Source organism: Peromyscus eremicus, chromosome 7 (assembly GCF_949786415.1).
Source record: "Peromyscus eremicus chromosome 7, PerEre_H2_v1, whole genome shotgun sequence".
Classification (NCBI taxonomy): Eukaryota; Metazoa; Chordata; class Mammalia; order Rodentia; family Cricetidae; genus Peromyscus; species Peromyscus eremicus.
Genome location: NC_081422.1, coordinates 90,348,900 through 90,637,257, shown reverse-complemented (window position 1 = coordinate 90,637,257; position 288,358 = coordinate 90,348,900). Strand labels below are relative to the sequence as shown.

The following is a 288,358-nucleotide window of genomic DNA, read 5'->3' as shown; positions in this document are numbered from 1 at the left end:
CTGTCTGCCTCCAACACATGGGAATTTCTGCTCAACAGAGTATCCTCTGCCCCTACCCATGACACACTTTTTTTTTTTTTTTTTTTTACAGTTCCTATTGGGCTTGAACTCTTGGCTTTCTGGGGTCAAATGATCATTCCATCTCAACCTCCCAAGCAGCTGAGCGCACAGGTTTGTGCCTCCAGAGCTGGGAGGAATCTCTGTGGGCTTTGCTACCCTGTGCTTATTTATTCTCTATTGTTTGCTTTACCTTTGTTAGAGGTTGAAATCCAATCCAGGACCTCACACATGCCGGGCAAGCAAGCACTCTACGGCTGACCCACACCCCTGGCTCTGGAAGTGCGGGCCGGGAGACGGCCGAGCACAAGAGCAGTGCTGTGCTGTAGTGGCCTCTTCTTTTTCTCTGACTTTCTTCTGGGACTCGGCACAGATTTACAGTCATCTGCCACAATGAACCAACAAGAGGAGATCCAGAAGGACCGATGATGAAGCCACAGTCCCAGAACATGTCAACGTGTGACTTGCCTGCCCCAGAAAACACTCACTGATTCTAGACACAGATGGACTCAAGAATGCAGAGTGCTAGGCACCATGAGACCCACCTGTAGTCCTAGCTTCTCTGGAGGCTGAGGCGGGAGGATCACTGAGAATCCTGAGACCTACCCAGAAGTTCAAGTTCAGCCTGGGCAGTGTGAAGAGACTGCTGTAAAAAAAAGGAAAGAAAAAAATTACACAGAGAGAGAGAGAGAGAGAGAGATCAGTATATATCATATATATTACTGTAAAAAACAGAAAGCAAAATTTTAAACTGTGATATATATATATATATATATATCACAACATCATATATATCACAACATGCACACACACACATATATGTATACATATTGCACAAAATGTGAGGGAAAAAAAGGACTATAGAAGTACTTTAATTAAAAATCCCCTGTGAGCTGGGCAGTGGTGGCACACGCCTTTAATCCCAGCACTAGGGAGGCAGAGGCAGGTGGATCTCTGAGTTCAAGGCCAGCCTGCTCTACGTAATGAGTTCCAGGAAACCCAGGGCTACACAGAGAAACCCTGTCTTAGAAAAAAAAAAAAAAAAAAAAAAAAAACCCATGTGATTTATCCCCACATCAAGAAATGGCTCATCGTGTTATCCAAACCAAATACTTTTCTGTATGAAAGAGAGAAGAGCTGTCTCAGAAAGAAGTGGGAAGGTGAGGAGTCCCCACTGTGCTCTCTTACCACCATGGAGCTGCCATGCCTTCCTCCCACAAGGGGCTGCGTTTCCTTAGAGAGTGAGCACAAGTCCTTTCTCTAAGTTCTGTTAGGTCGAGTATTTGGTCACAGAAACAAGGAAAGTAATTAACACAATACTCTTCCTATGAGGGAGAGGGATAGAGAGAGAGGAAGGTGGGGGAGAAGAGGAGGAAGGGAAGAAAGGGGGAAAGAGGGAAGGAAGAGAAAAAGAAAGCTAGTAAGCTGGTGTGGTGTCTGTCACATGGCTGCAACCCAACACTCTGGAAACTGAGGCAGGAAGATTGCTGCAAGTCTGAGGCTAGCCTGGGCTGCATAGACAGAGGAGGGAAGGCGGGAGAAAGGCTTGCCAACAGCACCCAGAAGCCCTCTCGTGACCCCTTCCACACCTGTATGGAATCCATTCCTTTTTTTAAAAAAATTATTTATTATGTATACAGTGTTCTGCCTGTATGTATGCTTGCATGCCAGAAAGAGGGCATCAGATCTCATCAGATGGTTGTGAGCCACCATGTGGTTGCTGGGTGGGAATTGAACTCAGGACCTCTAGGAGGTTAAGCCAGCACTCTTTTTTTTTTTTTTTAAACATTTATTTATTTATTATGTACACAGAAGAGGGCGCCAGATCTCATTACAGATGGTTGTGAGCCACCATGTGGGTGCTGGGAATTGAACTCAGGACCTCTTGAAGAACAGTCGGTGCTCTTAACCTCTGAGCCATCTCTCCAGCCCCAATCCACTCCCTTTTTATACTTTACAATCATGTCTACACACTGTAGTTGCTTCTTGCCCATCCCTGAATCTTGTATAAATGGTGTCATTTAAAAGGCCATCTTCTGAGATTCTTTCAGCTAATGATGCATTTGCAAACAACTTCCAAGTTTGGATCAAGGGTAGTTTGGTTTTTCATTGCTAGGGTAATCTATTGTACGAATGCACTGCAGCCGATTTCTCTGGTCTGGTGTCAGTGGACACACGGGTGCTTCCAGTTGGAGGCCGTGATGGGAAATGGTGTTTGGCAATCCCTCCCATACTGAATCAGAGGTCATTTTTACAAACCCACAGGTGTTTTCTATCTCTCTACTATCCAGAAACAATGTTTTCCCTACAAACACACCCTTCCCCACCCTTACCACCTTGTCCGCAGTTCCGTTGGAAATATTAAAACCCTGCCGCACAAGCTGGGGACCTCGACTTAGTAAAGACGTAAGAGGTCAAAGACTTCCCGGAGGCCTCCCTTCCTTTCTGCCTCAGATTTGACTTACGATAACAATAGCAACACACAAAAAATACTTAAAAGCATGTAAAGAATTCTTATTCACTTCCTTCAGATTTGGGAGAAATGGGGAGGGAGTGCCGAGTTTTGTGATATCAATGATAATTGGGCCTAGGCTTTTAAAAACCTCAAGCTGGTGGGGGGGGGGTATGTCCACCTCTGCACAGGGGAGGGACAACTCGGGGTGACAGGCACCAGCGCCTGCTGTCAGGGCTTCTACCCCTACCCAGGACCCGATCTTTAGACAATTTTGGAGGACACAGTGGAGCCAATAGCTGCAGGCCATGCAAGAAGGGCAGGGAGCTGGGTGGGACAGCAGTTTGCTGCACAGCCGGGCTCCTGGAAGGTGGTCCTGGAGGAGCGGCAGGCAGGGCGCCGATCAAACGGAGCCTCAGTGTGTGTGGCGGACTGTCTCTCTGACCTGCTGGCTGTTTGCAGGGGAGCTACCGATTAAGCCTGGGCAGAGCAAGACCTCCGTGCAAGGACTGAAGCAGCCCCTGAGGCTCCCTCCGTAGCACTAGGCTTCCGGAGGGTCACCCAAGAGAGGAACCACCCGACTTGCAGGGCTTGTTTTGTGTTTGCAGTGTTTCATGGTGCTCCAGTCCACCAGGGGCAGGACCGTGACGGGCGCCGTGTTTGGAGGGTTTGGTAATGAGAATCAGAAGCTGGGAAGCCGTTCATGCCCATGGCCCACTACCTCTGCTTCTCTGGAAGTCACCCTGAGGAAGCAGTGAGACAATACACAGCCAAGTTCTGTTTAGAAGATGGGAAACTGGAGACACCCCAGTCACCGCGAGGAACCAGTTAAGTAAATCCTTGCACATCCTTCTGGAAGTGCTGTCCAAGGACATGCAGTGGCATGGGACACCGTTTAACACAAGAGAGAGAAACATTGCAAAATTGTATTTAACAATCTATGATATTTGGTTTTGAGGAAGAGTCCCATGTAGCCCAGGCTGGCCTGGAACATCACTGTGTCGATGAGGATGGCCTTGCATGTCTGATCTTGCTTTCACCCTGATGGTTAGGATTACGGGTATGAGCCACCATGCCAGTACAGGTGGTGCTGGGGAGCGAACCAACGGCTTCTTGCATGCCAGGCAAGCCGCTGTCCTCTGAGCTACTTCCTCGTTCTAACAATACGATCCTAAGGGAGAAAGACTGAACAGACCTGCATCGCCATAGAAACACTCCATCTACGCATTATTAAAAGCCAGCATATGTTATGTGTGATTTTTTAATTTGTTTTGTTGTTATTGCTTGTTGCTGGGGTGAAACTAGGGCTTCCCACATACTAGGAAGTGCTCTACAGCCGAGCCACACACCAGCTCAGTCAGGGGTTCTTTTCTTCCTGTTTCTTTTCTTTCTGGACTGGGAGCTGGCCTCAGACTCAAAAACTATGTAGCACCGAGAATGTTAAGTCTCAAAGAAATCCAGGACAGGTGTCACGCAGTGCCTGTGGCTCCGCCCTGCGCTTCTCACCCCGCCCCCTGCCCTAAACCCCTCCCTCCCAGGGGCTGGCCTTCAGATTCCTGTCCCCGGCTTCTCTTTCCTGTATAAACTCAGCCTTTTCAACTACCCTCTCTTGGTTCTCTGGGCTCCTGGTCCCCTCTCTTCCTCTCTTGATCCTCCCCCCATCCCCACCTCATGGCCCAGTTAAGTTTGGACTCTTCTGGATGCCTCTGGCTATTTTCTCAAATATCTACAATAAAACCTTCTCCTCAGCCATACCTAGGAGTCCTGTCCTCTGTTCTCATTCACCAAATCTCCGGCTTCTGTCTCCCAACTGCTGGGGTTGGAGGCTTGTACCACTATACCCGGCTAATGTTTCTTGATATAAAATGTTCTGAAGCTGGGTGTGGTGGCCCAAGTTTGTAATCTCCACACTGAGGGAGGCAGAGGCAGGCACATAATGGGAAGTTTGAGGCCGGCCTAATCTACATAATGAGTTTCAGGCCGGGCAAGTCTACACAGTGAGACTGTGTCTCAAAAGCAAACAATTTTTAAAAAAATCAGCTTTCCTTACTAATTTGGTTTTAATTATCTTTGATCACTGATCACTAGAAAAAAAGTTGGGGGATGGTGGCATAGAAATGGCTCAGCGGTTAAGAGCACAAATTGCTCTTGCAGGGGACCCAAATTCAGTTCGCAGCACCCACATCCAATAGCTCACAACTGCCTATGACTCCAGCTTCAGGGGATTCCTGACTCTGCATGCACCTGCACTTACACACGTGCGTAGACACATCATTAAAAACGATTTTTCAAGTTCAGTGCTGAACTGTTCTTCGGGATGAGGCACAGGGATTGTGCTCCCATTAATGAGGAACAGCAGGCTCATGGCACTCATTATTCATTTCTTACAGGTTTGTATTGTGTTCAGAAAACAAAGCCTCGGGTCTCCCTCAGGGAGGGAAAAGCAATTGCTTCCCCTAAGCACAAACTGTCTAGGCAATGTCAGCCGGGAAGTCTCCATTTTCTCTGTGGCTGCACAGGAATCCAGTTCACACTAAAAGCTGGATGGCCTCAGTTTCTGGGGGAAACAAGCATTCTTTAATGAGACTCATTAAATTTAATGAAATTGCTTGAGCGGTCTCCTGGCTTAGTGAAATCAGGAGGGGGATAATGATGCTGAACTCCTTGCTGAACTCCATGAACACACACACATGCACACACATATGCACACAATAGGACCTCATCTATAACACACGTATACACATGCACACAACAGGACGTCATCTATACACACATGCACACACATATGCACACAACAGAACTTCATCTATACACACATGCACACAAGACCTCATCTATAACACACATGCATACACATGTGCACACAGAACGACCTCATCTATACACACATGCACACGAGACCTCATCTATAACACACATGCATACACATGTGCACACAGAAGGACCTCATTTATAATATCCAAATAAGATTTGATGCCTCATTTTGGTGATTTGGCTAAAACTTGCAGAAGATTCCAGCTTTCTTCCTCTTACAAATGTGACTTCCTTTTTTCCCTTTTTTCTTTTGAGACAGGGTCTCACTGTAGCTCTGGCTGTCCTGGAACTCACTAATGTAGACCAGGCTGGATTCGAACTCACAGAGGTCTGCCTGATTCTGCCTCCCAAGTGCTGGAATTAAAGGTGTACACCACCTCCACCATCACCCGGCTGAGATTGTGACTTTTTATGTCTAGTTTCTGATTTAAAGCAAAACACCCTGAAGATGAAAATTGGCCTTCAGTCTAGCTATTTGGTTTCTTGAAGATTAAAATTTCTCTAAAGTATTATGCAACCAAAGTTAAACTTTCCATTGTGATAGTCAAGGTTTTATAGCTATATATGTATATAGGTATAGGTAGATCAGATAGATAGTGATAGATACAATTGGTAATATACTACTATTAATGTAATAGAAGTATAAACTTAAAGTCATCCAGTCATCCACCTGCTGGTTCACTCAGTCCTGAAGGACGAGGACCCAGCCACGCACACATTTACATTTCGGAAGGAGTGCTCCAGAGAGAGGAGACAGCGAGAACAGACTCTAAGTGAGGTTGGCCTGGGCTGGGACTGTCTAAGAAAGAAGGGACCTGCAAAGCTGGAGCACGTATGTAGCAGGCTTTCTCTTAGGCCACCAGCCAGCTCCCAAATCGTGACATGGAAACTTTTATTAGTTATGAATGCTCTTATCTTAATTAAAAAATAATTAATTTATTTTAATCTCTATCTGTGTTTTGCCTCAGGGCTTTTTACCTTTCTCTCTCTCTTTCTTTCTTTCTTCCTTCCTTCCTTCCTTCCTTCCTTTTCCTTCTCTCTCTCTCTCTCTCTCTCTCTCTCTCTCTCTCTCACTCTTTCTGTATATCTTACTTTCTTGCTGTCTGTCTCCATGGCTGACTGGCTGCTGACTGGCTTCTGGCCCCTGGCCCAGGGTTCTCTTTTCTCTTCTCTCTCTGCCTGCCAGCCCCTCCTCTCCCTGTCCTGTCTAGCTATTGGCTATTCAATTTTTTATTAGATCAGTCAGGTGCCTTAGGCAGGCAAGGTGAAACAAATGCAATGCATTTTTCCATAATTAAACACACATCCTTACATCATTAAACAATTGTAGCATAAACAAATGTAACACACTTTACACGGTTAAAGTAGTATTCTGCAGCATAAACAAATGTAATACATCATTACACAGTTAAAGTAATTTCCACAACAGGAAGAGGTAGGGAATGAGGTCATACAAGCTGACCTCAGGGCAGAAGTGTAGAATGGAGATAAAAATCTGGAAGAAATCGGAGGATGGGTGGTTTTTCAAGCCTTGACGTTGGATTCAGAACTTCTATTGCTGTGATAAAACAGTATGGCCAAAAGCAACTTGTTGAGAAAAGGGTTTATTTAAGCTTACAATTCTCAGGTCACACTCTGCCACCGAGGAAAGTCAGGACAAGAACTCAAAGCAAAAAAACCGAGAGGCAGGAGCTGATGCAGAGACCATGGAGAAATGCACTTACTAACTTGCTCCTCATGGCTTGCTCAGCCTGCTTTCTTATAGAACCCAGGACCACCTGCCCAGGCACGAGTCCCAGTGAGCTGGGCTCTCCTATACCAATCACTGATCAAGAAATCCCCCACAGACTTACCTACAGACCAATCTTATGAAGACATTTTCTCAATTAAGATTTCCTCTTCCGAATATGTCTAGATTTGTGTTGCATAGACACCCGCAGTGATGGTGGATAAAGAGGAGGTTGTAATGAATCTTTCTCTGTCCCACCAGTCAGCTCCCAAATAACGACATGGAGACTTCTTACTAATTATGAAAGCTTGGTCTTAGCTTAGGCTTGTTTCTCATTAGCTCTTATAACTCAAATGAACCCATTTCTATTCATCTATGTGCTACCACATAGCTCATGGCTTTTACCTCTCCTCCTACATGTCCTGCTTCCTGTGTCTGAATGGCAACTCCTCCTTTCTTCTTCCCAGAGCTCTCTCTTTCCAGAAGTCCCAACTATACTCTTGCCTAGCTATTGGTCATTTAGATTCTTATTAAACCAATCACAGTGACACATCTTTACACAGTGTAATCAAGTATCTCACAACAGGAGGGAATATCAAGGAGATAAATTCCCAGAAGTCCAGTGAAGACATCACTGAATGAATGGAGACCCCCTCACCTTCCCCACCCACCCGACTTCACGTTCTTTCTATCTCTTAAAAACAAAACAAAACCAAATATTTCTTGGTCCCGTGTACAGCTCCATTCTTCTCTTCCCTTTACAGTAACACTTCTGGCGTTTTCTAGATGTTCTGTTTTTCACTTCCTTTCCTTCCCTTCTCCCTTGAGTCCACTCCAGCCATTTGCTCATCTCTTTCTCTCTACCTAAATGGCACTTGCAGATGTCAGCAAGGCCCTTATAGTACCAATTCACCGAGAGTTTCTTGTCTTCTCTGGTACTCTATTTCAGTTCCTGCTTCAAAGTTCCTGTCTTGAGTTCATTCCCTGACTCTCCTCAGTGATAGATTGTTATCTGAAAGTGTAAGAAGAAATACACCCTTTCCTCCCCGAGTTGCTTGTGGTCCGTGTTTTATCACAACAATAGAAAGCTAGTTAGGACATCTTTTGACCTCCGCACACCCATAGTGGCTCTTGTACATCCACATTCACACACCCACCCACACACAGGAAAGAAAGAGGGAGAGATTAGAAAAATTAAAGAAAACAAAATTACCCATCCTATTCTCTTGATCTGGTGCCAGTAACACAGGTGTATGAGTATACACACAAAAGTTCACCAGGGACACACTCCAGATTGCCATTCTTCAATATATCTAAAGTGTGCATACATTTTATTCTCTGTACTTGATTTTTTTTTTTTTTTTTTATTTAGACAGAGACTCGTTGTGTAACCCAGGCTGGCCTCAAACTTACAATCCTCCTATCTCAGTCTCATGAATACTAGAATTACAAGCATGCACCCACACACACACACACAATGAATATCTATACATTTTTAAAAGATCTAAAGCAAAATAATTACGCTGCAGAGAAGAGAGGAGACCATTGCTGGAGGGCATGCCAAAGAGGTGTAGGCTCCCCGGGGGAGGCTGCTGTGTGGCTGTGGGAAACAGGCAGCTGGGACAGAGCTAAGGGGGAGGGGGAGGAGAAGTGGGAGACTAGAGGGTGAGAAGTGGTTGGGGCGTCTAGAGGAGCCGCCTGGGAGACCCTTTGCCAGTGCTTAGCAAAGCCCGGCCTCAGGTGTTATTCGGTCATTCGTTTCCGAAGAAGCAGAGTCTCGATGCTTACCCTGTCCAAACTCAGCTGGGCACAGGCAGAAAGGCTTTGCCGGGTTTGGAAAGAGGCAGGGGCAAGGAGTTGGAGATATGGAAGGCAAAAACAGATAATAAAGGTCCGGGTCAAAGAAGGGAGTGTGGTCACACAGAGCTAAGGATGCTGTGTTAGGAAAAGAGTTGAAAATACATCGAGCGAGGCAAGGAGAGGTGAGGAAGGGCAAGGCAGGGGTGATGGAACAGGGGAGGTTTATTGGTAATCACAGTGTCTGACCCTGGGATGGACAACCAGGTGTGTATCCATAGAAGCTGACTGATAGACGAGAGCCACTCCAGTTTAGGCACCCAGGACACACAGGTTGATTTCTGGCTTTCTAATCACAGTGTGCTGTGAGTTTTCCGTTGGTGCTTGCTGCTCCAGGGCCTCAGCACCGACCTCTGACACTCTCCATCAGGCTCGGAGAAAATGAGTGTGCGGGCAGGGGACTATATATTCCTTTGTCCAGAACTTAGCCATGAAGCCACACCTAACCTCAAAGGAAGAAGAGAGGAACTATTAGATCTCGTGAGTAAAGAGCTGGCTTCTGGCACAGGTGGGAAGTCAAGGTCACTGGGGGAGAGGTAGTCACGGCCAAGTCTGTTCGTGTGGGCTGTGGAATTATCATGAACTTGCAAAAAGTGACAGAATGAAACTCTAAGAAATCGAGAGACATGACCTCAGAGTCAACAAAGAGAAGTATTTCATAGTCACAATTGAGTTTCTCTTCCTCCCTCCCTCCCTTCCTCCCCCCCGCCCCCCCCGTGTGTGTGTGTGTGTGTGTGTGTGTGTGTGTGTGTGTGTGTGTGTGTAGCACTGGGAATGGAACCTGTGGCCTTGTGAGTGCTGGGCATGCACTCTACCATAGAGCTACACCCCAAGCTCCAGATGAGATCTTTGGATCTTATAGTTTTGAATCAGGACATAGAGATGCATTTACCCCCTCCTCAAGTGAGGTAAATCCAAGCTGTGCAGGGTGAGAAAACAGTCTGCAGAAGCTTCTGGGGAGGTGTGTTCTCTCTAAAGGATGGAGGGCACTGGGCAACACCTTTCTATGTGAGGTTCACTGTCTTAAGACAGGGAGGGCAGTAATACTTTCCTCGGATGGTTACATGAAATACGGAAATACCTGAAAAGTATTTGGCCTGCATGACATAACTTCTTAGTGTTGTGCTAGAGCATGCTGGGGCAGGTGAGATGGCACAGTGGGAAAGGTGACTGCCGCCAAGCCCGACAAGTTGAGTTTGGTCTCTAGGACCCAATGGTAGAAGAAGAGACCAGATGTCACAATCATACTGTGGTACACACACACACACACACACACACACACAGAGACAGAGACACAGAGAGAGAATACACAGTTTCTCCTTTTTTGTTTTTGTATCTCATTGCTTATGGTTTTTGTTGTTGTTGAAACAGGGTCTTATGTAGCCCAGGCTGGCCTTAAACTTGCTAGTAGCCGAGGATGACCTTGAATTCCTGATCCTCTTGCCTCCCCTCTCAGGGCTGGGATTGCAGGTGTCATAACCATGACCAGCTCTCCTTCATCTTTTTCTTTCTCTACTTCCATACTTTCCTACATGTGAGCCTTCACTGGGCCTTTCTTTAGAAAAATGAAAGCTGGATTAGCTCTGCCCTTATTCTAGGACCTGATTCACAAGTGAACACATCACGTTCACATAAACTTAGGCTGCCACTCAGAGTAAAGGTTCGGCTTTGACACCATGCAGAAATTCATTGAATTTTAGGCTAGTTCGGGGGGGAAAGGACATGTATCGTCTATAAATAGAGTCAGAATCTCATTTCAAAAGGGTGGAGGGGAAAAAAAAGCTTTTTATTAGAACAGGGAAGTCCCCGGAGGGGTGTGGTTCCTTTCCAGATTACAGTCAAGGAAACTGTACCCTCCCCCCACTGTCTGACACAGACATGTGTGAATGACAGATGGGTAGGGAGGAAGAGTTTGGGCGTTTTCTCCAGTGCTTCGTAGTTTGACCACATCCCCTGTGCCATGCCCAGGGCAGCAAAGGCCTCCACGCACGTGGTCTGTGGAAAGAGCCTACACCCAAGTTCAATCGGTGCTCTGTAGACTGGTGATAGCCAGGGGGGACGGTCCACACACCGCTCTTCAGCTCTCCCTCCAGAGACCCAGGAGCTCATCCAATTCCCTCTGCCATGGGACTGTAGGCAGATAGCTACTTGTTCAAGTCCAGCCTGGGAGAGGAGAGAGATGATTCTTCTGCCCGAGACTAAGTAAAAACAAGGGGAAGGGATGTGGCATGAGGAAAAGCCATGCGTGGTAAGTATACAAAAGGTGCTGGATTTCACCCCCAGCACCACATTAGAAACGAACAACAGGACTGGGTGTGGTGGCCCGTGCCTGCAATTCCAGAACATGGGAGGTAGAAGCAGGAGGATCATACAAGTTCAAGGCCAGCCTGGGTGACATATTCAAACCCAAACAAAAAGAAACAAAACCCAACCAACAAAAAAATAGCCCATTGGTTGGAAACCTTTACATCATTAAAAACAAACAAACAAAAAACACCCAAAAACACTTGTGAGGGCCAGATGGCGCAGTGGATAACAATGCTTGCTACCAAACCTGGCAACCTGAGTCCCAGGACCCATGTGGTAGGAGGGAACTGACTCCTGCAAGTTGTCTTCTGACCTCCACACACTCACTGAGGCCCAAGAATGCCCCCCTCCATGTGTGAACACATAGAATAAATAAAAATGAAGGAATAAGAACAGGTAATATGAAGGGGAATGGGGGAGGGCGGTATCAGTGGGGAGAGGGATGGAAGAGTAGAGCAGAGAGGGGAGGGGAGGGATAACTCATACTAAGGATATTTGAAAAGCCCCTGTGGTAGCCTACCATTTTATAAGCTGTATAGTGTAGTCGTATAATAGAGTCTAATTGGAGTTAAACTGCACAAGGTGGGCTATTTTCCTCCCAGCAGCCATAAGTCAGTAATAAAAAGCCCAATACTAAGTTTGGGATATTTTTCCTTGAGTTGTTGGTCAGGGGCATCTTGTCGACTCCCATAATAATAAAGGCTCTGTCATTGTTCTTGGTTGCCCACAGAAACTCGATAGTAAGACCTTATTGCTGGAGACATAAGACATTGCTCACAGGAGAAATCAAGCTGGTATTGCCCAGGAAGCTCCCTCCCTGCTGGCTAGCTTCATCATGCTGGAAGCCGCTGTGTAGGCTATTATGAGGGAATGAAGTCACGGAGTCTTACCCAGCAGTGAACTCTATGGACTACAGTAATGACCTGTGCGGCAAGATACACCTGTAAGTACAATAGTGGCCAAATATTATGGGGTAACCAAGCACTTTTTGGTTGGATTTAAGGACTGACTGCAGGAGGGAACGCATGCTGCTTTCTACTCCTTGGACATAGTATCAAATTGCCCTCTAAATCTCTCTCTCTAGTCATTGATTGGTGCAGCGTTCAGATCTCACCAGAGAAGTTGCTTTGTACAGTACATGATGGTTAACACAGAGACTCACAACCGGTCAAAGTGCAAAGAGTAAAGGTCAATGGAGTGCTCAACCTGAAGTGGGACATCCACATCACACACACCCCACCAAGGCTCGAGGCCACGAAGAAGAAGAGGGAAAGGATAGGAAGAATTAGAGGTCACGGTGAAACAGTATCTTCTGAGGGGACCGCTGCACTAAAGAACTCAGGACAGCTGTGTCGCCTACTCTGGATCAAGCCAGTTGACGGTCTAGTATGGAAGGGAAATGGTTCACAAGCAGTACCACCCCAACTGAGGAGCTATGGCCAGTTGATGGCTTCAGGGAGAGTCTGTTCCTTTAAGAGTGTGACCCCTGGTGTGAGCACGCTCCAGCAAATGGCCACACCCCCAGGAGTGTATGAGCAACACAAACTGGGCTCCTTGGGTTATTTAGAAAAAGAAAAGAGGACACAAGGTTGGGGGTGGAGGTGAGGTGGATCTGGGAAGAGTTAGGGTGAGGAGTGGGGGAGGCTGGGGGGGTTGGGAAGGGGGGGTGAGTGAATATGATCAAAATACATTGCACGAGATTCTCAAAGAGTTAGTACACATATATTGAAAATTCAAAATCTCTTATACATGAGTTATGGGGTTGCCTATAGTGGGATTTGATGGTTTTCTGAGTTTCCATGGACTATCAAGTCTAACATGCCAGGAGACCTGACAAGCAGTGAGGCAAGGCAGGGGTGCTCAGCATGCCCCAGTAAAAAAAAAATGAGAACGGAGAGGAGAGAATTCAGGGCACCTTCTGAATCGGAAATGTTTTAACATTCTGCGGTACTTCATCGCACCTCCATGTAAATTCCCTTCAAACCCGTGTCAGAAAGGTGTTCTTATTTATAGATGAGGGAGGTTTTTTTTTGAGTGGGCTCGTCATCATCATCATCATCATCATCGTTCTCGGGTCACACAGTTATGAGAAGTTGGTAAAGGCTGGCTCATAGTGCTCCTCTGATGTCATTTCCTGTGCTCTTGCACAATGCCTACCCTGTCCTGTTCTTAAAAATTAAACCAAAATGACACTAAACACTGCTTCCTCTTCTATATCATCCTATCCTGGAACTTGTGTGACCAGTGACTTGTCCCAGCTGCCCAGCTAGTAGGCGGCCACAGCCTCCAGTGGCTCCCAGATTTTCCCCAGGAAAATCCTTGGGCTTGAGAGTCTACCACAGATGGAAACAAACTGCTTTTCTATGACTTTTATATCTTAATGTTTTTTCAGTAATCCTTGTGTATTAATCATCATTTACAAAGTAGGAAGACAGGTTTCGGAGCCTGAGCATTAATTTAGTTTGAACCTAAGTTTAAGAACTTGACAGAGCTGCGTGGTGGCGCACACCTTTAATGCCAGCACTCGGGAGGCAGAGGCAGACAGGTGGGGAGCTCTGAGTTCAAGGCCAGTCTGGTCTACAGAGTGAGTTCCAGGACAGCCAGAGCTGCACAGGGAAACCCTGTCTCAAAAAAAAAGGGGGGGGGGGGGGCGGGATTCAAATCCAAAAGAAAAACAAACCAGAGCAAACAGAACCTAGCATGATTTGCCTCCTCCTCCACCTCTTGCTGAGAAACGAGCAGTAGTTTCAGTTTACGAAGTCCCATTTTACTGTTTAGCCTGGAGTTGAAGAATCCACTCATCTAGCCTTGCACCACCATTCAAAGTCCTTATTTCTACGTGAGTCTCTGCCTCTCCTGCAGGTGCATCCCAGTGGGTACTATTCTTTCAACCTCACCTTCAAACAATAAACTTCAGCTGGGTGTGGTGGCACACCTCTGCGATCCCATTCATCACTTAGGAGATTGGGGAGAAGAATTGCAAGACCACGCCCACCTGATTATCTTAGTTCCTTTTCTCTTGGTGGCTGTGATAAAATGCCATGACCTGGGCAGCTTATAAAAGAAAGACTGTATTTGGGCTATGGACACCATGACCTGGGCAACTTATAAAAGAAAGACTGTATTTGGGCTATGGTTCCATAATGTTGGGATCCATAATGGCAGGGACATCACAGCAGTAGGCAGAAGATATGGTGGATGGAACTGGAAGCTGAGCCCTCACATCTTGAACCACAAGCGTAAAACCGAGAGTGAGCCGGGCGGTGGTGGCGCACGCCTTTAATCCCAGCACTCGGGAGGCAGAGCCAGGCGGATCTCTGTGAGTTCGAGGCCAGCCTGGGCTACCAAGTGAGTTCCAGGAGAGGTGCAAAGCTACACAGAGAAACCCTGTCTCGAAAAACCAAAAAAAAAAAAAAAAAAAAAACAACCGAGAGTGAGTCAGGAATAATATGTGACAGACAGGTCTTCCAACAAGGCCACACTCCCTAAGCCTACCCGAATAGCACCACCAACTAGAGAGCAAGCATCCAAACATCTGAACCCACGGAGTCCTTCTCACATAAACCACTGATCTACAGAGTGAAACTGTCTCCAAATACCAGAAACTTCCTCCTAGCCTAGACGGCTTTATTCCAGCCACGGCTTTTGTGCTCAAGACCTCTACAGAAAGAAGGGATTCTTCCTTCTTGACCTCAGTGGTACTGATGGTTTCATGTATTGTGTTATCTTCATTGACATTGACATTGTTCATTAACTAAATGACTATAAAGGACTGTAAACCACTGTAGCTACTTTTTGTTTGTTTTGAAATGCTGGGGATTGAACCCAGGGCACATGCTAGGCAAGCACACTAACACCAGGATACAACCTCAATCCTTGATTTTTTTTTTTTTTTTTTTTTTTTTGAGACAGTCTCATTGTGTAGGCCAGGCTGGCCTTGAACTCATGATCGGCCTGTCTCTGCCTCCTAAGTGCTGGGATCACAGGTGCGAGCCATGACCCCCCACTTGTGAGTAACTAGCTCTGTATGTCACCCAAGAAGCTTGTCTGCTGGAAGGGGATATTATCTATGATTGCTTGCCTGATTTTCCCCTGTGGTATGATGTTTATATTTCAGAGACCAGCTCAGCATCCCTGACTCAGGGACTACTCCCTATGAAAACAGTTTGGCCATTTGGGAAGAGTGATAAACAATGGTGACTCTTTTTGAGAGCTGAGGTGGCCTGTGGCTCTCCATTCTTTGGTTCATTGGACAAAGGAACAAATCCAGGCATCAACCCTCTTAGAGCTGGGGCTGGAGGCGGTCGTCAACCGCCCGGTGAGAGTGTTAGGAACTGAATCCTGGTCCTCTGGAAGAGCAGCAAATGCTCTTACTTCGCAACCATCTTTTCAGTCCCAGTTATTTCATTTTTTGAGATACTCTCATGAAACCCAGGCTGCCTGCAAACTGACCTTGAACTCTCAATACTCCTGCACACCACCCAAGGGCAATTATAGATATGTATTATTATAGATGGGTATTGCCAAGCCTGGTTTATGAGATGCTGAGAATTAAACCTCAGGCTGTGTGAATGCTGGGCAAGTACTCTGCCAACTGAGCGACATTCCCGGCTGTTTTTTGTTTGTTTGTTCTTGGTTTTGGTTTTCGGTTTTTGAGATAGAGTCTCATGTAACCAAGGTCAGCTTTGAATTTGCTGTGTTGTGGCCTGCCAGGTGCATGAGTGGCCAGGACCTGAGGACCTCCAACTGCCAGACTCTCCCCACAGAATACTCTAATAGCCATAACGCTGGACCCAGGCCCTCCAGACACCTCCGGATCCCTCCAGAGTGAAAAACCCAAGCTCAGGACTTGAAAACTCATCAATCCTCACCCTGGAAAGCTCCATCCTCCAAGAAACCCTATATAAACCCTGTCTCCTGCTCAGTTCTCTGCAGCTTCTCCCCTGAGCAGAGGCAGTCACCCTCCTGGGTTTTCCCCTCCCAATAAATCTCTTGTGTGAGGTTCATTGTGCAGTGTGACTTTGTGGTATTCCTTCATTCCCGACTGCTTTCCCTTCAGAGCTGTAACACTCCCACTGGGGAAGGCTACCCCTCAGAGTGTAACACTGACAGGCTGGGGAAGGCTACCCCTCAGAGTGAAACACTTCCACTGGGAAGGCTACCCCTCAGAGTATGACACTGACAGGCTGGCCTCAGACTCACAGAGGTCAGCCTGTCTCCGCCTTGAGTGCTGGTCTACACACCTCCAGGCCAGTCAGGGCTGTGTAGTAAGACCCTGTCAAACAGGAGAGGCACTAGTATAGGTAAAATGGTGCTTGAAAGCCATAATTAAGAGGAATGTTTGGTGGCCTTGTGCATAGTCTGCAGAAAGCAGTTATAAAAGACATTTGAGGGCAGGAGTGGTGGCACACACCCTTAATCCCAGCACTTGGGAGGTAGAGGCCCGTAGATTTCTGGGAGTTTGAGTCCAGCCTAGTCTACCTATCAAGTTACAAGCCAGCTATGATACACAGTGAGATCCTGTCAAAACAACAACAACAATAACAACAACAACAACAAAGGCATTTATGAACAAAATTAAGGCATTAAATATGTATTAAGTATTAGATAATTTTTGAAGACAATATTAATAGATGAGAAAATGGCACAACAAAATCTATTACTTTGTATGCTAACCAAAAAAATTAATAAAGGAAAAAGAAAATGTTATTTGGACTGCATAGGAAAATATTCCTTTTATTTGTTTTTAATTTTTTATTATTTTCATTTTTTTACATGAATTGGTGTTTTGCATGCTTGTATATCTATATGCCAAGACAGGGTTTCTCTGTTCAGCCCAGGTTGTCTTGGAACTTGCTCTGTAGACCAGGCTGGCCTTGAACTCACCTGCCTCTGCCTCCGGAGTGCTGGGATTAAAGGCATGTGACACTACTGCCCAGCTATGCTTGCTTTTTTTATTTTTTTAAGGTGGAGCCCTGCCAAGGAAGACACCTAACATCAACTTCTGGCATCTACATGTGTGTGGGCAAGCTCCCCTCCCCCACGTCCCCCCACTTCCCAAATGAAGATAAAAGATAATGGGGCTCCACTGTGGACTTTATTTCTTTCATGTTTTATTGGCCAAAGCAAGTCACATGTTCAAGTCTAGCATCAGTGAAGTAAGGACGTCTAATTCTCCCACAGGGAAAGGCAGTAGAATTATCTAGAAATCAATGACAAGCAGAACAAAGCACACCAAACTTAGACATAACAAATTGTTTATTAGGGAGAAAATTGCAACCTTAAATCCAGATGTTGGAAAGCAAAGAAGAAGAAAAAGTAAATGAACTTGGCTTTTTCTCCAGAAACTAGAAAAGGGATAACAAATAAGAGAAGAGAGGGAAGGGATTAATAAAGTGAAATAGATAATATCAAATAGAAAACCAAAAACAGTAGACCTAAGTTCTACGTTTTGATACGATCAGAACATAGAAAGCCTTTGGCAAATGTAAGGCAGAAAGAAAAAAAAGCACACTAGCATGCCAAATAAAAACAGGATGTGAAGATGTCAAATTCCTTTAGAGGCTGCATCCCCATTTATTCCAATGAATTTAAAGATTCAGATCACCAGGAAAAAAATAAATTACCAAAAAGGATTCAGGAAGCAGAAAGGCTGAATTCACCAACAAGAAACAAATAATCCAAGATTTACGTTCAAAAAAAAGAAAAGCCCACGTGGCTGGGGGAGGTGGCACATGCCTGTAATCCAAGCGAATGGAGGAAAGAGGGTCAGAAGTTCAAGCTCATCTTTGTTTACAAAGTGAGTTCAAGACCAGCCTGGGCTTCAAGATACTCTCTCACCTCTCCACCCCAAATAAAGAATAGAAGAGAAAAAAACATCCACGTGAACTATAGGTAAGGGTCCCAGGGATATTTAAGGAGGGCATGGACCCCGTCTGTTGGGAAATGTCTCCTGGTGAGAGACTGTCTCATTATCTAATGTCTCATTAGTGAGGGATGGAGAGCTTCCTAAAGGTGGAGGAAGTTGCCATAGGACCAGGAGCTGGTCAGTGAGCTAAAGAATGATCGATAAAACACCCTCTAGACAGCTGTTTTTGAGAGGGCTCTCCGTGGCGTTCTCAGTGAGTTCCCTCTCTGTCCTGTCCTCTCACATAAACTTGCGTTTTCACAAGTTGGTGCCTTTCATAGTTGGCGGCTTACCCTCAGGTACCTTTTGTCCCAACGAAGGGAACAAGATTTCTCCATAGCCGCTTTCTCTCCCCATAGATCTGAAGAAGGGCTCTGAGAAGTAGCTGTGCCACAGACTGAATGGAATGCTATCAGACAATTTTCTCCACTAAAGAAAATAAACTGCTTTTTTGGAGCAGGAGATTTCAAGACAGGGTTTCTCTGTGCAGCCTGGGGTTGTCTTGGAACTCACTCTGTAGACCAGGCTGGCCTCGAACTCACAGAGATCCACCTGCCTCTGCCTCCCGAGTGCTGGGATTAAAGGCGTGCACCACCACCGCCTGGCTTTCTTTTCTTTTTTTAAAACCAGAATACAACATGAATGCCCAGTTTCCAACAGTCATGTTTCCCCTATGAAGCTCTGTGAGCCCAACCTTGACGGTTATGATTTCTCTGAGCATTCTAGTCTTCCAAGTTCCTATCAGAATGTCCCACTAAGCTCTGCTTTTAGCACTTTGGGGCTTTTGTTACCCACGGCTGCAAACTGTTCTACCTCTACCCCCTACACACCCCAAAACCCAGCTCTGAAGACCTAAGAACCATGTGATCAGGTCCATTAAGGCAACAGGCCAACTTCTCAGTAACAATAATCTGTATTAGTTATTTGTCATGTTGCCGGGACAAAATTCCTGATAAGCACAGCCTGAGGGAGGAAGGGCTTAACTTGGCTCACAGTTTGAGGGTACAGTCCACGGAGGGAAGTCACGGCATCAGGAGTTTGAGGCAGCTGGTCACGCTGTATCCACATGCAGGGAGTAGCCAGCTGTGAATGCTAGTGGCTAGCTCACTTTCTCCTTTTTAGTCTGAACAGGTCCCCGGCCCATGCAATGGTGCTTCCCACAGTTAAAGTGGGACTTACCACTTCAGTCCGCTTCATCTAGGTAGTCTCTCACAGGCATGCCCAGAGTCGTATCTCTTAGGTGGGCTCTTATCAAGTTGGCAATCGATATTAAATATTACATGATATTAAACATCACAAGGACAGGCAACAAATGAATAACACGGATGTGATGCTTTCTGCTTACTAAATATTTCAAAATCAAGGGTAAGTGAATACATGCTCCATGCCCCAAGTGAAAAGTTCACATTGGAATGCCTTTGCTGGGGGAGCTGCCAAGTGACTCCAGGCCCAGGAAGTATGGCATGTGAGGTGGTGAATCAGGCAGGGGGTTAGGACAAATCTAGTTAATAAAGCAGAAAAGGCAGCCACCTCTCTGAGGACCTGGGAGCGCAATGTAATTGCTAGGGACTTAGAAACAAACCCAGGCTGAGTCAGAGATGGGGAAATGAGGTAGGCGCTTGCTTGCTAGGAGTCTGGAAGCCAAGGCGAAGACAGAAAAGGATAAAGCAAAATGGGCCATTCTCAGAGTTTTCTGGAGTTAGAGGCCGAAGGAATGAGCCTGGAGGTAGGCAATAAGCCTAGGGAAGAGCCAGGCAAGGTCCCAAGAGAAGCTCATTACCCTAGACACACCAACTGTCTCGTTAGTATTTGAATTGTTGTCAGAAAAGGCCCACGAGATATTGCTATGAAAAGAAGCCAGCTGTGATGTGCACACTGTAATCTCAGCATTGACATGTGGAAGCAAAAAGATCTGGAGTTCAGGGTCATCCTTGGCTACATAGTGAGTTTGAGGCCAACCTGGGTTCCATGAGATATGGAGAGAGAAGCAGGGAGAGGATAGGAGAGAGAGAGAGAGAGAGAGAGAGAGAGAGAGAGAGAGAGAGAGAGAGAGAGAGAGAGAGAGAGGGAGAGCTGCAGGGAAGGGACTGACAAGAGATGGATGAGCTGCTGTGAGCCCCAAAGGCAAGGGCTGCTGAGTACGGGAGGGTGCAGGAACATCAGATGCAGAAAGACCTTCCAAAGCCAGACTAAGAGCCTCTCATTGGAGATCAGCCCTGTTTGGAACCCAAGGAACACAGAAGAAAGTTAATGTTAGCTGGCACTCCGTTCTCAACAGAGTTCATCCCTGCCAGGCAGCAGTGGTGCACGCCTTTAATCCCAGCACTCGGGAGGCAGAGCCAGGCAGATCTCTGTGAGTTTGAGGCCAGCCTGGTCTACAGAGCAAGATCCAGGACAGCCACCAAAACTACACTGTCTTGGAAAAAGAGAGAGAGAGAGAGAGAGAGAGAGAGAGAGAGAGAGAGAGAGAGAGAGAGAGAGAGATCATCCCTAAAGGCCAGAAGTATCAGAAGTGCTCAGCTCCTGGGAAAGGCCCTGCATACAGCCCAAGGCCAAGCTTGGATCTGGGTTCCCTCCAGGCAGACTTACATTTGTCTTAGAAATAGGCCAGGGGACTAGAGAGAAGGTTCAGAGGTTACGAGCACTAGCAGTTCTTCCGGAGGACACAGGTTCAATTCCCAGCACTCACATGGCAGTTCCCAACCAGCCCAACTCCAGTTCTATGGGATCTACACTCTCTCCTGACATTGTGGACACTGGACACACATGGTCCACAGATACACAAGCAGGGAAAACGCTCAGACACATAAAACAGTAAAAACGGTTCAGGCCTGGGCCTGGGGGTTGGTTCAGGCCACAGAGTGCTTGTTTTTCAAGCATGAGGACCTGAGTTTGATTCCCTAAAGCACACATTAAACAGCTAGGTTGGTGTGTCAGGCGCTTGCCATCCCAGTGCTGGGTCGGTGGAGACAGGCAGATAGATCCCTGGCGCTCATGGCCCCCAGCCTAGCCCACTCGGCAAGTACCAGGCCAATGAGAGGCTCTGTCTTACAAACAAGATAGACAACTCATGAGCAATGACACCTTAGATTGACTTCTGGCCTTCAAACACAGTGGACACTATGTATGTATGTGTGCACGTGTGCAAGCAGGTACACACGAACATACACACACAAGCAGGTACACGCAAACACAAGCACGCACACTTGTATGTGACGAAATAAATTAGATCTTTCTACTAGGTGGCCCTTTTCTCCCTCACCATCACCTAAAGAACATCGGCACAACATCTGCCGTAGAGCAGGTAGTCCAACCCTGTAGGAATCACGAGGGAGTTTATTCCGCAGCATTTCGCCAGCCTTCTGTGGTTTTCCTCTCTTTTCTGCTTCTCTTCTGTTCTTCACTCCCTCTTATTCCTCCCAGCTTCCCTGTAGGTGGGCATTCCCTGAGACCGTGACGTTAGAGCAAGTACTAAAGCCCAATAAGGAGGCCAAGAGCATCCCACTGGACACCAAGGAAAGGAAATATAAATGGATCCCCTCGGTCCACAGAAATAGCCAGCTCAGACAGACAGACAGACAGACACCGGGAATGGCACAGTCACAGGACCTCCCTCTCTTCATGGATGCGACTTCTTTTTTTTTTTTTTTTTTTTTTTTGGTTTTTTGAGACAGGGTTTCTCTGTGTAGCTTTGCTCCTTTCCTAGATCTCGCTCTGTAGACCAGGCTGGCCTTGAACTCACAGAGATCCGCCTGCCTCTGCCTCCTGAGTGCTGGGATTAAAGGCATGTGCCACCACTGCCCGGCGGATGCGACTTCTTGGGTCTTTCAAAACACTGTGTCTAGCGGGCAGGCCCAGTGAGGCGTGGTTCCCTTGTGCTTCCCAGGCCTTGGCGTGTTTTCCCAAAGGGGGCCTGAGGAAAGGCCTTAGTCATCCCTTATCGCCTTGCAACTTCCTGCTCTGGCAGCGGCAATGTCCAAAACGTATGAGTAAGTCTCAGGTCTTATTTTATGTAATGCACACAGGAGAGAGATTTAGTTTTCTTTTTTCGAGACAGGGTCGGTCTCACTAATATAGCTCTGGCTGTCCTGGAACTCAGGATTTGTACTGGATTTGTAGACCAGCTGGCCTCAAATCCAGAGTTCCTCCTGGCTCTGCCTCCCAAGTGCAGGGATTAAAGATATGTGCACCACTATGCTTGGCTGAGGGTTAGTTTTCCGAGCTAATTCCAAGCAGGGTTCAGTGGATTGTGGGGGCAGGGAGATGGAGACCCCCTAGGTTCAGCTGCTAAATACTGTAACTACTTCATCACTCAATGCAAAGGTGATTTTTTTTCTCTAGAGAAGTAGAATGTGCCAGCTCTCCTTGGTGGTTTAAAATATAGCACTATTTCAACTATCAACGTCAAATTACAATATCATTATTACCTTGCACCTTCATTTCAAGTGCTAGGGACTGAACCCTAGCCTTGCCTAGACTAGATAGGCACTCTACCCTCAAATTACATTTCCAGTCTTAGGGAGAATCTAAGAGGTCTTAAGTTGTAGGGGTAGACTCACAGTGGTTATCAACCTGTGGGTTGAGATCCCCTTGGAGATCAAACAACCCTTTCATAGAGGTCACCTAAGACCACTGGAAAATACATTATGGAAATTAATACAATTTCTAACAATAGCAAAATTACAGTTATGAAGTAGCAACAAAAATAATTTTATGGTTTGGGATCACCACAATATCAGGAACTGCATTAAAAGGTCGCAGCATTAGGAAGGTTGAGAACCACTGGTTTAGAGGAATCTCTTCAGCCTCCAACTCTAATAGTGAATGATACAGTAGGAAGATGTGTGTGCCTGGTATGGTGTATGGGTGGCTGATTGGTTGTTTATTTTCTTTTCCTAGAAAGCTGAAGATGTGAGGAACCAGTCTAGAAATAAGGCCATTCTTGGGAACTGATCTCCCTAATGCCTTTCACAATGCTGCCCATATTGTAAAGTCCAGTTCTCGCTGCTTACTCTTGCATGGAAATGAGTGATCTCAAGGCAGAGGCAGGATTGATTACATGTCTCAAGTCAGTGAGTTAAAAGTCAGTGTGAGGTACACAGTGAGAGCCTGTCTCCAAACCCCAAGAGAGGGGATACGGATTCAGCAGTTCAGTGCTTGCCCAACATGTTTGAGACCCTGGGTTTTAGCCTTAGCAAGGGGAGAGGGGATAATTTCAAGGCCTTGTATATTGTGAGAAAAAGAAAAGTTTGCTTAATGAATCAGTAAATACATGAGTGACTGTAAATTCAAATGCCAGTGTGTGTGTGTGTGTGTGTGTGTGTGTGTGTGTGTGTGTGTGTGTGCTGGGGATCAAGCTAAGATCTTGTGTATGTTATAGGTAAGTGTTCTACTATTGAGCAACATCTCTAGTCCCTGAAGGCATTTAAATAGATTATAGAATTTCTCTCTCTTTTCTTCTTAACACTACTTCAAATTTCTGACCCATTACACACAAGTCAGAGTGGTGTCTTAGGCTTTACCCAATCAGCACACCCCTTTTCTCTGGTCTCCACGAATGCTTTAAATGAACACAGGACCTCAGGGCCACCAAGGTCAATGACATGACATGTGGGAGTTTGGAGAGTTTGTCTTTTCTGTGTGAAATCCTGCAGGCCTATATGCTTCTGAAAATAAACCATGAGGTAATGGAACAATCGATGGAAAGCAGGATTCCAGGATGTGTTTAGATCACTTGGGCCCCCGAACCAAACCTTTCTTGATGCCAGTAACCTCTGGACTTTCCGGCAGTGCTCACCTGTAAGTTCCTCTTATTGTTCAAGTCAATTTTATTTTCCTTCTTGCTTACTTATGTATGTATGTATGTATGTATGTATGTATTTCCTTTTTATTATTTCATACCTGTTTATCATGTAGTAATGTATTTTGATTATATTCACCCCAAATTATCCCTTCTTGTCCCAACACACTTCGTGTGTGTGTGTGTGTGTGTGTGTGTGTGTGTGTGTGTGTTTTCTTAACCTCTGAGCCATTTCTCCAGCCTCTAGGGTTGTTTATATAAGCACAGGTGAGGTGTCATTTCCCTTTGCCAGTCTAGGGGAAAATCTCCCATGCCCCAGCAACCATTAACTGTCAATCAGGCAGGGATGGAGCCTCAGGAGTCTCCTCCCCTGTCCATCAAAGAGTATTGAAGAGTCCAACTTGTGCAGCTTCTGGGAGTTAGGAATGTAAGCAGCGTTCCACAGCACTCCTCTCCTCCCTCTCTTCTGACCTCTCTGCCCCCCCCTTCGATGTTCTCTGAATCCCGGAGGAGGTGATGTAGATTTCCCATTTATGGCTAAGCCCTCAGCAGTCCCTGATTCTCGGCACTTTGACTGGTCCTGAGTCTCTGCAGTAGCTGTTGTCTACTACAAAAGAAGCTTCTGTGACCAAAACTGAGGGCAGCACTAACCTATGCGTATAGACATTGTGGTGGTTTGAATAAGACATCCCCCTCATCTTGGACATTTGAATACTTGGTCCCCAGTTAGTGGTGCTGTTTGGGGACACTTAGGAAGTGTGGTCTTATTGGAGGAAGTATGTCATTGGGGATGGGCTCTGAGAATTCAAAGATTCACACCATTCCCAGAGTTTGCTCTCTGTTTCATGTGTGTGGTTCAAGGTGTGAACTCTCAGATCTCAGTTCCAGCTCCAGCCTCCATGTCTGCTGCCTGATGTCAGGCTGTCCCCACCTTTAGGGACTACAACTCTTATGGACCATAAGCCCAAATAAATCTTTCTTCTGGAAGTTGTCTTGGTTATGGTGTTTTATCAAAGCAATAGAAAATTAATTAATACAAATAGGAATATTTAGAAAGCAGTGTGACAGGCACAGTATGTCCAGTTATCTAACCAACATTATAATCTCGCAAGCCACACGCAACTTAAATTGACTTAATCAGCCGGGCGGTGGTGGCGCACACCTTTAATCCCAGCACTCGGAGGCAGAGCCAGGCGGATCTCTGTGAGTTCAAGGCCAGCCTGGACTACTAAGTGAGTCCCAGGAAAGGCGCAAAGCTACACAGAGAAACCCTGTCTCGGAAAAAAAAAAAAAAAATTGACTTAATCAGTGAGGGGAATTTCTACCTTGCTTGCATCATCAGGCTCGAATTCCTCCCTGTGAAGCGAGTCACAAGCCCAATCAGAAAGCAGTTATTTACCCCATAACAGTGATGCCCCAATTGTACCAGTGTGTGCACCGTGCCTGGAAGGTCAGTAGTGGAGTGTGAGGGTCCACAGTTGGATAAGACTATTGATAACCCCCCCCCCCCACTCCTCTGGCAGCCTGAGTCGTACCTACCAGGACTATGAAAGCCAGACAGCAAGGAGGAAACCTCCAACTTGATTCTCTATGTTCTGCAACAAACATGTGTGTTGTCTTCAGCAATAGGTTTTTTTTTTTTTTTTTTTTTTAGACAGGGTTTCTCTGTGTAGTTTTGGTGCCTGTCCTGGATCTCGCTCTGTAGCCCAGGCTGGCCTCGAACTCATAGAGATCCGCCTGGCTCTGCCTCCCAAGTGCTGGGATTAAAGACGTGCACCACCACCACCCAGCTCAGCAATAGGTTTTTCACCTAATTCTGGTTGGCAATCAAGATCAATGCTGTCCTGGTCACTGTTCTATTGCTATGAAGGGACACAATGACAATGGCAACTCTTTGTTGTTGTTGTTGGTTTTTCAAGACAGGATTTCTCTGTGTAACAGAGCCTTGGTTGTCCTAGAACTCACTCCATAGACCAGGCTGGCCTTGAACTCACAGAGATCTGCCTGCCTCTGCCTCCCAGGTGCTAGGATTAAAGACATGAGGACCATGGCAACTCTTATAAAAGAAAGCATTTAATTGGGGCTTGCTTACATTTTCAGAGGTTTAGTTCATTATCACTATAGCAGGAAGCATGGCCAGCACACAGGCAGATATGGTGCTGGAGAAGTGGCTGAGAGTTTTACATCTGGATTTGCGGGCAGCAGGAAGAGAGAGCCACTGGGCCTGGCTTGGGCTTTTGAAACCTCAAGTCATCCCAGTAATACACTTTCTCCAACAAGGCTACACCCACTCCAACAAGGCCACACCTAACAAGGCCACATCTCCTAATCCTTCTCAAGTAGTGCCACTTCCTGATGAGAAGCCTAAGCATTCAAATCTATGAGCCTATTGGAGCCTTTCTTACCCAAACCACCACAAGTGCCAATAGCCTTGGATAGGGGTAGAGGATCACAGGGAACTCCCTTACAAACAACTATGGGTAGGTATCCAAAACGGAACTGGAATGTTTAAGAATCTGTGGTTTATGTACTCTATTTCTTGGGAAAGATAAATAACGAACACAACTTTATATGATTTTTAAGAATGTGAAACACAATATGAATTTATGGAGGTTTCCTGGTTTCCAAATCAACATTTAACCCAAAGACAATTTTTCCCCTTAATATTCTTTGTAAGGTAAAGTTACATATTTACATGCAGGGCATTGGAACACAGTGGATATATATAAAAGTAATCAAGCTATGGTCTTCAGCATGTGATGGCAAAATAATTAGAATAAAGGAACTGGAATCCCCACCCATCCACCTCAACACATTATCAAGTCTCTCAGAAAATAATGAGCTGATATTGCCAATGGTGCCGTTTAAAATTTCCCTCATGTTCCCCTTAGCCAGATTGTGACAGACTTTATGTGTTTAAAAGGACACAGTCACTTCCATGACACAATTATTTTTCACTAAAGACAAAACATCAAACTGATAGGGAGAGATAGCACTTATACAACAGCATGTCAGCCATTTACTAACAAAATCCAGTGATACCATCTTGGTAACTAGAAAATTAGATTCCAATTTTGACTTGCTCCAGCTTTGTTCTAGTCTAGCAAGCCAAAAGCCGGTGGCTTCTTCGAATAAGAGGGAAAGAGTCCTGACCACCTGGAGGCTTCGTTTCTACTGGCTAGCTTCCATAGTGCTGGAAGGTTCTATGTACACTACCAGGGGAGAAAAGCCATCAGCAGTCTTACCCAGTGTAAACCCTGCAAGGTACAAAATGACTGGCCTGGCAAGATATACCCACTGTTGCCATAGTGGCATAAATGTTATTGGAGTAAGCAACCACTTCCTGAATGTATTTAAAGCCTGACCCACAAGATGGAACTCATGCTTGGTACCATTAACTGGGCCAAAAGTCTGTGGCTGACTAGGTCATAGATCCTAGGGAAGAATCTGGTACTATTACTCTGCTAAACAATAGTAATAAAATGCCCTATAAGTTCTTATCTTTTTTTTTTAACTTTATTTTTATGCATAAGCGTGCTTTGCCCACATCTGTCAATGCACCACATGTGTGCAGTGCCCAAAGAGGCCAGAAGGTATCAGATCCCCTGTTACTGGAGTTACAGATTGTTGTGAGCTGCCATGTGGGTGCCAGGTATTGAACCAGTGTCCTCTAGAAGAGCAGTAAATGCTTTTAACTGCTGAGCCAGCTCTCTTTGTAGGCCCTTATTTTCATTTTTTATGACTGATTTTATTATTTGTGTGTGTGTGTGTGTGTGTGTGTATGTGTGCCTGCATGAGTTTATGTGCACTGTGTGCATGCAGAGGCCAGAGGGTATTGGATCCTGTGGATCTGGAGTGATAGGCAGTTGTAATCTATCTAATGTGGGCACTGGGAACTAAACTCAGGCCTCTGGAAGAGCAGCCAGCACTTTAAATCACTGAGCCATGAGTCCAAGCCCTGGTTTTTTTTTTGTTTGTTTGTTTTGTTTTGTTTTGGCTTTGATTTTTTGAGACAGGGTTTCTCTGTGTAGCTCTGGCTGTCCTGGAACTTGCTCTGTAGACCAGGCTGGCGTTGAACTCAAAGATCTGCCTGGCTCTGCCTCCCGAGTGCTGGAATCAAAGGTGTGTGTCACCACGCCCGGCTCATTCTCTGTATTTTATGTACTATAAAATTTCAAAATCGAGCCAGTGAGTAGCTCAGCAGGCAAAGGCATTACAACCAAACCTGATCATCTGAGTTCAGTCCCTGAGACCCACGAGGTGGAAGGAGAGAACCGACTCCTGAAAGTTGTCTTCTGACCTCCACGTGTGTGCCACGGTATACATGGCCCCCCATACATGCAAGCACATAAATAAACAAAAATGTAATTTTTAGAAGTTACAAGGTAAAGTTACGTATCAGTGCATTTTCATTTCTTTTGCTGAGCACTTTCAGTCTGAGAACTCCTGCCTGTTCCTTCGCCTCAGGAAGTTTTCTTGTTATTTGTGTCTTGCATTTTCTTTTCTTTCCCATTATAATAGCCATCGTTCTTGTAAAAAAATCAAATTATTAAATGTACATTTTCTGCCGTTTTAGATTTGTTTTTTCTTTTAATAAGAACCTCCCCTGCAGCTACTCCCTTGGGTGGATACCCTTCAGGCAGCCCCCTCTGGCCCACCCTACTTCAATAGCATCCTCTCGACTTCTTAGTTACCAGTGTGTTGCTACGTTAACCTTGTCTCTGGACTTCGGACAAAATTTCCTTTCCTCTGTCTTTTCCCTTTTCCTCTGGGAGTCCACTGAGCTTTCCTTTCAGCCCTTAAGTTTGTTTTTCTTTCTCCCGTTTTTGAGATAAGCCCTACAGAGCTCTAGCTGGCCTTGAATTTGTGGCTGTCCTTTTTCCTCTGTCTCCTGAGTACCGGGATGGCAGATGTGCACCACTGTGCCTGAACTGATGTTTTTGTTTTTGGAACTAGTCTCCTGACAATGTTGGCCTCAAAAACAATATGTAGTTGAGGAAAGCCCTGAATGCTTGATCCTCCAGTTAGGGTTAGGGCTCATCTGCCTCCCAAGTGTTGAAGCTACTAGGACTCAAACCAGTGACCTCACGCATGCTAGGGTAGCACGCTGTAAACTAAACTTTATCCCCAGCCCTGATTTTCTTTTCTTTTTTTTTTCTTCTGATTTTCTTTTTTAATTTTAGAAAATTTTAACTTCTTGTAATACAGGCCTGCCATCCCATCCATCTACTTAGGAGGTCGAGGCAGGGGGATTTCAAGTTTAAAGCTAGCTTGAATAAGTGTGTGAGAGTCTGTCTCAGAATAAAAAGAGGACTAGGCTTAGCTCGATGCTTGCCCAGCAGTTGCTGAGGTCCCAGCTTCCTTGTTGGGTTTGTTTGTTTTTTGAAGACAGGGTTTCTCTGTGTAGTCTGGCTGATCTAGAACTCATTCTGTAGACCAGGCTGCCCTCGAACTCAGGTCTGCTTGCCTCTGTCTCCCCAGAACTGGGATTAAAGGCGTGTGCCATTACCGCCGGCAATCCAGCTTCTATTTTCAGTACTATACACACATACACACACTTTTGGTAGCTGTTAACTACCAATAGCTTTGACTAGTGGTGAGACCTCATGTGCTCCCTTTAAACCAACCAGAAAAACAACAACATTGGATTTATAGCTCCTTCTGGCTGTTTTTCAGCTAAGTGAATCAGAAAAATACGTATCAGGGAGGTTGCCTATCCCCTGCCCATATTTGGTCCTAGGATTAAATCCAAGACATCATGCATGCTACTGAAGCACTGGTCGTTCTCCGATTACTGCCAATACTTTTAAAAGGGCCTACTATGGGAAACTTCAAAATTACACAAAGCAGACCAAGTTTAGTGGACCCCTTTAATTCATCTACCAGCTTCAGTAAATCAACACCTGCGATTTACCTCCATTCAGTGCTGCAGAATTTCATAGCTGAATTAAGTAAATAACCTCTCACAGTGAGTCGGTCATTTGGATTTATTATGTTATATCTGGTTTGTTCAGTTTTTTTGAGACAGGGTTTCTCTGTGTAGCCCTGGCTATCCTGGAACTTGCTCTGTAGACCAGGCTGGCCTCAAACTCAGAGATCTGCCTGCCTCCGCCCTCCCGAGTGATGGGATCACCACCCAGGTTGTTTTTGTTTTTTAATTATTTATTTTATGTGCATTGGTGTTTTGTCTATATGTATGTCTGTGTGAGGGTGTCTGATCCTTTGGAACTGGAGTTAAAGACAGTTGTGAGCTGCCATGTGGGTGCTGGGAATTGAACCCAGGTCCTCTGGAAGAGCAGCCAGCGTGCTCTTTACCCCGAGTCGTCTCTCCAGCCCGTCTGTTTGTTTGTTTGTTGAGGCAGGGTTTCATTCTATATCCCTGACTGACCTGGACCTTGCTGTGTCAATCAGGCCAGCTTCAAGCCCACAGAGATTCTTCTGCTTTTGCTTCTCAACTGCTGGGAATTCCAGTGTGTGCCACCATACGTGGCCTGTATCATGATCTTTTTCTTTTGAAACACCAAACACAATTGTTATATAATCTGTTTTATGTTGCCATAGGCAAAGCCTTGAAGCTGGTGTGGTCCCCATGGACTTGGGTGTTTGAATGGTTGGTCCATAGGGAGTGGTACTATTAGGAGGTGTGGCCTTGTTGGAGGAAGTGTGTCACTGTGGAGGAGGGCTTTGAGGTCTCATATATGCTCATGCTCTGCCCAGTGTGCCTCACAGTTGCTTCAGCTGCCTGTGGATCAAGATGTAGAACTCTCAGCTCCTTCTCCAGCACCATGTCTGTCTGCATGCCACCATGACAATGATGGACTAAGTCCCTGAAGCTGCAAGCCAGCCCCAATTAAATGTTTTCCTTTATAAGAGTTGCTGTCGCTTGGCGGTGGTGGTGCATGCCTTTAATCTTAGCACTCAGGAGGCGGAGGCAGACAGATCTTTGTGAGTTCAGGGCCAGCCTGGTCTACAGGGTGAGTTCCAGGAAAGCTAGGGCTATTACACAGAGAAACCCTGTCTCAAAAAACGAAAAAAGAAAGGAAGAAAAGAAAAAGAAAAGAGTTGCTGTGGTCATGGTGTCTCTTCACAGCAACAGAAACCCTAAGATAGCTGGTTACTTTATAAAGAAATTAAGTTTATTTAACTCACAGTTCTGGTGCTCAAGAGCCCAGCACTGGCATTTTCTTGGTTCAGGCGATGTATTCTGGCTGCACTACATGACAAAGGAAAGAACTGGCTCACTTGCCAAGGGGCTCAGTGAGTGGGGCAGCCTCGCCTTCAAGCAAGCTGCTCCTGGAAGACGTAACTTGGTCGTGTGAAAACTGGGTCAATCCCATAGATAAGCCATATGATTAATTACTTCCTCTGTGCCCCAGGCCTTCTCTTCTTCCCTCCTCCTCTTTTGACTTTTGTCAGTGTTGGAGTTTGAACCCAGGGCATCTGTATGTTAAACGCTCTCCCATTGAGCTACATCTCCAGATCTGGGCTCTGATTCTTCCTTTTTAAAAATTTTTTTTTATTCCTTGAAAATTTCATACATGCATACCATAATAATCATGCTCACTGCCCCCCTCCTTCTTTCCCCTAACTCCTCCCAGATCTACCTCAACCCCCTCACAGCTTCGGATTTTCTTGCTTCTTGTTTTCTGATATTTAACTAACCTCCCAAGTCCAATTTGTGCTGACCATAAACTCCACTCCTGTGTGGGACCATTCACTGGAGTGTGCTCGACCTGCCGGGGGTCACACCCTTTAAAGGAAACTGACTCTCCCTCCCTGAGAAGCCACCAACTGTCCACAGTCCCTCATCCTCAGCTAGGGGTGGGGTCTTGTGAGACCCTCTATGTTGTAATGTTGACTGGATTCCACCATGGCTCCTGTGAGTTTCCAAGTGCAGTGGTTCTGTTAAGTCCAGAAGACACTTTCACTATGGCCCTCCCTGACCTCTGGGCTCAGCCCCCAGAGCTAGGCCCCATTTCTTTAATGTTCTACTACCTCAACACCACTATACTAGGAACAGGGTTCTTTAAGAGACACACTCAGATCACATCCACACCATGGCAGCAGCTGACAGTATTTACAATCATAACAACAGAGGCTGGGGATGTGGCTCAGAGCCTATGATGTGTGAGGCCCTGGGTTCCATTCTCCACAATATGGTGCAGTGAGTAAAGGTATCACGGCATGTGTACTTGCATACACACACATAATTGAGTGGCTGGGGGGATTTGTGCCATCATGCACATGCAGAGGTCAGAAGAAAACTTTATGGAGTTAATTATCTCCTTCTGTTTTTAAGAGGTCTCACCAGGATTGAACTTAGGTTGGTAGGTTTGTGTAGCAAGGCCTTTATCTGCTGAGCCATTTAGCTGACCCTTTAAAATTTTTTAGTTTTTGTTTTTTGAGAGAGGGTCTACTATGTATCCCTGGCTGTCTTGGAACTCACTATATAACGCAGACTGTCCTGGAACTCAGTATGTATCCCATGTTGCCCTCAAATTTGCAGCAATCCTCCTGTGTGGTAGTCTGAATGATAATGGCCCCATGTGTTTAAATATTAGGTCTCCAGTTGGTGGAACTGTTTGGGAAGGATGAGGAGGTGTGGTCTTATTGAGGAGGTGTGTCACTGTTAGCTCTCTTTCCGCCTTGTGTTTGCAGGTCAGATGTAAGCTCTCAGTTACTGCTCCAGCATCATGCCTGCCTGCCTGCTGCCTTGCTCCCTTCCATGATAGTTACAGACTCATTCTCTGAAACTGTAAGCCCTAATAAATTCTTTCTTCTATAAATCGTGTTGGTCTTGGTGTTTTGTCACCATAGTAGAAAAGTAACTAAGATACTTCCAAACTGTTGGGATTAAGGGTGCAAGCAACCATTCCCTGCTGCTCATGCCATTTTGTTTTTTTGAGTTTTTGAAACAGGGTCTTACATAGCTAGGGCTGGCTTTGAACTCACTGTGGAGCCCAGGCTGGTCTTGAACTGACCATCTTTTTACCTTCACCTCCCAAGTGCTGGGACTACACACTGTGCTTAAGATAACCAACGAATGTGTCTGTTCTGCAATCTGCAAGAGTGTAGAGATGTCATTTGCAAAAGGATTTATTTAAAAGCACCCAGGAATAAAATCAGTCACTCTGCAGAAAGGAATGTGTGAACACGACTCTCAAAAACAAGGTGAGGCCAGCACAGTATTGGTAAGGAAACCTTGTCCTTTTTGAGGAAGGGTCTCATGTAGCTTAGGCTGACCTCAAACTTGCTTTGTAGCCAAGGCTGACCTCAAACTCCTCCTGATCCTCCTGCCTCCCTTGTGATGAGACTAGAGGCAGATGCCACCAGCCTTGGCTCAGGAAATTTAATCTCCATTCTCTCAGGGACAAAGCTTCCAGCAACTCAGTGCCAACATCATATCCGTTATAGACCCACTTACAAAAGACAAAGTCGTTAGAAGAACCCAAACTCTTTTTTCTATACGTGCTTCTAAAATTCAGGAACGAACCTAAGATTTTCAGTAAATTAAGGGCCGGACGATTCTATCTGCATTCACAGAAAGTAGGAAATAGATTTTGCCACCCACTAAGTGGCCTACAACTGGGTCTTCCTTTTTATTCCCTCAGCTTGATGACTTTTTGCCAGATTTCTACCTTGGGCAGCAGAAGAGAGATACTCACTTAAATCTAACTGTTGTTATTCGTTAGCATTGTGACCACAGTGAGTTAGTTTCACTACACATTGGTTTACTCATTTATAAAATTAGGCAAATACTTTCAGATTTGGGTTTTTGTGAAGATTATGTACTAACCACTCAGTCCAGGGCAAGGATGTTAGTTATCTACGCATGGTCATTATTACCGTGGGTTTCTAAGTTTGTCTTCTATGGTAGGTAGGGCTGTCAGATTCAGCAAATACAAATATAAGATACTCAAAGTTGAATGCACCTATATTTAATTTCAGATAGGTAAAACCCAGTGTTTTTCAGGGCAACTATCCCAAGTTATTATTATTTTAAATTTATTTCAATTATTTATTTATTGTGAGTGTGCTTGAACATCCCACAGCACATGCGCGGTGGTCAGAGGACAACTTGCAGGAGTCAGTTCTCGCCCTCCACCACGTGGGTCCCGGGGATCAAACTCAGGCCCTCAGAATTAACAGCAAGTCCCTTACCCTGCCAAGCCATCTTACCAGCCCTGTGCCAAATATCCTACTAAAAATACTTATTCTAGCGCTGGAGAGATGGCTCAGAAGTTCAAAGCACTGGCTGTTCTTCCAGAGAACCTAGGTTTAATTCTCAGCACTTACAGGGCAGCTCACGATGGTCTGTGACATCCAGGGACATGCCCTCTTCTGACCCCCTTGGGCACTGCACACATGTGTTACACAGACATAGTGCAAGCAAAACACCCACACATATAAAAAAAGAGGGGAAAAATTAAAAATACTTATAATAAGAAAGTTATGCATCATTTCTGAAATTCAAATTTAATTTGGCATCCTGCATTTTACCTTGGCAAAGCAACTTCTCTTGTAAAATAGAAGGTTACCTACAAGGAATATAACTGACTGAATTTGATATTTCATCTGCTCATATTTGGCAGGCTAATATCCCAAGACAATCAGTGTTTTCTCTTCCAGGTCATGCTCGATTATTACACAGCAGAGAAACAAAGAGTCCCCATATTGCTGGAGTAGAGTATAATATTTTTGCCAAATTGAAATCTGTTGGAACTAGCTGCTGTACTGACTAGACTAGGCATGGGTTTTGAAAGTGTTTACTGAATTATATTTGTATTTAAACCCTTATTTAGAAAAACCACAAAGCATTAAGTATAAAAGCCATATTATGGCTACTAAAAACACAGAAACTGAAACTCTCAGACAGACACTAACATCTTTGAAACACAGTTTCAAAATGTTCTTATTTTCCATTTTCTTTGTGTGCACCAGGTAATTATTTAAGTATGCTTGTTATTAGCATATACACACACAAAAATAAGCAGACAGGTTTTATATTTGATTCCAGATAGACTATGTATCTTTCTTCTTACCTAAACTAAAAAGCTTGTAGTTAATTCTATCAGCACTCTAGCTGTACCCTCGTGTACAGTTCAGTTTTTGAGGTAAAATTATTTCCAATCCTTAGTCTTTAACCTTGCCTATAATCTAAAGAAATGTACTCTAGGCTCCTTGCATGATATTTTGGTATTTCTAGTATCAGCTCCATGCCAAACTCTACAAAATGCTTCTGCAAACCTTCTGATGTTATTAGCTTAAAAAAATAACTGGAGGGCTGAGGATACAGCTCAGTTAGTAATGTGCTTGTGGTGTATGTATGAGGTCATGGGTTCCATTCTCGCCTCCAAACCCCAATACCCCAAAACAAAACAGTTAAAAACTGGAAATCAGGATGGCAGCACATGCTTGTAAACTCAAGAAGCTGAGGCAGGAGGACTGGAGCTTGGGATACATAGTGTCAAGTCACCTGAAGCTACATAGGAAGGCCCTGTCACAAGCCAAACCAAACTTGATTTTGGATAGTCATGATAAATTGGGGGGGGGGTGTTAATGAAGAAAATTATTGCAAACAAAGTGTGTTGCGTTTATTCATTCATTATTGTTATTTAACAGAGGCAATGCTCCATTTCTTTTCCGGAAAAAAAAAATCTCACCTTCTTCTCCAACTCCCATCTTGAGTCTTTTAAAAACCCATCTATGGTGTGAGAGCACTTTGCTCTTCAGCTCCCTCTCCTGTAGAATGCCGCTTGCATCCTCCGCTCCTCCCCGGCGCAGCGGCCACCAGTGGCAAAGAAAACACTAGCAAAGTGGTTCAAGCATCCACACTCCATCAAGTATTGTAGTTAACAATTGGAGTGGCCGGGCAAAAAGATCAGGGCATCTTTCAGTGGACAGGAATCTCGGGAAAACATTTATATTGACTTCATTGATAGGCTTAATTGAATCTGGAGAAAACGTATGCGGTACTGCATTTCGTTAACAAGAGCATATTTAGAACAAAACTGCCATGCCCGAGGCCCTGGGTCAGGTGGCCCACAGCAGCCAGTCCACACTGAACGCCACAAATGCTGCCGAGGCCCCGCCGCAGGTGTCTTTTAGCGACGTCACAGAGACCCCGAGGAGAACGCACAGCGACGGTTTGCAGGAGGCTCCCGAGCCGAGGACACCCTCCAGGCTTTGACGGCTACACCTCAGGCTGATGGCCCGAGGCCTGGGCTTCCAGTGGAGAGCGCTGCAGACTCGGGTGCCCACCGTCCTCAGGCCACCACCCAGCCGGTCCCTGTGCCCTCCAGACTTCCGCCCGCAGCCCCGCGGTGCTAGCTTCCTCGCACCTGGGCGGGGGCCACAGGCACAGGGAGCCGGGGCGGGGCCTGCTCGGGGGCGGGGCGCTGGCGTCATGGGCGTGGCTGCCGGGGGCGGGGCCACCCGGGCGGCCCCGGGCCTTCGGGCCGCGCCCAGCCGGGCGGGAGGCAGCGGCCGCGGTGCGCGCCAGCGGCGCGGGGATTGGCTGCGGAGGGCGGAGACGTCAGGCTCCCGCGGCCCCAGCGGCCGCCCGGCCCGGCGCGGCGCAGTCGGCTCGAGTGGTCTAGTAACGGAGAGTTGTCCGCGGCCCTGCCGTCCTCTGCCGCAGTCGCTGGGCTGCGCCGCCGTCGCCAGGACGCGCCGCCGAGCCCCTCGTTGCCGCCTCCAGCCCCGCGGCCTGCGTTCGCCTCGCCTTCCGCACGCCCACCATGACGAAGACTGAGAAGAAGTCCTTCCATCAGAGCCTGGCCGAGTGGAAGCTGTTCATCTACAACCCGACCAGCGGAGAGTGCCTGGGGCGCACCGCCAAGAGCTGGGGTGAGCGCGCGGCGGGGCGGGCGGCGCCGCGGACGGCCTCCATTCATTGCCCGCGGCCTGGTGGCCCCGCTCCGAGGCTAAGGCGGCCGCTGCCCCGGCCCGAGCGGGGCGCACGTGCTGCCGGTTCCCGCCGCGAGCGGCGCCGGAAGCGGGACCCGCCGGCCCGGCCAGGCCTCCTTTGTGGGGAGCGCGCCCTGGAGGCCCGGGCCGCGCCGACTGGGGAAGCCGGACCTGCCCCTCGCCTGCCTGGGGAGAGGAAATTTCCACTGTCCGCTATCTTGTGACTCGGCGACGCTGCCACCCGGACGCCCGGGAGAGTGCGGGCGAGCGCCGGGTGTGTGTGTGTGTGTGTGTGTGTGGTGTGTTGCAGGGACGTGTGACGGGGGAGTTAATCACTGGGGCACATTGTCCGCGAAAATGCACTTGAATTCCGACCGAGAAAGGCCGGCTCGGGGAGGGCTTCCTCGTGCTCGGAGGTCACAGCGCTCTTCTGCCTTGCGGATTTTGTTTTGGGGAAAGACAGTCCTATCTAAACACCCCTTCCCCGCGCGCCCGCCCCGAGCCTTCAAAACATTGGAGTGATGGTTGAATGTTAGCAGCTTTTCCCTGCGCGAACTCATTGTTTTAAAAAGGGATAGTGAATCCATCTTCTGGGTGTCGTACTGTTGCTTTAAGGTGCTCTTTTTGTTCAAAAAAAAAAATGTTAGGGAAGAAGGTGGCCAAGCGAGTTCCCATTATTACCTTTATGCTTCAACAATTTTATCTTTTTGAAATCCTTTTAAAGAGTATTTTGTTAGGGGATCTTGACAGATTTTTTTTCTTTCATTCCGAGCAAGACTAGATTTCTAGAGCTGAGAACCGTTGGGGCAGTGGCATTTTTAAGAGAAGCATAAGGACCTTAAATGAGCTGTGTGGCTCAGAAAACAACTTGAAGTGAGCTCCTCCAGGGTGGAAGGCGACTTGACGTCCTGTCACCAGCTGAAAGGGGCCCTGGAAGGGTGTTTTTTTTTGTTTTTTGTTTTTCTTTAAATTCCCAACCTCCACTTCAGAAATGAGGAAAATGAGACCCAGAGGTTGTGATTTTGCTTATGTAAAATTACATATTCCACGGGGCCAAGAAAAGAGCCCAGTCTCCTTTAATCCCAGTCCAGTGGTTGTATTATCTTACAGATGCCTTGCCTAACTGCCCAGTAATCATGTACAATTTTTATTTAAATTGCTGTCTTTTCTTGGGAGCTCACTATGCGATGAAGAAATAAATCTTCCACTCAGAGTTAAAGAGAGAATGATGAAAATTGCTTGTTTCTGAAGTATACTTTCAACCGAAGCGACTTGGGGGTGCGGGGGGGGGGGAATGGGATTTATTTTTGTAGATTACCTTTTGCCTTCCTGTCTGCCTTTCTCGCTTCTAGCACTGAGTGTCTTCACTTCGCTAGTGCTTCTGCAGGTCCTCGCCGAAGCCAGGACTGGCCTCTAACTTCTGGGTAGTCCTCTTGTCTCAGCCACTTACTTACATGAGTGGACCATCATGGCAGTTCAGACAGTGCTGTTGTAGGATAGAGATTTCCTTGGTAATAGGCATTTAAGTAGATAAGTTAGTTGTACAAAGTATCTCAGAATTGGCCAGAGTATAAGGGGTTGTAGCAGAACAGAAAATAAAGCTGGGCTTAGCAGCTTTGAAAGAATTAGGCAAAACTTCTTTTTACAGAATCAGTATTTATTAGCCTTATGCTCAAATAGTAAATTTCGAGTTTATTGTAATTGTAAGCCTGTGCAGATTGCATGGCTAGTTGAAGATTCCAGCACAAGGACATTCTTTTAAGAAAATGTGGGTGAGAGGAGGCTGGAGTCCATTCTCAGCCTTCAAGGCCAAGGACCTAGTACTCAATGGTGGGTCTGCTTTGGAGAAGGGCTCCTACACTCAGACTCTGCCGAGGTTTGGACAGCTATGAGCCTATGGGGCTGTCTGCCAAGAGAGGTGCTTTTTACTTAAAATCATCAAAGCCCTGTATGAGCCAGCTGCCTGATCCACCATTAACATTCTGGTATGTCTTTTTGCAATTCGTATGATTTTTTATGTTTGTTTTAAGCCAAAAGAGATCATAACCATATAATCTAAGTATTTGTAAACACCTTCCTATGTTAAAATGATCTACACCACCATTTTTATTAATTTATTTACTTGACTGGTGTCCCACTGTATAAATATCCTTTTTTTCCCCACTATATGTACTGGTCCTTCCTTCATCCTCTGCCCCCCTCCTTGGGATCTGTTCAAACTGGTAGGATTTCTAGGCTCCTCATACAGACCTTGTAGAGTTTGAAAGCATGTTGTCATTGGTGCCTTCCTGGAAATGTGTCAGAGTATATTCCCACCAGTGAGGGTGTAATGGTGTTTTATCTTCCACACTGAAGCTATTCTTAACTTTGTGATTGCTTTTACATTTTCTGGTAATCGCTTTTTTATTCTTGAAAAAAAAAAAAACCTCTTTATGTGGGCAAATATTTATCATAAATTTAATGTGTGTAGGTGGTTGTAAAGAAAAATGACACTTTTTTTTTTTCACTTTGTAAAGTTGCTCAGTCTGTTTTGTATAAAGATCTCCCTTCCAAGATTTTATAAAGATGTCCATAGTTTTCTGGTTTTATTATACTTAGGTCTGCAGCATGTTCCATCTTGGTCTGAGGTGTTTCCCTTTACGTGTATTAGATATTTTAAAAATCTTATATTTAAAATAATTTTATGCCAGTCGTGGTGGCTCACGCCTTTAATCCTGGCAGTCTGGGAGGCAGAGGCAGGAGGATTTCTGTGAGTTCCAGGACAACCAGAGTTGTTACACAGAGGAACCCTATCTGTACTTTTGCTGTAAATATTTTAGAAGATGAAAATGTTTTTGCTTGTTGCATCACATTACCATATTGAAAACAGCTGTCTGAAGTTTTTGAGTAGCTGCTGCCCTGTGTATTTACTTGATAGTCTCGCATGCTGGGTTACAGCAGTCTCAGAGTGCCTACATACACCTCATTTAGTTTCCCTAACAGCCCTGTAAAGCAGAGGCAGTGTGGGGATTGAGGTATACCTAGTGTTAGTTTCTCAAACTGAACAGTAAGCACACAGCAGGAATAAGTATTGCCATTTCTGACAAAACAGAACAGAAAATGTTGGCGCCTGGTGGCTGGTTCTGCAGACATTAAATAAGCTTGTGGATTAAACACAATGAGAGCTAATGTAGTGTTAAGGTAGGCAGTGTACCATGTGTTGCAGATAAATCTGGTTGGTTGTTTTGAGTCCTGCTGGCTTCACACTGGAGCTCTCCCACCTCCACTTCCTGAGTGCTGGGATTATAGGCATTTGTTACCACATCTGGTTTACAAGTAACATGTAATTACGGCATATAGTAGCAAACAATGTATCTAAGGAAGAGTTGTTTCTTATTGTTTCTGTATATTGTGTGTGTAGATACACTGTAAAAAATAAATTTACATCAGGTACCAAATACTGTGATATGTTTCCAGCAGGAATTGTACACAAGACATAGGTGAGGAAAGTCACTCGGTGAGAGGACAGAATCCTAGATCAGAGGTTTTGTTTTGTAAATTATGCCCGGCATGGTATCATTAAAGATAAACTTGGGGCATTCTTTGGAGTCCATTATCGTATTTGGTTTGTCTATTGATCAGCGTTGTAAATTAATATTGACTTAGAACTCAAGATTCCGATTACTAAGCGTAGTCACATAAGTTCTGGTTCATAACTAGCCGACTGCGTGTGTTCATGTGCCTGCTCTTCACTGTAGATCCGTGGAATGCCATTTTGGCAACTGCTTGCTTCCATTCTGGGTCAGACCTTAGCAAATGTTCTGCACAGGAGAATAGATTCCATCTAATGTTAGTGTCTAGCTGTAGGAGAAGGCAAGTGTGTTTATCATTCCAGTATTCTGTAGCTTTATAAGGTGGTTGTCTTTGTCTAGTGAGTTAGCCATTTGTGAAATTTTACAGATATGGGCACTTTTGAAAAATTACAAGCCTTACCTTACCTTGTGTTCAGGTTATAAATGCAGGACAGTGGGGGAGGGGCAGCCCCAGATCAGGGCATGTACTGAACTGTCACCAGCAGGACCAAGACATCACTCCTGAACTGTGCAGGAAGTAGACCTGTAGTGGATGGGAGGGAAGGAAGGACGTCACAGGACCATTGTGATGCACGTGTTTTAATGTTATTAAAGAACCTCACTCCCAAATGGTTTGTTTGCTTTTTCCTCTCCCTTAGTGTAGATGTCTGAAATTTTATCAGAATTAAACTTGTACTAATAGGTAGCTTTTATTTTATTTTTTAAACTAGTTAATAGGCCAACATGACAGCCCACATCTGTAATTTCATCATTTGGAGATTGAAGATGGAGGCAGGAGAATTGCTGTAAGTTCCAGGCCATCCTAGTTTATGTATTGAGTTCAAGGACAGCCAGGACACCATAGTGAGACTCTGCCTTAGAAAAACAAAACAAAGACCTACCTACAGTAACAATTTTGCAATGGTTTATTATTACATTTGATTAAGGACTAGTTATATAAGCACTGATTGTGTAAAAGAAAAAACAGTTACTTTTTTAAGGTTTACTGTTTTTACTTTTTTTAAGATTTTATTTGTGTGTGTGTGTGTGTGTGTGTGTGTGTGTGTGTGTGTGTGTGTGTTTTGCCTGCATGCCTATCTCTGCACCCTGTGTGTGCTTGGTACCCTCAGAGGTCAGAGGAGGCTGTCCAATCCCTTGGGACTGGAGTTATGTATAGATGGTTATGAGCTACCATGAGACTGCTGGGATTCAAACCCAGGACTTCTGGAAGAGCAGCCAGTGCTCTTAATTGCTGAGCCATCTCTCCAGCCCCCAAAACATTTACTTTTGAAAGATAAATTTATTGTTTTCTGATACTTGTATTGTATTGATTTTAAGTAGACATACTGCTGTTCTCTGACCGTTTCATGTAATTGCTGTTAACATTCTAATAGTCTCTTTTCCTATATGTAAATAAAAGTTTAAAGCCTATAATACTTAAAATATAGATAGCTGGTTTTTGTCATTCTATGTTTAAGGAGAATGACTTTATCTTTTTAAAGTTTAGTTAATATATTAAGTATCCGCGTTTCATTTTTTCTATTTGTTAATTATATATTTGTGTGTGTGTGTGTGTATATACACACACGCACATGTAAATGTTTCAACAGTGCATGTGTAGAGGTCTCAAGACAACTTGTTAGAGTTGATTCTCTCCTATCGTTGTGGGTCCCAGGGTCATGAAGCTTGGTAGCAGATGCTTTTACTCACTAAGCTATCTCGTTTTAAAGACAGTTTTACTATGAAGACTTGAACTTGAGGCAGTCCTGCTGCCTTAGCTTCCAAAGTGCTAGTGCTACATGACAGGCACAAACGACTTTGTGTGCTTGCTTGTGAGGTGTATCCTAACAGCCTCAGTGTCTTTGTATCAGGATCCGAGGACTACATGTCTGTCTAGTCATAGGATTTTTATATTATCATAAGCCTGCTGCCTAGCAGAGATCTTCATGTGGTCTCACACTTAACCTCTTTGTGATAATCTGCACTGCTCTCGAGGCCTCCTTGGTCTGGAATGACCAGCTTGTTCCTTTCTCCATGCTGTTCATTCTCTGCATATTAATTCTCCCTATTGGACTTCTTTTGCATGTCAGATCTGCCACAAGCCTTCTGATGTACTCTAAGTGAAAACAATACCACTTATTTCTCATACTATCTGAACCTGGTGTGTGTATTCCATAATGCAGGATTTTCACTTGCAATTATATCCCTGTAGCATCTAGTAGTGTGTGTTTTGGGACGAGCAACGTTTTAGCTGTGATTCATTTAGTCCTTGAAGTAAAATTGAGGGTTTTGAGTTAGTTGCTTTAGCTGTATACTGAAAGTTTGGCATTTGTTGTACAAAAAGTCGTAATTCAGTCAGCCAGATTACTGTGTGTTCCACTAAGTTTTGCACTGATTTTGAAGTTTCTAGCGTCATAATAAGGGTGAACCTATGCACATGTATATTACTTGATGTCTTTCAGAAGTCCACTGAGAAGATGATCAGACTGGGACAGAATACAGACCTAAATTCCAGTTCCACATCTTTATCTAAGCTTAGATTTCTCTTTGAAAAGCCTCTGGGCCTCTGTAAAGGGAGAGAGTGCGTAATTACAAATGTCACTGTATGAAGCCTGTCCGAATGTAGCAAACATTGAAAGACCAGATAGTATTGTAGGCATTGCTGACTGTACAGTGCCTGTTGGAGCTTTACTGGCACTCCAAGTGGATGACAGTTGTGCGAGTCTGTATTGATTACAAAAACGAGTTGCAACTGTTGACTCTAGACTTAAAAGTAGTCGTTGTGGGGGGCTGGAGAGAGGGATCAGAGGTTAGGAGCACTGGCTGTTCTTCCAAAGGTCCTGAGTTCAAGTCCCAGCAACCACATGGTGGCTCATTGCCATCTGTAATGAGATCTGGTGCCCTCTTCTGGCCTGCAGGCATACATGCAGGCAGAACACTGTATACATAGTAAATAAATTAAAAAAAAAAAAAAGTAGTCCTGTTGACTGACTCAAGACATAGTGAAGTGGGCCAGGCTCAGTAGTGCACACTTGTAATCAATCCTAGCAACTGGGACGTGGAGCAAGAGAACCAGAAGTTCAAGGCCAGTCTTTGCTACACAGCATAGTTTGAGGCCAGCTCGAGCTGTATGAGGCTGTCTCAACCCCTTCTATTCTCAAAAGAAGACAAGGAAGGAAAAAACAATCGTGAACTGGTCTGAATGGCATATAGATTCTTGGGTTTCCTATTCTCATGTAACAGAGATAACACACTTGTTTGCAATTTTACAAGTAGATATCAGTAGCTCCATTGCTTCTTTGGGCAATCACTATTTATTATCTGTGTTGGTGCTTTTAAACATGTGATGCTTGATGTATCTATTTTGGGTAGAAGTCTGTCAGCTTCTTATAAAAGCAAATACACACTTACATCCCAACCCAGCAGTTCTCCTATGTGTTTACCCAAGAGAAATGAAAACATGTCCACAAAAACACTTGTACAAGAATGTGCATAGTAGTTCTATTCATAATAGCTCTAAACTGGAAAAAGCCCAGGTGTCCATCAGTAGGAGAATAGACAAACAAACTGGTATGTCTACACAGTGGAATACGACTCAACTGTAAGAAATGTATTAAGGGGCATACGTGGATGATGGATAACGCTGAGTGTAGTGGCACATGCCTCTGATTCCAGGAGTTGGCAGTTTGAGGCTAGCCTGGTATACATAGGGATTTCTAGACCAGCCAGAGCTACATCATAAGACCGTGTATTTTAAAAAAACAAGCAAACAAACAAACAAATACCCTCATAATTTGATTAGGAATGCTACATGATTTCATTTGCGTGGGGTGGAAATGTCCAGAATGGTGGCCGCATTTAGAGCAGTGGAAATAGAGATCTACTGTGATGGTATGAGGTTATATCTTCGGTAGGAGTTGGGATTACAGAGATGAATGGATTTTGTCAAATGATCTGTTGGAGATTTGTCTGGTTTCTTGAGTGTAAACTTGCCCCTCAACTTTAGCTCATAGGATGCTGTATTGTTTAGGCGTGAAGGACATTGACACCTGCTGTTTGAACTGCATTCAGAAACCAGACACAGGAAGGTAAAATGGTAACTAGACTCTGAGTGGGCTTCTGGATGATCACTGTTAAATTTCATTCAACTTGCCTGTGCGTTTATTTGTAAGTAATACTGATTGAAATGGCATCACCAGTCTGTTTCCTACAGAAATTTCAGTTTTCAGGACTGGAGAGATGGCTCAGTGGTTAATTCCCAGCACCACATGGCAGCTCACAACTCTGCAACTCCCAAGATATGACACCCTCACCCAGACATGCAGGCAAACACCAATATGCATAAGAAATAAAAACAGTTTTTTTAAAGATTTATTTATTTATTATGTTTACAGTGTTCTGCCTACATATATCCCTGCAGGCCATGTATACTAGAGATTTGAACACTTACTGATTGAGCTACCTTCCCAGACCTGTGCTGTTGTTACTGCCTTTGTATATTTTTGTAGCAGTTTGTGCTTTTCTTTATTTTTAAATATTTTAAGTCTATATTTTAGTCTACATTTAGTGTGCGTGTTCATTATTGGAAAGTAAACTTAGTTTTGTGCATGCTAGGTAAGTGCTGTACTACTGAACTATATCCCCACTGTTGTTTTGAGACAAGGTCTCACTATGTAGCCCTGGCTGATCTGGAACTGGCTATGCAGACCAGGCTGACCCAAAACTCAGTTTGTCTGTCTCATTCTACCAAGTGATGGCATGGGGCAGCTACAGCCACCGTGCCCAGCTTACCCCGCCGTCTTGTTTATTATTTTAGATGTATGTGTTTTGCCTGCATGCATTTGTGTGCATGTGTGTGTGCCTAAAGAGGCCAGCAGAGGGCATTGGAGCTGCCATGTGGGGGCTGGTGCCCTTAACTGCTGTGCTTTCTCACCAGTTTCTCTTTTGGGTGTTTTTGAGACAGGGGTTCATGTGTAGCCCAGGCTTTACTCCGGTGTTTCTACCTTAAGTCGTAAGAGACGATTTTGTTTGTTTTTCTCTAACCTAAGCAAGGTCTTATAGCCCAGGTTGTCTGGAACTAAAAATAGCCTAGATAGCACCAAACCCACAGAGTTGCAACAAATTTACCTGCAGTAACTTTGAACTTCTCATCCTCCTTCCTTCAGAGTGCTGGATTACAGGCCTCTGCCATCACACCTAGTTTCATGCTGTGCTAGGAATTGAACCCTGGACTTCATGTGTGCTAGGCAAGTACTCTAAAATCTAAGCTATGACCCCAGCCCGGTTTACTCTTCAACTAACTGAAAGCCTGACATTTGTTCATCTCTTTTGAAAAGTCAATCTATCTTTAAATGTGTTTTAATCATTTTTAATATGTGTGTGTGTATGGAGGGGGAGTATGCAAGTGAGTGCAGGTGCCAGCACAAATCAGACATCAGACACTCCGGAGTTGGAGTTGGAAGAGGTTGTGACTACCTGCCGTGGGTGCTGGGAATTGAACTTGAGTCATCTGGAAGAGTGAGTAGTTCATGCTGAACTGTCTCCAGCTCTAGTGAATACACTTAGAGTATAGGTTTTACTTTGGTTTCTGATTTGACTACATCGTTTTGCTATTCTATTTCAGTATTTTACAGTGTTTTATTTTTTATTACACTTATTTACTTTGCACATGTAAATAAAATGTTGCACATCATAATGTGGGTGTGAAGGTGAGAGCTGTCAATTTCTTCTTCCACTGTACAGGTTCTGGGGATGAATTGAGGTAGTCAGGTGTGATGCTAGGTGTCTTTACCTGCTGGCCTACCCTACCAGCCCTTCCTGTGTTTTGTTTAATGGTATTAATCTCGGGCACAAAAAGCAAATGTTTTGCCATTGAGCTGTATCCACAGCCCAGTTTTTCTTTAAAAATAAAATAAAATAAAATAAATATTTTAGCTCAATGGTTATTTCAGAGACTATTTTCTAAACTTTCGGTTTTTTGAGACAGGGTTTCTCTGTGTAACAGTCCTGGCTGTCCTGGAACTCACTCTGTAGACCAGGCTGCCCTGAACTCACAGAGATTCCGCCTGCCTCTGCCTCCTAAGTGCTGGGAACTATGTAGCCAAGAATGGCCTTGAACTCCTGATCCTGCTGCCTCAGCTCCTTAAGTGCTGGGATTACAGACATGTGCTACTGTACCTGCTTTGTTTTTTAATTAAAAATTTAAAAAATAGTTTTCTGAGGGTACAAGAGATACCAGGGATTGAGTGCCAGGACCTCAAACCTGCTGAGCAGGAGTTTATCACTGAGCTATACCTCTAGCCCACTTTTTTGTTCATTTAGTTCATGGCTAATTTGTGGGCAAATGCCCTTAGATTTGAAGAGTGTGGTTTTTGACTACAAAGTTCTGTGTATCTTAGGCAACTTGGTTGTGTTTGAAAAATACTTGCTGTCCTTGTTATCACTCAATTTCTGGACATCTGGCAAAGGTACATTGAGTCTTTATTCATGATGGTGGGGCTATCTACATTACATATTCATATATATACATAAAGCGAGAACAGGACTGCAGAATTTGAACCCACACAAAGTCGTGGAGGTTCCTAGCTCTAACACTGTCTTTTTTAACTTGAGTCGGGGTGTCATGTAACCAAGCATGCACAAGGCCCTGACATCAGTCCCTAGCGCTGCAAATCAGTAAATCAAAATGCTAAACAGGACTGAAGGTATAGCTCAACTACAGAGTGCTTACCAGCGCCACAGGGTCCTTGGTCTGATCCACAACAGCGGGATGGGGACCTCACTAAGCTCAGAAGTACATGAGACCTAGCAGTTCAACATAGAGATAAATACCTAAGAGTATTTCGGGAATATTCTAGCCTAGTTTGTAATGGTAGCTCAAAGGTCAGTGAAATGTATATCAATACAATTTCAGCCACAGAAAGGGCTGAAATGCCCATACATGTTTAGATATAAAAGAAGTCGTTTCTGTTTATGTAACATATTTAGAAAATAGGTTAAAAAAATTTGTGATTGCAGGAACCTGGTGAGGTAGAGGACAAAGAATGAAGATAAGTATGGAGTGGGTAGGTGACAGATCTTGTTTAAAATATTCTGAAGTGTTTTGTGGTAGACTTGCATAAATCTGGACATAACTAGAAACAGTTAAACTATATAGTACATTTGAATGTCGTGCAAACCATATACTAGTAACATTCTAGCTTTATGTTTATGTTGTTTTCTTTTTTCCTAATTTGTTGTTTGAATTCTAATAACTCGCACAAAGCCTCACAAGATCGTCAGTATTGCAGCAGGCTGCACTACAGTAAAATAAGTGAAAGAGAAGACATGGGGAGGGGAGGGGGAAACAAAGTGTACATGGATGAAACTGTCATAATAAAAGATTCAAAATTCAGATACACTAAGTTTTTTAAAATTAGTGTGAGGCATAGAATTACTTTTTTTTTTAAAGAATACTTGCCACTGCTTTAAAACAATCAAAACTATAAACAGAGTGGTTATTTATCAGGTGAAAGTTTCAGGCCACAGAATCCTCTGAGCTGTCCTTCATGTCAGGTGCCTGTGGGTAACTAGAGGGTGTGTACTCAGGGCTGCTTCTGTTCGGTTCTGTCTTTCTGAGCCAGGGCCTCACACTGTAGCCCAGGCCGACCTCCACTTCACTGCTCTACTTTTGCCCAGGCCTCTGACACAAGCTGGTGGTGTATGTTGAAGAACTTGGTCTTTATCCTTGGTTTCTGGCATGATCTTTAAAACCCTGGGATTTTCTAGGTGATAGTCTTTGTTAGGCTGATGAAGAAATTAAGTTAGATCCCTGGCTGCAGGATGAGGGCTGTTTACCTGAAAGGCCACCCCAGGACCCAATGGTTTAGGGATGTTGAACTCTGTTGACTTCCAGAAAAGGAAGAAGGCGTTGTAAATTGAGTCCCTTGAGCAGCCTAGGATTCAGTCAGGTCTCACTAAAACATGAGACCCCAGTACACACTAAGCTGTATCTCGGTGGGCCCCCAGGGTATGGAACAGATGTGCTGGAGGCTTGCCCTGACCCTAGGACCTGATAGAAACTCTGCATCCCTCCTGGACCTCTGTGCTTGCTTTACGACTCAAAATCCCGAATATAGCTCTCCTGAGTTCTGTTGGGATTTTCTAGTGAGGAATGGAAGCTGAGGGCTGAGGAGCAAAGTATTTCCAAGATATTGCTGGGCCCCAGCCAGCCTCCTGCTGTGGACGCATTCCAGTGGAGCATTTGAGGCCTGTATTCACCTGGTGGCAGGACTACATTTTACAATTAGAGCTGAACCAGAGTAGTAGGGCGGGATGGGACTGGTTTGTTTGTTTGTTTGTTTTCTTTCTTTCTTTCAAGATTTTATTATTTATGTATATGAGTGTTTTATCTGCATGTATAACTGTATGCCAGAAGATGGCATCAGATCCCACTAGAGATGGTTGTGAGCCACCATGTGGTTGCTGGGAATTGAACTCAGGGCCTCTGGAAGAGCGGGCAGTACTCTTAACCACTGAGCCATCTCTCCAGCCCCTGGGACTGATTTCTTTAGTGAGACAGGGTAAACCTTGGCCAGATTTCTTGCTTCTCAGTTGTGTAGATAACACATGAACCAGACCTCAAATAAGCTTTTTTTTTCTTTTTTGAGTAGATGCAGTTGATTAGGTTAAACATGAAACCTTGAGTTTGCTGTGAAACCTCATTGCAGTTCCATTCCAAACATGTTTCTTTTATCTTATCAACTCTCCTGAGTTGGAACCTGAGACCCACATGCTGGAGAAGAGGACCTGAGAGTTGTCCTGCCTGCCACAGCTGTCCCACATGCACACAGTAGTGGATGGGAAAGCAAAAATGCCTGGACTTTGGGAGCTTTCCTGTCTGTGAACTGAATACTTAGCTAGGTACCACTGTTCACTCCTTTTGGGAGGTAGGTGGGGGAGTAGAAGTCGAGAACCAGATTAGAGCGGGGCAAGACCCATGGTAACCGTGGCTCACTGGCTCCAGCTGGAGCTCTGTCCTAGCGCTGCCTCTTCATCAGAAACCAGGGAGGTGCAGTTTGAAAGTTGGGCTTCTCAAGAACAAAAATAAAAGTCTAGGCTGGTGGTGAAGTACTGGCCAAGGATCTTCGAGGCCCTGGGCTCCATCCCCAGTATGATGGGAGAAAAGAAAAGAAAAAGCAGGAGGAGGTCAGCCACGCCCCCTGAAGAGGAAAGGCTTTCTAGTTGGCAGTCAGTCCATGCTGACAGGTCCTGGAGCAGAAGGTCCTGTTGGTGGGAATGCTGTACAGCAAGAGTGGCTTTTGCGGAGAATGCTGTTCAGTAATAGACTGGACCCCTTCCCTTCTCTTTCTTTCTGGCAGGGTTCTGCTATGTAACCTTGGTTGTCCTAAAACTCACTTTGTAGTCCAGGCTGGCCTCCATTCTGTGACTAGCCTCCCGCTGCATCCTCCCTTGTGCTGAGATCACAGCTGTGACTTACCATGCCTGGCTGGCTGTGATATTTCTTCAGGGTTCTTTTGTTTTTTCGTTTTTTCTTTTTCTTTCTTTCTTTCTTTCTTTCTTTCTTTCTTTCTTTCTTTCTTTCTTTCTTTCTTTCTTTCTTTCTTTCTTTCTTTCTCCTCCTCCTCCTCCTCCTCCTCCTCCTCCTCCTCCTCCTCCTCTCTTCTTCTTCTTCTTCTTCTTCTTCTTCTTCTTCTTCTTCTTCTTCTTCTTTTTCTCTCTCTTGTATGTGTGTTTTGCCTGCATAATGCAAGCGCTTCACAAGCTTGCCTGATGCCCTTCAAGGACAGAAGAGGGCATTGTACTTTCTGGAACTGGAGTTAAGGATGGATGTGAACTACCATTGTAGGTGTTGTGATTTGAACCTGGATCATTTACAAGATCAACAAGTGCTCTTAACTGCTGAACTGTCTCTCCAGCCCCATTTCTTCAGAATCTTTAAGTTCGTGTTAGTGTCTTTTGGTTATTTTGTTTGTTTTGTTTTGTTGTTGTTGTTTTGGGTTTTTTGTTTTTTGGGGTTTTTTTGTTTTTGTTTTTTTGTTGTTTTTTTTTTTGGTTTTGTTTTGTTTTTTTTGTAGATAGGGTTACTCTGTGTAGCCCTGGCTGTCCTGGAACTCGATTTGTAGATCAGGCTGGCCTTGAACTCACAGATCCTCCTGCCTCTGCCTCTCAAGTGCTAGGATTAAAGGCGCATGCCACCACCGCCTAGCCCTTATGTGAAGTTTTAACACTTTTTATTGTGTAATGATTCTTTGGATAGTTGTTCATATTCATAAGTTTCATTTATACTGGTTTTCCTGGAAATTTCAGGTTGGAAAATGTGAGAACATTTTGAGGTGATTCTTAAGCACTTTTCTTCCATATTGACCAACGAGCTTTCCTGGCCGCCTCTTTCTGTGTTCTGTCAGTGTGCGTACTCCTTAGGTTGTGTGCTGGGTGACTCTGGTTTTATCATTTCCCGTGCACCTGGAGCTGAATGCCTCACTCTGCTACCTCTTCTGGTGGCAGGGGCTGTTTCTTTTCTCACTGTAGCATGTGACTCACCCCATGAGGTTTTTGTTTGTTTTGTTTGTTTTTTCTTTTTCTTTTTTCTTTTTCTGCAGCAGGACCGAAGTGGGTGGTGGGAAGCGATGCTGCCGGAAGGTGATATCTGTCTTCCTTCTGTCTTCTCAACTTCTATCCTGGTAACTGGGAGGAAGGGTAGGATGCTAGTCTAAAGTAACATGGAATTGACTACACTGTCTCCCTTTGAAGTGGATTCTTAGCCTGCAATTGAAAAAGTTTATCTAGCTTTGGGTGTAATCTGTTTTGGGATCTTGTTCTTTGAGAATCGAAGAAAGTTGTGTATCAACTTGTGGGGTGTGGATGGATAAGTATGTTCAAATTTTCATTATTACGGAAATTTATAAGCCCTTTGAATTTGTTCCTGTGGGAGTCCTCTTAGGATTCCCTGCCATGTCGCTACTCGGAAGGGACTTTGGCAAATCTTAAGATGGGAGTAAAGTAAACTGGTAAGATGTCAACTCGGTGGAGTTGAATGTTGTTTAGTTTTCCCCCATCATTTTTAAAAACATTGAAATAGAAATAAGACTTCTGATATATAATTTTGAGGATGGTTATTTCTAATGTTAGAACTTGAAATGTAAGTGAGGCGGGGAGAATACTGGTTATTTTTGGTGTTCCCAAAACAAATCATTGGCTTGAGATAGACTAAGTGTTTCCCAGTTAGAGGGCGGGATTAAGTTTGGGTGTTGAAGTGTGTCTGTCACAGGGCCTTCAGCGCAGCTGAAGAGCTGTGCTCCTGGAGCCCAGGGCTTGCTTCTGCTCTTGCCTCTTCTCTCTGCATGTCTGCCTGAGCCCGTCCTCCTGCTTAACCAGTGTTTTCCAGACTTCAGTGAATTTCATCTTTGTGATTTTTTTTCCTTCTCTGCACATTTCTTGGTTATGTCAACTTACCCTTTAAAACATAAACGCAAAGCCAGGTGTGGTAGCATATGCCTTTAATCCCAGCACTCAACAGGTATGTCTTTGAGTTCACACCAAGCTGGTCTTCATAGCAAGTTCCAAGCTAGTCAAGGCTGCATATCAAGACCTTGTCTCAAAAAAGCTTTTTTTTTTTTTTTGTAAAAAAGAGGCCAAAAAAAACCACCACCAACAAAACCCTAACAACTTTAATGTATATAAAGTGTCTGAAATACAGGTATAGAAGAGGATTTTTTTTTTTAACTTGCCACTTAAAAAAACATCTAAGTATGTTGGGGGAGGCTATCCCACCTAAAATCATCTTAGTTTTGAGGGCATGAAATTCTTCTTGGGAAACACTCTCCCGTGTGTTGGACTTTTAAAGCTCTTTTTTTTTTTTTTTTTTTTTTTTTTTTTTTTTTTTTTTTTTTTTTGCTTGCTTATTTGGTTTTTCTGTGTAGCTGTGGCTGTCCTAGAGCTCGCTTTGTTGATCAGGCTGGCCTTGAACTCACAAAGATCTGCTGCCTTTGTTTCCCCAGTGCTGGAATTAAAAGCTGTGTGCTGCCACCACCCGGCTAAAGTTCTAACTTGAACCAGCGTATGAGTAGTGGGAACTGCAGGAAGGACAAGATGAGAGGAGGGCTCACGGGGTCCGGGACAGCTGCTTGCCAGAACTCCTCTTGCTTATGCAACTTCCGTACCCTCAATATGAGGGTACTTGGCTGTATGCATGGCAAAGCATGGGTTCACAGCCTTGCAATGAACAGTTGGTTTGCCCCTTATAGCCCAGTGTGAGTCCCTGTGTATCTCTCTACATCTCACTTGTGTTCATCTCTTCTGCAGGTCTGATCTTGCTCTTCTACCTAGTTTTTTATGGGTTCTTGGCTGCACTCTTCACATTCACAATGTGGGCCATGCTCCAGACTCTGAATGATGAGGTTCCGAAATACCGAGACCAGATTCCTAGTCCAGGTAACGGTGTTGACATTATCATAGCTTTTAAAAATCACAGCATCTAGAAGTTAAACCTTAGAGTTCGGGAATGTGAACGATTTCTTTCCTACTTACCTGTTGGTTTCACTTACTGGTAAGTTTTGAATCCTTTGACAAGAATAAGCAGAAATGAATGTTGGAATCGTTATGAAGAGTTGGTATGGTTTCATGAATACTGTATAGCACTTTCATACTGCCTTCAGTAAGTTACATATGAAGCACATATTTTGGCTCTGGCTTGAGTTATACTATTAGTCTTATAAAATAGATGCTTTGTGGTTTTAATTGCTTGTATGGAAGTGGTAAAAAGGTTACATCATTAGAGAATAAAATCAGTGTGTTCTTTATATACCTAATTCTCTGTTGTCATTTAAAAATCTGTTACACTAAAAAATAGACTTACCTGAAGTGTTGGTTATATAAACTACATTTTCTTTTTCCTTTTCCTTTTTCTTTTTCTTTTTTTTTTTCTTTCAGTATTTCGAGACAGGGTTTCTCTGGGTAGTTTTGGTGCCTGTCTTGGATCTCTCTGTGTAGATCAGGCTGTCCTCAAACTCACAGAGATCCGCCTGGCTCTGCTTCCCAAGTGCTGGGATTAAACGTATGTCCCACCACCACCAACCGGCTCTAAACTACATTTTCTTCGCCTGATTTTCTTCTTTTGAAACAGTTTTTGAATGTTAGTTCTGCCACGGGAGTAGGACAGGGCCCCTGGCCTCGGAACTGACAGTGTTTGTTTGGCAATACTGGAAACTGAACTGTTGTTCTAGTTTCTTTATCCATTACCACTCCCCACTCCACCCCACCCCCGCAAAGGCTAAGTAAGTGCTCTAGCACCAAGTTACATCCCTAGCCTGGTCCTGGCCTTTCCAGCAGAGTAAATAATGACTTGTTAGGAAAAGTGAAAAAGAACTCCATAAATTAAGAGAGGCTAGTGAGGACCTGGTCTTGATGACATTTCCAGAGGAAAAGCATTGCATGAGATTCCCCAGATAAACACATTTTTAGAACGTGCCTGTCCAGAGGAGTAGAATTTGGTTAGCAAAGAGAGTGGGCAAAGTGGGAAGCTGCTCTCTAGAACTTGGTCAGTAACTTGGATGTGTCTTCCAGGGACCACTTGGCAATGTCCAGAGTCACTGTTAGTTATTGGAACTGGAGTGGTAGTTGCTAGTAAAAGCCAAGGATGCTGCGGAGCAGGACAGCCTTCCTTCCCAGCAAAGCTGCCGCTCAATATCATGCTGAGGCCAAGGAACCCCGTCTATATATAGTCTTTCTCCTGTGTGAACTTCGGAGCCATCTTCTCAGCCACTTTTTGTGGTTGTTCTAGTTTCTTTTGTTTACACCTAATATACTTTTTTGCCCTCTGCCTAAACTAATTTAAATTTCCTTTTCTTGCCATGTAAGTTATATGATTTTGTTATTATCAACCATAGTCTGATCTACTTCAGAAAATGCTAAGCTGTTTGTAATTGTATAAACCATCTAAACAGTAAAGTGTGTTCAAAACTGAGTTCTATAATATTATCAGTTGTATTGTAGTTTTGCAGTATAAATAAGTAAATATATAAACACATATGTGTACTTAGTACAAATTAGGTATGAGAAATGTTTACATTAAAGTTGGAAGCCATATTATTCTTTAGAGACAAGTATGTTTGCCTTTTGTTTGCTCTATAATGCATGGGTATCAACTTCTGATGTGAAATTGTTACTGGTTGTGATCCAGATTTGATATATAACGGACATACTTGAGTGCTGGAGCAACGCTTATTGAAGGAAGAACATTTACTACAGGGTTCTATGTGGAAACTCTTTAACTAAACGAGTAGGCTGTCTTTGATGTGTCTTCAGAATTGTGTTTTGAGTGATAAAGTGCTGAGACAGAGCAGAGGTGCACCTGCTGGTGGCTGGTACTTACACTTTTAGTATTCTGGTATGCTAAGATGCTTGTTGTTTATCTGTAGCAGCAACCATACAGAAAAACCTAAAATAGCATTTGATAGAAACCTGAGTTTAGAAAGTTCCAAGTCAGAGCCAGGAACATAGCTCAGTGGTAGAGCGCCTGCCTAGAAAGCGTAAGGCCCTGGGTTCGGTCCTCGGCTTGGGGGGGGGGGGGAGAAAAGGAAAAGAAAGTTCCAAGTCAGAGCCAGGGACATAGCTCAGTGGTAAGAGAACTTGCTGTGTAATCGTGAGGACCTGAGTTCAGATTCCTAACAGTCAGTAAAAGCCAGGCATTGCCACTTGTACCAATAACTCCAGTGAGGAGGGTAAAGGCGGGAAGGCCACGGGCTTGCTGACCAGCCAGCTGAGCAGAAAAACTGTCAGCTCCAGGTTCACCCAGAGACCCTGGGTCAAGGATAGAGTAGGAACACTTGAAGTTGTCCTCTGGTATGCATGTGTGCGTATCTCACCCACTCCTACCCGCCCACGCACGAACACATGCATTTGTGGGTTTTGTTTGTTTGTTTGTGGTGTTTGGTTTGTTTTTTTTTCATGAAACTAGCTCTGTAGACCAAGCCAGCCTTGAAGTAACAGAGATCCACCTGCCTCTGCCTCCCAAGTGCTGGGATTAAAGGCACACAGACCTGGCAAAACATCATGTTTTAAAGTAAGGAGTGATAGTTATAATTAACTGAAAATAATAAAAATTTAGGGACTGTTTCTAATTAATTTGTCTAACTAGTTGTAAAGATTTGAGCTCTTTTAGATGTCTTTCATAATTGGATCCAAATAGAGAGTTGTTGATAATTGTAATGTTTGTTATGTATCTGTGGACACATGGCCCTAAGGAAAGAGGAACATTTCTTACTGTTAATCCTCCCTGTCTCTTTTTAGGACTTATGGTTTTTCCAAAACCACTGACTGCCTTGGAATATACATACAGCATGTCTGAGCAGCCTACTTTTGAAAAGTTCACCAAAGACCTGAAGAGGTTCCTAAAGCGTAAGTGTGTTGTCCTAGAAGATGGAAAGCTTAGAGTTCCTGCCGAGCCCAGAGCCACACACAACTGCCTTTAGAAGCAGCATCTTTAGTCTGTTTTCTGATCTTATTCTCCCCCTTTCAAACACAGACAGCTGGGAAGATCTGCAAGTAAACTCACTGTTGTAGCATGAATCTTAAAAGTTCTTATTAATAAAATCAAACCCGGGGCCAGTTATTGGGGTGAAATGCTGGATGGTCAGAGATGCAGAACAAGCCACAGCTAACCTCACCTGGCCAACTTCTCAGCTGATCTTGTTTCCTCAGACTGGAAGCCTCTGTGTCCTCATATCCGAATGGCTCTCAGCTGAACTGTGCTGCTCAAAACCTAAAAGCTTAACCAGCCAAATGCTTCTAGTTTCTGGTCCACACGCCTTATATACCTTTCTGCTTCCTACCACCACTCCCTGGGATTAAAGGCTCACTTTCTGGGATTAAAGGCGTGATGAGTCACCATGTTTGGCTGTGTCCTTGAACACATGGATTTCTGCCTCTGGAATGCTAGGATTAAAGGCGTGTGCTACCACTGCCTAACTTCTATGTTTAATAAAGTGGCTGTTCTGTCTCTGACCCCAGATAAGTTTATTAGGGTACACAATATTTTGGGGAACACAAAATACCACCACAACTGTTAGTTGTAAGATTAAAGCCAAATCTGTGTCCTGTACAGCAGTGCCTCTGTGGTGCTGGAAATGGAGCATGGTGCCTCCCACTGCCTGTACCATGGCCCATTATGGGACTCTTTTGTATCTGGGATAGTACCCATGTCAGATTTTTAATGTATTCGTTTGTTACATTACGTTTGTTAAAGAGTCACCAGTATGTGATGCTCTTTAGCAAGTATTATAGCCCACATCTTCCTTGTTCTGGCTGGCTTAACCAAATTCATGGGAATATAACAAGAATCAAATGAATAAGTAGTTGAAGCTTGGATTCACGTGATCCCCTTGTCCCCTTCTCAGCTGTGATTCAGCACGGTTGTTCCCCGGTTGCCAGTCCCTGAGCAACTCTCCCAGCACCACTGTGTCTTTCCAGCATGTTGGCTTTCTTCCGGTACCTTGTGCTAGTGGCTCTTACTGATGGCTTTACTAATCTCAGCCTCTTTCCTCTAGCATTCTTCCTCATCTAGCGTTTGTTTGTTTGAGACAGGGTTTCTTTGTGTAGCTCTGGCTGTCCTGGATCTCGCTCTGTAGACCAGGCTGGCCTCGAACTCACAGAGATCTGCCTGCCTCTGCCTCCTGAGTGCTGGGATTAAAGGTGAGCACCAACACCCAGCTGGGCTGTGAGGTTTTGAAGGCTGATCTGAGATGCCTAGGTGACACTAACCCCTTAAAGATGAGGGAGGTGGGGAGGGAGCCAGAGAAGTGTCCAAAGTTAGTGTGTTCAGGGTTCATCGGAGAGGGAGAAGGGCTGGATACAGCAAGCCAGGAAGTAGTTGGAGATGGACATTGGGGCTTAAAGGAGGACCAGGGTTTGAAGGTCCTTAGAGACCAGTTACAGTCCTTGGCTCCTATAACTGACCAAGATGGGAGATTTAAGAAGAGAACATACATGGATTGAACTCATGTTTGAAGAGTTGCTAGGATGGCTTTTGAAACCAGAGTTGCAGAATGGAAGCTGTTTTGTTTTTTGTTTTTGTTTTTGTTTTTTTTTTTTTGGTTTTTCGAGACAGGGTTTCTCTGTGTAGCTTTGCGCCTTTCCTGGAACTCGCTTTGGAGACCAGGCTGGCCTCGAACTCACAGAGATCCGCCTGGCTCTGCCTCCCGAGTGCTGGGATTAAAGGTGTGCGCCACCACCGCCCGGTGGAAGCTGTTTTAAGATTGATTGATTGAGCCGGGCGGTGGTGGCGCACGCCTTTAATCCCAGCACTCGGGAGGCAGAGCCAGGCGGATCTCTGTGAGTTCGAGGCCAGCCTGGGCTACCAAGTGAGTTCCAGGAGAGGCGCAAAGCTACACAGAGAAACCCTGTCTCGAAAAACCAAAAAAAAAAAAAAAGATTGATTGATTGATTATTTATGCAAAGTTGTGCCTGCAGACCAGAAGAGGGTCCAGATCTCATCATTATAGATGGTTGTGAGCCACCATGCGGTTGCTGGGAATTGAACTAAGGACCTCTGGAATGGAAGAGCAGCCAATGAGTGCTCTTAACCTCTGAGCCATCTCTCTAGCCCTGTTTTCTGTTTCCTTATTAGTACAATTTTTCTTTCCTAAGGTAGAGTCTAGCCCAAACTGGCCTTGAACTTAGGTCCTCTTGCCTGAGCTTACAGGCCTGAGTCATCCCCAGCTTGCGTTTAAGTTTATCTCAGGGCTGGAGAGATGGCTATGAGGTTAAGAGCATTGACTGCTCTTCCCAGGGTCCTGAATTCAATTCCCAGCACCCACATGGTGGCTCACAGCCATCTATAATGAGATCTGGTGCCCTCTTTTGGCATGCAAGGATACATGGAGGTAGAATGTTGTAAACATAATAAATCTTTAAAAAAAAAATTTTTTTTTATCTCAGTAAGGCTCTAAAATTAAAATGCTTTTTTGGATTTCATCCTCCAAACCATTTTGCTGGGAAGTGATGAGGCTTTTCAGTTCATCCTTCAGTTACTTGAAGAATTTCATACTCAGCTGTTTGCAGGTTCTCCAGTATTGCTCTGTGTTGGGTTTTATGTTTCTCTCATTTTTGTTTATATTTTAAAAACTCGCCAGAGCTGATTTTACCATTTAATCCTCTTGGAGTTTTGTTTTTGTTTTGGAGTTTTATTACTTTTTTTTAAAAAATGGGAGTATAGTGCATGTGTTTGTCGACCAAAGGACATCTTGTAGGAGCAGCGTTTTCCTCACATAGATTCTGGGGTTGGACTCAGGGCATCAGGCTGGCAGTGGCTGCTTTATCTGCTGAGCCATCTCACCAACACTGGTTTTGTTTTTAAAGATTCACCTGTCATTGTTGATTCTTAGGAATTTCCTTTTCATGTCTAAAAGACAAATATCTGTTTTAAAAATAAAGGTTTTTTTTCCCCCATCCTGATAGATTCTAAATTGAAAGTTTTATTTTGTTAAAATTAACTTTTTCTTTAGTACCTTTTGGGGGGGGGGGGTTGGTTTCGAGACAGGGTTTCTCTGTGTAGCTTAGGAGCCTGCCCTGGAACTCACTCTGTAGCCCAGGCTGGCCTTGAATTCACAGAGATCCGCCTGCCTCTGCCTCCCAAGTGCTGGGATTAAAGGCGTGTGCCACCACCACTTGGCTTTAGTATCGTTCTTATTCCAAGCTTTCCTCAGGTGTTGGGACTCTGGCTTAAAATAGAAAAAGGGAAATGTGGTGGTATTTTACTTGTACTGAAATGTGATTTTAATTGTATGTTAATAAAGTTGCCTGGGGGTCAGAGCTATTAGAGCCATAGCAAGAGCGTGGCGGCGGTGGCGCACGCCTTTAATCTCAATACCATAGAGGACCTGGAGGGCTGTACATACAGGCAGTGACGAGGCAGTCACGTGTTTGGGTTTACAACCAATGAGAAGGCAGAACAGCTAGGCTATATAAAGATATACACACAGGAAGGAAGTAGGTCCCTTTTGGAGAGCTCTCTTGACTGAAGAGGATCGCTGAAGCAGGAAGGGTGAGGCTCTAAGCTCTGACCTCTTGGCTTTCTTCTCTGAATCGGCTCTGTGTTTCTTATTTAGTAAGACGGTTGGTTACATCTACACTGGCTCCTCTGAAACTGGTAACTGTCCGTGTTCCTGTGATGCGCTCATACCTCCCAGCTCCTCTCATTTAATTTTGTATAGAAGTGAAAGTCTGCTTGACAAACAGTCTAAAAGCACCCTTTGCTACAAACGACGCCCTGGAGAAATGGGCGAAGAGAGTCAGAGTTGCCTCCAATAATCCCACTCATTCTTTGCTTTTAACCAAATAGATGTAAGGAGTGTAGCTCAGAGGTAGATGTCATGTTTACCATGTGTGAAGCCAGGAGTTCAGACTCTACCATCCCTCTCAAAGACAAATTCTCTTGTGTTACAGTTTGCTTGCTGTTGCTGCGATAAACACCACCACCAAAACCAAGTCAGGGAGAACAGCTTAGAGTTCATCATTGAGGGAAGCTGGTCAGGACAGGAGCTGGCTGAAGGAGAGACCGTGGAGAGCAGCCCACTGGCTTGCTCAGATACCTTTTTTATACAGCCCTGGTCCACCTGCTCAGGGGTGGCACTGCCCACAGTGGACTGGGCCCCTCTACATCAGTTAGCAGTTAAGAAAATTCCTCAGTCGGGGCTGGAGAGATAGTTCAGTGGTTAAGAGCACTGGCTACTCTTCCACAGGTCCTGAGTCCAATTCCCAGCAACTGCATGGTGACTCACAACCATCTGTAATCAGATCTGGTGCCCTCTTCTGGCATTCGGGCATACATGCAGGCAGGATACAATATACGAAAGAAAAAAAAAAAGGAAGGAAAGAAAGTTCCTTAGACAAACTCTCCTAAGCTAGTTTGATGGAGGTGTAGCACAAATCTTAAAAGGTCTGATAAATAAAATCAAACCCAGAGTCAGGATTTGGGTTAAAGCTGAAAGGTCAGAGAAGCAGAACAAGCCACAGCCACCTCACCTCACCAGTTCCTCAGCTGACCCTGTTTCCTCAGACTGGAAGTCTCTGTGTCCTCCTCCAGAATGGATCTCATCTGAACTGCTCCTAAAAGCCTAAAAGCTTAACCAGCTCTAGTTCCTGGTTTTCACGCCTTATATTCCTTTCTTCTTTCTGCCATCACTTCCTGGGATTAAAGGTGTGAGTCACCATGCCTGGCCGTTTCCAGTGTGGCCCTGGACTCAGTGATCCAGATGGATCTCTGCCTCTGGAATACTAGGATTAAAGGCGTGTGCTACCACTGCCTAACTTCTATGTTTAATATTATGGCTGGTCTGTTCTCTGACCCCAGATAAGTTTATTAGTGTGCACAATATTTTTGGGAACACAATATCACTACATCATGGAGGCTGTTCTTCAATTGAGTCTCCTTCTTCCTTAGTGTGTGGAGATAGCAGCCTAGATTAGCCATCACTATTGATAACCTTTTTATCCACAAAGTATCAAAAACAAAACAAAATCCCCACTACATTTCCTTCTGAAAGCATTCCCTTTGAAATGTTCCTGTTTGTATTGAATTAGATGGCTTTTTGTGGTCCCACTTGTATCCACATGCCAATAGCTGTCACTAGGGTACTTTCACATGTATGTTAATTCTGAGTGCCTTTCACACTAGACCAGGCTCACTGAGCAAGGGGTCCTTCAGACCTCTTCTCCTTGATGCCGCTGAATGCCAGTCAAGCAGCTGGCCCAGAGTGAGGTTGTACTCTGTACATGTATGTTGCTGGGGGGTTTTCCTTTTTTTGGGGGGGGCAACACCCAGCTCCCAAATAAATACACACGGAGGCTTATTATTTCTTATGAATGCCCAGCCTTAGCTTGGCTTATTTCTAGCCGGCTTTACTTAAATTATCCTGTCTATCTTTTGCCTCTGGGCTTTGCTCGTTCTCTCTCTCTCTCTCTCTCTCTTTTTTTTAAGATATTTATTTATTATGTATACAATGTTCTGTCTCCTTGTTTGCCTGCAGGCCAGAAGAGGGCACCAGATCTCATTACGAGATGGTTGAGAGCCACCATGTGGTTGCTGGGAATTGAACTCAGGATCTCTGGAAGAGCAGCTAGTGCCCTTAGCCGCTGAGCCATCTCTCCAGCGCCCCCCCCCCCCCCTTATTTTTGTAAATCTTCGTATTACTCTGTGGCTGCTGTGTAGCTGGGTGGCTGGCCCTTGGGGTCCTCCTCTTCTGGCTGCTGCTGTTTTTTTCCTCCCAGATTTCCCTTCTCTGTAGTCTGTCTGCCTGCCAGCCTCACCTATACTTTCTCCTGCCTTGCTATTGGCCGTTCAGTTCTTTATTAGACCATCAGGTGTTTTAGACAGGCACAGTAACACAGCTTCACAGAGTTAAACAAATGCAACATAAACAAAAGTAACACACCTTAAAATGATATTCTACAACGCATATATTTCTCCCGTTTCCTCCTTTCTGGTTCCTAAACATGTTACTTCTTTGGTTTACTAGTTACCTCTTGTCATCACCATGCTCAGCACACCTTTCTCAGCTGGCGTCTTACCTGTGCTACATCAGGAGTCTGTTTCACATTCTAGGTCATTATTCTTTTCTGCATGGTTCTGTCTGCATAGCATAAATACTAACAGATGTCGCCATCCCTTTGTGACCATGGCCTGGTATAAAATCTTTTAATGGGGCATCATGCTGTTTTGTTGTTTTTATTTTGAGATAGGGTTTCTCTGTGTAGCTTTGGAGCCTGTCCTGGAACTCACAGAGATCCGCTTGTCTTTGCCTCCCAAGTGCTGGGATTAAAGGTGTGCGCCATTGCTGCTGGCACATCGTGGTTCTTTTGGCAACCCTTCTGCCTCAGTTATTCACAGCTTTTACAAAATTTACATGGTCCAGCTTCTGCCTTTCTGTATCCTGCCTGCCACCTTACCTCACACATCCCCTGTGCTTTTCAGGTCAGTGGGGTCCCCTTGCCATAAACGGTTAGAGTGCTGTTTCTTTCCATAGCCCTGCAGTGTTGCAATGATAGTTTCCCCACTAGACGTGAAGCCCCAGGGGGCAGCAGCCACACCTTTGCACATCCTTGCCTTTGTTGCTGAGGTCGGGCACGTACAGCATTTTCTGATGGTTCTGTGGTGCCAGCCACAGTAGGGAAACAGCTCTCTGTAATCCAGCCTGGGCACTCTGGGAAGCAGGAAGCTTTAGGGCACTGGCTGCTGTTACCAGGCAAAAGAACTAACATACCCTTTACTGAGCACTCGCTGTTGTTACCTGGTAATTCACATTGCTGTTGTTGTCTTTGAAAAACATTCATTTGGGGAATGGTTTGACTTGTTTCTGATTGTGTTTGGTATCTTTTCTTGGCTAACCTGGCACACACATTTCCTTTCTAGCATACTCTGTAGAAGAACAGAAGAATCTCACAAATTGTCCTGATGGAATACTTTTTAAACAGACTGGTCCAGATTATCAAGCATGTCAGTTTCCAGTTTCCTTGCTTCAAGATTGTAGTGGTGTGAATGATGCTGATTTTGGCTATTCCAAAGGACAACCTTGTATTCTTGTGAAAATGAACAGAGTACGTACGTACTTTACCTCTGTTGTTCCTCATTTCTAACAGTCATGTACATGTGATATAGCTGCTAAGCTGATAGCTGCTTTTCAGACTGCTTTGCTTGAGTTAATGCCTTATTGAGCGTCATCTCATTGAGATAACTAACTTAAAATGCCAGCAGTGCTAGTTAATGCTTGGGGGAAAATGAATATGGCAAAAGGTTCATATAGTTTAATTGTGGATTTTATGCAGTTTCCTAAATAGTACTAAAGCATATAGCGGTGCATATAATTAAATAGTGGGGTATATATAAACCCACATACTAATGAGCACAGTACAATGTTGTAGTTATAGCCAATATAGCTAGTGGGATGTTTAAAAGACATAACTAAGAAGTAAGGCCAAAATAGTAAGCCAGAAGGAATGTGGAACTTGATCTGTGCTGTAAGGTGAGTTAATACGTTCATGTTAGTGAGGATGTCTTCAGTAACACTGGCCTGCTACACTGTTCCCACTGTGTCTGCTGTATGGCTGGAAAGCTACTTCCTGTTCAGAGGACCACCCTCTGAGTTTCTTAGAAATGGCCTTTGCATGATGGGAATCAGAGGCCATGCTTGCTTTATAGACTGGCTTTGCAGGCTCACAGGGTGGCATCAGATCCAGCTGGCACGGTTTTTCTCATCAGTTGCTTCCAGAGCTCTTAGGAGTGGAGACTAGCTGCTGCTCTCCATGTCGTTCTGTAGCTTCAACAGCCTGACTTTTGGATGCCTCTTTGTAGCTTGCAAACCTTTGCACAGAACTGCACTTGAATTCAGAGTGCAGAACAACAACAGTAACCCTTAGAAGATGGGGCTGGTGATGAAGGCCTTGCCACCAGCCTGACCTGAGTTTGACTCCGTTACCCATGTGGTGGAGGAAGAAACCCAAATCCTGCAGTTTGTCCTCGGTCTTCCACATCTATCCCCTTCGACACACACACCAAGAAATGAAGAAAGCTAATTTCTAAGTAGATGGGTGGCTGCAAATCTAAAAGTAGATCCAAAAGCTGGGGTTACAGCTCAGCTTTAGTGTTTACCTTGTATGGTCAAGGCCCTGGCTTTCATCCTAGCACCACAAAAACCTACACTGTGGGGGAGACATAAGTTGGGATTCTTCTCAATATGTGCCTTTAGGGGGACAGGATAGCTGCGAACATATTTCTTATCCTCTCCCCCCCCACCCCCCCAAGCTGAGGACCGAACCCAGGGCCTTGCACTTGCTAGGCAAGCGCTCTACCACTGAGCTAAATCCCCAACCCCATGTGAACATATTTCATAATGAATATTTTATTGTATGTGATTGTAGTGGTGCGTACCTGTCATCCCAGCATTTGGGAGGTGGAGACAGAGTATGCTCAAGGCTAGCCTAGGCTATGAGCAAGCTCTTTTTTCAAAGCAAGTGAGCGGAATAGTTTGTTATACTCTGCCCCTGTAACTTAAGGGTTTGTTGTTTTAAATGTGGCAAAGTTCATGACTGAATCGCTTCAGTACAGTCCTTCACTTTATGGGAACTTTATGGGAAGGTGTGTTTTATGTTGTAAAACCCAGGTTAGTACGACGGAGGTGAATCTGCAGAGTAATGTTGATCTGAGCTGCTATTCCCCGATCCCCAGCAACAGAGCGGAGGTTCCATTTCATTTATATGCACTGACTGACTCCTCCATGTTTCTTAACCTTAGATAATCGAATTGATGCCAGAGGGACCACCACGGATAGCATGTGAGACAAAGGTTAGTATTTAAATCACTAAAGCTTTCATGGTGGTTCTTTTTTTTTTTTTTTTTTTTTTCCTTCAAGACGGGGTTTCTCTGTGTAGTCCTGGCCGACCTGGAACTCACTCTGTAGACCAGACTGACCTCAAACTCAGATCTGCCTGCCTCTGCCCCCTGAGTGCTTAAAGGTGTGTGCCACTGCCACGCCAGCACTTTGACCTTTTTTAAATACTTAAAATAGGTATCAGCAGGCTTTTTAGGGTGATCCCCTGTTAGCTAATACACCATTAAAAAGGGCAGTTTCTATTTGTTTGCATACACTGCATCTCATCAATCCCAGGGTGTATGTTTTTCTAGTTTGGTAATGAAGTTGGCATTACAACACCAGCGGTCCCGTCCTGTATCAGGATTTTTTCTTTCAAGTCTTGAAATTGGTGTGCTTATTTATTATCAGTGTCACCCGGGAATTAATGCAATCTGCTCCTTTGCCTTAAGGTGGAGGAGACATTCTTTTTCTTCTCTGTCCCTTTTTCCTCCTATCCTATAACTTGTTTTCTTTCCGTGCTGCAAATACAACTAAGACACGTGTGTAGACAATGGGTAAAAAAGGTCTAAAGAAGCACAATTGAGCTCTAAATTTGTCAGTGTGCCAGGCACTGGCATTCATCCCTGGTTTATGGAGAACTAGCTACCTGAGATGTTGCATTTAAAGTTGAGGAGGAAACAGCATTTCTTAAGTCAGAGATGAATTTCTTACTTGGGCAGAGACTTTGCTCTGCAAATGTCATCATGCCACAGAATCTCTTGGGCTTGTTGGTTCCCCATTCCTATAGTTCTGACTCAGTAGTTCTTGGGGAGAGTCCAGGACTTGTGCTCCTGGGTCCAGGTGCTGCTACTGTCCAGGCCTCACTGAGCTGTCGCCTTGGAGCTGCCTTTTGGTAGTTGAGAGTGTCAGCCAGTTCGGAGTGAGTGAACAAAGTCTATAGCTCCTCTTCTGGTGGGTGTGCAGGTCACATGGTACACTCAGTTCTCCAAGAAACTGAAAACTAGAAGTTTACCTGGGCCTACTGTCACGTGCCTGTAATGTCTGCACTCAGGACGGTGAGACAGGAGAATTAAGAGTTTGAAGCTAGCCTGAGATACACAGGAAGATCCTCCCTTAAGCAGGGCATGGTGATGCACACCTTTAATACCAAGCACTTGGGAGACCAAGGCAGGCAAATCTCTGAGTCTGAGGCCAACCTGGTCTACATAGTGAGTTCTAGGCCTGCTAAGGCTACCTAGTAAAACCCTGTGCCCCTAAATTAAATGAAACAAGACAAAAAACCTAACTCGGGGGTGAAGGTAAGCCTGGTGTGGTGGTGCACCCCTTTAATCCTAGCACTTGGGAAGTTGAGGAAGGTGGATCTCTGTGAGTTTGAGGCTGCATAGTGAGTTCCAGGACATTCAGACCCTGTCTCAAAAAGGGGGTTGATTTAAAATAAAACTACATGCATGTCACATGTTAGCTGAAGAGTTTGTTGTTATTTGATGTTTATGTATATATGCATGTGTGCGTGCACTTGTACAAGCACATGTGTGAGATTGGAGGAGTTCATTTTCTTTACTGTGTGAGTCCTGGAGATCAAACTCAGGTTGACCGCTATGGCAGTAAGCAGCTTTATCCTCTGAGCATCTCATCTGCCCAGTAGCTGAACTCTTCCTGATAAATTCTTCTAAAAATCTAGTTACCATATACTTCTGAGCTCTTAACATGAACATACGATTGCTTGTAAGTCACATTAGTGTCATGTTTAAAGTCAAATAGGTTCAATGAAAACTACTAATGTTAACACGGAAGCACACCCATCAGTGTGTGACTTTTTCTTCATGTAAAATGTAATTCTTGGTTTTTTGAGATAGGGTCTCTGTGTAACAGCCCTGGCTGTCCTGGAACTCTGTAGAACAGGCCAGCCTCGAACTCACAGAGATCCACCTGCCCCTGCCTCCCAAGTGTTGGGATTAAAGGCGTGCGCCACCACCGCCCGCCCTAAAATACAAGATTGTAAGTTTCTTTTTCAGCGCTAGGGATTGACCCACTTACACCTATGGTGCTGAGCACACAGTGTAGTGAGCGGCACTTGCCTTGAACACCCCTGATTAGGAACACACCTTTTGGAGTGGTGGTCATTCTTAGATGTGGCCATTGTTTCTTAGTCATTATCTACTGGTTTTCATATCGTTTTATCTAGATCATTAGAACTTGGGTTTTCTTGTCCCTTTTTGCCGTTTGTTTTGCTATATGACGATAAATGCTATAATCCAACCTGGGCTACATAGCCAGAATCTGTCTCGGAAAACAGCAGAAGCCTACAGTACGCCAGCGGAAGGGAGGGTGTCACCAGCGTACACAGTGCCTTCACATGTGCGTGCGTGCGTGCGTGCGTGCGTGCGTGCGTGCGTGCGTGCGTCCGTCTGGTCACGAAATCAAGAAGCAGAGACAAGGGCTGCTGTCTGTGCAGTCACACGGCTTCTGTGTGTGTTCTCAGAGGTAGACACCACACACAGACTGGCCTGCAGATGGGCGGCGGGAGCAAGTGTGCTCAGCACGCATGAACTTCAGCATGACACACAAGTCTAAGTTCATCCAGATCAAAAGCCCGGGTGTTGAGTGATGCTTGTCAGCTTGGGGCTGGTTTGTGGAGTTCATGTTTGTCTCTGCTAGGGATCCACTTGGGCGCCCGTGATTGGGATGTGTATGCACAGACACTTAGTGATTGACTTATGTAGAACTTGGTGCTTTTCTCTCTTTATTCATGGACACTGACTGCTTTTTCTGTTGGTTGCGTCGTGCTTTATCCTTATTGCAGTTGGTAATGGTTCTGAACTGTAGCCTCCACTTGTAGGTCTGAGTGCTGCTCTCCTGGTTGTTAGCTTGTGGGTGCTATTCCGTTCTGTCTGGAAGCACAGTACTTCACTCATTAGGAAAACCTCACCCCACCGTACTGGAGCGCTTCTGCTGTCTGTGGCCAAGGAGCTGGCTTTGCCCACATAGAGGGCGAATAGGAGTTCATGGGCAGCAGAGCTCACTATCACTGAGGAGAGACTCTAGGGTGGATCGGGAAGTGTAAGGAGGACCCGGATAGTTTATGTTGAAGCGTTTCGTTATGTAATATTTATAATCAAGAGGAGCAGCCACGTGTGCTAGTGCATGCCTGAAATCTTAGCACTTGGGAGGCTGATGTGGGCAGATTGCCACGGCTTTAAGACAGAGCTGGGCTACAAAGTGAGACCTGTCTCAACAGCAGAGACAAGCATTTGTCTCTTGTAATTAATGTGGCTGAAGCATCGTATTTTCTTTAATTTTGTCATAACTGCTGTCAGTAATTTTTAAAACCTTTACTGTGAGCTGAAAAGGATTTCTTTTGTTTTCAACTCTAGGATGAAACCATAGCAAATATATCAACTTATCCTGACTTTGGAGTTATGGACTTAAAATATTTTCCATACTATGGGAAAAAACGGCACGTAAGTATTTAGAGTCATCCCTTAGGAAACTGCATATACTGAGGTAGCCCGTCGGTGGTAGGTGCACATGCATGTTGTCGTTCATCATCCACACTGTCTGTTGGGTTTAACAATGGCTGAGGGCTAGTGGAGATGCCCCACTGATGGACGGACGGCACAGCAGAGCGTGTATCCAGATAAAAGGATGGCTGTTTTCAGAGTGGTACTGATGCTTTTGTTTGGGAAGTGGTAGGTCTTCTTCACAGGTCAGGTGTAAAAATAAAAACTCATTATCTAAACACAATAGGACTTGGATTTTAAGATTTTGAAATATATGTATACAAAAAACATACAAAGTTTTGTCATATTTTTAAACTTACTTCGAAATTATTCCCAACTCAAAATGGCTAGAATAGTATGTTTTCTGAAAGCATGTTACCAGATTTTAGTATGTATCTTAACCCATCCATGCATTTTTCACTTGGGCATTATGGGGCTAAAGTACAAGCATGCGCCTTTATAGGCGTCTTCCTTGTGAGAGGCCATGCTGTGGCATCTTGGCAGCCTGGGATCTGGAACAACTTCTCAGCTCCTCCGGTTCATGCTTCTGTACCCTTCAGAATGAGTCTGAGATTGGGGGGGGGAGGGGGGCTTGATTGGAGTTTGTATGTATGGTGCAGTTTTTTGTTTTTGGAATTTGAATTTTTTGTTTTTGGAATCAGTTTTTCTCATTGATTAAATTTATTTGTGTATTTTTGGGGAGAGAGTGAATGTATTCTTCTCGAGGTCATATAGGAAGGGTCATTATTGACTGACTGAGTCCATTATTGTGTGTTGACCACAACCTCTTAAGGTGGTCAGCTAGGCTTCCACATTGTAAAGTCACACTTCTTTTTGTTCATCAGTAAGAATGTGGGGAGAATATAAACTTTGAGTTTGTGTGCCAGCTTTTCTGGAAAACTCTAGCATTTGTTGTTCTTGTTGAATCAGCCGTCAGTAGGCTTGTTCCTACGTACTAGCCAGAGCGATCACAAGGAGTGTTGCACGTATCCCAGTTATGCCATAGAAAGGGTGTGCGTAAGTGAAATTATCAGAATGGTTGAGCTTACAAATATTTGTCAAATGTGGTAATGTATAATTGAGCCCATAGCAAATATACATCATCTTTTAGCATATATGGAACAGTTAGAATCTCGTAAAAGTAAGTATATTTGTAAGTGGAATGTATTAATCAATATGTTGGGATCAGAATACAATAATGCTGTAACTTTAAAATATGCCTACACTGCAGGGGGGTGGAAACATTGAACTCCTGGGAAGGAAATGGGTAATTGCCAGGGATCAGGGCATCAGGATAAGTCAACTGGCGTATCACCCACAGGATGCTCTCAGAGCTTGCTGAGAGAAGAGCCCTAGTGAGAAGGAAGGTGAAGAAGATAAAGTCATCGGCTAAGTCCATAGACTTAATTTTACAAAGTAAGTAAGATAGGGTAGGGACATGTCTAATCCTGAGGCCGGAGCCTAGAAAATGAAAAACCAGCCTGGACTACAAATCGAGACCTTGTTTCAGAAAAAAAGGGTTGCAGCTGGGCTCCTCAGTGTAGGTGAGTTAACCAAAGAGTGGGAACTAATGTCTGCTCCTCCACTTGCCAGGTCGGGTACCGACAGCCCCTGGTCGCCGTCCAGGTCCTCTTTGATTCCAGTGCCACCAAGAAAGAGGCAACCGTTGAGTGCAAAATTGATGGATCACAAAACCTAAAAAACAAGGATGAACGTGACAAGTTTTTGGGACGAGTTGTGTTCAAAGTCACAGTGCGCCCGTAGGAGTAGGCCTCTCCACGAATAAATGTTGTGCTGTCTCCATTTTGTATCAGCTGGACCTGCCATTCTAGGAATATGAGGCCACCTTGGAGGAGGTGGTGTGGTACACACACTGGGATGACATCATAACGTGCTTCCAGATCATAGTGTTCAGTGTCCTCTGAAGTAACTGCCTGCTGCCTCTGCTGCCCTTTGAACCAGTGTACGGTCGCCAGATAGGGACCAGTGAGCTCCCAATTCCAAACATGCAGAGTGGGGGTCTCGTCTTCTGTGTGTAATTGCCAAACGTCTAAAGCTTAATGTGCTATGCTCTGTAAATATTTTATGGATTTAACACTGGTAACTGTCATATTTTGATGCCAACCAAGTTTTAGGGATAAAATGGTACCTTGCCAACATCAAGTGACTTTAGCTGCAAGAAATGTGTGAGAAGTTCTGTATGTGAGGAGGAAAAAAATAAAAGTGGATCTGAAAGTATTAGCTTTGATTCTGTGTATGTGTGAGTGTGCATGCGTGTGTGCATGCTTTAAATTATTTTTTACATGCTGAATGAGACTGGATCTTTTTTTATTGGGAAGACAAGCTTTCTGTTGTAAAACATTTTAAAATACTAACAGGGTGATTTTGAGTAATGGAAATCAAGTCTTCCACATTCATGTATCTTAGACCATGGATGAAACAACATTTTTAAGTTAGGTAAATGTACACCAAGTTTTTTTGTTTTGTTTTGTTTTTTGAATGAAATTAAATTCTCAAGACATAAATTGTATAGTTTTTTTTAATGTCTTGTTACTGCTTTTATTTAGCAGAATATGGACGCTAATAAAAATATAAATTGTGAAATACAAAAACTTGAAACTGTTGAAAGCTCAGAAGACATGATGGATTCTTATTTCATATCTTGGCTGGTGCCCTGGACTGTCCTGTACTCTTGGGTGACTCTTGCTAGGACTACAACTGGAGCTCCCTTCTCTCTGTCCCCAGAAAAATGTCTCCAATGTGTATGTCTGAAAGCATGCATGTATGGATACCACCTCAGTGCCTGGTGAATGTGGAGGCCAGAAGAGGGCATTGGATCCCCTGGAACTGGAGTTACCATGTGGTTGTGAGCAGCCATGTGGGTACTTGAAATGAACCCAGGTCCTCTGGAAGATCAGCCGGTGCTCTTAACCACTGAGCCATCTCTCCAGCCCCTTGTTTATTTTATTTTTATTTTATGTGCACTGGTTTGTTTTGCCATGGGTGTCAGATCCCCTGGAACTGGAGTTATAGACAGTTATAAGCTGCCATGTGGGTGCTGGGAATTGAACCTGGGTCCTCTGAAAGAACAGTCAGTGCTTCCAACCACTGAGCCATCTTCTCCAACCCTACCCCCTCCCCATTAATGAGGGACAATGGGGGTCCAGGAAGAATCTACAACCAGCTTATAATTTAATCCTTGATGAAAGGAAATGAATCTATGTACACGAAACTCCTTAGTTCATACACTTCATTATTCTGTGTCAGTTCTCTCTCTACACAGCTACTGTTCTGCTCTCGTGCCTAGCTTCTTTCTTGCCTGATTTCTCTCTACATTTATCTGCTGTCCCCCTTGAGGTTCTGTCTTAATTCCTTCATCTTAGTTCTGCCCCATCTAGCTTCTCATCCATCTAGTTCTTTCCCATCTCATCTCAGTCTCTCTCATCTTGTTCTTCCTCATCTTGCTCTTCCCCATCTGAATCTTCCTCATCTTCCATCTTGTTCCTCTGGTCCTCTGTTTTTACCCTTCAATCTAGTTCTTCCATCTAGTTCATTCCTCTCCAGTTCTTACCCGTCTAGTTCTTCCGTTCTCGTTTCTTCTCTGTCTTGTCTTCAAGTTCTCTCTTCAAAAATCCTTTTCTCTCTCCTTCTACCTCTCAGTTCTCCATATTCTCTCAGTTCCCCCCAAGTCTCAAAGGAATCCGGTTATAAACCCAAGCAACAGCAGTCCTCTGGCAGAGCAGTCACCAGGCAGTGTCCGGCAGGCTTTCTTTTACAACCCAAAATGGGAGTGGTAAAAGAGGAGGTCAACTGAGTGCTAGCGACCAGTTAGTATATGAAAAAGGGGGTGTATGTGCTCAGTCTACATTCCTAGAAGTGGTTAGGTGAGAAGTTAGGGGTCTATTAGGTTATATAAGAAAGGAGAGTCTCACCCTAAATTGCACAAGAAATAATGCTATCAGCCTGACCTAGGAGACAGATGTGGTTTCGTATGGCCTTGGATGCTTGATAGGCATTTTAGATAATTACATTGTTAGGAGTTCTTGGAAGCACACAAGAAAATCACTTTAGGAACTAGCTAATTAACACACAAAAGCTAAAATATCACCAAGACTTCTTAAGCCATGGCTTGACCTTCGGAAAAGTCCTTGACTTTTCCAAGTGTAGCTTTTGTGATAGTAGCTGAATTCCATTACATTTTCCTGCGGCTTGAAGCACCCATTTATTTTTGTTTTAAGAGCGGTTTTAGCGTGGTTGGTGCAGAGCCACATTTGGAGGTTTTCTACGGTCTGCAAGCCAGGCCTGGTAGGACAGAAGCCAGCTGGCTCGGGTTGGCTGTTTGGAAAAGCTGAAGGAATTGGGTGGTCTTGCAAGCTAGCTGGGGCTGCTGTGCTTTGGGAAGGAGCTCTTTCCCAATTCCTATTATGAGTGAATGTAAAGCCAAGCCTTTGGTGGTGTACACCTTTAATCCCAGCATTCAGAGGGTAGCATCACATCATCTCTGTGAGTTCGAGGCCAGTCTGGTCTACAGAGTGAATTCCAGGACAGTCAGGGCTGTTATACAGAGAAAACCTGTCTTGAAAAACAAACAACAAAAATGTTTAAGGCAGAATAGATTTGTAACCCAGAGCAAGAAAGATGTCATCCCAAGTGAGGTGGATTTTTAAGGGACAGAGAGATCTAAGTCCCTAAAGCCTACTGGGGTTCCTTTCCTGGTTCAGTTTTGGACTCGGCCCCCGCCCTGACGTGACTTCAGCTGACCTCTACTCTTTTGGTGGTTTTTTCTTCATCTGCTGAAGTTAGGAGCGCCTGCTTAATCTGAAGCATCCTGACTGGAAGGACAGCCTAGTGGAGTCTTTAAACTAGAAGGGAACGTGACAGAGCCTAAGAGTGTGTGTGGTTACACAGAGGGCAGTGCTGTGCTAGGGGATAGAGGTGATGCTCAGGACCAGACCATTCAGCCGGTCCTTGAGCTTTGTGGAAGTGGTGTTTGGTTGAGAGGTAAAGTGAGTAGGAGCTGGGTCTCTGTCCGGGGGTGAGGAGTTGGATTTAGGAATGGTCTGTGTCCTGGGGGTGAGGAGTTGGATTTAGGAATGGAGGGAGTCAAGAATCAATTGGCATCTGCCCTAGGTTTTCCTCAGAACTTCGGATATGCAGCAGTTGCCTGTGATTTCACTACCTTGCCTACTGTGTTTCTGTATGTCCCAGCAGCCTCCTCCGCCCACACTCTGTTCACTCCGACCATTTGAGTCCTGGACCAGAGGGACGAAGCATCAGCTTTTCACATTTGTGACTGAGTTAAACACTTAACCTGACTATATACTAGATGGAGTTTTGACGGTCAGTTATTCGGCCCAATCATATTTTGAACTAGTGTGCAGTATTCCTAACTAAAGGAACATTTGGGGATACTTTTTTAAAAAAGCGTTCCAGACTGTTTCTATTTGGGACTGAGAGTTGACCGTTTTATTTTGGTTACAAATGAACCTTCTGTCCCCTTTGAACACAGGGGCTTTTAGGCTTGTCCTGTGTCTTGGAGCAGTCAGTTTTCTGCAAACCGGCATGTGTGTGCAGAATTCAAACGGCATTTGTCACCTTCCATTCCGAACAAGAATAAGAGAATTGCCTTGAATTCTATTTACATTAGTTTGCTTAGAAATCCTGGGTAAACTGCTTAATGGAGAGCTACAGTTATCTGTAAAGTGAAAGTAATGCCGCCCTTGAGTGTTCAGAGCACACCGTGAGGACACACTTAACAAATGTGTTCTTGAGTGTTCAGAGCACACCGTGAGGACACATTTAACAAATGTGTTCTTGAGTGCTGCGCCTGCTTCTGAGGCTGCAGGCTCGTCCAGAGCATTGGTGCAAACGGAAGACTACCCAGTGGGCTTACTGCTGCCCAGAGAGAGGGGTGGGGGCAAAGGCAGAGGCTAGAAGTTTTTTTTCCTGCCTAGAAGCTCACAGAAAGAAATGTTTGGATACCAGGAGGAGCTCTACCTAGTGCCTGGAGCAACAGTCCATGCATGGTCTAGATTTTGCCTGTTAGAAGTGACAAGATGGACTTACATTTTAGAAACAGTTTCCAGGCCTTGAAGGCAGAGGGTCCTGACCCTGAGAATTGGAGCTGGAATACTCGAGTGTTCTTCTGCTGTTCCCAGTGGCTGGGCTGCTGAGGGCCAGGCCACCAGCCTCAGCTCTGACTTGGGCACCTGGAGCCATAAATCTGTCATCTAAGACCACACAGAGATCTGCCTGCCTCCCGAGTGCTGGGATTAAAGGCGTGCGCCACCACCGCCCGGCAGAACTTTTAAGTCTTTAGTTCTCAGACTTGGAGATAAAGAGTTCTGAGACGTTAGCACTGAAGTACTGAACACAGGAACTGCTCACATAGGTTCTCTAATCGGTTAGAGAGAAGGCACCAGCCAGCTCACAGGTCACATCTAGAACCTGAGTAAAGCCTCTCCTTGCAAGAGACTTGGAGCTCTGTCCCTTTCCACCCAAGGCTTCTGGGCTTGTCTTTATCTGTTTAGGGCAGAATCATCTAGAGTTCTGTAAGCTCTATGAAAGGATGTTTCTTACCAAACCCATTGGCAAATATTGCTGACAGCTGCCCCCACTCAGGTACTCGGGCATGGAAGATGACAGTGACTTCTGGTTGGAACTGGCTGGCACTGGAGTAGATGTGGGGTAGATGAAGTACTTGGTTGGTATTTGAGACACCTGGGCAGGTGCTCTTGTTTCATGGGGTCTTTATGGCTACAGATGTAACCAACCATTCTAGTGGGAGAGAAGGGTGCAGTGAGCGAAAGACCCCGGAAGCTAGAAAAGCACCGAGTGCTGGACCCGCACTCAGACAGGAGACTGCCCCTCTCCTGCCCAAGACCTCACTTCCTCTCCTCGGATCAGCTCATTTTATTGCTACTCTAAGCTATTCATTTCCTGAGCCAGGCAAATGCCACACTCGGACAACTTTATATTCCTTTCTCCATCTTGGACATTTAATGCCCAAGAAATGAGATTCTCACCTGCTTCCCTCACCCCAGGTGAGCTAGAAAAGACCGAGTCCTGGCTTGAGTGCAGGGTGAGTCTGTGCTTGGCCAGCAGCCACGATCTTTCCTTCTTCTTCAGGCTCTAGCCACAGAGAGCCAATCTCTTCAGAACCCCCCAACCACCACAAGGTAACTGAGACACAGGACAGGACCCAGGCAAGGCTGTGCAATCCCCACATCCTCTTTGCCTCTACTAGGAGTTACTTCTTCTTAACAGTTTGGGCTGGGGAGATTGCTCCTTGGGTACAAACTGAGGGCCCTAGTTAGGATTCCAGCATCATCCACAGAAATGCTCGATGCGGGGCTGGAGAGGTAGTTCAGCAGTTAAGACACTTGTTGCTCTTGCAGAGGGCCCAAATTTAATCCCCAACACCTGCGAGGTGGCTCACAACCGTAACTACAGTTCCAGGGGATCCCACACCCTCTTTCTGACTTCCATGCATGCCAGGCAGTACACATACAAGTAAGCAAAACACACATTTAAAATATATATTACACACACACACACACACACACACACACACACACACACATAAAAGGAAAAAAACAGGCCAGCCTGGTGTGGCCTGTGTCTGTTACCCCAGTGGTGGGGCAAAAGGTGATGGAGGGAGACAGGGATCCCAGGTGCTTGCTAACCACCCCGTCTCAAAAACGAAGAAGGCTGAGAGCTGGTGAGCAGGCTCCACTGGTCAAGGCACCTACCACTCAAGCTCAGAGACCTGAGTTCAACCCCAGCTCCATGTGAAGACAGAAAGAGAAAACTGACTCCACGAAATTGCCCTCTGGTGTCCACACATATACTGGTGCTCAAGTACACATATATATCACACACACACACACACACACACACACACACACACACACACACACACACACACGAGGGCTAGAGGAAAAGCTCAGCTGGTAAAAGCATTCGCTGCTCTTGGAGAGGACCAGAGTTAGGCACAGCACATCAGGAGCACCACTCACAACCACCTGCTAACATGCCCTCTGCTGGTCTCCATCGGCAACTACACATACATGCACATACACACATACCCACATGCGGACACACAGATTGCCAAGAAAGTTAAACATCTTATACTGTCATAGAAGGTGACAAACTAGAAAAAAATAAAATAAACCGGGCAGGCCCAGCATGGTCTGGAACTGCTCTGACGGTGGTCTTAAACTTGAAATCCTCTTGTGCAGTTTGCCACTGCTAGAACTGCAGGTGTGCGGCCCCACCATGTCTAGTTGGAAAATAGGGTTATGGATTGGGATCGGAACAACGTAAACAGCAGATTTAAAGAGACGTCACATGGTAGCTAACCTCAGGTCTTCTACTAGATTAATGAGCTGTTTTGCTAATCCACAGGCTTAGGCAACAGTGCTTCAACACCCGGCCACTCACAGCACCAGGAGGTATTTGCTGAGTCTTGTGACTGAGACACACAGGCTGCCCCCACTCAGGGCTGCCGACGCTGGCGTCTTCATCTTGGCCGAAGCCCCAGCCTCCCCTCAGGACCTGAAGCACAGCAGAGCTGGCCCTTCCAGCTGGCGAGCCGCTGCGCCCGAAGCCGCCGTGGCCAGTAGTCCGCCACCTCACCGCGGCTTTTCCTGCATTCACTCTGCCCACAGCACTTACCCCTGAGGTTTCCCCCATCTGTTCCTTGTCTCTTTTGCCTCAATGATGAGGAGTGGCCACAGCCCGTCCCAGCAGCCACCTGCCTCCTTGGCCAAAGCCCAGGCCCTGATTTCTTTATGCTTTTATCCTCCAGCCTCTGAGAACTCTTTCAGGAAGGAATCGGGGTGAGAAGGAAATAGGGGAACCCTCTGTCTAGGCAAGCTTATTTTTCCCGGCCAGGCTTGTCTGCTGCCTGCACAATCAATGCATAGACGACAAGTTCCTTGTCACCCGCCCGGCAGGGAGGTGACAGCTGCTCTTATGCAAGCGACCCTCGAGGGAGGATGTATAGAAATGCCTCCGGAGAAACTGCTCAGAAGCCCTGGAGCTTGTGCCCTCCCCTGGCATACTCTCTGAAGACAGACTCCCCTCTCTAGGTCTCTTCATTTGGAACTCAGGTAGGATGGCACCAGAGCCCTCAACTTTCCGGCTGCTCGCCTTGTCTGCTCTGCTGCCAAAGTCCAAGTGAGCAGCCATAATGAAAGCTGCCGGGGGGCACGCTGCTTGCCCGCCTATTGGGCCGGGAAGGAGGGTGGGTAGATCCTGACCACCTTCTGGGCAATATGATCTCATGATGTGCATCTTTCCATATGCCTTCACTCTTTCTGTCAGCAAGGGGTTGGCTCATCCTCCCTCCCTCCCTCCCTCCCTCCCTCCCTCCCTCCCTCCCTCCCTCCCTCCTTCCCTCCCTCCCTCCCTCCCTCTCCCCTTTCCTTTTTGGGAGGCCTCTTCTGTAGCCCAGGCTGGTCTTGAACTCAGGATTTTCCTACCTTAGCTTTGAGTCCCAGGATTAAAGGAATGAATCACAATGCCCAGCTTTGTTGTTTTGTTTTCTTTTATTTTTTTGTTTTTCTTTGAGACAGGGTTTTTCTGTGTAACCTTGGCTGTCCTAGAACTCGCTCTGTAGGCCATGCTGGTCTCGAACTGAGATCAGCCTTCCTCTGCCTCCTGAGTGCTGGGATTAAAGGCATGTGCCACACCCAACTGCATTTTCCTGATTAATGACTGATGTAAGAGGGCCCAGGCCACTGTGGACAGTACTACCCATGGGCAACTGAGTGGGCCTGGATTGTATTAAAAAAAAAAAAAATCAAGCTGAGCAAGCCACTAGGAGTTTTATGTCCTAGTGGCAAACATTTCCAAATCTGGCTGAGGATGTAGTTGAGGTAAAATGTTTGTCCAGCAGATGCAAAGCCCTGGGTTTGATTCCCAGCACTGCATACAACCAGGCATGGTGACACAGCCTTCATTCCAGCACTTGAGAGGTGGGGCAGGGGATTCACAACTCAAGGTCCTCCTCCACTGCAGTGAGTTTAAAGCCAGCTTTATTGGTTGTTGTATTAAGGCCACTCCACATAGTTAAAATGGAGGTTTATTTTGTGGGGTAACTCACAAGTGAAGGGATAGGTTACAGGGTCTGGGAAAGATGTAGCACAGTCCGGTGGTGTTCTCTGGAGAACTCTGCTCAGTCTACCTCCAGTGTCCAGGGTCCAGGAACTAAGAGAGGGCAGCGCATCCGGATCTTGGGTCTTCAGGGCTCCTGTTTTGGCCCCGCCTTTTAGGCGTGACAGTTACCGAAGCCTCAATGGGGGTAGTACTTCCAGGTCAAAGCTGGAATGACTACCCACTGCACAGCTGGGCTATATGACACCCTACCTTAAAACAAAACACAAAACCAAACAAGCAAGCGAAAAACCAACCAAACAAAAACAAAAAACAAACAGTCCAAGACCAAAAGACAGTAACTGGTTATGACTGATTGAATGGGCATGGTTCCCCCACCCTAACTACAGGGCTTCCTTCACAGTGCATTTTATAGTCCAACGCAGTGGTTTTCAACCCATGGGTCTCGACCCTTTACAGGGGTCACCTAAGACCATCTGCATACCAAATATTTACACTGGAATTCATAACAGTAGCAAAATTAGTTATGAAGTAGCAATGAAAATAATTTTATGGTTGGGGATCCTCACTTGAGGAACTGACTGCATTAAGGGGTCGAAGCATTAGGAAGGCTGAAGTCTCCTAGAAGCAGACTTAAGCAGGAAGCTGGAAAGGACCCTCAGAACAGTGGCTAAGCTAGTGACTGTATTTGGATGCTGCCAAGCATTAGGCAATTTTCTGTAGCTGGGTGAGGGCCGGGTGAGTTCCTGCGGGCTTGGGGAGAGGCACCTGAATGGAAGGAGGCAGGAGATGGCGGCTACTGCCTTTCTAGCAGGCACAGAGACAAAACGGCCCTGGGAGCGGCAGAAAAAACTGAGCTCCGGCAGCTGGGCTTGATCAAAAGCTGGGCACCGCAGTCAGCTCCTTGGGTTCTGCAGACAGACATCTTGCCTGTCAGCATCATGTCCAGTGACTATTGATGGCCACCAGTTACCCTGCTGGTGACATCCAGTGTTCATGGCTACAAGCCCTTGGATACATTAACCAAATGGTACTAAGTGCCTGCTAGCAGATGGAGCAGACATCCATCCCAGCTTGGGCTCGCCCTGCAGGGAGTCCATGGGAAGAGGATGGGGATGGGTGTCCCTCTCCCCCACTCAGTCTAATCAACATATAAGAGCTGGGCACAAATTAGCCTCCACTCCTGGGATTATGTGACCATACTTTCTGTCCTTCTCAAATTTTTATTTTTAAATGTGTATGAGTGTTTTGCCTGTATGTATGTCTGTACCACATGAATGCCTTCTACTCCCAGAGGCTGGAAGAATGTCAGATCCCCTGGGATCTGGAGAACTGTAGTTAGACAGTGAGTGCCATGTGGGTGCTGGGAATCTGACCTGGGTCCTCTGGAAGAGCAGCCAGTGCTCTTCTTTGTTGTTTTTCAAGACAGGGTTTCTCTGTGTAGCCCTGACTGTCCTGGAACTCGCTCTGCAGACCAGGCTGGCCTCAAACTCAGAGATCTGCCTGCCTCTGCCTCCCACGTGCTGGGATTAAAGGCATGCATGTGCCACCACCACTCGGCCCAGCCTGTGTCTCCAGCTCCACTTAAAAGACTTGCTGGAGCCGGGCGGTGGTGGCGCACGCCTTTAAAAGTCCCAGCACTTGGGAGGCAGAGCCAGGCGGATCTCTGTGAGTTCGAGGCCAGCCTGGGCTACCAAGTGAGTTCCAGGAGAGGCACAAAGCTACACAGAGAAACCCTGTCTCGAAAAACCAAAAAAAAAAAAAAAAAAAAAAAAAAAAAGACTTGCTGGCATGCTATAATCCTTTCATTAACCCACCTCCTGTCCCAGTGTGCAACGAGTTGGGACAAAAGTCACCTGGTCATCACCTGCCCTGAAAGATCGGTACTTAGAAGAGATGCTGAGGTGAACCCTGAGGCCAAATGATAGTGTACTTGGAGACACCACAATTGGCTGCTGTTTTTCTAATGCCGACAGAATGCTTCCCAGGCAGTATAGGCACAATGCATTGTGGGGTACCCTGGGGAGCCCTAGGAGCTTCTTTGAAGCTGGAGAGTGGAAGCCGAGGGGCCCGCTGATGCTGTTGCCAGAGGCCTCAGCCAGTCCCATGGCAAGCTTTGATGTTGGGGGAGCCCTTCAGAGACCCAGAACCAGGGCAAAGGAGAATGAGCCTTGCATCTCCTCATTGGCTGAATGAAGGTTTCAGTCCTAGAACAGTGTGAGGCTGGCATATTCACCCCCTAGGAGCCATTAACAAGGACACCAATATCATTTTAAATTATTTATTTTTCTGTATCTCAAATCACAGAATAGTATGATACAATTTTTCTCAAGCTCAACATACTCATTTCAGATGTTTCTTCTTTTACATTATGGACAAAGATGTGTGAATTGATGAAAAAAAAAACCACTCAGAGCTTATTAAAACTAATGCTTCCTAGGCACACCCTGAGCTTCTGTCTGGAGTGGGTGCAGGGAGTGATCTAAATTTTAAATTGAAATTCCCTGTCTCTTCTGGGTAGGCGGTCCCTGAGCCACCCGTGGAGGACACTGCTTAAGACTTGTTGGTTACCTACTGGAAGGCATTTCAAAAAACACAGAAATAAGTATACAGAAATAGCTCTTCTATAAAAAATTCCATACAAAAATAATAATATTTATGCAAAGTTTGAGATACTACAAAATAATATATTAGCCTGTGTACTCAATCTAAGAAAGAAAGTCTCTAATAGGCAGGCGAGATGTGGTTTGCATTTTCCTCTTAACTACTTAGGGCATGACACCAGCGTCTGCTTCATGCAGAAAAAGAGCAAAGTCACACTTTTCTGGAGACAGTGACGAGCAGCACATGAGCAGAGCGAAGCGTCTCCAAATGAAAGTGAGCCACTGGGTGATGTAGGCCATCTCCTCCCTTCTGTCCAGGTAAAGTGTGGCAGGGTAAACAGGGCATCCAGCTGCTTTACAGCACTGATTGGGGGGGGGTCCCCAGAACTCAGGCTAACCACCAGAGCAGGTGGAAGACTGGTCCCATTTCTCAGAATGTTGTCCTAGTACTAGTGGGACACAGAACAGCACACTGCGGAGAAGCCACTTTCCTAGAGAAGTAGTGGATCACTGGAGATATGTAAGTACGACAAACCAAAACTGACCTGAGGAGTGTGGACATGCAAAACTAGCACACTTTTTATAATCAGACGATGTCTGAGGAGGAGCAGCTGAGTTTGAAGTCAAGCATGGCAAAGTGACGGCTTCTGAAAAGTCCAAATAATTTGGTTGGAAACAAGCCACTATGGCCCAGATGGCAACTCCACCTCTCAAGCCCCTACCAATGTCCAGAAGAAATGGCCCTGGCCTGGGGAGGGTCTCTTGTGACTGTGACCATCTGCACCTAGAGTCCTGAGAGGCCCCAAGCTGACAGTGCATGATAGCGCTTGGGAGAAGAGATCCCTCAGGTTCCTCAGATTCTTTTGGCATTTGGCAAGACTGGAGTTGTCTGCATGGCCCCTGGTGAAGGTGTGCTTTACAGTATAGGTGATGATACCCTGAGGGAAGTGACCGACTGGACCAGACTGCTACAGAAGCTAAGGGACGCTGGGCCATGAAGCTCTGCATACTTACATCTCTGAGTGAGTGGGTCCCAAGAGATGCTGTCTCCCTTTCTGAGACCCTAGTAGAGAAGACACAAACCCGGACTCTCCACTGTGGCTGCAATGGCTTCTAAGTAGCTTTCTAAGCAGGGAGGACCAAGATCCACTCTGCTAGGATGATAAGAGACCAAGGCACTGGTTCTATAGGGTTGTATGTGTGTGTGTGTTTTAATATAAAAACCGGAAGCTTTCCTCCTGACTCAACACCACAAGAAGTGGCCACCTACCAGGTCAGTGCTGGCACCTGTCATGAACTCCTAGGAAACATGACATGCCAAAGTTTTCTGTCCTTATTTCCCCCACTTAGTACATTGTGAACATAGATGAATGCGGGGGAAGACTGGATCCTACAAACTAACTGTAACTTCAGGTATTTTGCTAATATGTAAGAGGCTACTTCCTGAGGCTTATTATAATTAATAAAGGCTTTTTAGCAATAAAAAGATTACAGGAAGAATTGTCATGTTAGGCTCCCCCTTTAGTGTTTGGCTCAATTATAGGTTAACAAGACATAGGTGAACCGAATTAGTGAGCTGGAAGGCACATTCTGAGGATCACTTAGGTGACATGCTGTAGGCTCCTGGCATGCATGTTAGTCTTCAAAAACTATGTATTAATGAGCATTAGTGCTTGGAGGCAATTGTCCAAGGAGCAGAGAAACAGGACGCCCCATTGGGAAGCTGGTTCTTAGGTATCTAGTCTGTATTTCACCAAAGCCAGTCCATACGCATCATGAGGATCATTTTCCATGTGTTCAGTTCACGATCCACATCTTTATGTATGTGTAACTTAATACATGTAAATTCTCTATCTCAGATCACTGGCCTGCAGTGTAGGTTCAAGGTCATGAGGCTGACTGAGAACTTTGTGGCTTTGCTACAGTCCTCACTTGGCCTGTCCATACTAAAGCCAGCTAAGTTTGATATTTTAACACCCTCCCCACAAAACAAACCCTGCCCAATGCTTACCACTAAGGAGGAAAATTTCAAAGCCTTCTGCAGCAGATTTAGTGAATAAGGAAGTCCATTTTGTTGGGAAGTGAGCTTATAAAACTGACCAGGCTTCCTGCTCTGGTGTGGTTACAGCACAAGCAGCTGAGGCCATTCCTGTCATCTGCTTATTCTGTCTGTCTGTCTGTCTGACACACACACACCCCTCTGTTTAGGCTGTCTCAGGGCATAAATCACACTGTACTTTTAACAGCTCCGCTGTTTCTGACAAGAAGTTGGTTTAGATTTAGAAAGCAGAATTAGGAAGCTATGCAGGGATACAGTGGGCCATTTCTTCATCGGGATTATCTGATAGGGGTATTCTGAGGACAGTTGGGGATTATCTTCCAAAAATGATACAGTACTGCTACTGCCTTAATTATAAATTTTGCTAGGAGTTATCCTCATGCATTCTGGCAAAATAGCAGATTTTTCTCCCTACCACTTCTTCAAAAGAATGAAATAAGAAAGATGCAGAACACGTTGGGCATGAGCCCATTTTCTGGGTGACTGTTTAGAGGGAGTAGGATTCTGTTAAGTCCCTTTCTTCCTATGTAAGGCACAATGCAAACACTGAACAGACTTCCGCGGGGGATAGGTGAAGGGGAGCCTGCTAAGCACTGAGGGCCTGAGCAGCTGTGTAGCCTGGTGGAACTGTTCTTCTGGGAGTGTGCAGGCCCAGAACCAGCTGCCCATGTGATCAGGAGAGTGAGAACTGACTGACCACAGTGCTGCTATACACTTGAGAAATGGGACCTCCAGAGGGAAAGTCTCTTGAACACATAAGCAGTGTGCCCAGCACCTTTAGGTGCAAGGAACCTGTGTACCTCTCCCACAAAGAAGCCAGATGCTGTGACCACAATTTAACTTCCCTTCCATTTTGATTCCGGCATTATGATTTGGTGTTATTGGACCCAGAGGGATATGTTTAGGGGAGATAATGAAGACCAGAGTTCATCCTTTTCAACATCTCAATTTATAGGCTCTTCCCTTTTTGCTTCCCCCCAGCATGACCTCATTTTTGTAGCCCTAGCTGGCTTCAAACCTCTGGGGACCCTTTTGCCTATTAGGATTACAAGTAAGTGTTACCACTCTCGGTTCAGTCTAGTTTTTCCCCAGGTAAAGTGTCACACCAGCAGCAACTGATGACCACAGCGGTACGATCTCAGATGTCCTCAGCAGTACATAACAGAGGTACAGGACCACTCTTGACAACACAGTGGTAGCTGGGATGGCCAGAGGTGGGGCACACAAAGACTGAGAAGACTGAGTCTTTGGTTGTCCCACTCCAGACAAGGATCTCTTGTAGCCCAGACTGGCCTTGAACTCAGTATGTAGCCAAGGTTGACTTTTAAGTCCTAACCTTTCTGCCTCCACTTCCCAAATGCTGGCGTTAGAGGCATACAACATGCCCAGCAGGATTGCCCTTTTAAAGCCCGTGTTCTGTCAATGTAAAGCATACAGCAGCAGGGATGAGATAAACTGGAAAGTTCCTTGAGAACTCTTGCAAGGATTTTGCTGCCCGGTAAAGGGTGTAATGCATGCATTTGCTTTAAGTTCTGAAACATCTTAGGACCCCTGTAGCTCAATATTTTGAAGACTAAAAAAGCAGCTGTTACCTTTGATCTCTCCAGGTCTCTGCTAGGCTCTCTTAAGTATAGACAGACATGGTAGTGATAAAAGGAGGTAGCCCCTGTTGCATTCTGGATCACTTTGTTCTGACAGCCTAAGACGTGTGTTCTAGAACTCAAGCCAACACAAAACTCTGAAACAGGACAGGACCTTTGTGCCCCTTGAACCTCGGGCTTGTACTACAGCTTCCTTCTGACACAGAGTTTCCTCTCAAAGGCATCTGAGCTGGACCTGTGCACTCCTATCAGTGTTAATGACCTCAGAACATGTAAGGCAACCAAAGCTTTTCCTTCTCGCTCAAGCTTCCTGCACAGGACTGAAAAGAGCAGCATTTGGATTGCGCCTGGTGCGGGACCCACAGAAGCCAGAGACACAGGATCAGACAAACCCATGTTACTAGAGCTGGTTTCAGATGGATTCTCCTACCATTCCGTCCCCTCCCCGCTTCAAGGCCGTATGTGTTGGTAAGTTGGGTTTGGCTTGGCAGTGGATACCCCATGCTCCCCTACTGAGAGGAGCAGAAATCACAGACATACTGTACTAGTCTCACGGCATCTTTGGCTTTGAAACCACATATGACACATCACGCTAGCATGAATGCAGTCAACTGGAGTGTTCAAGGTTTTAACAAAAACACTGAATATTGAGTTAGTTTGAAATGCAATTTACCCAGGAATAAATCTGATAAGGTCATTTTGATAATTAAAATATGAAAAAGATAACATGTATAAGAGAACAATGATGTTCATATTCTTGAAATAAAGACAAAAGTAATGACATTTGGTTCATTTTCACAAATTGCACATGGGTAAAATCATACAGTACTGCAGACAGCTACAGACAAGCAATTTGGTCAAAGAATTTGCTTCTTTGTTTCACTGTGAATTAAAAAGCTGTATGAAATGCATAGCTTTGATTAAAACTATAAATACAGTTTCCCTCTCAGTAAAACTCCAAATTTAGAATGCTGGCAAAAGGCAGTGCTGTCGAGGTTTGTAATGCACATGGAAATGCTATTCTATTTTGGCTTCCAGAAGGAGCCCTAGAAACTCCTATGCACCAATGCATTGACAAACGGTCACTTCAGTTTACCGTAAATGATTCTAAACGTCACCTAGGTACTTCAAAATTAGTTAGCGCTCTCTCCCTTCTAGAAGCTAAGGCAGCAGATGCATGAAACACCTCAGCTAGACTTCCGACTAGCTTAGCAGTTCATCTGCGCTCCCCAGGCCACAAGGACTGCAATCTACATCCCTCACCTTACACCCACTGGGACGTTCAGGATCACTCCTGCCTATGTAAGACAGCCCAACAAGGGAGAGGACATCATCACTGCGTACTGTTCCCGGCAGCAATCTCAAGTCTAAATGCTCCCACACTGTGGGGTCTTCAAACCCACCTTCCTGAAAACAAACTTCATTCACTGCCGTTCCGTTCTCTCTGCAGAAAGCATGCTTTGTTGGCGATGAAGCCACTGCTGTGCTGCTCAGTTTTCATCCCCGCTAGGTTAACTTTCATTTCAATCATCTCGGCCTTCATGGACTTTGCTTATTGTGTTTCTCTAGTTCTCACTAAACACAAGTGCAAACAAAGGCAAAGACGGAAGCAATCATTTCAAAACACAAGAGCTCACACTAAAGACACACAGGAGCATCAATACTAAAACATGAGTTTTCTCCTGTCTTTATTCTGGGGAGGAGGAGTCTTCCTCCTCATCTTCCTCATCTTCCTCGTTGAATGAACAGGGGGTCTCGCCACGGGACTCGGAGCAGTGAGAGGCCGCACTGCTGGACTGGTGACTGTCTGGGGCGGGGAACTGCCCGGTTGCTAAGGCCACTTCAGCATCCAAGCACAAGCCTTGGCTTACACTAGTAAGTTGAAACACACAGGTTCATTAATGCAGGGCGGACATGTCTTTTCTTTTTTCACAGACAGGAATAGAAACAGGAAGGAGGTGCCAGTGGGGGGATCTACAAACCTAACCCACGTGCTGCAGCAGCACCTCCCTAGCTCGCCACAGCAGAGGCAGCTCTCTGTGGCTTGCTTTTCTCACCTTGAAAACAATACATACCTTGACTGGGGCATGGTGGCATTAGTGGTCAGGTCTAGATTTGAAACTGATTGAGTAGAGTTCAAAAGGAGTCCCTGATTTAACCAAGAAGGTCCTGTAGAGATATCTGTAAGATAAAACAAACACCAAAAAAAAAAAAAAAAAAAAAAAAAAGAAAATGTGGGTTCTGAACTCTGTGGCTGCTCTGCTGTGGTCTGAAGTAAGCATGGGTTATGTCTTGGTATAGCTGGACAGTTCTCTTGCCCTGTGAAGAACCTGGTGTTCTTCATCATTTTGGGGGGTGGGGTGGGGGCACAAATAAATTCTTGAACAAGAATGGAAAGAATACAGGAAGGCAGACTTCAGGGAGAAAGAATTCCAAGTCAAACTATCACTGACTCCTTTTAGTTGAAGGGTTTTTTTCTCAAGACTTAGCTTATTATTTTTAAATCACGTATATGTGTGTTTGTGAAAGCCTAAGTGGGAGTACATGTACACGAGGTGCCCACGGAGGAAAGAAATGCTGGGCTGCCCTGCCGCAGAGCTGTGAGCTGCCCAACAGGAACTGAACTCATGTCTTCCGCAAGGGCAGTGTGCACTCTTAACTACTGGGCCGTCCTTTAGCCTTTGTTTTTCTTTATGGAAGACCTGACAAGGTAGCCTACTGGGTATAGTAAGCATGTGGTCAGAATGTGGACTATCTTGCACATCTGGTGTCCTTACCATGAAAGACTATGACTGTGATATTAACAGCCAAAGCCAGGATTGGACAGACACAATAATCAGGAATGCCTTAGAACACACAGCTTATGATCAGGCCCCCACTCTTGTCACCCTTCCCCCAACCTCACATTGTGTGCATGGATGGTGTGTGCATACATGTGTGCAGATGCGTTGCAGAGATAGGGTCTCTCGATAAGACTCAGGGCTTGCTGGTCAGGGTAGGCCAGTAGGCCAGCAAGTCCCAGGGATCCTCCCAGCTGTGTCCCTTGGATTGGGTATACTCCTAGCAGCATGCCTGGCTTTTCCCACAGGGGCTGGAGACTGACTACAGTTGGTCTCGTGCTTACACAGCAAGCACGCCACCAGCTGCACCAGCTCCCCAGCCCATGGCACTGCCTTTTTAGGTCTACTCGGGTGAACTCACTACAGTTGCTCATCAGTGATCTATGGTTTGTCCTGACTAGGTTCGCCTCCACCCCCACCTCGGGTGTCATTTGCTTTACAATTCAAAATAGTCTGATTTTAAAAGGTGTGCTTTGAGCCGGGTGGTGGTGGCGCACGCCTTTAGTCCCAGCACTCGGGAGGCAGAGCCAGGCGGATCTCTGTGAGTTCGAGGCCAGCCTGGGCTACCAAGTGAGTCCCAGGAAAGGCGCAAAGCTACACAGAGAAACCCTGTCTCGAAAAAAACCAAAAAAAAAAAAAAAAAAAAAAAAAAAAAAGGTGTGCTTTGAATGTGGTAATTTTTATAATGCAGTAATTTTTTAAAGTTTATTTTATGTGTATGGGTATTTTGCCTGCATGCATATCTGTGTACCAGTTTCATGCCTAGTTCCCACAGAGGCCAAAAGAAGGCATTAGATTTGTTGGAACTCAAGTTACAGATGGTTGTAAGGTACCATGTGGGTGCTGGGAACTGAACCTGGGTCCTCTGGAAGAGCGGCCCATGCTCTTAACTGCTGAGCCATCTCTCCAGGTCTGCAATCATGGTTTGAGTAAAGGTGAGACAGACATGAGGCGTTTCAGCTCGCAGGAGACCACAAGGGCATGTCCTGGCATCTCCTTTTCCCTGCATATGCCATGCTTCTCCCCTCACAGCAGACCCGTTCCTACTGCACTGGTCCTTGCAGGATGCCCCTGTCTAGAATGTTAGCTCAGAGAAAACTGTAACCTGAATGTCTAGGGACCTCAGAATTAATGAATGAACCTATATAGCTTCTTTCAACACTGACTTTTCTTTTTCAGTTTTTCGAGACAGGGTTTTCCCATTAACAGCCCCACTTGTCCTAGAACTCATTCTGTAGACCAGGCTGGTCTTGAACTCACAGAGATCCACCTGCCTCTGCCTCCCAAGGGCTGGGATTAAAGGTGTGTGTGTCACCACGTCCGGCCAACAGTGACTTTAATAGGCAGTAAAAGCTTTAGAAACAGTATTAAAAAAGATCTCACATCACTGGGTGCTGTGGGATGTCTTTCTGTATACTGTGAATATGTGTGGCTCCCATGGGATAATATATAAAGCTGCTTTGGCCTATGGCAAGAAAGCTTACAGCCAGGCAGGAAATCCAAGAAGATATACAGAGGGAAGGAGGGTAGAGTTGGGAGAGATGGGAACCAGCCACGCCCAAGGAGCAACAAATGAACGCAGACCGGTAATGCCACGGCCATATGGCAACATATAGATTAATAGAAATGGGTTGAGTTGTAAGAGCTAGCTAGCAAGAACCTTGAGCAATACAGTTTGTAATTGATATAAGCCTCTGAGCAATTATTTTATAAGCAGCTGCAGGACCACAGGTAAGAGAGATTTGTCTGGACCTTGGGGCCGGGCAGGACTGGAGAAACTTCCATCTACAACTGGGCGTGGTGGTACCCACCTTTAATCCCAGCACTTGGGAGGTATAGGAGGCAGATCTCTTAGTTTGAGGGTACCCTGGTCTACAAAGCCAGGGTTACAAAGAGAAAACCTATCTTGGGGTGGGAGTGGGGCCTCACATTATAAGGTAAACCCCAATGCATACTCAGAAAATAGAGTTTGTTTAAATAAGCTTTTATTGTACTTTTTTTTTTTTTTTTTGGTTTTTCGAGACAGGGTTTCTCTGTGTAGCTTTGCGCCTTTCCTGGGACTCACTTGGTAGCCCAGGCTGGCCTCGAACTCACAGAGATCCGCCTGGCTCTGCCTCCTGAGTGCTGGGATTAAAGGCGTGCGCCACCACCGCCCAGCTTATTGTACTTTTAAATGTACACTCCCTTTCACTATTTTTATTTCTGTTGACCTGTGTGTGGCTGTCCATGCAGGAGTGAGGTCAGAGGACAACTTCAGCAGTTGGCTCTCTCCTTCCAACATGTAGGTCCTGGAGAACAAACTCGGGTCTCCAGGCTTGGCAGCAGACATTGCCACCAAACCATCCTGGCAGCCCTTGAGCTTTTGTGTGTGCGTGTGTCTGTGTGAGTGTGGGTATGTGCGTGCCATGGCATGCTTGTGGAAGTCAGTGGACTCTGGGAGTTGGTGCTGCCTTCCAGCTGGCTGAGGCAGGGTCTTTGGTTTCTGTTGCTGCACGGCATGCTCGCAGCTGCTCTGTGAACCTCTGGCCAATCTGTCTCTACTTCCTCATCCCCCTGCGGGAATCCCGAGATAAAGATGCACACTATCACATTCGGCTTTTTGCGTGTGTTTCGAGGGTGACCCTCAGGTCCAGCAGTGCTCCTGCCCCCTCAGACATCTCCCCACCCCCTTTACTGTATTATTTTTGTAATTATTGTGCAAAAACCATGGACCTGTATGTACTAAGAATTCTGTGTAGCCACCGAGAGACTGTTCCCGTATACTAAATGACTACATTAACTTTAGATTGGCCTCCTGAGCCTTTTTCTTCACAAGCTAAGGCAGCTGTGAGGAAAAAAAAAAAGACTTCAATTCTAAGAAGAATAGCAGATTGTGAATACATTTAATAAGAACAAGTCTGAACAAGATGAAATTCAGAGCTGGAATCCTGTGCTGAATATGAATTGGTATACAGAACTGTGGAAACTCTCTGCTGGGTCACAGCTATTCAGTTGTGAGCATTACAGACTGTATCTCTTCTCTACAATGGGTCTGAAAAGGCCACATTTCTTTCACATTATTACAGGCTCTGCACAGTGGTTCTCACACTCTTGTCCAAAGGCCATTCCCTCCCTTTCACACTAAAGGCACATGTCCCTTTGAACTGACAGGAAAATCTGTAGCCCAGTCTGCAAACGAGGTCATGAAGAGATCAAACCAGAGCCTGCTAATCGCCCTGAACCTTTCTATTGGGAATAAGTGAAAAAAACTTCTGGTGATTTATTGAGTAAGCCCTTTATCCAGACACTGCTGGACTTCCAGTCCAATGAGGCTAATGAAACAGCAAGATGCGTGCCAGAGACCATGGAGCAAAGGGAGCAGGAGCAGTGCATGGGGGAGGGGGGGAGTCAGTGAGGAGGAGCAAAGGGAGCAGGAGCAGTGCATGGGGGGATCAGTGAGGAGGAGCAAAGGGAGCAGGAGCAGTGCATGGGGGGGTCAGTGAGGAGGAGCAAAGGGAGCAGGAGCAGTGCATGGGGGGGGGAGTCAGTGAGGAGGAGCAAAGGGAGCAGGAGCAGTGCATGGGGGGATCAGTGAGGAGGAGCAAAGGGAGCAGGAGCAGTGCATGGGGGGGATCAGTGAGGAGGAGCAAAGGGAGCAGGAGCAGTGCATGGGGGGGGAGTCAGTGAGGAGGAGCAAAGGGAGCAGGAGCAGTGCATGGGGGGATCAGTGAGGAGGAGCAAAGGGAGCAGGAGCAGTGCATGGGGGGGGATCAGTGAGGAGGAGCAAAGGGAGCAGGGGCAGTGCATGGGGGGGATCAGTGAGGAGGAGCAAAGGGAGCAGGAGCAGTGCATGGGGGGGATCAGTGAGGAGGAGCAAAGGGAGCAGGGGCAGTGCATGGGGGGGGATCAGTGAGGAGGAGCAAAGGGAGCAGGAGCAGTGCATGGGGGGATCAGTGAGGAGGAGCAAAGGGAGCAGGAGCAGTGCATGGGGGGATCAGTGAGGAGGAGCAAAGGGAGCAGGGGCAGTGCATGGGGGGGATCAGTGAGGAGGAGCAAAGGGAGCAGGAGCAGTGCATGGGGGGGATCAGTGAGGAGGAGCAAAGGGAGCAGGGGCAGTGCATGGGGGGGGATCAGTGAGGAGGAGCAAAGGGAGCAGGAGCAGTGCATGGGGGGATCAGTGAGGAGGAGCAAAGGGAGCAGGAGCAGTGCATGGGGGGGGGATCAGTGAGGTGTAAACTGCCTTGGTCACGGTGTTTTATCACAGCAACAGAAAATTAAGACGTTTCTGCTCCGTGAATTCCCATCTACTGAATAGATAAACACAGCATTCTATTAAAGTGAGGTGTGGTATGTGTTTTATGATATTTTGTTTGTGTTCTGACAAATAAAGCTTGTTTGGAGATCAGAGAAGCAGAGCAGCCAGCCACCAGACCGAATGGGGAGATCCTGTCTCCACCTCCTGAGTGCTGGGATTAAAGGTGTGAGCACCACTAACTGGCTGTTTCTCTTTAGGTTGATTCAATCTCCTATAGCCCAGGGTGGCCTTAACTCCTGATCTTCCTGCTTCCTTCCAAGTGCTGGGATTAAAGGTGTGTGCCACCACTGCCTGGCCTCAATGCTTAACTAGTGGCTAGCTTTGCCCTCTGATCTCCAGGTGAGCTTTATTTATCAGAGCACAAACAAAAATCATAAAACAGGTACATCTATTTTTTTTTTTAACTACTCTAAGGTCTCCTAAGAGAATTACAAACAAAACCCAAAACCAAACTTCTATCAACCTTTCATTTAAAAGCTTTATAAGACTCTACTTAAACACTCAGAATTACAGAGAAAATACATCATTGTAGATGAGTCAGCCATGTTTTTGTATAATATATATTGTACAGATGTTAAGTTTGTAATCCTCTAAAAATCACCGATTTCTGAAAAAACAAAAGTCACAAGTTTATTATATAAAGTATCAGAGAACTCCCCCCAGTGAAGCTAGGACCGATTCTGGGAGAATGTTTACCAAGCGAGTCTGACACGCCATCAGGAGTGTGTCCGCATCTCCAGCATACCTGTGATATAGCCTTCCAAAGCTTTCGGAACCAGTGACTTGGCAATTTTCAGGTTTTCCAGAGAGCATCTGCCTAACTCCAGACCAAAGGACATTCCCATCCGCTTCAGTACTTCTATGTCATCATGGATCTCAAAGGTGTTATCAAAATTAAAAAGGTATTCAAATCTGCAAAATAAGGCAAGGACGGGGAGGGCAAGTGAGCCAGCTCCGCAGGTGAGTGCCCGAGGCCAACCCTGACGACTTGAGTTTAGTTCCCCAGATCTCAATCTCAATCTCTCTCTCTCTCTCTCTCTCTCTCTCTCTCTCTCTCTCTCTCTCTCTCTCTCTCTCTCTCTCTCTCATACACACACACACACACCCCTAAATACATAAATTTAATAATTATTTTTAAAAAAGAAATAAAGGAGGCCAGGTGGTGGTAGTGCATGCTTTTAATCCCAGCATCCAGGAGACAGAGGCAGGCAGATCTCTGTGTTCAAGTCCAGCCTTGTCTACAAGAGCAAGTTCCAGGACAAGTCAGGGCTACATAGAGAAACCCTGTCTCAACAAAACAAAACAACCCAAAAAGCAAACAAAAATGAAGGAAAAGAAAGGAAGTATGGGGTTTGGTGCCACAGAGGAGCTATGAAAGACCTTACAACCTGTGCTTCGCTTCTTTAATTTACTTATTGTGGTCTTCAGTAGATTGGCTTGTTAGCCTTAAGGAAATAGAGTGAATGCTCAATTAGTTTCCCTGAGTCAACAGCTAGCCACACATACTCAAGTCAATCCTAAAAGCTTTCTCTTTTGTTTGGAGATGAGGTTGTGCCACACTGCACAGTTTGGTCTGAACTCTTGGACTCAGGAATCCTTTTAGATAGTTGGGACTTCAGGCACTTGAACTGAGCATACTTGAATTAAATGGAAGACAATTTTAACAAGGTGAACCCAGCCAAACTCCTGTCTTGTGGAGCTAAGAATAATATCTTAAGCAAATGTCACAGAGCTCAGTATGGTGGTTCATGCCTGTAATGCCATTACTTGGAAGGTTACAGCAGGATGATTCCTATGAGTTTAAAGCCATCTTTAAGGTTACACAAGTTTTAGTCCAGCCTAGTCTATGGAGTGAGAATCTATCACAAATAAAAGAACCACATATAAAGTACATAGCACCTATCACAATGTTCTTGAAAAGTAGTCAGTTTAGATGTCTAGCTACACAGCACACCCAGAAGCAAAGAAAGGGCCAGCAAGAAGCAACCTAAGCTTGACCCCAGCAAATACTCTGTGGAAGGGCAGAACTTAGTCCTTCTAGCCAGGCTTGAGGCCTCCATGCACAGTTCTGGACTGTTTGTTCTAGTGCAGGTTCTGAATAATAGTGGGTTTTAACTTGTAGAAATGTGTAATGTTGAGACTTACAGTACATCTTAAACCAAGGCAAAACTTATACTTACAGCAAGAAGCTGAAGTCTGAGTCTGAATAAAGTATATTAACAAGCTTACAATTAACTGGAAGTGGGTACTTGCCAGAGGGATGATTCCAGGCATTTTTACATGCAGATGGCTTTATAAAGTTAATTTCATTGTGGGAAAGCCTCCTGGCTAATTAAGGGTAAGATTGCTTCACCAAAGTAACTGACAGACAAGATTACGGACCTACCTCAAATAACAAGTGTGTACAAGCTGCTCCATGAAGGGATGCCAGGCAAGGCATGAGTCAGTGACCACCCAAGGCACAGAACCAAAACAGATCAGCCTGGGTGAACAGTGTCCATAAACTGCTAAGGTCAATGGTTCCAAATTTTCCTGACATTTTTTAATTCCTCAAATTTTATTTATTTAGGCAGGTCTCTCTTATGCAGTTCTCCTAGCTGGCCAATGCTGGCCAACTCATAGCAACCCTTCTGCTCAACTTCCAAGTACTGGGTTTACAGGTTAGGTACTACATGTTCAGTTGTGGAAGCCCTTTAACCTAAGAAGAGAATGTTACAGTCCCTCATAAAAAGAAGAGACTAAATGTAAGAGTAATTACAGTATGACATTTACAGGTCACTTCCGAAGATGTTAATCACTTTGAAGACGTCTTATGGTATGTTGATAGTCCTCTTAGACACAAGTTTCTATGTTATGATAATTGATAGTCCTCTTAGACATAGGTTTCTGTAGAGTCTATGGATGTGAATAACTCTGTCATGTAACATTTTATTGGACTAGATATTGTGTAAATGTATCCATAGTTTTTATAAATTGGCAAAATAAATAACTAATCTTAGTTTTTTAGTTCTTGAATTCTTACACATTATTTTAGTGAGTGTGTACTATGGAACATGTGTGGAGGCCAGTGAAGTTTTTAGAGTTGGTTGTCTCCTTCTACCGGTGTGGGTTTGAGGATCAGAATCAGGTCATCAGGTTTGGCAGCAGGTACTTTTATCACTGAGCCATTTTGCAGGCCCTAACTTTTATTTCTGTGGAGGAAGGAATGAGATCTCAGAGAGGCTAAGAAATGTAAAGAGTGAAAACTGCCTGTGCCTAAGAACAGCAACTAGCACTTATAAAATGCTGTAACAAAGGAGATCTTTAAAAAGCATTATCTCATTCATCCTGGCAAGGCTGTAAACAGAGCTCCATGGAGCAGGCAGGTAAAGGAGCTCGAATCCGAATCCACAGCTGGAAGCCTTGTTCTCTATGCACCTCTAACTTCCTCATGAAAGGAGCTTAAGCTACAACGAATGCCCTACTTTGAAAAGTGCCACTTCTTATTTGCTAAAGTGAATTGTGTCACTTTTCTTTAAACTGTTTAAAAGATTTACGTGTCACATGTGTGGTGGCCAGATGAGGACATTTGGTGTCCTCCTCTATCACTCTCCAATTTTTTTGAGACAGGTTCTCTCACTGAACCTGACGCTCACTGTTGGAGCTAGGCTGGCTGAGCACGCCCTAGTGAACTCCCCGCACTGTTATCATTACCCTGTGTCCCCCCCTCCCCCCCACCCAGCTAGGGTTACAGGGAAGCATGGCCCACCCAGGGTGACGTGGGCGGGGGATCCAAACTCAGGACTCTGCTTTTACAGCAAGCACCTTCCTCACTGCCATCTCCCCAGTCTTCTCCCCAGGATTTTAGGGTTCATTTGTTCATTAATTCACTTATTCATTCAAAGCAGCGGGTGTTATAGCAGACACCCTTTGACCTCAGCATGTGGGAGGTGCTGGAGGAAGATGAAATCAATGCCATCTTTGGCTACATGGCAAGTTAGAGGACAGCCTGGACCAAGAGACCCCTTCTCAAACAAAAACCCAAATAAATAACAAACAGAAGCATACTTAAGTGCGATATAAGAAATGAGACACTGCTTTCATGTCACATACTGGTCTGACATATTTTCATAATAAACTGAAACAGTGACTCACCAATGAACCAACTTCTTCCTGGGCCCTCAGTGATGGTCTCACTTACTGCAGTTCCTCGCTCAGTGACTACACAGTGTCACACACGACAGCTTGGGCCCAGGTACCACCACACACATCACAGGCAAGCTTGACGTGGGGTAAGGGACTGTGAATGGTACATGATGGCGCTCATTCTTGCTGAAAACAGCACCCATGTCTGAGGACACACACCCCATGGACGCCAGTCTTACAGGGCTGTGGACAGTGGAAGAGTGTTGAGGGAAGGCAGCCCTGTCCCCTCCCCTAGTTCCCTACTCACTTGTCACTGGAGATGCTGCAGTCTATGACTGTTTTCCTGCTTGTATTAATGATTATAAATGGCAGCTGAATGGTGGAGTTCAGAGCTGGAGGGCCCTGGTTTTGTTGTTCGTTTTGTCGATTTCTCTGTACCAGGTTTTTAAAAGCAATTTGCTGTAATGTTCAATAAACAAAAGGTGGTCGTTTAATATAAAAAAAGTGACTTGGAATGTAAATGAATTACCCTAACACATTTTAAATATCTATTTCAAAATTAGAGTATTTAAACAGGCAGCCCATCTATACTAGCAAATAAAAATGTTAAACATGATAAAAAATTACAGTGATTAAGGTCAATAAACACATTTCAAGAGTAAAACACATATTTTTTTTCCAAGACACGGTTTCTCTGTGTAGACCAGGCTGGCCTCGAACTCAGAGATCCACCTGCCTCTGCCTCCCAAGTGCTGGGACTAAAGGCGTGCGCTACCACATCTGGCAAAACACATCTATTTTGATGATGTCTAACTAAGGTAAATATTGGGGCCTCTGGTTTCCATTTCAAAGAGAAACAGGCTCTCAGAGATACAGGAGAGGCCAGCAGCACAGGCAACAGCTCTCTTTAGAGTGACCCCAAGTAAGTTTAGGCTCAACTCACCTCACACAACATCCTCAGAGGTCAGGGGAAATACACCTCACTTTTTCTATCTAGTCCAGAGATACACAGTTCCTTGAAATTACAGACCTATTCTCATGATGACATCTGGGACACACAACAGGAAACAGACAGAAGTAGCACTGCCCTGCTGTTTGCAGAAAGGTGGGTTCCCAGCCCTTGCAGACGTTCTGAATCCCTGCCACAGTGCTTTCTAAGGTTTGCATTGCTCAGAACCTTCCCTCAGAGTACCTCTGGAATCCCCAACTTGACACTTCCTGAGAGGAAACTGAGGCTCAGTACAAAGAATAAAATATATTAAGATCTGAACTTTATCACTGCTCATTATAATTACTACTCAAAAGAAAAAGAAAGTGACCTTAATATTAATCAGGCAGGACGGCTAGTTTAAAAAAAAATTAGGCTGCCTCTCTTTTATCTGCTCATGAAACAATGGTTTTCAAAACTCCCAAATTCACCTTACTTAAAAAATAAATCTTAGTAACCTATGTTCAGAATTGTTTCACTTCAGGTTTGGGACCTTACTAAAATCTGATTTACAAAATTATCTTAAAATGGCTGGTTTCTGTCTCCTTAGAAAATAAACATTGTCTCATAAAATTAATTATTCAGAAGGAACACCAATTTACTCTAGTATTAACTGTCCAATATCCAATGTCAACTACTATCAAAACTACTACTATCACTACGATTATTAAACTTAAGTTTTATTTCTTTGTTATTTTCTGTTCCCCAAAAACCAAAGTAGGGGGCTGGAAAAATGGCTCAATGGTTAAGAGCATTGGTTGCTTTTCCAGAGGACCAGGGTTCAGTTCCCAGCACCAACATGGCAGCTCACAACGGTCTGTAACTCCAGTCCCAGAGGATTAAGCGCCCTCACACAGATGTACACGCAGGCAAAACACCAATGCACATGAAATAAATAAATACAAAAACAAAAACAAAAACAAAACAAAAGTAGTTTACATGCATTCCTCAACTGGATGTAAACATCCAGAGAAAATGTGCTGAAATTGGAAGTGAGAAAAAGCATGAAGTGGTCAAATATATCTACATAACTTCTCTTCCCTTCTAGAACACAGCTTAGATTGATTGTCATAAGTGACTGACTGACAGATCGACTTATAGGTAAGTGTCCAGGCTGATCTCTAACTTGCTGTGTAGCTAAGGATCATCTTCAATTCCTGATCCTTCTGCCTCTACCTCCCAAGTGCTGGGAGTATAGACCTGCCATCATGTCCTGTGAGAACACAGCTTTTTAGACTGTGGGTTGAGATCCCATATGAAATTATGTAAATAAATGTATGAGTTACAAAAAAAGTTGGCAACAGTAAAAGGTTTCTGTATTATAATGACAAAAAGTTAATTCAAAGTCTACCGCCCCATCAACCTATGGCGTTTCAGTGCTCACTTGTGTTGTAGTGCGTAATATAACTGAAGCTTGGATTCACAAAACACAACCTGGCCACTCTGCACTGTTTATGTGCTCACACCATGTAACAGTGAACAATCACTGCCTGGAACAGTTAAGACTACTGTATAACATGAATTGCAGGGTTTTTACTCTACAAAGATTCCTGCTCTTGTAGAAAGTGTAATCAATTATGGAAAACAAAGACTTGTAATATTTTTCTACCATCATTCCTTAGCATATAGATATAAAATTAGTTTATCTTTGGATTAAATTGTGTTAGACTGCTTGATTTTAAAAATGGTTGCTTGAGCTGCACATGATGGTACACATCTTAAATTCCAGCACTTGGGAGGCAGAGGCAGACAGATCTCTGTGAGTTTAAGGCCAGACTTGTCTACACAAGTGAGTTCTAGGACAGGCAGAGGCTGTGTAGAGACCCTGTCTCAAAACAACAACAATAACAAAGTTTTTTGAGATTAATAATCATTAAATTAATTCTGTCTTGAGATTAGGACAGAATTTTAATAATTTTTGTTATGTCCTAAACATACTTCTACTGTGTATGATGTAATTATACCAAGTGACATTCTCAACACTGACAATTATAAAATCAAAATAACAACTCTGGAAGATGTCGAAAATACTTTCTGACCTACAGTATCAAATATTTGGCCAAACTTTAACTCCTTAAAAACTTTTAAATTTATTACTCTTATTGTATGTGTGTGAAGATCCTAGGGCAACTTCGGGGAGTTGGTTCTCTCCTTCCACCTACTGTGGTATTCTAGGGACAGACCTTAGTCCAGCAGATTTACATTCACAGAGTCCCTACCTACTAACTATCGTGCTAGCCTCAACTGTTATGTAAAAATAAAAGAGCCACATTCATCATGAGATTGTAAATCTACTTCTGTCTTTAATAAATGGTAAAATTATTTTCTAACACAGAATTATCTTGAAATAAATTTATTTATGGTTGATTTGTATACCTATATACTCATGTCATATCAGATTCCTAAGACTAAAAGGAGTCATTCAGTGGAAAGAACTGAACTAGACCACATTATCTTGGGAGATGTTCTGACACTGTACTGATCTTTGTGGCCCTCATGCTGTGGGAAAGTGTAATATATGGAGGAGTATAAACAGTGATAAGTTAGAGTCCCTATATACTTACAACTCACATTTTTTTTTTTGGGGGGGGGGTTTTCGAGACAGGGTTTCTCTGTGTAGCTTTGTGCCTTTCCTGGGACTCACTTGGTAGCCCAGGCTGGCCTCGAACTCACAGAAATCCACCTGCCTCTGCCTCCCGAGTGCTGGGATTAAAGGTGTGCGCCACCACCGCCCGGCTACAACTCACTTTTTAACAGCATTAAAATTGTCCTAGACGATGAAAGCAGTTACAACATACTGTTATTGTAGTCTTGTTTGTTTTTACAGTGCTGGAGATTGAACCAAAGGCCTTGTTCTCACCAGACAAGCACTTTGCCACTGAGTTACATTCCTAACCAATACTGTTATTTTAATAGTAAAAATAAGTCACCTCCTATGTACTGGGGACTGATTTCCTTATTTGTTGCCCTTTTATTGATTCCCTTTGGCTTTTTGTTCTTTTCAGACTCAGTATCATCGGTTCCAGAGGCTGAACAGCTTTATTAAGTGTGTTCCTTATGGAAAAGGCTTAAAGGCAGGAAAGGACAAGTATATACATAAAAGTAAGGCACGAGTTATCTATAGGTATAATGTAGTCAAACTACTTATCTCAATTGTCAGCTTGATGGGAATCACCTGAGAGATGGACTTCTGGGCATGCCTGTGTGGGACTGTCTCGATAATATTAAGTGAGATGGTGCTCTAGCTACTTTCTGTTGCTGTGAGAAAAGACTCTGACCAAAAGCAGCTCAGGGAAGGAAAGGGTTTATTTCAAGTTACAGTCTCTCACTCTGTGAGCTTAACAGAAACTTGAAGCAGAAACCATGGAGGGACACTTGCTGGCTCGCTTGCAGATCCACACTTAGTTTTCTTATACAGTCCCAGACCACCTGTCCAAGGAATGGTGCCATCCACAGTGGGCTGGACTCTCCTACATCAATTCACAATCATGAGAATCCCTAACAGACATGCCCAGATGCCATCTGATCTGGGAAATCCTTTGAGATTCCTTTCGTAGAAGACTGTAGGCTGTGTCAGGTTGATAGTTAAATCTAACTAGGGCATGTGAGAAAAGTAACTAGCATACAACGATAAAAGGGAGGTGGTGGCACGTAGGTAATAGTCAACCTGTGTCATATGAACAGTGAGTTGTGACATCCTAGGAAAAGTCAAACCAGCTTAGCCACACAAACAAAATCAATGTACAGGGACATCTTCTATAATTTATTTTCTATGACTATTTTGTAAATCTCATTTGATAAAAGGAATAAAAATGAACCATTAAGAGGAACTAAGTTGTATGACTACAGAAAATCTGCAGTTCCTGTTTTCAGTAATAACTTGAGTTTCATTTACAGTTTGGAGTCACCTGGTTCTAGAAACGCTACCAGGCTGCCCTCTTCTATAAATGTTTGGCCTGAGAGAAAGAAGATGAAGAAAAAAATTAGGACTTACAAATTATAGCCATGTTTATGGTATAAAGATAAGCAAAGGAGCCGGGCAGTGGTGGCGCATGCCTTTAATCCCAGCACTTGGAGGCAGAGGCAGGTGGATCTCTGAGTTTGAGGCTAGTCTGGGCTACATAGTGAGTTCCAGGACAATTCTTTAAGAGAGGGAAAATGAGCTAATGTTCCCTCCTATGGTCAACTTTCTTTCATCTTCAAGGCTACCTGAATTGTCATCTAGGTCCTGCTCCTTAGACAGCCTCTGTGGTTGGTTCCGCACCTCTGCAATCAGGAGACCCCCTACCTAGCCCTATAACCCCATCACTTGAGTCCTCACTCCTTCAAAACCCATATATCCCTGGCTGAGCATGGAGGCACGCACCTTTAATCCTAGCATTCAGGAGGCGGATCTCTGTGAGTTCAAGGCTAGACTGGTCTACAAAGCGAGTTCCAGGACAGCCAGGGCTATTACACAGAGAAACTGTCTCAAAAAACCAGCCCAAAACAAAACTCCATATATCCCAACTTGGCTGCCCTGATTCCCCCCAAACCCTGTCCTTCATATCCTAGAGGAACTCAAGAAGTTCACCTCGAGACTCTGGCATGGTTCTCTTGGAAGAGATGAAGGGAGAATTCAGACCCACCTATGTTTAGAGTCTTTTTGTGTTAGCTGAGCTTAAAGAAATTAAAAAGGGAATTAGATAGTTCCATGGAGAGTCTTGATCAGTACATACAGACCTTCCAGCATCGAAACAGCCTTTACAGCATGGCCTGGAGAGATTTCATGCTCACTTGAGATCAGCCCTTGACCTTAGATGAAGAAAGGTAAAGGAACGGGCACTAGCGACTGGTGCTGACGAACATGGCCCAGAGTCAAGACTCACAGGCCCAGGTTCCCAGAGGAGTCCAGGAGCTCCCTCTCAGTGATCCATCTAGACACCCCCATGGTCATTGGAAGAGAAAGCACTCTATCATATTTCTGAGGATTTAAGGAAAGTGGAGATCAAATCTCTCGATTACTATTAGCTGAAGGTCATTCCCAGAGAGAAAGTAAATCTCCTAGTATTTGTCTCCCAAGACTGTTAGAAAACACACTAATGTAACACCAGAGTCCTTGGAGGATGTCCTCCTGAAAGACACAGTCTTCAGCCAATCAGTTCCAAACATCCAGAGAAAATTGCAAAAACTGGTGGCTAAGCCAAATGCGAGCCTGGACCCACCTGTCTAGACCACTACCTGTATTTCAAACAGAACCTGGAAAGGGAGAGGTAAAAGAAAAAAATGACATAATAACCTGCTGGCTGTTAAGAGAGCTACCCAAGGAAGAGCCATCCTGAAGTAGGACATGCTTCCTCTGTGGCCAGCCAGTGTACTTCTGGAGGGAACGTCCCAAGAACAGAACTATAAGAATTATGTCTCACTCTTACCTGAACCCTTTCCCAACTGCCAAGGCAATAACTGGAGAGCAAGACAATAGCTTGAAACCAGCTCCCCACCGAAACATTGACAGGTCCTGGGACTTCCCTCTCCTGGGTCCCTAATACCAGTCCAACTTGAGGAGCCCAGGTAACATTATAAGATGGTGCTCCCTGAACTTCCTAGTGGATACAGAAACCTGACATTTCATGTAACCCTTTTCTCCAGGTCCCTAGTTTCACAAAACAGCCATTTTTTTTCCAGGACAAACTGGGCTAGCTCCCGAGATGTATTCCATAGCCTACTGCCTGTCAATGGGGAGATATTCTTTTCCAACACTCATTCCTCATTTTGCCTTCCCTTTGGGGCAGAAGTATTCTTCCTCAGTATAAGTGGGACTTGTCCTGCTTCTCACAGGGACTCTACGTCTGCCTCTGGTGGAGGACAATGTAGACCTTTTAGTACAGACTAGACGGGAGACTACAGGTCAGGCCATAACTGCTTCACCACCTCCGATACTTCTAAAAGATTCCCCTTAGTGACAAAACAACACGCAGCAAAACTCCTTGACAGTCCAATGTCTAGGTAAGGATGAGCACCCAAAGGGAGCGCTGCACTCCAGGTGGGAACCTGGGAGTTAGGGATGGGGTAAATGTGACAGCTGGACTATCCAAAAGGCTATGCATTCAAGATCCATGAGCGATGGGCGGGGCTGTATTTGTATTCTTCTAGATAGTACCTGATGGTACTACAACCACAAAACACATTGGCTTTAGAAGTAAATAAGCAGAGAAACACCATATGGGCAAGGAAGGTAGTGAAAAAATATGCCAGTTCATTACCTGAAGGAGAAGTTCTTGTAGCTGGGCCCGCTTCTGTTTTATCCGTTCTATCCGCCTCTGCTTCTCTATCTTTAAAACATGTTATAAAAAACAAACAAATCCTTAAATCATTTTTTAAGATTTAATTTTATGAGTGTTTTACCTCCACGTCATGTGTATCTGATGTCTGGTGTCCTTGGAGGCCAGAAGAAGGCACTGGATCCCCTGGAGTTATAGATGGTTCTGAGCTACTATGTGGGTGTCAGGAACCGAAACCTGGTCCCCTGCACGAGCAGCAGCTGCTCTTAGCCACCGAGCCATCTCTCTGGCCCCCAAACAAATCTTTAAAATGAAGGTAGACTTTCATCCATTGTTGTTGTATTCTGAGATAGGGTTTCCCTATGTAGCCCATGCTAGGCTCAGACCCAAGATGCTCTTGCCTCTACCTCTTAAGTGCTGGGTATACTGGCCTATGCCATCACATCCAGCATGCCTTCTTCTTTGACACATCAAGTAAAACACCTTTCTTGTCTGTCCCAACAAATTATTTCCCGTTTGCTCCTTATCTACTCTGGTCTACACTAGGAGCTCCTTTTCATAGTTCTACTAACCATCACACCCTTTGTATTACTTAAGAGTCACATGAACATCTGTGTGACACTGGTGTAAGAATAAAGGCTAAGCCCCTACCCGCCAGTTATGCCCACATCCAAATGGGCTAAGCCACACCCGACTCTTTCGCTAACATGCCTCTCTGATCTCACTGTCACTACTTAACTCAGATCATACCCAATACCTCCTTCTCTGTACCATGTCCCTCCCCTCCTACCAGGTGTTTTTCATTAAAAAAATTTTTTTTTGGAGACATAGTGTATATAACCCAGACATGACAAAATCTTGTGATCCTCTTGCTTCTACCTTCCAAGTGCTGGGATTACAGGTGCACACTGTTGGACCAGGCATTTTAAAAATAGCTTCCCATTGTTTCCATAAGGGTCTACACTGCCTAGCATTCATAAATTTACTGTATCACTTCTCTACAGCCATATATAATGACCACACTCAGCTATAAGCATAATTTCATGTGCTGTCTTGGTCTATGTAATCCCCTGCTCACCCTTAAACATTTGGCAAACTTTTGTTCCTCTGTCCAAACTGAATTCCATGATCATTTCCTTGGTAAAAATCGACTCTATCCCTCCTCCCGAGAGAATCTTTTTGTCATGGGTGCTCCTTCTCTCTCCCTTCTCCTATCTCATTCCTAGATAGAACCTAGGGCTTCATTCATACTTGGCAAGAGCTCTACGTCTGAATTCTATCTTGAGCTCAGATTAAATCCTATTTTTGACAACTCTTCCATTTTTCATCTCCTATATCAGAGCAACAGTTTAGTTTCTTGGGGTCTTTATTTTAGTGTTAAACTTTGTCTTGTTCTGTGGTTAAGGACATGGTAATGTCAGTAGATTTTAGCTTATAAGTTAATGTAATTATAATGATGTTCAAATTCTCCTCAGGAAGAAGAAAAAGAGAAAGGGAGACATTTCTAGTGTAGCACATAAAAGCACTATTCTGTAGCCTTTGATGAATGTGGTTTGTTTTTTTTTCTGTCATTCACAAGAACAATAATTGTAATTTAAAAAAAAAATTTCTAGGTGGGGGTGGAGTGCAAAAGTACGGAGTAAAATCTGAAACCAACTGTAAGTATCTCCAAGAGCAACTGTTAACCTTAGGCCATATTCATGGTCTTAAGAGTAAAATTACAACAAACCAATTCATTTCTGAATTGTGTCAGAAACAACACTTGTTTAGAGTAATTTTTCTATGGTGCTTTAAGTTAACCAAGCTAAAAATACTTTTTAACATTGTTCCAAAATCAGTGAAGGCCACACACAAAATGTCACCCTGTCACTTACTGACGGCAGAGTCAAGGTAAGTTTAACTTCCATAGTTATAGTTAGGATATTGGATAAGCACCCCAGGAAAACAAACCACCAGCTTGAGCTATTGTTTGGAAGCATACAGATTTACTTCGCATCAAAATTAATCAGGTAAACTTAATCTATTAGATGACCTGCCCAAAATTTCTTGGCGGGTACTTAGAAGTAAATTAGAATGAAATAAAGATCTTTTCTAAGAAACAAAAATGAAATCCATTCATTTAACTTTGCAGCTGCTGTTGTTGTTGTTTGTGTTCGGCTATTTGTTGTTGGCCTGTGTTGAGACAGGGTATAGACTCAGGCTAACCCTCAACAACTATGTAGTGGAGATGACCCTGACCCTTGATCCTTCTCCTACTTCCAAGTGCTGGGATTACAGGTGTGCACCATCATCACCTTCACGCCCAGACCATTCACTGACATTCTGTTACTCAGTTTCATGATTTATAAAACAAATTGCAAATTGTATCTCCAAAACTCTTCCAATTCAAAATTCTCCACAGAATCTTAAAATAATGATAGCAAACATGAATAACCAGGAATAGTTTAGTATTACATGATTATATTTCCAAATGAAAGTCCTGCATGTCAAAAAACAGACAAAAACCTACTGTCCAACAGTGCTCCCTACTTACCTCCAGGTTTTGACATTCCTGAGCAGAATTGGTAGGCAAGCCAATCCACTTGATTTCTTTTTTTTCCTTTGAAATTATGTTCATTGCCATTAGCACATTTAAAGCATCATAAACTCTTCGTCTAATGTTCTTCTGATCATAAGCCTGCTAAAAATATTTTTATTAAGTGATAAAATTTTTTTTTTTTTTTGAGACAGGGTTTCTCTGTGTAGTTTTGGTGCCTGTCCTGGATCTCACTCCGTAGACCAGGCTGGCCTTGAACTCACGGAGATTTTAAGGGTTATTTATCTTTCACATGCTGTTGGTGTCGATAACAATATCTCCCAACTGCTGAAAAAATTCTATGTCCAGTGAAAACATCTTTAAAATTCAATTAAACATTTTTATTTATTTATGTTTACATTTTTACTTGTATGTGTGTTGGAAGGCACAAATTCTTGCCATAGTGTCTGTCCATGTGAAGTTCAGAGAGTCAAACGAATCCTGTGACTGACTCAGGTCATCAGGCTTGGTGGCACAGTGCCTCTGATGGCTGAGCTATCTTACCAGCTCGAGGACACTATTATTTATCTGTTTGTTTATTTCCTAGGTGGTTCTGAGGACTGAACACCAGGCCTCGTGTGCTGAGCAAGTGCTCTCCCTGGGTTTCCCTATTTCCACCTCTGAAGACACTTTAATACAAAGTAACCCCAGAAAAAAATATACTACCACCAAATTGACACAGAAAAATACTAAGGGACTTCAGGTGGGAGAAAGATTAGTAAAATTAGTAAAATGGAAACCGGGGAGATGTAGAAAATAAAAACATATGGGTAAATCTCAGCTATATAAAAACAGTTATCTTATAGAACCCAGAATATGTAAAAATTAATATCCATGACAAATGTATATAGAGAGGTAAGTAAGTTCGAGGCCAGCCTAGGCTACCAAGTGAGTTCCAGGAAAAGGCGCAAAGCTACACAGAGAAACCCTGTCTCGAAAAACCAAGAGTAAAAGTGCCTGCATTATTAGGAAGAATTTTATACTTTAAAACAATCAAGGGCTAGGGAGACAGCAGTGTGGGCCAAGTGTTTGCTGTGAAAGCATGAAAACCTAAGTCTGGATGATCCCCATCACCCATGTGCAGCAGGCATACATCTGTACCCCGAGTACAAGGGCAGCGAAGACACGTGGATCCTGGGTGCTTACTGGCCTCCCAGCTAGCCAATCGCTAAGCTTCAGGTTCAGTGAGAAACCCAGGCTCCAGGTGAGTATGCTAGGAATGGTACCATACATCTTTAATCCCAGCACTTGGGAGGCAAGTGGTTCTCTGTGAGTTCCAGGCCAGCCAGAGATATAAACTAAGACCCTGTCTATAAATAAATACATAAACAAAAAAATAAATGAAAATAAGGTGATACATAACAGATACTCAATATTAACCTCTGGCATCTGCACACCCATGCATTAGCCTCCAGACACACATATACAACACAGACAGCATATACATATGCACATACATATCAAAGATGGATGTTTTAAGGTCTATGGAAAACTGTGCTTCTTACAATGTGGTTCGTGGAAAAGTGCTGACCAGCTGTTTTCAGTCTATAATGAGAACAGGACCTTATCCAAAAACATTTCTGTACTCTCAACACACTGATTGGTTCTGCTAACCCTTTCTTTTCTTTTGGTAATAAAACTTTTACTGAATGAATATATTTATATTGATTTGTATCATGAGGTTCTTATCGTATTGTAGATAGGACGTTCTGGTTTTCTTTTTTTTGGTGGGAGAGCTTTTTTGAGACAAGATTTCTCTGTGTCCTGAACTTATTCTGTAGACCAGGCTGACCTCTACTCAGAGATCCACCTGCCTCTGCTTGGTGATAGGAAGTTCTTAAAACAAAATTGAATCAATTAAATGTCATGATAATAAAGGATAGTGGGGAACACTGAATCCATCCAAATATAAAATGTAATTAAATCAACAGAAAATTTAAATTATGGAACTGAATGTAAATATTGTATTCTTGACGATGTAGACTAAATCTAACATCAATTTCTGGGTGAAATCCTAGTATTCTGAACTTTTCTATTCCGTTTTTTTGACATGAGGGTCTCACTTTGTAGGGCAGGTTAGCCTTGTATTCACTATATACTGCAAGCTGGCTTTGAAATTGTGGATTTTCTCCTGCTTCAATTTGCCTCAAAATTTGCAAGGCTCCAAAACTATTGGGGGGCTAGCAACATGGAGCAGCTGGGTAAAGCATTTCCCAGATGAGCCTGAAGTCCTGAGTTCAATCTCCAGAACCCAGGTGAAGGCGGAAGGGAGAACTGACTCCACAACATTGTCCTTTGACTTCTGCATATAGGTCATGGCATGCATATGGCCACACACATCATACATACAAACATAAATAATAAAAATTTCAAAATATGTATCTGTTCAAATAAAAAAGAAGAGACTATTTCCAAAAACAAACCAAAAATTTACAATAGAAATGTCCTCAACATGAAATAGAAACTCTCAGTTCAAGGATTCCCTACTTCGTCCATTCCTCAGATCTATCAGACAGACTCCCAGGTAAACGGAATCATCATGTATCATAGTCCCTATGAAAGTCATGATCCACTTACCGAATCAGCGGCCAGATGGTTACTTGAATTGGTAAACTCAGATACCAGCTCATCGGCTACTTCATTGTATGATGTTGTGCCTTTTCGCTGAACTTTCTCACACACTTTCATTGAAAAATGCCTCAAGCCTTTCCCATTTTTATCACCTTTTTTGCTTCGTTTACTAGAAAAGAAAAAATAATTTATAAAAAAATTCATATGCCATTATCTTAAAAAGACTTCCTCTATAAAACTATGCAAAAAATAAAACCAGAAGACAATCATTTAGCTTCTACGTTTTAGTTAGTTTCAATGACTAAATGAAAAAAATTTAATGAAAAATTAAATGAAAAAAATTTAAATAGAATAGAGGAAATGTTTTCAAATTTAATTTTTATCTTAAGAGCTTAACAATATACAGAGTGTTTTTCTATGATGTCATTCACTTAGTAAGCATGAATTGACAAATTACTGTCATATGCTAGTCAATATTAGACACTGGAAATAAATTTGTGAAAAGTTACAGTAATTCTACCTTCTAGAGATTATTTCTTAGTTAATATTTATTTTTCTTTCACATTAAAACTATCACTGTCCCGGTTCTTAGCCATTAAGACTTGAGGGGTTAGTTTAGCTCTAATAATATGTGAGCATCAAATATATGTAAGAACTGTTTTAGGGACCAGAAATATAAAAATTCAGGTGCAATTCCTTCCTTCAGTGAATCTTTTTTTGTTTGTTTGTTTGCTTTGTTTTTTTGAGACAGGGTTTCTCTGTGTAGCTTTGTGCCTTTCCTGGAACTCGCTCTGTAGACCAGGTTGGCCTCGAACTCACAGAGAACCGCCTGGCTCTGTCTCCCGAGTGCTGGGATTAAAGGCGTGCACCACTACCGCCCGGCTCCTTCAATGAATCTTAGAGCATGATGATGAAACATATTCATAATGGTGGGCAATTCCAAAGGTAAAAGTGCCAGGCCATAGTGACTCAACACTGTTCTGTGGGAAGAGACAGGAAGATGACTTGTGGGGAGAGTCAAGGTCAAAGGAAGGAAGTGAGGAGAGCTTGAGTCAGGAGAAGCAGCAGCAAGCAGAGGATGGAGAAAAGAGGCAGTATACATGAAGAGTAAGAACAAGGAGGGTGGGCTCACCCGGTTAGACTGCAGGGTGAGCAGTGATAAACATGGGAGGCCAGGCTGGGACTCAAACACAAGGCAAGCAAATGTCCACTTCATCTCATCATGTTTATTGGCATATCCGTCTTCTTGATAAATTATTGACATGTCCTATGAGCTAAGAAGAGGATATCCACTTTCTGTTCCCTACATTCTTGTGATGGTTGTCAACTTGACTACACCTAGAGTCAACTAATACCGAAGCTGCCAGGTTTCTTTAATTTTTATTTCTCGAGACAGGGTCTCACTATGTACTCTAGCTAGCCTGGAACTCACTACAGAGACCAGGCTGGCCTCAAACTCATGCAGATGCAGATGCAGATGCAGCTACATCAGCCTTCAGATCTTCTTTCCTGTTTTTTTTTTTTTTTTTTTTTTGACTTTTTGAGACAGGATTTCTCTGTGTAGCCTTGGCTGTCCTAGAGCTCACTCTGCCTTCAGATTTTCTTAATCAGATATCTGATGCAAGAAGATCCACCTTAAATCTTGGCTACACCTTCTGGTGGCAGCCCAGATAAAAAAGGACATGGAAGAAGGAAACTTTGCTTTTTGCCTGCTTGCCCTTGTTCTCACTGGCAAGCTCATTTATCCAATTGCTGAGGTATCCCTTCAATAGTATTAGAATCCAACTCCTTCAGGATTTCAACATACGCCAAAGACCAATAGCTCTCGAGGAACCCTCCAGGACTCCAGTACCAGATTGCAAATGCTGAGCCATCCACTATCACGGACTGAATAACTATCGGCTTCTTGGCTTTTCCACTGTGAAACAGCCATTGCTGTTATTCAGACCTCACCCTGTAAACCAGTCTAAATTGTCTTTTAGTGTGTGTGTGTGTGTGTGTGTGTGTGTGTGTGTGTGTGTGTGCTTCATTCAGTCTATTAGTTCTGTTCCTTTAGAGAACCCTGACTAATACAATTAGGAAAGAATCATTAATGTATCCCTAGAGTATAGGCACTGTAGTACTGAAATGCAGTGAAACTACTAAGTGACTGATTGCACAGTGAGATACTAATGCAGGCAGAAATTACTGTGTTAAAGTTGAAGGTGAATTTTATGGGGAAAAGGAGGTGAAAGAAAAAACCAGCTAAGAAGCTATTGCAACAGCTGAGGTGATGACCTGAAATTAGGTCAATGGCAGAGAAGAGGAACAGACAGGACCGCAAACATTGAAAGGCAAGAAGAAGTAGAACTGAGCATCTGATTGACATGGAAAGGAAGGAACAGAGAAACAGCAAAATCCGAAGTGAGTGTTTAAATAGCAGGAGTACACTCTGAGGGGCTGGTGAGATGGTTGAACTGACAAAGGTGCTTGCCTCCAAGTCCACTGACGGAAGGTGGACCTGGAACTCACCCAGAGGAAGGAAAGAACTGAGTCCCTAAACTGTCCTCTGACCTCCATATGTGTTCAGTGGCACATGGGCACAAACACTCACAAATGCACAGTAAGTACGTGTAATTTTAAATGTTAGAGGCTAGAGATGCCCCAGCAGTTCAAAACACATGCTGCTCTCACAGAGGACCAGAGTTTGGTTTCCAGCCCACACCAGGCAGCTCACAACCACCTGTAACCCCAGCTCCAGGAGATCCCATGCTATCTCTGACCGCCAAGGGTACCTGAATGTCTGTCTGTCTGTCTGTCTGTCTGTCTCTCTCTCTCTCTCTCTCTGTCTCTCTCTCTCTCTCTCACACACACACACACACACACCAACAACCAACCAACCAACCAAAACCAACAGCAAAACATAACTCATAACTCCCCCCCCCAAATTAATTTCATTAAGTAGAAATTGTGTGTGTGTGTGTGTGGCTAGAGAGTTGGCTCAGTAGTTAAGAGCCCTTGTTGCTCTTGCAGAGGACCTGGTTTGGTTTCCAGCATCTACATGGTGGCTCACAATCATCTGTAACTCCAGTATTAGGAGATCTGATGTCTTCTCACCTCCTTGGGCACTGAATGCATGTGGTACATACACATATATGCAGGCAAAATACTCATATGTACAAAAACAAATAAATCTAAGAAGAGTTTTTAAGAAGTTTTTTGTGAGTATATATATGAATTCCTGTTCAGCACATACTTAGGACACTGGTAAGTCAGGGTTTATCTATGTTCAGTTTTACAGATAATGCCAACTTCCATAAATTATTGTGCTAATTTACACTGCCATTATGCACAAGAGCATTCTAGGTACTTTATACACCTGTAGAAGTCAATGGTGTCTTTTTTCCCGGTGGTTATTTAGTAGATATAGAACAGTTAAGTACTGTGTCGGGTAGTGGTGGCGCACGCCTTTAATCCCGGCACTTGGGAGGCAGAGGCAGGCGGATCTCTGTAAGTTGGATGCCAGCCTGGTCTACAGAGTGAGTTCCAGGAAAGGCGCAAAGCTACACAGAGAGACCCTGTCTCGGAAAAAAAAAAATTTAAGGGGCTGGGAATTTGGCCTAGTGGTAGAGCACTTGCCTAGTAAGCTCAAGGCCCTGGGTTCGATCCTCAGCTCCAGAAAAACAAAACAAAAAAACTACACAAGTTTTTTAATTTTTTTTTTTAATGACTAATGCTGATTAGTATTTTTAAGTAAGTTTATTAACTATTTGTATTTGTTGCTGGAATAAGAGATTCTATTATTTTGTTTTTTCAGTTGAGAACAAGGCCTCACATTAGCCCATGCTGGCTTATAATTTCCTATGTAGCTGAGGATGTTGTAAAAACATTGGCAAGGCTTTATTAACAGAACAATTATCATCTTATAGAGGTCAACGGACTCTGAAATGACAACGCTCATTTCAATATAGTGTTTTACTGATATGGCACCTATTACGGTGGCATGCATGACACTGTGAACTTAGGCTCATATAACAGCTCTAACCCAATAGATCCTTTCTTTTCTCCCCTAGTGCTCGGAACGGAACTTAGGACTAATGAATGTTATACAAATGCTCTACCACTGAGCTGTATTCCTAGCTTACAAACTGACAGTCTTTAATGCCAGAGCTAACTGACTGGAGAGATATTTATACTTGTGTAAGAGAGACCACAGTAATTCTGATATACAAAAGTAGAACCACTATACTAATATCCTAAGAAAAGATAACCTTATACCCCAAAAAGTGTCTAAAGAAACAAGCACTTACTATGATCTAAAACTATTTAAGAAAAAAAACACAACTTGTTTAAAAGTTTGGGCATGTTAGGATACTATGAAATATTTACTTTGGAAGAACATTTTCTTTCCTAAAAGAAAGGAGGGGGCAAAATGACTAATGCCAGAGGATATCTATTGAAACTTTACAAACAAGTGAATTAAAAACCTCAGTGCAGAATGAAATAATGGTAGCAACTGAATAAAGTTATGCAAAGGATCCCCCTCCTTTTCATAGTGGAACATGAAACAAAATATACTTATACTCACCTTTCTGAAAAATCTGAGTCTATAAATTCTCTAGCTCGTTTTCTATCACTAAAAAGACAAAAAGACAGCTTAAACATAACACATAACAAAACTCTGTTTCTTAAATAATTCATTATAATTTGTCTCATTCTACACTGAATGTACACATAAGAAAACTTTTTTACTATGGGATAAAGACATGATAATATAAAAATCCTTAAACTGGAATAAGCTCCATGAATGCTTGGGTAGGAGAACAGTACAGATTTGCAAATAAATTTTTACAAAACTTTTTGTCTATGTGGATATGTCTGTCAATCTGTATAAGGCATAAATAAAGCACTTGACAGAGTTGTTACTTCATTAACTTACTTATCCTTGAAACAAGGTTATTCTTAATAAAGAGTTACTGTTTGCTCAAACTCACATACGGTAGAACCCAAGTAGTATGCTACTAGATATATAACTCCTCAAGTAATAAAACTTCAAAAGTGATAAAATAAGGTATTTTTCCTTCTTCCTTTTAATTTTTATTTATGTGTACATGCCACATGTATGCGGGTGCCCACAGAGGCCAAAAGGTATCAGATGCCTTGGAGCTGGAGTTAACAGTTGGTTCTGAGCCACCTGATATGGGTGCTGGAACCAAGGTGTACCTTTGTAAGAACAAGTGTTCTTTACCCACTGAGCCTTGTCTCCAGCTCCCCCCCCCCAGACAAGATTTTACTGTTGCCAGGCTGTCCTTGAACTCTCTCAGTGGCCTGAGATTACAGTAATGCACCACCACTCCTGGCTTCATTACTTTCTCCAGAAGATGGGCTGCTGAAGTAACAGAGGAAAAGCACTTTAGAGACAGAGGTGAAACATAAAGGGTTTGACAGAAATGGAGGCCAATAGTAACAGAGAAGGGAATCTACTTCATTGCCTAGTATTTATTTTAAAAAATCAGGGGGAGTTTTAATGAAAATATTAATATATTTGTCCTCTCTTCCTAGTTTCTTGTCTGATTTTTAAAAAACTCAAAGGGAAAATCATTCCTTTCTTATGTGTTAAAACAATATAGAATCCATTTTTATATCCCCAAAGTAGCTAACTATTACAATCATAAAAATAGTCCTATTTCAGAGTTTTAAAAACTCAGAAGGTCTGGTTATAACTTGTTAAATTGTTTTTCTCAGCTTAAATATGGTTGTACTCAGGGGTGGAGAGATGGCTCAGCAGTTAAGAGCATTGGCTGCTCTTCCAAAGGACCTAGGTTCAATTCCCAGCACCCACATAGCAGCTCACAACTGCCTGTAACTCCAGTTTCAGTGGGTCCAACACTTTCACACAGACATACACACAGGCAAAACATGAATGCAAATGAAATAAAAATGAAAAAAAGTATAAAAATATGATTGTACTCACTGACATGGTGGCACTGCCTATGGGCAGCTACAAGTTGGAGGAAGCCTAGGCTACAGACAAAGCCCAACCACAGCTGGTGATTTTAAAACAATACGTTAGTTTTTAAAGATCTAAACTAGCTGGGATAGGGGCAAATCACTGTAACCTCAGTACTCAAGAGGCCGAGGCAGAAGGATGACTGAGAGTTCAAGGCCAGGCAGGGTTATACGTCAAGTATTAGGTGAGCCAGGGTTCGATCCTAAGACTGTCTCAGACAACAGTAAAACCTGTCAAGCTCACAGCAGCCTGTGACCAGTACTCAAAGGTGGACACAGTCGGATCAGGAGTCAGGATGATCACTTAGCTGACTTAGTGAGCTGGAAGCCATCCTAAACTACAAGAGATCCCATCTCAAAACCCCCCAAAACAAAATAAATAAGGCCCCCCCCAAAAAACCCCAAATAACTAGACTAACAAAAGCAGAAGAGAATTCAAGGCCTGGAGAAATGGCTCAGAGTATTAAACGCTTGCCATAGAAGCCCAAGGCCCAGACCCCAGCACCCACAGAAAAGCAGGGACTGTGGGGCAACCTGCCTGTTTAACAGTATCCACTCAGGGGGCCAAGTGAGGAGATTATTGGGGTAAGCTGGCTAGATAGACTAGTCAAATCAGCAAGATCTGGCTTCAACCAGAGACCTCCCTCAGTAAATAAAATGTAGAGTGATCAAGGTAAACACCTGTTGTTAACCTCTTGCCTCCATATATATACATGCATACACATGTATGCTCACAAATACATATGCCCACAAATATGTGAACATTTACATCATACACACAGACACACACAAAAAATTTTTTGAAAAAAGGAAATTCTGGAGAGACAGCGCTGTGGTTCAGAGCATATACTGTTCTTTCAAAGGACCAGGGTTCCTTGGTTTACTGCATCTACCTTGGGTGGATCACAACAACCGCCTGTAACTCCAGCTCCAGGAAGCCAATGCTCTTTTCTGTATTCAGCAGGCACCTGCACTAATGGTCATATACCCCACCCCCTTACAAACACACATACACATAATTAAAATAAACTCTTTGGGCTGGCGAGATGACTTGTGGGCTAGAGGCCCCTGCTGGCAAGCCTGACAAACTGAGTCTGATCTCTAGGACTCACACAGTGGAAAGAGAACTAACTTCCAACGCTCTCCTTTAACTTCTACACATGCTACACAGCATGTATGTGTGTGCACATTTGCCAAATAAATAAATAAACAAACAAACGTGAAACGTAAAAGTGGGGAGGTAGGCCAGGCGGTGGTGGCGCATGCCTTTAATCCCAGCACTCGGGAGGCAGAGCCAGGCGGATCTCTGAGTTCGAGGCCAGCCTGGGCTACTAAGTGAGTTCCAGGAAAAGACGCAAAGCTACACAGAGAAACCCTGTCTCGAAAAACCAAAAAAAAAAAAAAAAAAAAAAAAGTGGGGAGGTAGGAAGACAAGGACAAGACAGCAGGACAGTAAGGGATGGGAGGCTTAGAAACAGTCACTTCGGACCCTCTTACCTGGGAACCCAGCCGGCAGCCTCAGCTATGTGTGTCTGAGTGACCATTGCTGGTGCAGAGGGATATGGACTTCCAATCAGAACACTTCCTGAATTGGTAATTCTCTGTGGTGTGCTTATAATCTGTAGAGTTGGTAACAAGAAAACAAAATTAAGTATTCATGCCTTTAATCCCAGCACTAGGGAGGCAGAGGCAAGTGGACCTCTGTGGGCTTGAGGCTAGCCTGGTCTACATAGTGAGTTCCAGAACAGCCAAGGCTACATAGTAAGAACTTGTCTCAAACAAATGAGTAATTTTAAAAGGAAATATTTAAATTATTACTTTAAAAAATGTAAATGGGAGCTGGAGATGGATCATGCAGTTAAGAGCACTGGCTGTTCTTCCAGGGGACCTGGATTTGATTCCCAGCACCCATATGGCATCTCATAATTGTTTGTTATTCCAGTTCCAGAGGACCCAATGCCCTCTTCTGGCCTCTGCAGGCATCAGGTGCACACACGCAGGCAAAATAAATGAATGAATGAATAAATAAATGAAATTGAAAAAATAAATAAATAGAGAAGATGTTGCAGTGCTAACACAGGAGAAGGAAGTGCTGTCTGAACAGCTCTTAATACCAATCACCTAAACTATCAGTAGTACCTTTGATTTATTCATATCCTAGCATCTTAAAACACCAGTATCCTGATTCCTGGCATGCTATCACAATGTAGATTCAAGTAAGTAAACAGCAATTTGGAAGGATTAAACAGGTAACTAACAACGTCTTACCATCAGAAAAATGCTAAGCCTATAATCCCAGTACTGTGGGAGCTGGAGGGATGGACCCTCAGTTCAGAGTGCTTGCTGTACAACTATAAGGACTGGAGTTTGAATCCCACAAAAAAACAAGCTGGGGAAACCACACACACCTGTAACCTAACCCCAGCCCTGAGGGAAATAGGGAATGGAAAGATTGTTAGGGCTTACCAGCTTCCAGTCTATCCAAAAATATGCAAACCCTAAATTCAGGGAGAGACCCCGCCTCCTATGAATACGCAGAGAGAATATAGGAAGATAACTAATGCATGTTTCTGGCCTTCAAGCACACATGTGTAACACACTCATACACAAACAAATCTTTAGTCCTAGTACTTGGGAGGCACAGGTAGGAGGGTCTTAGAAAGTCTGAGGCCAACAAGGGCTTCCAAAAGAGACACTGTGTTAAAAGCAAACAAACAAAATCCCCAACCACTACCCCTGAGAAGAGGGAAGCAAAAGCTTTATTTGAAATTAAGTACAGAAACTGTAGTAGAACCTGATTTATGTGACCCAGGACAGGAGTGAGTTTGATCTTCAGAACCCAATATACACACACCCAAAGCCACTATACAACCTGATTGTTACAGGATGCATGAACTAAGTTCCCTGAAATAGCACGCCTACATTCTGTAGACTGATTTGAACTTCAGAAACTCACGACAGTGGAGAGTTAGAATGTTCCAGATAGAGTCAATACCACTAGCTTTCACTAAGCCAAAAGCTAAGAATATCATCAGACAGCATCTGAGACCTTCAGAGTTTTTCTTGTTTTGTTGTAACCTGTGTACCTGATGGCCCCAGGAATGAATGCACTGACTGGTTCTTTGTTCTATGACTACAAAAACCCATGCAACCACTTCACGGTGACATGTCATTTGGAACAAGTTGAATTTGTGTTCCCATGCCATGGGCCACTCTTACTTGTCTCAAAATAAACTCTCTCATTTCCTTTGGGGTGAAAATTGTGTTTTGCATGGACAAATGTAATTCTATCTTCATTTTTCCCTCTTCCAACTTTACCCCATATTATTAAATAAAGTATTCTTGTCAAGCATGGTGGCATATGCCTATCACTTGAGAGGTAGATACAAGAGGACTACCACAAGCTCAAGGTTAGCCAGGTCTATCTATATAGCAAGTCAAATCTATTCTAGGTTGCACAGTGAGACCCAGTATCAAAAAACTAGCTACATACATATATACATACATACATGTATAAAATGGAGCTGGGATGTAGCTCAATTTAGGTAGAGTGCTTGCCTAGCATGCATGAAGTTCTGGGTTTGATTCCTACTGATCCCCAGGACCACATAAGCTGGATGTGATGGCCCATGCCTGTAATCACATTTGGAAGGGGGCAGCTGGAGGATCAAAAATTCAAGGTCATTCTTGGCTAAAAAGTAAGCTTGAAGACAGCCTAGGGCACATGAGACCATCTTAAAATACATAAAACTTGTACCATGTGGATTTAATATCCTTAATTAGTAGATATACATGGATTTTCAATTATTCAGTTATAAATAATTAGTCAATTACAAATAATGTTAGCCATTTCTTGGCCTTAATTTCTTTTCCCTTTTGTCTTTTTGTTTGTTTGTTTTCTGAGACAGGTTTTCTCTGTGTAGCTTTGGAGCCTGTCCTGGAACTCACTCTTGTAAACCAGGCTGGCCTTGAACTCACAGTGATCCGCCTGCCTCTGCCTCCTGAGTGAGGGGATTAAAGGCACGCGGCACCACAGCACATCTCCACTTTTGTCTTTTTAATGTCTGTTTTCTCATGCAGCACCAGATGGCCTGGCACTCTCCATGTAGGTGGGGATAACCTTCACCTCCTGATCTCCCTGCTTCTACCTACCAAATGCTGGTGAGCTACTACTGCTCACCTCTGTCTGACCTAAAGTCCTTCAACTATTAAATTAAAACCTTGGGAGAGATGGCTCAGTGGTTAAGGGCACTGGCTGCTCTTCCAAAGGTCCTTAGTTCAATTCCCAGCAACCACATGGTGGCTCACGGCCATCTGTAATGAGATCTGGTGCCCTCTTCTGGCGTGCAGACATACATGCAGACAGAACACTGTATACATAATAAATAAATAAATCTTTTTAAAAAAAAATTAAAATCTTGGAATGTACTACTTTAGTGTCTCACCAGCATCCACCAACCACAAAACTAAAGAGTGTCAGCAGGTAGTATCTGAAACCTATAGTAGAATTCTCCCTGCTAGCTGATATTCCCATCAATGCATCTGGTGACTATAAAAGTTTATGAAACTTCTTCACGGTGAAACATGTTATTCAGGAGGTAATACAAATCATGTTCCTACACCATGGCCACTCATATTATCCTCAAAATAAACTTTTATTTCCTTTGAAGTGACAGCTGTGTTTTGTTTCAGAATGTGTAACCAAAACTGCTTTTTAGGGCTTATCATTTTCACTGGTAAAAGAACATGCTTTTAGCAAAAGATGAAATAATGCAAAATATTTGTTACTAGGTAATAAAAAGTTTTTCTTGTCTTTGCATAGTTTTTGTTTTATTTATTTATTGGTTTTTGTTTTTGTTTTTGCGACAGGGTGTCTCTATGTAGTCCTGGCTGTCCTGAAACTCACTCTGTAATCAGGCTGGCCTCAAACTCAGAGATCCACCTGCCTCTGCCTTCCAAGTGCTGGTATTAGAGGTGTGCACCACCACTACCTGCCCCCCACCCCTTTTTAACTTATGTGGTTTTAATGAGCTGTCTGCCATAACCTTGGGAATTTGAATACTTGGTGCTTTCTGGGAGGGAGGTTCAGGAGATGTGGCCTTCCTGGAAGAAGTATGTTAGTTGGAGTAGGTTTTGAGAGTTTAAAGATTCCAACCACCTCAGTTCATTTTTTGCTTCATACTTGTGGTTCAAGATGTGAGCTCTCCACTTGTGTGGCCTGGGCAGGCGTTTCCATGATGTATAAGGTGACTTGCTGACATCCCACACAACCTAAGTCAGAAGCTCATTTTTTAGTAAAAGGGGGACCTGTAGGGCCCTGGCCCCCGTTTTGGGTAACTGTTGTCTTGCTTGCTGACCTTGACCTTGATATCCTCCCTATGCTAATTCCCTGCTGGGTTCTACCCTCTTGAATGCTTAAGGGAAGTTCCTTGTCTGTGTATCCTGCATAATGGGCGTTAACAGCTTAGATGCAAGATCGTAAAACGAACTTCTGCCCTCAGGGGTTCTCCCATTGTGCTGTAAGCCTGCGTTTAAGACCTCCTCCTTCCTTCAATAAACGGCATTCGACATTAAAAAAATTAATTAAAAAAAAAAGATGTGAGTTCTCAGCTTGCTACTCCACCTGCTAGCTTCTCTACCATGAAGGACTCTTACCCTCTCGAACCATAATTCCAAGTACAATCTTGCTGTATAAACCGCCTCGCTCTGGGTTTTTTTAAAATCACAATAGAAGTGTAACTAATACAACTTAAATTAGTGTGTGGTGCATACATATATGATGGTCAGACAACTTGTGGAAATCACTTCTTTCCTTCTACCGAGTGGGTCCCAGGCACTGAATTCAGGCCGTCAGGTTTGGTGACAGATGCTAAGCCATTTCATGAGATCTTGAAAGAATTGTTACAAAAAATAATTTTTAAGGAAGAAAAAGTTTGGAAGCCAGGTGTGGTGGTGTACACCTATGATCTCAGCACGAAGAAGGCAGTCAGAAGAATCCTCCACATGTTCAAGGCCAACAATTGTGTATGTAGCAATTTTCTAACCAGCCAGCTACAGTGAGACCCTGTCTCAAAAAAGCAAGCTCCAGTGAGTGGGAGTTAATGGAAGAAGACTGGCCCCTCTTTAGATAATGGATGCAGCAGCAAGAATTCTGCTTTCAAACAACTTGAAAACTTCCATACTAGTAAGGTTTTGGTGAAGTCTCAAGAGAAAAAACATCTGTATAGACTGTAAAAGAGACAACTCTATGTGTACTGTCTTCTGAAAGTTGAAATGCTAATCTGCATTTCTCTCCATACTCAAACTTTGGCCCCTCATTTACTAAATATTTAACAATCTTGGTTATCATTTGTTTGGTTTTGGTTTTTCAAGACAGGATTTCTCTGGGTAGCTTTAGTGCCTGTCCTGGATCTCGCTCTGTAGACCAGGCTGGCCTCGAACTCACAGAGATCTGCCTGGCTCTACCTCCCGAGTGCTAGGATTAAACTGGTCATCATTTGTACTTGCATCTAGCATCACACTAATTTGAGTTTAGGGAAATGTTAGTACATATAGAAGCTTGGCAAGTAATTTTATCAAGTTGATTCTATAAATAAAAAACAAAAGACCGTAATCTGACAGATGTCTGAAAAATTTCACCTGCAAAATAAAAAACAAAACAAAACAAAACAAAAAACCAGTATTAAGAAGGTATTAAGAGCTGTGAGGTGGAGGCAGGAGGATCAGAATTCCAGGTTAGCCTGGACTATAGAATACTTTGTCTTAAAAGAAACAATAGGGCAGTGAGACGGCTCAGCATCAACCCTAAAGACCAAAGTAAGTTAAAGCCTAAAGACCCACATGGTGGAAGAAAAGAACTGACGCATGACCTCTATACTACCTCTATGGCACTGGTGTGCTTATACACATACACACACACACACACACACACACACACACACACATACACACACACCATACACAGTCTCTAAATTAAAAACAACAACAACAACAACAATAAAAATAATACTAAGGTATTCAGAGGTCTGCTTCATGAGAAAACATGAAATTGATCATGTGTGTTCCTTTTATAAATTTCTGCCTTGCATTCAAACATGTTCATACCCACCAGTCCACACAACTCACCTTCCTACTTCCATTTACCTCAGTGTAATACCTCTAAGGGCAGAGAATTACCACACCACTTCTTTACCCATCTTTCTGTAGGGTCTAGACAATGCCAAGAGACACTCACAGAAAAGCTGGAGTGGTTGTTCAAGTTTGAAATCCCAGCTCTTGAAAGACGGACACAGATGTCTGTGACTTTGAGGCCAGTCTGATCTAAAGACCGAGTTCCAGGCAGTCAGGACAACACAATGAGACCCTATCTCACAAAACAAAAACACTAACATGAAGCACATAGTTCTCACTAATTTTATCATGCATCAAAATGTTCTCTATTAAGCAGAATTTGGATATGGACAGCTTAGAAGACAAATGTGAGGTTCAGCATGAAGCTCACTTTCAGAGCATTCGCCTAACAAGCATAAAACCCTAGATTTAATCCCAGTACTGGTGGGGGTGGGGTGGGGGGAATCAAATACTAACAGAAGGAAGTATTTTATCAGTTTATCTAATCTACTTTGTTCCTACAACAGGAGTCTCTACAAAACTATTCTAAGCACTCTAATTCAATGTCTCACTTATATAGTATTGTTACTAAAGAATTCTTCTCTGTTATTGGCAGCCTAGAGCTTAGTGTTACTGATTTAAGGACTCTGGAGGATGAGAAAGAAGACAGAGAAAATCAGTTTTCTTTATTGAGAATAACTCTGGAAAGGAATTACTAAGTTTTAGTTTATTTTTTCTTTTGTTTCTCAATGTGAAACTGTCACATTTTACACAGCAGTTTCTTAACATTTTCTTTTCTTTTTTTGAGACAAGGTCTCTCTCTGCAGCCCTGACTGGCCTGGAATTTGCTATGCAGACTAGGCTAGTCTCAAACTCACAGAGACCTGTCTGCCTCTGGGATCTTAATACTTTCTGAGTGGACAAACTGGAGAGATGACAGAGTAGAATTTATAATGCAAATTCAAAACGTACATTCTTTTAAACCAGGATAATAGCAATGATCATTAAGAAACAAAACAAATGCTGGGTATGGTGGCACACACATTCAATCCCAACACTACAGGCAGAGGCAGGCAGATCTCTGTGAGTTCAAGGCTAGCCTGGTCTACATAGTGAGAGCCCCATCTCAAAACCAAACCAAACCAAAACATAGACAGACATGGATGTGCAACACCTGCAGTACCTGTTGCACAAGAGGCTGAGGCAGAATTGTTCAGGAGTTCCAAGCAACCTGGGAAACCGAGTAATACTCCATCTCAAAGCAAGCAAAAACAAAATAAACAACAACAAAACTAAAAACAAAGGAAAATTCAATCTACTTCCGAATGCAGAATAACCAAAACAAAGTAAAATTCAATCTACTTCCAAATGTAGAAAAATAAGTTACATGGACAATGAGTCAAAACATGCATATATATATATATATATATCCCCCGCCCCAAGACAGGATTTCTCTGTGTAACAATTCTGGCTATCCTGGAACTCAGTTCGTAGACCAGGATGGCCTTGAACTCAGAGATCCACTTGACTCTGCCTCCCAAGTACTGGGATTAAAGGTGTGTGCCACCAGCCGGGCGGTGGTGGGGCACGCCTTTAATCCCAGCACTCGGGAGGCAGAGCCAGGCGGATCTCTGTGAGTTCAAGGCCAGCCTGGTCTCCAAAGCGAGTTCCAGGAAAGGCGCAAAGCTACACAGAGAAACCCTGTCTCGAAAAACCAAAAAAAAAAAAAAAAAAAAAAAAAAAAAAAAAAAAAAAAAAAGGTGTGTGCCACCACTGCCCAGGTGACTCAAAGCACATTTTATATCCTTGAACCTTAATTTTAAAATTCCAAATTCAAATAAGAGTTAAAAACCTACCTCCAGGCTGACAAGAGGGCCATGTTAGGTAAAGGTTGCTTGCCCCCAAGTGTAATGACCTGAGTGAGTTTAATCCCTGGAACCCACATGGTAGGTAAATAACTCCTGGAGTTCTCTGACCTCCACATGTACACGCTGTGACACATGTGGACAGACATACATACATATGAAAATAAATGTAAACATACCTCTAACATTCAGCTAAGAGAGGGAAAAGGCATTTTAAATCTTAGAATCAACTGTTCCTCAAACCCAAACCTCAAATATCTTTAATTTAATCTTGTCTGTCATTATTTCTAGGACAACTGATTAGTTAGGCTAGGAAAATCAATAGTAACTAAATACCCTTACAAAGAAGACTGGTTGTCTTCAAAACATCTCTGAAGCACTACTGCCATCTACAGTTAGATAGCGCTGAGAGCATATTTATTCTGCAAAGGAATTTTCATAATTATAAGGCATTATATTCAATTAATATGACATTTTTGTTTTCACTAAGTGTGGTTTCTATTCTTCTGAAGATAGCCATGAGATCACTGTAATATACACATGAATATTCATAAGATACATATCCTTTACATGATAAGCTGTGAGAAAAGGCAAGTCTCCTAACTGAAGTAAGTACTGCTAAGCTAGCTTCGCAGGTCTGAGGGATGGCTCAGCAGTTACTTGCTGCTCTTTCAGAGGACCCGAGGTGGGTTCTCAGCACACATGCCAGCATCTTTAACTCCAACTCCAGGGGCCAATGCCCTCCTCTAGCCTCTATCAGTACCCCAGTTCTGGGGACTAAACCCAAGACTAGCACAAGTGAAGTAAGTGTTCTACCAATGCTCTACCCGCCCCCCACTAGACAATGATTAAAAGTGACAAGAAGAGCTGACAAATAGTTATTTAGCAGGCAATGGTGCTTGCTGCCAAGCCTGACCACCAGAATTCATTCCCTGGAACCCAACATGGTAGGAGGAGAGAACTTACTCCCGAACAGTATTCTCACCTCTACACATGCACTTGAGTGTACACACACAAAAAAGGCCGTATAAAACCAATTTTCAGGCTGGAGAGATGGTTAAGAGCACTGACTTTTCTTCCAGAGGTCCTGAGTTCAGTTCCCAGCACCCACATGGTGGCTCACAACCATCTGTAATGAGATCTGGCACCCTCTTCTGTGTACATGATAAATAAATAAACCTTAAAAATTTTTTTTCATTGGTTGTGAAACACACAAGCAAATAAATGCAAAAAAAAAAAAAAAAAAAAGGTGGCAGTAACCAGCCAGGTATGTGGAACACGTCTTTAATCCCAGGTGAATCTCTCAAAGTTTGAGGGAAGCCTGGTCTAAAGATCCAGACCAGCCAGGACTACATAATGAGAACCTGTCTCAAAAAATAAAATTTAGCCAGGCAGTGGTGGCGCACACCTTTAATCCCAGCACTCAGGAGGCAGAGCCAGGTGGATCTCTGTGAGTTCGAGGCCAGCCTGGTCTATAGTCCAAGATCCAGGACAGGCACAGAGAAACCCTGTCTCGAAAAACCAAACCAAACAAAACTTACGTATTTATTAATTCATGTGTTTATTTAATGTACATGGGTGTTTTGTTTGTATATATGGATGTATATCACTTATATTCCTGGTGCCCTTGGAAGCCAGAAGACTTCAGATCCCCTGCAACTAGGGTTACAGAGATGGTTGAGCACTGCCATGCAGATGCTAGGAATTGAACTCCGTTCCTCTGGAAGAGCAGCCAGTGCTCTAAACCACTAACCTCCAGCTCCCCAATTTAAATAAATTAATCAATTAAAATAAAAAAATAAAGCGACAAAGGCATCAAAGAAAACAGAAGAAGCCTCTAACTCCAGCACTTGGCTAAAGCAAGAGGACTCCAAGTTCAAGGTCAGATTTGGCTAAGGAAGGAAAAAGAGTAATGAAGAAAGGGAGAAATAAAACAGAGAGTTCTGGCTATAAGAGCAGGTTGGCTATAGGAATCAACAAACCGGCAGACTACTGGACACCTTATAGTAACAGGAAGTTAGTGACACTTCTTACGATAAGTGAGCACAAAAACAGGTAGCCACAAGCAACTGTTAAGACCAATGACCATCAAGGTGACCATCCACGAACCTCTAGAATAGCTTATTGTAATGTTAGCACACATAATAAGATCTCTGCTCAGGAAAGAAGCTGTAACAAACACATTTTGAGCAATATGCAAAACAGTACACATTCATTAAATTTTTACAGCTCCTCAAAAGCCACACGAATTCAAAACCTTTCCTGGAAAAAGTATGACTATTTCAATCCTTTCCCATAAAATTAAACATCCATCTCTGTGCCTGCCTACTCTGCTCTCAAGAAGGCCAACTCTGTGTCTTTTCTTTCCACGGCTACTCTACTTGTGGGGCAGTTCTACTGTATTGCTTTTCCACAATAAACTTTCACTCTTCCTTCAGAACGAATCCGTGCCCTATTTCTAACCAGTGAGAAGCCACATAGCCAAAGACAGTTCCAGAAAAGGAGAAGTCTTGCATCATAGCAGCAGCATATTCAGAGTCTGGTAAAGCTGGATCTCTACTTCTTGATGCACCCTTTTGGACAGAAGGGCCTGGGGCCTAGTTCCTGAGCGGCAACTAGACATGCCCTGCCAGGTTTGGAGGCCACTGAAGACAGACCTTGCTCTCAACATCAACTTTGAATCCCACCTACTGTTTCCCTGGGAACACTACCAAGGAAATCTCTCAAGATTTAAAGTGCCATACACAAAAGCAGAGCTGTCAGGTTAGGCCCACTATAGGAAAACTATGACTTTTTGGTCAAAACAAAACAAAACAAGCTAGAATCTGACTTCTAATTCACCCTAGATTGAAAAAAAAAAATGCTGTCTAAATCATTACATACTATCGTCCCTAATTTTAAGAGTTAACCCAACTGGGGGTAGAGAGACGGACCAGCAGTTAATAGCACTGGCTGCTCTGTCAGAAGACACAGGGTTCTATTCCCAGCACCGGCATGGCCGCTTACAACTGTCTGTAATTCTAGTTCCAGGGGATATGACTACTTTTTCTTGCCTCGATGTACTGTACACAGGACATATATGTAGGCAAAACACCTATGCATATAAAAAAAGATAACATAGTTTTTAAAACAGCATTAATCCAGCTGGACCTGCTAGTCATCTGGCTAGGAGATCATTCCTTAGAAAAGCTGATTAACTTGAAGATAAACTAAGCCTATAAAAGAATAATTATTTTCTCTTTTTCTTTCTTTCTTTTTTTTTCATTCAAGACAGGGTTTCTCTGTAACAGTCCTGGCTGTCCTGGAACTCACTTTGTAGACCAGGCTAGCCTCAAACCCACAAAGAATCATCTGCCTCTGCCTCCCGAGTGCTGGGACTAAAGGCGTGCACCACCACTGTCCAGCAATAATTACATTCTCAATGAGATAACGCACCTACACCTCTCTAGAGCCTCTCCTCCGATGCAGCTACTTGTGTATCTGCACTGTTACACCCCCACCCCCGCGCATCTCTAGCCAGTGGCCATGTGGAGGACATAAACTGCCAAACTTGACTTCTGGGCACCAGGACTCACAATTTCCCTTAACACTACCATCGCCTTCGAGCCAGAGACCTTGACTTAACTGTAAGGAAGGAAAGAAGGAAAACTAAGCGGCACGGCAGAACTGGACACACAGATTTCTGACCGGGTGTGCTGCTGCACGGCCAGGTGTATCATCCCCGGGCCTCTAGGCAGCTGCTTCTGTAATAGGGCGGAGGCAGTACACACATACTGTAGTCAGGGTTAACTGTTTTTAGCAGTTTGTTCCCGAGGGACTTGGATGCCCCTCAGAAACACAGAAGGTTACAGATCTGTCAGATCTCAGACCACACCATCTTCACAGGGGGCTGCAGGGTCGAAACTGTGGAATGCTTTTCCCATACACACCTCATACAAGAGAGAAGGATGGGGAAATCTGGGGGACAGGAAGCAGCTCATACCCAGGAGCTCTCGTTAAAGTCTCTTGCCAAATGAAAAGTAAGAACACCAGCACAATCAACATTTGCTATGAAGGTTGCTAACACAGAAATAATATTTCCATCATATGTAGACATTTTATCTTAAGGTAACAAATAAATTAGGCCTAAAACCTGAACATATATGATCTTGGGTAGGCCCCCATTCCATTCCTCAGACATTGCCTGAGAACCTCAAATGAAACTGTTTCCTGCATTTCTGTGGGCTAGGATTTTATCTCATCCACTATCAGGTGCTGCTGCCGCCCCCCACCCCCTCAGGAAACACCCAGTAATAATATACTAACTTCAAATGCCACAAAAATGCTGTATCTAACTACTGTACAAACCAGAAGCTGCTATTCTCTCTTAGAGAATCCTATAACCATACTCTCCAGTATGCCTTACTTTATTCTGAGCATCTCTTTCCTAACCCTGATGCTTACACCTATCTTAAAATATCTTTAATAATGGGGCTGGAGAGAAGACTGTGGTTAAGAGCACTCACTGCTCTTCCAGGACTCAGGTCTGATTCCCAGCACCCACATGGTCACTCACAACAGCCTGTTAAAGTAGCTTCTGGAGATCTCACATCCTCTTCTGATCTCTATGGGCATTGCTCAAACATAGTGCACAGACAGACACATAGGGAAAACACCCGTTCACATAAAATTAAATACGAATTCTTTAATAAAAATCCCCAATTTTGCTTCATAAAGTGGTTAGTCCTGAAATTCTTTTCAGTGTGGAAGCCACGAGTTCAGGTTTTGGCCAAGTTAAATCCTTAAAGTTCCAGGGAAAGTAATCAGGTTGCTGAGGATGGGGGCACCATCCCATAGCTCCCCTTAAGCATTCTAGTGAGGCCTCTCCAGAGTGGCCATAACCCTGTACTAGTTATCTACCTGGTCCCTGAGGCTCCCCGAGGGGTTCTTTGAAATCTGGGTGGAATCAGCATTCTGTAGCCTAGTGGAGAAGGACACATGGACACATGGACAGTGCTGCACCCTCTGAAGGCCTGACTACCATGCCTGCACTGTACGGAGGGACCTTAGAGCCACACATGCAATGATTAAGGATACTCTCCCAGAATTGAAGGTAGCAGTGCTGGGCATGGATTAACATGCCCCTGCCCCTCCTCTTCTTCTTTCCCTACAGCTCTGGGACACTGGATGGAGAGGCAGCACATATAATCACTGGAATGCCCTCAGGTTCATTATCTTCTTGTCACAGGTTCTCACACCTCTGTATTTTATGTCCAGTAACCAAAGGTCATTTGGCCATCTCCTTACTGCTCTGCTCAGAAGAGCTTTTTAGCTCTTCCGATTTCCAGTCTGACCAGCAGGCTGGTGCTGCATACCTACACTCACAGCACTCGGAAGGCTCAGGCAGTTGGCTGGCCAGGGCTACACTTTAGAAACTACCTCTAACCCCAACTCCTCCACCAACAAACACAGCACAAACGTCTACAAGAAAATAATCCAAACAAAGTGAGGCTGAGAATTTTCCAAATCCTTAAAATTTTGTTTCCCTCTGATTATAAAGTCATTAACTCCTTCTCAAATATTCCTATCATCAGTAAAGAGAAGTAATAAATACATCACCCTCAGTATGCTATACTTTATTTCACTACTCATCAATTCTTCCTTCTACCAAACACCAGGACTACATACACACTTCAGTCGGGTTCTTTGCCATCTTGTCACAGGACGGCTTTTCTTTCACTTTCCACCAGGAACCGATCCAAATGTTTTCCCTAAGCACCCAGGAGGCTGAAGCAGGATAACCAGGAACTCAAAGTCATCCTATCTAAGGAAGGAAAGAGTTCTCCAAATATAGGCATATTCTAAGTGTACCATACGCATAAAAATCTGTTTCATTTTAGTACTTACATGATTACATTTCAAAGTACAGACTTAAGTGTCTCATCTCATTTGTACCTACTTTAGTGGCTGAGAGGGGGGCAAATGCTTATTATTCACTGTTTGACAATTTTCCCTGAGCTACTTTCAAATTCGGACAATTTATTGAGTCTCAGTCCCTATGGAGTTTGGAAATAGATTACATTTTTCACATACTTTTACAGTAAATTGTTTTATCTTTAACTTGAATTTTATAGATGATTAACTGTCTTCACCTGACCAAAATAAAAGTCATTCTTATAACACCTTATAAAGACTTCCAGTAAGTAAAGAAACCAGTAAGAATGTAAAAAGATACTTCTACCTAAACTTTGAATTCAATATAATCCACAGAATGCTCTGTTACCGACAAAATTTATTGGTACTATTCTATAATAAAAAGATATAAACACTGTCAATGAAGAATTTTTCTTTACTATTTAAATATAGTCCCTTTGAAATGATTCAGTGGGTAAAGGTATTTGTCACCAAGCCTGACAACCCGAGTTTTGATCCCAGGAAAGAGTAATTTAATGCAGCTGTGATTATAAACAAGGTTTTCTGAGAGTGCTCCATATTTCAAGGTCTAGCAGAGTTAATGAATACTCTAGAGAAACACACATTTATTTTTCATTCACTATTTCTGGGTTAAGAATGAGAATGGCATACTGTTGTCCCCCACCTTTCCTCTTCCCTCTTCTTTCCCGCTCTGTGCCGGGTCCCTCTCTCCCTCCAGACAGGGTTACACTATGCACTCGGAACTCACTAGGTGGACAGGTTATCCTGAAACTTGTGGTAATCCTCCTGCCTCTGCCTCCCAATGCAAGTTCAAGTATGAGCTGGCCTACAATAATCTTTTAATGGAAAAAATTGAAATCTATAGCTCCAGCTATAAATTCAACTTAATTATAGTGGCACACACCTATAAATTCAGTTACACAACCAATTTATATGAGAATTCATGGTTTCTACAAAGGTTATTTTATAAGAAAAAGAAAAAGAAAACAGAAGGCAGGTGGAATATATTAATTTCAAGTTAATTAAACAACAAAGGAGAGGCTGCATAAAGGGAGCAAAAACCTTAATAGTACACATTCAGAACCCACAGATTAAAACATGTTAAAACTAAACATTAAGAGCATAAAAACTTTTATTAATATTTAATCAATTACAAGCACATAAAAGTAAAACTTTTATTTAGAGTAAATGAGATAACTAAAATTAAAGGGAGTATTTTGCCAAACTTCTTCAGTGTAATTATTCTATAAATTAGTCTTGCCTAAGCACAGTGTCAATAATAAGACTTGATAGTTTTCTTACCATTTGGGGTCCAACATTCACATTTATTGGCCCTAAGGTTTTCGGTAAAATCTTTGTTGGTGAGTTGGTGCCAGGAACTGGAAATGCAACAAGTGAAATGTTACCTGAAAGGACAGCAAACAGGAAGTCAAAGCTCTGCAGCATCAAGTTGACACCAATGGTCCGATCCCACTCTGCTAGTTTACATTTCTACACATACTACGCCTGAGGCAGCGGTGCACACTTTCATCCCAGCACCCGAGGGGGAGTCAAGTGCATCTGAGCTCCAGGACAGCCAGGGATACCCAGAGAAACCCTGTCTCAAAAACCCAAAACAAACAAAGAAACAAACAACAACAAAACCAAGAAGTCTTAACTGAAAATACATACAAACCTCTTTGTTGGAGTGAATATACTCAGTTCTGTTAAATAATATTATTTGTATTTTACAGGAAATTTATAAAATAGTTTGTCTACTTAACAACAACAGCAAAAAAGCTGCAGCATCATAAAACAGGTGTTTTATGCAGGTTCTTCACAATATTTTTTGTGATGTTGCTATCGTACCAGAAACATTTTCTTTTGTTACTTGATTTTTAAACTTAGCCACTTAAGAAAAAAAATCTGACTGCGCAGTAGTGGTGCATATCTTTAATCCCAGCACTTGGGAGGCAGAGGTAGGCAGACCTCCAGGTTTAAGGCCAGCCTGGTCTACATAGTGAGTTCCAGGACAGCCAGGGCTACATAGAGAAACTTAAAAAAAAAAAAACAAAAAACCTGTTTATGGCCAATTTGCCTCAAACCCATTCCAAGTTGTGTATTTGTTTTCCAATGAAATATTACAATATACAAAACCAGATGATCTTTATTACATATATAGAATAATGTATGAAGTATAATGTGAACAAAGTATCCAAATTTATAGTATATTCAGAGTAAAACTTACGGTTTTATTAGCATATATTAATTATACTTAATGATTTCCAGTATGACATTTTCTTATATGCATATAATATATTTGAGCATATTCACCTGGTCTTCATACCCTCTCCTGTCTTTCTCCAACTCCTACTTATCTATTTCATTTCATGTCTTTTTTTTCTTTTTTCTTTTTCTTTTTTGTGATCCAATGAGTTTCATTATAGGTGGCAGGTTATTTGTAGGAGCATGGGTACCTTTCCAGAGTTATGCCACTGAAGAAAACATCTCTCCCTCCTCCAATAATCACTCATGACTTATAGCCCCTTGGGTGGGGAGCTCATGAGTCCCTCGCCCCACTCCATGATGAAATGCTGATGGGCCCAATAATGTGTAGGTCTTATATAGGTCATCACAGCCATGTCACATCCAGAAGACATTGCCTAACACTCTGCCCCAACCTCTGGCTCTTCTACTCTTTCAATCCCTCCTTCTACAATGTTCCTGAGTCTTGAGGGAGTGAGACAGATGCTCCACTTATACATGAACATTAAACAGTTACTTGTCCTCAGCATTGGGAGAAACTGTGAGTGTTGCAGTTCCTGCCACCTGCTTCAAAAAGCAGCTTCTGTGACCAAAGCTGAAGCAGCTGAGGTTCGGGTTTTCAGAATGCCAAGTGGATAGATTTGGGGCCGTTGTTGTTGTGAGCTTAGCCTTTAATGGCTGAGCCATCTCTGCAACCCTATTTGGGGCCTTTTTAATATTTAGAAAAAATATCTAATTAGTTTTGTTATTTGTTGTTGTTTTGAGATGTTTCAAACAAAACAAAAGTATCAATATTCTAAGCCAGCCTTTACTGCTGAACTCCATCCCCACCCAGCTCCCTAGTGATAGACAGCAGAAGCAGGGAGACTGATGCAGTGATTTCAAGCGGCTTTAACACTTTACAATTACAAGCTAATTTAGCAAAGTAGTTCCAAAACACAAACAAAACCAAACACACTTTCCTCAAACAAAAACAGTCCATTATGCTTTAAATTACAACAATTACTAAACTTTCATGGACTAACAGCTTCTCATGTTTCACTTAGAAGCTAACAATATAATCAAAAAGGACATCACCCAGGAAGGATGTGAAAAGGCAGCCAGTACTAAAATGATACCTGGGGAAAACCAGAAACTAACATTTAAGAACTGACTAGAAAGACACCTCCCTTAGTTTCCTTCTTTAGATGATCTATGTCCTCAAACTTCCAAAGCCTGATCATATGCAGGCATGGTGGCACACACCTTTCATCCCAGAACTTGGGCGGCAGAGGCAGGTGGAGCTCTGTGAGTTCAAGGCCATCCTGGTCTACACAGTGAGTTTGAGGACAGCCAAGGCTATACTGTGAGACTTTATCATAAAAAACTAGAACCAACAAAAAGCCTGATCACACTCCTTAACTTCTTTCTTTCACTTCTCAGTCCTCAGCAGACACCCATCACCCAGTTCAGTAGGGAAATCAGAGTGTCCACACAAAATTACATCACATCCTCTTGTCTGTAAACCTATTTGTGCTTTCCTTCATTCCTAGTTACTTCTCTTTCAATTGTAATATTCCCCATTTCTTTTTATAAATTTAATATTTATATATATGAGTGTTCTGCCAGCCTGTGTCTGTACACCATGTACGTTTAGGGCCTACAGAAGCCAGCAGAGGGTGCCAGATCCCCTGGAATTGAAGTTATAGACAGTTGTGAACCACCACGTGGGTGCTGGGAATCAAATCTGGGTGCTGAACTAGCTCTTAACCACCCAGCCACCTCTTCATCCCCCAAGTCTTAAATCAACGACTTCCTTCCTCTCTGCTGCTTGCATTTTCCCTCGGGGGATCTCAGAATGCTTAAGGAATAGCTGTTTTGTTTGTTTGTTTGTTTTTCGAGACAGGGTTTCTCTGTGTAGTTTTGCGCCTTTCCTGGAACTGACTTTGTAGACCAGGCTGGCCTTGAACTCACAGAGATCCACCTGCCTCTGCCTCCCGAGTGCTGGGATTAAAGGCGTGCGCCACCACCGACGGCAGGAATAGCTTTTATACACAAAGAAACTCAAGTTCAATGAAGTCAGGAATAGCTTTTATACACAAAGAAACTCAAGTTCAATGAAGTTGTTGAATCCAAGGTCAAGTCTCAACTTTGAGCCCCAGTTAACCTCGCAGCAGTATTTTACAGGCTTTGACTATACTCCGGGAAACTATCTGTTGTTCGGCCCCTGAGCCGCTGCTCTCCTAGTTTTTTCCTGGCCAACTGGCAGTTCCAGTTCTGGATGGCCGGCTCTCCTCTCTGAACTGGTCTGGAGCCCCCAGCTTCAGTCTTCCCACCTCATTTGTCTACCTTTCCTAACTGGATAAACAGACCTCAGCCTCATGCCTTTAACTATACCGAAGAGTCTGGTGTTTCTCTGGATTACACTCAGATTCATGTCCTTCTTAGTTTGTCAACATGACACAATTGAGTCATCTGAGAAGGGGAAACTCAGTTGAGAAAATGCCTCCATAGGACTGGCCTGTAAGCAAGCCTCTAGAGCACTTTCTTGATTAATTACAAATGTTGAAAGATCCAGGCCTCTAGGGGCGGGGTTGTATAAGAAAGCTAAGAACAAGCCAATAAACAGTATTCCTCCATGGTCTCCGCTTCAGTTCTTGTCTCCATGGCTCCTGCCTTCAGCTCCTGTACTGACTTCCCTTCATGATGGACTGTGACTGGACATGTAAGCTGAAATAATCCCTTTCTTCCCAGGTTGATCTAAGCCATGATTTTTATCACAGCAATTAGAAAACAAACTAAGATAATTCACATAGCCAGCTGTCTCCTTATAGCTCCATTTTCATGCTGACAAGTATCCAAACTTAACCTATTTAAAAAGCTAACTCCTGAATATTCCCACCCTGCCCAAAAAAATGTCATTTTCCATCTCAATAAATGTCTATTCTTCAACTGTCCAGATAAAAAAAGATCACTGCTGATTCTTCCCTCATAGCCCATACTTAATCAATTTATAAATCCTGTTGATTAGATATTTAAACTGTATCTTGAATACAACTACTTCTCATACCCTCTACTATAGTGATATTTTATTTGTATTAAAATGTTATTTGTATGTTAATAAATAAAGTTGCCCGGGGGTCAGAGCTATTAGCAAGCCATAGGAAAGCAGGGCAGTGGTGGTGTATACTTGTAATTCCAGCACTTGGTATGCAGAGCTGGGTAAGTCTCTGTGTGTTCAGGGATACAGCCATTATTGGACACACATGCCTTTAATCTCAATACCAAGCAAGGAAAACCTGGAGGCCTATACAGACAGGCCGTGACGAGGCGGTCATGTGGTTGGGTTTACAACCAATGAGAAGGCAGAACAGGAACACTATATAAAGACATTAACACAGGGGTAGTGAGTTCGGAGAGGTAGGACCACTGCAGGAGGAAGGGTAAGGTTTTAGCTCTTAGCTCTGACCTCTTGGCTTTCTTCTTTGCATTGGTTCTGTGTTTCTTATTTAATAAGAAGGTTGGTTGCATCTACACTCTACTATTACCACTCTGGTCCAATTCATCACCTCTTGTTGGATTACTGTAATAACTTCTAATTCATCTGAATTAAATTTAATTCAAATTTAAAAACTAAACCAAGCCAGGCATGATGGTATACACCTGTAAGTTCAGCACTCAAGGACTACAGGTAGAAGGATCAGGAGTTCAAGGTCATCCTCAACTTCCAGGCCAGCTTGGGCTACAGGAAACCCTGTCTTGAAACACAAAGACACCCTAGCATGTGGGAGGCAGAGACAGAAGGACCTCTGTGGATTTAAGGCCAGCTTGGTCTAAATAGCAAGTTGCAGGCCAGTCAAAGCTACATAGTAAGATCTGTCTAAAATACAAAACAAAATGTACAAACAAAAAACCAAAAAACCAGAAAGAGAAAAACTAAAGCAAAACAAAGCCTTTTCTCATTAAGCACAAGCTTACTGTTGTGTAGAATTATGTTTCATTTCACTTTAAATATTCAGCCATCTAAATTCAGATGTGCTGTTAGCGTAAAATAAACCTAAAATTTTGAAGACAGTACAAAAACATTACAGCTATATAAAACTATAATATTAATATATTAACATATTAATAACAAATAACTATAGCATTAACTATAATACATGAGAAGAACATTTATGTCAATTTCATGTTTCAATGATGCTTTAGAGAAATGTATTGGCAATATGTTGGCTAAATGTTTGGGTTAAAAGAATCTATCCTGGTCATCGAGATGGCCTAGTGGGTAAAGGCACTTGCCCCAAATCTGTAACCTGAGTTTAATGTGTGGGCCCCATATGGTGGAATGAGAAAACCAACTCAAGTAAGTTGTCCTGACTTCCACATGCAGTGGCATCACACACAATAAATAAACAAACAAACAAACAAATAAATAACTGTAAATTTTTAAAAGAATCTATCCTTAGCCAGGTGTGCTGGCATATACCTTTATCCCAGCACTTGTGAGGCAGAGGCAGTCAGATCTCTGGAGTTGGAGGCCAGCCTAATCAACATAATAAGTTCCAGGACAGCCGGGGCTATTATAGGTAGACCCTGTCTCAAAAAATAGAAAGGAAAAAAGGGAGAGAGAGGGAGAGGGGGGGGAAGGAGGGAGGGAGGGAGGGAGAGAGACAGAGAAGAAAGAAAGGATCTATCCTTAAAATTCACATGACAACTCAAGGCTGAAGCTATAGACTTCAGGTAGGGTCTGGAGCTGACCCAGGGTAAGGCTCACAGGCACAGGAAGCTGAAGGTCCATGATGGAACCGAGAACCAATTCAAGGACAGGTCCACAGGTACAGGAAGCTCCCCAGCTTTCAGAGGAAGCTGAGGACTCAGGCAGGAGGCTGGAGCTAACACCAGAAAGTAGCTAAGCCCCAGAGGACCAAGGTTGGAGCCTTCAGCCCTGAATACCAGTCCCACAGGGCAAAACTCTCCCTCAACCTGACATGACTTAGTCCTCTCCTGAACACTATAATCTCCTCCTGTGATTTGAATTTTTACCAAGAAAGAAAAACTAACAAATTTCAAATGCACAAGTGCACAAACAAAAACAACACCCCAAACCAAAATAGCATGTCTTCTCCAAAAATTACTGCTCCCATAGTAATGGTTCCCAGTGAGAACTATCTGGAAAACCTTCCAAAGAATTCAAGAGTATAACCATATGCAAACAACTCAAAGAAGACATGAATTCACTTCAAAAGAAAAGAAATAAAAGAATTGAATGAAATAAAGAAGTAAACTCGATGTGAAAATAGAATTTGATAAAGAGAATTTCTGAAAGACCAAACTGAATGATGCTAGAAATAAAAATGTAAAAAAAAAAAAGGGCTGGGCGGTGGTGGTGCACACCTTTAATCCCAGCAATTGTGAGGCAGAGGCAGGCGGATCTCTGAGTTGGAGGCCTGCCTGGTCTGTGTACAAAGAGAGTTCCAGGACAGCCAGAACTGTTATACAGAGAAACCTTGTCTGGAGAAACCAAAAAGAGAAAAGTAAAAAAAGTAAGCCAAAGGGCTCCGAGGAAGAAGTATGTTCCTTCCCAGTGCCGTGATGGACTGAGCGGGGTCAAGAAACCCACACAGGCCCACCACGGGCTTCAAGGAGAAAACATAGGCCTACCTGCCGGGCAGATGGGGTACTGTTATAGTGAGCAAATGTACAGTGTGTTGTGGGAGACAGAGAATGTGGACAGAGGCATATTCGAAGAAGTGAAAGTAGTGAGGAGCGGGCTGGGGTGGGTGACTTGATCGCCACTCAGTTACATGGTGATGTCTTGGTCTGGGCTGCTTCGAGGCCCATGCCTAGTCATGGCTCTGATGCAGCCACAGTCTGTGTTGATGTCCGATGTCCTTGATACCACCAAAGGCAGAGACATAGGGCTGTACAGAGCTGGTCCTGCTCCTCACTGGCTGCAACACTAGGGAGAACTGGTTCTGCACCTCATGGGCTGCAGCGCTCAGGAGAGAGGGAACACCTCACCTGGGCAGCACAGTAGAGCTGAATCTGTTCATAGACTCATAGGAGAGCTGGCCCTGAGGGCATAAGGATGGGAGAACAGGTCACGCCCCTCTTGTCTGCCATGTGGTAGCATGGGTGAGGGAAAGATGCCTTCCTCACGCAGCAGGTAGGAGACCTGACCCAACTTCTCACCAGCTGCAGTACTCAGGAGAACAGGCCCTGCACCTCACCTGGGCAGCACAGTAGAGTAGACCCTGTTGACAGGAGCAAAGGTGAGCCAGCCCTGAGGACATGAGAGTGGGATAGCTGGTACTGCCTCCCTCATCTGCAATGTGCTGGTAGGAGCAAGGGAAAGATGCCCTCTCCCCTTGCCCCTACGGTTTCCAGCTGGCAAGGAAGCTGACCCCTTACTAGCTCAACACTTGGGAAAGCAGGCCCTGCACCTTGTCTGGGCAGCACAGCAGAGCTGACCCAATTGACCAGGGCACAGGTGAGCTGGCCCAAGAACATGAAAACGGAAGACCTGTCCCCATCCCTCATTTGCCATATGACAGCAAGGATGAGGTAGAGATGCTCCTCCCATCAATATCTAAGACAAGTAGGAGTGCTGCCCCTGCTCAACACCAGCTACAACACAAGCCCTGCACCTCACCTGGGCAGCACAACAGAGCCACCCTGTCGGCCGAGCTGTGGGTGAGCCAGCCCCAAAGCTGTGAGCAAGGGAGAGCTGTCCCTGTCCCTTATCAGCTTCAGCACTCAGGAGAGTAGCCCCTACTACACCTTGACTGGGCAACACACTAGAGCTGGCCCTGAAAGTGTAGGTGTGGGAGAACTGACTCTGAGGATGTGAAGGAGGCAGAACTGATTCCACCCCTTGCTCACTGCTCTAAGGGGTGAACTGGCCAGGGCAATGATGGAGAGCTCACCCATGGCTTTGGATGTAGTCAATTTTGTAAATATTTTCTCTTAAAAATTTTAACATGGCCAGGCGGTGGTGGCGCACGGCTTTAATCCCAGCACTCGGGAGGTAGAGCCAGGCGGATCTCTGTGAGTTCGAGGCCAGCCTGGTCTCCAAAGCAAGTTCCAGGAAAGGCAAAGGTGCAAAGCTACACAGAGAAACCCTGTCTTGAAAAACCAAAAAAAAAAAAAAAAAAAAAAAAAAAAAGAAAAAGAAAAAAAAAAGAAAAGAAAATGAAGGAGGTCAAAGTAATGTTGATTTACTTTTGTTCTCCAATTTGAAAATACACAGCACATGTGGGTAAACAGATGGACGGACAGACAGATCGACAAGACAGACACATGGTCACAGTTTACTTATTTTAACAAGTCTTTTTTTTTTTTAAAGATTTATTTATTTATTATGTATACAGCGTGTATCCCTGTAGGCCAGAAGAGGGCACCAAATCTCATTACAGATGGTTGTGAGCCACCATGTGGTTGCTGGGAATTGAACTCAGGACCTCTGGAAGAGCAGTCAGTGCTCTTAACCTCTGAGCCATCTCTCCAGCCCTTTAACAAGTCTTATTTCCAGTTGTAGACTATTATAAATTATCACTAGTATAGGCAGTAAGGTTTATTAAGAACTTCAAGGTATACCCCCAGCCTTCTCTTTTAATATTTTAAAGACATTCACCCTCAGAACACTTGTCTCACCTATCATTCTGCTCTAGCTATTTTGGTTAAAACATGAATTTGTTCTTTTTCTATTATCTTAGTCTTGGAAACATTCAATTCTTAATTTTCTCATGTCTCTTCCACTCAACCTAATTAATACTTATTTTTGGTATAACATAATCTCTGACAAATAATTTACTAAGTTTATTATAAATCCTCCAGTAACCTGGTTCATCCAGTTCTTCAGAGTGGTCCCTGCCAACTGTGTCTGATTACACTACGCACCAGAAGAAGAGGTAGAGTAAAGCTCTCATTTAAAATGAATTTCAGAACATCAAAACCCCAAACAAACAGCCAGGCAGTGGTGGCACACACCTTTAATCCCAGCACTCAGGAGGCAGAGGCAGGCGGATCTCTGTGAGTTCGAGGCCAGCCTGGTCTACAGAGTGAGTTCCAGGGCAGCCAGGGCTGTTACATAGAGACACCCTGTCTTGAAAAACCAAACCAAACCAAACAACAACAGCAAAACATATTTCAGGGATCCACTGGACATCTAACGAATCAAAAACTAAGTAGAAATTCATGTTTTTAAAATCACTTCAACTGATTCTTGTAATCGGGCAAGATTGGGAAGAACTCCTTTATGCCTGTATCCCCTTCTCTGTTCCATCTCAAATTAAGAAAATAATAGCTATTTTTTTAAAAGTGAAGTACTTCTACCACACTGAATTTACCTTTATAAAAGGTAACTCATTTCTATCATCTCTGTACGTGTAGTTCTGTCACTGTCAACAACATACTCATCAGACAGCAAGTGAGCTTTGGACATAAGAGAATGAGCAAAGGAAGCATATTTTATCTCAGACGTGCAGCCACTGAGTGGCTGTAGTAGATGGAGGTGGCTGGGTGTGACCACAAAGATCAGAACTTATGACTGTAAAAATATTAAATAGTACTTAATTGGAAATAATTCTCATGACGTTTATGAATTCCTCTCAGAAGGCATTCACACTGCAGTAACAAATCATTTTTAATTTACACTCAAGTAAGATATTTTTCTATTTATAAAAATTAACAATGATTACAAATAGATCTTCAATTAAAAAGTCGGGCTCTGAAGATATTACAACTTTAGGACATAAGCTCAAACAGAACACAAGGCAGTTCTTTTCCTTAGAAAATAAAAAAGGGGATCATTATATTCCATAACATCACACTAAGCAGATCACTCAAACTGCTGTAAGTTATTAATGTTCTCATTGGACAAGAAGATCCACTCCAGGAACATCACTGAAGCTTCCTACATTAACACTTTTTTTTTGTTTTGTTTTGGGGGGTGGGGGGAAGGGGTTCCAGATAGGGTTTTTTCTGTGTAGCCCTGGCTATCCTGGAACTCACTCTGTAGACCAGGCTGGCCTTGAACTCACAGAGATCTGCCTGCCTCTGCCTCCTAAGTGCTGGGATTAAAGGCGTGCACCACCACCACAGCTCGGCACCACTTTCCACACATTTATTTCTGTGTTTACAGCTGTGGCACAAGCATGGAGGGCAGGACCACTTTCCACACATTTATTTCTGTATTTATAGCTGTGGCACAAGCATGGAGGGCAGGACCACTGTCTACACATTTATTTCTGTGTTTACAGCTGTGGCACAAGCATGGGGAGCAGGACCACTGTCTACACATTTATTTCTGTGTTTACAGCTGTGGCACGAGCATGGGGGGCAGGACCACTGTCTACATTACTTATTTCTGTGTTTACAGCTGTGGCACAAGCATGGGGGGAAGGACCACTGTCTACACATTTATTTCTGTGTTTACAGCTGTGGCACAAGCATGGAGGGCAGGACCACTGTCTACACATTTATTTCTGTGTTTACAGCTGTGGCACAAGCATGGAGGGCAGGACCACTGTCTACACATTTATTTCTGTGTTTACAGCTGTGGCACGAGCATGGGGGGCAGGACCACTGTCTACACATTTATTTCTGTGTTTACACCTGTGGCACAAGCATGGAGGGCAGGACCACTTGCAGTTTTCCTTCTACCAACCACATGGGTTCTGGAGAGCAAGTTTTAGGTTATCAGACTTGGAGGCAAATATCTTTACACTCTGAGCCTTTCTGTCAATCCTGTATATTTAGAAGACTACAAAAAGCAAGAAATCTTATGGTTATATATCAACATCAACAAAAACTTACTGTACACTAAAAACTTATTCACACCTAGGCCTGAAACCCTAGCTACTAGAGAAGGTGAGTCTAGAGGACTGAAAATTCCAGGCCTGCCTGAGCACTCAATGAGACCCTTCCTCAAAGAGTAAGAGAGGCCGGCAAGATAGTTCTGAGAAGTGAAGTGCTGCTGCCAAGCCCACCAACCTGCTTTTGATCCCTGGCAATCATATTTGTCTCTAACTTCCACACATGTGCAATAATGTGCTTATGTAGATACAGAAACATACAAGACAAATAAATGCTTAAAAAATACTTTTATTTTTTTTTTGTCTGAGACACGGTTTTTCTATTATGTAGTCCTGGAACCAGGCTAGCCTTGAACTCAGAAGAGATTCACATGCTTCTGCCTACCAAGTGCTGAGATTAAAGGTGTATACCACCACATCTAGCTCAAAAAATATCTTTACTTTTCCTTTAAGTGAAAAAGAAGGCTAGAGATGCATCTCAGTGTTTGGAGTGCTTGACTAGATACACAAGGCCCTAGATTCAATTTAAAATACTAAGGGTCAGGGGAAGAACCCACCATATCTATTAAAAGACATTCTGGGGTATCACATTCCCATAATCCAACTGTAACTCTACCATGTAGAAGGCCGAGGAAGAAACTTGAGTTTCAGAGCAGCCCTGAGGACATAGCAAGTTCCAGGTCAAATTGAGTTGCATACTTTCATTAAAAGTTCTATCTCTGGGGGCAGAGAGATGGCTCAGCAGTTAAGAGCACTGGCTGCTCTTCCAAAGGCTCTGAGTTCAATTCCCTGCACTCAGAGGGAGGCTCACGTCTATAAGGGATCCAATGCCTTCTTCTGGTGTACAAAGCACCCATATACATAAAATCTTTTAGATAGTTCTAACTCCTTCATCCTTTCCTGAGGATTTATACACAATTAACGGTTGGTAACAGAAGAAGAAATATTTTTTTTTCAGTGATAACAGCCACTTTGTAGGGTGCACATGTACATGTAAACAAACTCTCACATGTGCTTCTATGGACAATCCTAATGAAACTCATTGGGTCACACACACAAAATACAGAGGGGAAGGAGTAGAAGGAGGACTAGTTGGGAAGAGGAAGGGGATTAGAAGCAGCAGTAGGGAAACAAAGGCAAGTAAGGGGAGAGTGACTATGATCACGATATATTATATGTGCATGTATAAAAATGTTACACTGAAACCTGTCATGTATAATTAGTATATACTAATAAAACTCTACCAAAAAAGTCCTTGTTTTCCTGGCATACAAAAAGTATTTCAAGTCAGTGGGTTTTGTAGCACCATAAATCTGCCAGATTTTTACCACAAATGAGTAGTTTACCAAAACCAAAGTTCTGTGCTGTTGGTTTCCATGCTTAGAGTTGTCACCTAAAAATTTACTTGAAAATCTGTTGCCTGAAACATGGTAGAAAACACTGTTACTACACAATAAAGTCCTAGATCCTCACCAGCATGGCAGCACATACCTGTAATCCTAGCACTTGTGAAGCTGAGGTAGGATTATAGGGAGTTTAAGGCCAGCATATTTAACAGGACTGTACACACACACACACACACACACACACACACACACACACACACACACACACAGTTCCATAGATACATTAAAAAAAAGTTACTCAAAGTATAGTATTCAAGTGTTCCTAAACAATGTAAAAGGTTTCTTTCCATTAAAAAAAATACAAGCAGTAAGCAAATTTTCCCTCTTACAAATAAGGCAGTGGGAATAACTACATCAATTACTCTCTGGATATACTGACTCAAGGAAAAATACTAGGTAAGACTGACTTCCCTAGGACCTTAGTTTTAAGCTGAAGAGTTCACAATGAAGACAAATCCACAAGCACACCTCGTTCCTAAAGCCTTCTCTCATTCCATGCTTTGAATGATAAACTAATTGTGGTAGAGTTTATTGGAAATTAAGGTATGATGGCATATGTCTATAATCCCAGTACTATGGTGGCCAACATAGGAGGACTTTTACAAGTCAGAAGCCAGCCTGGACTACATATATATTAGGCCAGACAAGGCTATTGAGACCTTGCCTCAAAAAAGGAAAACCTCCTATTCATAAACTGAATGTGGCAACTTCAATTGTAACCCCAGCACCTAGAAGGTGGAGACATGAGAATTAGGAGTTCAAGGCCATCTTCAATTATATAGTAAGTCTAAGGCCAATCTAGGCTACTAGATATAGAAATAGAGAGAGAATATGAATTAAGGAATACACGTGCATGTGTGCATATAAAGAAATTATCTCTGGGCTATATACTGAGTTCAAAGTTGCCTAGGCTACAGAGGAAGACCGTGTCTCAATAAACAAACTGCTGTACAGTGCTTGTTAGTATGCATGAAGTCCAGGGTTCCATATCCAGAACCACATAAAACAGAGTGGTGGCCCATGCTTGTAATCCCAACACAAAGGAGGAAGCAGTAGTATTAGATGTTTAAGGTTATTCTTAGCCATATAGTTTGAAGGCAGCCTCAATTACAAAAGAGCCTGTCTTACAAGTAAATAAGAAAGTATAATAAAAATTGGTTTTTATACAGGGTATATATATATATATAGATATACCCCTGTATATATAGACATAGGATATATATATTTAGATGTAGAGATATATAGGACACATTAGATAGGTAGAAGGAAACAAATGACTCCACAAGGTTCTCTGAACACCATATATATGGTGGCATGTATATAGACATCCATGTATCACATGCATACACATTATATGTTGAACATATGATTGCCTAATTTATTTCTATGGCAACACCAGGTGTTCCCCTTAAGAAAATTCAGCTGATGTGCTTTCTATTTCTTAGTTTAGAAGTCTTAATTGGAAGGGTCACAATGGTAATGGCACTGTACTGCCAATGCTGCTTTCCTCTTTATGTAATATGGTGTCCTGTCTACATTGGCAACAGTGAATGACACTGACGTCTGACACCTGCAATCTACAATGCTGTTACACTTATACATTCTGCACAGGCCCAACTACATTTTTGGGTTTTTGGTTTTTGGTTTTTTTTTGGTGTTTTTTTTTTTTTTGGTTTTTCGAGACAGGGTTTCTCTGTGTAGCTTTGCGCCTTTCCTGGAACTCACTTGGTAGCCCAGGCTGGCCTCAAACTCACAGAGATCCGCCTGGCTCTGCCTCCCGAGTGCTCTGGGACTAAAGGCGTGCGCCACCACCGTGCGGCCCAACTACGTTTTTAAAGGTTCTCTATTCCATTGAAATTTACATTCCTTGGTCAATATTGTTGTTGTTATTCCTTTGAAGTGTATGTAGATCAACTTTAGAATCTTAATTTTAATTAAATCAATGAGCTGATAAACTTCAAAACTCTCTAAACTCTGTCATTCACATTTGAAGAAAACCTTCAAGGAAGCCTACAGATACTAGCCAAAAAGAAGAACATTTTAATATTTTCCTTTAATGTTTAAATCATTTCCAGTCTTCTTTTTCTTAATATTTTTATTTTATAATTAACTTGATTTCACATATCAGCCACGGATTCCCCCGTCCTCCCCCCTCCTCCAAGGCATAGTCTCCCCAGCTAAATGGTAGCATGCTTGTCTAGGTTCAATCACCCATACTATCAAAACCAAAAGACCCCCATAAAGATAAATGGGAGTGGTGGCCTATTTCTATCGTCTTAGTGCTCTGGGGACAGAAGAAGAACCAAAAGTCTTAGGTCAGGCCCAGCATGGTGGCTTACAATTTAAAACCAGCACATGGTGAGCAGAGAGAGGGAGGTGAATCTCTCTGAGTTTCAAGCCAGTCAGAGCTACATAGTGAGACCCTGTGTCCTGCCCGCCCCAAAAAAGTCCTAACAGTCTGAACTATATATAAGACCCTCTAGTTTCTTCTCCCACCTGACAAAGAATAGCTGTAACATGTGTAAGTACAAATTACACAAGAGCACAGGACTCCCTTTGTGTGGCTGATAAAAGGAAAGGAAAGGTTTTTACTTTACTCATAATGAATTTGATGAATACAAAACTTCTAAAAAATACATGACTGCTTTCATTATGTGCATATTATCTCCCTTCCTGCTCTTTCCAGCAAATAAACATCACCCTTTTTCCATGAGCAACCAACCTAAGCTTATGATTTTTCTTTTCATACACAAACCACAATATATCACTTCAATTACACTCAAAACATTTCTCCCACATTTTTCACTCAGAAAGTCTTTGGAATAAGTCTCACGCTTCTTACAGAAATGACCTACTACATGGACAACTGACGTTTCCTATTTCATTTTATGCCTTTGTACCAATTGGGCAATGACAAACTTTTGCAACTAAGCATTTCCTATACATATTATTTGACTTTGGTTTTAAGTGTTATATCTAATATAACGACAAATTTCTTGTAACTTAAATGCACTAAATTAATTTTCTCTATTTTCATTATACAACTTTTGAGGTTTCTTTAAAACAGCCTAACAAAAACTTATACTCATTTTTGTTAGGCTGATTCTCAAATCCTGAATATAAAGGATGAATTTTAAATAAATTATAAATGATAAACAGTTGTTTTATTTATTCACCATTTAGGTAGGATTTATGACTCCCTCTCTCCTCATTCCAGCTACTGTTGAATTTTGAATGAAACAACTTCAATTGTAACAGAAGAAACATCTGTTGCTTTTTTCCCCTTTCATCAGGGCTTTCCTAACTGAAAGAAAGGCTCTCTGCCCCTCTCCAGCTCCCCCTCCCTAACCATACTAAGTTCCTTAAACTTTTTCCTTAAACTTGTTTGAAGTATATTACTTAAAACATTGCCATATCCATTAAAATATTATAGCTTACAAAAACTTTATTTTCTTATTAAAGTAAAAAGAATATTAAAAAACAACAGCAAGATTGTGCTTCACTGACTATATAATTGTAGCCACAATGCAGACTTCAAGAGTCTACTTGAAATGATCAACTCAATCAAGCTGTTACACATTCCTGACTCACTAAGAATTGTTTAGGGATAAGATTTTCTTCACAGTGTCCAGATTCTGTATAGCATCTTGCATGGTATATTTTCTTTGCCAATCCAAAGCTAACATAATGGCAGTCACTACCCCAAGAGGCAGACACCAAATGGTGCCACCCACTCTCACACTGTGCCTCATAATAAACCATCAAGCAGTGGAATGCACCGGCTCCTTTATGAGCAAACAATGCTGGAGCTTCATTAGAATACAGCTGACATTTTCAAAGCACAAATACTTTTAAGAAAATTGTACTGGGGTAAAAAGGGAACAAAATAACTACAAAGGCTGATTTTTCTTTCCTCTGCAGGCTGATTTCTAGAGATTCTGAGGAAGCATACTTTGTTGCTGACAATTTAAAAGTTTTTATAAACAGAAAACATATTTAATAAGGACAAATCTTATCTTATTTACTGGAAAAAAATGAAAATAAAACTACTACTAGAATTGCTTCCATGAGGAATAACCATGAAATATCTTTTAAATGACTGCTCTCTTCAACTGCTTCTTTAACTTTTAAATGGAACAAAATGAATTCCAGAATTATTTCTGCATTTGAATTAATTTATATAAATAGCTGAGGATAAACTAGGCTAACTCTACCCCTCCCCCATCCCCTACCCTCATGCTCTGTAGTTTTTCTAGCTGTAACCAGCAAGGACGTCTTGAAATCAGCGTGCTCCTGGCTACTTTCCTATTTAGCATGGCAGCTGCCTAGCAAATACAAACACGGTAAAAACTCACCAGGCTGTGAGAAAACAAACTGGTCTCTCTTACCTGGTCTAAGGAAGCATGCCTCTCACTGCAGTACCAACAACACTCTACAGTCTTTGTTACCATTCAGTGGAAACTTGAGACTGTGTCAGACGTAAGCAATCGAGCTCAGACAAGCTCAATTTAAAATACTTCTCAATAAAACTAAAAAGATGCTCAAGAAAACCGGTCAAGTGGCTTGAACAGACGTGTGCTACTGACCAAGTAACAAAGACACATCCGAAGAAACTCAAAACACAGGTGCTGAGAAAGGGGCTTTTCTGCATGGAGCTTGGCTTTCTTGCTAAATTATAAAGGCTTTTTAACATTTTAAAAAAATGCTTAAAGGTAGAAGGTGATAAAATGCCTAAGCCCAAGCTATCGTTTCTCTAAATATCATTTGAATTTTAAGTAGTTTAAAAAATAAAATTAACTTACTCACAAGACCTGCATAATTCGAATTATACATGTCCGACTATCTGCCGGCTCCGGGCAATCAGTCACAAAGCAGAAGACCTTAACGCATTTTGAAAGCAGAGCAAATGCACCATGAATTTCTGAGAGAAAAAGGAGGAGAAACTTGAAAAACTGCTCGGAGCTTTCTGAGCCTGTAGAAACTGTCCAGCCCTTGTGGGAGGGAAAAAAAGTCCTCGTCCTGCCCCCTGAGATAGGCCATGCTTCAACGCCAAAGTGAATGACAGGCTCGTTTCTGATATCAACAAAGAGCAGCTTAGTTGTGCTCTATTTTCCTCCCACTTTCCCACACAGCTAGAAGTCTTAAACTTTTTGGGTTAGTCCTTTTGTATCTAGGGTTAAGTACCTTTCTCCATTTTCTCAAGAGAGCACCCAATTATGTTGTCCTAGATTTTAAATGATTAATTAAAATTACATACCTAATCATCTTACTCCATTTTCCTACACAGGAAATTTAACAAAGATGACCTTTCAAGTTCATGTCCAAGCCTACTCTTCACAATATTTGATAACTATAAGATCAACTGTCAATATTGATATGCTTTTTGCTGCAATAACATTACAAATAAGGCAATGGAAATGAAATTTCCAACTGGCTACATGTAAAAAAAACTTCCTAAAACATATATAAGTCAGTTTCAAACAACAAGCACTTCTACCAACATGTATTTACTCAATATTGATCACAAGCCAAGAACTACTTTGGAGCTGGGGATACAGTAGCACTGAAAACAGGCAAAAGCCAAACAAATAAGTATCCCTGTCTGGGGGCCTTAGTTCTCAGCTCTCAGCCTCTGAGTACCATTATCCACAATGGCTGAGATGCCTTTCCTTCTCTATCACTCACCACCTACACGGGGAAAACTCCCCTTTGAAACAAGGGTTCTTGTTTGTTTGCTTGCTACAAACTTTGTGATAGTGATTACAGTTCACATATAATTTCCCTGGTATATTTTGTTTGGGACAGGCTCCTACTTTGTAGCCCAGGCTGGCCTAGAACATGTGGAAATTCTGTCATAGTCTCATAAGTGTTGGGATGACAGGAATGAGCCACCACAGATATTTTTTAATGTATTTCCTGACAATAGCTCCAGGAATGCAAGAATTTTGTGCTTTGCTTTTAGTATTGTATTAGCATCTTAAACAGTACCTGTCTGATATTCCAATCAATGTTGACTGAAAGAAACCAGACGATTTTTCTTATTCAAACTTTTCTTTTGCTAACACATATCAACACTAACATGCACCAACAATGATATAATATGGGGTATGAATAAGTTGGTTTGTAAACATGTTAAAATTGAAAATACAACTTACAGGACCCCAAATCTTTTCATATTCTAATGCCTTAAAGTATCAATGGTGAGTCTATTGTATTTGAGCAACCTATTAAAATTCAATGAGAAACCCTGTCTTGAAAAAACCAAAATAAATAAATAAATAAAAATAAAATAAAATTCAATGAACTGGGATTGGAAGGATGGCTCAGTGATAGTAACACTTGCTGCACTTCCAAAAGGATCCAAGTTTGGTTCCCAAGTTTAGTTTCCAACATCTATGCTGGGCTGTTCACAACTGCATTAACTCCAGAGGACCTGACACTTTCCTTCTGATCTCTAAGGTAACACACACACACAATTTAAAAATTCAATTAACTAAGTTTATATGGCAAGACAGATTTCAAAAGAAATTCTGAATAAAAGAAGAAAGTTGAAAATTACACAGAATCTAGTCAATTTTGTATATTAAAATCTTTGGGCTGGAGAGACATCAGCAGTTAAGAACTGGCTGTCAGATCAGCTAGAGGGTTTACCTGTGTCACTAGAGACTGGGATATTTGGGAAGTAGATGAGGTCCTATCTATTTTACAGTTTCAAAGCAAAAGAAAATTAGATCAATCTACTCACCATACCTCTCAACTTCAAATCATTCCTCTCATTACTCAAAGCTGGACATTGTTTACAAGTTCAAATATAATTTACCTTGTATATATTTTAACAATAACCCCAATAGCAGCCCAAAGACAGGTCAAGCAAAATACCAAAGATCCCACTGTTCTTGCAGGAGTGTATTTCCTTCCTAATCAGCATTCATTCTTTGGTCAAACTGAGCACCTGTTACCTATCAGTCACTGAACTAGGCAGCAAATTGGCCTGTCATCTCTCTGCTCCACATACAGCACCTTTAACCCACCCACCCATTCCCTGATGTTTCCATTTTGCTGCTTATTTTACTTCCCTGTTGGCATTCTTCAATCTACTGCATTCCCGTGTATCTCTTAGCAGGCAGAATAACCATTACCTTCTATGCTCCTGTACAGGAGGATGACACAGTGTGGGAAAGCACATAGGATTGTCCACTGTCACAATAAAAAGCATTTTTGGAAGGCCAGCAAGATGGCTCAGTAGGTAAAGGCACCTGCCGTCAAGCCTAATGACCTGTGCTGAATCCCAGGATCCAAATGACAGAAGGAGAAAACTGACTCCCACAAGTTGTCCTCCAACCTCCATACACACACACACACACACACACACACACACACACACTCAATTTATTTTTAATAATTTTAAAGCATCCTCTTGAACAATTTCTTCTTAATCTATATATATAAACTCTATTCAGGAGTTACAGAGATGGTTAGGCAGTTAAGATCACTGACTGCTCTTCCAGAGGACCCAGGTTTGATTTCCAGCATCCACATGGCAGCTCACAACCATTTCTAACTTTAGTTCCATGGAATCTGATGTCCTCTTCTGGACTCTGTGGGTACTGCACACATGTGTTACACAGACATATGCAGTCAATATCCACATACATAACAAATTTAAAAAATCTATTTATGCATTTTTTATTTTATTTTATTTTATTTTATTTTTTTGGTTTTTCGAGACAGGGTTTCTCTGTGTAGCTTTGCACCTTTTCCTGGAACTCACTTGGTAGCCCAGGCTGGCCTCGAACTCACAGAGATCCGCCTGGCTCTGCCTCCCGAGTGCTGGGATTAAAGGCGTGCGCCACCATCGCCCGGCTATTTATGCATTATTAATTACAACTATTGGTTAGAAAATACCAGATGGGGCTAAGCATCTCTCTTCCAGGTTTGTATATTGATTTCTTTAAATTTGAATTTGCTATGTTTACTAGCAACTCGACCAAATACTTTTGACAGACATGAATACACAGATAGAAATGATACTGACAGTACAATGACAGCTAGTTGGCCACATAAACAAGTGGCAATTAGTAAGTTTGAACTTGTGCTTTCTTACATATTAAATACAATTTCTAATCTTAACCAGTATTAGACCTAAGCAAAGGATCCCTGAAACCACTTGAATAAATAAATACTGATTTCTTAAAATGTCACATAGTAAACAAGTTTACCTTTGTCGCTCCATGTCCTATTTTTAGCATAGACATTCTCCAAGGTTCTACCCTTGATGTTTGCTGAAGTCTAGATCTACCCTATCCCTCAAAGAACTTAAAAGATATTAAAAGCTTTGGTCCTAGCTGGGCATTAGTGGCACATGCCTTTAATCCCCACACTTGGAAGGCAGAGGTAGGTGATCTCTGTTGAGGCCAACCTGATTTACATAGTGAGTTCTAAGTCATCCAAGGCTACATGATTAGACCCTGCATCATGATGATGATGATGATGATGATGATGATGATGATGATGTTCCCACCAATAATCCTGTTGGGAGGTAGCAGAAACTTTTAAATATAGTGTCTACCAAGACCTGCCTTTAAAATGGGTTTTGGAAATGCCAAACCATGAAGGCTGGGTTCCCAACCATGAGGTAAATGGGCTTTCTCTGCTACATGCTTCCTCCAAGATGTACTGCGCCACTACAGATCCAGAGTAATAGGACCTATCAATTATAAACTAAAACTTCCAAAACGATGAGCCAAAACAAACGTTTCTTCTTCTCTTTAAGTTGATTTGCCTCAGATGTTTGTTAGAGTAACAAAGTGCTAACACAATGCTGTTTTCTAAAGAATGTATACTCCCCTTCTGTAGGGCATTTACCACCTCTGTGTCGATGATGACTACTAACATTCTTAGTGGTTGTCCTGGGCTTTTCCATTCCTCTCTAAACTCTGGTTTAGAACTGCTTGTTGGTCAGCACTACATATCTCAAACTCTCCCCTCAGTTTCCTCAGCATTTCACTTCTCACTGTCCATCTCAAATCAGCACATCCTTTCATGTTTCCCAACCTTGCTAAAAGCATCAATATTCATCAAAGAAAGTGATTCTCTAAACCAGACATGGTAGTATACACTTGTAATCCCAGCACTGCAGAGATGAAGCAAGACAACTTGGAGTTCAAGATCATCCTGGGCTACATCATGTGTTCAAGGCCAGGCTAGGCAACAAAAGGTCCTGTCTCAAAACAAAAGGACAAAAAAGAAGTGATTCTTTCCTTCTAGATGAACATGGGCACTCACAGCTATGATCCTAGCACTCAGGAGGCTAAGGCAGGTAGACTACCAGGAGTCCAAGGCCAGCTCTGGCTATATAGTGAGTTTCAAATCAATCCAGTCTTAAAAAAAATTAAGAACAAAGAAGCAGTTCTCTTCTTATTTCAACTTCATCTCTAAATGTTCATATTGTTTTTGTTTTTCCCCAACACATATCATTCATTCTTCCTAATGTTCAGAGCTATGGTAACAAAAACGGTAACCTCAGTCATATGTGGCTACCTACATGGATTAAAACTTAAATTTAAAATTCATTTTCTCAGAGGCTGATGAGATGGCTCAGTGGTTAGATGGGTGATTTCTCTTACAGAGGACTTGGGTTTGTTTCCCAGCACCCACCTGGCAACACAAAAGTATCTGCAACTTCAGCTCCACAGGATCTAATACCTCTTCTGACTCTGTGGGCCCTTGCACTCACATAGTATACATACATGCCCTTAGGCATACACACATACATATAATTATCAATAATTTTTTTAAACTTCCCTTTCTTGAGTCAGGTGTTTGAAATGTGACTAACAAACAGTACAGTAATGGAGAGTACAGATATATAGAACATTTCCCTCACTGCAGAAAATTCTATTAAACACTTCTGGTATAAACAGTAACAGTAAACTATTTAAAGTTAGTTGTCCAAATTTTCCTTAATCTGATCCCAATCTACCCTTTTATTCTACTAACCTGTATGTACATCTGTGTGTCATGTGCATTCCTGATTCCTGCAGAAGCTAAGAGAGGACATCAGATCCTCTGGAGCAGCTGGTTATAAGCTGCCATGTGGGTGCTGGGAACTGAACTTAGGTCTTCTGGAAGAGCAGCCAGTACTTTTAATCATTGAGTCATTTCTCCAACAAAATATAATCCTATTCTCCATCAAAATCCCTATGCATGCTTTAGTCACCTCTGACTTGGTGGGGTCCAAGAAATTAAACTAAACACTTCATAGGATGAAGGTCTGTGCAGGGAACAGGAGAGAATGGTCCATGGAAAGGAAGCAGCCAAAGATACTATAAATACAGAAAAAATTCACTAAAGCGCCCACAAGTTAGGAAAGGTAAATCTGTGAAAATAAGGTTTACAGCCCTAGAAAAAGAATGCAGTTAATGGAGAAAGGAAAAATACTAGAGTCAGAACACTACAAAAAAATTCAAGTTTACTTACAGAAACTAAACTCAAGCTAGTCTGACTTGAGAGGGATTATTTAGCTTAACTGGATCACATAATCCAAAGAAAGGTTAGAAAATGGACTATCAGGTTCAGGGATACAGTTGTCTCAGAAACTCTAAGGTTGCTATGACTCCATCAGCCTTTTTCCTGATTTTCTCTCACTTCAGCCTCGTTCTCTCTTACTACAAAGACCAGCATTCTCCACATGGAAACGTGGCTAATGATTTTATAGCTGACAGGTCCTACTACTTACTTCCTCATCCTAGGCCACTAAATATCAGGAAGATATTCAAGGGCTGTACTTGGGTCAGATGTTCATCCCTAATCAAGGAAATGTTGTCAGAGGGACTAGGTACTGGGCCAGTCTACTGTGAGCAGAAGAACAGAACCAGGTGACATGCAACAGCTAGGCAGATGAGGAAGATTAATGGAGAATCTTCTACGCATTCTGTAACTGGACACTAAAATCTATAGCTGAGCTATGTGGAACAAGCCATTGAAATATAGAAGACAAGTAATTCGTCACCAGTCTACTCTGAGATAGAGCAAAGATCTGGCTGTTTCTGACCCCAACTATTCTTTTTCTTTAGAATATGAATACCTAGCCTAGGGTGGCCTTGAACCTACCTAGGCCAAACTGACTGGCCTTGAATGCACAATCCTTCCTCGGCCTTCCACAAGAATACACACAGGCACAAATATGGATGCATAAACACACAACAAGGTGGGATATAAGAGAACATTACTGTATGTCCATTTGGTTACAGGCTTTTCAATGTAAATCTAGTCTAGAACATATAATTTTGCTCTCCAATTCAGTTTATAAAACCTTGAAGTCAATTTCTTTCTTTCTTTCTTTCTTTTTTTTTTGTTTGTTTGTTTTTTGTTTTTGTTTTTTGTTTTTTCGAGACAGGGTTTCTCTGTGTAGCTTTGCGCTTTTCCTGGAACTCACTTGGTAGCCCAGGCTGGCCTCGAACTCACAGAGATCCGCCTGGCTCTGCCTCCCGAGTGCTGGGATTAAAGGCGTGTGCCACCACCGCCCGGCTTGAAGTCAATTTCTGCAATTAAGGTTTTAAAATCTTGGTCTGTTACAGCTCTGCTAAACTAAGAAAAGACCTACCAATATTGCTGTCTTATTATATGGATATGTAACTGGCAACCTTGGGCACTTTGGAACTGAATATAATCTATCCCTGAATGAAACAAGAGCCTAACCAGTATTGTTCAAGCTAGTAATTAGTGCAAGGTTTATTAAACTGTTCTCTTAGGAAGGCACAGTAGCATGAACCTGTAGTTCCAGTGATTCAGGATGTCCAGGCAGGAAAACCACAAGAGGCTGGGAGTCAGGGGGCCAGCCTGGGCAACATATTAAATGTTATTTATTTAAAAAATAAAATGGGCTGGGAAGATGCCTCAGTGGGTAAAGGTACGTACTTGCCATCAACCATGATGACCTGGAACACACATGGTAGAAGAAGAGAACTGACAGTTGTCTTTTGACCTCAACATACATACCATGGCATGAGAACATACATGTTCTCTCTCTGTCTCTGTCTCTCTCTCACACACACACACTAAATAAATAAATACATACATACATAAATACATATATAAAAATATGTATTTTTAAAAATTACAGAAACAATAACAAAAAATTATTGACCCCAGCTGGGCGGTGGTGGCGCATGCCTTTAATCCCAGCACTCAGGAGGCAGAGCCAGGCAGATCTCTTGTGAGTTCAAAGCCAGCCTGGTCTATAGAGCGAGTTCTAGGACAGGCTCCAAAGCTACACAGAGAAACCCTGTCTCGGGGGGGGGGGGGGGGGGGGGGGGATTATTGACCCCAGCATTTGGGAGGCAGAGGCAGGCAAATCTCTTTAAGTTCAGGGCTAGACTGGTTTACATAATGCATTCCAGGACAGCCAGAGCTACACAGAGAAATTCTGTCTCAAAAGCCAACAATCTGTATGTTGAAAAAACTTCTTAAATTTCCCTAGGTTTTAGTCCATTTTCATTACTATAATTAAATACATGAAGCAAACTAATTTTATAAAGGGTTTAAAGAGGTTCAAGAACTTGGCATACCATCAGGCCTTGGTGGGGACTTTCACAGAGCTTCATGGTGAGGCAGGAATGTGGAAAGGATGTAAGACAGTCGAGGAAGGAGCTCTGCAGTCCAGAGTCCAGTTAGAAACCTCTCACGAGCTGACAGGAAAGAACATGGGGGCTGGGAAGACAGCTGGGAACAAAGGCTTGCTGCACAGGCATGAGGACTTGAGGTTGGACCCCAGCACTCACAGCGGAGCCAGCCATGGCAGCATACCTCTGCATCCTCAGCGCTGGGGGTGGGAGTGGTGGGATCCCAGGAGTTTTTGGGCCAGTCAGTTAGCCAAAATAGCAAGCTCTAGGTTCAGTGAGAAAGTGTCTAAAAAGTAAACTGGGAAGCAATAGAGAAAGACATCTGATGTGACACTTTGGACTCCACACGTACACCTATAGGTAAGGATACCCACACACACACACGCACACACTCAGTTGAAATAATTAAAAAGAAAGAACTCCAGCACAATTAACATTTGCTATGAAGATGGCCTACATAAAGACAATATTCCCTTTTTTTTTTTTTTTTGTGTTTTTGAGACAGGGTTTCTCTATGTAGCTTTAGAGACTGTCCTGGATCTCACTCTACAGACCAGGCTGACCTCAAACTCACAGAGATCCTCCTGGCTCTGCCTCTCGAGTGCTGGGATTAAAGGCGTGCGCCACCACCGCCTGGCGACAATATTCCTTTTATATATGAATATTTTCAAATAAGAGTATTAAAATAATCATGAACCATATTTAAGGCCTAAGCATATAATATGACCATACCCTTTTCTTAATCGAAAACCATACATTTCTGGTAAACGCACAAACAAAATTATAAACTTCCATTTACAAGCATGTCAAACCATTTAACAATGCAATCTTCAAAGTTCATGTTCAAGAAACACATGGATTACAAAAGACAACAATAAACCCCTCATGTTAAACATAGTATGGTGGTGCATGCATGTAATCCTAGTACAAGGGGTAGAAGCAGAAGAATCAGAAGGTCAATGTCATCTTCAACTACTCAATGAGTTCCAGGCCAGCCTGGCATACACTTGAAATCAAAAACAAAATAAGGGGCTGGAGAGATGGCTCAGTGGTTAAGAGCACTGGCTGTTCTTCTAGAGGACTGGGGTTCAGTTCCCAACACCTACATGGCAGCTTACAACTGCCTGTAACTCTACCTCCAAGGGATCCAACACCCTCACACAGACACGCATGCAGGCAAAATACCAATGCACATAAAATATAAACAAAATAAATAAACAAAACAAATGAAAATCCCATCATCTTTTAAGTAAGTTCACCATTTGTACTGAGCCAGATTCACAGCCATCCTTAGCTGTATACAGGACACACCAGCTCATTTCCTGCACAATACTCTGACCTGAGGTTTTACTTTATCAGCTGGAACCCTATCCAATGCACCCCAGGAACCACCCTACTGACTCATCTAGGTTCTTCAGCAACACTTCCAAACTTTAGACGCCACCAAAACGGTATATATGGCTACTGTAAAGACATTTAGAGAAAATTCTCCCTTGAGAAGCCCACACCCACAACTGCATGTCTTTTTTTTTTCCCCTTCGAGACAGGGTTTCTCTGTGTAGTTTTTTTGGTGACTGTTGGATCTCGCTCTGTAGACCAGGCTGACCTCGAACTCACAGATATCCACTTGCCTCTGCCTCCGAGTGCTGGAATTAAAGGTGTGCACCACCACCGCCCCACCCATGCTATTTCTTAATGAACTCATGCCAAAAACTTTTGTTTTAAAATAATATGTTGTGTGTGTGTGTTGTGTGTGTGTGTGTGTGTGTGTGTGTGTGTGTTACACGTGTGCCATGGCATGTATTTGGAGATCCAGAGGACAACCTTCAGAACTCAATTCTCTCCTTCTACTATGGATTTCAGGGACTAAACTCTGTTATCAGGTCCCTGCAGTAAGTGATTTTACTCACTGAGACATCTCACAGGCCTCTAAAAGATGAACCTTTGAAGAACAAGCAAAATCCATTTGTTGTAACACTACAGCAAAAAGCTTTTGGAGATTTTATTATATAAGACTTTACTATAGTTTAGATATGACTGTGTTCCCAAAACACTCAGGTGTTCCTAGTACAGCATTGTGAAGAAGTAGCATAATATTTAAGGGATAGAAACTTTCAGAGATGATTTACAGGCTCGAATCTCATGAATACATCAATGCTGGTCTCAAAGAATAGTTAGGTCCTAATTTCTGTGTGCGTGAACTGTTATAAAAAGATGACCCTTGACCCTCCTCAACTCCCTTTCTTCCTATCTTGCTGTGTTCATATTTTCACTCTCTCCCTCTTTCTTCTTCGGTCATGATGTTACCATTCTATTATACAAATGATTACAGATGGAAGGCCCTCACCAAAAGGTCAACTTGATTTTGTACTTGTAGCTCCAAAACTGTGACCTAAATACATCTCTTAAACTTTTGTTTTGTTTTTCTGAGACAAGTTTTCTCTGTGTAGCCCTGGCTGTCCTGGAACTTGCTCTGTAGACCAGGCTGGCCTCAAACTTATAGATCTGCCTACTTCCCAAGTGCTGGAGATTAAAGATGTGTGCCACCACCACTTAGCATACATCTCTTAATTTTATTAAGTATTTAGCTATCTTGTTATATCAACATGAAATGAACTAAAACAGACCTGAAAAAATGCATACTATTCCAACTGATTTTTCTTTTCTTTCTTTCGGCTTTTCAAGTCCCTTTATTGGACCGCTCCCAGTCTCCCATTCACCAGGCATCATCAATTCAGGCTCCCGAGAGGCTAGGAGCTCAAAGCCTGCCATGGCAGGAACCTGGCTCCCCCCTTCGTCCAGAACTCCCTTGTACACACTCACCCAGACCTCAAGATTATAAGGGAATCCCAGAGTCTCCCCTTCAGGTCCTATACCAGAGACAAAAGCAAAGCCCTACTGATTTTTCTTTCCTGCTCCTTCCTACTAGTAGTCTTTTTACACTATAGCCCATAGAGAACTGTGTCACCAAAGAGGAAGTACAGGTGATTAGAGAGACAGAAGAAAAGGAGTTCCGGATGCCATAGAGAAGACTTTGCAACATGGGGAGCAGCTGCAAGTAGCTGAACAGGAAGAGCCCCACTTCCTTAAATGTGCAAGTATGTCCCCGATATTCTGTCTCCAGGTCTTCAGTGTGATGAAATGAAAATTTCTCCTAGGGCCTGACCTTTTTGTTTTGTTAGAGACATAGTCTTTGTAAACCAAGCTTGCCTTAAAGTCACAGAGATCCACATAAGTACTAGGGTTGAAGGTGTGAGCCACCACTGCCCCGCCCTGATGTCTGTTTTTTAAGACAGGGTCTCACTGTATAGCCAGTCAAGCCTTAAAGTGATCCTCTTGCCTTATCCTCCCAAGCTCTAGAATTTCAGGCAGGAATCACTATACTGTGTTGGCTTGTTCGTTCTTCCTTTTTCCTCTCCACCCTTCCCTGACCCCCGCCAGTGTCACACATAGTGCAGGGTAGCCTTACACTCATATAGCCAAGGATGACCTCAAACCCCAGATCTTCCTGAATCCACTACTCAAGTACCAGGATTATAGGTATGCCACACCACACCTGCTTCTAAAGGGTGCTTCAAAAGTCTTTCTAAAATCCCCAGGACAGACTGGGGATGTGGCTCACTTGATACATGGAGCTGTGGGTTCAGTTCCCAACACCACATAGATCAGGTGCGATGGAGTACAGTACAACATTCCAATTGGGAAGAGGAGGCAGGAGGAGGAGGAGTCAAGGCCATTCTCCGCTACACAATGAATTGAAGACAAGCCTTGGCTATATGAGACCCTGTTAGCATTCAGACCCGCCCCTTGGGGACCTGACCAATACACAGGCAATACTTTGGTATATTCAGGGTCTTGACAACAAACATCATGTGCTCATTGCTCCATAGTCCCCTCATAAAAGGGCGGGGTCCTTCCTTCTCTCTAGTCCCACAAGGTCGAGTCTGCACCTCCTGTCTTCTCCCTTTCCAGCCTCCCCCTCCTCCCCCTCCTCCCCCTCCTCCTCCTCCTCCTCCTCTTCTTCTTCCTCTTCTCTCCTCAGTTCCCTTCTCTCCCTTCCCCCCAATAAAACTCGAGGCAAGAGCTGTGTGCATGGCGTGTCTCTCTCTCATCCGCCATGGGGCCCCTCAGCTCCAACCCACCAAAGTCTCTGGCCTGACGTTTTAAAAATACAGCAGATCCTATCTCAAAAACTAAAATAAAATTAAAAACTCAAAAGAGCAGCAAGGTGGTGGTGGTACACGCCTTTAATCCCAGCTCTTGGAAGGCAGAGGCAGAAGGATCTCTGTGGGCTCGAGGCCAGCCTAATTTACAGAAAGAGTTCCGGGACAGCCAAGGCTAAACAAAAAAAAAAAAAAACAAAAAACAAAACAACAACAACAACAACAAAAACCCTGTCTGAGGAAACACACAAACTCAAAAGAGCTAGAATAACTAAGACAATTAATTTTGAAAAAGACTAAAATTGAAGGACTTACAACTTCTTGATTTTAAGGCTTAATTAAAAGCAGAGCAGTTTTTCAAGCTTGGCACTATGAACATTTTAGACTGTTAATTCTTGGAGGGGACTCTCTTGTGCATTAGAGATGTTTAGTAGCATCCCTAGCCTCTCTCTCCAACTACCAGGCAACTTTTCTACCTCCAGAGTGAAAATAAAAATGTCTCTAGACATTGCCAAGTATCCCCAAGGGATGAAGTTGCTCTTAACTGAGAACCACTGAGCTACACTGGGTGCAGCACTGGGGGAAGGCAGACAGATCACTAGAGCAGTCTGAATTCAATCCTCAATTATAACCACCTGACAGGACAAAAGTACAAAATAATTCTATGAGAAAGTGTAGTATTCTCAATAAATGATGTTGAAATCATTAGATATTCACATGCAAAAGCAGCAATTTTACCCCTTATCTCATTCCATATACAAAACTAGGTAAAAATTTACCAGACTTAAATTTAAGAGCTATAATTATGCACTCAGAAGGCAGAGGAAGGCAGATCTCTGAGTTCGAGGCCAGCCTGTCTACCGAGCCAGTTCCAGGACAGCCAGGCCTGTTGATACAAAGAGAAACCCTGTTTTGAAACAAAAAAATGAACACACAAAAAAGCTATAATTATAAAACTTCTAAATAAATATTTAGGGAAATTTTTTAGTAAGATAAACCCATTTTTTTTTTTTTTTATGTTTTAAAACTATGTATCCCAGAATGGCCCAGAATTCACTATGGAGCACAGATTGGTCTTAAACTCTAGGTCTTCCTGCTTCTGCCTTAATTACAGGCATGTGATACATGTCTAACTCCAAACTGTATTTTTAGTCGGGAAATTTCACATTAAGATGTAAAAATAACTGCTCTTCAAAACTTCTGTTAAAAATAAAACTTATAAGGTAGGAGAAAATGTTTGCTATACACATATGATAAAGGACTCATCATCCAGGATTAAACAATAAGGCAAAGAATCCAATAAAAAACTCACAAAAGAGGGTTGAGGATATAGCTCAGTGCTTTCCTAGCATGCACAAAGCTCTGCTTTTGATCCCTATAAACTGTTCATGGAGTTACCCATCTGAAACCACATCACTCTAAAAGTGGAAGCCGAAGAATTCAAAATTTAATGGGATAGGGAGAGACTTAAAAATGATTTAAATAACTATCTTATGAAAAAAGATACACTGATGGCAAAAAGAAAAAAAGCACACAAAAACATTCAGTAACATCATTAGTCATTGAGATCCTGACACAGGGCCAGCGAGATGGCTTAGCAAGTAAAGATACTTGTTGCCAAGCCTGAGGACCTGAGTTCAAATTCCTGGAACCCACATGGTAGTACGGGAAAACTCACCCCTGAAAGTTGTCCTGTTTTCTACATACCTGTGGTGTATATACTCTGTATGCAGACCTTCTTAAATAGCTTGGAAATGTGTTTCTGTGTAGTATTTTACCTGTACATGTGTCTGTGCAGCATGTGTGTGCCTAGTGCCTGCAGAGAAGAAGGTATCAGATTCCCTGGAACTAGTTACAGAAGGTCGTGAGCTGCCATGTAGGTGCTGGAATTCAACCCATGTCCTCTGCAAGACTAGCCTGTGCCCTGAACTGCTAAGCCATCTCTCTAGCACTGCTCCCAAAACAAACAAAACCAAACCAAAACAAAAAGTGAATAGCTAAATAATCCTGAAACAGCATACAAACTCACCTTAACAGAATGAAGAAAGCAAACAAAATCAAGCCCTGACCATTCAAAGTACTGGAAAGGAACTAAAAAGCATTGCTAGTTGGGATACCAACTTATGTGATACTTTGGGAAACATGTTTTTAAAACACATACTTACCATATGACCCAGCAATTCCACTTCTAGGTATTTACCTTAGGAAAATGAAAATGTGTGTCAACACATAAACTTTTATTTGAATGCTCACAGCAGTTTTCTTCATAATAACCTACAACTGTTGGAAACAGGACCAATGTTCAACAACTCCTGAGCAGATAAACAGATTGGGCACACAGTCAAATTGCTACTAGCACAAAAAATTCTGGAGCCCAGCATGGCAGCACCTGCCTGTAATGCCAGGCCCGGAAAATTTCTTTTATAACTGATTGGGTATTCAAGGCCATCTTTATCTACAAAGTGAGTTTGAGTCCAGACTAGGCGATAGGAGGCCCTGTCTTGAAAGAAAAGAAAAAGGTAAAGTCAATAGACAGGGAGAAGCTTATAATTCCAGTACTCAGGAGGCAGAGGCAGGCTTATCTCCGTAAATACAAGGGGAGTGGTTAGCAAAATTATTTAAAGGGCTGTAGAAAAGGCTCTGCAGTTAAGAGCACTTATCGCTCTTGCAGAGAAGCAGGTTCAATTCCCACACCCACATAGTGGCTCATAGCCATCTGTAATTCCAGTTTCAGGAGATCAGACACTTTCGGACCTCTGTAGGCACCAGGCAAACACATGGTGCACATATGTACATGCAGGCAAAATACCCACACATAGAGTAAATAAATCTAAAAACAAACAATCAAACAAAAAGACTCCACTATGTATGTCTCTAGAATATGCAGATGAAAACTAGAACAAAGTTATATAATTCTACCCGCCCACAACATATGCTGTGAAGGCAGTTAACACTGAAGAGAAAAATGTGATGACCAGTCTCTTTTCACTTTGGTCTTTTTCTTTATCTTTTGTTTTAAACTGGAAACTACTTGGATCTTCTTTTCTTCTACTTTTTGCTACACGTGTTTGTTTTGTCTTTTGAGATGGAGGTCTAACTCTGAGCCCAGGTTGCTCTTGGACACCTGATCCTTCTGCCTCAGACTCTCAAGTGCAGAAATCATTAGCACCTCCTACTACATCTGGCTTAGATTTTCATTTTTAAAAGTTAATTCTCATTTATTCTATTATCTAGTCATTTAACACGACAAATCTATCACTGTTATTTCAATATACTTTATATTGAAGATAAATAGAAAACACAAACGAGGAAATTATTTGGTATTGTACATCCTTCAGGGAAGACTAGAGTGAATAGGTTACTAAAGAAAACTACTTGCAGAATAGTTTGCAAGCGTCTATGTTCAGATCATTAAGATATTTTAAAATATCCTGAAACCGAATACAGACTCAAGGATTAAGCCAGACCCATTGACTATGTTCACTAAAATACAACATCCATCAAGCCTAGCCCAGTAAGAAAGGCCAAACTCACCCTAACATGACCTTATCTTCAGAAGTCTGCCAAGGAACTTTTATAGAAACAGTAACCATATGCCATTTTCCTATTCCTCAAAGTAGTTCAAAATAAAACAGAAACTTTAGTACAAATATTGCAGGACTTAGGTTGTCAAGTAAATGGAAGAAAATATGGTGCTGGGTATAGTACATGCCTGTAATCTCAGAATTTGGGAAGTGGAGGCAGGAGGGTCAGAGATTCAAGGACAGTGTTGGCTATACAGAAAATTCAAGTTCAGTCTAGGCTACAGGAGACCTTTCTCAGAAACAAACAAATGAAACATGGGGCATAAATCAGCAATCTGTTGAACTGACCATGGAACTCTATATTTGTCAAGACTCTGAACTCTGCTGGGCATAGGAGTGCAAACCTATGATACCAGAGTCCTTGGGAGGCTGAGGCAGTCCAAATTCTGAGAGTTTGAAGACAGCCTGGTCTACATAATAAGTCTCAGGATAGCCAGGGCTATGTAAAGAGACCATGTCTCACAAAAGCAAACAACAGAAGATTTTGAACAAAGAAAAAAATCTTTGTTTTATGATGACTTCCTGCTTAAACTTTTCAAATTCCTCTAATCTTTATCTCATTCTCAACAAGTAGTCACATTTTTACCTGGAGAGAAATTCATTATTATGGTCCCGCTAGAGAACTACCAAGCAACATTTTTTGTGTTGTTGTGTTTTTTGTCTTTGTTTTGTTTTGTTTTTCGAGACAGGGTTTCTCTGTGTAGCTTTAGTGCCTGTCCCGGATCTCGCTCTGTAGCCCAGGCTGGCCTCGAACTCACAGAGATCCGCCTGCCTCTGCCTCCCGAGTGCTGGGATTAAAGGCATTAAAGGCGTGCGCCACCACCGCCCAGCCCCAGCAACATTTTAAACAGCATTTAGTCGTTTCCCCACAGTCATCTTTTGAGATTATAAAGGATTTAAAACGACAGTAATAAAGTTGGGACAGTATCCCAAATACTGAGTTACACATTTCTTTTATAACTGACTGGGTATTGTTTGGTTGTGTTGAGATAATATCAGTGTGCACCCCAGACTGACACTGAATTTATGGCAGTATCTTGCCTCAGCTTCACAAGCCCTAGGATCACAGGCCTGAGCTACCGCCCAGATAACTAAATGGGTTTATCTAAGAAATTAAAATTTGGTTTGAAAAATAAAAATCAACCAAATTAATTTAGCATATTAATGAGCTAAAAATGTCCTATCACATAGGCATTGCCAACCTAGCCAAAACAATGAGCATCAGATTCAATAAGATCCTATCTCAAAACCTAAGGAGAGGAATTGAGAAAGATACCTAACACTGAACTCTGGCTTCCACATGTACACACGTCACACACACACAAGCATGTGTACGTATACACACACACACACACACACACACACACACACACACACACACACACAGGAAACTTCCTTGATTATGGGGCAACTGTGGAAAAAAATCTAAGACTAACATCCTATTTAAATAACAAAGCAGAAAGTTTCCTCCTGATACAGGGAAGGGAAGGATTTGTTATTCAGCCTTTTCTCACAGACCTAGTTAGTGAAATAAGAAAAGAAATGGAAACAAAGAAGTAAAACTGTCTTTAGTCACAAAAAGCATTGCAATATAGGTTTAAAAACATGCTAAAGAATCTACAAAAGAACTTCTAGAATAAATGGTGGCTTCACAAAGTGGCAGGCTGTAAGATCACTTTCCACACTTTGCATTATCTGCAATCAAGAAGTCAACTTCAGTGTAAAAGTATTCCAGAATTAAGTAGTCTGTCAAGATTTAAACAGTTACACTGAGACATATGAGGAAATCTCATACTATCTTGTTCCATCTCACCAAAGACGGTGAATTCTCCCCCAGGGTATCTATGCTGTACATGATATCCACTCACCACGGGTAGCATACAACTAGCTTCAGGCTTGCCTTTGTTTTAGCTAACTATACAACTCTTAAGCTTCCAACTCTTAAAATGCTTGTCTTAAAACAAAGAGCTTAAAGCCAGGTGGTGGTGGTGCATGTCTTTAATCCCAGCACTCCAGAGGCTGAGCCAGGCGGATCTCTGTGAGTTCGAGGCCAGCCTGGTCTACAGAGCAAGATCCAACAGGCACCAAAAAAACTACACAGAGGAATCCTGTCTCGAAAAACAAAAACAAAAACAAAGAGCTATGTTCCTCACTAAGTACAGTAACATTCTGTTTCAAAAGAAAGACACTCACTTCTCCAAAGTTAAATAATTTGATAAAAACTCTAAGTATGCTATAGCAAATAAGCTTTTACAGCTCAAGATTTACTAACTGTAGACAATGAGACTCTGAAAGTACAACTATGAGAAGGACTTTGCCCTCCAAGAGCTCTCAGCCTAGGAAAAGAGAATCGTATTGAGAATGTCCTGTGACAAGGCAGGAACAAAGTGTGCACAGGGTTCAAAGGTAGCATAGGCACTGAAACAAGGAGGGACTGAGAAATTCCTGTCGGCTAAATGTTCAAAGGAAATAGGAATCTGATTAGCAGGCAAAGCATCTACAGGTAGATGACATACACTCTTTCAATGTTCCTACTTTGAGAAAGACTCTGTAAGACAGACTAATGAAATATGTGTCCTCTAAGTATTTAGAGGCACACGCCCAGCACTTGGGAGGCAGAGCCAGGTGGATCTCTGTGAGTTCGAGGCCAGCCTGGTCTACAGAGCAAGTTCCAGGACAGGCACCAAAACTACACAGAGAAACCCTATCTTGAGATTAAAAAAAAAAAAAGTCATCTTGAGATACATAGTAAGACCTAACATCAAATTATGTATGAAGGCAGGGGTGCACACATGGGTGCTCACACTTACACACCCTTACCATACACACACACACATACACACACAGGCATGCATGCACACACACACACAGACTTGCACAGACATGCATATGCATTAAGATAGGGAGAAGTGTGTAGTATTAGATGCGGTGATATAGTGTGTACCCCAATAAACTTGCCTGAGTATCAGAGGATAGAGCCAGCCACTAGATTAGACATAGAGGCCAGACAGTGGTGGCACACACCTTTAATCCCAGTACTCGGAAGCACACACACACCTTTAATCCCAGAAGTGATGTCTGGGCAGAGAAAAGTATGTAAGGAGTGAGAAAACAGGAACTCACTCTCTTTAGGCTGAGGATTTCCTAGAGGTAAGAACTAGTGGCTGGCTGTTCTGTTTCTCTGATCTTTCAGCTTTCACCCTTATATCTGGCTCTGGATTTTTTTGGTTTTTCGAGACAGGGTTTCTCTGGTGTTTTGGTGCCTGTCCTGGATCTCGCTTTGTAGACCAGGCTGGCCTTGAACTCACAGAGATCCACCTGGCTCTGCCTCCCAAGTGCCTGGCTCTGGATTTTTTATTAAAAGACTATCTAAGATTCAAACAACAATTAGAAGCAGTCTTAGGGTTTCTATTTGCAGTGAAAAAACATCTAACCAAAAGCAACTCAGGAGAAAGGTTTATTTTAGTTTACAGTTCCACATAACAATACATCATCAAAGGAGGTCAGGGCAGGAACTCAAAGCAGGAACCTAGGGGCAGGAGCTGATACAGAGACCATGGAGAAGTGATGCTTACTGGCTTGCTCAGGCTGCTTTCTTATATACTCCAGGACCACCTGCCCAGGGGTGGGCAGCATCCACTATGGGCTGGGCTCTTCCATATCAATCACCAATTAAGAAAATGACCCTACAGGTCAATCTTATGGAGGTGCTTCTTTCAAATAAGGTTATCTCTTCTCAGGTATGTCTCTAACCTGAGTCAAGACACAAAACTAGCCAGCACAGTACAAAAGCTCTGACAAGATCAAAGTTTAGATGTGAAAGATAACAGGAACTAAACAGGTAGAGAGAGAGAGAGAGAGAGAGTGTGTGTGTGTGTGTGAGAGAGAGAGAGAGGGGGGGGGGGGAGGGAGGGAGGGAGGGAGGGAGGGAGGGAGAGAAGAGAGGGGAGGGGAGGGGAGGGGAGGGGAGGGGAGGGGAGGGGAGGGAAGGGAAGAGAAGGGAAGGGAAGAGAAGGGAAGGGAAGAGAAGAGAAGAGAAGAGAACAGGAGAGAAGAGCACGGCACAAAAACAGTGAGACGGATGAGCTGGTAAAGTGCTTGCTTCACAAGCATAAGGACCTGAATTCAATCTTCGGAACCCAAGCTAAAAAACACAAACAAAAACAAAGGATGGTGGCATGTGTTTACAATCCCTGAAGTTCAATGGCCTACCATCCTAGCCTAGACCAGTAAGTATGAGAGTCTCTTGCTTTCTTCTTTGTTTCTTTCTTTTTGTTTTTAGACAGAGTTTCTCTGTGTAGCCCTGGTTGTCCTGAAACTCACTTTATAGACTAAGCTGGCCTTGAACTCAAAGATCTGCCTGCCTCTGCCTCCTGAGTGCTGGGCCATATGCCTGTGCCATAACCACCAGAGAGACTCTATCTTAAAAATAAACAAAATTAAAAAGCCATGTATAGTGGCTCAGACCCATAATGCCAGCAAAGAGTAGGCAAACGCAGGAGAATCACTGCAAACCTACGGCCACTCTGGTCTACATGGCAAAGGCCAGGACAGTCAGGACTTCAAAGCAAGACCACTTCAAAAACTGAAACAGAAAAAGGAAAGAAAAGAAACAAGGGATGGGCTCCTAGAAGAAAGCAGAAAGTGTGGAGTCCATGAGGAGATGCACCACACTACTAAAAAGCTTACTGAGTTTGCTAAGCCATTCAAGCAGAAGTCTGGAGAACATATGGGAATGGCATTTAAGGCTGTGGGATAATGGGAGAAGGAACATAAGGCTGGATCAGGCTGAGTTTATTGACACTGGTCCTGATGGAGAGTCTAGGTTTAATCTGGAAGCCTGAACAGTTAAAAAAGGGTGTCAAAAGTTTATGTAAGGAGAAATTACAATGCTAGAGTGGGTATGCTGTTAAAAGCCAATCCTCTACAATGGGAAAGCCCAGAAGACATGCCTTTCACTAATCCTGTAAGATGCAAAATGGTCTGGGGGTACCAGCGCACTGCAAGAGCCTTGCTGTCACTCACCCCTTTCTTGTACTGTATCTTAGGGTTGGAGACTCTTCTGCTAGGTTTGATTGCTGTGGATGTTGTTCTGTATAAATAAAACACTGATTGGCCAGTGGCCAGGCAGGAAGTATAGCTGGGACAAGGAGAGAGGAGAATGCTGGGAAGTGGAAAGCTGAGTGGGAGAGAGACACTGCCAGCCGCCTCCATGACAAGCAGCATGTGAAGATGCCAGTAAGCCACGAGCCACGTGGCAAGGTATCCATTTATTGAAATGGATTAATTTAAGAGATAAGAACGTTAGCAAGAAGCCTGCCACGGCCATACAGTTTGTAAGCAATATAAGTCTCTGTGTTTACTTGGTTGGGTCTGAGCGGCTGTGGGACTGGCGGGTGAGAGAGATTTGTCTTGACTGTGGGCCAGGCAGGAAAATTCTAGCTACATTCGATGAATTAAATGCAACGGGTTTAACTGGGCCTGAGAGAGCAGGGGCCGGGTGGCAGCACTGAATCACCAAAGACAAGATGATCTTAGTGATCCTAAGAGGCAGGATAGAAAAAGCAATGAACAGAACAGCCTAACCTATAAGGGTCAGCCCAGGTAAAGTGAATTTTATGGTGACATGACTCATATGGACCTTCAGTATTGGTTAATCAGTCATGGTGTTTCCAGGCATGAAATAGGTAAGAAGCCTACTGAATTTTTGTTTGATCTGTATAAGTAGAAAAATTCTCAAACAAATGAAAGAAAAGCTACACTGGATCACGACAAAAGGGAATCTCAGCCTGTGAACCAATTTCCAGACTTGAGCCAGCTTGCAGACCCAGAACCCATTGAATGAAGGGACAGCCAGGTTCCCCTGCGGAAGGACTTGATAAAATACCTGAAAGTCCTACTGTCAGCCTTTCTCTGGTCCTTCTCCAAAGGGACCTATGGTCCTTTCAAGGATAACTGTACTACTGGGTGAAAAGAAACAAGACTTTCAGGGGTCTATTAGATCCTAGGTCTGAACTGATGCCAAGAAACTTGTGGCCCTCCAATTACAATAGGGGCTTATGGCGGTCAAGTGAATAATGGAATGTTGGCTGAAGTCCAACTCACAACAAGTCCAGGGGGTCTCCCAACTCATCCTGGTTATTTCCCCAGACCCAGAATGTGTAATTGGAATAGACACACTTAGAAATTAAGAGAATCCTGACTAATACAGTGATGTAGCAAATCTCAGGCTAGATTGGACTATCTAACAAGATCCTACCTCAAAAAAACAAAACAAATCAAAACAACAAAACAAAAACAACAAAGAGCCCCAAAATAACCACAAAAAAAAAAAAATGGAATGAAGACTTGAGTTGCTGGTGGCTGGCCAAATGGCTAAGCAGGTAAAGTGCTTGTCCTCAAGCCTGACCACTACCCGGGGCTAAGGAGATCATGGAACTACAACCACCACTTTTCTAAGCCAGCATAACTCCTAACTGCATTCTACTTATCCTTATACCCACAAATAAGAGTAGCTCTCACCGCTCATCAAAAAAACTTCCCTTTGCAAGGCGGGTGGCAGTGGCACACGCCTTTAATCCCAGCACTCGGGAGGCAGAGCCAGGCAGATCTCTGTGAGTTCGAGGCCAGCCTGGTCTACAGAGTGAGATCCAGGATAGACACCAAAACTACACATAGAAACCCTGTCTCAAAAAACTGAAAAACAGGGCTGGAGAGATGGCTCAGAGGTTAAGAGCACTGCTTGCTCTTCCGAAGGTCCTGAGTTCAATTCCCAGCAACCACATGGTGGCTCACAACCATCTGTAATGAGATCTGGCGCCCTCTTCTTGCCTTATTTTCCAAATGTCTACATCACTCATCATCCCCACCCCACTACTATGGTTTCCCCATTCATCCAGGCCGTGGCTCCTGGGTTTTCCTGACCCGCACATTGTATGTTACTAAAGGAGAGAATCCCAAATCACATATTGAAAGTTTTAAGTGTACTAAGATACTGATTTCCTTCTGCCCCATGGCTTGGAGTGGCTACAGCTCTTAGGTTATCACACCTATGACCTTTAACAATCCTTTTTTAGCCCTAGTGCATTTTATAAATGTTACATTACCATTTTCTATGTATGACATCATGTGGGGGGAAAGTGAAAAACATCAAGACAAAATATTTCTCAAATACTTTTATAACACTCTCAGAGTAATTCCTATAGACTATTAATATTATTTATTAAGCTAGATATTTTTATACCAAGTACAGACTTCCGCAGTCTCCATGGCACATCTCATACAGTAGACAAAAATCTTTTAAGGAAGCTGGTGTTTTCTCAAAACTGTAATACAATGGCAACTATGTTGTCCCTACCCTGTACAGTGGGAAATGTCAAGTATTTACAAAGCAGGAAAAAAAAATGATACCCCACATAGCCATCACTCAGCTTAAATACTCAATCACCTTATAAAGAATACTGCTCTATCTGTAATGCCCACATAGTCTACCCTCCTCACATTAGATTATTCTGAATCCAGCTGCAGACATCCTATCATTTCATCTCTAACTATTTCATGTAGGCCTACATGCTAAAGGATAGCATAGAGAGATGGATATAAAGATGCTGCCAGTTTTCACGGAAGTCCTTATGTTGGTGAATCAGATTTCTGATATTAAGTATGCCCCAGTAAGTCATGGATTAGAGAAATTTATCTATTCGAAAACACGTATTTATAACATTTTCTCTACTGTATTTTCTTACAAGTTAAAACAACTTGAAAGCAGAAAATTGGGGAACAGTTTTTAATTTTTAAATGTTTTATTAGCATATATTAATTATACATAACAGATTTCATTGTGACAGTCTGTACATTTATACAATATGTCCCAATTATACCTGCCTTCCTGTGACCCTCATCGGTTTCCCTCCAACCTCCATTATCCTCTTCCCTTCCCAACTAGCCCTCTTCGTACTTCATGGTTTTGTTTTATTCTGTTTCGGGTTTGGGGTGATCCAATAGTTTCCATTAGGGGTGTTTCAGGAGCATGGGCACCTTACCAGTAGCTACATCACTGAAGAAGAAGTCTTTCCTTCCTCTATCAGCCAATGACTACATATAATGAGAAGAGAGGAGTCCCTTGAGCCCCCCAACTCCTACCCTGTTTCGTTTTTTTTTTTTTTTTTTTGGAGACAAAGACTCACTCTATAGTCCAGTAGAGCCTGGAACTGAATATAAAGCTCACACTGGTCTCAAACTCATAGCAATCCTCCTGGCTCAGCCCTCAAAACATTAGAACTACAGCATATGCTACCATACACAGAAAAAATAGATTTAATAGTGTCAATTGGAGTAAGATCACTGGTTAAGGAGCTTTGAGACCTCTAAAGAAAGAGAGAAAAATTGTAGAAAAAAAGACCTTCCACTTCCTAGAGACAATTGACATTCATATGACTCATTTGGTATGTGATGACATCCTAACACTATGTAACTATTGTACACAAAGGAATTCTTATAATTGTATATTTTATAGGAAAACTGCAACAAAATTAAATCCAGAAATTTTTTATCCAATAATCCTTACCTTTTGTTGGACTGAAATTCTGATCTATAAAGCCCCTCAGTTCTGCACTTGTGGATGTCAAACCAACCTAGATTAAAAAAAATTAATACTCGGATCTGAAGTATTATATCATTATTTAATAGACTTTTTTATCTTCCATCAGAGGTCTGTATCAAGTATTATATAAAGTCTTATGAAATAAATCAATTATATCATCAGGAATATATATCAGGAATATATTACTAAAAAGAAAATGTTACCATATTGCTTAAAATGGGAAAACTAAGAATTTTAGATTAAAAATTAATGGAATGTTACTTATGAGTTAAACCAAAATCCACAAATTTTCTGAATATTTTGAAGGCAAGTAATATGGCAGCTGCCAACAGATAAATCACATTTCCATCCTGAGGGCTGGAGGCTTGGCTCAGCCGCAGAACACTTGCCTAGCATGTATAAAGCCCTGGTTTGAACTCTAGCACTATAAAAATAAGAGTAATTATATCCTCATTGCTGCCCTTAATTTTTAATGTTCTTAATCACTTCTACAATGTTTTGAAAAACTACCACAGAAATACCATGACTAACTCAAGTCCATTTATTTATCTGGGTCCACACTGGCTCACAAAGCCCACTGTTATGAGCCCTAGTGAAGCCGTTCAAATTACAAATTTGCAAATGAGAATGTGCTGCCAGTACTTACCAATTCTGGTTGCTGTAAAGCCCCAAGGAGATAAGTAATGCAAAGGATGGAGCACACAACATGGCACACACTCTTCAATCTATGTCAACATTCATGATTAGTTAGTACTATGCATCAGCAGCTCTCGGTGGCAATGGCCTTCGGAGCGTTTGTTTCACTTAATGTAATATCTACAGGGCTATTTGGGATCACAGATGAAAATGCAGTACCATAAGAAATAGTCATTTTCTGTTGTGGATATAAGGCCTCATATATCCCAGGCTGGCCTCAAACTGTACAGCTGAGGATTAATCTTCTGATCCTCCAATCTCTATCTCAAGAGTGCTGAAATTACAGGAATGCATGACCACACCTGATTTTCATAAAAATTCTAAAAATCTGTTTCAGAGCCTAGAGGAATCTCGATTTTGAAAACTTGACACAGGGGCCATCAAGACAGCTCAGTACATAAAGTGCTTGCTGAGTAAGCCTGAATATCTGAGTTCAAACTCCAACTCACATAAAGATAAAAGGGAGACTCAATTCCACAAAGCTGTCCTCAAGAGCACAGTGGCATCAGGTAGCTCCCCCCATCCCCCCTACCCCTGCATCATATACATACATAAGATTTTTATTTAAGATTAAAAAAAACTTAGCTCAATCTCTAAATTCAAGGCCAGCCTGCTCTACAGAGTGAGTTCCAGGACAGTTCAAGGCTACATAAAGAAACACTGTCTCAAGGAAGAAGACAAACAAACAGCTTAGCTCAAAGCAAGTTATAGTAAATGGATCCATTATTACTATATATTATAGTTTTGTACATTGAAGAGTTGCAATCTTGTAACATTACAAACTTGCAATATTCTGCAAACCTTGAACGTTACAAATTTGTAGTTTGATACCTCAAACCCTCTTTTCAAATATATCTTTAAAACAGTTTTTATTGGACTAGAACTCATTATATGGCCTCAAATTATTGATCCTTATCTTGGTGTTTTGATACATGTCTAAATTATTAAATGATCGTTACAATCAAGCTAATTACAAATCCTTACTTTTATGGTAGGTTGTATGCATGCCTGAGTATGTATACTGAATAGATTTAATTTAATATTGATCTGTGCTGGTATAGCTCAGCAAGCTTTGCCTTGCATGCCCAAGTCTCTGGGTTCAATTCCCAGTACTGCCCCTACCTCCCAATAAAACTATCCTCATAACAAATTACAAGTATATAATACGATACTTCAATGAGCAGCACCATGCTGCAAATCAGATCTTCAGTAACTTAAAAGAATTTTAAAGAACATGAGGCACTGAAACTTTGTACACTTGACTTTGAATTTTTTTTTTTTTAATAATTTTGTGTATAGGTGGTTTGTCTGCATGCACATCTGTGCACCCTGTGTCCCTGGTATCCACAGAGGCCAGAAGAGGGCATCAGATGCTTTGGAACTATTGTTACAAACAGTTGTAAGCTGCCATATGGGTGCTAGAAATCAAACCCAAGACTTCTAGAAGAGCAGCCAGTTCTTTTAACTGCTGAGCCATCTTTCCAGTCCAGCACTGGACTGTTTTTTTTTAATTATTGAATATTTAACATTATATATCCTCCATAAGCACTCACTTGGTCCTTATCAATTTAATAATTTAAGAGCCGATGATTTCATTATTCAGTGGTTAAAATCCTTCACCAAGTGCTGTTTCCTTTTATCAAAATATTTCTATATATCGTTCAACACAGCCAAGTAATTCTGATATAACAGACAAATGGCACCTAAAATCAAATTTTTACGGCAGAAATTGACACTGAGATGTGTAGAAACAAGCTTCTCAATTCTATGTGATGGTGTAGCTGCTTTGCATGAAGATTTAAGTTCAGCTAGCCTTAAAAAAATGCAGCAAACATGGCCGGGCGGTGGTGGCGCACGCCTTTAATCCCAGCACTCGGGAGGCAGAGGCAGGCGGATCTTTGTGAGTTCGAGGCCAGCCTGGTCTCCAAAGCGAGTTCCAGGAAAGGCACAAAGCTACACAGAGAAACCCTGTCTTGAAAAGAAAAAGAAAAAGAAAAAAAAAAAAAAAAAAAAACCACAAAAAAAAAAATGCAGCAAACAGCCACATCATGGCTCTCCTGGATTGCTCACAAATACAATGTTCCACATTCAAGCAACTGAGCATCTGCTGAGCTGTGTGCTGTCATTACTAAGGAGCCCGCTCACACTAAGCAATTCTGCTACCAAGAGAACACAAAACTTGAGTCTGTCCTACTTTGAAAAGAAAGCAAAAATGGCGAGGACAACTTTTAAATATATTTATCCCATGTCTAATACAGGACCATTTAATACACATACAGTAACTTCAGGAGAGTTGTTTTACATTTTTCTTATTTTATAAAAATAACAGTTAAAAAAAAAAAAACCTCAACAAAAACCACATATTCACAGTACAGACTTCAGTTACTGGGTTCCTGTTAGGCTTAAACACCTGCTCCTCATGCCAGTCTCTGCATGCAGAGTAAAGCAGCAGCAACCAAACCTACAAACTTCCAAAGCAGCTGCACACCCATGCCTTAACTGTACAGTTAAAAATTAGACAAAGGTCAACTAAGTCTCAATATTACAGCCTAATTTTAATCTTGGAAGACAGTTTAATCTAACGTTCATAAAAATATTACCAAAACCAATTTATTAAATCAAACTATCTGTTTTTTATACTTTATAGTTTGAAGATTCAAAGTATATTACTTAAAAGTAAAGAAGTTGGCTAGGAAAGACATTAAAATATTCTTTCTAACCAGTTAGTGGTGGCTCATGCCTTTAGTCCCAGCACTCAGGAGGGAGAGACAGGAAGCTAGCCTGGTCTACAAAGTGAGTTTCAGGACAGCTAGACCTGTTACACAGAGAAACCTTGTCTAGGGAAAAAACAAACAACAACAACAAAATAATAATTCTTTCCTTGGCTGGAAAGATGGTTCAATGGTTAAGGGTGTATACGATGTCACACTCATGTCAGGGAGCTCACAACCATCTGTAACTCAAGCTCCAAGAAATCCAATGCTTCCGAAGGTCTCCACAGGCATGTACAGTTTGCAGGCCTGGTTGTTCATGGCTTTAATTCCAGCACTCGGGAGGCAGAGGCAGGTGGATCTCTGTGAGTTTGAGGTCAGTCTGGTATCATAATAAGTTCTGCACAGCCAGAACTATGTAGACCCTATCTCAAAAAACAAAATGTCTTCTCTCTAGGTATTTCACTATACATTTTCTTAATTAATTTAAACAAATTTAATGGATTTAAGGTACAAATATGATATAGATAAATAAATATGGAATAATATCTGGATATTCTAATGCTGTACTATAAACTGTGAGCAATCAATAAAGGTATACTAAATAAAAATACCTAAGCCTATTTTTGTTTTGTTTTTTTGTAAAATGTTTAGCCCAGGCTGGCCTTGAACTTGTGATCGTTCTGCCTCCTTCAGAAAATCCTACAGACGTAAGCCACCACAACCAGCTTGTTTTTGGTTTTTTGAGACAAGGTTTCTCTACGTAGCCCTGGCTGTCCTGGAACTCACTCTGTAGACCAGGCTGGCCTCAAACTCACATGGGATTAAAGGCATGTGCCACCATCACCTGGCCCTAAGCCTATTTTTAACAATCAATTGTATTCCTCATTAAGAATATTATAAACTGCACTGATATTTAGTATTTCTGACATAGAAAACAATTCAATGAGATGATCTGTACTTAGTGGTAAGCTCTACCTTTCACAGGCAAGATAATTTTGGAATCATCATTATACAATGTACATATGTAAACAACAGACTTGAATACCTTACATCAAATAATTGTGCGTATTTGTTTATAGTGAAGTAATACTTAACTTTTAGTTATTATTTAGATGCCAATAGCTTTCACAACATCAACATGTACAATTTCCAAACAGAAATGTAGATAACCAATAAACACATTGAATATTAGTTTAGCCTTACTAGTAATCAGAAATCACATACAACTTTTTGCTGGTTAGAGTGGCTAAGAATAAAAAATAAAAGTCGGGCGGTGGTTGTGCACGCCTTTAATCCCAGCACTTGGGAGGCAGAGCCAGGTGGATCTCTTTGAGTTTGAGGCCAGCCTGGTCTACAGAGCGAGATCCAGGACAGGCAAAATAAATAAATGAATGAATGAATGAATGAATGAATGAATGAATAAAGAGAGAAAGAAAGAAAACCTGTAGACAGAAAGAAAGAAAGAAAGGAAAGAAAACCTGTAGAAAGAAAAGAAAGAAAACTCGTAGAAAGAAAAACAAAGAAAGAAAGAGAGAAAAGAAAAGAAAAGAAAAGAAAAGAAAAGAAAAGAAAAGAAAAGAAAAGAAAAGAAAGCCTGTAGACAGTACTCTTGCTACTGTGGGGTTCATTGCCCCTTGCAAATGTGTGTGTAAGCATACACGTAAGAGAAATGCCACTCTCATACATTACTGGTAAGTAAATAAATAAGCAGCCTTTAGAAAACACCATGTAGCAGTATGATTCTAGAGCTCTTAGAGCGGAAGCTATAACTCAGTAGTAAAGTACTTGCCTCACATGCATGAGGTCCAACGTTCAATATCTACTACTACTACAAAAGGGGGGAAAGATAATCTCTGGGAAAAAAATCATATACACTCAATAATATGACTCAGAAATTTTCTAAGCCTTTTGTCTGATGGAAATAATCTAACAAACGAGCAAAAAGAGTACAAAAATGTTCAAAGTCAAGTATTCCTAAGAAGTAAGAAGCAGAAAAATGAGTTCTAAGACAGGCTAGATAGATCAAGACCGAGGACACAGCAATATCCTGTCTTAAAAAACAAAGGCTAAGGAAGGTGGCTCACACCTGTAGTCCCATTAGTTGGAAGAGTGAAGCTGGATGACCGCCATGAGTGGGAGGCTTGGATTACATTGTGAATTCAAAGCCAGTCTAAGCTACATAGTGAGATCCTATCTCAAAACAAAACTCTTGAAAATGCTCTAGTGGTGCCTGAAAGTAATCTTAGCATTTGAGGGGCAGGAGAAGCATTCAATGCAAACCTGGGCTACATAAGACTTTGTTTCAAATTACAAATATGGCCAGAGAGATCGTTTGATCAGTAAATATGCTTCACACAAGCCTGGTGACCTGAGTTCAATTCTGGCATCCACTGTGGAAGGAGACTCAATTCCTGAAAGTTGTCTTCTGACTTGCACAAGCACCCTGTGGCTATGTGCACACCTACACACAATACAGATACACCTATACACAAATAAATAAAAGTTTAAAAAACTGTAAAGGGAAAAATAGAAACATTTAAAAATGGGGGGAAAATGACTACTATCAGAAAACTAGCATATTGTCCATACCTGAGTAACATAAAATAGCCTCTTAAAATGCTGTAGAAGTATCAAGGTTAAAAAAAAAAAAAGTATTCACTATTTTCTGTTAAAAAAAAAACCAGCATTATGTAAAAAAGTTTCGTTGAGAAGGCAAAATATAGTACACCTTGGCTTATTTGTCAAATCTTCTTTTGTAAGACAGGCACGGAGGTGGGTGTTGCATGTCTGCAATTCAAGAACTTAGGACACTGTTGCAGAAAGACTGTGAGTTTGAGAGGCTGGCCTGGCTAGAGCAAGACACTGTCTCAAAAAGAAAAAAAAAAAAAAACAAATCTATGCTGTATACTAGATGAACTTAAAATATACCTGAATTTTTGGTCTAGAAGACTCATTGGATAGTAAGTACTATTAGATGAGATGCAGAGAATATATGTCAGTACCTCATCTCATCCTCTTTGCAAAAGGATCCATGCCATATCCTGTGTTATTCAGACAACAGACATTAATGACAGGCTCCTGGCCCAGGCCTCACACCTTCAGCATCCTATTTAGTTCCACACAGATGGAAAGATCTAGATCTGTGAACCAAGCAAGGTAATCATTCTGTGGATTTATTTATTTGTTTGTTTGTTTGTTTGTTTATTTATTTATTTATTTATTTTGGTTTTTCGAGACAGGGTTTCTCTGTGTAGCTTTGCACCTTTCCTGGATCTCGCTCTGTAGACCAGGCTGGCCTCAAACTCACAAAATTCCTCCTGCCTCTGCCTCCTGAGTGCTGGGATTAAAGGCGTGCGCCACCACCACCTGACCCTTATATCTTCTTATAAACTGAAATACTACAGGACCCAAGTAAGCTATTATGCTACCACCTATACAGCCAAAAGGTGGGGTCAGGGGACACAGTACATGATGCCACCCTTCAAACCTCTAAACTAGAGGTAGTGAAAGCCTGAGAACTCTAAACTTTTCAGTTAAATGAAGCAATATATTTACTCTTTGGCTTAAATTGAGTTTTGCTGTGATGACTGGTTGGGTTTTTGTTGTTTTGATTTTCAGACAGGATCTTGCTACATTAGCTAGTGTAATCTCAAACTCACCACCCTCCTGCCTCAGGCTCCTGAATGAATAGGATTACAGCCATATACTTCCATAACTAGCTCCTTAACAGTTTTGAGTAGGATTTTGGTTTTTCCTGATCATAAGTATGATCCAAAAGGCAAAGGTAACTGTGTGTTTGTGCACGCATACACACACACACACAAGTGTTCTCTGTTCTCAGAAGAGAAATGCTTTCCTAGAGTCTGCAATTAGAAGTGACAGGAAGGAAAGGATCTGTCAGCCTGCTTCTTTCCCTCCTGTATATCTCCCTCAGAATATGCACGGAAGAGACAGTGAAAGGCTGGCTATGGACCTAAGGTGATTTTCAGGTGAGAGGAAGAAGAAATGAAGCAAACGGATAACATCAGAAAGGGATGAGCTATGAAAACAAATAACTGTTCCAATTCCTGACAGACTCCAAGTTTTGGGCCCACATCTTTCTGAGGTGCAGACAAATTGCTAAACGGTCGTATTAAATAAAAAACACGGAGCCACAACATCTCTAGTCATCAGAGAAATGCAAATCAAAATGACTCTGAGATACCACCTTACACCTGTCAGAATGGCTATGATCAAAAACAATGATAACAGCTTATGTTGGAGAGGATGTGGAGCAAGGGGAACACTCCTCCACTGTTGGTGGGACTGAAAACTTGTACAACCACTGTGGAAATCAATATGGTGGTTTCTCAGAAAATTGGGAATCGATCTACCTCAAGACCCAGCTATACCACTTTTGGGCATATACCCAAGGAATGCTCAATCATACCACAAAGATACATGCTCAACTATGTTCATAGCAGCATTATTCGTAATAGCCAGAACATGGAAACAACCTAGATGCCCGTCAACTGAAGAATGGATTAAAAAAATGTGGTACACATACACAATGGAGCACTACTCAGCAGAAAAACAATGACATATTGAAATTTGCAGGTAAATGGATGGAACTAGAAAATATCATCCTGAGTGACGTAACCCAGGCTCAGAAGGACAAACATGGTATGTACTCACTCCTAAGTGGATACTAGATATAAAGCAAAGGACAATCAGACTACAACCCACAGATCCAGGGAGGCTACCTAGCAGGATGACTGTGGCTTATAATAAGTTTTGGTTTTACTCAATCACTGGACAAGCTTTAGTGAAACCTTCCACTATTAGGGTAAGAATTTGTACTATATCAAGCTGATGAAGGAAAATGATGGCTGTACTTTCGGGAGGGGAGGCTAAAATACTTTTAGCATATGGATTAGCCTATAGAAAAATGTCTGCCATAAATCCAACAGTGAAGGGTAGATGAATAGGAAGCTCACTTACACAACTTTAGTAAAACATAGCTCTCTGAACAGATGAAGATAGGTTTATTCTGTATACCAGAATCTAATCAATATTTATATGTATAATTCAGCTATCATTTGGCTTAAAAGGGCTTATTAGTAAATGTTATCATTTATACTATTTTCTATAGAGAAAATATTTTACTGTTTAAAATAACCCTGGACTTTTAAATTACAACCTGTTTTTATGTTCAAAGGAAAAAACAAACAAACAAACAAAAAAACACAGAGCTAGCCAGGCGGTGGTGGCGCACGCCTTTAATCCCAGCACTCGAGAGGCAGAGCCAGGCGGATCTCTGTGAGTTCGAGGCCAGCCTGGGCTACAGAGTGAGTTCTAGGAAAAGCGCAAAGCTACACAGAGAAACCCTGTCTCGGAAAAAAAAAAACAAAAAAACAAAAAAAAAACACAGAGCCGCCGAGCAGTGGTGGCACATGCCTTTAATCCCAGCACTCGGGAGGCAGAGGCTGTCGGATCTCTGTGAGTTCGAGGCCAGCTTGGTCTCCAAAGCGAGTTCCAGGAAAGGCACAAAGCTACACAGAGAAACCCTGTCTCAAAAAACTAAAAAAAAAAAAAAAAAAAAAAAAAAAAAAAAAAACAACAACAACAACAAAAGAAACAACCCACAGAGCCAGATATAGGGGTGATAACCTGAGAGATCAGGGAAACAGAAAAAGCCACAAGCTAACCTCACCTCACCAACACCTACCTCAGTCTCATGTGGACAGCACGGAAGCCTTCATAAAGTACAGCACAGAAGGCCTGCTCTTTGCTGCACTGAGGGCTTACTAAATTCCTACTTGTGAACCTAAGACAGCCCTGCACCTTTACAATAAAGATATAAAGAAATGATCATTTAAACAGAGGGAGGAAATTAGATAACTTTCCCAACACTTCTAAAGTTTAGACGGTCTTCAGGGAATACCTCAGGGAATGCAGCAATCTGCTTCCAAATAACGTCAGAGCATACACATTTCCCTGAGCAAACACAAAAGAAAAAAATAAGCCAAAGAAAGCAGAGATGTGCTCAATAAGGCCAAGTAACTCTCTAGCAACCAAAACAAACTTGTAACAGCCCCCAGAAGAGAAGCCAAGTTGGAAACTTTCTAGAGATAGCAATTTGCAGCTGTTGAAAAAGAAAAGCTTGGCACCAATCTGCAAGAATCCTCTAATAGCTATGAAAGTACTATATTCAATAGTATTAAGTTTATCTCACACACTACACAATCAAAACCAATTATAAACCAAGGCAACATTTTGAATTTTATTAACCAGAATAGTGAGAAACTATGTATAGCAAAACAGTATAGGCTCACATTAAGATTATTTTTAAAAAATTACAAATACTTACACTTTTTGCCGTCATGTCAAACTTTATTCTATTTAATATTCTGCATAGCCATTAAAAAACATACAAAAATAAAAACTTTCGTCTTCAACAATCCTTTAAAATATCCTGTTAAAGGGAAAAAGAGGGAATAGTGATGTAATAATAGGCAATATTTATGTCACATTTACTGAGACATGTACTTCTAAGTGAATTGTCTAAATGAGTCCTTAGGACAGCACTAGGAAAGCATGTATCATTTTTACTTCCATTCCAGATAACAACTGGGGTTTAACGTAGTTAACTTGACCAGTCTGCTCTGCTCTCAAGGGATACAGCAGAGTTATACTATGTTGCTTTAGAGAACGAAAGACACGAGGGCTTCATAGAGAAAGGGCTGATTCCAAGGTAAGGCAGGAAAGGTACCAGATAAACCTCGCATATTTTACTGTTCCAAAGGACAAAACGTTCAAACACTGACAGACACGTATCAAAAATACACAAGGGCCAACTTAAAGAGCCTACAACTGCACACTGAAGCAACTGGACACCAAAATATCCTAATGATAGTAAAGTTATAAACCCAGTCATGAAAACAATTAGAAATGATAGAGGAAGATGTAAAGCCTCAGTAGAATGACAACTAATAATATAATAAATTCTACAGTTGTTGAAATCACCACCATATAACATCACAATAAACTAGTACAGGAAGAATCATCAACAAAGGGTAACACTAGTTATTAGAAATGTGCAACAAGATATTAACATAATACTGAAATATCTCCTTATAAAATACCTTAATTCAAATTTTCCAGTAAAGAAAACTTGCATACACTACTTTGATAATCAAAGTTACCAAATGGCCACCAATAATTAGATAAGTCCTCATGTGTCCTAAGTGCACTGGGATGGATATAATATCATTTGAGATATTACTGTCATCCAACATGCAAAACCTAACTAGAAAACAAAAAAATCAGAGAAATACAAAGTGAAAGATGTTCTTCAAAGTAATGGCCTAAATTCCTTAACTCCTCAAAATCATTAGTGTCAAAAAAAGCAAAGGAAGCTAAAAAAAAAAAATCCATATTTAGAAAAACTAAAAACTAAAAAAAAAAAAAAAAAAAAAAAAAAAAGGAAAACTCAATTCAGTGCGTGATTTTAAAATAAACACTGGATCAGAAAAGCATGATTCCTAAGAAGACTAATATTAGGGTAAAGACCACATGCCAGATAATGGGGAGCATGTGTGTGTGTGTGTGTGTGTGTGTGTGTCCGTCCATCTGTGCTATTTCGCTATTTCTTTTTTCTTTTCTTTTCTTTTTTTCTTAGCAGAACCTTGCTTTAGAGCCCTGGCTAGCCTAGAACTCAGTATGTAGATCAAGTGGCCTGAAATTCATGATTATCCTCTTGATTCGGCCTTCTAAATGCTAGAATTACAGGTATAAGCAACCAGGCTCAGACTTCACTGTTGTTTCTGGATATTAGTCCATAAACTATAAGGTCATTCTATAAGTGAAATATCCTTTAACTTAGAAAAACAAAAACACTAAAATACTCCAGGAAGCAAGGGGCATAACAAGAACTAAATTTCAAATGAAAAATATATAGAAGAAATGAAAATAAATCATATACAAATGTTTATAATTGGTGAATCTGGGCAAGGGCATTCAGGAGTTCTTTGCCGTACTTCTGTGGCTTTTCTCATTTGTGTGTCTATTTGATCTTTGGAGAGAGGGTCTCACATTATTTTTCTACTAAAATTACTCTGCTAGTCAGAGTAGCTCACACCTATAGTATCATTATTATTATTATTATTATTATTATTATTATTATTATTGGTTTTTTGAGACAGGTTTCTCTGTGTAGCTTTGGAGCTTGTCCTGGAACTCACTCTGTAGCCCAGGCTGGCCTAGAACTCACGGAGATCCGCCTGCCTCTGCCTCCCGAGTGCTGGGATTAAAGGCGTGCATCACCACTGCCCAACCTAGTATCATTATTTAGAAGCTAAGGTAAGAGAAATTACAAGTGTGAGGCCAGCTTAGGCTACACAGTAACACAGTGGTCCAGGTTAGCCTAAGCTATACAGTGAAATTCTGCCACAAAAATAAATAAATAAACATTAAATTATCTTAAAACAGAAGTAGAGGTTATTAAAATTTTAATATTGACTTTAAAGCACTAGAGTTAAAGGAAAGGCACTCGGAAGGAAAAAAAAAAAAGACACACCTAAGAATGTAGAGGTAGGAAGAGCAATAATTAAAGGCCAACCTTAGATGACAACAAGTTCCAGAGCAGTGTGAGCTACATGAAACCCTGGGCCAAAAGATGGCTGAGAGGGTAAAGGTGTTTGTTGACCCTGGAACCAAAGTAAAAGTAGAAGGAGAGAACTGACTAACTCTGACCTTCACATGCATGCTGTGGCATGTGCATCCATACACATCATATACACTCATAATAAATACAAATATTTTTACAATTTTCCCACACCCATGCACATACAGCCAGCATGACCTAGGCTCAGTGAGATAGAAGAGAAATTTATAAAATAGAAAAAGGCACTTGAATGCTCAAAGTTATAAACATATATGAAATACTCAAAGAATAAATAAAAAATACTTTAAAATATTTAAAACATAAATAACATCATAAATATACACAATAATAACATTAAAGGGGGGGGGCTGGAGAGATGGCTTAGCAGTTAGGAGCACTGACTGATCTTCCAGAGGACCCAGGTTCAATTCGCAGCACCCACATGGCAGCTCACAACTGTCTATAACCGCAAGATCTGACAGTCTCACACAGACATACATGAAGGCAAAACACCAATGCACATAAAATATAAAATAAAGTGTATTACTCATTAAAAAAAGAAAATAAAAAATTAGATTACTTTACGACCTATTAAAATACAATTCTGACAGAAAATAATGAAATCTTTTCCAGAGAAAATATGATTTGGACTCTATTAAGATTTATGAGCTTTCTATGTATAGATCCAAGGCAGATATTATTCCCTGTTATTTTTCTCTTCCCTAAGAAGTTGAAGGTGGCAATGCGTTCACTAAAATGTTCCCCTCTCCTCCCTCACAAATGGTCTGACCACATAACATATGACTTAGTGCTGGCCAACAAGACCCAAGCAAATACTAATGAAGTGAGCTAGCAGATTTGGCTACAAGGGATCCCTTTTCTCTACCTCACTGAGCCCAGAGCACGGTTGTAATGGCTACAGCTGCTTTTCTCTATGCATCTGCTTCATTTTAGTACTCAGTCTTCAATACTGTATCCTATTTCCTAAAACTCAGGCTACTGAATGGCACTGTGCTGATCAAGCAAATAAAGAGAAACTAACAAAAGGCTGGAGAGGTAGCTCAGTAACTGGAGTGCTCACCGAGAGTCTAGGTTAGACCCCAGGACCACAGGGAGAGAGGAACAGTTAGAAAATTAGGAAATTAACAGAATCTATTTCAGAACACTACAGTAAGAGGCTACCAACAAAAATATTGTTTAGCCACATCAATGGAACTGACAGAGCCATGGATAATTGTGTTCAGTATTCTCTTTGAATCTTCTTACCAGAGCTCAGCACAGACTGGAATCTCTAAATGTTGTCTAAATGATAAATGTTTAACATAGAGCCAAAAGTGCCTAAATGTTTATTGAACAAATTTACCATACTATTTCTGTGCCTCAATTTCTGTTTTCTGCCAAGCATTAAAGATTATATACACATATATATATACACACACACATTAAATAAGATGATACATATAAAATCACTAAGACACTGCCTAACACAGGATAAACAATGTGGGGGGAGGGTCAGTTTTGATTTCCCACAAAAAGTTAAGGTTTCTTCTTCCAAAATAAGCAATGAATAAGCTAGGTAAAGGAGAAATGAAAAACACCAACATAAATCCAAATTTTCAATAAGAAAAAAGAAAAAAAATGTTTCCAATTACAATTAAAAAGGTTAAGTATCCTAAACATTTTTGAAAGATTTTGATTTTCTTTTGTATTAACTAATGTAAAAATTACCTGCAAATTTTCAATATGTGACTTTAAACTTTCCAAAATGTCAAGAAGACAAAGGGACACCAAATGTTTTCAGAAGTTGCTATCTTTGACAATGCTGCTGAGGCTCAGATCTAAACCAGCCATGTGTGCTGATGCATGATGTTTATCCAAACTCAGTAACTGATCACTCCTTCTGTTTCCAAGGTCTTCTGTTAGTTAGAAACCTAAGGCGGACTTCTTTCAGCTTCATGAACACATTATGTCAAGCTCAAAAAGTCAATCTTTCGACCTCACCATCTGGCATGATCTCTTGTCAACTTTCAGACAATTTAGCTCCCACAGATGGTCTCAACATGCAAGCCCTTTTACATTCCAATCACAATGTAGAGGCTCCAGCATAAAACCCAAGATGATATACTAGCCAAAATACAGGAAAAAGCAAGCAAGTATCACTTCAAACAGGATTGTAAGTTTTCTAATAGTGCTAGTAAAAGAAGCTACAAAATTGAAGTTTATCAAAGTAGCATGTAATTAACCAGCATTACTAATTTTAAATACATTCTCATGACTGGAAATTTAAAATATCCAAAATAAGCACTTGGCATAAAACTCAGTGGGAGAGCACTTGCTTAGCATGTGGGAGACTCTGGATTGAATACCCAACACCACAAAAATACATACATAAACGGATGAATTAATGAATAAATAATGAAGTACCAGCCTTCCTGGGAGTATAAATCAGGTAAAGAATGTGTGCTTAGTTCTTACTGAACTACTGCCCCTATCTTTTGCTGATCCAATTTCACTACCTTTAAAAGGGGAAAAGGTGTTACTACTTTTGGGTGGGTGTATATGTGCGCGCATGCAGGTGTGTGTGGGTGTGTACACGCGTGTGTATAGGTACACATGTGCCACAGCACACGTGTTGAAGGAACTGGCTCTCTCCTTCCACCATGTGGGTCATGGGGGATTAAACTCAAGCTATCAAACTCAAACTCAGGTCATCAACCTTGGCAGTGAATCCTTCACTTAGTGAACCACCTCCTCATCACTTTACTAGCCTCTTCAGAGTTCTTCATGAACGTATTCTTCCTATCGCAGGCCCTCTGTACGTGCTGTTTCTCCTGCCTCAAAGTTTCATCTGGTAAATTCCTCCAGATCTCTTCTCAAGATGTTCCCCCCTCAAGGAAATAATCTCTTTTCCTCTGCCCAGACTAGGTCAGAGCTTATACTTCCTGCTTAGCTACTTTCTCTTTTCAGAGATACTTTGAGTAGCCATAACAAATTTATTCATGGTCTGTGGTCTGTCTCTGCCAACTAAAGTGTAAATAAAGTCTATGAGGGCATTTAATTTATTATATATTCAAAGCCTGTACATGGAAGGAGCTTGGGGAGTATTTGTTAAGTGAAATATGTGTCAGTATTTTTAAATACGTGAAAAGCCTATTCAATATGACTTAGCAGTGGAAAATGAAGACATAAACATTTAGCACATACACACATCTGAACTGACAGGAAGCTACAAGCAGAATTCTGAGTATCACAGTCTCATCACAAGGAACAAAAGGATTTTAGAACTAGCATATTTTTGTTTGGTAATTTTTAAAAGTTCTAATGGAAATACATTTGTAGTCGAGAACAGAGCCTCAATTTCTTACTTCTAGGCTATCTGGAATTCATTTGGTAGCTCTAGCTGGTCTCAAACTTGTACTGAACCTGTTTCTTCCTCTAAGTGCTAGGATTATATACATAAACCAACACATTCAGCTCAATTTTACTATTAATATAAAAAGAACAGATAAAAATTCATTTTTTTTAAAGCAAAGGCTAAGGGGCTGGTTTAGATATCTTAGAGTTAAAAGCACTGGTTGCCATTCCAGAGGATCTGTGTTCAATCCCCAGCATCCATACGGTGGCTCACAGCGGTCTCTAACTCCAATTCCAGGGGATCCAGTTCCCTCTTCTGGCCTTGATGGGCAGAGGTACTCACATGGTACACAGACATACAAACAGGCCAATAGCCCATACACGTTAAACAAATAAATAAATAAGTGACAGGGCTAGGGACAAAGCTCAGTGGTAGAATACTTGCCTGGCATATACAAAGCCCTGAGTTTCAGTGCCAGAACCACACACACACATAAGACAAAGAGCATCCCAAGATGGGATAATTTAAGCCACAGAATGAACAGCAGTACTGGATTATAAGCTAAACTATAAAATATATATGCATATGCCCATAGTGATAAAAATAAATGATTTGAATAAATAAATAGAAAATAAAAGACTTCTTCTATGCCTGCAATTACTATGACCACATTCATAGTTACTTATCTCTAGAACTTAGCTCTCCCCTTTAAATGACAATTATCTTCACTTGATCTTACTTAGAGGTAGATCATTTATATGCACAGTACAAGGAACTTGCTGATGTCCCAAGACAAAACTCACTGAAAGTGCTACCCATGCAGAAGAAAATTAAACTATCTAGTCATGATCTGCAAGAACGTATCTCATGGATTACTAGAATGATGGGGACAGATGTTCTCCTATAGCTCCAGGAGACTGGCTTTGCTTTCTCTCTCTGAATGAGAATGTGACCTTGCTGGTATTATACAATGGTTTCAGATGCAGGAAAGCCTGATACTGGTAAACTCTTAAATGAAAGCAGCATACATTGTAGATGACATTCTTTCTAAATAGTACTATAAACTCTGATTACAACATAATGAAGAGATAAACCATTTTTATTCTTTTTTTTGGGGGGGGGAGGTGTCAGTCGGGGCCCTGTGGAATATTCCTTTACACTGTGTGAATATATGTCCCTGTGACTGGTTTAATAAAGAAGCTGATGGGCCTATAGATAGACACGATAAGGTTAGGAGGGAAAACCAGACTAAGGACATTGGGAAGAAGGGCAGAGTTAGAGCAGTCACTAGCCAGACGAAAAGGAAGCAGGACCTGCAGGAGACGTAAAAGCCATGAGCCTTGGGGCAGCACAGAGATTAATAGAAATGGGTTAATTTAAATTGTAAGAGTTAGTAATAAGCCTGAGCTATCAGCCGAGCATGTATAATTAATAATAAATAAGTCTCTAAGTGGTTATTTGGGAAGTGGCTGGTGGAACAGAGCTGTTAGGGACATAGAAAAATTCCACCTACAAGGGCCCACATGGTGCAAGGAGAAAAACCAGTTTCCCAAACCTGTCCTCTAATTTCCACACACACCCATGTGCATCATTAAGTAAATGTAATACTAATACACCACCAAGACGGCACAGCAATAAAAAGTGCTTTGCACTAAGCCAAACAACCTAAGATAAATCTACACAAAATGCACATGGTTCAAGGAGAACCAATTTCCCACAAGCTGTCCTCTGCCCTCCATCACACCCTTGTCCTGACACACACACACCCATAAAATGAGCACACAAATGCACACATGCTCTCTTTCATACACACACGGGCATACACACAACAAAACCAATGTTCTTAATGTTGAGGGTTAAACCAAGGACTCCACATATGCTAGGATAACATTCTATCACTGAGCTACACTTTCAGCTTAACACTGTACATCTTTCTTTCTTTTTTTTTCTTTTCTTTTAAGATAGGGGATCTCTACATAGCCCTGGCTGTCCCGGAAGTCACAGATATCCACCTGCCTCTGCTTCCCAAATGCTGAGATTAAAGGTGTGAACCATCACACCCTGAATGTTCATTGTTTAAAAAGAAAAAGACTGAATTATCTTTCTGCTCATTGCTCCTATTTTAGTTTTTTAAAACCAGATTTATATAAATTTATCTACAATGATCCTACAATGATAAAACCTGGTAAATATTATATGAAAACAAACAATACCACATGTGTGCACTGAAATGATGGAAAAATGTTATTTTAGCTTTATTAACTCACTTATTAAATAAATTGCTCCCGATTATGAGCTACACATCAAACACTGAATAGTAAAATGATCATTAAATACCAAATATTAAAGATGCCATGGAAAACAATGACACAGTCTGTGCCTTCATGGTGTTTACACTTTAACTATGAAAACAACCATCTAAAAGTGAATATTATCATTAACTACTTAATGATAATTAATACAATTGTCATACAATACTGTTAAAACAAGGTACAATATGTACACATACAAAATGCCTCAATGAAATCCACCGTTTTGTATAATGTATGCTAGCAAAAAGTTAAAAATTATAAAAAACAAAATTAATTTCAGCTGGGTGGTCGTGGTGCACGCCTTTAATCCCCGCACTTGGGTGGCAGAGGCAGGTAGATCTCTAAGTTCAAGGCCAGCCTGGACTACAGAATGAGTTCCAGGACAGCCAGAGCTGCACAGGGAAACCCTGTCTTGGGAAAAAAAAAATTAATTTTAAAAATTAAGCAATTCCTCACACTAACTCTAGAGAATAGTTATCGCCATCTTACAAGAAGGAAAATGAAGTCTGAGAGTACAAACGACTTGTCTGAAGTCACACAGAACTAAAATATATTAATGATATAATTAAAGAGGAAGATATAGTGGTTTCATTTTAAAGTAATTTAAGATTTTAAAAATCATATTAAGTAAAGTTTGTGTTACTTGTAAATGTTTGAAAATATAAATTCAGTATTATATAGTTGAAAATTATCCAAAAGAAACATCTGGCTGAGAATACAGGACCATGCCTTTAATATCAACACTCAGGAGGCAAAGGTAGGCTGATTGATCTCAGTGAATTCGATGCCAGCCTGGTCTACAGAGGGAGTTTCAGGACAACCACATAAAAGAGATCCTGTTTCAAAATTAAAAAAATAAAAAGAAAGAGGAAGAAACAGCCAAACTTCTGGAAAAATAGTTGAGTAAAATATCACTTGCTTTACTTAAAAAAAATTAACTAGATAAGTATGTATACCACTAATATTAAAAAGTCATACCCTTATCAGGCTCTAGAATACAATGAAAACTCTAGAATAATCAGAAGTTAACAAACAGCTGTCACTGATTTTTCAAATTTCAAGGAAGATAAGAGATTTTTTTTCTTTTTTCTTTCTTTTTTTTTTTTTTTTTTTTTTTGAGACAGGGTTTTTCACTGCGTTGCCCTGGCTGTCCTGGAACTCACTCTGTAGACCAGGGTGGTCTCAAGCTCACAGAGATCCACGTGCCTCTGCCTCCTGAGTGCTGGGATTAAGGCATGTGCCACTATACCTAGCTCCTTTTTCTTTCCTTCCTAAAAACCACTTTTGGAAAAGGAGGATAAAGGAGAATGACAGACATGCTTGCCATAAAAAAAAAAATCAAATCCACAGAAGAGCACAAAGAAAATTAAAGCTTGTATACGTATCTAGTTAACACAAAGTCAACCTTCAAACCTTGCCTGCTCCACCTCATCCCCAATTCTCACCATTAAATGAGTAATGTAAACAGAAATTTACTAAATTTTTTGTTTTTGATTACATATATTTTGAAAAAAATAACTAAATTATAGGTAATACCTGAGAGAGTGAGGCAAGAGAACGTCAAATCTGAGACCTGCCTTGGCTATGTCCTTAGCAAGACTCTCTCAAAAAACAACAAAGGGCTGAGATGTAGCTCAGTGGAAGAACATTTGCCTAACATATACAAGGCCCTGAGTTTGACCCTCAATACTGGAGAGAGAGAGAGAGAGAGAGAGAGAGAGAGAGAGAGAGAGAGAGAGAGAGAGAATGAATTACATATATATTTATATTACATGGGCTGGAGAGATGGTTCAACAGTTAAAAGCACTGCCTGCTCTTCAAGGGGACCTGAGTTCAATTCCCAGCAGCAACATGGCAACTCTGTAACAACCATCTGCATCTGTAACTCCAGTTCCAGGTAACCTGTTCCCATCTTATGACCTCCACAGGCACCAGGCATGCATGTGAAGCACAAACAGGTATGCAGACAAACATTTAGGCATATAAAATAAAATACATTTAAAATAGAGAAAATATAGAAGCATGTAGACGCATCTTTATTGCTTTTAGCACTCGTAAGTGATAGCCTACTGCAATTTTTTTTTCCTAGTTTAACATACTACCTATCAATAGCACTAGCTCTTTTTGCAGTGACAGTTTTATAGCTAGAGTATGATGACGAGTATACAAATCTGTATGTGATAATATGCCATGATATTATATATAAAATCATAAAGAACATGCAAAACCTGTAAAAATTCATAGTACAGTGTCGTGGGATACTGTGAAGATGCATCTTTGCTAAAGTGCCTTCTAATTGGTTTAATAAAGAGCTGAATGTCCAATAGCTAGTCAGGAGAATAAGCGGGACTTCTAGGGAGAGGCACTGGAGATAAATCTATTGTGTGAGAAATGCCAGTGAGACAGATGTACAGAATGAGAGAGAGGTAAAAGCCACATGACAGAACACAGATTAATAGAAGTAGGTTAATTTGAGTTGTAAGAGCTAGTTGGGAACAAGCCTAAGCTAAAGACTAAGGTTTCATAATTAATAATTAGTCTGTCATTATTTGCGGACTAGCAGTCTCACAAAGGAAAGTTAGACTACAGTACAGTTGTGCATTATATCAAAGTCGATTTCCTGGTTTTGACAATATACTGTAATAATTCATGTATGTTATCGTAAGAGGGAAGATGAGTTATGGATATATGGAACCTATCTGTGCTAGTCTACAATTTCTTGAGTTTACTATCATTTTAAAATAAAAAGTAAGGGCTAGGGTTGATAGCTCAGTGAAGATCTGAATTTAAATCCTTTCAACCAAAGTAAAGCCAAGCACAACAGGACATGGCTATAATCCTAGTGGTTCTTCAGTGAGATGGGAAGCAGCACTTCATTCAGACAGGTAGTCTGGCTTACAAAGAAATCTGATTTTAAACAAAGTAAGGACAGACACCAGAGGCTGTCATCTGACCTACACACACACACACACACACACACACACACACACACACAACACATACATACCCAAACATACATCATACACACATGTATGCATACCCATTATATACAAACAAACATGCAAACGTGCAAATAAGAATCAGGTATGGCAGCACAGTCCTGTAACCTCAGAACTATGGAATCTAAGCTAGGAGACTCACAAGTTCAAACTAGCCTGAGCTACACAATGAGATCCTGTCCAGATAAAAAGACAGATGGGGACAAAGAAAACATAACCACGTAACTGTTCTCTTTAATCATTTATATTATTATCAGTATGCATAAAGGAGAAGTCAAACGATTAAAAAAAAAAAGTACCTTGAAATGCCATTTTCCAGCACTGTTCTCTACCTCCCTGTTCCCACCTACCTCATCTGTATCTCTGCACGGGCAAGCACCATCCTGGTCTTCTTCATCTTTCTTATGTTTTTGTCTCAGGTTTCTTTTGTTCTTTCTTTCTGAGACAGGGTCTCCCTATATAGCCCTGGCTGTCCTAGAACTTGTTGTGTAGACCAGGCTGGCCTAGAACTCACAGAGATACAACTGCCTCTGCCTCCCTAAGTGCTGGTATTAAAGCCATGCGCTACCTGTCTGGCTTTCTTTAACCATATAAATAAATACCATGAAAATATTCTATTTTTGCATTTTTTAAATGGGCCTGTGGATCAAGTCAAGGGGTCTGGAGCAAAGTATGTAGCTCAGATGGTAGAATGCTTACCTGACATACATGAAACCCTGTGTTCAAACCCCAGCACAGGCATGTTAGGTGTGGGGGCACATAACTATAACCCTGGTACTCAGGAGATAGAGGTAAAAGGGGCAGAAGGTCAGCCTGGGCTACATGAAATTCTGTCTCAAAATAAAATAAAACTGATGCTTATGAACCATTACAATGACTAGCATGGCCAAATATCTCAAAGGTTCAACAGTGGTACTTGTATTTGGCACTAACCAACAACTGTCTAATGGGATTTACGGTGCACCCAATAGGAGGTACTTTATGTCCAGTACTATAAACCTAGCCAATTACCCATGGCTGATAAGGAACTTAGAGAACCAACTACTGCCACTTTCCCAAACTAGTATAATCTCTAACTCCATTCTTAGGACTTGTCTTCATCTTAGTATTACCCACCTTGAAGAGTGCCTCTGAGCCAGCCGGGTGGTGGTGGAGCACATCTTTAATCCCAGCAGTCAGGAGGCAGAGCCAGGCAGATCAGTGAGTTCGAGCAGAGCTCTAGGACAGGCACCAAAACTACACAGAGAAACCCTGTCTCAAAAGACCAAAAAAAAAAAAAAAAAAAAAAAAAGAGTGCCTCTGATCCCATATCAAAGAAGCTTCTTTTTACAGACAGAAACAGAAAACTACACCTGGTCAAAATGCAGAAAACAACTATCTTTGGGGTGCCCAGCCTCAATGGACACATCTACAACACAACCCCTACACCTAAGGCTCAGGGAACATCATAGAACAGGAGGCAGGACTGCAAGAACCAGAGGAACAGGGCATCAACTGTGTGAGATACTGTCTTCCATACATGATAGGGAGGCTGTACTTTTGAATCTCAACAATATGACTGCTTAAAGAAAACTCAAACAATGACATCACCAGTTGCCATAACAATGTGGATGGAGAAAATAGCATAAAACCCCTATGGAGAGCTATAAGAAATTACTAAGAGCTGAGAAAGAGACTTCGTCTTCCCCAGGGATGAGCTCCCCTAATTGATTATCCAATACCAAATGGTCAATCAAAAAAATACTAAATGGACTCAGCAGGTCCTCTGCAAGAACAAGTGCTCGTAACTGCTGAACCACCTCTCCAGCCCCATAAAAAGTATTAAAAAGGAATTACACTAATGGAGAAACATTATTCCTCCTACACACCTCATGCTACCAATACAAACCCCATGTACTAGGAATAGGTTACCTCTTTTTGAGTTGTTGGGCCAATGGGATCCCATAGGACCCAAAACCTTACAGGTTATTGTCAGAAGGTTAAGACAGGAGAACTGTCAGTTCAAGGCCAGCCTGGGCTATATTAGAAAAACTTAAAAACAAAAACAAAATCAACAAAAACCAAGCAAACAAAAGGATAGACTGTATTTAATGAAAACTTGTAATTTCTGTTCAACAAAAAAGTGTTGACTGGGGTCAACAAGACAGCTGGTCAGTGATCACCAGGAATGCAGCACAGGTAGGGCAGAGACAGTTGATCTCTGATGCTTGCTGGCCAGCTAGCCTAGCCAAACCGCTATCTCCAGGTTCAGTGAAGAGACCTTGTCTCAAAAAAATAAGGTCGCCAGGTGTGGTGGCACACACCTTTAATCCCAGCACATGGGAGGCAGAGGCATGCAGATCTCTGAGTTTGAGGCCAAACAAAAAAACTCACTTTGTAACAAAGTGAGTTACAGGACAGCCAGGACTATACAGAGAAACCCTGTCTGGAAAACAAAAAAAACAAAAAAAAAAAAAAAACAAAAAAAAAAAAGCAAATGAAAGACACCTAATGTCAATCTCTAGGCTACACACACACACACACACACACACACACACACACACACACACACACAGAGGAAATGTCAAGTATTTGCAAGGAGCTGTGTGAATTGCTGGTGGGAATATAAAATGATACAGCTATGATGGAAAACAATATGGTGGTTGCTCGAAAATTAAAAACTACCAAAGCTAGAGGTACTGCTCAGTGGTATAGTGTTTACCTACTATATATGAGGACCCAGACACAATTCCCAACACTACAAAAAAAGAACAAACAAACAAACAAAAACCCCACCAAACTAACCGTGTGATGCAGTGATATCCCACATCTGGGTACATATCCCAAAGAACTAAAAGTGAAGGCACCAACAAGTCTTTGTTTTAGGTGTTTTGGGGACAGGGTCTCACTATGCAGCCCTGGGTAGCCTGGAACTGACTCTGTAGACTAGACTGACCCTGAACTTTTGGTGATCCACCTGCTTCTGCCCTCCAAGTACTGCGATTATAGGCATGTGTCACCATGTCCTGCCTTAAACACATATTTATATGTTCATGTCCACAGTAGCATTAGTCACAATAGTCAAGATGTAGAAAACTAAATATCTATTGAAGGATGACTCTATAATCAAGTTGGTGCATATGTTATAGTGCATTAAAAAGGAAGAGCTTTAAAAAGGAATGAAATTCTCATATATGCTGGAACACTAAAGACATTATCACAAGTGAAATAAACCAGTCACTAAAAGATAAGCACTTTATGACTGACTCACTGGAGATAACTAGAGAAGCTAACTTCATAAAATAAAATGGTGGCTGCCAGGCCTTGAGGGAAATAAAATGGGGAACTACTATTTAGCTGATACAGAACTTCAATGTTGCAAGATAAAAGAAGTTCTGGAGATGGATGGTGGCTGGTGGTTGTACAAAGGCATGAATGTACTTGAAAACACTAAACTATGCTTTGTTTATTTTGTTGTTGTTATTTTATTTTTCGGACAAGGTTTCTCTGTGTAGCCTTGGCTGACCTGGAACTCACTCTGTAGATCAGGCTGGCCTCAAACTCAGAGATCAGCCTACCTCTGCCTCCCGAGTGCTGGGATCAAAGGTGGGTACCACCACTGCCTGGCTAAACCATGTTCTTAAAAATAGTTGAGATATGCTGGGCGGTGGTGGTGTATGCCTTTGATCCCCATGAAATGATTGCCTAGCATGACAAAAGCCCTGGGTTTAGTCCCTGGTATTGGGCAGCTAGGTGACCTTGGACCCAACAGGCAGGCAGAGAGAAAAACAAATTATCTACAAAGGATGACAATTACACTGCACAAGATCTGAAACAACACTAGAAACAAAGTAATACCCTCAGGGTACTCAGGAAGGACGTATCAAGTCAGAATATCAAAGTAGTTTTCAAAATGTGGTGTTTCTGACATTCTTGAAAGCCAAGCACGAACACGGTATACATACATACATTCAGGCAAAACACTCACATACATAAAGTAAATAAAATCTTTATATATATAAATATATATATAAATTTATATATATATATATAAAAATATATAAAAAAATAAACTGGGCAGTGGTGGCGCACACTTTTAATCCCAACACTTGGGAGGCAGAGGCAGGCAGATCTCCTAGAGTTCCCTGATTTACATATCGAGTTCCAGGACAGCCAGTGTAGGAGCCACAGCTTAGAGAAAGCATTGGAGGAACCAGAATTGTTAAGCACAAAGGCCTATTTTCTTCAAGGGAAAGAAACAACACCTGTTCACCCAGGAGGCTGGAGTTGGTGTTGTCTAACAACTTGGTGATTCTTTGTTATTCTATTAGGAGCCAGCTTAAATCTGAATACCTCAAAATCCTGAGCATTGTTTAGACCCTAATCCTTAGCTTTGTCTCAGTGGATAAAACCCATCTTTATGAAAGTGATCCCATGTACTTTGCATCCTCCATCAATAGAACCCATTCTTATGCTTATTACAAATCCTTCCTCCCTAAGCCTTTACACTGAATACTGTTTATCAGTCAATAGAACTCATTCTTATTGTAAAGGTCACAAGTGCTTTGCTAATTTGCAAGGAAGTTTTGATGTAGCCATTTCTGAAGCTTAGCTGTGATCACTGTCACGTGGAGACCTCTTGCCAAAGTTTTACTGTTATAATGTGTAAGGAAAATAAAACGAGGTCAAACTCTGAGAGTTTTGGCCCAGTACCTGCTAAAGTGATGCTGACCAAATTTCACTCTTCACCTAGCTTAGATCATTTCCCTGCCAGCCGTGACACTTGCAGGGACACCAACAAGTCAGACTACACAGAACCTATCTCCAAAAAAAAAATATATATATATATATATATGGAAAAGTTAATGAAATTCAAACAAGTCTACAGTATATTTAGTAATATTGTGCTTCCTAGGCACAGTAGCAAATGCCTATAATCCCAGCACTTGGGAGGTGGAGAAGGACCAGGAGTTCAAGGTCCTTCAGCTACATAGTAAGTTTAAGGCCAGCCTGGGCTATAAAAGAGCATAAGACTCTATCTCACCAAAAAAAGTGAAAAAGAAAGAAACAAAGACAAGAAAATAAGGCACGACAGATATGATCATATGTGTCTAAGATCTCAGATGATCAAGAGGATAACCATGAGTTCGAGAAAAGCCAGAACTAGAGTAAAATTCTATTTAAAAAGAAGGAGGAGGAGGAGGAGGAGGAGGAGGAGGAGGAGGAGGAGGAGAAGGCGGAGGCACTGGAGAGATGGATCGGTGGTTAAGAGCATTCGCTCCTATTGCAGAGGACCTGGGTTCAATGCCCAACACATACATGGCAACTCCCAACCACCTGTAACTTCCTGTAGCTTCTGTGGGCACCAGGCATGCACATGATGCATACTCACAGGCATGCAGACACTCATATCCAAAGTAAACAACAATCTAAAAAAAAATTCACACAGCAAAAGACATCATCAAGAGAATGAAAAGACAGTCCAGCAGTGGCACACACCTTTAATCAGCAGACAGAGGCAAGTGGAGCTCTGATTGGAGAACAGCCTGGGGCTACACAGAGAAACCCTGTCTCACTGAAAACAAAACAAAACAAAACAAAAAACAAAACAAAACAGAGAGGAGGAGGAAAGGAGGGAAGACACACCACAGACTGAAAGATATGCAAAAGTTAGGATAATTAAAAAAAAAAAAAAAAAAGCCAGGCGTGTGGTATTATTTTATTTGTGCTCTAACAAATAAAGCTTGCCTGGGGATCAGAGGAAAAAGCCAGCCACTATATTAAACACAGATGCCAGGCAGTGGTAGCACATGCCTTTAACCCTAGCATTTGGGAGACAGAGATTCATCTGGATCTCTGGGAGTCCACGGCCACACTGGGAACAGAGCCAGGTGTGGTGGCACATGCCTTTAATCCCAGCACTAGTTAACCATTGAGGTCTGTAGTCTGTACAGACAGACAGGAAGTGATGTAGCTTGGTGGAGAGAGGAAGTAAGATGGCAGGCACAAAAAGGATATAGGAGTATACAGGAAGTAGCTCACTTGGGCTGAAGATTTCCTAGTGGTAAAAACTTGTGGCTGGCTTATTCTATCCCTCTAATCTTTCAGCTTTTACCCCAACATCTGGCTCCATGTTTTTTATTAATAAAACGGTTTAGCAATTCGTGTTACACAGGCAAGGTAGCATACATCTTTAATCCCAGCACTCAGGAGATGGGGTGGGGGGGTGTCTGTGACTACAAAGCCAGCCTGGTCTACCTTGCAAGTTCCAGGTTAGTCAAAGACATAGTAAATCCCATCTCAAAAAAAAAAAAAAAAAAAAATCCAAAACTATAAATAATATTCTACTGCTGTTAACATTATATTATCATTTGCACTAAGCTTTCTGGTTGCTGTGACCAAATAACCTGAGAGATCGAGGCCAGCCTGGTCTACAGAACAAGTTCCAGGACAGGTTCCAAAGCTAACAGAGAAACCCTGTCTCGAAAAACAAAACAAAAACAAAAAACACCTGAGAGAAACAGGAGCGAAGACACACTTGCCTCACAGTCTCCGAGGTTCCAGTCCATGGTAGGCTAGTTCTGTATCTCTGGGCTGGTGGGGACGCAAAGAGCCCTTCAACTAACGCAGTGAGGAAGCAGAGCAAGAACACGCCTGAAGCAGTTGGCCTCCAGCTCTGCTTTTATTCCACCTAGGCTTGCAGTCTGTGAAGCCGTGCTACCACACTCAGGGAGTCTATTCCTTAGTTAATCCTCCTTAGGAATACCTTCATGGACACAACAAAATAGCGCCTTGCTAATTTCCTAAGGACTGCTTTTTTCCTTTTTCACTGTGAGCATGTCTGTATGTGTGCAGGTGCCCACAGAGGTCACAAGCCAGCCACTGGACTCCTTGGGGCTGCTGGAATTACAAACATTTGTGAACTGTCTGATAAGCGTACTGCGGTCTTAATTCCGGTCCTCCAATAAAGCATGGGCACTCTTATTAACCAACCTCCGAGCCATCACTCCAGCTCCTCCTAGACACTTATTAATCCAAATTAGTTGGTGATCAAGATTAACCAGGATGAGCTGAAGGGATGGCTCAGTGATTAAGAGCACTTGCTGCTCTTCCAGAGGACCTGAGTACAACTCCCAGCACCCACATCAGCTCCAGTTCCAGGGCACCCATTGCCCTTTTCTGGCCTCCCCTGGCACCTGTACTCATGTGTGTATATCCATACACATATACACAAATACAAATTTTTTAAAAATTAAAAATAAAGAACCATTTACCAGTCCATAAGTCAGTATAGTCACCCTGGGGGCTCAGGACTAGAAAGAGCTACCACAAGGTACTACTCATTATCTGTTTCTGGTCGGGGACAGGCAGATATATTTAGTGAAATTTCATCAAGTGGTATGATTATTACATGTACAATTTTTAAATATGTCACATTTCCCTAAAAGACTTTTTAAACTATTTACTTTTATGTGTACTGGAATTTTGCCTGCATGTGTATAGTGCCATCAGAGGCCAAAAGAGTACATCCAATCCTCTAACTAGAACTGTCTAGAGTTGTTAGTGATTGTATTGGTGCTGGGACTTGAACCCTGGTCATCTTGGAAGAGCACAAGTGCTTTTTAACCACTAAACCATCTCTCCAGCCCATTAATTTTTAAGAGTTCTTTTACTTTATTTTACGCATGTATGTATGTGCACCATGTTCTTGCCTTGGAGGCCAGATGAGGGTGTCAGATCCCAGGGAACTGGAGTTGCAGGCAGTTGTGAGCTGCCATGTTGGTGCTGGGAACTGAACCTGGGTCTTCTCCAAGAACAGCAAGTGCTCTTAACCACTGAATCATTTTTCTAGCCCTCCACCTCAAGTATTTTTAAAATGGCTTCACCTCTGGGAATAAAGACATGAGAAAAATGTAAAAGTTCTTTCAATGTAAAGCAGTCAAATGCTATTATAACAAGTCAAAAAGGCAAACCCAGGACAGTAGGCCCAAGGGAGTCCTGAAAGTAAACCTAGCCTACTACTCTCCTCATTTTGGACACCACATCACCTATCTTTCTGTTTGTTTATTTCTCTTTGTTTTTTCAAGATAGGCTTTCTCTGTGTAGCCCTGGCTGTCCTGAAACTCACTCTGTAGACCAGGATGGATTCAAACTCAGAGATCCTCCTGCCTCTGCCTCGAGTGCTGGGATCAAAGGCATGTAGCACCACGCCCAGCTTAGATCTCTTCTCTTTTTAAAGAGTACCTAACTGGAGAGCTATCCAACTCAAAGGAGATCCACAATTTGAAAAGATGATGGCTAATACTATCAAACTGACAGGATCTAGCATCCTAAAGAGATAAGACTCTGGATAGGTCTATGAAGAACTGTCTAGATAAGGCTGACTGGGGTACCCACCAGAACTGGGCAGCACCCTGGGCTGGGTCCCAGCCTGTATAAAAAGTAGAATGCTATGGGACTGCTAGCTGTCATCCCTCACTCCTTCATGACTGCAGCAGCTTCAAGCTCTGGCTGCCATGACTTCCCTACCACGATGCACTGTACCTCAAATAGGAATTCGAAGTAAACCCTTCCTGGAGCTGGAAAGTGTCTCAATGGTTAAGGGGGCTTGCTGCTCTTCCAGAGGAAAATAAGTACCTAGCGCCCACATTGGGGGGCTCATACCTGCCTACAACTCCAGCTCCAGGAGATCCAACACTCCTCCAGCCTCTACACACGGCAGAAACACACGCACATACATACATACGCATAAGTAAGGACGAAATTCATCGTTTTAAAAATAAAAATCAACCTTCCCCTCCTCAGTTGCCTTTGTCAGCTCAGTGAGAAAGGTAACTAAGACAGTGTGAGCCACAGAGTACAGACTGGAGCTGGGCACGGGGACTCACGCCTGCAATCCCAGCACTCAGGAGGCAGAGGTGGACAGAGCTCTGTGAGTCTGAGGCCAGCCTGGGCTACACAGTGAGACCCTATCTCAAAAGAAAAAAAAAGAGAGAGAAAAAGAAAGGAAGAAAGAAAAAGAGAAAGAAGGCTTCTAATTTTAGACATAAATACTTCGCTAAAAACAGACTGGTTATTCAAAACAGATACAGGTTGAGTTTAAATTCATCCAAGTGGCTACCCATAAAACAGGAACAGGAAGAAAAAAGCATTACTCTGTATGCCTGCTACTGTAGAAATCCTAATAACTAGATGTCAAGCCAACAATCCCTCTAACCTTCCTGTAACAAAAGTTAAAAAATGAAGGCTGGCCAGGCAGAGCGGTGGCACAGGCCTTTAATCCTACCACTTGGGAGGCAGAGGCAGGTGGATCTCTGAGTTCGAGGCTAGCCAGGGCTACACAGGGAAACTCTGTCTCAAAAAATAAAAAAGGCTAGGAGATGGCTCAACTGGTAAAGTGCTTACCACACAAACATGGGACCTGAGTTCAGATCCTCCGCACCGACAGAGAAAAGGCAGGCACAGTGGCTGTGCCTGTCATCCCAGCACCGGGAAGGTGGCAAGAGGAAGAAGATCCCTGGGGCCGGCGGATGGTAAGTCCTGTCAAGTCAGTGAGCTCCAGGTTCAATGAGAGACTCTCAAAAACTAAAGTGAAAAATGACTGAGGAAGACACCTGACATTCACCTCTGACCTCCACATTCATGTGTGCACACACATGCACCTGCATGGGCACATACACATGAACACATACAAGCCAAAAAACTCAGAAAATGTTCTATGTAAGTCAAAGTAATAGTTCTTTGTTTTCACTTGAGAACAATCTGAGTTAAAATAAGCTTCAAGGCCAGGTGGTGGTGGCATATGCCTTTAATCCCAGCACTCAGGAGGTAGAGGCAGGCGGGTCTCTGTGAGTTTGAGGCCAGCCTGGGCTACAGAGCAAGATCCAGGACAGGCTTCAAAGCTACACAGAGAAACCCTGTCTCAAAAACAAACAAACAAAAAAAACCAAGCTTCAAATTCTTTCTTTGTGCAGTGAAATTATATATGTATATGTTTATATGTATATTTACCTAAGTATTTCGATATAGAGACACAAACACATACATACCTAGACAGTCTATCAAGGCTCTTGGTTCAGCAGTTTGTCATGATGCTTACTTCAATACAAACCTAGAATAAAGTGAAGAGAGAAAAAAAAACTTTTTGTGTAATATTTTCTACTTTCAAATTAGAGATATATATTACCTCTCATTTTTAAACACACTATTTTCATGGTTACATATTTAATTAACCAGGCATACCCATACCTCATTATGTTCATAACAGCAACATTAGCCATAGCATCTTTATTAAGTACTGAGGCTAATAACAGAGATGGCTATTATAATTGCTATTGCATTTTTATATTCCCTTTGAAATATATTTAGTTTTTTTCTTCTTTTTTTTAATACCCTTTAAATTTGTAAAATTTATCTTATTTGCTGGGGGGTAGGGGGTGGCACACATGCCCCAGCACTCGCGTGGAGGTTAGAGGACAATTTTATGGAGTCAGTTCTCTTTCCCCTTCACCTGGAATTGGCACTGAACGTCTGTCATCAAGCCTGCACAGCAGAAGCCTTTCCCTGAACCATCTGGCCAGTACTCCTGCAACAGTTTTTAGGTCTTGTCATTTCATAATATCCTCTTTACTTTTGGCTTACACCGATTTAATTTCTAATAAGTCAAACCGGTAATGTAGCAGGAGAATAATAAGCCTTAAATATTTTGTTACAAAGAAATCTGCTTGGGATTGAGCGAGGCTCAGCAGTCAACAGCATTTATTACTCCTGCAGAGGACCCAAGCTCAATTCCCAACACTCATGGAGAGCAGTTCACAACCACCTGGAATCCAGCTCCAGGAACCTGACACCTTTGGCTTTCATGGACAGCTGCACTCAAATGGACACATCCCACACAGATGCACTCATATACACATGATTTTTAAAAAATAATACAAGTAGCTGGCTGGTGGCAGCACACTTCTTTAATCCCAGCACTCAGAAGGCAGAGGAAGGCGGATTTCTGTGAGTTCGAGGCCGGTCTGGTTTACATAGTGAGTTCCAGGACAGACAGCTGTTACACAGAGAAACCCTATGGCAGGGGTTGAGGGGGTGGGGGTGTTAATAATGATACAAGTAAGTCTAGTAGCATGGCTCACGACTCCAGCCTGGGGATTTGATGCCCTCTTCTGGTCACTGCAGGTGCCTACACACAGGCACATATATAACTACACACACACATACACACATCATCATCATCATCAAATTTAAAAAGAAAAACTGAGCCAGGTGATGGTAGCGCATGCCTTGAATCCCTGGACTCGGGAGGCAGAGGCATGCAGATCTCTGTGAGTTCAAGGCCAGTCTGGTCTACAAAGCGAGTTCCAGGACAGACTCCAAAGCTACACAGAGAAACCCTGTCTCGGAAAAAAAAAAAAAAAAAAGAAAAAAGAAAAAAGAAAAAAGAAAAAGTGGCAGAACCAGACATGGTGGAATGTGCTTGTGATTTCAGTCATAGAACAGTGAGTTTGAAAAGAAGAGCAGGACTCTATCTCAAAAACATCATCAAGACTTAGGAGAGCATGAACAAAACAATTTAGTTGGTCCTCTATTGAGAAGTGCTGGCACATACTTGGGTGTTTACAGCTGTCTTTTTAAAGCCCTCTCCCTTCCTTAAAATAGAACTTAAATCCTATGAAACAGATACTAACATCCCATTTTAGAGATGAAGAAACTGAGGCACACTGTACAGGCAGGATTTAAAACAAGGAAAGCCAGCTCCAGAACCTATCTTCTTAATTAATATAAGAAATTAAAATTCTGATTTCCGCCCCAGGCACAATGACTTAGGCCTGTGACGGAGTCACTCATGAGACTAAGGCAAGAGGACTAATGAGAGTTTAGATGTAGATGGAGCTACATCGTACGTTCGAGGCCAGCCTGTGCTACAGGGTGAGGCCCTGTCACAAATAAGAGTTTAATTTATACGATTATGAATTAGCAGGATAGGACTACCAGTGAAACAGATCTACTATTTTCAAACCAGGGTAAAGCCAGGAACAGCGGCTCACATCTGTATCCTTACTAGTGCTGGGGGAGGACAGGGGAGGATAAAGAGGTGGATCCCCGGCTGGCAAGCTAGCCATTTGAGCCAATCAGTGAGCTCATGGTTCTGTAAGATTGTCCCAAACAGACAGGGTGGAGAGCCCTAGAAGAAGGACTTGACCTCTAACCTCCATGTGTGGGCTTTGTTCACAGACAACGGCATTCCCATGTGTACACACGCATTAAAACAAGAGAACGGTATAACCCATAAATACGTCACTGATCCTGTGAAGAGCTTCAAATGAAAGGTGCCAGAAAAAATTCTTTAGAAAAGTTTAATGATGAAAAATATTTTTGTCAGTCAGATGTAGTGGCATGTACCTATAATTCTAGCACTCGGGAGGCAGAGGCAGGTGGATCTCTATGAGTTCGAGGCCAGCCTGGTCTATATAGTGAGTTCCAGGACATCCAGAGCTATATAGTAAGACCTTGACTCAGGAAAAAAGGGAGGGGAGAAGAGGAAGGAAAGAAACTAAGAAATTTTGTCCAAAGAAGAAAAGAACTACCAGGTGTGGTGGCACACTCAAGTAATCCAAGCACTCAGCAGGCCGAGGCAAGAAGATTGCTGTAGGTTTATGGCCAGCCTGAGCTACCTCTCAGCAAAACCAGTAGAGAGAAGGGAAAACGAAGAGGGCAAGCACTGGATTGTGTGTATCTTGAAATATCTAAAACAAGAACATACTGTGAAAATACAATTACCAGTTCAATAAAAGAAATAACCAATAAAACTGGTCAGGTGTGGGGGTACATGCCTGTAATCCCAGCGAATGGGGGGGCGCTAAGGTATGAGGATATCTGCAAACCTGGGCTACACTGTCAGTTTAAGGCAAGCCTGGAGGATATAGCAAGATCCTGTCTCAAAAAGACACACAAAAAGTTAGTCAAGTAACTTTGTCTCTGAAACTATGAATGACCTCTCAAAAATGTGTGAATACAAATGATTTTGCAAACCATTTTTAAGGGTTCATTAGCCTTCATTTAATCATCTATGGACATTTAGAATCCTGTATCACGGGTTGAAATGGAAAAGAGTAAAGTACTAAAAAGCAAGTATTTTTAAATCCCACCCCCCACCCCTTCATCCCCCTCATCCCCCCACCCCCGGATTTTTTTTTTTTTTTTTTTTTTTTTGAGGAGAGCACAGGTGTGGAAAAGTTAGAGGATAACTTTCAAGAGTGAGTTCTCTCCATGCACCCTGTGGGTCCCAGAAAAAGAGCTAAGGTTAGTTTGTCTTGGTGACAAACACCTTTAGCCGATGAACTATCTTGCCACCCCCAATTTACATTTAATCAGCCTTAAAATCCTTACAAACTCCCAACCTGGTTTCTTATGAGATCCATTATGACACATACTGCAGTGAGTCTGAAAGATTATGAAAAGAATACACATCCTATTTAAAGGTGGGGTTTGCTATTGCTCTCTTATTTTTCTGGTGTTGGGCATCCAAGCAGGGTTTAGGTAATTACCCTACCACTGAGCTATGGCCCAGTCCTCAAGCTGTACTGGGAGCTCATAGCTCAGTTAAGAATTTTGGCTGCATGGGTAAAACTTGCATATGCCAAGGACTACACATTCATAAGGGTGGAGGGGAGGGAATTATGGTCACAAAATATTAATACGAATAATTAAAACTCAATTTTCTTTCTTAAGTAAACAGCATGTAATTAAGTTAACCGAAGAGTTTAATAAGTCTCAGGCCTTTCTTAACAAATGTAAGTGCTGCATTCCTGAAACTGCAAGCACATGCCAGCACTGTGCTACAGACTCCATGTCTGCCATAACACTAAGCTAGTTCCAGGCACAAGATGTTCTAAAACTAAGTCCGTCGAGAGCCAATACACAAGCGTGACAGAACCTGGGGTCTGGCCGCTGATTTATCTCCTGATGCAATTTGAGAACGTACACTTACATTAATTCTAATAATGGGAGAGTGCTGTGGTGTAAAGTTTTACCTAAATCGTTTACATTAATCCCAGTGAAATGGGAAAAGCAAAATGCAAAATCGATTAAGTAAGCATTTTATATTCAACTTTGAATTCTGCCACAATGAAAAAAGACACACAAGTTAAACCGTATTTCCTAGTTAAGATGTCAAACCATTAGGAGAACAGAAAACAAGTGACCCAGAAAAAACTACAAGTCAAATGAAAAACAGCAGCTGACTCTGTAGAGGAAGGCTGCTATTTTTCCATGTGAGATGGGGAGCTGGAGCCCCTTGAGATGGAATGAGGAAAGACCGAAGTATTCAAAGACTCAAAGGCACTTTCCGCAACTGCTGTGGGAAAAGAACCAACGTGTTAACTGTTTCTGCGGCGTTGGGAGTCAAACCCAGGGCTTTAGGAACGCTAAGCAAACATTTTACCACTGAGCTACAACCAGGCCACACAAGCCTGGCAACTATTTCAACTGAAAAGGTGAAACAACATGGGGTCCAGAGTCTCGTCCGGCATCCAGGATAGTTTAGGCATTTAATAGCGGTCAGCTTTGTTTCCGGTGCATCTGCGAGTTCAAACCTTTTCTCTATCGCACCACCCTCGCATAGGCAGATGAACAAACCGAGCCCACACAAAGCACGGGAACACGGGCGAGTGTCCACGCACTTCACTCTCGGCGGGAGCCCACGGACACTTCCCCCCTGTTCTGTGCACAGCAACCATGGGCCTGGCAGAATTCCTCCCAGAACTCGGGTCGAGAATGTAACCTCTATTTCAAAGGGAAAGTTACTCTGGGGAACCTGGGGGAGTGGGGGGTGTCTTCCAGGTATGTAGAGCTTTGGGATTCTGAGAAGCACCCGGCAGAAGCAGACGAGAGGCTTGTGGATCACGAAGCGGGGAGGAAAAAGTCAGAAGACCCGAGCGAGAAGCCCAAGTCAGCCCTCGCCCTTCCTGATCCTGGAGGAGGACGAGCCTGCAGGCTTCCGAGCCTCATCAGGCACTGGGGGTGGAGGGGGGGGGGGGCTTGGCCAGGCTACCAAGAAGCCCTGGGGACAATCAGCGAGCCCCACGACAAGAAGTCCCGCGACAAGGCAGGGAGGGCCAGCCTGCGGGGACCGCGCCCGGTCCAAAGGCCCCGGCGTGCAGGCCCGCGCCCTTTCCCGGACCTTACCGCCGCTCGGTACAGAGGGGCCGGCGGCCCGCACAGTCCTCGGCCCACGCCCGGGACGCGTCTTCGGGAGCTGCCGCTGCTCAGGCAGAGCCGGGTCGGGTCAGAGCGAGCATCCACCCGCGCGGCCGCGGCCTTCGGGACGCTCCAGCGCGCGTCGGAAGCCTGCCGTGCAGGAAGGGTCAAGGCGCGCCCCGCGTGCCAGGCAGCGACGGCCGCACAGCCCAGCAGCGCGCCCGACGCCGTCCGCCCTCCGCGACACGGCCCTGGCGCCGCTTCCCCCGCGCTCGCTTTGGCGGCGGAGCAGCACGGTGCACGCCGATTGGTCCTCCGGGGGCGTGACGCGCGGCCACGCTCTCCACGGATTGGCCGGACCGCGGTGCGTGTAGGGAGTAAACAAAACCCGCCCCCAGCCAGGCTCGCCCCCGAGGGGAGGGGCCGAGGTGGGTGGCGGGCTCCCTGGGGCTCGCCCTGGCCCTGTGACCTCCACGCTCGCACTCTCCGCTAGGGGCCGCCCCGAAGCCGTGCCTACCCCTGGTTCGGGGGCGGGGGCGGCCAGGTGGCCTGAACCTGAACGGCTAAGCTCGCCCTTCCCCCTGCAGCCCCTCACCTCACCTCCGCCCACCACCTCGCCTCTCTCAGCTCGCGAGTGTGGGTCTCTTTTCCATCCCAGTCTCTCTTGAGGAGACCGGAACAAAGGGCCTTTACATCTCGGTCACGGACTTTGGATGGGCCACTTGCTCCCGGAGCAGCTGGCAGGCAGATGGATAATAGTGACCCTGAGGCCACGCGTGGACTACAGAGGAAGTGGTCCTGCTTCAGTTCCTGGAGAAGTGTAGATACAAAGTAGACCAGATCAAGTCAATCACATCGAAGTTGATCAGATGGAGGTACACGCTCCCAAATACCTGGTCATTTATTAAATACTCAGTTTGGTGTGGTGGCTCGTGTCTTTAATCCCAGCACTGAGGAGGCAGACACAGACAAATCTCTGCAAGTTTGAGGCCAGCCTAGTGAACCCAGAGAGTTCAGAGCCGGTCAGGGCTGCACAGTGAGACCTTGTCTCCCAAAAAAAGAAAAAAATTTTTTTTTCCCTTTCAGCTGCATATGTAAAATCATATGTGAGCAGCAGTTACTGTGGAAGTTTGGAGGTAAAATAGGAGAATCTGACTTTTAAATAATAATCCCAGCACTCAGGAGTCAGAGGCAGGCAGATTTCTGAGCTTGAGGCCAGCCTGGTCTACAGAGCAAATTCCAGGACAGACAGGGCTACACAGAGAAACCCTGTTTTGGAAAACCAAAATAAAATAAAATAAAAATTTAGATACTTTGATCTTTCTCGTTTTAATTTCTTCGTAGCTCAGTGAGCCAAACACAATTGGTGATGCTGGGGACGTGTACAAAAGAGACAAAAATTCTTAGCTTCATTGAGCTTATGTTCCAATGAGGTGGGAAAGATGATCCTCAAAATACTAAAACAAACAAACAAAACCCCTCAAGTTACAGTAATCCCAGTACTTGGTGGGTGGGGGCAAAAGTCAGAAGGTGGGAGCCTCAGCTACAAGGCCATTGGTGCCAGCCTGGCCTAGATGAGGGTGTATTTTACAAAAACAGACCCAACAACAACAAGACTGCTACATTCCATGTTGGTCCAGGTACAAAAACAAATCCAACACAGAACTTCAGTAGTACGATAAGGGTCAGCAACTCTGCTAGTGTGCCATTAAGTAAATATCAGCCCAGAGTGGTGGCACATGCTTCTCGGAGGCTGAGTCAGGAGTTTGAGACCAACCCGGTCTGCATGAGATCCTTTTTCAAAAACATAGATGGGGGGCTAGAGAGATGGCTTAGCAATTAAGAGCACCGACTACTCTTCCAAAGGACCTGAGTTCAATTCCCAGCACCCATATGGCAGCTCACAACTGTCTGTAACTCCAGTTCCAGGGGACCAGGAGACCCTCACACAGACAAAACACCAATACACATAAAATAAAAAATAAATAAATTATTTTAAAAAAACATACATAGATAGATAGATATAGAAAGATAGATAGAATAAATGCAAAAGGAGGTCAGGGAGGCAAGAGAGCAAACACCTTTGACTCTTTCTTTGGAAGAATTGGAGACAATTTCTGCATAATGTTTAATGGGTAAACGCCTCAGAATTCCAAAACTACCATACACAGTAGTCCTGTGACTGATTCCAAAATCTCAAAACCTCAATTGAATGATTGCCTTTTCCACTGATAAGTGAATTCGGATTTATTTATTTCCCAAGAAATTTTGTTAGGGTATTATGTTCAGCTTATCATGCCAGGTGGTGGTGGCACACACTTTTAGTCCTAACACTTGGATGGCAGAGGCAGGCAGATCTCTGAGTTTGAGGCCAGCCTGATCTACAGAGTGAGTTTCTGAACAGCCAGGGCTACACAGAGAAACCCTGTCTAAAAAACAAACAAAACAATTACCAATCTTGGCATTAAAGATACAAAAATCAATGTGGCAGAAAAAAATCTTTACCTCAATCAAGTAGAGAAGAATTATGAAGGGCATCAACATGTATAGCCACGAGAGAAGCAGACACATTAAATGCTTGGGCTAATGTGGAGAAAGGAATGCCCAGAATCTCACTACCTGTCAAGGAAACACTACATGCCCATGCTGGAATAGGAGGGGACGGGTAAGTGTAGAGACCAGAGTACAATTTGGAGAAATTGGTCCTTTTCTTCTACTATATGGATCTCGGGGATTAAAATCAGGTTGTCGCCGGGCGGTGGTGGCGCACGCCTTTAATCCCAGCACTCGGGAGGCAGAGCCAGGTGGATCTCTGTGAGTTCGAGGCCATCCTGGGCTACCAAGTGAGTTCCAGGAAAAGGCGCAAAGCTACACAGAGAAACCCTGTCTCGAAAAACCAAAAAAGAAAAAAAAAAAAATCAGGTTGTCAGGTTTGACAACAAATGTCTTTACCCTCTGATCCGTCTTGCCATATTCCCTTAACCTTTTTTTTTTTTTTTGAAGATTTATTATGTATACAGTGTTCTGTCTGCATGTACGCCTACAGGCCAAAAGAAAGCACCATATCTCATTGCAGATGGTTGTGAGCCACCATGTGGTTGCTGGGAATTGAACTCAGGACTTCTGGAAGAACAGTCAGTGCTCTTAACCACTGAGCCATCTCCCCCTTAACCTCTTTCTAAAGTGAAAGCTTGAAGACAAAAAATAAGTTGACCAGTCAGTCACAGTGTTCCATACCTTTAGTCCCAGCACTTGGGAGGCAGAGGCATGTAGACCTCTTTGAGTTCCAGGCCAGCCTGGTCTACATACTGTGAGTTCCAGGCAAGCCTGGGCTTCGTAGAGAGATCGTGTCTCAAAAAGCCACAGTGTGGGGGGGGGACCCTAAGTTGAACAATAAGAAGCTACCATATTGTTTGGTGTCCTCTTGTGAGAGTTAGCATAAGATATGCAAGATGAACAGGAACTATTCAGTAAGCATGCCAGTTATTCTTTGGCATTGCTTTTGAAACAGATAATTTAAAAGTCAGCATTCCATGGTATCTCCCAAAGCCACAGAGCTTAATACGCAGTAGAAGGCTTCAAATTTTCCATCCACTAGTCTGATCTAGCTGTGAATTTCCATGACCTAATGAGAGTATGCTGTAGAAGACAGTAAATGTTAGCTTCACAGCAGGCCAAGAATCCAAAACAAGGGAGAACAGCGTGGTTTTGAAGCCAAATACTCCAAGTTCTCTGGTACAGAATAAATTGAGTTGCTACAGGGATGAAAATTCATGTAAATCAATTTTTCATTCCCACTCATAGTTTCAATTTAGCAATGTGCACAAACAGCTTTCTGTCTACCTTCTCATTTCCCCATTAAGAGATCCTATTTCCTTTGAAGAAGAAATTAAGTCTTGACCATCTCCAATGCCAGAGAGTTAGATGTCTGAATGGTGCCGGCACATTTATTGATTCAGCACTTATTAAGCACTTACTGTATGCCAAACACTGTGCAAGGATTGGAAACACAAATGTCTCAAGAGCTGTTAAGTGGTATGTCGTGATCTTAGAAAACCCCTCAGCTCACCCAGTTCACTTTATGTCTTATCAGCTAAACTTAGCTTACTCCAAAAAGGAATCTCTTGGCCACCCACCTCCAGCTCTTTCCCCATAAAATTTTGTCTGCCTTTCTAAAATTTATTAAAGCTGTGATGATCCACTTGGATCTGTTGCCTGTTGGGCTCTAAGTGCCTTCCGAGTCAGAGCGACTCATTTTCAGTGCCATTATTGACAAATATACGGCGGCTAGCCAGTAAGTATATTCGGAAGGAGAAGCAAAGTGTAATGAACAAGGTGTGGTAAGTGCACACCTGTAATCCTGGGTACTCAGAGACTGAGACAGAAGAGTTTCAAGTTCAAGACCAACCTAGGGTACATAGTGAGTTCAAAAGCAACCCGAGAAACTCTGTCTTAAACTAAATTTTAAAAGGACAAAGACCGGAACTGTAGCTCACTGGGAGAGCATTTGTCTACCGCTGAGAAGGCCCTGGGTTCAATCACAGCTGCAGAAGAAGAGATACACAGATAAAGCCACTCTTAGTCAGGCTGGTGGTTCCTGCCTGTACTGGCAGCACCTTGGGGAGGCAGAGGCAGGAAGATCCGGAATTCAAATCCAGCCTCTACCACATAGTGAGTCCAAGGGCAGCATGAATGAAGGAACCCTACAAGAAAACGTGTCTCAAAACCTTCCAAACACAGGGCCAGTGAGATGCTCCATGAGTATCTCAATCAGGGTTTCTGTTGCTGTGAGGGGACATCATGACCCAAAAAGCAAGTTGGAGGGGAAAGAGTTTATTTGGCTTACACTTCCTCATCATAGTCCATCATCAAAGGAAGTCAGGACAGGGACTCAAACAGGGCAGGAACCTGGAGACAGGAGCTGATACAGAAGCCACAGAGAGGTGCTGTTTACTGGCTGGCTGCTCTTCATGGCTTGCTCAGATTGCTTTCCTCTGGAACCCAGGACCACCCAGGGATGGCACCACCCACAATGAGCTGGGCCCTCACTCATCAATTGCTAATTTAAAAAATGCCTTACAGCTGGCTCTTATGGAGGCATTTTTCTCAACTGAGGTTCCCTCCTTTCAGATGACTCTAGCTTGTGTCAGGTTGACATAAAACTAACCAGGAAAATGCCACATAATCCTGATGACCTGGTAATGAGTTAAATCCCCAGAGCTCATGGAAGGAAAGAACCCCACAACTCCTCTGACCTCCACCCATGGCACACCCAAGTCCGTACTCACAAACACAGTAACAATAAATGAGTAAAGAAGTAACCTTTTAGAAGCCCTCCTTCCTTGTAAATATGTGGGCCACAGAACCCACATATCACCAACGGAAAGAGAACTATGGAAACTGCAGGCCGCCGCTTCAAGTCTGGGCTGCTCCAACTTTAATGTCCTAGGAACCCCCCCGGGGAATTCTCATTAAACTTTTTTATTACAAGGTGTGGCCTAGATTCCACATTTCCTACAAACTCCGGAAGGGTTGCTGATGCTGCCTCACCAGCCAAACACACTGGAGGCAGGAACACCCACATTGACACCTTTTTAATCACACAGAAAAATCTGCTCTCAGAACTGTTCCAAACATGACTTTTTTTTTTTTCCCAAGCATCCTCTCCTATATCCAATCCATTCATTGACTGAAGAAAGGAAAAACACTTAAGGGAAATGTCAACCTGGGTTTGTCTGGGAGCTACACTCCTAGTATGTACGGATTAATCACTGTAGCAGTACAGGGTGGGACAGAGGCCTTGAATTTGACATACAGCCTCTCCCCCGCTCATTTCTTAAAGCTGAAAATTGGAGTAATAGAAGAATTTCAGTTACTCTTCACAAAAGCAACATCTTAATTTCACATGTAATCTTATTTTCCTGCCTAGAAAGGATCTCACTTTTGTGGCCCAGGCTGGCCTGGAACTCTGCTTCTTCCTGCTTCTTCTTGGCTAAGAAAGAATTCAAGTCTAGCCTAGGCTTAGAGGAGCCCCTATCTCAAAAAGTAAATAAGTAAAAAAATATGTATAAGTTCTCTTACCAATAAGCTTTTTGGTTTTTTTACCTTTTTTCACCAATTTTGATGCTCTGAATTTCCTTGTACATGTATCTTTCATCTGTAGAAATGTCTTTGGAGTTTTCAGTTATATATAAGGGTGAGAGTCAAAATATTTAACAACTGGGGCTGGAGAGATGGCTCAGCACTGGCTGATCTTCCAAAGGACCCAGGTTCTGTTCCCAGCACCCACATGACAGCTCCCACCTGTCTGCAACTTCAGTTCCAGGACTTCTGACAGCCTCACACAGACATCCATGCAGACAAAACACCAGTGTACATTAAAAGAAAAAAAAAAAACTAACAGTGCAGAGACCTGTTTGTCTTCCACAAGCATTTTTTGACAATTTTTTTGTTTGTTTGTTTTTTGTTTTTTTGTTTTTCGAGACAGGGTTTCTCTGTGTAGCTTTGTGCCTTTCCTGGATCTCGCTCTGTAGACCAGGCTGGCCTCGAACTCACAAAGATCCGCCTGCCTCTGCCTCCCGAGTGCTGGGATTAAAGGCGTGCGCCACCACTGCCCGGCTGACAATTATTTTTTTTTAAAGATTTTGTTTATTTAGTGTGTAGTATATGCATGAATGCACACATGAGCACACATGTTCACCTACATGTATCTATGGAGGCTGGAGGTCAACACTGGGTGTATTTCTGTTATTTTTAAGACAAGATCTCTCATTGAACCTGGAGCTTGCCATGTGGCTAGACTGCCTGGCTGTGGAGCCAGCGCAGCACTGGGGGCCCCCTCTGCGGCCCACTTCCTCACACAGTTGGATGCTGCCCCACCCTGTTTTTGTTTTTTGTTTTTTATTTATTTATTTATTTATTTTGTTTTTTGAGACAGGGTTTCTCTGTGTAGCTTTGCGCCTTTCCTGGAACTCACTTGGTAGCCCAGGCTGGCCTCGAACTCACAGAGATCCGCCTGGCTCTGCCTCCCGAGTGCTGGGATTAAAGGCGTGCGCCACCACCGCCCGGCTGTTTTTTGTTTTTAAACCTGGATCCTGGAGATAGAAGAACTCAAGTAGGTCTCAGGCTGACAGAGTAAGCACTTTAGCAAACCGTCATCTTCCTCTAGAAAAGCAATGTGTGTGTGCGTGTGCGTGTGTGTGTGTGTGTGTGTGTGTGTGTGTGTATGTGTGTGTGTGCGCGCGCGTGCGCGCGCACGCGCGCGCGCGCAGCCATGGCTGCCCTGAACTTCCTCATGTAGCCAAGGCTAGGCTTTTTCTACTCTCAGATGTACCAGCTTCTGTATCTCAAGTGCTGGGATTAAAAGTGTGTGCCACCTGGGCCCAGCTTGACGTAAATTATTTCGTGCTGGTGGTTTATTTGGGGAGATAGCTACAAAGGACAGGAGTGGGGAACCTCAAGGAAAAGTCAATCCAAGGATGTAACTGAGATGTCCCTGCTGGAGGGACTGAACCTTGAGCTCACTGGGACTGTTTAGGGGTTGCAAACTGGTGGCTGTCTACATAAGAGGTGGAAGACCTTACACAACGGCTCCCAGCCCCATTCGGTTTTGTTTGTTTGTTTGTTTTGTTTTTTTTGAAACAGGGTTTCTCTGTGTAGCTTTGGAGCCTGTCCTGGAACTCACTCTGTAGCCCAGGCTGGCCTCGAACTCACAGAGATCCACCTGCCTCTGTCTCCGAGTGCTGGGATTAAAGGCGTGCGCCACCACCGCCCAGCACCTAACCCATTCTTAGTTACCCAGCAGTGTTAACCCTCTACCACATTCCCATTTGACCAAGGTGAAAAGGCCAGAATGGGTTCAGACGCACAAGCCAAGCTCATCTCACTAACTGATGCTGTGGAGATGACATTTTTGCCATGCATGGTAGCACACTAGTAATCCCAGCACTTGGGAGGCAGAAGATCAGGGGTTCAAAGTCATGTATTGACTATTAAAGACTGTCTTAAGGGCTGGAAAGATGGCTCAGAGGTTAAGAGCACCAACTGCTCTTCCAGAGGTCCTGAGTTCAATTCCCAGCACCCACATGGTGGCTCACAACCATCTGTAATGAGATCTGGCACCCTCTTTCGGATATATAATAAATAAATAAATCTTTAAAAAAAAAGACTATCTTAAATAAATAAATAAAATACAATCTAAACATCAGAGGACTTTATTATTTCTGAGATCAGTTTTTATATTTTCTTTGTGTGTGTTTGCATGTGTAACCGTGTGTGTGTGTGTGTGTGTGTGTGTGTGTGTGTGTGTGTGTGTGTGTGGTGATACTGGAGATCAAACCTAAGAACTCACATATGCTAGGTATATCTTCACACACACACACACACACACACACACACACACACACACATTGTTGTTTCGTTTTTTGAGATGGGGTCTCACTATGTAGCTCTGGCTGTTCTGAAACTTGCCACATTAGACCAGGCTGGCCTCAAACTCATGGGGATCTGTCTGCCTCTGCCTCTTGAATGTTGGGATTAAAGTCACGTACCCCCATGTCCAGCCCATCCATCCATATTTAAGCATGAAAGTGGATGTCTTTCATGCTTTTTCTTTTTTCTTTTTTTTAAACCATTCTACATAGGGCATGTCTTAGTTTCAATTCCTTTTGCTGATAAAACACTTGACAAGGGGCTGGAGAGATGGCTCAGCGGTTAAGAGCACTGACTGCTCTTCCAGAGGACCTGGGTTCAATTCCCAGCACCTACATGGTCGCTCACAACTGTCTGTAACTCCAGATTCCAGGGAATCTGACACCCTTACACCAATGCATATAAAATAAAATTAAATAAATTAGGGGGGGGGAACCCTTGACAAAAGCAGCTCAGGGAGAAAGGGTTTATTTGGTTCTCAATTCCAGGCTACAGAGCGTTATTTTGGGGAAATCAAGGTGGCAGGTACACAGGGCAGCTAAGGACAATCCATCCACAGTCAACAGTGGAGTAGCTGTTGAGATGGCTCAGGGGGAGGAGTGCTTTCTGTTTTTCCAGATGACCTGAGTTATGTTCCCAGCACCCACACTGTGCTGCTCAGTAACTCCAGTTCCAGGGGATCTGATCCCCCTCTTCTGGCCTCTGAGAGCACCTTGCACACATACAGCATACCCATACAATAAATAAAAATAAATCTTTAAAAAAATACAATAGAGAGCGAGGAATTCATTCATTTATGCTATCATTCAGCTTGCTCTCTCCTTTAATTCTGCTCAGGGTCCTGTCCATGAAATGATGCCATCCACCTTGAGGATGACCCACTTCCATTAATTCAATGAAGAAAATCCCTCACAGGCCAAACTAATCTAGATGATTCTTGAGGATAAAAATCAGCTCCACATAATGTCTTTTTACCTCCATAACGCCCTTGTTCCTCATCCTCCTCTTTAGACTATTACTTTGAAAACACAATAACAAAACCTCTTTCTTTCCTCAAATATTTCAGTGTTTGTCATTATCTGAATGTCCCACTACAGTGGTGGTCTGTGGTCTCGACTCCTTGGGGGTTGAATGACCCTCACAGGGGTCACCTAAGACCGTCAGAAAACAGATATTTACCTTGTGATTCATAAGAGTATCAAAATTACAGTTTTCACAATTTTAAGGTTGGGGGTCACCACAACATGAAGAACTGTATTAAGGACTGCAGCCTTAGGAAGGTTGAGAACCACTGCACTACGGAATGATACCACGGACTCAGAGACAGTAGAGAAGCCACTCTGGCTAGGGAATCTGGCTAGATAACCCGGCTGAATCGCCCACCATTAGGTTGTCTCTAGTTATGTGTGCAAGTTCAACGCAACCAATGAGATACACCCAACTAAAGTGACTTTACTCTAGCAGCATTTATAGAACAGCTGCCCATTCATGGTTTCATGGCAGTTTCCTAAAGAATTCAAAGTTTTCAGAAAGGATTGTAGGATCTACAGGGCTAAGGCTATTATATTAATATATCAAATTATCTTTCAGTTATTTATATAATCTTTCTAAATATTTTTAAAAGAGTGTATAGCTTTACAACAAATTATATGTTAGTATTCGGACCCACCCCTTGGGGCTGCCCTGTGTCCTCCTGATGGAAAGGCTTCATTTTAAGGAAAAACCCCTCCCTTCCTCTCTCTCTTCTGCTCTCTCTGTCCATTCCCATGAGGTGTGCACTCCTTGACCCTTCTCCCTCCCCCCCTCCTTCTTTCTGTCTTTCTGTATCTTTCTATCAAATAAACTCTCTCCATATGTATGCAGCACCTGAGTGTGAGTGACGGTCCATTCATGCCTATGCCCGCCATTCCATCTGCCCAGCATGTTTCCCTCATGTGTGGGACTCCCTGGTCCAGTCAGCTGGGCTCCCCACCTCCATCCCTACCCTATGCACAATATCATAACAATATCCCCAGTCTCAAAGAATAAATCATCTTCTCTGAAAATTTCCTTTGTGTAAGAATGTACCTATAGAATAAGAAGTCTAGAGAGGACCTGAGAGGCCTAGTGGGTGGATCATGGTTACAGTACCAGCCCTTGGGAGATTGGGGAATGTGGACTGCCATGAGTTTGAGGCCAGCCTGAGCTGTGTAGTGAGATCTTAAAAACAATTAAAATTAAATAAAGAATATCCAAAAAGCCACCACATGTGGTGGCTCATTGTCTGTTATCCTAGAACCTGAGAGGATGAGACGGAAATGCCACAAGGTCAATGCTAACCTGGGCTTCATAATGAGTTTGAGGCCAGCCTGGGCTACAGAGTGAGATCTAGTCTCAAAAACAAAGAGCAAACACACTGGGATCCAGAGAAGCAGCAAGGTTCCACAGAACAACCTTCTTTTCTCTAACCGAACCTACGAATTTTAACTGAAGTGACAGCTGTAATGGACATGCTTATTTCTCTGGCTTCTTCCCTTCCCTTTCATTCTTCTGTGCAGTGATGGGGATTGAACCCAGGTTTCATCCCTGTGAGGCAATCCGAGCTCTACCACTGAGCTACACCCCTAGTTACTCTGTGACTTGCTAGGTAGCAGAGGCTGGCCTTGAGCACCTGGCCTTTCGGATCCCACCTCACAAATGCTGGGATTCTAGGTGTGTGATACCAGACCTAGTTTATGCAGTACTGGAGAGAGAGAGAGAGAGAGCGCGAGCCCAGAGCTCCAGGAATTCAAGGGAAGCGCTGTGCCCACAGGCACAAGCCCTGCCGGGATTGTTCTCACTGTGCAGAAACCGGAGTAGGGAGCAGTGTCCAATAAAAATGTTCAAGTGAAATAAAAACTAAATCTATACATTAAAACAGATCAAAAAAATTCTGGAGAGATAGCTCAGTTGGTAAAGAGTTCAAGGCCAGCCTGGTCTACAGACCCAGTTCCAGAACAGCCTTCAAGGTTTCTACACAGAAACTCTGTCTCAGAAAAATAGCAACAACCAAACCAAACCAACCAACCAACCAACCAAACAAGGATGTCTTAAACAAAAACCCCATATGCATATGAAGTGTTTCTATTGCTGTGTTCATCTTCAATTTTATTAAAGATCTTTAAAATGGTTTATGACAGTCTCAATAACTATTTAATAAAACTGACATACATAGCAGTAACAGAGAAATAAAATCATGACACTGATACATACATGAGAATTCAAATCTATACTTATTCATCTTTTCTAATTAATTTTCCACAAAATCATTCTGAACCTTTACACAGATCATACTGTTTTTCACAGAGTTAGAAGCATGATGAATGCTCTACACGAAGTGTGTGTTGGGACACACTACAGGACAGCTAACGTTGCCTTGGAAACCTTGTTTTTTTTTTTTCACAGTGTGAGCCCCACACTAGCACAGAAGTAACAGCCCTTCTGCTAGGCACATCATAAGACGTTGCTCAAGATGCCGTAACATTTTGCCTTAAAAGACCTGAAAAATCCTACTTAATGACTTCTGAAGTCTGACTTCCTTTTTTAAAAGTTTTTAAAGACACAGCTCATTTAGCAAACAATTCAATTGGCAAACGGACAAAGTTATGAACAGAGATTTAAAAGATGATGGCGAGCAGATGGCAAAAGGCACAGGAAATAATATTCAACATCACCAAATGCTGGTGAGAGAACATGGAGAGACCGGATCGCTCATACACTGATGGCAGAAACATAAAACGGGACAGCCACTCAGCATAAAGACTCTATTCGCCGGGCGGTGGTGGCGCACGCCTTTAATCCCAGCACTCGGGAGGCAGAGCCAGGCGGATCTCCGTGAGTTCAAGGCCAGCCTGGGCTACCAAGTGAGTTCCAGGAAAGGCGCAAAGCTACACAGGGAAACCCTGTCTCGAAAAACCAAAAAAAAAAAAAAAGAAAATATAAGAAAAGACTCTATTCTTCTCTTTCCATTTTACAGTACTGGGGATCAAACCTAGGGCCCTGTGCACACTAGACCAGAGCTCTACCAAATAAGCTACCTCCCAACCTAAAAACCATTTAAGCTCAAGTTCCTGTATCAGGAACTTTTAACTAAGCAATCCCAATAGTTATCTAGATATGAAAAAAAAAATGCAAAGTGCAGAAAGGCTTTGAGAACAGAATAACAAAAGTTCTGAATCATCCCATTCTGAAGGCTCTTGATTCCCTAACAGGAGACTCTTAAAAGTTCAGGGTGTGTCTGAGACTTCTTATTCTTATTTAAAAAAGACAAGCTAAATTCCCTAAAGGGATTAAGAATTGTTCAAGTGAGCCAGGCGGGTGGTGGCACACGCCTTTAATCCCAGCTCTAGGGATTTTGAGGCCAGCCTGGTCTACATAGTGAGTTCCCAGACAGCCAGAGCTACACATAGTGAGAACCTGTCTCGAAGAATAATCAAACCAAACCAAACAACACCAAAAAACCAAAACCAAACCAAACCAAAAAACTGGTCCCCAGTATGGATGTTTTGCTTAAGGGCTACTTCTGAAGTTCCTTCCTATAGCACCGGAATGTTGGGTACTCTTAAAATACAATGTTACTATCTGCAGTCAAATATATAAACCTGTGAATTAAAGTTTCAACTACACCTGAAAAAGTTAAAAGTAGCTGGGCATGCTTAGCATGCACCAGGCTCCAGGGTCAGTTCCCAGACCAGCAGCAAAAAAGCTGCCATACCCACTACGGATGTATATCTCTATAAAAATATTTGAAAATACACAGATGTGATTTTTTTTACAAGAAACATCATGACTCTAGTTGTAAATATCTTCCTTTCCAACAAGTATAAGATATTATCAATAAATGTAACATCAAAGAGAAACGTAAAGTAAGAATCCACCCATAAACAAGAAGGCACAGTGTTAAGTTGGGGGGTGGCAGTAGAGAGCAAACATGGCTTCCGCTTCAGGAAGCATCATATCTAGTGAAGGTTTGGAACAGTGATCTTTTCCTTGGCCAGAGAAGAAAGTGGAGCAACGCCATGCTTGGGGATTCCTGCCTGTAATGCCAGCCAGCGCCCAGGAGGCTGAGGCAGGAACACTGCCATGAATGAGTTCCGGGTCAACCTGCACCACAGAGTAAGATCCTGTCCGAAAAACAGGGGTGAGGACTGATCAAATCATAGATGATCTAGAATGTATCGCTCACACCATGAGGCCAAATGTCCACTAATTATGGCCACACAGGAGTAGGACTGAGGTACTTAAGTACTAGAAGAGAAGTATAGGCTGCGTGTAGCTCGGTAGGGGAAGGGTTGACTGTCAGGCTCAGGGCTCTAGGTTTGGTCCCACTACAGAGGTGAGGGACACAAACAAGGGATTACAACTTTTTCTTCATTACCCAGCAAAACAGAAACTGTATTTTAGGATACTCCCTACTCTTCCATTGTTGTTAAAAAAAAGTTCATTTCCTACAAGAAAACAGGGCAGAGAACATTGGAAATGTTACTACAGTCACCAAATCTTCATTTTTCTTCTAATGGCCCGTATCAGTGGCTCTCAACTGACAATGATTTTTACCTCCCAGGGTGGCTCATGTTGACATGCACTTGGAGCCATGTTCAACAGCGGAGGCCAAGGACACTGCCAAGCATATGTGTCCAATGTAGCATCTCAAAGCAAAGACAGATGAAGTTCAAAATGTCAGTGTTGCAAGGTGTGGTGGCATGCACCTTTAATCCCAGAACTCAGGAGGCAGAGGCAAGCAGGCAGAGCTCTATGAGTGTGGGGACAGCCTGGTCTACATGGTGAGTTCCAGGATAGCCAGGGCTATATGGTGAGATCTTGTCACAAAAACAAAGCAAAGATCAATGCTGACATTGAGAAACCATAATCACAGATGGATACTAGAGATTTGAAGATCAGAAAGTCAGAGTATAAAGCAGTTAGTACTGCTTTAAGACAGGCTACACCATCCTTATTGAGTTGACTGGAGACCTCTTAAAATGCATGGTAGATCTACAAGGGGAAAAAGAACATATGCTAAGAAGTATTAGCATATTTCACTTTCAAAAGCAGATGACGGGACAATGTTCTTCAATTGTTTTTGATTAACAACTGTCTCTACAGCCACAAATGACCTAGTATTTCTGTTTTTACTTAAATCTTACAAGAATCATTAAGCTCTGTCATTAAAATATGGTCAGAAAGCCAAAAAGCAAAAGAATAGCTTCTAGATCCACAGAAGAAAAAAAAAAAGTAACTGATCTTTCAAGAGAAGCTCAATTCGGATGAGATATTAGTTGTCTTTCACATTATCTAAAGGATATTTATCCTTCTCTCTGTAGTTGTATGGGAAGAGCACAGGGAAGAAATGGAAAACAAACCTTTAGCAATTAACATCACAATTTAGTCTATCCTAATACAAAAGGTCAGAATTACTTCCTATGAAATCATACCTACCAGAAGAATCTATAAAATATTTAAATAAAGCAGCTTTCACATGATTGATGGGAAAACCTGTAACTGGTCACAAAGCTATGTAAGAAACGTTGTAGGAGAAAAAGAGTAAGCTATCTTCTACATACGATCTGATTTGTTGCAGTAAACAAAAATACTTCTAACAAAACCTACTTCCAAATCTTTTTTAGAGTTTTTATTTATTGTTATTACGGAGAGTGTGTGCATAGCACCATGCACACGTGGAGGTCATAAGAACACTCTGGAGTTGGTTTTCTTCTTCTACCTTTGCATGGTGGAAGTTCAGGGGCTGAACTCAGGTTGGCAAGCTTGTATGACAAGCGCCTGTACCTGCTGAGCCATCCTGTTGGCTCTGGAACTGTTAATGCAGTTAATGATGCAATGTGTTTGCTACAATGTTTCCTTTAAGAAACTTTTAAAAAAAAAAAAAAAAAACAATTGAAGACACTGGGAGCCCAGGGAAACAATTTGCACAAAGTACAATGTAAACTATTCATTCTAGTATAACTGACTCCCAAATGGACACATGAGAGCAGCAGCAACATTCCTTCTAACAGCTGCTCCTTTAGTGACACATTATGTAGTAGGTAGTTCTATAATGGTTGTGATATTGACCAAGATGGGAACAAGTTCATTCACTCTCAAACTCCAAATCCCCAGTGGAAAGAGGGGCAAGGGACGCAGAAGAGGCTGGAGCACTGTCAACTGCCCCATGACAATTTTATACCCAGCCCAAGGCTTCTCTCAATGTTCATTGACATTGTTTCCAGCAACAAGGGTTCATTAGGGAGGACTGGCTCAGTGGTACCGTAATGGCAATCATTATCAAACACAAGGTCCATCACCTTGTCAGCCAGCCTCAGCTCTCTCTCAGAGGTGAGCAGGACAGACAAACAGCAAAAGATACATCAATAAATAGCCCATGAAAGCAATTCTTAAGTTACCAATAAACTAGGGCACTTACAGTAAACTCTGGTGCCAGGTATGGCACACTCTCACAATTCTAGCACCTCTGGAGACTGAGTCAAGAGGATCTGGTGTTTTAGGCCAGCCTGAGTTATATAATGAGACCTAGTTGCAAAACAAAATAGAAAACAAACAAAAGCCGGGCAGTGGTGGCGCATATGCCTTTAATCCCAGCACTCAGGAGGCAGAGAGAGGCAGGTAAATCTCTATGAGTTCGAGACCAGCCTGGTCTACAGAGTGAGTTCCAGGACAGGCTCCAAAGCTACACAGAGAAACCCTGTCTCGAAAAATCTAAAACAAAAACAAAAACAAAAACTAATATTAATAATTTAAACTCTGTCAAGTAGGCACTTTTTAAAAAGGGACATTTATGCAAGCATTTCAACAAGTAAAGAACTAGAAAGAAAGATGTACATTAACTACCTGCATTTTATAAAAATAGAATGTTACTCTGGAGACTAAGGCAGGAGGCTCAATAGTTAGAAACCAGCATGAGTTAGACAGCAGATCTTTCTTCAAACAAAATAAAACGGAAGGTTTTGTTTTGTTTTTTAAAAAGACAGGGCCTCACTATGTCCCCCAGACTGCCTAAAACTCCCCACATTGCCCGGACAGGCTTCAAGCTCATGCTCCTCCATCTTCACGCTCCTCCGCCTTCAGCCTCTAACATCCTGGATTCACAAACATTTGTCACCATTCCAGCCACAGCAGCCTTTTCAGTCCACTAACTAAAATCCTTGCCTCGATGGATGAGTGCTCACCTAGGCATCATGGTGCACACGTAGAATCCCAGGACCTGAGAGGCTGAGGCAGGAGAATCTGAAGTTTCAAGCTAGCTCAGGCTACACAGGGACACCATACCTTAGTAACAATAACAGAGGCTGTGCAGGAAGAATTAAGGGAGTGTCTTTACACACAAGGAAGGAAAGCGCTGACCACTGAGCTCACTTCAGAGTGGCACAAAGCTCAGATCTGGATATGTTACTTAAAAATTATGGCTTTATACAAAAAACATTTTGTTTTCTCAATTATTCCTTTTTTAGCTATATGAATTTCAAATAGCCCACTTGATTTTAAACAAGAAAAGTTTTTCATAATTTTTAACAACATGTGATGGTACTTGACCCAGAACGATTAGCTCTCTGAGGATGAGTAACTATGACCTATGTGCCATTGACCCTGTACAAAAAAGAGCAGGACTCATGACTATCAAAACGCAGTTGGGAGTGGAAAATGTCCTTTGGAAATTGCTAGAAGAAAGAAGACACAATTTTGAGGTATCATTGCTGCCTTAAAACGTCACTAAGATTTGGATTTAAAAAGTAAGAAAATGTTCTTGGTGAGTTTTTAAAAAGAGCAACACTTTTTCTCTCCTCGTGAGGCTCGTTTTGAATGGTCTCCTCTCAGCCAGGGTCCTGTGGGCCATCCCTGAGCTCCTCCCTTCTGTCCGTCCGTCCGTCAGCCTGTCGTGTAGGTTTTTTGTCTGCTCCTCAGTGTTAGGTCTTGTTGTACCAATTCATGGAGCGTTTCACGGCTTTCACCCAGTTCTCCATGTTTACTTCATATTCCTGCCACTTCTTCTGGGGCTTGAAAACCATTTCACTCTGCCGCAGCTTCTGCAGCTCTTCCTTGTCAGTCCAAAATCCTACAGATGGGGGAAAAAAATCTCAGAAATTAAGGCAAATAACGAGATCAGGAGATATATCAACAGTTTATGTGAGTTGTGCCAAGGAGAACAATTAGTATGGGAAAATGCAGTTCAGAACACTTGTGGCTTTGGAAATGCATACACGACCAAATGGATACACTAGCGAATAGATACACTATGATTTTAAAAAATATTTTGCTTTTGAACTCTTAGCTTTATTTTTGAATGGCATTATATAACTTTTTGTTTGTACTGGGATTGAACAGAGAGCCTCACACACAACAGGCAAGTGTTCTCCCACCTCTCCCCCCCACACATACACAAAACCCTCCTTCAGCTTTTTATTTTGTGACAGCATCTCACTAAATTACTCAGGCTGGCTTTGAACTTATGATCCTCCTGCCTCAGCCTCACCAGTGCAGGGAATGCAGGTATGAGCTACCACAAACAACTTGTATTTTCCTTTTATACAACAAAAATAAATGAAGATAAGATTGCCTTGAGGTAACTGGCAACTCAAATAGAATAATAACTTTATCTAAAATAAAGTTATTATAAGAATAGTAACTTTATCTAAAAGCCCAAAATGAAAAATGAATGTAATTTTGAAACAATAGTGTTTAATATTAAGTTATTTAAATTCTTTTTTTTAAAAAAAGATTTATTTATTTATGTATACAGTGTTCTATCTGCATGCATGCCTGCACGCCAGAAGAGAGCACCAGATCACATTACAGATGGTTGTGAGCCACCATGTGGTTGCTGGGAATTGAACTCAGGTCCTCTGGAAGAACAGGCAGTGCTCTTAACCTCTGAGCCATCTCTCCAGCCCCAAGTTATTTAAATTCTAATCCAAGATAAAATTATAGTTCTAGCATATATTGTTTTGCTGAAAAGAGGATTTTTAATTCATAATAAAAAGTGACAGAAGAAGCCAGGCGGTGGTGGTACACTGGTGGAGCACGCCTTTAATCCCAGCACTCGGGAGGCAGAGCCAGGCGGATCTCTGTGAGTTTGAGGCCAGCCTGGTCTACAGATCAAGATCCAGGAATGGCTCCAAAGCTATAAAGAGAAACCCTGTCTTGAAAAACAAAAAACAAAACAAAACAAACAAAAGAACACATTTGTAATTGTATCATAGCCTCAAATGCTAAGATGTCTTGTCAGGAAGCTCACTACTTAAGTACTCATTTATTTATTTGTTTATTTTGGATTTTCAAGACAAGGTTTCTCTGTACAGCCCTGGCTGTCCTAGATCACTCTGTAGACCAGGCTAGCCTCAAACTCAGAGATTTGTCTTGCCCACTCCCCAGAGCTGGGATTAAAGATGTGTGCCAATACACCAGGCTCAACCTCAAGTATTTCTTTTCTCCTCCTTCTCCTCCTCCTCCTCCTCCTCCTCCTCCTCCTCCTCCTCCTCCTCCTCCTCCTCCTCCTCCCCCTCCTCCTTTTTTTGTGGTTTTTCGAGACAGAGTTTCTCTGTGTAGTTTTGGTGCCTGTCCTGGAACTCCCTCTGTAGACCAGGCTGGCCTGGAACTCACAGAGATCCGCCTGGATTTGCCTCCCAAGTGCTGGGATTAAAGGTGTGCACCATCACTGCCCAGCATGTGTGTGCCTTTGTGTGTGTGTATCTGTGTGTCTTTGTGTATTTATGTGTGTATGTCTTTGTGTGCATCTGTGTATTTATGTGTTGTCTTTTTTTTTTTTTTTTTTTTTTTTGGTTTTTTCGAGACAGGGTTTCTCTGTGTAGCTTTGCGCCTTTCCTGGAACTCACTTGGTAGTCCAGGCTGGCCTCGAACTCACGGAGATCCGCCTGGCTCTGCCTCCCGAGTGCTGGGATTAAAGGCGTGCGCCACCACCGCCCGGCCTGTGTATTTATGTATGTGTGTGTCTTTATCTGTGTGTCTTTGTGTGTATCTGTATTTATGTGTCTTTGTGTGTGTGTATCTGTGTGTCTTTGTGTGTATATATGTGTATTATTTGTGTGTGTGTGTGTGTGTGTGTGTGTGTGCTTACACGCGTGTGCATCGCTGTGCCTGGGTCTCACGTGGAGCCCACCAGCACCCCTTTCCCTCCACAGCAGTGCCTTCCTTTGGAAAAGCCTCTTCATCTCACAGCCTCTTGTCTCTGGAACCACCCACTTCTCACTCTCCCCCACCTTGCTCTGTTAGACGCCAGGCCACAGCTGCCTCTTCTGGAACTTCTACCCCGGTGGCTTCCCACTATCAGTCTCTGCTGGGTTTATCACAGATCTGATGCGGGCTGCATCTGCTGATCCCACCAGAGATCAGGGACCGTGGCTTTCACTTCTTGATTCCCAGCAGTGACTGTCTTACAGAAGACACTCAACAAAAGCTGTAAGTAAAGGAACGGCTGATTTCCAAAAACGAGGATGGGTCTGGGGCAAACACCCTCAAACTCTACACTGGAATGCATCTGATCTCTTTTTAACAATGTCACAACTTCTGGGCCTCAGGGTTCACCCCAGGCGCTATCTGGTAACCCTTGCCTGCTTCAGGAGTATCCTGTTAGGTTGGGTTAGCTACGATTTCCTCTCAGCACTAACATTTCCTTTTAGTTCATTTTCACCTCTTGGTCCTGACTCTGCCCTCTGGCTCTACATTTTCACTTTTCCTTGTAGTGTCCACCACAAGGGGTAACTATGGTGGTTTCCACACTTCAAGAGACCCCCCCTGAACAACACCCATCTTACGGTTCTTTTCTTTAATATTGTACACTGAGAAAGTTCATCCCAAGACCATCCCTTGCTGGAGACCAAAGCAGCTGACCCTGAAATGTCCTCACTTCATAGTTCTTCTAGGTAGTAAAGTTAGGACGGTTAGGCTGACACACCCAAGGAGGTCAGAGGACAAGTCTACGCACAATCCCAGAAGTCTACGCACAATCCCCTGTGTGCATACACACGCCTTCCGGACGCCCTCTCTGGTCCTGTGACTGCAGAGGAGCAGTGCTATTGCAGAAACAGCTTCCAAGAAAGCGCTTACTTTTACAAAGACCACACGTACCAACAGCAAGGCCAGCCAGGGTGGCCGCGCCCAAGCAGGACATGTCGAAGTGGGCTGGTCTGTCTATCCTTTCATTAATCAAGTCTGAAGTCATCTGCATAACAAAACCGTTGTTACAGACTCCTCCGTCGGCCCTGTGGGAAGCAAGATGGGCCAGGTGAGCAACTGGGAGAGCGTGAACTGTTTTTATGTGGGTTACCACAGTACGAAGTTAGCGTCTGCGGGAGCCACGCCAGGGCTTTACAGGTACTAAGTAAACAGGTAACCCTGAGCTGTCTCCAACCCATCTACGCTTTTATTAGTATAGTAGGAAGGTTTTTGTCTGGTTTTGGTTTTTCTGGTCCTGGGACTCGCTTTGTAGACCAGGCACATTTTTATTATTGCTTAGCACTGAACTTATGACAAGATCTTTACAACAGAAACAGAAAACGAAGCCCAGGTTGGCCTGCACTCAGTAGCACAAACTCCTGATCCTCCTGTCCCTGACTCCCAACTGACTCCAGGTCCTCCTGTCCCTGCCTCTCAAAGTGCTGGGATCTGGCATATGCCATCAGGATTGGTTTATAGGATCTTACTGAGTAATCTTCAAATAATTTCCTTTTTATTCTTAATTAAATTTGCTCGTTGAGAATCTCACACATGTACATAATTCATACTAACTACGTCACCCCCGACCCTCTCCCATCTCCCCACTATCTGTCTATCCACTCCTCCCTACGATCTTTTTTCTCATGTTCATGTCTATTAGTCTTATTCTGTGACCCACTGAGTTTAACCAGGGCCATGTGTGTGGCCATGGCTCTGGAGCTGTCTGTTGGTGTGTGGTGGACTCAGTGTGTGTGCAACGGAAGTCACCAATGTCCCTTTCCCGGTAAATATTATCCTTTATCCAGGTCACCGCTTTTACATCTTTCATTTGTTTTGGTACCAGTTCAAAATTATGACAAGTAAAATAAACTAAGCCAACAGAAGAATTCATTTGGACATTAAAGAAGGTAAAACAATTCGATGCTTCCACACCAAAAAGATAGCTACAATACAATAGTGAAATGTTAATGAGTTCTATATAATATACATACTTGACAGGATCCCCTGAAATTTCATATTGTGTTACAGTCTCAATAATCCAAAACTAGCATTTTTCTCTCCACATCGCTATGACCAACAATTTTATTGCTGAAGAAGTAGACATAAGCTTTGGAAGTCAAGAAAAAATGAAGATAAATAACAGCTATTGCTTTTTTTTTTTTTTCTTAATTTCTGCTTTGATTGTTTTGTAGTGCCGGGGCTGAAAACCATGAGAATGTTCAATCACTGAACTAACTCATCAGGCTGATTTTGTAGCTCCTAACTGGACCTGTTATAAACAAGACTTACATACCGGATATTCGTGACCGGGATCTGGACTTCCTTCTGCATCATGTCGTATAACTGTTTGTTCCTAGTCAAAGACAAGATAGCGATTGAGAGCGTACTCACGTCATAATTCTGTATTTCACTCTGAAGTTTCAAACAAATATCAACTACGGTTTTATTTACTTGATAAAAGATGCAAAAGAAACTACTGAAGAAATACTGGCCAACTGGACACCGATAAACCTGACGTGCATCCTCCCGTGGTCCACCTTCATGTACAATAGTGCAATCTTTATTCGACAACTAGGCTTAATTTATTGCCAGTCTATAAAGGAGCATTTCAAGTGAGTATCTATTTAGTTGGTAGCCTTTACTATGATATACTCAAACAACATGTAAATGTACCAAATGTATTATTTTGTATTCATAAAAAATTACTTTAAACAAAACAAACACTCCTTATTTATGACAATTCAACTATTTTCTGAAGATTTATTTAAGTGTATGGGAATTTTGCCTGTAGCTGTGTATGTGCACAATGTGAGCGAAGTGTCTGGGAGATCCTCTGATGAGGAGGACATCAGATCCCCTGGAACTGGAGTTAGAGATGGTCCTGAGCTGCATTTGGGTCCTGGGAACCAAACCTGGATCCTGTGCAAGAGCAACCAGTGCTCTTACCCACTGAGATATCCTACCAGTTCCCAGTTATTATTATATATTTTTTGTGAAACAGAGTCTTACCTAGTCAGTATTGCCTTGAACTCCTTCCCTGTGTAGCCAAGGCTGTCCCATACCTTCTGATCCTATTGCTTTTGCATCCCAAGGTTTCAGGATTATAGGCATGTGACCTCACACCTGCTGACAGTTCCTTTTTTTAAATTTCTTTTTTGAAGACAAGATTTCATTATGTATCCCTGGCTGGCCTAGAATTCACTCTGTAGACCAGGCTGGCCTCAAACTCACTGAGATCCACCTGCCTCTGCCTCCCGAGTACTAGTTACTTTTCACATTGCAATGATAAAATAAGTAACAAAAAGAACCTTAAGGAAGGAAGGGGTAATGTACGGTCACAGTTGGAGGGCACAATCAATCATGACAGGAAGCTTGGGCAGTGGAGGTGTGAGGCACGTCCACAGTCAGGAAGCAGAGAGAAGTGCATACTGGGTCAGTTCACAGTTAGAGAAGGTCTCCCTACCTTAGTTAACCTGCTCTGAGACACCCTCGTACACATGCCCAGAGATTTGTCTCCTATGAGATTCTACATCATTTTAAGTTGACAACCGGTACTAACCATACACTACACTTGTCCAATAATCAAGAGACCAGGGAAACATACGTAAAGAATAAATCTTATTAATCAGTCTTTGGGTGTAACAGACTGTTGTTGGTTTGAATTCTCCCTTTGAGAATTAGAGAGACAAAATTCAGACCCTCACATGCTCAAAGTACAAGCTCTATTCTGAGCTATAGTCCCAGCCTGGGCTATCTTAAAAAACCATTCCATGTTTAGGTATCAAATCTAAGTGGTACTGGTACTATCAAATAGAGCCACAAGAACAAATTATATCATGTATACCAGATACTGAATTGAGGGGCCGGAGAGGTGGCTCAGTGGTTAAAAAACTTGCTGATCTTCCAGAAGACCTGGATTCAAGTCCCACGACCCAAATGGAGGCTCACAATAGTTTGTAAGTCCGGTTCCAGGGGATCTGACACCCTCTTCTGGCTTCTGTAGGCACCAGGAATGTATATGATGCACAGAGAGAGATTAAGACAGGACATCCACACACATAAAATAGAATTTAGATTTTTTTAAAATAAAATAAAATAAAAATTTAAAACCATGCACACACACACTACACTGAAGGCACAAGTTTAATGATTTAATTAAAATTAGGAGTGGCAGCAAGGTGGCCCAGCAGGTAAAGGTCCTTGCCAGCGAGCCTGGGGACCTCAGTGAGGTCCCTAGAAGCCACAGAAAGGTGGAAGGAGAGAGCTGACTCCACAGCGTTAGTTGTCTTTCGGCCTCCACATGTGTGCTATGGTGCACACACACATCTACCCAAACACACAAACAAATAATAAGTCATAAAATGAACATTCTGAAATAAACAAAACAAAGTAAAGCCTCTCTTTCATTTTATAAAATGAAGTTGCTCACACCTGTAATTTCAGTACTAGGTACCCCAAACAAGAGGACTGCCATGATTTTGAAGCCAGCCTGGGCTGCAAGATGAGTTCCAGGCTAGCCTGAACAGTATGATATCCTGTCTCAAAAAAACAAAAACAAAAACAAAACAAAACAAAAACTATCAAGAGCTGGAGGGATGGCTCAGTGATGAAGAGCACTGACTGCTCTTGCAGAGGATCTGGGTTCAGTTCCCAGCACCCACATAGCAGCTCATATCTGTCTGTAACTCCAATTCCAGGGGATCTGACACATGTTCTGGCCTCTGAGGACTTCTACATGAATGCAGCGCATATCATACATATATTCAAGTGCTTCACATATACATACAAAACTAAAGAAATACATATATTTGAAAAGAATCCTTCCACCAGAAAAGAAGATTTCAGTTTAGCAGCAAATCTAAAGGAAATGACATAGTACGAAGGCAGCAGAGGGAGTTCCGGCAGCTTTTACCTGAAAGCTATTGACTCCAGGATTGCTCGGACGAGATGGTATTTACTGGTGGAATGTTTCAATCCCATAAAAGAGGCACACGCACAGGGATCATTTAATGGGGCCTGAAGTAAGAGACAAAAAGAACATCATTTACGTTCTAAAGTACATCTACAGGCTTGATGTATATCACAGAACACAGCCATGCTAGAAGAATGTTCATTTAAATAATTTAAAGTAAATTACAATCCAAAGAGCTGATTAAACAAGATAACTATTTATTTTATTTATTTTGAGACACGGTCTCACCATGTAGCCCCAACTGGCCTGGAACTCATTATGTAGACTAGGCTATCCTCATACTGACAGAAACCCACCTGCTTCTGCCTCCCCAGTGCTGAGATCAAAGGTGTGTGCCAACATACTTGGCGGTTGTCCTTTGGTAGGGTTCTCATACAGGCCAATCTGGTCTTGATTCACCATGTAGGCAAAGCCAGCCTTGAACCCCTGATCCTGCTTCTGCCTTACAAATGCTGAGTTTACAGGCTTGAGCCACCACCTTGAGATTTTCAGATTTTTTTTTTTTAAATTTTTATGTATGGCCTATGTTCTTGTGGATATATGCCACATGTGCAGGTAGCTGTAAACGCCAGAAGGGGGCACTAGATCCCCTGGAGCTGGAGTTACAGACTGGTGAACTGGGAAGTGAATACTGGACCTTTGGAAGAGCAGCAAGCTGAATCCCCACACTCACCCCTTTTAAATTGTAGAGTCTATTATTTCAGAGATATGTGAGGTAATGAGAGGTCATAGAGATGTTGTCAAAACAAACACTATAAAATCCTCAGCACAGTTTTCCCTCAATCCTACAGGCATGCACCACCACACCCTGTTCTATGCAATACTGGAGATCAAGTCAGGACTTAATGTATTCTAGACAAGTGCTTTATTAATAGAGCTACAGTTGACTTCCCCAGCCCTGAAAAAAATTATTTACAGGAGTTGCGTTTTTTGTTTTTTGGTTTTTTGGTTTTTTTTTTTTTTTTTTTTTGAGACAGGGTTTCTCTGTGTAGCCCTGGCTGTCCTGGATCTCGGCTCTGTAGACCAGGCTGGCTTCGAACTCACAGAAGTGCTGGGATTAAAGGCATGTGCAACCACTGCTCAGTTAATTTTGTTCTTAATTCTATACTGAAAACTTTTCCTAAGTCTTTGTGATCGCATTCTAAGTCAGAGGCAAGCACAACTCTGTTAATTAAATACAAAAGTTAATTATTTCAAGGCCAGGCCTTTTACTGGGTTCACTTGTGATCAGGGAAAGTAACCAATACTCTACCATAAAAGTTGAAAAGAAAGGTTGAATTTTGGAAAAAAGCTAAGGAAACCTGTACATACACTTCAGAACATATACACAGGTATGTGTGTGTCCCATGATGTCATTATCCTTTTCTCTTTCTCTCTTTTTTGTTTTCTTTTGAGACAGGGCCTCTCTATGTCATCCTAGAGTTTACAGAGGTCTTCCTGCCTCTGCCTCCAAAGTGCTGGTGCTGGGATTAAAGTCGTGCACCACCAGGGCCAGTGACATCATTCTTCTAATTCTCAAGAGTATACGGTCTTTAAAGAATACCCATTTGCTGATACACACTGCCCAACAACTCCGCAGTGCCTATTTATAACACAACCCTAGGCCACATTAAAAGTTCTCTGACGAACAGCTAACTTTTAGGTCCCACTTCAGTAGAGCTGAAAGTTGACAGCAGCTGAATTCTGCCCGTGCAGCCGAACCATCAGGGGCTCAGTTAGAGACCACCGCTCGCTTACAGAATTTGTGCTCACTCAGCATAGTTTCTCAGAATTTGTGCTCACTCAGCATAGTTTCTCCGTCCTAGAATGCACCTTTCATGTCAGTTCTGATTATTCGTTCAGGTAACAGAGCCACAGCCATGTAATTCGGGGTGTGGCTGGAGGAGAAACTGTTTGCAAGTGCTGTAACTTTTTAAAAGAATACCTGTAATCCATTAAACGATGGAACAAAATAAACCCCTTCAGAATCTTCCAGACTCAGGGCCATTTTTTCAGTCTCAGCGGCATCTGTGAAAAGATCTGCAAAAACACAACACATGAACAACAACAAAACCCTAAAACAAAAGGAAGGGGTTGGGGAAGTTAGAGGGTCCCCACAAATTACGACCAGAATGTAAAAGCTCTTCATTTAAAAGGGTCAACACAAAAGGCATTCATTCTGTCTGACCTGTCGCTGTGCGAAGGTTCACAGCAGAGGTTTGCACAAGGGAGACGCTCCTAAAGGGCCTTTTAGATAAGTTCGGTACTTAGCAGGCCTTACTTTTTTCATTAAAGGTACTCGGGTAAGTTGAAGAATCCATTCTATGGGTTTTGTTTGTCTGTTTGTTGTTGTTGTTAATGTACATTATTCCCAACTGGACATGGTGATGTATACCTGTAATCTTAGCATGGAAAGCTGAGGCAGGAGAACCCCCGTAGATTCAAGGCTAGCCTGGGCTACACAGGAAGATCCTGTCTCAAAAGCAACAAACAAAAGATTATTTTCCTTTGGCTGGCAGTACAGCTCAGTGGGACACTGAGTGGGTACCTCAGTGTGTTTAATATGCAATAGGCTACGGGTTCGAGTCTCGGCACACACGCACACACAAAACCAACAACAAAAAAGATTCACAGATAAGAGACAGCCCAGTTTTTTGGACACAGGAATCCTCTATCCTATACAAGCTTATTTTACTTGATCCGATGGGATCCACTTAATCAAGTGAAAAAACTTCTCATTTAGTGAGTGCAGTAAGGAACAGTAATAGACTAAAGGTCACTCCTTTACAAAACAAGCAAACGAAAGCAATCGGCCTTCATTCATTCAAGTTTTTACTGAGGTGTACGACATATGGAGGAAAATGTCCAAATTCAGGAGACTGAGACAGGAGGATTGGGAGTTCAGGGCATCTTCAGCTATATATCAAATTCAAAGCCAGCCAGGGCTACAAGAGACCCTGGGGGGGGGGGCGGGGGAAGAAAAGGAGAACACACAAGTATAAGGCACAGAGCTTTAATCCCAGCAGAGGCAGGCAGGCCTCTGAGTTCAAGGCTAGCCTGGTCTACAGAGTAAGTTCTGGGACAACCAAGGCTAGACAGACAGAGAAGCCTTGTTAAAAACAAGTACAAGATTGATCGAATTCTTTTGTCTAGTGTTGTGAACAAAACACCCAGGGTCTTGTGCATGGTAAGCTGCTGTGGAATAATACTTCTGTTCACTGTGAAGATGTGTTCCTCTCGTTGTTAATAAAAAGCTGATTGGCCGATGGCTAGGAAGGATTTTCAGGACAGAGAGAATGCTGGGAAGAAGAAGGGCAGAGTCTGAGGAGATACCATGAGATGCAGAGCAAGCAGGATGGGAAGTAAGTACATGAGGTAACAAGCCTTGGAAAAGCACACAGATTAATAGAAATGGGTTCATTTAAGTTATAAGAGCTAGCTAAAAACAAGCCTAAGCTATTGGCTGAGCATTTATAATTAATATCAAGTCCCTGTGTGGTTATTTGTGGAGTGGCTGGTGGGACAGAAAAGTGGCGTACAGTAAGCAAGCACCGACTCACTGAGCTACATCCCAGCCTCCACAAGAATTTGCACAGTAACAGCCGGGCGGTGGTGGAGCACGCCTTTAATCCCAGCACTCAGGAGGCAGAGCCAGGCGGATCTCTGTGAGTTCGAGGCCAGCCTGGGCTACCAAGTGAGTTCCAGGAGAGGCGCAAAGCTACACAGAGAAACCCTGTCTCGAAAAACCGGAAAAAAAAAAAAAAAAGAATTTGCACAGTATAAACACTCCCAGGGGACCCACACCTAGGTGGAGACAAATCTCTCTTGTTTAACACCGTGCCTATGAGAGGCACGCATCTCACCACAAGTGTTTGTAATCTACTTATTCTCACATGACACAAAGTTTCAGTGTGAGATTACATAACTCAGAAGTCCATTCTATAAGAATATGGGGAGTTTCTGGTGTTTGGCCAGGCTGAACAGTTGTGTCCACTCTTTTCAGTGGAAGTGACTGACGTTTTTCTGTTTATTAATACCAATGAATAAATAGCTAATTAAAGGAGCTTCACATTTACACCTAGCTTTGGCAAGACAGCTGAACAACTATTTAAAGTGGTTGTATTAGTTTAAGATTCCTCCTGGTTGGCTCAAGATTTCCAGTGACTTCATCTTCTTCCCAGTAATTATCATCACCATTTTTTCATTTTAGCTATTTTGGTGGTTTCCATGACAGTCTGAGTCTCATTTCCCTTGATCCTCTGTGAACAATGCGGCCTTTTTTGTTTGTTTTTTTTTTAAACAGAGTCTCATGTAGCCCAGGCTGCCCTAAAACTTGGTATGTAGCCAAGGATGGTCTTGAATAACTACTCATCCTGCTTCGATTCTCCACCTTCTGGGATTACAACCATGTACTATTACACTGTTTTGTTTTATTCTGAGATACATAGTTTCATGTAGCCCAGGTTGGCCTAGAACTCTCCTGTGTCACCAGGGATGACCCTGAATCCCTGACTTCCTGCTTCTAACTCTCCACTCCTGGGATCACAGGCATACACTACCATACTCAATTTATGCAGTTCTGGGGTGAACCTTAGGTAAATGCTCTACCAACTGAGCTACACTGCCTGTCTGAAATAACTTTTAAATGAGAAAGGGGCAGAGTTCAGGTGAAAAAGCTCAGCCACCAGTCAAGTATCGTGCTGTCATTTCAGGCCTTAACTGAAGTGGTTTTATTTCACTTTTAGGTTTGGTTCACTAAGAAGAGCTGGTTTGTTACACTAAAGAAAGACAATGTTGAAACAAGTTCATAAAAGCCATTTGCAGTTGAGTATGCAGCCCAGTGGTATAGTGCCCCACCGAGAACATGCAAGGCTTGCTAACACTGCAATCAGTCCGTCAGTAGAACACCTACAAACTTTACTCAATATGACAGGTATCAGATCCATTAAGTCAAAACGTCCAAATGACAAATCCAAATACTTCTGGTATTTCAAAACCACATGTTTAAAGAAATTTACTTGGGGGGCTGGAGAGATGGCTCAGCAGTTAAGAGCACTGACTATTCTTCCAGAGGATCTGGGTTCAATTCCCAGCACCCACATGGTGGCCCACAACCACCTGTAATGAGATCTGGTGCCCTCTTCTGGCGTGCAAGGACACGTTCAGGCAGAACACTGCATACATAATAAATAAATAAATCTTAAAAAAAAAAAAAGAAATTTACTTGGGATGGAGGCAGGGGAACTAAGGTCATTCCCAGCTACATAGTAAGTTCAAGATCAGCCTAGGCTACATAAGACCCTTTCTCAACCTCTCAACTCCCCTAAATCTAACCTTCAGAAAAATGAGGGGGTGAAATGGTTTAGCAGGTAAGCCCACTTGCTACCAAGTCTGATGACCTGAGTTTGGTCCCCAGAAGCCACACAGTGGAGAGAGAGAACCAACTCTCCCACAGTGTCCTCTACCTCCACTGTGGCGTGTTAGCATTCCTGCACACATACAATAAATAAATAAGTGGAAAAACACATATCTAATAGCTGGACATGGTGGTCCATGCCCATAATCCTAGCATTTAGGAGGTAAAGACAAGGGACCCAGGAGTCCAAGGCCAGCTTCAACTATGGAGAAAATTGAAGGATAACCTGGACTACAAAAGAACTGTATCCAAAAAAAGGGTCATTTTTAATTTTTATAATCAAGATAAGACATGTAAAATCAAAACTAGACAGCTGGCTGGGTATTTTAATTCCAGCACTGGAGAACTAGAGAACTCACTCTCTGTGTGTTCAAGGCCAGTCTTGGCAACATGGTAAGACCCCGTCTTAAAAAACAAAAACAAAAACCCTAGACAGCTAGCCGCATAGGCGACAAAAAAGCAGAATAAAAAGGTGCTCACTTAGTCACATTCTTCGCGACTTGTTCCACTCTTGCTTGAAGAATTTCTCCTCTCCTCTCCTCTCCTCTCCTCTCCTCTCCTCTCCTCTCCTCCTCTCATGGCCCAGTTCAGTCTGGACCCTTCTAGATGCCTCTGGTTGTCCTCTCCCTTTTATCTACAATAAGCTTTCTCCTCAACCCCTACCTAGGAGAGTTCAAGTTCTCATTTTTTTCATTCAAGGGAAAACCATAATCAGGATATATTATGTAAGGGGAAAAAAAAAAACCAAGAAACTATCTTCAATGAAAGGGAAAAGGGGGAGAAGGTCAGGTCAAGGACACACAGAAGAGGCTTCCCTTTCTTCCTTTCCTCTCTCATCCCTCTTGCCAAGTAGACAGAAGTAATTACAGAATGTGTGCAGCAGAGGGAGACTAAAACACACTGCCCGCCAGAACTCCAGGGCGCAGCCCCTGACAAACTGTCAGGGAGATCGCTGAAAGAAAGGCATTCAAGACGATTACCTTGCAAAGATCTTTTTTAAAGGCTCGACCTCCCTCTCCACTCAGAGCTGCCCAAGTGAAGATGTGACCACAGATAATAATCCAGGATCATTGAGCACAAACCTCTAAGCAGAGCACTACCAAGACTGGCCGCCAGGGGGCACAAAGGAGAGACAGATCCAAACCGCAGAACAAATGCATAGAAAACCGCAAAGACAACGGAAACATCCAAGTGTACTGCCTACAAGAACTACTTAAGAGGCTACCAGGATGGCTCAGTGCTTGAGAGTGATGACTCTTGTTGATCTTGCAGAGGACCTGGGTGTTTGGCTGGAAGGTCCAGCTCACTCCTACTTGATCTGGAAAGCCCCATTCCTGTCTCTCCAAACCCCACCCTCTCAGAGAATGTCCAAGAAAGAAAGGGTGCCAAAAAGTCCAGTTCCACATTCTTGGCGGCTGTGGCAACTCCTCCACTGAAGTTGTCAGGAGCTCAATACCCGGCCTAAATCGGTCAGATTTGACCATACTTGGGCACAAACCCACCTTGTGGAGGACCCGTCATCACCCCTCGCCTGCAGGGTACATAACCTCCCTGCTTTAGTGCGGCCACGTGACTTCTCCAGTCCCAATCTCTGGGGCTGGAGGACTCAGCCAGGAGTTGCTTTGCTCAAATATACCTATTCTTTTGCTTTTTCAGTTCGGCTTGATCTGGCTTACTGTGTCGGTGGAGAAACCTATTATCGCCTTACAGAAACCTATTACTGAATTCAGTTCCCAGTTAACATGGTGGTTAGTACCCACCCGTAATTCCAGTTCTAAGGGATCCGACAGCCTTTTCTGACCACCATGGGCACCAGGCAAAACATTCATGAGTAGAAAATCAACAAATAAAACATTAATTTAAAGAAGAAAAACTTAAAATATCAAACTTCCCATAGGATTTAAACAAGAGTCTCATAAATAGCACAACATCAGAAACACCTTAAAATCAATTAATTTTCTCTCTTGCAAGGGAATAGACAATAAACCCAAGACGCCATAGACATTATGATTATCAGAGAAAAATGTCAAGACAGCTGTTATGGCCACCATCTGAGAGGGAGACCTGAAACAAAAGACAGAGAGTGCAGAAAGAAAGAGAAGGAGCTGGAGAGATGGATTAGCGGTTAAGAGCACTGGCTGTTTTCACAGGGGACTCAGGTTTGGTTCCCAGCACCCACATGGCTCTGTAACTCCAGCTCCAGGGGATCTGATGTCTTCTTCTCAGATCTATGGTGCAAACGTGCACATAAAATCAAAATCATCTTTAAAAAACATCCACTTCCTCAATTAAAAAAAAAAAAGATACGAAGACCAGCCAAACGAAGATTTTAGAAATGAAAAACATAATAAACTATGAATTCACTGGATGGGCTGAAAACTTGGGGACGACAGAGGCCAACTGGGTCAAACTGGAGGCGGATGGCAGAACCGATAGTGGGGGAGAGAGGAAAGAGACCGGAGAAGCAAACAGGACAAATGGAAGCTCCAGGACTGTGGGGACACAAGAAGACAGCACAGACTCCTCTCATTTGAGTCGCGGAAGGAGGGTAAACGTCAGAAGAACTACCCCTTGAAAAATAAAATCACTACAAGCTTCACCAGTGAAAGGAAAAAAACAAAAACAAAATCCTATACCTTCAGGGGTTCCTGGAATCATACACAAGGTCCTGGGTCGGATCCCCAGCACCCCCAAATCAAAATCTATTGCTCAGCAGGGTAAGTTCAGGAAACAGTCTCAGGCCACACTGCAAAAGCCAGAAGGAAGGAGTATGAGGTGACACCCTGAAGACCTGCTAAGTGTTTGAGGAAAGAGAGACATTCCCCTGGTTTAAACACCACAGGGTTCAACACATGAACTGAAACACAATATGGTACCCCTTTAAGACAGGAGGTTTCTTTATATTTAAAGATGGGGTCTAAGGCTGGAGAGATGGCTCAGAGATTAAGAGCACTGGCTGCTCTTCCAGAGATCCTGAGTTCAATTCTCAGCAACTACATGGCAGCTTACAACCATCTATAATGAGATCTGGTGCCCTCTTCTGGCATGCAAGCATACATACAGGCAGAACACTGTATACCTAATAAATAAATCTTAAAAATAAATAAAGATGGGGTCCCATGTAGCCTGAGCTGGTCTGGGACTCACCAGAGCCCAGGATGACCTTGAATTCCTGGTCTCCTACCTTTACCTCCTTCCTAAATGTCAGAATTATTGGTATGTACTACCATGCTCTGCTAATGCATGTGACTGTGGGTTTAACCCAAAGCCTTCCTACTAAGAAAATACTCTTTTGTCCAACTATATCCCAAGTTTCTATAATTGATACATAAATTAATAATAATCAATAGATACCTCTACGCTGGGTATGGTGGTGCATGTCAATCATCTCAGGACCCAAGAGGCTGAGATGGAAAGCGTGTCAAAAGTTGGGCTACGGAGTGAGACCTGCCTCAGGAAGGTGGAAGGAAGGAAGGAAGGAGTGGGTGTTGGGGGAGGCACTCTAAGCAAATAAAAGGGAACCTCAACAAATTCCACACAGAAATGGGCTGGAGAGATGGCTCAGTGGTTAAGGCTGTTCTTCTAGAGGTCCTGAGTTCAATTCCCAGCAACCACATGGTGGCTCACAACCATCTGTAATGAGATCTGCTGCCCACTTCTGCCATGCAGGCAGAACACTGTATACATAATAAATACATCTTAAAAAAACAAAAACAAATTCCACACACAAATATACGCTTAGACACACCATAACAGAGCTGAAAGTCAAACACTAAGGGCAAAGAAAAACAAAATTGAGGGGCTGGAATGTGGCTCAGTTGAGTGGTGTCCAGCAGTCGAAGCCCTGAACCCTATCCTTAGAACCACACCATCCGGGCACGGTGGTGCAAGTTTGGAATCCCAGGGAGTTAGAAGCAGAGGAGGAGAAGTTCATGGTCATTCTCCACTACCAAGGGAGTTCCAGGACAACTTGGTATACATGAGATCCTGTCTCAAAAGACAAACAAACAAACCAACAAAAACAAACCATAGACAAGCTGTATATGAGTAACAAACATTTCAATCATGGTGGACTGAGCATTCCTCGTCAGAAACTCTGAAGCCCAAAGGCAGTAGAACAACGTCCTTTTTATCGTCTATTCCTATTTAATGTATTTATTTTGCAGGTCTGGGAATTAAGCCCAGGTCTGGCGCATGCCAGGCAAGTGCTCTGCCATGGAGCTACACCCCAGCCCAGAACAACATCTTTTAAATAACGAAAGAAAAAAGACTATTGTCCCAGAATTCTACATCCAGGAAAACTAAACTTCAGAAAAAGAACAACAACAACAAAAAACAAAAACAAAACCCCACAGTCTCCAAGGAAGGAGAATTCAGAACATTTGGTACCACTAACACCTAAGTTTTTAAAATAAGGAGGGCCAGCAAGGTGTCTCAATTAGTAGAGGTGCTTGTGTAAGTCCAACAACGGGAGCTGTGCGGTAATCACCTACCAGACACAGGGAGGCAGGGTGTTGTGACAGAAGTCATCTCTTGGTACACCTACTTACACAGCTCTACTTTGGGGACCACGTAAATGCTCCACATTTAAACAGTAAAATAAATCCAGGCACGGCAGTGCATGACTGTAATCGCAGTACTCACGAGGCTGATGCAGGAGGATTGTGAGTTCAAGGCCAGGCTGGACTATATACTAAATGCCATGCCAATCAAAGCTATACATTGAGACTGCCTTAAAAAATAGTGATAAATTAATAAATAAAAATAAACTAAGTAAAGAGTTTTACATTTTTGTTTTTAGTCAGGGCCTCTGTGCTGGTTAGTGTTTGTCAATTGAAACAAGCTAGAACCACCTGAGAAGGGAACCTCAATTTAAGAACAGCCTCTGTAAGATGGGTCTGTGGGAAATTACAGCCTCCATTAGACTGGTCTGTGGGAATTACAGCCTCCATCAGACTGGTCTGTGGGCTTGTCTGTGGGGGATCTTCTTGATTAATGATTGATATGAACAGGCCCAGCCCACTGTGGGTGGCATCACCCCTGGGCAGGTGGTTTCTGGGTTATATAAGCAAGTGAGTGAAGGAAGCCATGGGGAGCAAGCCAGCAAGCAGTCTTCCTCCACGGTTCCTGACGGCCCTCAATGGTTGGCTGTGATCTGATGTGTAAGCCCAGTTAACATCTAGTTGGTTTTGCTCGGTGTTTTATCACAGCAGCGGAAACCTAGCTAGGAGAGTCTGACTCTAACCCAGGCTGACCTGGAACTTACAGCAGTCTTTCTTCACACCTTCTCAAGTGCTGAGATTATAGGCAAACAAAAAATAAAAACAAAGAAATGTCCCTCCTCTAATGAGGCAGACTTTCTCTCTCCCGGGAAGGAGCCAGAGAGCGGGAGCCATTCACTCCAAGTAAACAGTTCAGAATGTGTACTTACAAAGAAGTCTTATGAGGATTGCACGGGGCAGGCAGACATGACTAGGAGTAGCAATTACAAGTGATCCTGCTAAGAAATACGTCCCCTGACGTTTGTCAGCTGAGGGCAGAGGAGCCGAGAACTGCCACCACTGTAGGAGAGAAACAGGACCTTCGGGCATGCTTTTCCTCTGCCTCTCCTGCCACAGTGGTCCTGAGTGCTTGGACCACGACCAGAGGCCTCCTCCACCTCACCAAGGGCCTAACCTTTCTTCTGCATCCAGCCTAACCACTTCTGGTTTGTTTCATTTTGTTCAAGACAGGGTTTCTCTGTGTAACAGCTCTGGCTGTTCTGGAGCTCAGTCTGGAGACCAGGCTGGCCTCCAGAGGGCTGGGATTAAAGGCATTCGCCACCACTGCCCCAGCCAGCCTAACCACTTTTTTGTTTTGTTTTGTTTTTTAGAGACAGCGTTTCTCAGTATAGCCCTTGCTGTCCTGGAACTCACTCTTTAGACCAGACTAGCCTGGAACTCAGAGGTCCACCTGCCTCTGCCTCCCGAGTCAGCCTAACCACTTTTAAAGAAGGCTTCTGACCCTCCCTGTAGAAAACAACCCACACTTACAATGCCGCTCCACTTAAAAGTTAACACTGATATATATGGATTGTAAACACATATATGTAAGTGTGTGTTCTAAATTTAAAAATTTTTTGCAATGAATTAAACTCAGGGCCTTAAACACGCTAGGGATACCCAGCCCACCGATTTACTTATTTATCATTTTCATGGACAGGGTCTCACTAGGCAGCTCCTGGCTGTCTGGCCAGGGGCTCATTATACAGCACAGGGTAGTCTCAAAGTTGAAATAATCCTCCAGGGAGCTGATGTCATGGTTGGCCCCATCACACCTCATGGACTTACTTTCTTATGACAACCTAGGCTATCCCTGAAGAACTTCTAGGCTCAAGCAATCCTCCTGTCTCAGTAGCTATGCCTAAAGATACACAGCACTGCACCAACATTAGCAGTTTTTAAATTTACACTTAATGTATGTCTTTTTTGGGAGACTGGAACTGCCATGAGGGCAAGAGGTCCAGTCACCCTTACTGTCCAACATACAGTTCTGGGCTCTTCCCAACCACTCACCTACTTACGAGCGGAACAAAGCTCACAGATAGGAAATGTTCGTAAGACTGAAATAATAAAGACAGGCTGAGGAAGGGGAGGGCAGTGGGGGAAAGCAGGGTCTAGAGAAGGCCCGTGGAGAACAGTAAAAAGGAAGAAACAAACTTGAAATAAAGACAGATGACAGGGTCTCTACGTAGCCCTGGCTGGCCCAGAACCTGCTGAGGTTACCGTGTGTGTGTGTGTGTGTGTGTGTGTGTGTGTGTGTGTGTGTGTGTGTGATCACACCCAGTTTGAAGACTGACTTAAAACAGCCTTTTCACCTGATTCTGAGTTTTCCCACTCATTTAAGGGTAGAAGGGAGGGAGGAAGCAGCAAAAAAGATGTATGCTTGTATAGAGAGCCTGGGACAATGGCAGGGCTACTCAGTCTGACCAGCCATTTTCCAGAATACAGTTTAGGATTTTTTCAATGTACTCATTAAAATTCTCAGACAGGGGTACATCAAATAAATGTTTACTTGTTATGTGGATTTCTGACAAATAGAGCAAGTATTAGCTACAGGCAGATTGAAAGTTAATGGTAAATCTTCAACCGACCATCTGCTCTTCTGGTTGAAACATTGACTCATTTTCCTGCCAGAGGCTGGACTGGCCTCAGGAAGGGCTTGTCTCCAATCTGAGCCAGGACTCCTGCTGCCTCTCAAGGTCAGGGTCCTGGCTCTCCCGAAGAGGCTTTCTAGCCGCCTCCACACCCGCTTCAGCCCCACTGACTATCTCTGAAATGAGCGTGTGGTGTCACATGGAACTTGAACTCCAATGAACATGAAATTAAATAGTCTAGGCTTTTCTTCCTACCTCTGTGGGTAAAACTGAAAAGCATTAACTAACTAACTAACTAACTAACTAACTATATATAGTTATTTTATATATTTTATATATATATAAAATTTCTGATAATCTAAAGTTTTTTAAACTTCAAAATACTTTTTAACCTTACAGCTAGTGTCCTTAGCCACTGAACTATCTCTCAGCTCCCTAAACTTTCTCTTTAAAGTGGCTTTTGTATAAACTGAGGACATGACCACTCCATGGTATGGTTAAGGGGAAGGTTTTAATTGTGGCTATGAGGGAACAGCCAGAGGCATCTGGAAGAGTCCAGAGCAGAGAGAAGTAAGCAGACATGAACAGCAGACTGGACATGGCCAGGAGAGAAGCAGGAACAGAACAGAGAGAGACAGAGGAACATAGAAAGAGGGAGAACATCCCAAGGGTGGAGGCGCAGGCCTTTAGTCCAGCACTCGGGAGGCAGAAGCAGGACGATCTGTGGGTTCGAGGCCAGCCTAATCTAGACAGAGTTCCAGGACAGCTACACAGCAGCAGCAAGCATTTTTATCTACCCAGCCACCTGTTTCTACTTCTGTTTGTTTGGGTTTTTCTGTTTTTTTGTTTTGAGACAAAGTCTCACTATAGCCCTAGCTGGCCCGGAACTTGCTGTATAAACCAGACTGAACTCAAACTTGGTGTCCACGCTCTGGCCTCTGCCTGTTTAGTGCTGGACTTAGAGGCGTTTACCACCAGCTGACTTGCTCCTTGTCACTTACTAATCTCCCTGACACCTGCTACTGTTGGTTCTCTTGTTGTTGATTTCTGAGACAGGGTCTCACTCTGTAGCCCAGGCTGGCCTCAAACTCAGAGATCTGCCTGCCTCTGCCTCCTGAGCGCTGCGATTAAAGGCCTGTGCCACTATGCCTGGCTGCTACTAATGGGTCTTATCCCTTTGTTCTTTTATTTTGCTCACAGCATAGCTCTTCCTATACATTCTGGTGTTCTAGATACTTACATCTATCTATCTTTCTTTCCTTCCTTCCTTCCTTCCTTCCTTCCTTCCTTCCTTCCTTCCTTCCTTCCAAGACTAGACCTTACTATGTAGCTCATGCTGGTCTTGAACATGCTATGTAATGAAAGAGACCTTAAACTCTGCCTCCCAGATGCTAGGATTAAAAGTGTGTATGAGTTGGGTGTGGTGGTGCATGCACTCAGAAGGCAGAGGCAGGTGGATCTCTGTGAGTTAGAGGACAGCATGGTCTAGAGTGAGTTCCAGGACAGCCAGGGCAACACTGAGAAGCTCTGTCTCAAAAAACCAAAATAAATAAATAAAATAAAATAAAAAGCATGTATGACGATTGTGTGATATTTTGATCATATTCTGACACTAAAGCTTGTTTGGAATCAGGGCGGAGCTAGCCACTAGCTGGCCAAAATTAACCATAGAGGTTTTGGTGGACTGAGGACAGACAGGAGACAGGAAATAGTAAGCTGGGTCTGAGAGAGGATCTCGGCCCTTTTTGGATGGAGGAAGTGAAGAGACAGGAAGTCACTGGTGGCTGCTCCCCTGCTTCTCTGATCTTTCAGGTTCTTACCCTGATATCTGGCTCCTGATTTTTTATTGATAAAGAATAGTTAGATAAACTCTTCAGACTATAGCTTATTCTTTTTCCTTTCAATTCCTAGCCTTAATACCTAGCCTTTACCAACCCAACATTTGAAAAAATATATTTAAATACTATTCTATACTTTCTCCTAGTACATGTTACTTTATTTTGGTGTCTCATTTGAATGGTCCATTCTTCATCTATTGATCTGAAACCTGGGCAAACTTAAATCCAAGGCCGGCCTGTGGGTTCTGTTCAGCGGTGACTTACCTAATTTTTGAGCCCATGTTATAGCGGTGCCAGTGTCTCCTGCATTGCCTTCAGCTAAACATACAACTTCTTGGCCAATCTTCCATCCAATTAGTGGATAAAAGCCTTAGGAAGCAAACAAGCAAACCAACAGTAAGTCACACAGCAAACACACAATGAACTGCACCACCACCCACAACACAAGAGTCTGATGACACAAACCAGCACCAAGTGCTTACGCACTAAGCCCGCCTGAGTTCAAATCCCAGCCCTCACTAGGTATGATCTTAAGGCTTCTGGACTTTCAGCCTCGGCTGTTCCAAGTGAAATGAGGCCTACCCCAGAGAGCTGCTGTAGGCCTAAACAGAGTTAACGCATAAAGGAACAAGCTCAGTGCCTGGCATACAGTACGTACAAGAAATGTGAAGGGCACATTCTGCTTTTGTTCTTCTTTGCTTTGCTGTTGGATGGCTAGTCTTGGTTTGGGAGCTGGCAATTGAATTGAAGGTCTGGTGCATGCTGGGTAAATACTCCACCACTGAACTATATCCCCAGCCCCTGGCCATTAGCTTTTAATACCTACCGGTACATCCATGTCTCTACACACATGGCAATGAGTATCTGAATTGCAAAATAAAGGTTACTAAAGATAACTGTGCCAGAACACCAACTACACTGTTGTGTTTATCTGTAGTCTTCCAGCAAAGTCCTTAGTCAGGACAGTGAAATACAGTGACCACCTTCTTCTAGCTTTGACCCCTGCTAGCCTGGGAAAAAGGCCCAGGCTGCAGAGGGAAGGCTGGGAAAATAATTTTTAAATGCATCTTTGACAACGCTGGGGATGTAGCTTAGCTGGAAGAGTTCTTGCCTGGCACACACGAAGCCCTGAGTTCCATCTGAAGCACCATCTAAACCAGGCACCATCTAAACCAGGCATGGTGGCAGAGCTATAACCCTACCGGCGGGGGTATGGGGGAGGTGGAGGCAAGGGGATCGGCGGTTCCAGGTCATCTTTGTCTACATAGCAAGTTCAAGGCCAGTGTGGGCTATATGAGACTCGGTTTCAAAAAACTAAAAAGGCCCTAAATACACATTCATCACTAGTTGGCAATTACCACCCCTCAAAAGTTTCTAGTGCATAGAAAAAAGGAAATAGGGTTGTCTCCCAAGGCATACAACACTTGCCTAGCATGTGTAAAGCCCTGCGTTTGATTCCCCATTAGCAACATCAAAATCAATCAATTAGTCAATCAATAAATAAATCAGAGAAAGAGAGATTTAGACTTGAAAATAGCATAATCCATCTAACATTTTTTTCTATTAACAACTTTGGGGCTTTTGGTTTTGGTTTTTGGTTTTTGGAGACATTTTTCTATATAGCTCTGGCTGTCCTGGAACTTGCCCTGTAGAACAGGCTGGCCTTGAACTTGGGAGATCCACTTGCCTCTGCTTCCTAAGTGCTGGGATTAAATGTGTGCACCACTACCACCTGGCAACATCTTTATTTTTAATGCTGCTAATTTAATTCTTTTAATTATTTTAAAGGAAATGGAAATTAATTATCTCTAATAATAATAATATATCAAAGAATATCCTTAACATAAAATGGGAAATTAGAGCCAGGCAGTGGTGGTGCATGCCAGTCTATACAGAGTAAGATCCAGGACAGGCACCAAAACTACACAGAGAAACCCTGCCTGAGGGGAGAAACAAAGTGTGTGTGTGTGTGTGTGTGTGTGTGTGTGTGAGAATTCGTATATACATCACAAAGAAACACAAGCATAATTTTATCTTAGGAACAAGATACATCCTGATTACTTACCTCCATTACCATGTTGAGGGCTGTTTCCTGTATTAATATCCAAAAATGTCCCGGTTCCCATGGTTAATTTCACATCTCCTGTCTGGAAGCAGCATTCTCCAAACATGGCCGACTGCTGGTCACCAACCTGCCAAGGTGTTCAACTGTCAGTTGCACACTCTACCAGCACTTACTTAGTATAGTCCAGTCCCCGTCTACAGGAGTCTCACGATTACATATTTCACTTGCTTTTTTTTTTTTTTAGCCATTTCCTTAATTTAAAAATAAACCCCAAAGACAACAGTTGCATAGTTCAGGGTCTCTCTGGACAGCACTTTGGGCAACCGACTAGTCTAAAGGGTGCTGGTGCCAATCTAGTTCATGAGTAATTCCAGTAACGTCAGCATAAAATTGTTCCAAAAAACTGTCTTTTCATTTTCATCTTAGAGGTTTCACTCATTTGTCAAGATCTCACGAATTTCTCTTTTACTAAGAGTGACAGAGGTTATAATAAAGTCAGAAGTCTTAAACCACATGTATTTCCTTTTCTTTTTTTTTTTAAAGACAGGGTTTCTCTGTGTAGCTTTGGCTGTCCTGGAACTCCCGCTGTAGACCAGGCTGGCCCCTGACAACTCAGAGATTCACCTGCCTCTGCCTCCCAAGTGCTGGGATTAAAAGCGTGCACCGCCACTGCCCGGCCTAAACTTGTATTTCCTATTTTAAAAGATTTTAATTTTGTTACGATGGCTACATGTAAATACACATAAAGCTGCTCATTTAACTTCCTACAGCGATGGAAATCGATCCAGAAGCCTCACATGTGCTGATGAGTTCTCCACACTAAGTCACACTCAGAACTCTACTTTTATTCTTTGTAGAGACAGGCTGCCATGTTCACCAGGGCAGCCTAGACCTCCCCGCCTGCCTCAGCCTCCTGAGTAGCTGGGACTATTAAGCACACACCACTGCAGAGCGCTTGCCTTGTCTGCACACGGTCATGGTCACTAGCACCATATTAAACAAAGAAATAAAAAAAAATAAAAATAAAAATAAAAACAGGGCTGGCAGGATGGCTCAGCAGATAAACGCATTTGCCACTAAACCCGACACTGAGTTTGATCCTTGGGAAACCCACATGGTGGAGAGAGAGAACTAACTCCTAGAAGCTGTCCTCTGACCTGACCTCTACATGCATGCCATGGTATGTACACACACACACACACACACACACACACACACACACACACGCATGCACGCACGCGCGCGCGCACACGCGCACACACACACATACACAGAGTGATAAATGTATGTTGAAAAAATAAGAGATAAATAAACCTTTTTGAGGCCAAACATAGCTGAACACACAACCCCAACACTGGAGAATCTGACAGGAGGCAAGCCTGAACTGATAACAAGATCCTGTCCCCACCACAAACAAATTTAAAAAATGAAAGCACCGTGGTAGGGGAACACATGCATGCGATCCCGGCACTTCGGAAACTAAGTGGCTTGCACAGAATTCAAAGCTAGCCCAAGCTACAGAATAAGACCTTAGCATTTATAAGTCAACACATTACTTTAAAAAACAAAATAAATAATCTCCCCCTTTTTAAACTAATCTCAGCGATACCTTAATCCAACACTAAACCTGTCCTCAGCAATTATTTCATTTTTATACCGACATCTACCCGGGCAGTTGCATGCTAAGGGTTTTGTAATCAAATACAACTTTTGTGTTTTGGATGTTGTATTTTGTAATCCAAATACAACTTCCTCCTCTAATATCAATTCCTTATTACTGGTTTGGGCTGTTGTGATGAAATGTAATCTAAGCAGTGGCCCCTCACTGCTTTTAAAACTGCGGCATCAACAGAAGTAAAATACTACTCAGAACACAGTATCTTTAGAAAATGTAACAGTTGGAAATGGTTACAGAGTACTTCCACCATAGGAGATTGGCCAGTGGTCCTCCACCCAGAATACAGGGGATGCTTCCCATTATATGTATGACCCTTTCAACTTGAAAGAAAGGAAAGAACTAGTAGGCATAATGTCTGTTTCTTCTTCAGTGCTGACATTGAACCCAAGCCTGGCACATAGTGGCAAATGTTCTAATGCTAACATTGAGAAAAGTAGGATCTCACTATATAGCCCTGGCTGCCCCAGAACTTGCTATGTAGACCAGGCCAGCTTTGAACTCACAAAGATCTGTCTTCTTGTGCCCCTGAGTACTGGGATTAAAGCCTGGCTCAGGCATTAGTGTTAGTCTACCGAAGACCTTTGTTTCTCTTAAAGCCAGTTCCCAACTATTCAGACATACTCACTTAGTTTTTACCCCCATGTCGTTTACTTACCAAGGCAACAACTGGTATAGGCACACCAAATATCTCTTCATCCACTGATCCAAAATTATGGCTTCAAAGAAGATGGATGGAAGAGTTAATTGTTGCTCTGGAAACAGTCATTCTAAAAATCCAGCAAACTGCTTTTCACACAGGCCACAGCGTTACAGAACTGATGCAGAGGCAGCAAGCGTGTGAACAAAACACAAAACAAAACAAAACATCCCTTCCCCACCAAAGCAAAAAGATTGCAAAGGCAGTTTTATAGGTCTGTGCCTGATGCTCACATTTACCTTGTGTCCTTCACAGGAGGCAGGATAGAGAGTGGTATGGGAACTATGGAGGCTATGAGCTTGCTCCAACACATCTGGGCATGAAAATATGGCGTCAGGATATGCAAGCTTGAATGCTTCACACCTCTACCCACACCGCAAAACATCACATTGTACACAATAAACAGGACTGTCAACTACAATCAGTTAAAAAAAGAATCTAGCCTAAATTACAGAAAAAACTGCTGATTCAAAAAAGAAGATAAAAGTCTTTACCCCAAATGGATCAAAAAATCCAGTTGTACTGGCATTTGAATAATCCGTGGCATACGAAGAACCTAAATTTACATTAGAAATAACACATTTATTATCAGGTAATATAAATCATCTAACCTTGGTTTACAATCTAGACCTTTGTCTACCTTCAAATTCATCCTAAAATGAATGTTTGCTACATTCAAGTTTCCAGGAAAATTCCCACCAAATCTTTATGAACCTTTATAGTTTTTTAAGACTCTATTTAAAATTCTCTAAATTGCAATTATGTATGTGTGTGTATGAATCACAGTACACAGTGAAGACAAGAGGGTGATTCCAAGTGTCTGCTCTCTCTCTCCACCATGGGTCCCCGGGATCAGATCTGGTCCTCAGGCTTGGCAGTGGATGTCTCACCAGACACCGCCCCCCTCCCAATACATACCACTGTCTTCATATGGAGGTCAGAGGACGACTTTATGGAGTCAGTTATCTCTACCATGTGGGTTCTAGGGACTATCTCAGGTCATCAGGCTTGGCAGTAGGCATTCTTACCAGCTAAGCCATCTTACCAGTCCTTGAATGCTACAAAAGCAATTTTGTAGATAAAACCTTAGGATCCTGAGTTTTGTTTTGTTTTTTTCTTTCTTTTTTTTTTTTTTTTTTTTTTTTTTTTTGGTTTCTCTGTGTAGCTTTGGAACCTGTCCTGGAACTTGCTCTGTAGCCCAGGCTGGCCTCAAACTCACAGAGATCCACCTGCCTCTGCCTCCCGAGTGCTGGGATTAAAGGCGTGTGCCACCACTGCCTGGCTAGGATCTTCAGTTTTAAGGGAAAAGGTGTAGAGATTAAGTTAACTGCCCCAACCCCGCCCCCACACCCCACACACTGGCAAAGTATATCCAAGTACAGTGTTACCACTGTTTTATTTTTCAAAATTTAAAGTTATATTTACTCTTTTCATGGGTATTAGTGTCTGGCCTGCATGCATGTCCGTGCACCACATGCATGCCTGGTGCCCTTGGGAGTCAGAAGAGGGCATTGGGTGCCCTGGAACTGGAGTTCAGAATGGTTGTGAGCCAACATGTGGATCTTTGGTAATTAACAGCTGAGCCACCTCTTCAGCCCCTTAAATTATTTTTTTTAAGTTAGTGTAGCATGAATCTTAGAAGTTCTTATTAATAAAAATAAACCTGGAGCTGAGTATTCGGGTGAACACTGGAAGATCAGAGAAGCAGAACAAGCCACAGCCACCTCATCTTGCCAATTCCTCAGCTGATCCTGTTTCCTCAGACTGGAAACCTCTGGATCTCAGCTGAACTGTGCTGCTCAAAAGCCTGAAAGCTTAACCAGCTCTAGTTCCTCGTCCTCACACCTTAAATATCTTTCTGCCATCACTTCCTGGGATTAAAGGCTCTTTTTACCATGCCTGGCTGTTTTCAGTGTGGCCTTGAACTCACAGAGATCCACATGGATCTCTGCCTCTGGAATACTAGTATTAAGGGCGTGTGTGCCACCATTTTCTGGCCTCTGTATCTAGTGGCTGTTCTGTTCTCTGACCCCAGATAAGTTTATTAGGGTGCACAATATTTTGGGGAACACAATATCACCACAAGTTAGTACACAAATCAATGTGTTTCATTATGGCATTTTCATATACGTTATTGTACTTTATGCTAATCTGTCTCGCCCCCTCTGCACCATACCCATTCTAACTTTTCCCTTCCTTCCCCTAGACAGACTTTGGACTTGATGTTACATGTATTCCACCACCCTCTGTTCCCACCCCTTAAAAATCTCTTCCTTCTCTCCCATGATCCTCTGGTTCAATGACCCAGACCCCCCTACACACACACACACACACACACACACACACACACACACACACACACACACACGTACTTAAATATAGATTCCACATATGAGAGATAACGTAGTATCTTTTCTTCTAAGTCTGGCTTATCTCATTTAACATGATTTCCAGTTCCATTCATTTTCCTGCACATGTCATTACTCCCTTTTTTTTTTTTTTACAGCTGAAAGAAAGAGCATTTTATGTTTGTACCACATTTTTCTTGTATTGATTCTGTGTTGGTGGACTTCTAGGCTGGTTTCCTTTCTTGGCTATATAAGTAGGACAATAAACATAGATGTGTAGGCGTCTCTGTGGCATGCTTGGAGTCCTCCAGTTATATACCTGAGTGGTATGGCCAGGTCATATGGTAACTGTCTTTTTACTTGTGGCGAGGCCTCCTTGCTGGTTTCCACTGTGGTGCACAAGCTCACACTCCCAGCAGCAGCAGTGAAGGGCGGCTCCTCTTCCCACATCCTCACCAGCATTTGCTGCCATTTATCTTCTTGTGTTGTTTTTGTTTTATTTTGAGACAGGCTCTCTCTCTAGTGCCTTGGATGTTCTGGAACTTGCTATGTAGACAAGGCTGGCCTTGAACTCACACAGAGTCACTTGCCTCTGCCTCCCAAATGCAAGGATTAAAGGCTTGAGCCACCACACCTGGCTTCATTTATCCTCTTGATGACAGTCATTCTGATCTGGATGGAATTCAAAGCAGCCTCAGCGTCGTGCATTTCCCTCACGACTAAAAATACTGAACACTTTTTAAAATAACTATTGGGCATTTCTATTTCTTAAGATGACTGAGGGGTTTGTGTTTAATTTTTACATTCTTTAAATATTCAGATATTAATCACTGGTCTGATGTGTAGTGGCAAAGATCCCCCCACTACTCTTTAGGGTGTTTCTTTATTTAAATGACTGTTTCCTTCACTGTGCAGAAACTTTTCATTTCGAGCAATCCTATTCATCAATTATTGGGATTATTCCTGTGCTAATAGAGTCCTTTCCAGAAAGTCCTTGCCAAGAACATATCCTGATGCATTTTGCCTTAAGATCCTTTTTCTCTTTAAGGTTTATTTTCTTTTTTATCTGTGTATGTGCCTACATGTATGAAGGTGCCCACAAAGGCCAGAAAAGGGCATGGGATCCCAGGAGCCAGAGTTACAGACAATTGTTAGCCACCTGAAATATAGAGAACCAAACTTGGGTCTTCTGGAAGAGCAATAGCAAATATTCTTAACCACTGAGCCATCTCTCCAGCCCAAAATCATCTGTGTTTTTTTGTTCTGTTTATTTGAGACAGGGTCTCACTATGTAGTCTGGCTGTCCTGGAGCTTGCTCTGTAGACCAGGCTGGCCTCCAATTAAAGGAAATCAGCCTGCCCCTGCCTCCTGAGTGATGGAATTAAATGGAATGGGTGGCATGCCAACACCACACCCAGCTGTCTTGTGTTATTTTTATTTTTGTTTTGAAACAGAGTCTTATGTTGTAGCTCTAGCTGGGCTAGAACTTGCTATGTAGACCAGGCTGGTCTTAAAACTCAAAGATCCACCTGCCTCTGACTCACAAGTGCAGGGACTACAGGAATGCATCACCATCTCCAGCTAGGACTGTTTTCTTCTAGTTCCGTGATGAAGAATGTCACTGTGTGCTGAGGACACAACTCAATAAATGTGTCTGCCACCCTGCCTCTGGCCCCACACGGTGGACAGAGAACACTGACTCCAGCAGCTTGTCCACTGGCTCCCACGGTGCATCACTACCATGTTCCTAGTTCTTTCTCTGGTTGGCCACACACTTGTTCTTTTCTTTCTGCCCCATCAGTATTAAGGCCTGGCTGGTTTACTGTGCTGGACAAGACGGATTCCTTCCTAGTTCTCTTCTGTTGATCCTGTCCTCTCATAAAACATACTCTTTCCTGTATTCTTATGATTGAGGCTTTCTTCTTCTTCGGTGTATGGTATTCCTTGATACATCTTCTGTATCACCGGCTTCAAAGTCAAGGACAGCCTGAGCCTGGCTGTCCTTGAAATAAATGTCCTTGTTTCTCCATCATCTGTAAAAGGTAGCTTTGCCAGGCACAGCCCTCTTGGCTGGCAAGTTTGTACTTTCGGGGCTTGAAAGCATCATTCCACGCTGGACGTTGACAGGGATGTGATGGCATTCTGATGTGTCTGCTTTTGTGAGTGAGTTGGCACTTTCTCCTGACAGCTTTCGGTGTTCTTCACTCTGTGTTTTGGCATTCTGACTATACCATGAAACGGTTCTTCTATGGACTACCTGTGTGGGGTTCTCAGCACCCCTTCTATTGGACATTCATTTCTTCTCTCGATTTAGGAAATTCCCTGCTATAATTTCTTCGAATAGATGCTGCTTTTTAGTATTCTTTATCCTATGAAAGCGTAGCTTGGGACTCCCGATCACAACCCAGATTTTCTGGACGTTGTGGTCATATTTGTTCGTTTTTTTTCCCTTCTTGGGGTCTGGCTGTGGTACTCCGTGAACTCTGCCCTCTGTTCTTTTTATTCTTTCTTCCAGTTGGTCTGATACATTGGTGAAACTTTCCACTGTATGTCTTACTTGATTCACTGAGTTTTTCATTTCCAACATTTCTATTTGTTGTTTTTCAGAATATCCATTTTCCTACTGGACTCTGCCTTCATGCGGTCATCCAGATAGCTGATGTTTTCTTTTAAAATGCTGACCCAGAATTCAATTAATCTGCTTGTTTGTATCCTCTTTCCTGGCATCCATCATTTTTTTTTTTTAATCAATAAATTTGAACTCTTCACCTCACACTTGACCTCCTTCATGGCCTTTGATGAAGTTTAGTCTTTCTGAAGGGGTCACGTTGCTTTATCATGATGCTTTGGTTCTCTGTTGCAATTTGCCTAGTCCCTCCCATTTTATCTGGGGATTTTCTTTTTTTTTTTTTTTTTTTTTAAGCCTACAGCACCCGGTATTCCCAGGCGGTCTCCCGTCCAAGTACTAACCAGGCCCGACCCTGCTTAACTTCCGAGATCAGACGAGATCGGGCGCGTTCAGGGTGGTATGGCCGTAGACATGGGGATTTTCTTAATCAGCCAGCTCTTGAAGGCTCCATCCCCAGTATGAGTCAGTGAAAGGAACACACAGTGCTTGAGGACGTGCCTAACCTTCCCCTACTTCTCAGGAGCTGTGGCGCCCAAGCTGTGCTCAGCCTCTGGACTGTCCATCTCTGTCTCTATCCTTGTGGGCTTCCTTCTATTTCCTCTGTAGGTTTCTGAAGCTCTTTCTCTCTCTGGAATCAAGTCTACTTCTTCTTATTCTGACTCTTTCACTACCACATATGGGGGTGCTGCTTATAGCCCCCCATCTTACCTGAGAGTCTTATTTCAGCACTCTGAAATCAACACTGTTCCCCAAGTCTTAGACTCTGAAGTTCCATCAGCATCTTTAAGCCGTCTTCCTTTTCCAAAAAAAACGGAAATACATCTAGGTTTATTGCAACATGTAGTTACTAGTGTGCCAAAACAGCAGAGCATTTGGGATATGGGAAGAAAAAAACTGTGGTAGAAGTAATTTCTACTGTCTTTTAGGCAACTCTGGTCCCTCGGTCTCGTTCTGATTAATTGCAACAGGCCGGTGAGGTGGCCTTTACCTTTTGTGAGCTTGTGTAGCAGCCAAGTGTCAATAGTCCCAAAGCAGCAGTTGTCTTCCTCAACCGCCTTCTGCACCTGGGAGACAGAAGAACTCAACAGTCAACTCAAACTGACCACAGTAAACACGTGGAAAAATACAGATCAATGGATACACTGTAATCTCAATTATGAAAAATGCACCTAGAAAGATGATTTCTAGAATATATTCCAAAAGATTTTACTTATCAGTGAATGGGATTTAGAAGGGAGTACCTCCTACCATCTATGTGGTCCACTGAAAACTTTTAGTTTTACATCAACACATATTTTTAAAAAAAGAGAGCATGCATATTTTTAATTTAAATACACAAATATACTAGTATGACCTAAAGAAGTAATATTACACTATGGCTCAAGAGCTAAATCCAACTTATTGCTTATTTTTAAAAAAAATGTTTATCCACCCCTGCACAACTGGTCAAAATACAGAGAGAACAGCTGACTGTGGTGTGCACAACTCAGCTGATATGATACGACCCACATGGAAGTCTCAGGGAACATTGCGGAAGAGGGGTTGGGAAGACTCAGAGAACCAGAGGACCGAGACATCTACTGTGAGAGAGTGTCTTCTATACAGGACAGGGCAGCTGCACCAGGAAACCACAACAATAAGGTCACCTGAGGAAGATCGGCATGGCAATACCACTGTATGCCAACATGGATGGGGAAATCTCACAGTCCCCACGCCTAGATGAAGAGCTACACACGCTGGCTGTCGAGAAAGGAAGAATCAGTATTCTCTGGGCACGAGTCCCCTGAAAGGTTATCTAATCCCAAGTGGTGAGCCCTAAATACATGCACATATATATGTATTTATATGTATGTGCATATGTAATGTATATTATAATAATAATTACAGAAGAGGTCATGAATTTGAGACAGAGTGAAAAAGACATGGGAAGGGTCAGAGGGAAGAGGGGGAGGGGTAGAAATGATGTAAATGTAGCACTCGTCTGAAATTCTCAAAAAACAACAACAAAAACAACACTTTTAAACTTAAAAAACGGGGAGGGAAGAAGGGGAAAGTGGCTAAGAGAACTTCTCATTCACAACCACCTGTAACTCCAGCTCTAGGGGATGCAATGTGCTTTTCTGGCCTCCACAAGTACCCACATGGGGTACAAGTGTGTGTGAGAGCACACACACACACACACACACACACACACACCCCTAGGGGCAGTGGAAAAGTTCTCCACACAAAAGGCTTCCATACATCAAATCAAAAGGAGCTTGGGGCACTGAATGGCTTCTCAGGAAAGCGATAGAAAGAAGACTAACCTGTCAGTCTGTGTCTGTGTCATTATTTTCCTAAGATAGTTTTTTTATAAGGTCACTCACCTTCTCCCCCTTTCCTGATGACTGCAGCCTAGAGGGATGTGTAAATGCCAGGGAATGGGAGGAACTTTACAGATCTGTGGTGATATTGTGTTCCCCAAAATATTGTGCACCCTAATAAACATATTTGGGGGCAGAGAACAGAACAGCCACTAGATATAGAGGCCAGAAAATGGTGGCACACACGCCTTTAATCCTAGCATTCCAGAGGCAGAGATCCATCTGGATCTCTGTGAGTTAAAGGCCACCCTGGAAACAGCCAGGCATGGTGACACACGCCTTTAATCCCAGGAAGTAACAGCAGAAAGCAGAAAGGTATATAAGGTGTGAAAACCAGGCACTAGGCTCGTTAAGCTTTTAGGCTTTTGAGCAGCACAGTTCAGCTAAGATCCATCCAGTCTGAGGAAACAGGATCAGCTGAGGAATTGGCAAGGTGAGGTGGCTGTGGCTTGTTCTCTGATCTTCCAGCATTCACTGGCCTTGGGTTTGTTTTATTAATAAAACAAACTCTTTAAGATTCATGCTACATAGATCCCCTGTAGATGAATGCTGGATCATTGCCAGACCGTAGGTAGGTGGGAAGCCCACACCTGGGTATTATTTCTTTGATCAAAATGTTAATTACCATTTGTTTTGTTTCTGTGGGGCTAAGGATAGACCATGAAGCCTCAGACAGGCCAATCAAGTGCTCTGGCACTAAATTACACTCCTGTTCCCCAAACCCCTCCACCTCCCTTGCTCTGGGGCTCGTGATTGAACCCAGTCCTTGGCTGTACTAAGCAAATATTTAATCATCTGAGTTACATCTCCAGCTCTAAGCTATTTTTAAAGATCTATTTTTATTTTACATGGACGAGTACTTGCTTGCCTGAACGGGCGTTATGTGCCTGGAATCTATCCATAGAGGCCAGAAAAGAGTGTTGGATTCCCAGGAACTGGAATTACAGCCGGTTATGAACCGTCAAATGGATGCTGGGAACTGAGCCCAGGTCCAGATGCAAGGAAGTGCATCTGATCATCAAGCCATCATCTCTCCAGTTCCTCCACTTTCCTAACGGCTAAAACGTCAAACGAAGCTTTGAGGAATGGCAGTATCATAGATGATGAGGTTTATCCGAGGCAATTACTATTAACTGAAAACTTTACTCAAATACCCTAACAGCTACAGTTGGTCGACAGTTTTCATTGTTGGCTTGACACAGCCTAGAATCATCTGTAAAGAGTGTCACCGAGGGGCTGTCTAGATTAGGTGGACGTGCCTGTGGGGGAGATGTCTCGATTACCTTGACTGATGTAGGAAGGCTCAGCCTAAAAGAGGGCTCCGACATAGCCTGTTTGGGTCCTGTCTATAAACACAGAGAAAGTACCAGGTAAGGTGGTGCACACCTCAGTCAAAGCGCTTGAGGCAGAGGCAGGTGAATCTCTGTGATTTCTAGGCCAGCCTGGTCTTTATAGAGAGTTCCAGGACAGCCAGAATTAGAGAGACCCTGTCTCAAAAAAACCAAAACACCAAAGCAAGAGAGAAAGTGCGCTGAGTCTGGCAGAGCTTCCTGCCCTCTTCGTCCTGGGTTCCTGATGGAGGCTGCCATGGACCAGCCTTCTCCAGCTCCTGCCATGCAGCTCCCCTGCTCTGATGGACTGGAACCTGGAACCCAGGGCTGGGATAAACGCTTTCTGCCAGAAGTTGTATTCGTCAGGGTATGTCATCACAGCAACTGGACCTAAACTCAGACAGTTGCCTTGGCAACTTCCGACACTCTCTATGAAGACTCAGTACTGTTGGTTTAAAATTAGTGAGGCATTTGTGTCATGATATTGAAAAAAACATACATTTTATGACAAAAATTATATGAAATTCAAATTTTAGAATCTCTAAGTAAAGTTTGACTCGAATTCAGCTGTGTTTATTTGTTCAAGCTGCAACAGCTGAGCAGCTGTGACATAGGTCCTCAGAACCTAAAATAGTATTCTCTGGCCATTCACTACCAACACCAGGCCAAAAGCATGCCAAAGGGAAAAAAGGTGTCAGAGTCCCTTTAAACCAGATAATACAAAAGTTGAAATTCTGGATAGTATTAGTAGACTACAAAATAATTTCCTAAAACATGGTTTACCTCAACTCATCTGTCCTCATCTGTCCAAGCTGTCCTCCACCTCACCTCTAACTCACTCCTCAGCACCCTACAGGGACCCCCGTGTGGCCACTGTCTCGGCCACTGCTTCTCTCCTGGACTTCCACATGCCCATGGACATTCATATTTATTTATTATTTATATTTATTAGGTGTGGTACATGTGTGGGTACATGTCTGTACACATGCAGCCCCGTCATCTACATACATGATTATCTTTCTCCATGGCTCTCCACTTTTTTTGAGACACTACACCAACTGAACCTGGAGCTCACTGATTCGGCTAGACCGGCTGGTCAGAGAGCGCTCACTGCCTGTCTCCACTGCCTACCCCAGTGCTGGGACAGCAGATATGTGCCACAGTGCCGAGCTTTTATATGGGTGCTCAGGATCTGAACTCAGACCCTTCTGCTGTATGGTAAGCACTTTAACTAAGCCATCTTCATTTATATTTAAAACCCCCACATTTGGGAGTTTTTTTTGGGCAAAGAGCAGAAATTAAAGAAGAAAAACTTAAGTAAATAGCTGAAATAAAAATAACATCAAATGGAAACAAAAGAAATTACATTTTGGTAACAGAAAGGAGCCATGAAAGGAAAATGATACATGGTCCAAAATGAGTGTCATTTAGAAGATATCTACCATGATTAGTTTTTGAAATGGAATCTCACTGTACTGACCAGTTGATCTCTGGGGCTCACATGAGCCTCCAGCACCAATCTCCCATGATGCTCCGGTAACAGGTACACACCACCACACCCGAGTCTATTCCAAATATTTTGAAGATTACATTCCAGAGTCTGCCACTTAAACACGAAGTATTTTAAAGTAATTTCTTACTTAGAACTGTTAGGTCAAATTTTTATTCTAAAATTGTTTCAATATACAACTTTAAAGAAAAAAATGGAACGCTTTATGAATTTGCTTATCAAATTTTATCCAGGGGGCATGCTGATCTTCTCAGGATTGTTACAGTGAAGTGTGACACCAAAGTGAGCCCCACATACAACGTTCTTGACATGCCAAAGGTGGCTGAAATCAACGGGGTTTTCCTTCCTTCTTTCTCTTTTCAAAAGCAACCATTTATTAGAACAAATACAAGGGTATAAAAAGCAGGAAAGAGGGGGAAAGGGAGGAGACTGACATCAGAATTGATTGTCAGCTGTAGAAAGACATAAACGTCTATTTTTTAAAAAGTATTTACACTTAAAATGCAGATACTTACATACATACATACATACATCACTTATCCTTTAAAGAAATCAAAAGCAGACAAGTTTGACTAAAATAAAACCAAGAAACGCAACCAAAACTCCCCCACAAACCAAAAAAGTCCACAGAGAATTGAATGTCTCACTTCCATTCAGACCCTGGCTCCAAGGTATGCCCGCTTCCTACTCAGAAGAGCATAGTGCTGAGCAACCCAGCCTCTAGGCTCTCAATGGGGATTTTCTAATTCAGAAAAAATATCAGGGCACAGGAGTGCACACCTATAACCCCAGCATTTTGGAGGTAGAGGCAGAAGGAATCAGGTGTTCAATTCCTCATTGATCCATCAGGGCTAACATCACAGGACAAATAGCTGTCCTGAAAACTAGAAACACAGGTAAACACGAAGAACAGCTTCTCTGGCAGTAGGAGCCAGAGAGGAAGGCCGACAGAGCGGCAGATGAACTGCTGCAGGATGTAAGACAAGAATGAACACCCAGGGCCCTCGTCTTTGAGGGTGAGCTTTTGGCGGGGGGGGGGGGGGGGGGGGGGGGGTAGTGGTGAAGTAACCACTGTGAAACAAACCCAGATTGTGCTGTACTCCTTAAAATTGGTCTGCAATCAAAAACAACAACAAACAAACCAACAAAAACATTGGCTCTGCAGAGCCTGACCAACTTTGGTTTTACCTGAGCCTAGTTCAGTCTCCTGTAGCATGCCTGACTCACCCAAAGAGCTGAGTTCCTGTGAAGGCCACAGGCCAGGACACACACTCACTAGAAGACTAACAGGTAAGTGGAAGGCAGTAGGGTGTTTCCCCTTCATGAATGTCATCCCATCATCATCTCCCCAATGTAGCCAAGGCCAGCTTTAAACTTATTGTCAGTCTCCTGCCTCAGCCTTCCAATTGCTGGGGTTACAGGTGTGCCCCATCATGCCCAGCTGTTATCACAGCACTTGACCCAGGTGGTGCCACACAGACGTCTATTCCACAAGACACCACTGAGTGGCACACTTCGGTTGTGCCCACCCCTCCTACGTGTGCTAGGATAGAAGACGAAGATTTTAAACACAGGAACCAAGTGAGGACGGCTGTCATCCACACCAGTATCGCTGAGTACGTCGTTTACCCCCAAACAGCTGGATTACTGTTCTTCTTACTCTTTGGCTTTTTCTTCTCCGCCATCATGATCCCCTCTTCACACATACAATCTTTTCTTACCTCAGACAGGTTTTGTAGAATCCAGACCAATCTCAAGGTGACATGCTGGGGGGTGAAATTGAAGCGACTGACTGTGGACATTAGTTTACTTCTACTGAAGAAGTGAAGAACTCGGCAGGCTCCGCGCAAGAGCTGTTTTAAAAACAAGAGATATTTTTAAGAAAATACATTTAATGGTACTTGATCTTCTTTTTCTCTTCCCACCTTTATTTTATTTATTTATTTATTTTTTGAGACAGAGTCTTACTATGTAGTCCTGGCTGGCCTTGAACACAGAGATCCAGCTGCTTCTGCCTCCCAAGTACTGGGATTAAAGTCCTGTGCCACAATGTCCAGCTTCAGTAGTTTCTTTCTTTTTTTAAAAAAGATTTATTTATTTATACATATACAGTGTTCTGCCTGCATGTTGCCTGCATACCCAGAAGAGGGCAGTGAGCCATCATGTTGTTGCTAGGAATTGAACTCAGGAACTGTGGGAAGAGTAGCTTGTGTTTCTTTCTTTCTTTCTTTCTTTTTTTTTTTTTTTTTGACTTTTTGAGACGGGGTTTCTCTGTGTAGTTTTTGGTGCCTGTCCTGGATCTCGCTCTGTAGACCAGGCTGGCCTCGAACTCACAGAGATCCGCCTGGCTCTGCCTCCCGAGTGCTGGGATTAAAGGCGTGCGCCACCACCGCCCAGCCAGCCTGTGCTCTTAACCTCTGAGTCATCTCTCTAGCCCTTAAGTAGTTTGTTACAAAACAAAACACTGTATATGTATAAAGAGCATTTGTCGCTCTTGCAGAGCACCTGGGCTCGGGTCCACCACCCACATGGTGGCTGACAATCTTCTGTAACTCCAGCTCCAGGGGATTCACCTCCTTCTTCTGACATCTGTGGGCACTGGGCACACATGTGCTGCACAGACACACATACATGCAGACAAAACACTCAGACACATAAAACAAAAACGTATAAGTCTTTAAAAAATACTTTTTAAGAACAAACAAAAACACAACATGGAGCCAGGTGTAGTGGTGCATACTTCAGTACCTGGGAGACAGGTAGTAGGAAGACCACAAGTTCAAAGTCAGCCCCGGCACCATAACGAGTTCTAAGTCAGGGGCTACAACGGAGACCCTGTGTTAAAGCAAACGAGGGGGAGCTGGCTCAGGGGTGAGAGTGCTTGTTGTGCACGAAGAGGACTGAAGTTCTGATCCCCAGCACCAACACAAATGTCATGAGGATGTGGAGGCCCACCTGTAACTCCCCAGACACTCCTCCTGCACCCGCTCAGAACACTACTGTAGCTAAGAAGGCATCTAAGCACGGGGCGTCAGAAGTCAACACCAGCGGGACTGACTATCGGTAATAACACCAAATGCTGCAGGCTGCATCCTGTCGGAGGGGCAAAAAATGGCTTCATCTTTTCCCTCGACAACAGCACCCTTGGGAGTGTGGGGTACTTACAGAAATAACGTGACAGCGGCCAGGACACGCTGTTCTTACTGTGCTTGCCGTCACTACCCTTTACGGGTGGCCCACAATGCACCAGGGTGTCATGTGAAGAGCTGTGAAAGCCTGCTGGCTAGCTACGTCATACCCATTCACTTAGTTAGAAACGATGATGTAAGTTGGTCATTTCAATCCATGTAGTCTAAACCTTTTCCCTTTTCCCAGGCAGAAACATGAATTCTCTTAATCATGTGAAACACAGGTCCACCCCAACCCCCCTCCAGCCTTCCTGAGGATCAGTAGAAAGCACTAAAATCTACCACAAATGCTTCTCGGGGCTAGCTTTACCTTTCACTTTTTGGGGAAATATGTGATTGACTCTTTTAGTCTTAATGTCCTAAAACATAAAAGGTAGGGGACTCTTACAGTTAAGAGTCATTTATAGAAAAAAAAAATAAAAACATTTGATTTTAAAAATTACCTTCAGTACAAGAGAATTATTCCAGGATTTTACAAGTTCAGCTGCCCTTAGGTCTCGCCAACTAATGAAGTTGTGAAAATGACGTCCTGTTTTCCTAAGGGAGACGGAAATAGTAAAGTATAAATCAGATACTATATTAAAGGTCTGCCACAGAGGGCTGGGGATATTGGCAGGACATTTGCTAGAATGTGTGAGGCCCCAGGTCCAATCTGTAGCATTAAGGAAAAAAAACCTATCAAAAGAGAAAACAAATAAAAAAAAAAAGATACTATAATTTCAAAATACAATCAAGTAGATGGAACTTTCTATTGAATTCTCTGGTTTTCATAAATTGAACACGTGACATACAATTCTGTGACATTAATTGGATCATGGCTTATTCCACACTTGAGAGGCTGAAGGAGGAAGGCTGCTGTGAGTTTCAGGCGAGCCTGGGATACAGAGGAGATCTTGTTTTAATAAGCCAAGCCCCCGCCCAACCCAGAAATATTATGTAACTGTAACATATAGTATCAGATTTTGAATAGACTTTACCCAAAAGACTGTCCTTTTGAAACAATGTAACATGTACACTTTCAACAACAAAATTACTGAAAAGCCCTTCGAGATATGCTCTATGTTTTAAAAAGCAAATAGGTCTGGCATGGTCCCACATGCCTTTAACCCCAGCACTGCAGAGGCAGGCAAATTTCCAAGTTCTAGCCCAGCCTGGTCTACACAGGGAGCTCCAGGTCAGCGAGTGCTACATAGTAAGACTCTTTGTCTCACAAAACAAATCATGAAACAAACAAAAAGCCCATGGGTCCCCTTCCCTCAGCTCACCCCGATACAATCATGTATCAACGTCTGACCCACAGGCGATCTCCAGCACTCCTCAGCCTCTCCATCTCTCTCAGCTTTAGAACCTGGTATCTAATATGATTACCAAGATTGTATCCAATAATGAAAAGTCCAGGGCTAGTGGGATGGCTGGGCAGGTAAAAGCCATAGCAGCAGGGAGTTCAATGTCCAGAGCGCACTGTGGAAGTAAAGAACCAACTCCCAAAAGTGCCTCCACACACACAGTGACACATGGCGACACACTCATATACATTTACATACACATACAGACACACGCGCAGTAATATTTCATTTTATCTGTGTGTACGGGTATTTTGTCTGCATATGTCTGCACACGACATGCACCCAGAGCCCGCAGAGGCCACAGGAGGTCATCGATCCCCTAGAATTGGAGTTCATTAGCTGTATTAGGGGATTCTTAGCCATCATATGGGGGCTGAGAATCAAAGAGAGGTCTAGCTCCCAATAATAAAAATTTTTAAAAGAAAGAAAATAGAAAACTCAAAGCCAGGCACGGTGACACACGCCTGTAATCTCATTTAGAAGGTCTAAAGCAGGAAGACTGTAAGGAATGCCATGCCAGCCTGGTCTACCTGGGATAGAATGAGACCTCATCCAAAATTAATTATCTTCCAGTGGTGGCTGCGAACACAAGCAGGAACACTGAATAGGCAGGAGTATGAGTTCAAGGCCTGCCTAGGCTACATCATTCTCTTCCAAAGAACAAGGCAAAGCAAAGAAAGATCTAGCAAACCCTGGGTCAACACTACAATAACAGAGGTAAGAAACACAGAAAGAAAAAGCTGTCTTCTTCTGAGGCTCCTGCAAGTTACCCGCTGGTGTGTGCTAATATTTTTCCTTTTCTAATTTTTTAATTTTTTTTTTTTTTTTACAGTGCTGGAGATTGAACCTGGGACCGGAGCTGCAGGCCCCAGTCCCGACCTCTTCTGTCCAAGCACAGGTCTTTTTCTGTGTCTTTTTCTGTGTCATCATCAACTTAACCACCTTCAGCTCCTAATACTATCACTCCACCATTCACTTGGGCAGCGCATACCCCTAGTCACTTACTGGTTTCAGCAAACATTTCTGAAGGTATTAGTTCCAGAAGACAGAGATAGAGAGGTGAACAGAACACAGGCACTTTTGCTCTGGAGAATATACTTTTACCTTTACCACGAGACTCGAATAAATAAACAATCACCCCATCGCTTACAGACAACAGGAACACGCCCCATGAAGGAGAAATACAAGCACTTGAGTATCACATTAGGGACAACCCGCCTGTCGGGAGGAAGGGAAGGCTTCACTGAGAAAGGACAATGGAATTGGCTCCCCGGACCCACAGCATCAACCAGGAGGTAAGAGCTCTGACAGAGAGGCTGTTAAGTGTTCAACGGTCCCACGGTAGGTGAAGCACAGAAGCGCTGAAAGACTAACATGACGGAAGAGGAGAAAAATCACAAGACGGAACTGGGCTTAACTCAAAACACGCTACAAAACAATCTAGAAGCTGATCTCAAGTATTGGCCCATACTCCAATATTCATTTACCACAGAACTAGGTTAGTTTCAGCTCTATAAAAGCAGGAAACAGAGAGGACTGTGAATGACAGTATCTGAAACGAACTGAATCCTGGTAACACTTTACCCCTTTCTGTAGCTGCTAACACCCTTGGTGTCAGAAACAATTAGTAATAACCATTAACACAAACATCAAATGCTACAGTAACAGCCACATTTGGCTCGGGACAGTCATTTCTATAGGGTAATGGCCAATACAAATCCCCCGAGGGCATCCCCTTTGTATCCAGTTCCGCAAGCAGCACAGAGTTCCTGGCTGAGAACCTCAGGAGTTACTGAGTGATCCCAGTGTGTGACTCACATTTTACACTGTTAATTGGCACACACCCTGATCTGGGGTTGGCTGGCAAAGTCTCCCCGAGAGACTCCCTCAGCAACTGAAGAAACAAACAAGTCGTGATTTCTCAAAAGCAGCAAAATGGAGGAAATCCGAATTACAATTATTGCAGAAAGCGAGCTAAGTACACCATGGACTAAACATGAAAAAAAGAAGGTTTGCCCAAAGAATATGAAAAAAATTAAGGACTGAAAAACATTAACACCGAGCTTCCTGACTTTGTGGGAGTATGAGGGGGGAGCTCAAGGAGAAAACATGAAATTCAAAGTTTTAAACTTCTGGATATGAACACCATAAGGAAAATCAGTTTCTAAGGCCATGAAGACAGGAATGCACTATGGTTTAAAAAAAAAAAAAGAAAAAAAAAGCAAAGCCCAACATGATGGCTCACACCCAAAATCTCTGAACTCAGGAGGCTGAGCAAGAGGATTACCACAAATCTGAGGGCAGTTTGGGTTATTTAGTGAAAGCTTATCTCAAACAACGCTACAGAGCCAGGGAGATGGCCAGTGGGCAACAAGCCACATGCGTGTGTACTCGTAATCCCAGAGCTGGAGAGGCAGGGACCGGACGACCCCTTGGTGCTTCTTAGCCAGTCCAGCCACTGGTCAGCTCCAGGTTCAGTGAAAAAGCCCGACTCAAGACTGAGGTGGAGACCAACAGAGGAAGACACCCAGGGTTGACTTTTGACCTCTATACATGTGTGCTCACATAAGCGTGTGTGCACATGGGGGTGGGGACAACAAGGAAAGGTGTTAGACTAGATTGGAACGAACAGTGACTGTGGCACGGGTCCCAGTCTGTCTTTCTCTCAGCGGAACAGGCCGTACTTCCTGCTCACTCTGGGGTCATCTTGCCATTTATGGGGAGTGGGTGGATGTTGCCATCAGGACACACATAATGGTTCTCTACTGCCCAGTGGGCAGAATAAGACTCCATTATCTCATCATAAAACAAGGATGGGGCCGTACACATTTCTTTCTTTTTTTTTTTTTTTTTTGTTTTTTTTTTTCGAGACAGGGTTTCCAGGGTTTCTCTGTGTAGCTTTGGAGCCTGTCCTGGAACTCACTGTGTAGACCAGGCTGGCCTCGAACTCACAGAGATCCGCCTGCCTCTGCCTCCCAAGTGCTGGGATTAAGGTGTGCGCCACCACTGCTCAGCTATACATATACATTTCTTTAAAACATGTTCATATTTCAGATTCTGCCTGCAAAAATTTTTCCAAAATTCATAAAATATAAACATTTCAAGATAGAAAAAAAAAAGGACAGTAAAGAAAACAAACAATAAACTCTTTGACTGCGACACCAGTACAGTAACTGAATTGTCTCAGAGCCTGACCTACTTTTTCTAAAATTAAAGTAGTGCCCCAATGTCACAGAAAAATTGTTGCCTAATACTTGCCTTCCTGCCAGGGGCCAGGGATGACAGAGCAGCCTGGGTCTGATGAAAACAATTTAAGGGACCAACGACCTCATCTCCAACTCTGGCCAACAGGGCTATCTCCTGCAAGTCCCTTCCTGGGGAACTCTCTCCAGCCTCACCTCCCCATCATATACTTCCCACATCTGCCTTGGTAGTGCTCTGTCAGGCATCCTCCTGGTCCTGAATCTCTTTAAGGATGGGAGGGAAGAAAACCTCAACGTAAACCTGTGACCCGCTTCTTTCTCTTCCACATAAGTGTCTACCAGAGATAATATGTCTGCTTCTGGAGACTTCTGCTGGCAATTCTCAAGTGAGAGCAACTTTACAATGTCTGGAGACACGTGAGTTTGTCCTGAGGGGCGGGACATCTACAATGCACAAAACATTACCATCTTGCAAAGAATCACCCGATACAAATTGCCACAGGCTGGGTCTGCAGCTCACTCAAGTGATTCGGTATTATGGTTTTTGTTTGTTTTTGAGACACGGTTTCACGATATAGCCCAGGCTAGCCATGAAGTAGTAGTAGTGTCTTCCAGCCTCAGCCACCTGAGTGCTGGGATTACTGCTGTGAGCTGCCAAGCCTGGCTACATTTCTTCCTCTGGCCTAACACAGAACCAAAAGCCAGATCCTTGGGAATTCACCCTGATTCTAGCTTCAGGCTCAGCTCTTCCTGTCACCTTTCTGCCTGACTGCCCAAGCTCAAGATATCCGACAGAGTCCAGAGCTTTGATTCAAAAAACCATTTTATGGTTTTGTTTCTCCCTTCATTTTGACATGTTTCTCTACCATGGTAGGCTGGTTTTGAACTCCTGGACTTAAACAATCCTCCAGACTCAGATCCCTGAGTGCTGGGACAACAGGCACATGCTACCACTGTGCCCAGTCCCTTTTTATTGTTTTAAAAGTAGAAAAAAAAACCCCACAAATATTGAAGATGGTAGTATTTAAAAATAACAGGCTTCACAGTTAAAAAACAAGCTAACAAATAAACAAACAAACAAACAAAACAAACAAAAGACAAACTGCTTTGGGGCTAAGGAAGCTACTCGATGGCAGAGCACTGGCCTGGCCCCTTGAGACCCTAGGGCCAATCCCCAGCACTTAAAAAAAAGGTGAAATAATAAACAAACAAACACGCAAAGCCAAAAGCTGGTTTGGAATCCCACTCTAGTCACTGGGGGACCTTGAACAACCCACTAACGCCTTCGCTTCGGCTTCTTCCTGGGTTTGTCGTCCAGACTGACATGAAGTTGGAACCGCAAAGGCGGTCACCACTCGGAAGCTATGACAGTGTCGCCACTGTGTCCACACCACACACACACACACACACACACACCCCTGCGGAGACTTACACACTACTCGGAGAGCATCGTCCTATGTTAGCCGTGTGTCTGACATCTGTTAGGAGCTCTGACTCACTGCAAGTTCAGGCGAGTTTTTCAGACCTTCAAGTTTACTGGGAAAGTCAACTTACCCAAAAGAGAGGAACAGAGAACTTCATCTCCTTACTGTGATTTCAAGTTTTCTTTTGAAATGGGTACTCACTGTGTTGCCCAGGCTGCCCTCAGACTCGACAAAAGCAATCCTCCTGCCTCAGCCTCCCAAGTGCTGGAACCGTAGGTATGCTCCACTCTGCCGCCTTGTTTTCTGCATGCTTTGATTGCGCTATATGTACTACTGAAGTGGGTGCCATGCCGGGCTTCTCTCTCATTTTAAGTCAGTTAAGTTCAGATGACGAGCATTCTAATCTCTCTTAGCCAAACACAACTGTCCTCCATTCACAAACTGAAAAGTCCCCGGACAGGTTCCCTGAGCTGCCAACTCCCCCAAGCAGTGCAGGCCACACAAAGCACTTACTTGTTCCACGTAATGAAAGTGGCTCTCTGTGTGGACATGCCAAGACCAACAATTTGACTCATCTGTACTCCTGCAGCTAAAGGTAAAGATAGATAAGACATGTTAAAAAGCCAGCGAAGTTTAACCTTGTAACAATACAGTACGGAATCCCTAACCAGGATGTCTGAGCTTAATAAGCAAAGTCTTACTAAGATAAATTTTGCATTATTTTTACTTAAAAGGAAAAAAGATATCCTAATAATAAAAAAAAAACGCCCTTTTGAAAGTTTAAATGACACAGAAAACAAATACCGTTTCAGTCACACTCCGTTTGTTTGTTTTTTGTTTTTTTTTTCTGATAATCCTAAAAACCTCAATCTTAGTTAGGCAATACCAATTATAATAGAAGCTGCCTGACTCTGACTCTGCTGAATGGAAACCCCCAGGGAATTAGTGTAACTGCTAAAGTTGAGATCGTATTTTTCAACACAAACAGATGTTAAGTATAGAAATAAAAACATGAGTTTTCTTTTTGTTTGCTTTGTTCTTCTGAGATAGGTCTAATTCTGTAGCCCAGGCTGGCCCAGGACCAATTACCTAGCCCTGCAGCAATCCTCTTGCCCCAGCAACCTGAGTGTTGGGAGTAAGTCGTGGACCTCCACACTTAGTTAACATTATGGCTTTGGTTGTTGTTACTTTGTTATTACTTTGCAAAGACTTATGTTTATCCATCTCTGTGTGTATACCACATGTGTGCAGATGCCTGAGGAGGCCCAGGGGGGATCTGGCAACCCCAGGACAGGCAGTCGTGAGCCACCCAACATGGGTTCTGTGAACTGAACTCCAGTCCTCTGGAAGAGTAGTAGGTACTCTTTTTTCTCTTTTTTTTTTTTTTTTTTTTTGGTTTTTCGAGACAAGAGTTTCTCTGTGTAACTTTGCACCTTTCCTGGAACTCACTCTGTAGCCCAGGCTGGCCTTGAACTCACGGAGATCTGCCTGCCTCTGCCTCCCGAGTGCTGGGATTAAAGGCGTGTGCCACCACCGCCCGGCTGTAGTAAGCACTCTTAACCACTAAGCTGTTGTTTTGTTATGAAAGGGGGGGTTATATGATGGGGGGCACATGCCATGGTACATATCTCTCCTTCAACCTTTCCATGGGTTCCAGGGATCAAACTTAGGTCACCAGGCTTGCATGTGGCAAGTGCTTTTACCCATAAAGCCATCTCACTATCCCTAAACAGTTTTTAAATTTTTTGTTTGTCTTTTGTGCTGCGGGGAATAGAAGCCATGGCCTCACACATGCTGGGCAAACACCGTATACCACCAAGCTACCTCACAAGACCAAAGCATGAGCCTTTTGAATCCAATTTCCTAAAATACAGAAATGTGGGGGTTTTTTTATTTGGTTTTGAGACTGGATCTCACTATGTAGCTCTGGCTGTCCCAGAACACAGAGTGGCCTTGAAGCCACACAGATCAACCTGCCTCTGCCTCCTGAGACAGAAGTGTGGTTTTTTTTTGTTATGTCCTTTTTTCTTTGCAACTAGGTTTCATTATGTACTACAAGCTGGCCTCGATTTTCTTAACCACCCCAGCGTTGGGATTACATGGCACATCACCACAGTTCGGCTTGTAGTATTCTTTTAGCATCAATTCACGTGAGTACTGAGAAAAATGTATCACCTCCTATACAGTATTTCTTCCAAAAATGTTTAACCTGAATCTCATCATGAGGAATCAGACAACTCAAAACAAGGAATGGTCTACTATATTGGCCTGTCCTTTTGAAAAAGGTCAATGAAAAAGGGCTAGAGAGATGGCTCAGTGGTTAAGAGCACAGTTGCTCTTGTAGAAGACCCGGGTTCGATTCCCAGCACCCACAGGGAGACTTACAACTTGAGTCTATAATTCCAGTTCCAGGGAATGATTCAGGCCTCCACAAGCACCAGGCACAGACTTGGTGTACAGACATACATGAATGTAAAACACCCATACAAATAAAATAAAAATAAATACATCCTTAAAAAAAAATGTAACTGTGCGGCGGTGGAACATGCCTTTAATCCTAGCACTAGGGAGGCAGAGCCAAGCGAATCTCTGTGAGTTTGAGGCCAGCCTGGTCTACAGAGTGAGATACAGGACAGGTACCAAAACTACACAGAGAAACCCTGTCTCGAAAAAAAAAAAAAAAAGTAACTGTCAATCTCAAAAAGAGTGTGCTCTAGATGGACAGAACAGACCAATAGCTACATGAAATGCCTCACATGCTTGGTTTCCAGACTAAAAATAAAGTAATCTTTTTGCTTTGTTTTTCAAGACAGGGTTTCTTTGTGTAATAGCTCTGACTATCCTAGAACTCACTTTGTAGAACCAAGCTGGCCTCGAACTCACAGAGATCCGCCTGCCTCTGCCTCCCAAGTGCTGGGATTAAGGGTGTGTGCCACCACCACCCGGCTAAGGTTACCTTTTAAGAGAATCCTGAAGAGTGAGTACTAGAAAGTAGTTTTAATGTGTATTCCTGCGGAATGTAAGGACTGTATGTTAGTCACATAGGAGGTACCCCTTTCCTATAGGATCATCTTGTAATGTTCAGGTGTGACGGCTTACATCACAACTGGCCAAAGAGCTCAGAAAGAGGACTTTGCATAGAACCATAAACAAAGCAAAACTATGTTTCTATATCACACTGGTTAGTCTCTCGATTTAACACAGCTCGAGTCACCTAAGAAAGAAAGAATTTCAACTGAGAAATGCCTGCATCAGATCGGCCTAAAGGCAAGCCTGTGGGGCACTTCCTTGATCAATGATTTGTGTGGGATGGTCCAGGTCACTGTGGGTGGTATTCTTCCCTGGGCTGGTGTTCTGGGTGTTTTGGGCAAGATGAACAAGCCAGTAAGCAGCACCCCTCCATGGCCTCTTTCAGTTCCTGCCTCCAGGTTCTTGCCTTGAGTTCCTGTCCTGAGTTCCCTGAATGATGATGGACGGACTTCTAAACTGTAAGATGAAATAAACTCTTCCTCCCCAAGTTGATTTGGGTCAGAGTGTTTCATAACATTACTAACAACCTAACTGACAGTCTAGCAGAGGAGTATACACATGTTCACTGTATGGCCCTTGCCAAGACCAAAAACAGGGCATTATGCTAAGTAAATTTTTTACCATTGAGCTATCCATCAACCCTTTATTCTTGCAATTGGTAAAAATGAATTCTGAAATATTAAAAACTAAAAAGACAAACAGGCAAAACAATCCAGTCCCCCAAAATTTGCAGCGTTCTTAAACATTACACTAAACACAGCGGTTTCCCTTCTTTCTTCTTTAAAAAGAAATTACATATACGTGTGTGAGTGTGAACGTAGTACCTGCAGAGATACAAGGGCCCAAACTCCTGGAGCTGGAGTTCAAGCTGTGGTAAGCCACGGATGTTGGTGCTGAGAAGCCAAGTTAGGGCCTCTGAAAGAGCAGCAAGGGCTCTTAACAACTGAACCATCTCTAATTGTTGTGGTGATATATTTGTAATCCAAAAAATAAAGCTTGCCTGAAGATCAGAGGACAGAACCAGCCACAGGTTAGCCACTGAAGTTCTGGCAGTGGTGGCACACACCTTTAATCCCAGCACTAGGGAGGTTGAGACAGGAAGTGATATGGTTGGGCAGAGAAGGGAATATAAGGCAGGAGGAGACAGGAATTTGCTCTCCTGCAGAGGCTCTGTCAGGCTGAGGGGTTGGTGAGGTAAGAGGTGGTAGCTGTGGCTTGCTCTGCTTCTCTGATCTTTCAGCTTTCACCCTGGTATCTGGCTCTAAGTTTTGATTATAAGACCATTTAGGATTCGTGTAACAAATGGTCTTCTTTCTCTTTTTCAAGGCAGGATCTCCTAAGCAGCTGAAGCTGACTCCAGTGTTACAACGGGTATGTGACCCCAGCACATCACACCAAGGGACCCTGCAGGGAAAACCAGTTCTCTTGCAATAAAGGTCAAGGGGTTGTGGACTGGTGAAGACGGAACAGTGCGTGGTGACGGTTTCTAACCCTCTGGATGCTGCAGCCACCAGGAAACCCGATGAGCCCTAGCTGTAACCTGGGGCATATATCGGAAAAGGGGCAAAAGGAGACATGGCTGCTGTTACCTTTCCTTGACAACATAGTTGACTGTAAACCATCAATCTTCCAGCAAAATACTGGGAAACTAACATCTCCTCCAAAATATTTTATATATATATATATATTTTACATATATAAAATCATATATATGTGATAATATGATAAATGATATATAAAGACCACATATAAAATGATAGTCTGATAAATGATATATATATAAAATATAAAATATGTGTTTATATATTTGTATGCATATATTTATATGTATCACATATATATGATAAATGATATAGTAACACACAAAATATAAAAGACTATATATATTATGTAAGTTTGTGTATATTTTGTATATATATTATAAATAGAAATCCACAAAATTCTCCCCAAATCTGAGGAAAGCTCATCAGGAAAGAGTCCACTGCAGACTACAGTCTTTTTGTAAATCCTATTACCTTTGACAGCATCCTTTATTACGGTGACAAACTGAACCCAGAGAGCATCAGGATCGATTTCAACCCAGCCAGGCTGAGGGTACACATTTTCCACCTAGTCATGAAAACAGAAGGGTTAGTGAGTGGAATCAGAGCAAGCTGACCATAGCTGCATCTCAAGACAACTGGTTAAAATAAGTAACATAACTACATTTAATTATTTTTTACGTTCAAAAAGAGAGCTAGGTATAGCTCAACACTGGTATGTGTAAAACCAGGGTTCCTTCTCCACCTCACCCCCAAATGTTGAAAAGGAAGTCCATGAGTGAAATAGAGAGCTGTCTATCAACACCAACACCGGACTCATGCACTTACAGAGGGGTTCACACTTATCATTTTAGCTTTACATTCACTCTTCAAGATTTCTACAGTGAAGGTGTTTTGTAATGAAGATACAAAAGATTTCTTTAAATGTTTTTGTGTAAAACAAAGAGAAAACTTCTGAAAAGAGGAGGAGGGAAGCATGGCGGCGGCGGGCTCTAATGCCAGGGAAGCAGCAGGGGCTCCCCAAGCTTAGGAACAGCCTGAGCAGCTGGGGAGGTGGTGGCGCACCCCTTTAATCCCAGCACTCAGGAGGCAGAGGCAGGCGGATCTCTGTGAGTTCGAGGCTAGCCTGGGCTACAGAGTGAGTTCCAGGAAAGGTGCAAAGCTACACAGAGAAACCCTGTCTCAAAAAATCAAAAAAAAAAAAAAAAAAAAAAAAAAAGGACAGCCTGAGCTACATCGTGAGTTCCAGGTCAGCCTGGGCTACAGCAAAACCATGCCTCAAAATTAACAATGAGGGTATACTAAAAGAGAGAGAGAAAAAGGCTAGCCAAGCATAGTGGTACGCACTTGTGATTCTAACACTGGGAGGCAGAAGCAGAAGAATCATGTGTTTTAGACCTATCTGGACTACACAGGGAGACATTTTCTTAAAAAACCTAAATAAACAAATGAATATGTGAATAAATAAATAAACAAAAAATAATCAAAAGGCAAATGAACTATTAAAATGAATGTTCTTGGCACAGTAGTAGTACATGCCTATAATCCTAGTAATTGGGAGGCAGAAGCAGGAAGTTCAGGAGTTCAAGATCATCCCCAACTATGTGGATAGTTCAAGGCCATCCTGTGTCATATCAGAGAAGGGAGGGGAGAGGGGAAGGAAAGTGGAGTGAGGGGATAGGGGAGGTGGGGGGAGCCCAAGGGGTGAGAAGGAAGGAAAGGACAGAGAGGAAGGTAGGGAGAGAAGGGGAAGGGGAGAGAGAGAAAAATGAAATTACAGAGCATACATTAGTAGAAAATAGCTGCCTATCAATATCCAACAGACTTAGATCCAGAATATACAAAGAAAGCTCAACAAACAAATGAATAATCCCATTTAAAAATAAGCAAACCAGTAAACAAGCATTTCTGAAGAAAAATATACAGATGGTAAGTGTGCACAGGAAGATATTAAACTTCCTTAGCCATTAGAAAGAAACAAATTGCCAGCTGTGGTGGCACACAGCTTTAATTCCAGCACTGGGGAGACAGAGGCAGGCGGATCTCTGAGTTCAAGGCCAACATGGTCAACATGTGGAGTTACAGGACAGCCAGGGCCACATAAGGAAGTCCTGTCTCAACAAAACCAAAAATAAATTAATAAATAAGTAAACAAATGAAAGAAAAAGAAAGAAAGAAACCAGTTGGAACGGGAGAGATGGCTCAGCAGTTTAGAGCACTGGCTGCTCTTCTACAGTGGACCTGGATTCCATTCCCAGCACCGACACGGAGGCTCACATGGATCTCCCAGTTCCAGGAAATCTAACAAGCACCCCCTTCTGGTTCCCATGGGCACTGCACACACATGGTGCACAGACATACATGCAGGCAAAAGACCCATACACACAAGTTAAAAGTTTTAAAATCTAAAAAAAAAATTTAAAAATAAGTAAACAAACCAATGTGTTACCATTAACTGTAGATAAGTAAAGGGTGATAATAATAATAATAATAATAAATAATAATAATAATAATAAATGAGGCACTGGAGAGATGGCTCAGCAAACGAAGGTGCCCGAGTCCCATCCCCAGACGTCAGATAAAGGTAGAAAGAGAAGTGATGTCACAAAGCTGCCCCTCTGGCATCCACAGGAGCGATATGGCACTGTGCCAACACACACACACCAGCAATACTCAATGTAAATGAATACACAAGCTAGACAGACAGTAACAAACACTGATGGAAACGCAAGACAACTAGGTCTCAGTGAACTGCTGGCAAAAATGCCAAATGGTACAACCAGTGTAGAAAAGGGCTTGGGTTTTGGTGTGGTTTGGTTTGGTGTGGTGTAGTATGGTTTGATAGGGTTTTGAGACAGAGTCTCACATGTAGTTCATTCAGGATGGGCCCAAACTTGGCTTAGCTGAAGATGACTCTGAACTGCTAATTCTCCTGCCTCAACCTTCCAAGTATTAGGATTACAGGTATGTGCCCATACCCCTGACCCAGCAATTTCTTATTAAGATAAACATTCCTTTCTGGACATGACATGATGGTGTCCTTAATCCTAGCACTCCGAAGCAGAGGCAGGAGGATCTCTGTGAGGCCAGTCTTGTCTACATAATGAGTTCTAGGCCAGCCAGGGCTACATAGTGAGCATATGTCTTTAAAAAAAAAAAAAAAAGAAGATAAACACTCATTTACCGTATGCCAACACACCCACTCCTAAGTATTTACCCTAGAGAAATGAAAACATATGCTCCCATCGAAGTCTGTACATAAACATTTATAGCAAATCTATTCATAACCACCAGAAATTGAAAACACTCCAAAGAGACCTCAATAGCAGAATGAATGAGGTACGTCTGTATGATGTATTTCCATCATACAGATGGAAAATAAGATGGGCTGGTCTGAGATTCAGTTCAATGGTAGGACATCTGCCTAGCAAGTAAAAGGCCTTGGTTTAGTCCCCAGGACCAGAAAGAAAACAAACAAACAAACAAACCAAGAATGAACTGTGGATGCACATGGCATGGGCAAATCTCAAAAAGCTATTAGCTGAATAAAGCTGCCCCGAGGTTCCTACTTACTGTATGATTCTATATAAGACATTTCTTTTTCATTGTTCTTGGGGATTTTGTTGTTGTTGTTACTGTTGTTGTTTTTAATTCCAGTAGAAAGAAATCTTTGCCGGGCGGTGGTGGCGCACGCCTTTAATCCCAGCACTCGGGAGGCAGAGCCAGGCGGATCTCTGTGAGTTCGAGGCCAGCCTGGGCTACCAAGTGAGTTCCAGGAAAGGCGCAAAGCTACGCAGAGAAACCCTGTCTCGAAAAACCAAAAAAAAAAAAAAAAAAAAAAAAAAAAAAAAAAAAAAAAAAAAGAAAGAAAAAGAAAGAAATCTTTATGTAGCACACCGCAAGGGGTGGCAGCCTGCAGAGCAACAACCTTGTGCTGCCCCTCAGGACTCAGCCTCCCACAATTAAAGCATGTACTACCACATCCAATTTGTGTGTATGTAATATGTTTGTCTGTATGCATGTTTGAATGCATGTGGGGGCACAAGCATGCATGTGTGTATGGAAATGTCTTAGTTCCTTATCTCTTGCTATGATAAGATGCTCTGATAAAAGCCAACTAAGCTAGGCGGTAGTGGCGCACACCTTTAGTCCCAGTATTCGGGAGGCAGAGCCAGGCAGATCTCTGTGAGTTTGAGGCCAGCCTGGTCTAGAGAGCGAGATCCAGGACAATCACCAAAACTACACAGAGAAACCCTATCTCAAAAAAAAAAAAAAAAAAAAAAAAAATAGGCAACTGAAGGACAATCCTTTCTCAGGACCCATTCGGGTTACATAGGAGCTCTGTCTGCTTCCCTTTTCTTACGTTACAATAAAACTTCTAAGAAAAAAACCACTTACAGCAACAAGAGACAAAGGGTTTATTTTGGCTACAGTTCAAGGGCACAGTCCATCATGTCGGGCAAGTTAAGGAGGCAGGAGCTTCAAGCAGCTGGTCCCAGTGCATCCACAGTCAAGAACAAAGTAATCAGTGCCCTGATCACATTCCGCATTGTCTACAGCCCAGGTTCCCCTGCCCAGGCAATGGTCCCACCTGCAGTTAAGACGGTCCTCTCATATCCATCAACCTGATCAGGATAATCCCTCATGGCCTTGTTGCATTATCGAGAGACACTCTCCCAGAAGATTCTAGATCCTGTCACGTTGACAATTAGCCATCCAAGAAGGTTGCGAGGTAGAGGCTCTTATTTGATCAGGGACTTGTCTATTCAGCCAGTCGACTAGATCCAGCAACCCTTCCTCCACCACCCAAGCACTGGGATTCTGGGCGGGCTGCCATGCTCCCCAATATCAACGTGGGTGCTGGAGACCCAGTCCTCATGCTTGTACAGCAAGTCCTGTACCCACTGAGCGACATCCCCAGTCCCACATTCAACTTCTATGTGGTCATCTTCAGAAGACAAAACTATGTAACGGAGAAAGAGCTAGGTGGGTACTTGGAGGAAGACTACACGGTGGTGTGTGAAGGAGTTTTTAGGTTAGTCTCACAGGTACTAAAACCCATAGACAGGTGGTGGTGGCACACACCTTTAATCTCAGCACTCGGGAGGCAGAGGCAGGCGGATCTTTGTGAGTTCGAGGCCAGCCTAGTCTACAGAGCAAGATCCAGGAAAGGTGCAAAGCTACACAGAGAAACCCTGTCTCGGGAAAAAAAAAAAAAAAAAAAAAAAAAAAAGAGAAATCTCCATTTTACTTTTTAACTTGGTGGTAATTAAAAAAATTCAAAGCAAGTTCCAGGACAGCCAGGGTTACACAGAGAAACCTTATCTCAAAAAACAAAAACAAAGCAAACCAACCAAACAAAAAACCCCATTCCTTTTTGCTGTCGGGTGTGTGTGTGTTGGTGCACTTCAGTGCTGGTGTGGAGGTCAGAGGTCACCATCAGGTGTCTTCCTCTCCCATTTCCACCGTATGCTTTCGGACTTGCTCTCGCTCTCTCACTGTGTCAGTGAGAATGGCTGACCTCCCCCACCCCTCCCTCCACCCCTCCCCTCCCCCCCCAGCTCCAGGGATCTGCCTGTCTCTGCCACTGTCGCTCGCTGGCAGTGACATGGCTGCCCATGCCTCACAGCAGCCAGCACTGTAGCCAGAGCCTCTACTCAGGTGAGGACTTGCTGTGTAGCTCAGGCTGGACTCCACCCCCTGGTGCTTAGCTAGGTGGGCCACCACCGCACCTAACCTGTCTTTGCTTTCAGTTTTTTCATTTGATTTCCGTTAATGGCTAGAAATACAAGCGTTTTAAGGGGCCAGAGAGACGGCTCAGTCGTTAAGAGCACATGCTGCTCCTCCTGAGTCATCGAGTTCAGCTCCCAGCACCCATGTCAGGCGGCTTACAGCCACCTTTAGCTCCAGCTCTACCCTCTGCAGGCACTGGCATGCATGTGGCATACACTCTCACACACAAACATACATGGGTATAAGTAAAAATATAAAAATAGTCTTTAAAAATGTTTTAAGAGCCTTAAAGTTTAACTGGTGACTTGAACATATATGTTTATCCCCCCCCCCCCTACTTTTCAGGGCTGCTAAAAGACAGACATCAAAAACAGCTCTAAGATAACCAGGAATGGGCTACACACCTGTTATCCCAGCACCCAGGACGTCTGTTTTGAGTTCCAGGGCAAACAGGATCAGACTGGATTTAACAAGTGAACAGAGCATGGGCAGGTGGCAAAAGCTTGGCACAGGGGACAATGCCCTGCTCAGATTATGCTGTCACTCCTGCCAACCCCTTCTCCCCATTTCACTCAAAGTAAAAGCCATAATTCCTTCTAATGCTCTCTGAGACCCAAGTCTGATTGCCTCTCCTCTGTCCCCAGAACGGGAGCACCCACAGCTGTCTCCTCTGTTCATTTTTCCCTCAGCATCTATGAGTGCCCGTGACTTCAAGACCAAGGGTGTGTGTGCGCCAGTCACCCAAACTCTCAGAGAACAGCCCATGGCAGAAAGTGGAGATTCTAAGGCTGAGCCCTGGAAAAGGTGAGACCCACGGATGCTGGAGTGAAGTCTTTGTAAGGCTCCCTAAAGCCACTTAGCCCCCACTGCTTCTCATCACCAGGCAACGGGCACTAGGTTTACTCTCTGGAGAAGGGGAGCTTACAAACATTAGCCAGAGTTCAGTGTTCCTGGGAAAGCACGATACTGAAAAACGAGCAGACAACCCACCAAGAGCACCAGTTGAAGGAACTTTCCAACACACAAGAAGTGATCACAATAAAGAAAACTGGCGAGCCAGAGGGAGATGACTTAAGTGACAAGGTCATGTGGGGGGAAAATCTGCTATTACTTCCACCGAGTAATTCTGCAAGGCTTTTCTGACTATGTTAGAATGTTTCAACTGCAACAAACAATTCCTCCCTCAAAATAACTGCATGTAGGTATCTTTGCTTCAAGCCTCCAAACCTTTAGACCTAATAGTGGGACTTGAAGATTACATCCCTACACTGCACCAATCTGGACAGCTCATGCCGTTATCTGTTTTCCGTTGCTGTAACAAAACACCCGAGGTTTTTATAGTTCAGTTTTAAAGGCTGACAGTTCAAGATCACACAGCCCTCTTAGGTCAGCAAGGGCTCTCTTGGCTGCATCTTACCATGGTGGAGGGAGACAGCATTCTACAAACACATACAAACAGAAGAAATAGCCAGGCATGGTGCCGTTCCCCTATGATCCAGGCATTTGTCTTGAACAGGAGTTTGAAGTCACCAAAAGTGGGGGCGCAGGGAGGAAGAGAAGGAGGAGGAGGAAGGAGGAGAGGGGAAAAACAGGAGGGGGAAGGAGGAGTGGGAAGGAGGAGGAGGGCAAAAGACGAGAAAGAAGGGAAGGAGGAGAAAAGAGGAGAAAGGAGGAGAAGAGACTGGAAGCAGAGAACAGGAAAGCAGTGTTGGCAGTATTCTTGCTGTTACAGGGAAGTACCTTAATCCCCTCTAAGGACAGCTCCCTTGTGAGTTTATGGTTTCTCCCTAGGACCCACCTCTTACAGATTCTACAGCTCCCAAAGCACCACACTGGCTGCCAAGATTCCACACTTAATCCTTAGGAACAAACTCAAACCACTGGACCCCTAAACGTGTAACATGAGAAATGTGCCCCCTACGGAGGAAGTCTAAGCCCCAACAGGAGAAAACAGTGAAAGTTAAGAAGAAAACATCTGCTGATTAAAAGGCAGAGTCTTTTCTTCCAGCTCTGGAGGGCTCCATGCCTCCATGCTGGGACTTTCTATCCTGCTCTTCCACCCATCCCATTTTATGGGTTTTTACAGAAGCATCAGTCCCACTGGGCCGAGCATGATAAATTTCCTCCAATTTCTAAAACAAAGTATCAAACATACACGTGAGGGCTGCAAATATAGACCATTGTTCTAGGATTTCACACCAATATTAAGGGTCCGTTAAAAAGACTTTTTTTTTTTTTTTTTCCTGAGACAGGGTTTCTCTGTGTAGCTTGGGAGCCTATCCTGGAACTCACTCTGTAGACCAGGCTGGCCTCAAACTCACAGAGATCTGCCTGGCTCTGTCTGGGATTAAAGGCGTGTGCCACCACCACCCAGTTTTTTGTTTGTTTGTTTGTTTTGTTTTTAGTATTTTCTGTGTGTAGACAAACACTCATGCCACAGAGCATGTAAGAAGGTCAGAGGTCAACTTGGACAAGTCATTTCTCTCCTTCTACCATGTGGGTCCCATCTCAGGTCATCAGACTTGTCAGCAAGTGACCTCACCCACTGATCCATCTTGATGGCCCCAAGAAAGGCTTTAAAACAAACAAACACACAAACAAACAAACACACAAACAACTACTAGGGTTGAGGATGTGACATGCAGGGTCTTGTGGGGGTGGGGTAGGGTTCTCCAGCATCACCATAAAAAATGAAAAGAAAATATTACTGAGTCTCCTGAGGCACCTCACACAAACTGAATGCAAAGGTTCATATTTGGATTTCCATTTGAACTTAAAGATCATGGAAGCCTGTCCTGATCATGTATCCAAAGGATGATCTCTTCTTGATTTATTTCTTTTTCACATGACTTGTTTGGCTATATGAATCAAATCCTCCTATACTAAGATTTTATGGAATTTTATGGATTTAATGGAATAATCCTTCCATTGCATTAGAAGGGGTGTGACTTCCATTAAAAAGACAGACACAGGGCTGGAGAGATGGCATAGCAGTTAAGAGCACTGGCTGCTCTTCCAGAGGACGCGGGTGCTGTGGAATAATGCTTTTGTACACTGATTTAATAAAACACTGATTGGCCAGTAGCTAAGCAGGAAGTATAGGTGAGATAAGCAGACAAGGAGAATTCTGGGAAGAGGAAGGCTGAGTCAGGAGACACCATCCCACCATCCAGGGAGCAGCATGTAATGGCACACAGGTAAAGCCACAGAACATGTGGTGATATATAGATTAACAGAAATGGGCTGAGTTTAAGTGTAAGAGCTAGTCAGTAATAAGCCTGAGCTAATGGCCAAGCAGTTTTAATTAATATAAGCCTCTGTGTGTTTATTTGGGTCTGGGCAGCTGCAGACTGGGCGGGACACAGGAAAACTTCAGCTACACCAGGGTTCAATTCCCAGCACCCACATGGCAGCTCATAACTGTCTGTAACTCCAGTTCCAGAAGATCTGGCACCCTCACACAGACATACATGTAGGCAAAACACCAATGCATGTAAAATAAATAAATATTAAAAAAGAAGACGGAAACAAATTATATGGCTAAGTCACATAACCCATGATGTAAACTGAATTCCTAGCACTTTAATTAACTGTATATCATTTATTCTATTTTTACTTCATCTTATTTTGAAACAGGGTCTCACTGTGTGGCCCTGGTTGGTCTGGAACTCGCTCTGTAGACCAGGCTGGCCTTGAACTCAGAGGTCCGCCTGCCTCTGCATCAAACTCACAGAGATCCACCTGCTTCTTTCTGCCTCCTGAATGCTGGGATTAAGGGCTTGTGCCACAGCTTAAAAGCAGAGGTCAGAGGACAACTTGCAGGAGACAGTTCTCTCCTCTCTTAATGTCCCTCCCAGGGATCCAATTCAGGGTGTCAAGCTTAGGAGCAGTGTGCAATCATCTTTACCTGCTGAGCTATCTCCTTTTTGATCCAAACACTCATTCATTAAATTTAAAAAAATTTAAAGTGCACTGCTTAAGCAAAAGTACTTTGTGACTAGAATTATAAGAAAAACTACAAAGTATCATTGTGTTTGTGATAAAGACTTGCAGTAAGACAAGAGCTCAGTGTCTGCCTTTTGTCTGTCCTCTCAGGTTGGAACAGGGATGAACTAAGTGGGGGGACCATGCTCTTACACAGCTAGCCAGAGAGGGAGCTGCTGCAGGGCGTCTCAACTCATCTCCTAGTGCAGAACCATGAATGAAAAGTCTAGTTCCTCAAAGTATGCGCTCAAGGCAGTCACTGCTTACTTTCACTCTAGCCAGTGGGTTTCTGGGATATTGCTGAGATGAAGAACACCCACAGAGTGAGAAGTAGGGTAGCACACTGAAAAAGAGTCCAGTGCTGTAGGGAAGTGGGTTAGATGTCTCTCATCTTCACTAAAAAAAAAAAATTTTTTTCCGAACCCAGGGCCTTGGCAAGCACTCTACCACTGAGCTAAATCCCCAACCCTTCACTAAAATTTTAAACATTAAAAAATGCTGGTATTGGCCGGGCAGTGGTGGTACATGCCTTTAATCCCAGCACCAGGAGGCAGAGGCAGGTGAATCTTTGAGTTCAAGGCCAGCCTGGTCTACAAATCGAGATCCAGGACAGTCAGAGAGCTGTTACACAGAGAAACCCTGTCTTAAAAAAAAAAAAAAAAGAGGAGGTGGAGGAGGAGGAGGATAAAATAATGCTGGTATTGAAAGGAGTAAATAAGAACACTATACCAAATCAACTGCATTGACCATTGCATAGAAATCAACACTTCACTAAAACGGGTGTTAGCTCTTGGCCAATATCATTGGCAGTTTAAAGCTCTGCTAACAAAGCCCAATCAATGGCTTGGCAGGCTTCTCAAGCTAGAAGAAGATATTTTTACGAATTCTCAAAGATGGAAAGAAGTATGGACTACTCAGCTTTCAAAACTTGTTCAGTATGTCCTTGTCCATGGAAGTCAGATGCTAATGTGAGGACCAAGCACTTTTAGGAACACAAAGGTGACAACGAGTAAGACGGCTTGGCAGGTAAAAGTATTTTTACCAAGCCTGACGACCTGAGTTCAATTCCAGGGACCAACGTGGTGGAAGGAGAAAACGGATTCCCAAGAAAGTTGTCCTCTGAACGCCAAAAGTGCACCATAGCACGTGAGCACACACAGATACACATAGTAAATAAATGTAAGGAATTATATTTAAATGACATAACCGAAAACTAAGTTTACATTCCACCAAAATCTGAAGAACTAAAACGTGTGAAGACAAGAGTTGGAAGGTCGATGAGGAAGTGCAGAAAAACCAAGCAAATCACAAACCACCTTCTGTCCACATACACGCAGCCTGCTCGCATACACGCAGTTCCACCCAGGTAAAGCCAGAGCGATGAGTCTCCCGGGACAGGAAGCGAGCGGCCAGCACCGGGCCACATTGACCTGAGTCCCTAGGGGTGCAGAAAGGGCGAGGGTGCAGCCAGAGCCCCAGACCCGCCCTCCGCTCCCCGTCACCTTCTGCGCGCTGGAGCCTCGCACCCGTGCCATCCGGTCATAGACGTGGCAGCGGATCACCGTGCTGCCCACGTCCAGTCCTAGCACGAAGCGAGAGGGCGACGAGGCCCGCGCGCTCGACTCCTCGCGCCGCTGCTGCTCTGCACCCTCCTGCAATCCCGACATCGCGACCCCGCTCACCGCAGCCGCCGCCGGGGGCCGGCCAGCGCCGAGCTATAAACGCCCGACCCCGGGCGGAGCGCGCGCCGCCCGGACACCGCCCCCGCCGCGCCCCGCCCCACCCCTCCGGGAGACCACCGCCCCGCCCCTCCGCGAGGTTCGGCCCCGCCCCGCCCCTTCGCGAGACCCCGCCCCCGCCTCGCCCCGCCCCTTCGCGAGCCCCCGCTTCCCCGCCTCCATCCCCGCCCCCTCGCCCCGTGACGTCAGGGCCGCGCGCCGGGCGCCGCGCGGGAGCTTGGCGAAGATGGCGTGTGCCGCCGCCGTGTGCTGGCTCTCACGGTTCAGCGACCTTTACTTTGAGACTTTAAGTTCCCTTCTAACCCAGATCACTTTTTACAAATGTCTGTTAAGAAAAATCAGGTGACACGAAGGAAAAGTTTTATAAAGTTTTTCTTGTAGATTGATGCGTTTTGCCTGCATTTATGTATGTGCTCCACGTGTGAGCCTGGTGCCTGTAGAGGGCAGGAGAGAACGTCGGAGGGTTCTGAGCGGCCATGTAGGTGGTGGGAACCGAACCCATGTCTTCTGCAAAAGCAACAAGTGCTCTTAACCACTGAGACAGCTTTCCAGTCCCAAGAAAAAGCATATTCGGACAAAAGCAAACAAGGTTTCTCATGACTTCTCTACCCAGAAAAGCTCCATGTATAGTAACACAGCAATGACTAAATGTGCATGTGACATGGGTCTTTGCCGACACAAAGAAAGAAAGCTTAGGGTTACTTTCCATCCCAGCATCTGCAGATTGGAGAATCCGGGAGCCTCAAAGGCGCACTTTATTTTTCTCTGCTACACATAGGCCCAAGGCTCTTCCAGGCATATGGCAAAAGGCAAATAGCTCTGTAGCCTCAGGCTCCCTGACTGATCTGTGGGAAGTGGTAATGTCTGCCCCACCCACCTCCACTTCGCTCTGTAAAAGCCGGGGGCTGTAGAAGTTCCTTGGCTTTTGTAAAATGGTCAAAGTTAGACTTCATGAAAATGTTTTGTGGGGTAATTTGTCAGCTTAAAGGATTATTATTTTCTTGTTCTTGTTATCCTGTTGGCTTACTTGCTCTCCACAGATTTGCCCGAACTGGGTTTGAGCTATGTTACTTGAAGCATGAACATGAGCTCCATGTTTTTGTTTGCCTTTCTCTGTCCTTACACAGCACACTCAATTGTTCTGTATGGCCTCAGCCCTGCCCTACCATAGCAGACCATTTGGTCAGGAGTGTGTGTGTGTGAGTGGCGGGGGACTTCCCAGCATTGTAATTATTAGTCTGTGCTGTTCTGGTTATGAGAAACTGAAACTGAACAAATACTGGAGGGAAGAGAGAGCCAGTGCCTGAGAGACACAGCTTAAGCTTGAGCTTGTTCCTCGAGGCCGTCTCTCACTAGGACCTGGGGCTCCCAGGGATTAAATATGTGTTTAATACAGACTCTGGGGCTCAAACTCAGGTCCTCATGCTTGACTGGTAAGCATTTTACCTACTGAGCTATCTTCCCTGAGGGAAGAGGCTTTAAGGAATTTGGTATACACAGCTGTGGAACCTGGCAAGCCGGGAAACGTGTAGGACAGGCTGGCCAACAAGGCGCGTTTCTGTGCTACAGTTTTGAGAATTCCTACTTTCCAAAGCTTGCCCTTGCCTTTAAGATGTTTAACTAATTGGGTGAGGCTGAGTCACATTTAAGGGACAATCTTCTTTACTCAGGGACACTGACTTAAATGTCAATCACAAATAAAATACATCTCCCACAGCAACATGCAAATAACTTAGCCAAGCTTATACATATGGTTAGCCATTAGTTTCCCTGCCTACAACTAAGGAAAGTTCTGTGTTACTAGTGTTACCAATGTTAATATTTGGCATATTTCTCACAGCAATATTTCTTGGGATTCTTGGACTCTGGTACTTTCTTTGTGATCATTTTCCAAAGCTCAAGCATGAAAGATTCCTGAAATGTGAAAATGTGGACCTAAAAACTAAGGACCTCAAAAAAAAAATCTTAGTCTCAGATTTTTTTAAAACAGTTTTCTAAGTTTTGTTTTATTTCTTGTTAGACAGAGTCTCACTGTACCAGAGACTGGCCTACAACTCAAGGTAATTCTCCTGTCTCAGCCTCATATTGGTATTATAGCAATGTGCCAC

At 43.1% G+C, this 288,358-nt stretch overlaps 3 protein-coding genes and 2 non-coding genes across 15 annotated transcripts; 1 reads left to right on the top strand and 4 right to left on the bottom strand.

Moving 5' to 3' along the window:
* The first annotated feature begins 36,406 nt into the window (after window positions 1-36,406).
* On the top strand, window positions 36,407-70,483 carry Atp1b3 (ATPase Na+/K+ transporting subunit beta 3). Of its 2 annotated transcripts, XR_009380311.1 has the most exons (8): window positions 36,407-36,772; window positions 52,687-52,815; window positions 55,672-55,779; window positions 62,789-62,973; window positions 64,667-64,717; window positions 68,120-68,206; window positions 69,567-69,661; window positions 69,839-69,949. XR_009380311.1 is itself a non-coding variant. In XM_059268397.1 (7 exons), the coding sequence occupies exons 1-7, from the start codon at window positions 36,664-36,666 to the stop codon at window positions 70,007-70,009; spliced, it is 840 nt and encodes a 279-aa protein (XP_059124380.1). In that variant the 5' UTR covers window positions 36,412-36,663; the 3' UTR covers window positions 70,010-70,483. The 2 variants fall into 2 exon arrangements, 1 of the variants encoding a protein (XP_059124380.1); XM_059268397.1 differs by lacking the exon at window positions 69,567-69,661 and having other exon boundaries at window positions 36,412-36,772; window positions 69,839-70,483.
* Window positions 70,484-85,279: 14,796 nt separating this feature from the next.
* On the bottom strand, window positions 85,280-207,677 carry Tfdp2 (transcription factor Dp-2). 10 transcript variants are annotated; one of them, XM_059268391.1, is made up of 14 exons: window positions 207,458-207,677; window positions 202,318-202,379; window positions 181,329-181,433; window positions 171,534-171,600; window positions 130,459-130,562; window positions 115,766-115,887; window positions 112,848-112,895; window positions 108,287-108,449; window positions 105,668-105,814; window positions 103,117-103,185; window positions 96,194-96,345; window positions 92,507-92,673; window positions 86,703-86,808; window positions 85,280-86,202 (listed from the first exon to the last, which is right to left on the bottom strand). In XM_059268391.1, exons 3-14 carry the CDS (start codon window positions 181,341-181,343, stop codon window positions 86,193-86,195), a joined length of 1,170 nt encoding a protein of 389 aa, XP_059124374.1. In that variant the 5' UTR covers window positions 181,344-181,433; window positions 202,318-202,379; window positions 207,458-207,677; the 3' UTR covers window positions 85,280-86,192. The 10 variants fall into 10 exon arrangements, with proteins under 10 accessions (XP_059124374.1, XP_059124369.1, XP_059124370.1 ...); XM_059268386.1 differs by having other exon boundaries at window positions 85,280-86,499; window positions 207,458-207,675; XM_059268387.1 differs by having other exon boundaries at window positions 85,280-86,499; window positions 105,668-105,811; window positions 207,458-207,673.
* A 16,367-nt stretch (window positions 207,678-224,044) lies between these two features.
* Gk5 (glycerol kinase 5) lies at window positions 224,045-286,178 on the bottom strand. Its single transcript, XM_059267073.1, has 16 exons — window positions 286,014-286,178; window positions 275,269-275,362; window positions 270,737-270,812; window positions 264,694-264,787; window positions 262,784-262,915; window positions 256,847-256,922; window positions 251,376-251,437; window positions 251,121-251,194; window positions 250,840-250,900; window positions 248,507-248,633; window positions 246,706-246,810; window positions 233,998-234,092; window positions 232,014-232,117; window positions 229,395-229,454; window positions 228,014-228,147; window positions 224,045-224,984 (listed from the first exon to the last, which is right to left on the bottom strand). Exons 1-16 carry the CDS (start codon window positions 286,176-286,178, stop codon window positions 224,836-224,838), a joined length of 1,608 nt encoding a protein of 535 aa, XP_059123056.1. The 3' UTR covers window positions 224,045-224,835.
* LOC131915707 (5S ribosomal RNA) lies at window positions 256,151-256,269 on the bottom strand. The gene has a single exon (XR_009380371.1). It is a non-coding gene; the product is annotated as a 5S ribosomal RNA (ribosomal RNA).
* On the bottom strand, window positions 261,250-261,351 carry LOC131915731 (U6 spliceosomal RNA). The gene has a single exon (XR_009380387.1). It is a non-coding gene; the product is annotated as a U6 spliceosomal RNA (small nuclear RNA).
* Window positions 286,179-288,358: the final 2,180 nt, after the last annotated feature.

Excerpts from the sequence above, each read along its gene's own strand:
- Atp1b3 (XM_059268397.1), top strand. The coding sequence starts at position 36,664 with ATGACGAAGACTGAGAAGAAGTCCTTCCATCAGAGCCTGGCCGAGTGG. Across the intron at positions 52,816-55,671 it reads AGACCAGATTCCTAGTCCAG|GACTTATGGTTTTTCCAAAA; the intron begins GTAACGGTGTTG and ends GTCTCTTTTTAG. Across the intron at positions 55,780-62,788 it reads CCTGAAGAGGTTCCTAAAGC|CATACTCTGTAGAAGAACAG; the intron begins GTAAGTGTGTTG and ends TTTCCTTTCTAG.
- Tfdp2 (XM_059268386.1), bottom strand. Across the intron at positions 105,815-108,286 it reads ACCATCTGGCCGCTGATTCG|CAGGCTTATGATCAGAAGAA; the intron begins GTAAGTGGATCA and ends AAATATTTTTAG. Across the intron at positions 86,500-86,702 it reads GCCACCATGCCCCAGTCAAG|TGTAAGCCAAGGCTTGTGCT; the intron begins GTATGTATTGTT and ends TCAACTTACTAG.
- Gk5 (XM_059267073.1), bottom strand. The coding sequence starts at position 286,178 with ATGTCGGGATTGCAGGAGGGTGCAGAGCAGCAGCGGCGCGAGGAGTCG. Across the intron at positions 264,788-270,736 it reads ACTTTCATTACGTGGAACAA|GAAAACAGGACGTCATTTTC; the intron begins GTAAGTGCTTTG and ends CGTCTCCCTTAG. Across the intron at positions 232,118-233,997 it reads CATCGTTTAATGGATTACAG|GCCCCATTAAATGATCCCTG; the intron begins GTATTCTTTTAA and ends CTCTTACTTCAG.